At 38.4% G+C, this 243,793-nt stretch overlaps 3 protein-coding genes across 8 annotated transcripts; 1 reads left to right on the forward strand and 2 right to left on the reverse strand.

The window, feature by feature from the left end:
• Positions 1–115,366: 115,366 nt before the first annotated feature.
• EFR3A (EFR3 homolog A) lies at positions 115,367–197,688 on the forward strand. Of its 6 annotated transcripts, none has more exons than XM_068672671.1 (25): positions 115,367–115,512; positions 118,043–118,165; positions 120,913–120,962; positions 139,121–139,197; positions 140,892–141,019; positions 141,659–141,809; positions 150,470–150,591; positions 154,411–154,560; positions 161,293–161,430; positions 166,718–166,796; positions 167,709–167,844; positions 169,504–169,668; positions 170,951–171,065; positions 172,980–173,031; positions 175,905–176,077; positions 176,555–176,630; positions 179,612–179,773; positions 180,905–181,036; positions 181,553–181,620; positions 182,775–182,902; positions 188,520–188,608; positions 191,972–192,020; positions 193,159–193,262; positions 193,873–193,922; positions 194,702–197,688. In XM_068672671.1, exons 3-25 carry the CDS (start codon positions 120,953–120,955, stop codon positions 194,805–194,807), a joined length of 2,460 nt encoding a protein of 819 aa, XP_068528772.1. In that variant the 5' UTR covers positions 115,367–115,512; positions 118,043–118,165; positions 120,913–120,952; the 3' UTR covers positions 194,808–197,688. The 6 variants fall into 6 exon arrangements, with proteins under 6 accessions (XP_068528772.1, XP_068528771.1, XP_068528770.1 ...); XM_068672669.1 differs by lacking the exon at positions 118,043–118,165 and adding an exon at positions 126,077–126,166 and having other exon boundaries at positions 115,434–115,512; XM_068672670.1 differs by lacking the exon at positions 118,043–118,165 and having other exon boundaries at positions 115,430–115,512.
• Positions 197,689–200,687: 2,999 nt separating this feature from the next.
• On the reverse strand, positions 200,688–218,247 carry OC90 (otoconin 90). The gene is made up of 15 exons (XM_068672967.1): positions 218,205–218,247; positions 217,491–217,492; positions 214,091–214,160; positions 213,819–213,878; positions 213,392–213,566; positions 211,238–211,350; positions 209,837–209,965; positions 208,320–208,361; positions 207,711–207,767; positions 206,374–206,424; positions 203,808–203,957; positions 203,330–203,428; positions 202,465–202,639; positions 201,773–201,879; positions 200,688–201,324 (listed from the first exon to the last, which is right to left on the reverse strand). Exons 1-15 carry the CDS (start codon positions 218,245–218,247, stop codon positions 201,014–201,016), a joined length of 1,584 nt encoding a protein of 527 aa, XP_068529068.1. The 3' UTR covers positions 200,688–201,013.
• A 4,256-nt stretch (positions 218,248–222,503) lies between these two features.
• Positions 222,504–241,296, reverse strand: HHLA1 (HHLA1 neighbor of OC90). Its single transcript, XM_068672833.1, has 15 exons — positions 241,224–241,296; positions 239,123–239,231; positions 236,425–236,573; positions 235,873–235,956; positions 235,697–235,780; positions 234,373–234,456; positions 233,739–233,795; positions 233,544–233,630; positions 232,782–232,874; positions 231,754–231,951; positions 231,094–231,165; positions 230,751–230,822; positions 223,398–223,554; positions 222,981–223,063; positions 222,504–222,785 (listed from the first exon to the last, which is right to left on the reverse strand). The coding sequence occupies exons 1-15, from the start codon at positions 241,294–241,296 to the stop codon at positions 222,742–222,744; spliced, it is 1,446 nt and encodes a 481-aa protein (XP_068528934.1). The 3' UTR covers positions 222,504–222,741.
• Between the last annotated feature and the right edge of the window lie 2,497 nt (positions 241,297–243,793).

A 243,793-nucleotide genomic window follows, 5' to 3' on the forward strand; every position in this document is an offset into this window, starting at 1 on the left:
CTCTACTCCCCTCATGCGAAAGTTATAGTCCATGATGAGGTCTCCACACAGTTTCCTCTTCTCCAGGATGAACAGGCCAAGTGACCTCAGCTGCTTCTCATATGTCTTCCCCTCTAGACCATTTACCATCTTTGTTGCCCTCCTTTGGACACTCTCTATCAGCTTTATAACTTTCTTATACTGTGGCATCCCAAACCACACACAGTGCTCAAGGTGAGGCCACACCAGCACAGAGTAGAAAGGGACAGTCCATTCCCTTGACCAGCTAGCAATGCCATGCTTGATATACCCCAGGGTATGGTTGGCCCTTTTGGCTGCCAGGGCATGCTGCTGGCTCGTATTCAACTTGCTATCAACCAAAACCCACAGATCCCTTTCTGTGGGGCTGCTCTCCAGCATCTTGTACTCCAGTCTGTATGTATAAGCAGGGTTGCCCCTTCCCAGGTGCAGAATCTCACACTTGCTCTTGCTCAAATTCATATTGTTGGTAATTGCCCAGCTTTCTAATTTGTCTAGATCTCTCTGCAAGGCTTCTTCACCCTCAATGAAATCCACAGCTCCACCCAGTTTGGTATCATCCATGAAATTGCTCAAAAAGCTTTCAAGTCCTACATCCAAATGACATAAAAACATTGAAGAGGACTGGTCCCAAAACGGAGCCCTGGGGAACCCCACTAGTGTCAGGTCATCATTCTGATGTAACCCCATTTACAAGAACCCTTTGGTCCCAACCCATCAGCCAATTGTTCACCCATTTATGTTTTTGTTATTATGTTTTTATCTAACTGTATTCTGGTCATTTTGTCCAGAAGGATACTGTGGAAGACGGTATTAAAAGCTTTACTGAAATTCAGAAAGATTATATCAACTGGCTTTCTCTGGCCAACTAGATAGATTGGTGATCTTGTCGTAGAAGGAAATTAAGTTTGTTAGACATGATGTTCCCCTTGTGAACCTATGTTGGCTCTGACCAATGACTCCGTTGCCCTTTAGGTGTTTTTTCCCAGAATAATCTCCATGATTTTACCAGGCACTGAAGTGAGACTGACAGGTCTATAATTGCCAGGATCTTCATTCTTGCCCTTCTTGAGAATTGGGACCACATTTTCCAGCTTCCAGTCAACTGGGACCATTCCAGATTCCCAAGACTGTTGAAAAATACTTGAGAAAGATCCCATGATTACATCAGCCAGCTCTCTGAGTACTCTGGGATGAATCCCATCAGGCCCCATGCACTTGTATGCATCCAGGTGGAGCAGCAAATCCCAAACAAGTTCAGGGTTAACTGGGAGTTTATCATTCCTGCAGTCATGGTCCACATCCTTTTCTTTGTCTTGTTTTGCCTGAATTCCAGTAACATAACTTGAAGGTAAATTTGCCCTGAAACTCACTCTGTGGAAATCAGTGCAGTGAGAGGAATAAATTTGGTCTTCTGTCTGTTTTTCTCTATGTATATATTGCTCAATATTCAGATTTGGTATTAGCAATTACAATCCTATCTAGCTCAGGGGAATTTCAGCAGCTTCCAGTAAATATGAATGTGGTGCAATTACTGAACTAAAACAGTAAATTGAATATCATTTACAAGAGGAGGTTGCATGAGCAATCTCATCTATTGAAATGATATTAAGTAAAATTTTAAGTGATAATTTTATGACTTCACTTGCATACATTTCTGGAACATCTCTTTTAAGAATAAGATTTTTCATTGACTGGTAATAATTAAACAAGATTAAGCTTTTTTTACAAGTCATGTGTAATATAACTGAGAACCAAAGTTGTATTATTTTTTTTACTGGTAATAGAGAAATTTAAAACTCAGTAAGAATAAGCTATGGAAATTCTGGACATTTAATCTTCAGTTTTCTTCCTGTCTACAGTTTTTTTCGTATGTGACACATGCAGAATCACACACAGAATCACAAAGAATCACACAGAATAGTTTGGGTTGGAAAGAATCACACAGAATAGTTTGGGTTGGAAAAGACCTTAAAGATCATATAATTCCATCCCCTCCTGCCATAGACAGGGACATGTTCCACTAGATCAAGTTGCCCAAAGGCCCATCCAACCTGGCCTTGGAACATATCCATGCATGGGGCATCCATGTCTTTCCTGGGCAACCTGTGCCAGTGCCTTACCACCCTCTAAGTGAAGAACTTATTTCTAACATCTAATCTAATTCTACCATGTTTCATTTTAAAACCATTTCCCTTAGTCTTATCACTACACTCTTTGATGAGGAGTTCCTCTACAGCATTTCTGTAGGCCCCCTTTACGTACTGGAAGGCTCTAGGAGGTCTCCCTGGAGCCTGCTCTTTTCCATACTGAACAACCCTAACTCCCTCAGCCTGTCTTAATAGGATAAGACATCCACTTCTTTTCCTTAATCTAGACTTCCATAAACTAAAACTCTTACTGGTTTAATCAGAGGTATTTCAGCACATTTCTTAGAATCTCCTTGACTGGCATTTTCATCCCCAAGCCATGCAAAGTACAATAACTGAGCAATAAAAATAGTTCTTTTGAAAAAAAAAAAAAAAAAAAAAATACAGAAAAATCCTGTATGTGGTACAACTTACTTGAGTTCTGGACAGCTGCTCTGGGCAAATTTTACTTTTTCTGAACTTTCTTCTAGTCAGAGAAACTGTGTCTCTGAAATTCACCATTACTGTTGGCCTTTACCAACACAGCCGATTGCCAATATACTCTGGCTTCACTTTTTGGTTGAGGAGTAGGGGTGGACAGACATAAGTATATTTCTGTAGTCTAAAGATGAGAGTTGGATTTACATTAAATTCATTACCCTAAGTGAATGATGACTATGGTCTGAAATTTAGGGTTGTGGGTTTTGATCTCCAAGTAATTAGAATTGCTTCCTATTTAATGCTCCATGTGAGTCTATGTGAAGAAGCTAAAACTGGCTTGATTCTACCCTTGTGATGTATGTGAAACCCAAATGAGTTCATAATGGCTCCATTACAGAAGTGGTACCAAGGAAACTGTTCCAGCTGTTCCTCAAAGAGAAGAGCTACAGAACTGCTATCCCCTGGGGCATTCTCCAGCATAGTAGCCTCTATCAGACAGAAGTCTGGAGTGCCAAACAGGGAGGCTGCTCTGCCAGCAGTTTGTTTCCTTTTTACACATAACAAAACAAAGCACAGGTTAAAGAGGGGAAAAGTACAGGACTAATAGGAAGCTAAATGAGACATGACAGTTAAGGCATGCACTAGATGTGAATGCATGAAACTTATTCCCACTTGGCTCCCTTTAGAAATATTTTGTCTGAATTGTTTTAGAAACTCTGGTATTTCTGAGAGCTGTTTTTGCTGTTTTTTTGTTTTTGTTTTTTCCCCCGTAGGAACAGCTATAAAATGTAAACATTTTAAATAGGTAAACTTCCTTGTTTGTTATTTGCATTTTAAATGTGCATTGTCCTGTGACACCATTACCAAAAGTTTCTGTAAATATCTGAGATTTCATATGGCCCTAAGGAGGCTTAACTGAATAAACATAAGCATTTATATCATCTTCTATAAATGGGTAATTAGAAAATAGATGGTGAATGTTGGTCTCCAGGATTACTGCTATAGGTGTATCTTGTCTGGGGGACTTACTCAGATTTTTCCGCTGCAGTTTTGTCCATTACAAATGCCTTCTGCAACATTCAAGAGTGCTGGGGTTTGTAGGAGCCAAAGAGAAATGGATGAATGCTGCTGCCAGAAGATTTTTACCTTCTTTCCTCCCTTCAGATGGGAAACTTCTGTGACACTGAATCATTAAAATTGATTCTCCTGTTAACTACCATGTAGTTACACCAATGATCAGTTTACACCCAGTGTCCTAAACTATCTAAAAATTTATACAGGCTTCTTGGCCAAACAATAACTGAACACTTCTTTGAGGTTTAGTCCTACAATGCTATTTTGGTATAGAAATGGATAGCCGTGTCACATTTTCATCAAACCTCCTTTTTTTTTAAGCTTATCTTTGCAAAATTCTTGACATTTCATTTATTAATCTTTTCCTTAGGATCTGCTTTTGTTCCAGCTGCAAAGAAAGTCTGTTGTGATGAAAACCCTTGTAGGACCTGCTTATGTGAGAACTCCTTTCATTCTCATTTGATTGTTCAGAGAGCATCCTCAGACCTAGGAGAAAGAAGATATGAATTACACACATGTAGGCAAGGCGTCATCTTCTCCCTTGCCACAGACTTACATGCATCACCTGTGCCCAGGGATGGTAAATTCATTCTTCCAGTGTCTAAGAAAATAGCTGAAAGATCTAGATATTCAGCTGAGTTGCTAAGAAACATAAAGAATTTTAAAGTATGCAAGGTTACAAGGCTAATCTAAAGTTAGACTAATACTGTGTAGCATCTCCATGGCAACCAGGAGTGAACGGCATGTGAGGTGAAAGAAGAGGGGAAGACAGAATAATAATCAGCAATGAATAAACCTTGTCAGGACTTAGTGCGATTATGTTGTCAATGAGTTAAAGAATGCTGCTGCCCTGCTGGAGTTCAGCTATGCTTCTGGAGAAGAGATATTCTCTTTGCAGGTCCAGGAGAAATGACAGATGACATTTTAAGAGTAGAATATAATGGCAAGCTCCATGGCTGCTAACTACTGGAAGGGTTAGTGACACTTCATCTCTGCTCCTCCATCTTTGCTCTCTCCCCCTGCTCCCCATGGGGTCCCTTCCACAGGATGCCGTCCTTCCTGAAATAAGCCTGTGGGGCTGCCCATAGGCAGCAGCTCTTCAGGAACTGCTCCCACACGGCTCCGTCCCACGGGGTCCATCCCCCAGGAGCAAACTGCTCCAGCACGGGTCCCCCACAGGTGGACGGCAGCTCCCCCCAGACTCCCTGCTCCTGTCTGGGCTCCTCTCCACGGGCTGCAGCTCCGGCCCGGGGCCTGCTCCTGCGGGGGCTCTCCATGGGCCGCAGCCTCCTCCAGGCCACATCCACCTGCTCCACCGGGGGCTCCTCCACCCATGGGGGGGCTGCAGCATGGAGATCTGCTCCATGTGGGACCCATGGGCTGCAGGGGGACAGCCTGCTCCACCAGGGGCCTCTCCACAGGCCACAGGGGAACTGCTGGAGCACCTCCTGCCCTCCTGCTGCACTCACCTTCAGGGCTGGCAGGCTGAGTCTCACCCCTATTTCTCATCTGCTGCTGCGTTGCATTCTTTCCTTCTCTTAAATCTGCTCTGAGAGAGGCACAACCAGCGTTGCTCACTGGCTCGCTCTAGCTAGCAGCAGGTCCCTTTTGGAGCCAGCTGGATCTGTCTCTTATCTAATATGGGTGACCTTCTAATTTTCTCTGTCTTAAACCACGGAATGTTTACTCTTGTTTCATGGTTAAGTACCAATACAAAGTTGCTATCTGAGGTCCAGGTTGTCCTCTTATTGCTTCTCATACATCACAGGAGTTAGTCCTTCATGACAATCTACATGGAAATGTTTTCCATTCTTTCATTTCCTGCTTTACCAATAGTGGTTAATATGTGAAATCCTTTCTCTATATATTTTTCTGAGCACTATGAAGGGAAGTAAAAGAGGTATAGTATCAAAACCACCTGCTTTTAAATGAGTTAAATGAAGCCTATGAGAGTTATGGGTACCAAAAGCTGGCACTCTTAAACTTCTGAGGCACTGAGACTCTCTTGATTTGGTAGTGAAACATAGCAAGAGACCCTTTCTAAGTACTTGTTGCAAAGTAACATTAAGACATATCAGAAGTGAATTTATTCAGATTAAACATGGATGTTTCCATTGCAGGCATCAGGTACACCTGACCAAGTCACTTCAAAATCACATTCAAAGTCATTACAGTCTAGGATGGTTCTGTCAGATTAAAACAGTTACACACAGTTAGTAGGATAAATTACATCCCAGACTTCACCAACTGTTCTATCTCTTCCACCTAAATCTATAATGAAGGGATACCAAACAATCCCAGCACAGAGTTACAGTGTAGTTCTTCTCATTATACCCAAGAGAAAATTATTAAGATATCATTTTATTTAGAGATTGTAACTGGTCTATTCTTGAAAACAAATAGCTGTGAAACTCCAGATGAGGGTAACCTTAGATATTTTTGGCAACCTGGCACCTAAAGAGGTTATGTTTTTTCTGCCTTGCTTTCATGACATTAGAAGTTTAAGAGAAGTAAAAGGTGATCTGTTCATGTTACAATAAATTATTTGCCTAAGGTTATCCAGTAAGAGTGAAACAGATCAGAGATTTGAATTCAGTCTCTCAGAGCCTATGGATGTCCTACAACCACTCTGTCTTCTTCCCTAATGTGCTTTTCTCCTAGTTCAATGGAGTGATAGCAATATCACTTCTGTTCATTGGGAAAGCAGTGCTTTCTGACAGAACATTTCACTGGCTCCTACTGACCTTGAGCCTCATTAAGGAGGGAAAAAAAAAACAAATAGAAAAACAAACAGACAAACAAACAAACAAGCAAAACTTAATTGTGAAAATATTAAGCTTAACTCAAAGCTCACAAAAGTCAGTAAAAGTATTTCAATGAGTTTCAGTGAGCTATGGCTCAAGTCCATGATGTTCAAGCAATAAAACACTCTGACATTCACATTAGATAGTCAATGGTCTGTGATGCTACACGTGGAAGTTCTCTTAACACAGCAGAATTAATTTATTCCATGATGACAGTCAATATTTGTTATACCCAGAGAATCAAAGATGCATGTCTATTTAATGCTTCAGTCCTAAGTGCTTTCCTTGAAATGAATTATATTTTCTATATTATAATTTACATTTCCCTTACTTGCCATTTAACACATTTAATACACTATTAATTCTGACTAGTAGAAATGCTTAAGAAAAATATTACCAATGAACTCATTAATGAAAGTAAAAAGAATTCTTAAAAAGTTTGAATCAAATTATTCAAAAAGCTCTTATTATAATGTAATTAAGTAATTATGCTGTGTTAAGTAAATAACAACTGAGTTAGAAAAGTACCTAATTATGCTGTCTAATTATAAATTTAAATCCAGAGAAGTTATCACTCTAATATTTCTGTACAATCTCATTATTATTTCAATACTTGGGAAAAGAGAGAGAGGGAGAGAGAGAGAGAACTTGATTTGGAGTGAGGAAATAATTCATTGCATTCAGTGAGTTTTCAGGCACACTATTGCTACAGGTTGTGAGACAAAATCCTCTGGGACACATAGTACAGGCTAAAAATAGATGATTTATTACTCTTAAAAGAATCTGCTTAAAAAGTTGGTGGAAGAGCAGGAGTCTATTTTAAAAAAGTGTTTAGCTTTAAAGTATTTCTAGCCTGGAAGCTTCATTGCCTGAAAATCTCATATGTGATACACGGAGCTGTTTTATTAGGGAAAGAAACAACTTGCTATTTTAAGCCTGTGAAGATTGTTATCAAAATATTTCCAGCCCTTAATTGGCTCTCAGCATTTTAACATTGCAATGATTTTATATCTAAAAAGGAAAGCTGAATTTTTAAAGCTCAGTTCTGCTTTGAATACTTTAAAAAAAAAAAAAAAAAAAAGTAAATAAAAATATTTATTTCCTTTCAATATATTAATTTTCTCCAAAATAACCACAAACCATTATCAGGAGACATCATTCACCCTGTTTGGCAATGCACTCTTCACTTGCCTTTGCAATAGACTTCCAGATTAATTATCTTCCTATCACTCTGTTTCCAGTGCATTTTACTGAATCTGTGTTTAAAGGTTATTTTTCTACCTTGTTTTTAAAGATGTTCTTTCTTAATTTGGAAGCTGCTGCTGCCACAAGCCATTCTTTCACTCAGCCACATTCCCCAGGTTGGAAATTCATCCTGGCATCTGCTCCCTGAAACCTGAGCAGATGGAACAGTCCAGGAGGGAGTATTTGTGCCATCATAAGGTGTCTTTATCTTTTTGTGGTAAATGTTCTCCAACACTAAAATTCAACCCCAGATAGACTTGGCAGAAAACCTATAGGAGTTAAGGGTTTTATAAATATATACAATAAGATATATGTCTTGTGGGAAAAAATAAATTCATATTAGTTAAACTACACAGGAAAACTATTTTTTTACAACACATTTATGGCAGTATTGACTCATCTTCCTTTAACAATTTTGTAACCGTCCAGTTGATAACCTAAAGTCTGCTTCAGGTGGCCCTTAGAGAGCTCCTGAGTAGTAGAATCAATTTCCTGCACACATGATTTTTAGAAAAATTCAAGTAAAATAGGATGTGATCCTGTATATGTAAGAATATGAGGACATCTCAGTGCTAACATATCCAAGGACATAGTACACCTTATAAGGTGAAGAGAAGAGAAATTCATTATCTTATCTGCTTCTTTGCTATCTTTTGCAAAGCAAACTAGTCGCCCTGAAAACCAAACAAACAAAACCAACAGAGAAATGTGGATCTTCTCTACACCAGATACTTAAGTGGTGAATCATGTCTTCCATTTTCTAAGGCATGATATCTTCAGAAGGTCCCTTTGGGGTCAGGTAGCCCCATACCACTAAAAATACCACACTAAGCTCTGTGCTTTTTATTCTTGTTCAATAAATATCAAAGTGTGTTGCTTAAGAGCAAAAGCAAAAATCATTAGTCAGGGAAAGAAACCCAGATGCTGGCTGCTGAGAGGAGCAGAATAAGGGACATCAGTATTTCACAGAAGCAGTGCTAGAGAGATAGTAGCCTTAGCAATATATTTTTACCTCTCAGCTACCCCAGTTTCCTGTTTCTTTTGAATGGGTTGCAGTACTGGCATTCTTCTGGTGACCACTACAGAATACTGGGACTGAAAGGCTCAATGAGAGAGATCTGTGTAATTGAAGAGGACATTCCTACTTTAAAATCTCTTGAGAATATATTTCTTTTAACGGTTATTGGTCACACTGTGAAAACAGAAAAACAATATTCTTTTTACTTCTTGAATAACACAGCATAAGAAAATGTTAACCACCTTGTCTCCAATTAAACACAATACATCCTTACTTCACAACCAATCTACAGACTACAGCACTCAAATCAGGAATTAATTCCCTCCAGTATGTATTCCTAGTATTTCTTCACTTCTCAACATCTTTTCTTTATAGCTTTCTTTTATTTATTCCCTCCTCATTTCATATTGAAGTAAACATACATGCCAGTTTTTTAAAGACTAAATACCTTCTTGTCTTACTTGACTGGTGACTACTGCTTAAACCACAGTATCCTGTACAAGAGGAATTGGTGTTCTGATCCATATGTAAAACTCCCCTTTCCTAGAGAGGCCTAGATACCAGTGCAACACTTCAATAAGCATTTGTTAATAGTCTATTAGGACCCCTCATTCTCTTGTGCTTCTTGGCAATCTACGTTTTTTTACAAGTAATATAATTTAGCGTATTTTGATCAAGAAGAGTCCAATTACTGGGATTGTTTATATTATCATGTTTATATTATCAAAGAATTAAAAAATAACTCAGTTCATTATTTTATTAAACTAATTGTTTATTCAGTAGTGATGCAGACACTCTTCACATTCATAACTGACCAATTAAACCAGGATAGTTCAGAAAAATCATAAACATGTATGTGTAGACAAAGGAAGATAAAAATGTTTGGTGGAAGTACTGGGATTTCAGTCTGTCTAGCTGTCTGTATTTATCCAGGCTATAATATGTGCCATTTTTTATTCATCCTTATGAAAGAAAAGTGGCAGATTCAATAACAAAAAGTGTTCCTTTACACTGTCTGGATAATGATAAGACATTATTCTGTCCATTGGACTTCATTACTTTTAGTACTCTAAACCAAAGGAGGTTATTTTATAATTTTCTAAATGATACTTAAAACTTTTGCTTTAAAACTTCATCCACTGAAGAAACCATACTCTTACAAATCTCATCTAATAGGAGGATAAGTTTCTCACACCATCTTCCACTTATGCATCTACTTCTTCCACTTATGAATGTGTCTACTAGTTCAGTTTTACCTGGAAAAAACGAAAATAGATCTGCTCTGGCCATCCACCTAAAGAAGGATGAAAAGGTTCACATGGGATCAAGTGGAGAAAAACTTTTCAGTGATACAAAAAGCTTTGTGTTACCTTCATCAACTCTTAAATTCGTGCAAGATGAATTCCACCATAGCTGCCTCCATGCTTCTAGACCATTGTGGTACAACATGATATGGCTTTGCCTAAATTCCTAGCAGTGGTGACTTAAAACAAATCTTTTGACCTACTGGAATAGAATATGTGTACACTCAGTTAGTAAGTCACATGTCAGCTGATGAACAAGAACTTGAAAGGGTTATGAGGCATTGGAACAGGCTGCCCAGGGAGGTGGTGGAGTCACCATCCCTGGAAGTCTTCAAAAGACGTTTAGATGTAGAGCTTAGGGATATGGTTTAGTGGGGACTGTTAGTGTTAGGTTAGAGGTTGGACTCGATGATCTTGAGGTCTCTTCCAACCTAGAAATTCTGTGATTCTGTGTGATTTCCCGGAGCTCACATCATGGTCTGCAGGATCACAGTCAATTTCTTATGCCTTCCTGGGTTGGGAAGTCCCTGGTCAGAGAAAAATGAACTGAGAATAACTTTGTTTTGTTATTCTTTAGGCACAATAGAGTTGATAGTTATTGGGCAAAATCTCTATGTGGAAGCATTTGCACAAACAGAAGCATTTCTATTTATTCTTAAACTGTTAGTATGAATTGATTTCAGATGAAAATCCTATTCTTAAAACATATAAGACTTTGGTCCTCTCCTTCTGACCCACTAGTCATAAATAACATTTGTGAGATATCAGTGCTCTTTAGAGAAAAGCTTGAGGAGACAGTGAGTTTTTACCACTGCTAGTGCACTTGAAGACATAATAATAAAAAAAAAACTTTCTAAGTAACACTAGAATATACCTAATGTCTGTGAGCCTAACATCTATCTGCCTTGTAATATACCACACCTAGGCCTTACCTGAAAACTTTGTGGCTGCAAGACACATCCAGAAATCCTGAATGATTTTTTTGCCAGACCATTGTTCTAAAAACAAACAAACATACAAAAATCTCATTGTTTATTTACCTTAGTTATTTCTTTCAGTAGAAGTAAGGACTCCAATTAAATTTCTGAAAATGGATTAAAACATTTGGCCCAATAAGAGGAGAAGGATCAAATTCCCCTAATCATCCCACAGTTGAATAGGCTCTATACTGCTGATAATAATAGAAAACAAGCAGAGGTAACTGAGAAAAAAAAAAAAAAAAAAAGTAGACAAAAATGGATTTTTATAGTCATTCTCCCACCTGGTTTTTATGTAAGCAAGAATCCCATCTGTGTGAGGAGCAGCTGAATGATTCCCAGTAGACATAAGCATGGGCAGTCAGGTAACTCAATCTGTTTTGTGTTACAGATGGCTCCTGCAATTTTGATTAGTTGAAGTATCATATTGTCCCATGTCCCTGAGTCTCCTGGATCCCAAATTGATGTGTTTTTATTGTTATTATTATTTATTTTATTGTATTATTTAATAGACATTTTTCTCTCTGTTTAACCAGTAGAATAAGGTTTTACACCGGGAGGTCTGTGAAGTTGAATTAATTTGTGTCTGAAGAGAACTCTGAAGTGCTATGGGGAGAAGTACCTTCAAACTGCAAAGTATTTTTATTGTTACAGTCAAACTCTCAGTGGAGAAATATGAAAAGACTGTTAAGTGTGAACAAATCCGCAGTTTGTGAATGACACTGACATTTACTGACTGTGATGAACAAAAGCTGAGGTCTGCTTCCTCCACTCAGCCATGGAAACAGTCACTCAGCACTGACTGCAGCTTTCCTCCAAAAACAGGTGTGCTGCACCATTCTTAAAATTTGGGAAAGATAGTGACAGTTTGTTGCTTTGGTGCTGACAGCTTGCTGCCTTGGATTTCACAATGTAATGACATACTGTCAGATGATTAAGTGGGAATTCGTATTTTCTTCTCCTGTTCCATTTTGTACTCTGAATAAATGCAATGTCCCATTTTTTTCCCATTTCCCTGGGTCACTTCCTGCACAAGGCTTTAATCAAACTGCTGCAAGGTTTCACTGTAGTGGCCTTTGGTCCAGGTTTTTAGCACAAAGTCAGGTAGAGCAGTGCTCTAGTGCCCCGTGTCTGCTCCCAGAGCTAGGTCAGGATTTATGTTCAGGTAAGGTTTGGCCTTTCTTTGAAAAGAACAACAACAAAAACAGAAAATTCTGACAGAGAAAAATCCAATACAAATACAGGTCTGTTGTGAGCAAGACCCAAGATGCTAACACCTCACCTACAAACAGTGATGCCTTAGCCACTGGGGACATAGAAGGCTTTAGGATATTCCTCCCAGAATGCTTCTACTCATAATGAGATTGGAATTAAGTCTTCAGTGAAACTGAGATGCCTGATAATCCCTACACATGTATGAAATCAGTGAGCACTGGGGAAGCCTAGGAGTGCATGACCACATACAGGATTGTTCCAATTTGACCAGCAAGTGAGTGGTGAGAATGCAGGAAACCCTATGCTCACAGCCTTTTGTACACTCAAGGAAAAACTCACTTCTTTGCTAATCCCATTTGGCAGCGACGACTATAATAGCGCAGTCCCAAAAGCGTTGGGACAAGGGGATTGGAGAGGGGACAGCCCACAGCACTGCATATAAAATAAAAACAATATTATCCTCAGCTAGATTAAATTCCCTATGTATGGGTCTGCACTGAATCACTTTTAGGGTTATATGAATCAAAAACAAACCATAACATGAACTGTAAATACTTCCACCTTTACTCCCAGCACAGAGTACTCTGAGTTGCTCCCTTTATAGAAAACTATGTTGCTTTCCTTGCTAGAGGCCTGTCTATGGCTGGACATTTTCCTAAAATACAAAAGGGTGGCAAATGTAAGGTTAACGTTCACAGATTTGCAAGTGGGCTGGAAACTGACACTGAACTAATGACTCATTTTCTCTAGCTGTAGAACATAGACAGGAACAGCAGGTGTTTATTTTTTTTTTCCTCCTGCTGGTGTATCATTTAAGATGAAGTATATGTTGAAAGAATGAGAAAATAATGAAAAGATAAGTTCTTTGGATATGACACAGCTAACTTGTGATAAGATGAACAGCCATGGAAGCATCAAAACTTTCAGAGTAAACAAAGTTTACAGAGCATTTAAAAAGAGAGAAAGCTTTTCTTCCACACTTTTCATCTACAGTAAATATTCCCCCCTTCACCCGCCACCCTCCAGAAATGGTTTTGCTGTTCTGTTTACAAACAAGAAAGAACCACAGAAATCCTAGATGAGATAGAGGATAAAAGCAAAGCTCAAAAGATTAAGTGACTCATGCAAGATCACTCAGGAAATCTGGCGGAGATGTTGCAGGGTTCCCAAGTTCTGTATTGTTCACATCAGTGCAGAAGTGCTATACATCCAAGTAGGGAACAAAATGTTTAGGAAAAATAGTATTTTTTGTTGGAAAATTACCATTCGTTGTGTCTTTTCATAGGCTGCCCAGGGAGGTGGTGGAGTCACCATCCCTGGAAGTCTTCAAAAGACGTTTAGATGTAGAACTTAGCGATATGGTTTAGTGGGTACTGTTAGTGTTAGGTTAGAGGTTGGACTCGATGATCTTGAGGTCTCTTCCAACCTAGAGATTCTGTGATTCTGTGATTCTGTGAATACAAGAGTTTTGCTGAAATTTTGGTCAGAAGAGATACTTCAGATCCAAGATGGAAATTCTAGTCAAAACCAGTGAGGTTTAAACAGCAGATAGCCATTGTCCCAGTCTGACAGTGCCTTAACAGACAGGAAAATCAGATCCAGTTCCTAATTCAATTAATATTCCACCACTTATGAAGGATGAGACGGCTGTAAGAGGAAAGCATAAGACAGCCTGGAGGCTAAGATATTAAGTGTGAGTGCAGATAACCCAGATTTTCTTATCATCACGGTTTCTTGCACTCAGCCACTGGGTAAAGACTGTCCTCGAGGGCTCTCTCTGTTGGTTTCTGTAGCTGATCAGTTAGTTGGACTTTTTTAGGAGTTAGCTTTAATTTTGTTCTTTAAATGGAAAAAAAAAAAAAAAAAAAAGGAAAATTTTATCATCTTGAAATACCAACAGAATTTTTTTTATTTTTAACTTCAAAAAGTATTCCCTAGGCAAAGAAAGATGTATCCCCTATTTCTTCCCTACGTTTAGTATTAACAATATGCTTAGAATCATATACTAAAGACAATATAGTGGGCACAAAAAAATGTGCATGCTTTTACAAGTTCAGCCTATAGCATCCTGCATACAAGCCCTGTCAACACACACTAAAAATGTCTTTGCCTTGCACAGTTTGGGCATCCCATTTTGCAGGTGTGCCTGCAGCATACAACTCCTCAGCAAATAGTGACTGTGCATCTTCAGTGCTTCTGCAGAGAGCTCAGATGAGCCAAAAGCTTGGATAAAATTCTCTTCCTCTTAAATGTGTTTCCGGGTCATGGCAGTTTATACTGTTTCTAATCCCTAGAAGGCAATTTATTTTCCTATGTGGAAAAACTTCAGTGCTTAAATTGACAGATGTGTTGTTTGATGGTGTTGTAGTTGCTGTTACCTTTTGTTTATGAGCTGGGATGCCAAAGTTCCAGCCTTATTTCTCTCATGCATTTTCCACATCATTAATTGTTTAAATTTCCTGTGCTTGGACGGCTGTTATTTCTCATTATCAATTCCCTCCAATGTGGCTGTGTTAAAATGCAGAAACTGTTATACAATCAGAATAGGAAAAAGACCAGATGGCATCAATAACTGCTAATATACCCCCATGTTTATGCTACAGCATGTGTCTGATAGATGGGGTAAGTGCTAGCCACTGGTATGCTGTTTGTGCCATCGTTTGTTGAGTTTGTTTCTTAATTAACCATATGCTTCTGAGGAAACTTTGAAAGCATGAGAACATTTCACATGACCCCCCAAAATACATCTGAAATGTACCTAAGAAACTGAAAGATTTTAAAAACATAGACCCCTTTCGAGGAAATATGAGAGGAAATATGTCCCATAAAAAGAAACTGATATATACATATTTTTTTCTCATGAGTTTCTATTCCTGCTTCTTCCCCAACTACTTTCTAACCAAGAGCTATCAGCCCACCTATTTATTGGGATCTCAGTTACACAGTCTCTAAAGCTGTGGTTATGATATATATTTATTTATCCAAACATTAGAAGAATTATCAATATTTACAAAAAATAATTGGAGTCCCTTCCATTGTTCAAGCTCCTAAGACACCTAAGCTCTTAGACATTCATGAAAGCAATGCAGACTCACTGGCTTTCTGTGCAGCTAATGAAAAGAAGCTGTGGCATCCCTGAAATCTCAGATCTGTAGTAAATGGCTAAATATGCCATCTTAGTTATGCCTCTCCACCATTCATGCAGTCAGCTTCCATCTGGTGGGCTTGGGTAGCAGGTTTGCCCCATGGTCTTGCTGCTGGGTTGTCCTGAGCAAGCTGAGGATTAAATGTACCATGCTCTCAAACCAGAGAAGTGACGGTCATGGTAGAGAGATTATGTTTGTCATTCTCAGAGAGAAGAGACATCTTGTCACAGCAGAAGGGGAGATAATTTTATCCAGGTTCTAAAGATATTAATTTAATCCTAAAAAAAGGGGGGGTTCAGGTAGCCATGTTTTAATGGGGTTACTGGGGATTTGAAAGAATGTGTTAATTGCATTCTCTTCTGACTTTTAGGGCACGGTGCATATTTTCTGGTTTTCCAAAACTTCTCAAACTAAATTTGGTATCTGGCAATATAATTACTGACATCTGAGTAAGTTTCTTGTATTCTTAATACAGTTAACAGAAAAACAAATCCACAGTCAATGAAGTATAGGGTGAGTCATTTAACCAAATGTATGTATCTACTTTGGGATGACATGAATCACACCCTATGCTCCATTGATTATCTAGGAACCCAAGGATAACTTATAAAAATGCTGATGCCACCTTACATTGCCTCATATGGTAGCTTAATTAGTGTGCTTTGCCTCCCACCTTAGTTTCTTGACTTGTGCCAGAGAGATCGTATAATCAGTCACCCAGTTTGCAAGAGATAAAGATAATGAGTTCTTGTTTGCAGAGTGCTAAGGAAATATTAAACCCAACATGCTGTGTTTTACCGATATATCCTTTATCCATACTGATGAAGACATACTGTTTACATATAGGCAGCAAGAGAGCCATAAACTCTGATTATGCTAGCAGCAGCCCGTCAGGGTCTCTACATGGCTTTCAACGCTAGTTTTTTTGTTTTGTTTTTTTTTTTTTTTGAATAGGAATGTTAGGGCAGATATGTCAGAAAACTAGCCTAGAGTAAAGCAGAAGGTTAGCAGCTGAGCTGGGATAATGATTTTTTTCGTATAGTTCCTGTGGATTGCTAATTGGCAGCTATAATGTAACTCTGCCTTGAGCAACCTGCAATTCTCCCATTTTCTCCTGAGGGAATACAGATGATTTTTATGTCTCATTTTCTGTGTTAGCTACTGAATGTCTGAGTAAAGTCTTGGAATCTTTCAGGTTGAAAAGAGACAGATAAATATTATTAATTATTATTGCAAGTCAAGTAATTTGTTCCAAAAATTCTGCAGTGTTCATGTATATTATGAGTCAGGGTGTTTTATAACTCATCAGTCTTCAGCTGATGTTTTATGACTTTCCTATGTCATGAGGAAACAATTATTATGGATGTTAAAAGCATGGCTCAGTACAGAATTATTGATATCATCTAGATATTATACAAATATCTTAAAACAAATCTGGGCTATAGTATTTCATCAAGGCAACTGAGCATGATAAATCAGTGTCTGAACTGTATCAAGCTACCAAAATTGTTCACTTATTCTCCCTGACAAAATTTTCAACTGCAGACAAATTGCAATGTCCTTAAATGTGGGGTAAGATACTGTAGACATGAGATAATCCTTGAGGTGATAAGATCAAATGATAAAAATTTCATTATAACGATTTATATAAAAGATGACTAGATAGGATAATCATTTTAGGAGAGACACCATCCACATAGATTTAGTCTATTCAGTAACAGCCTGATTTGTCCTTCTTCTCCCCAAAGTAATCATGAAAATTACAGTCAGAAAGGCTAAATTGCACAACCACATGCAACTTATAAAACTGTCATGGAATAAAGAAAGGCAATCAGAATAAATAGTACAAACACATCGGGAGTTTAAAAAAAATGAGACAAAGGAAATGTAAGTCTGGTTTTCAACTGGAAAGAAGAAATAACAACAAATGAACAAGAAAGTTATATTATTAAATGCCTTTTTTTTCTTCTGTCTTCAAATACTAGTTAAGTGAAAATGGAGTATTATATCTATTCTTTTTTAAGGATGAGATAAGAGTTCAAGTTAGAATAAGAAAGAATAGGCTAAGGAATATTTCAGTAAATTATATGTATTCAAGACTGAAAACTCACATGAAGACCCTTAAGCTACTGAAGCTGTATTTGAACCACTAGTGTTTAACTTTGAAATCTTGTGGAGAAATGTAGTAGTCAGCAGAATGGAGAAGAGCAAATACAGTCAGTGTCTTGAAAAGGGAGAATGGAAGTCTGTACAAATGAAGGATATTAAAACAAGCTTTTTTTTTTTGAACCTTCAGAAGATAAGCTACTGCTACATAAGGTAACAAAAACAAGTAAGACTTGGCAAGAACTTCCCATCTCAGACTAATTTTATTTTCTTCTACAAGTTAATAGACCTCTCATGTAAATGAGACAGACCAGTTATGATAAAACTATGAGGAGTTTTTGTTACCTTCTTTCACAGTATTTTTGTAGGCAAATTTAAGGAATTTGGTCTAGCTGAAAAGATCAGGAAGTGGTTAGACAACATAAGCACATTCGGTAAGTGCTTATTGATGTTTCTTCAGCAAAGTCAGGGAGTGTTTCAGTGGGGTTTATATTAGTATAGTTGCAGGAAGACTCCCATTAATGATAGAATGGGAAAAAAAAATGCAGCACTAAGATCAGAGTTGGCCATGATTATTACAAAAGGATCATGTCTGGGTTATCATTTAGAAGGCCTGTAGCTATTATCTATTTGGAAGACAAAGATGGGATAGTTTCCCCACAGGGCACCTTGCATGATTGAGACTAACAAGACAAGCTTGAAATGACTGGAACTTTCATAATATGTTTCTAGCAATGGGAAATGAGTTCACAATAAAAAATGAGGAATTAATAGCAGTACTGCAGGAAAGGACATAGACATTATTATGGATGACTAGTCCAACACTGATTCCTGCTGCAAAAAGAACATTTCAGTTTGAAATGACAGTCCATGTGTAAGATATGTAAAATGTTGGTGATAATTATTCCACTGTAATTAGCATTAGGAAAGCCTGAGCTAGAATTCAGTGACTAGCTCTGGGCACTACATGTTACAAGAAATTTTGAAAAATTTGTGAGAACACAGGAGGGGAAAAAAAATGGGACAGCAAGAGAACATGGTAGCCATGGCCAGGGAAAGAAAGTCAGAAAGAAATGAGATTAGAGGAAAGTATGACAAAAGTCTTCAAATATGCAGAACTGCATTTCATGCTCACTGCAAAAAGAGCAAGAGGAAATCAGGAATAATTTGCAGCAAAGACTACTTCAGCTACAGAATGCCATGTATGAGGATGGTGACATTGATTGACAAGGTATGCAGCAGACTCTCATTCACTGGGTAGTTCTAAAAACAGATCAGACAAGGTCAGCATATCTGAACATGGAGACTGTCTAAACAATCACTTCAGGTCCCAGATGGTTAGAGTTCTGCTCCCCAAATATATTCTTGATGTTTTGTGTAGAGAAAGGAGGGAGGGGACAGGCTCTCTTCTTAAAGAGCTATAACTAGATCCAGTACAAATTATCTGACAGATGGAGATACAGAGGCTTTTCCTATAGCAGAGAGGACAAGAAAGTAGAGTGCAGTCTGTCTATAAGTTTTTGGGGATTTCTTTGAGCTGCCATGTTGAAAAGATCTACTAAGGAAATACTATAACGGGAATAAGGAGAATAAATTTGCTTATTCTGACATTTCTGTAAAAGCATGTTTACACAACCATTAATGGACATCTGACACCCAGTTCACAATAACTTCTTGTGCAACTTGGTGGTTTGTCAAGAGAATATATTTATCTTGTATTTAATCAAAGACCACTGGATAAGGTATATCCTGAGCTAATATCTCAGCAACAGGTTCCCTTCCAAGTACTCTACTCCTCTTCAGAGCCCATATCTGCCTTCTTGCATTTCTGGGGAAGTTACATGTATAGCAAGTGGCCACCTGTTAACAGCCTTCCCTGACCCACCCTTCTTTCAGGACACTTCACTGCCTTTAAGCCCAAACAAACACCAAACACAGCGATCCTTGAATTGCTGTCTTCCAGCCTCCAGAAACCAAGGATGTGGAAGTAGTTAATTATACATGGCATCTTGTTAGACTTGAATGGCATTGAGGAAAAGCAAGTGTGATTCAGCTAAGGGCTATTTGCATCTGTTAACAGTTATGAAAGTCCTGCTCGGACAGCACAGGAAGGAGAGTGTGAACGGATGTTTCCTTAGAAAAAAAGTGTGAGGCCCTTGAGGCAATTATTTGGCTACATGTTCATTAAGTGCAGTGCTGCCCAAAAGTTCTTTTGCTTTCAAGTCTCTGATCAGAAACAGGTCACTGTTCCTTCTCTGATAAAGGAATTTGTTAATTCTGTAAAATTTACAATGAGTTTAAATGGTGGTTTTGTTTGTTTGTTTGTTTTTTTGAGGGGTAGTTTCTTTTGTGGCACAATGCTTTACTTTGAATAAAGTAGATGTATGAGTACAAAACAATTGTCAACCTGGCTAGCCGACCAGGACAACAGAAGGGATCAAATACAATATTTCTTCTTCTCTTGCTCTTACAGAAGGATAATCCTAATGTTCCACTCATACTATCTTCTCCCTAAAATCATTAAGAATATCTATTCATACGTATTTCCTGGTAGACTGTATCTGAAGATTTAAATAAATTGCACTAAAACTCTTACATTGTGCTAAAAAAAAAAAAAAAAAAAAAAAAAAAAGGCAAACCCAGTCTGTTTTCCAGCATCATTTAAAACAGAATATATATTGAGAGCCCTTAAACTAAAAAAAAAATAAATAGATAAAATAATGTAGCCATCAAACAGACCTTCACACAAATTTGAAGAAGTAAAAAACAGACTGGATGAAGTAAAATCCTGTCACTTTCCTCAGCAGAGTATAAAAAAATAACACTACTGTGTTCATTGGCAGCAACTTGAGGAAGCTGGAGATATGTTTTGGAAGGACGTGTGAAAAGAGACAATCTAAAAGCCTGTAGAAGACAGGGTTTTTTAATAAAAAGAAGTATCAAAGTGCATTTCAACTCATATCTTCTAAAGTGAAATAATTTTGTGGCTCTCAAATAGCCCAAGAATTGACTGTCACTCTGACAGGTCTCAAATGGTCAGCTCGACAAATTCCTTCAAACCTATTTACTTACTGCATGTAGGTGGTATCAGATCCCCGTCAGATCCAGCTGCACATTTTATATGTATTTATTGCTTTTCTGCTGAAGACTAGTGCAGCAGCTATGTAATTTTATTTTTTATTCCAAGCTGAGGAATTCACAGCGCTTCACACTATAACTAATTAAGCTTCCCTTTTGCCTAAAGCAACTAATATAATTTAAATAGACTGGGCAAAAGATTTGCTTAAAGTTATGCAGTGGTTTTGTGACTTGAAAATACAACTTTCAGTGCCTGGGTAAGGTTTAATCACCAAGTGAGACCTTATTTCATGAACTCAGTGCTAAGACGGTTGGAGATCTCAGGCAGAAACTTTCTAACAGTCCTTTAATTAAGTTGAAAAGAATGATTGCCCTAATCAAGAGAGACTGTGGGTGTTTCTCCTAATACAATCAGCAGTAGCTGCCAAATCAGGATGCACTTTTCTTGAGCAGCATTTCCTGTTGCAGGCTGTTGTTATGTGAAGACATGAGGAGCATCCCTTCTCTGAGGAGTATCTCCAAGTTGCCTAATTACACATTCTGCAATACACAAACACAGTCTCCTTTGGAGGCTGGAGATGTACAAATGTAAAGTAAGCAAGTGTTCCTGCCTAAGCATACTTCTCAGGACTGAAACACCCCATGGGGAAATCATCAGACAAGTTTAACCTCTGGGTTAAATCCTGGCTTCAGTAAAATCAAGGACAGCAACCACACTATTGCCCATAGACTGTAAGCAGACAGGACATTTTCTATGGATTTCAGTAGGTTGTGATTAAAGTGAGAAAACAAGTCATATTCGGTAGATAACAAATACAAGTGCTGAATAGGAAGACAGCCTACCAGTGATAAACCAGTTGTTTTAGCATGCGGTAGCTGCATGCACTAACAGCTGCTGGGCGCAGCTGCCCAAAGCGTGCCCATGAAATCATACGGAAGGGACATGGCAGAAGTTAATGTGCTCCAAGTAAATGAAAGGGAGCTGCTGTCTGTGGAGAAGAATAATGTCTTTCGTTGACTTCAGTTGCCCACAGACAAAACAGCTGAATAGTTGTTGAAAGATGAAACCTTGAGAAAATGGTCTGCTCTCTTCATACATATCACATCTTTTCACACACACTGAAATATAACCAGACAGAGAACACAGCCCTTTTTCACACCTGTGCTTGTTATCCTGTCTTAAGCATTTTACCTTTTGCCTATTGTGTTTCCATAACATGGATAGGAACCTTTTATTTTATTTTATTTTATTTTATTTTATTTTATTTTATTTTATTTTATTTTATTTTATTTTATTTTATTTTATTTTATTTTATTTTATTTTATTTTATTTTTTATTTTCCGAGAAACATCTCTTATCACACTGATATGGTCTGAAGCCAGATTATGGGGACAAGTCCTCTTCACCAAACCTTGTCAGGGATAACTACAATCAGCTGGCAATAAACCGTGCCATAGTTAGATATTTCTTCTGCTCATCTCCAGTTACATGTCTCCCACTGCCAGCAAGTGACTGACTGAAGTTCACTTTCATCCGCTCCTGTGATGTGACAGAAGGCAGTGGGTATTGCTGTCTGCACTGGGTCAGCCATGAGCGATGTAAAGCTAATGTGAAAGAGCTGGGCACAGAGAGCATAGAGCACACAGAGCACTTACTATCTCACAGAAACTCATCAGACACCATTCATCCTGTCTAGGCTAACTGGAGAATACGTTAATGACCAGCCAGTAAGCAGCCAAACACACACAGGGAAAACTGCTGGGAAAAAAAAAAAATATATTGTTTCACTAAGGAAGCAGAATGCTTTGGCATTTTGCAGAGTTTGTACATCCAAACAAAACAATGCAATTCCTCCTGCTTTAACCTTGGGCAAGGAATAAGACAAGAAACTTATTTTTCTGCTAAACTTACCTCATCTGACTACCTAGTCATTCCTACCCACTCCTCTGTTTTTTCCACGTATGGAGAGAAAAGGTGGTTTTCTCCACCTTTCTGGAAACAAACTCATCAAAGACATTTTCTTCATCTGTCCACAGGATACTGAGTACTCTACAGCCTAGATTTTTTGAATACTAAGCACTAACTCAACACACATAATTAACTTTACTATTCTCATGAATTCTCAAATAAGTTGAAAAGTTACAGGTTTCTATTTTTTATGGGCTTTTTTTTTTTTTCTTTTTTTTTTCTTTTTTTTTTTTTTCACAGCCCAGAGCTGAAAAAATTATCACTCCTTGTGGAGGCTGGGAATTAGGGAAAGGCCAAGAGAGAAAGAGATGTGAGTTCCCTGAGTCAGCAGCACAGCTCAGACTTTGAATACACCCAATCAGCTTGTAAAGCTAAATATTGAAAGAAGTAGTTGTTAATTATATTCTCATAGTAAGTTTATTTGAGAAGGTAAGAATCTCTTTTTTGATATTCTAGAGGAATAAAGGCAGCTAAATTAACGTATTATTCATGTGCACTTCTCTTCTGATTTAATTGCTGCCCTCTTTACATGTCTTTTATATGCAGGAGGATCTAGTGACTATGAATAAATAATATGGTATTGGAAGAATGATTGCATGACTTCAGCTTCCACTTCCCTGAGCATGGAAAGAAGCTGCAGATTAAAGTTTATGGGCTGTTGTTGCTCCAGTTTATTCAGGACAACCCTTAATGACATTTCATCATGCACCAGTATCAAAAGCACAGAGAATTTAAGAAAGAAATTTGCTTCCAGATAAGAATTCACATGAAGTAGAGTGGCATTTCTGAGAGGAGCAAGTCAGTTCACATCCAATATCACCTTTCTTTGGTCTCAGGTGAAAGAGACACCCTGGTTTTGACAAGGACTATGCAGAAATTACATGCAAGTTACACATGAGGCACTTCAATGCGTCTCTTCATCTGTTCATTGCACCTGTTTGCACCAAGTTACATGGCCTGGCACTTCCTCTGAAGTTTGTCTGGCCTTCCTGTATACTGAATTCCCTGGTTAAATGGTAGTTTATCACATTAAAAAAAAATAATAAAAAATAATAATAAAAAAGTAGTTCTAGAAAGATATTACTGTTCAGAGGATGTCATTACAATATTGTCATTAAGAAAGTAGTGACCTTCCTAATTTATACTCAGAAGTGATGTTATAGCTGTTTTCTCTCCAATTAGATCCCAGCACGGGGGCTTGGTATGCTTTTAACTGCTACATTAGTATGTGTCAGCTTCAGACAGACATCTAAAATTATTAGCAGTGATTAATATAATTAATTATCTATTATTAGTTGTGCCCATATTTTGGTAGGACCCTTACGGAGAGTGAGATAATTAGACATATTAGCTGAAAGACATCTAGACAGATTATATCTAAAATGATTAGGAGGTAATAAGACACATTTCCTGCTTTCACAAATAGTTCTGTATGTGAGATTGTAGAAAAACAATGCAGTTTACAAGTAATAAATCAGGGCAATGTTAAAGTTGATGATAATTAAACTACAAATAGAACCTGGAAAAATGTTCTGGCAGAGTTTGTCATCACTGAGCAATACAGCTGTGAGGACTGACTATTCGCAAAGTCAGGGACAGTCTGATCAAAGGAAGAGGTGATACTTCGGTGGAGATGACACAATATTACACACGGATTCTTTCATTTCTTAAAATGGCTTTTTGTTTCAAAAGTGATTAAGCAACTTAAAGAGGCCAGCTAAACCCAAATAAAAATGATATTTTTATCTGTGATCACTGTCTTTTGGACACTAAAAAGAAAAACAAACAAACAAACAAACAAACAAAAAACGGTTTTGTTGCAATATAAAACACCTGTTAACTTCAAAACCAAATATTTCATTTTTTTTTCTTTTTCAATAAAAGGAAATCCATTTTTATCTAGTCTAAAATTACTTTTCTTCTTATTCTATGGGTGTTTTTTTGTGGTTGTTGTTGTTTTAATGTTCAGATGAACGGAAAAAAAATTGTTCTGCCTCAGGCATGACCCCAATAGGAATTTTTTACACTTTGACACAATGTGTTAGCTGCATTTTATATTCTGATAAGAAGCACTTCAGACAGAAAAATTTCTCCAGCTTATTACAAATTTCACCAGTCCCTGCTGTGCTGCTCTGAAAAGACACATTGAAACCTGTCTGTGAAAAAGAAGAGGCAAGATAAGAAGGAATTACTAGATAAACACAAGCAAGAGATGCACAAAGGTTATGTTGTCCTTATGAGCTACGTAATAATGGCAATGCACTTCCATTAGTAATTATATAATGACAGAATTGGGTCAAAACACACCATATTTTCATAGTCATATTCTTGCAATGAAGTGATGAAGATTTACCTGACCTAATGCTGACGCAGCTGACGTGTCCACATTATACAGTCCTATAGGGCAAGGCTCTGTCTCAGCCCTGAAACCTGTCTATGACATGACCACTGGCAGTTCCAGCACAGGTAGACGTGTGTTTGCATGTGTATAATACATTGTGGAATTAAGAGTGCTGCAGTATTGCACAAAGCAAGAACAATAGCGATTATCCTTTGGTAAGATACTAAGACAATAACATTTATTTCTTATAGACTGGAAAATTTGAAAAACTGGCCATTACCTGTAAAGGTGTAATATCTTTTCCTACAAAAGCTTTTTTTTTTTTTGCCAGGTCCAAGATGACAAATGTCCATCTTTATACACTTAAGGATACCATTAAAATCCCTTCTAAGGGTTATTGTGCTTACACACAGATGCACAAGAGCTCTGCAATATGTTTACACCTTGATTAAATATATGTAAGTATGTAGGTATTTGGGTATTTGCCACACATTTTAATAAGTTGTTGCCTGTCTTCACTTGTTACAGATTGGGGATTTTGCTGATTCTTCCCAAGCTCACATAATGGAACTGTTAACAACAGAACCGCAGTCAAAAAAAAAAAGGGGTTAGAAGAAAGCTGCAAAGTCATGTAAAAGGTTGTGGACTTTTTTTTTTTTTCCCCCAATACAGAACAGCTAAATATTTCAAACTTGTTAGTGCTGTCTTGGTAACAAGCAACGTCTATTGTTGCTATTTTGTATACAACTACTATCTAAACCTCTGCTGTGTTTTGCCACCACTGTATGCCACTGTTAAAGACAGAAGAGAAAGAAAGATTTTAATGAGGTTTATAAATTTCTGGTGGGGGTGGACCTTGCTATCACCAAGGTAAAAGCCACCTCTGCTCTTACCTTGGTGACAATATACCCAGGCTAATAATTCTGGCTTTTGATGGCTTACTGTGTGATAAGGATGGTACAGCATTGCACAACTGGGATCATCATTTAAAGTATGAGACAGGCAGCTGCTCATGTTAGACCAGGCTATTTGGGGTCAGAATATCCAGCACAATATCCTGTCTCCAGCCAGGACCAGCAAGAGGATACAAAGGAAGGAATATAAGATAAAGGTAGGCATGCAGTGATTCCTCTCCAGGGTGCTTTGCCAGGCTCCAAATCACTTATGACTCACAGATTTCTTGGAGAGTTGTCTTTGCTTTTAACAACCTCCAGTAGAGCTAGACTCCATCAACTTGTCTAGTCATTGCTAGCAAACTTTAAGTACCCACAGCATCCTGAGACAGGGAGTTCTGTAGCTGCATCACACAGCAATGAACCCATTTTCCTAGGGGCATCTCCCACCAAAGGGCTTGCTGTCACAGTGCAAGCAGTTCTTTTGCGCCCTTCCCTTCATTGCCAACTAGAAGCTCAGATACGCAGCAACTGTAGAGACAAGAAAACAAATTCTAGATGACTGATAACCTGTCTTTTGAAAACCAGAGTGCCCAGCATATTCTGTCTACTCACAATCCACATTCATCACCAGTTCACCCACACATCTCTGCTGGCTGTGGGACAAATGGCTTTTTGCTTCCCAAGGACAACAGACCTATTTCCTAAAGCAGGCTGCCAAAATCTGTCAGCTTATTTGTTCTTCTGCCAACCCTCATGACCAGTAGACTCCTTGCTCCACCAGAATGGAACTTCTCCATCTTTCCTGCACTCCCCCACTCCAGGCAGGAGCAGAGATGAAGGGTCAAGGCGCCAAGCAGCACTGGTTCAGCCAAAATTGGGACCACAATTACTTGCCAGTGGAACTGTTAACTGCTCCCAGCAGTGTCCTTATGCAGGTAACTACCTCTTTTGATGATGCTTGAAGTCAGGTCCATTTTTTTTCTTCTGGAACATTTATGACCTCCATCCAAGATGAAATCCAAGCAGAAAGTCTGGTTTAGAGATGTTTCCCTACCATTTCCTGCTTCTAAATTTGTAGTATAATAAATTTTTAATGACTTTTCCCCCCTTTGGTAAAAAGTAAACTGCAAACGTCATGTAAATGAAAAAACAATGTAGTGCTTAAAAATAATTACAACAGATGACTCATGGGTCTACAGTAGTTTTTGCATCAGCAAATAAAATTGGTCAGGATAAATGAAAAAAAAAAAGAAAAAAGTGTATTGAAGTTTAACTACCAAATGCATCTTCCACACAGTCATTATGGATCCTTTTTCAAATGAAGTCTTTTTCATCCTAGATCACCCAGCTATATTTTGCATTTGCAATTTTTTTTTAATTAAAGAAGTGAAAGAAGAAAAATGGAGTGAATGCTTAAAATGACACCTTTCCAGAACAAAAGGCTCTCCAAAATGCAAACAATTACAGAGGTCTTCTATACTATGCATTCACTCATACACAGGAAAAAACACAGTGAAGAAGGAAAGAATTGCTGTGCCAAGTGAAGAGTTTGCCACGTTTTATTTGTTTGTTGTTTCTCCCTCCAAGTCCTCTGCTAAAGCTCTTGGAATTCATCAGCATTTTAACTTAGGGACTCCTTTCCCCGTAGGATCACAAGCTCTGCCAGACTGGACCAAAATGGTCCATTAAACTGTTGCCGATGCTCTTCTGCAAACAGTGGCCAATACCAACTATTTGAGGGGAATATTGGTATGGGGGATGACCTAAATGTTGGCTAGCATTCTAGGGTATTAGGTAGTTTCTCTTTAAAGGATTTTTTCTCCTGATCTCTAATAGCTGGGAACTGGAAATAAATAATGATTCTTTCCCTTGAATCAGATATCTTTTCCTTCATAGTCTTTCCTGGATCTGTTTATTTTCTCACCTACATTTGTGTTTTCTAGAAGGGAAGGGAAGGGAAGGGAAGGGAAGGGAAGGGAAGGGAAGGGAAGGGAAGGGAAGGGAAGGGAAGGGAAGGGAAGGGAAGGGAAGGGAAGGGAAGGGAAGGGAAGGGAAGGGAAGGGAAGGGAAGGGAAGGGAAGGGAAGGGAAGGGAAGGGAAGGGAAGGGAAGGGAAGGGAAGGGAAGGGAAGGGAAGGGAAGGGAAGGGAAGGGAAGGGAAGGGAAGGGAAGGGAAGGGAAGGGAAGGGAAGGGAAGGGAAGGGAAGGGAAGGGAAGGGAAGGGAAGGGAAGGGAAGGGAAGGGAAGGGAAGGGAAGGGAAGGAGCGGCAGAGATGAAGTGCTATAGACTGACCAAAACCCCCATTCCCCGTTCCCCTGTGCCATTCAGGGGCACAAGATAGAAGAGTGTGGATGGGGGGAGAAGATTTTTTTGGTTTATTTCCTGTGTTTCTCACTTCTCTAGCCTGTTAGTAATAGGCAACAAATTTTACTATCTCCCTCCTCTGAGTCTGTTTTGCCCATAACAATAATTGTTGCACAATCTCCCCATCGTTATCACAACCCTTGAGCACTTTGCATCATAAAACCACCACAAGGGCTCACACTGTTGTTGCCATCACCCTCCTCCCAAATACAGCTCGATGCTTACAGCGGTCACCCAGCAACTTCCTAGACTGTAGTTCCTTTTTAACAAAGAGGACTCATGGCCACATTTCCACATATTTAACCACCAGGATATATCAAATGGATAGCAATACCGCCATGTCTCAATTGAAGCTGAGTCACTGTGGCCAGACCACAGGAGGTGGATTACATAGCTGAGTGGGTGTTAGGGTCATGTCCTGTTCCATGGACTATTCATGCACTTTGTGTTGGACAGCTGATGGCTGTCTCCCTGTCATCACTGCTCTACAACCTGCTAATTAAAGAATTTGCTTAGGAACTGAATCCCTCAGGGCTTCATGCTAGAAACTACCCAATAAAACCAGCCCAGCATTCAGAGAATGGCTTTTATTGGGAGTTCAGATTTCAATGAGTATCCAGTTCACTACTGTATTAAATGGAGCACACTGAATGCCATTCCTCTGTGTTTTCTCTGAGGTCAGGTATTCTTCTGTATCTTACTGGTTTGCCTTTTTCAGAGGTTTTTGTGTGGTATATAGGTAGGTTGATATGGGCATGGTGCTTTCCCACCAGTAGATAGCTCAAAAACACCATGCCACTCTTGCAGTCCCCCTCCTCAAAAAGACAGGAGGAGAAAATACGATTTAAAAAAATCATGGGGTCAGATAAGGGCAGGGAGATCACTCACCAGTTACTGTCACAGACAAAACAGACTCAGCATAGGATAATGTAATTTAATACCTATCGATAACAGACTAGATAGTGAGAATTAAGAGCAAATTAAAAATACCTTCCCCCCACTCACTCTCTTCCACCTCCTCCCCCCAAGTGGTATTGGGTAAAAGGGAATGGGAGCTGCGGTCAGTACCTGATCCTCCCACGGGATGCCATCCTTCCTCAGCTGAGCCTGCGGGGGCTGCCCACAGGCAGCAGCTCTTCAACAACTGCTCCCACACAGCTCTGTACCACGGGGTCCATCCATCCTCCAGAAGCAAACTGCTCCAGCACAGGTCCCCCACGGGTGGGCGGCAGCTCCCCCCAGACCCCCTGCTCCTGTGTGGGCTCCTCTCCACGGGCTGCAGCTCCAGCCCGGGGCCTGCTCCTGTGGGGGCTCTCCATGGGCCGCAGCCTCCTCCAGGCCACATCCACCTGCTCCACCGGGGGCTCCTCCACCCATGGGGGGGCTGCAGCGTGGAGATCTGCTCCATGTGGGACCCATGGGCTGCAGGGGGACAGCCTGCTCCACCAGGGGCCTCTCCACAGGCTGCAGGGGAACTGCTGCTGACTGCTTGGAGCACCTCCTGCCCTCCTGCTGCACTTACCTGGGGGCTGCAGGGCTGCTTCTCTCTAATTTTCCTCACTTCTCTCTCCCAGCTGCTGTTGTGCAATAGTTTTCCCCCTTTCTTAAATCTGATCTCACAACGCACAACCAATTTAACCCACTGTCTCGCTCTGGCCAGAAGTGGGTCCCTTTTGGAGCTGGCTGGAATTGGCCCTCTCTGACATGACATGGGGCAACTTCTGCTCACAGAGGCCACCCCTGCAGCCCACCTGCTACCAAAACCTTGGCATGTAAGCCCAGTACAATGGGGTTACCTAAAAGACTGCAGTAACAGTTATGGACACAGGAACCATGGAGGGCCTCTCTGCTTTTGACCTGCTACAGGCACTAGCTCTGTGCCTACAGGACTTGTCTTCACCCAACAGACATGCCAGTAAGGCTAGCCTAGGAATCTCTGCATCAGTTTACCACATATTATAAGTATATAATATGCATTGTTTTGCCTTCATTCTGCCTGTTATGATCCATCCTTCCCCGTCTCTATGATACCTTAATGCTCCTGTCCCAGTTATCAATGGGAACATCCTAGAGAGTACTCTAAGGATTTTTCCCCACTCCTGGCCTGTCTCTATTTGTGGGTAGAAAAGCCAGCTCTAAAAAAGGGAACTGTAAACATGTCATTGGCAAACCGCCTGTGCTCAGCACCTCTAGCACCTCTGAAGTTCCCAGATGTGACAGAAAAAATTAGGCCTGGAAGGTGGGAGGATGGAGCCAGACTCAGACTTGGGAGTTCAGCAGAACTTGCAGGGTCGAACTAGATGGGCCTCAGGAGATGAGGCTGGGAGATTTATAGTCGGACAATTGCTGGCTCTGGGCATCAGGCCAACCTCATTATCTTAGACACAGCCAAAGAAGATGAACTCACAGCATACAAACCTTGCACTGCAAACCACTTATACAGCTCTGCTGTGCTAATTATGTTAGCACTGATTCCTCTTTCCCTTCCAGCCTAAGCATTCCCTCCTTCAGACTCACCTGTCACTTGGAATTTGGACTCAAGCTCAACTCCCAGCACACACCATGCCATATAATGACCTGTTCTCTGTTAATAGCCACTGTGCTCACGTTAGCAAGGCAGGCATTTTGGTTTGGTAGTAGATGAAGTCATTCCTGTGTGCAATTTTTAAATATCTCTGGGAGGAAAGACAAGACGTTTTATCATCAGTGATTGAGGCCCATCTCTGAACTTTTTTGAGTCTCTATAAATACTTTCTCTCATAAATGGCTTGAAAAACAAGCCATCAGCTGAATAAATAAATCCAGATTGAGGGGTCTGCACCAGTTCAGCCTACTCCTGCTAACAATGCTCTGGATCAGCATATGGGAACAGACTCATAAAATGTCTCCTCTCTCAACAGCTGCCATCCTGGCTTAAAAGAAGATTTTTTCAACTGCCTGCTACATCCCTTTCTCCCTTCCCTGAATAGGCCTGTTCAACTTTCAAGTCAAAACATGACCAAAACAAGAAAATATTTTCTTTGCCTAGCCCATGACCTTGAGAAGTATGGTCCACATAGAAGACAAGCGCATGAACACACATCTTCAAGCACATAGATACATCTGTCTTTTCAGACAAAGACTCATAAGAAGCATGCATGTTAATTTTTTGACTGAACTGGGCTTAGTGCCATCAAGATTAATGCATAGATTAGGATTTGGAAATTGTCAATTTTTTATAATATTTTTATTTTAATTACTCACACGTGCATCTGAAATAGTCTTGTTTGTCAGAGCCTTAGAAGGCCATTATCATAGTGGTGGCTGTGCAAGATTAATGCAAAACTTTTCAGGGAAAACTAATTTTTAGATTTCTGTTTTCTTCAGGATCATGTTCCTTCTTAATCACATCACATTCCTATTTCTTAAGGTGCCCCTTTTCCAAACATTTTCTGGAACTCAGCTTCTGGCGTTTGTTTTGGATAGGATTATATTGCTTCAAATCTCAACAATGTGGAAAGTCCAGCAGCAATCTGTGCAGAGCTGCCATTGCTTAAAAGCAGTGCAGCATGTTCACTTCTGTAAAAGATAAATGCTTTTATCAAAAGATCAGGTCTAAGTTAGAGAATGGCAGCTGGTTTATAATAAAAGTGGAGTGCTCTCTCCATAAGTTAGAGCTCCAGACTGCCTGCTTATTCATTACTAATAAATGTTGTAACTGAAGATGATTTAAGGTAGTAATTACAACTTTCCTGTAATTCAGGATTTTTTTATGGTTTGAGGAGAGAAAATATTGGTCCATCAACATCCATAGAAAATCAAGGATTTCTGCCACCCTCCCAAGGATACACAAGCATCCATTCACAGTCCACAGTTAAGGTGTTCCAGTTTTGTTTTGTAATAAATACAGAAGAGATTAGTAGCCATTTTTATTTAAGACTGGAGCCATTAACTAAACAAGACTGAGGAGCATTGATCTGTGCTACTTAGCTAATCAATATTTATTTTGCATGCTTCTCTGGAAACTTGTGATCCTCCCAATTTCAGTTGCATTTTACCAATTAAAATAACAACTCTTAAGCTTGGATTTATTTTTACAAACAACCTGATCTGAGAAAAAAGATTTTACTGTCTGTTATAAAGGCCATAAAGGCACCATCTCAGTACAAGAGATCACATTGGCTTCTAATTACTATACGTCTTTTTGATGGCTCAGTAAAACAGCATATTTGCAATAGAAACCTTAAAGGAAAAGGAGGTGCAATTATATTACACATTATAGATAACACATTAATTTTAGAAACTAACAGCATATCCCTGCATATTTAGCAAAACCGTGAAATCTGTTGTCTTGGCAGAAGGGTGCAATGTTTTGTTGTGTTTCCACTAGAGACTGCCTGGAAGAAGTAGAGGAGACCTTCAAATAACTGGAAGGAACCAAAAGTTCACAGGCCTTAGAATTTATGGAGGACTTCAACTACACGATATCTGATGGAATGGCATCACAGCATGGCGTGAGCAGTCCAGGAGTTTTAATTGTGAGGCCATCTTTGATTATCTCGAAAAGTTCATGGTGATCAGGGGAGGTTCCTGAAGGCTGGAAGAAAGCAAATGTCACCCCTATCTTTAAAAAGGACAAGAATAGGGATCCAGTGAACTACAGGATGCTCAGCCTCACCTCAGTCCCTAGTAAGGGAATGAAGGAAATAATGTCAGATACTACTTCTAATCATAAGACAAGCTTATTTAGATTAGTCAACTTGAATATATGAAAAGGAAATAATGCTTGACCAACTGGTAAACTTTTTTGATGAGATGACTGGCTCAGTGGATGAGGGGAGAGCAGAGAATGTTGCCCATCAACTTAATAAGACTTTGACATTGTCTTTCATTACATCCTCACAGACAAAGTAATGCAGCACAGGCTAAATAATTGGACCATGAGGTAGGTTGAAAACTGGTTGACCTGCCCAAAGGGTTGTGATCAGTGACACAAAGTCCAGTGGATCCAAGTCAAGGATTGATGCTAAGGCCAATACTGCTAAACATCTTTATTAACCTCAATCACCTGGATGATAGAACAGAGTGTACAGCGAATCTGCAGGTGGCCCTAAACTGGGGGGAGTGGTGCATATGCCAAAGGGTTGTGCTGCCATCCAAAGGCACCTCAACAGGCTTAAGAAATTGGTGACAGGAAATTCATGAAATGTTGAACTTCTTGTTGAAAGAAGTTCAAATTCCTACATCTGAGGTGGAACAACCCCGGGCACCAGGATATGCTGAAGGACAACAAACTGGAAGGCAGCTCTGCAGAAAAGTACCTGCGAGTCCTGGTGGCCTCCAAGTTAAACACAAGTCAGCAGTGTGACCTTGCCACAAAGAAGGCTAATGGCATTCTTGGTGAAGCTACACCTGGAGCACCATGTCCAGTGCTAGCTATCCAGTACAAGAAGATAATGACTTCAATGAAAGGCCACTAAGATGAATGAGGGACTGGAACACCTTTCCTATGAAGAAAGGCTGAGAGTGTTGGGACTGTTCAGCTTACAGAAGAGGAGGCTCAGGTGTAAACTCATCAATATGTACACATGCCAGATAGGATTAATGAAGATAGGGTATCCAGACACTTCGCTGTAATGCCCACTGACAGGGGAAGAGACAATAGGAACAAACTGAACAATGGATGTTCCATCTTAACATCAGGAAACACTTACTGTGAGGGTTGCCAAACTGCAGCACTGGTTGCCAAGTGAGGTTGTAGAGTCTCACAATTTGTGAGTACTCAAAACCCAACTGAACATGCTCTCATGAAGGATCGTTTGCCACCTTGGCAATGATGCCAGACCAAGTGACCTAGTAGCAGGTTTCCTTCTCCAACACTCAAAAACTGTGAATGTTCAGTTCTGAGTCAGCAGCCGAAATTTGGTGTTGAGGATGATTCACAGTCACAATTCAGACTATTTGGAAGAAAGTAAAGATATTTTATTTTGATAAGGTTATTAGAGGTTTGGATTTAGCTGTCACAGAGATGCCCTAAAGCAGAGAACTTACCCCATATTTCCCATCTTCATGTCTCCCTTAAAAAATGGTTGTATTTTGGTATTTGGTCTGGATATCACTCTAGCATGCTGCACTGGTCCAACCACTCTGTTACTTTTGTTGTATCCCAGTGCCCAGATACCTGTATCTTATTCATGGTAGTTGCAAAGAAAGACCAGAAGTAAAAAATGTAATGAAAGGGTGGAAGAAGGTTGGGAGAGTGAGGAGGAGGATGCGAACCTTCCATCCTCACTGACATCAGAAGACTGCAGATGAAGCTGTTGAGCTCACAGTAATGCACTTGGACAAATCTTCCCAACAAGTAGGACACAAAGGTTTCTGTTATTTTTCAAAGATATCCTTGACTTGCAAGACTTTAAATTTTCCAGATTTCACAAAACTGATTAGTTCAAGTTCATGTTAGTAGATTATTTCTTTAACTGGCCATAGATGGTAATTAAATATGTTTTTTGTTGCTGTTGTTTGATATTTTGTTTTGTTTTGTTTTGTTTTGTTTTCCAAATGTAATTCTGAGACATTTTTCCTTTAAAGCTTATTCCACTACTAATATGAACTGAACAAGATGTTATCCCAACGTGTTTAAAAATAAAAAGTGAAGGTAAAAGGCGTCTTGTACATGGCCCTTGCAGGTAAAAGTAGACAGTTGTATAATATTGCAGTCATGTTACCCTTTAAAATTTTAATTTATTTCATTTATTTATTCATTTCAAATGCTCAGTAATATGAGTAGAAAGTTGATGTTGTAGCTAGTGTATACTTATCCTATGCTTTATATTTATCCTATGCTTTTAGTATATGCTCATAGTTAATGTTCATAAATGTTAATAATATTTATTATGTATGTATACATAATGTGATGTATGCTTATATCTGGCTTCAGATAAACTTTAAGAGAGATTAATAAATGCAGGTTTAGGAAAAAAATAAATAAATAAGACCAGTCTTTCTGAAAAAAAAATAGGAAGTGGTGTTTCAATTTATATCTCATTATTATTAAAAAAATCCATCCTCGTTTGAGTGGGAAGAAAATGATATTAAAATTTTATGACCTAACTCTCTAAAAAGAAATTAAATATTCTGTGTAATTTAACACTTCAAAGGCCTTTGCCTAATTATTTTATGCTTTTCAGGGGATAGAGAGCACACACCAACCCTGTGTCTCACCGTCCCTGTAAGTCTCACCATAAGCTAAATTTGAGTGATACTATTATAAAAACTATAGTTTACTTTCAGAAGAAGTGAAGGTAACTAGAATCATAGAAAAAGGAAACAAAAAATGAAGTAAAATGAGGCATCTATGGACTGAATATTGAGACACAGTCACTGTTCAGTTCCTTTTTTGCATATATACTTTTCAAAACCCAAAGGGATTCCCCAAATGCATGTTTACTCAATCTCTAATTTTACTAGCAATCTAGGATCATTTCTAATTAAGTTTAAAGAAAGCAGAAGGCCCATTCCACAGGATATTGAATAATTCTGACATTTATTTTTCATCTGAAGCACAACCCAAAGCTAACTGATTCATCCCCTGTTTTTTTTTTCTAAATCATATTTAGAATTAAAAAGCTCATAAATAAATAAATAAATAAATTTTAATGGCTTTGCTCCAGTCATTATTTCTTCCATTTTAATAAACTATATATGTATATATAGTTGAAATCAGTTATTTTTAGGTGAAAAAAAAATATTCTACTCTAAAAGCAACAGGGCAGAACATTCAAAGTTATGAAAATGCATTCACTTGGGATACATTGGAATAAACATGAATTTTCACCACAAAAAGAAAAAAAAAAAAAAAAAGTTCTTCAAAATACTTCACAAGGAGTCACTTTTTAATGGTAAATTGCTTCTGTTGATGATACCCAAACTGGATGAAACTCCTGCCTGCCTGTGATGAACTGTTTGCTCAGTTCTCTTATCTTCTTTATATTTGCAGTCCTCTTTGCAATATACTGCTTGTCAGAATGATTCAGTATTTGTCTCCTTGTCACCTCACACTTAAAAGCCCAGCATTAAAATCCCATGAAAACCCAAATGGTATTAATACCTTCCTTTTGTTGAGAATCCTAAAAGATAAAATAAGGAAAGAGGTAATTTACTCTGTCATCTTACTTCAAACTGGATTTAATTATATGTAATTATATATAAATTAAGAAATATTTGTAATGTATTTTTTCCCAAAAACATACAGTGACTTAGACTCCAGACAACCTGTTTTCTACTTTGTGCTTCACTTCTTGCACCGTTATAGAGTTTAAAATAGTATCTAATCTTGAATAGTGGAAATTTCCCTTGTTTGAAGCTTAAATCCAATAGGCCTTCAATTGGTCTCCGTTTGTCAGGAAGGAAGTTGTTGCCTAGTTTTCTTGGTGGCCTTTTCTACATCTGAAAATTTTCACAGCATCTCCAGTCAGTCTTCCTGATATTATTCATTCAGATGTTATTCATTCAGTCTTTCCTTGTACATGTAAGTCAGAGCATCTGGATGTCTGATCAACTTATCTGAGCTATCGTATTTCTGTCCACATTAGGCCACTTCTTTTGTGAGCTGAAAACTTGACCTTGAATTTCAGCATACGTGGCCCAGGTAAGTTACTCCAAGCATCTAACACATCAGCATTATATATATACATATATATGTATATGTATAAAACAGCATGACATTGTTGGATCATATTAAAAGCATCTAATTAATTTGTAGAGAAAAGCAAATCTTAGCATTTTCCCTGTCCCAAAAATTCTCCACACACCTCAGAAGTTTGTAAATTGCTCTGAGAAGTATGAGTGTTTTAAAATGTGAAGGGTACACATCACAAGACCTGATATGATGTAACATCTAAAATTGAATCTCTCTTTCTGTAGCATTCTCATTTATGTTCACCCATATGCATTTATATTTGCAAAATTTTCCACTTTAGAGAGAAAATATAATACATCAAAAACAGAACTGCACTAAAACCTTGTTTGAAATACCCCAAACTGCAAATAGATATTTAAACAAAGAGGCAAAGGAAGAATAAACAAGAAGTAGTTATACCAAACACTTTAATAAAGGATGGACTTGTACTTGTGTGGGGAAAACAAAACAAAACAAAACAAACAAACAAGCAAAAAACAACTGCAAGTTCCTTTAGGTTTCTGTTACAACCCTCATTCATTATCTAAAACATAGAACTGTTAAAATTTCAGAAGAATAAAGTTATTGCCATCTATTCAGATGGACATGTTTATAAAGATCTGAATGTTGAGGAATTTTTATTGTAGAGCAACTAATGATGACAGTGACGTTTTCTCCAAACTTCCTGAAATGATCACAGAGAAAATTATGAACAGAAGTGTTTCCAATATAGGAAAGTCTGGAATGCTGATAACACTGCAAGGTCTTCAAGCACATGGTGGGTACTGATTGCAGGGATGCTAATATTCCTTTGTTTCAGCTCCCAGGGTGAACCATCTTGGGGAGCACCATAGAATCTAGAATCTAGAATCCAGAATCTAGAATCTAGAATCTAGAATAGAGGTTTTGTTTTATATTTCCCATGTATACTGGGTCTGGCTGGGATGTTAACTTTCCCTGCAGCAGCCCATACAGTGCTGTGTTCTGCACTTGTAGCTAGAACAACAGTGGTATCACAACAGTGTTGTGTCTGCTGCTGAGCAGTGCTGGCACAGCATCAGGACTCTCTCTAACCCTCCTAGGTGGTGGGCAAAAAAGTGAGAAAAGAAACATCATCAGGGCAGCTGACCTAAACCAACCAAAGGGATATTCCATACTATATGATGTCACACTCAGCAATAAAAGGTGGAAACAAGAAGAAAAGAGGGGTGGGCTCTCGTTGTGAAAATGTCAGTCCTCCTCCTGAACACCAGCTACATGTCTTGAGGCCCTGCTTCAAGGACGTGGTAAAGCACCACTCAATTGTGGGAAGTAGAGAGTAATTTCTTTCCTCTGCACTTCCACGTAGCCTTTATTTGTTTTGTTTGTTTGTTTGTTTTTTTGTTTCACTTTCCCCCTCCCTTTTCCCCTTTCCCCCCTTTTTTCCTCCTTTAGTTAAATTATTTAGTTAATAATAATCTTTCCTTAATAATTATTTTTTTTTCCTTTAATTAAATTATCCTTATCTCAACCCATGAGTTGTTTTTTACTTTACTTCTTCCCCACCTCATCTAAGGAGGGGGAGTGAGAGAGTGGTTGTGGTGTTTAGCTGCCTAGCATGGTAAAACCACCACACCATGAAAATTATAAATGTATGTGAAAATAAATTATAATTTGTCTTCTGGGCAGTGACGGCCTGGAGCTCTGATGAGGTTAGTTCAGTCTCCTTTCTGGACTTGCCATCTACAATGGACATGAATCATAGAATGAATAGAGTAGAGTAGAGTAGAGTAGAGTAGAGTAGAGTAGAGTAGAGTAGAGTAGAGTAGAGTAGAGTAGAGTAGAGTAGAGTAGAGTAGAATAGAATAGAATAGAATAGAATAGAATAGAATAGAATAGAATAGAATAGAATAGAATAGAATAGAATAGAATAGAATAGAATAGAATAGAATAGAATAGAATAGAATAGAATAGAATGAACCATAGAATGGCTCAGAATGGAAGGGACCTTAAAGATCACCTAGTTCAAGTCCCCTGTCATGGACAGGGATGCCACCCACTAGATCAGATTGCACAGGGCCCCGTCCAACCTGGTCTTGAACACCTCCAGGAATGGGGCATCCACAACCTCTCTGGCAACCTGTTCCAGTGCCTCACCATCCTCTGAGGACACTGGAGATGTCCCACATGATCAGCTACTTTAAGGAGTTGTGATCAGAATCCAGTGATCAGCTAATTCTGCATATACCTTACTTCCAATGGAAATGCAAGTTGAGCTAACAGAAATAAAAATAATAACAATAATAAAAACCATGATTTCTTAGTTCAAGTAGGCATTTTATTAGACCAGATTTCACTTCCCACCTTCATCTGTCTTTTTGAAGCAAGCTGCTAACTCATGAAAGGCACGGGTTACAGGCACTGCATTCACCAACACTGAAACTCACTCAGCAGCAGCTGCCTTGTAAAACCCTGGCTGCAATATAAGCACTTATTAAATCTCTGCTGCTTTTGAGGTGGAAGCAGAGAATAAAAAATAAATTAAATCAAAACTTGGTAAGCTCACACACACACGCACATCTCCCCAGGATAAATGGTAAGTATTTTAGGGAGGCTTCTCCTTTGTTTTTCCTGAGGGCTGGCTAATTTGGCTGTGGTTTGATGTTATATGGTTCATTTCATCAGCACATAAATATAATTCAATAGAAAAGCACGGCTTCTACATGGGCAAGGTTGCCTGTCTCTCCTTGGGCAGGCATGGCCCTTGTCTCACCAGGGGACAACAGCACCATCTGCTCAGCACCGCCAGGTCTCTCCCTCACCACGGTCCATTACTCATTCATGCACAAACACAACATTAAGGTTGCCGAACCCTACGTGTAACTGGCTGGGAAAAAAACATAAGGGAGGCTGCCCCACGCATAAATCAATCCCCACCCTGCTGGCACACACGTTTTAATAGACTCTACTGCAGGGATCACCTCTCTCGGCAGGACCCCAGTCTTGTAGACAGAGCGCACTGCAGTGATTTGTGGTGTGCACTCAAGCAGCCTGTTGCCAGCATCCCCTACTTTGATGGAAGGCAGGATGGGGAGATGTGATTTCAGGCTTGTAGGCAGAGGAAGGATGGTGAGGAAGCTGTAAACTGACCCAGAGAATTGGATTTGACCTCTGTGTCTTTCAGTGGCATAGGAGGGCGTAAGTATTGACCTTAGACTATGCTCTGGGAGGTGGTGGATGATTTGCAGCTTGCCTGAAAACTAAGAGCTGCATTTTGTGTTCAGAGACAGAGGGACAAGCAAAGGCATAAGCTCTGAAAATCCAAGTATTAAGCATATCACTCTGGGTATCCCCAAATTAGCCCATGTTTATAATTCTCTGTGAATTATCACTGCCAGATAGAGAGAATTACATCTTAATATCTTAGAAAGGTTCAGGAAGACTAGGTCATTAATATTTGCGATGTGCTCATGTAATATAGCATAAGAGCTGCAGAAATATCCAAATAAAAACCTAAGGAGGGCAGGTTTTGACTGATATTCATTCCACAAGGCTGACACCAGACATTTAACAATATGACCAATGCAGAATATTAAAAACCTGCTAAGCAAATGAAAACTATTTAAGCTCCTACAGTCAAGCAGCCATAGTGGAACCTAGCGCAGACCAGACCAGCTTGACACAGATATATTGACAATGCTGAATTACATCAGTGACAGAATATAATCATCTTTTTCACGGTTGAAAGATGAGTTTTAAATTGGGGAAGAACTGTATATATGCAAAACTGATGACTACTAGGTCTGGCACCTCTGAAAGTACATTCCTAGGGACCCTGGGTTGTCTTGCAGGCAGAAGCTGCTGCTGGCAGTGTCGGTGCTTGTGTTTTTGCCGTGCAGTGGGATTAACAAAGTTTCAGAGCTGTAAGTAAGGAATTTCACCCAGTTCTTCAGCAGGACAAGGGAAACATGTTAACTCTCAAAGGTCTCTAGGTATTTGAAGACTGCAGGGTCCCTGATGTGCAGATGAGTATCTGTACCCCAGACATACTCAAAGGAGCAGCACAGGGCAGGGTGTGAGTGCATCACAGATCCTGAGCTCCCTACCCATCATCTACTGCTGACATTGCCATTCCTGTCAGCCTCCTTGTAGCTGCGTGGGGAGAACTGGCAAGAATGTCAGGTTTTCACAGCAGCTACAGGAATAACCTTTAGTTTTAGAAACACAATAACCTGGTGTGTCAGAAATGAGATTTTCTTTGGAATTTGCAGTTCACAGGAAATTCTGAATATTCGCATTCACTTCAGCCTAGATCAGACTGAAGTCATTTCTTAGGTTAAATTTCCTAAGAACCAAGAACACTTCTTGTCTAACGGTTCTACCAGACAGCTGCAGGGGGAAAAGATATATGTATATAAAGATCATTTTCTTCTTTTGCAGAAGCACAGCAGGGATTCCCAAAGAAATCACATCACTCATTCTGCTGCATGAAAAAGATCATTGTGAACATTGAAAACATCAGTGGAAGACAGAGAGCTGCACCAACTCTATCACCCTTAACCCTCCTGGAAGAATCAAGAAATCTGGGGGGCCAAGGGAGATGCAGGCACAGAGATTGTGCCTCACAGAGCCATAACACTGGAAGCAAGGGAGAGAGGAGCATACATATGCATCATCACTGGATAGAGACTTTGGGCAGTGAGACATATGGGAAGAAGCAAGGAAGAGGCAAGACAGAATGTGTTTGTCCTCCAGCCATTATAGGGGCACAAGTGTCAAATTGATTAAATGTAAAGTGTAATTGGCAACTTTAGTTTTCTCCTCCCTAAAGTCATGTCCATGAATGTCACGCAGGTGAACTAACAACTCACTTATCATTCCCACGGGCTGTGCAGACTGCTTTCAAAGGTGCCAACCATATTGGATGTTCTACTGTACAATGCCCTGGGTAGTAGCTGTCAGAGCTGCAAAATGAAGTAGAATTCATTAATTTCTCAGTTCTGCCTATGGCTGTTAATTTTCCTCCTTTAGAAAGCGAATGACTTGTTACTTTATCAAACTTTTATGGCTCCAGACCGCTGATATGTATATACAAAATACATCCAAGTGATGGACCAGATATCATGCACAGAGATACAAGTATAACCTACTAAACCAGTTGGAAATAAGTGCACTGAAAAATGGCATGCCTCAAATGTATGTTTATTAATTAATGTGAAATACGATTAACAGTTACATAGAATGTAGAATATTTTTTCTGGTTTGCTTCTTAATTAGTACAATAAAATGTTAAGTATGAAAGAAATTTTAGTTCCAGTCTCATTATACTGGAATTTTCCATTGCCATGTTGAACACTGAGAAAAAAAAAATAAAAAAAAAAAATGCTATGTTGTAATTCTGCAATGATCTACATCTTAAATAATTCAAAAGGGAAGTTCACTGCATGCCTGCAACAATGATTACATTGAGAGACAGTGACACTAGACTGCCCACTGATTTAAAAGAATATGCAGCCACCCTATTTATAACAGGGGACCTGAAAAAAAAAAAAAAAAAAAAAAAAGAAAAAGTGAAGAAGTGCAGAAAATTTGTAAGTCTTCCTCAAATATCATAAAAAATGCTGAGGTAATAGAGTGATAAATTACCAGAGCTGTAATTTCATCTCAGCTTTCTAATGATCTCATCGATCAATCAGACTTCATGGCTGTGATTTATGATATCATCTGATATTATCTGAACCCCCAATATCCAGCTATGGTTTTGTTATAAATCCCACATTATCCATGATCATTACGTTCTACACTTCCTTGCAATAGCACTCAGCAGCACTGACAGCACTGAGGGACTATCGGCTTTCCCATTAGCAATCCTGGTTTTCAAAGGATTACAGACCAGCTCGGAGAATGCGCTCTGAGTTTAGGTTCTCTGAAGGATCTCAGAAAGGGGAGGATGGGATTGTGATTAGACTGCTACCCTGGGGCTGGCCAGAGCTTGTGCAAATCCCTGTGGCACACGGGTTATACAAACCACCTTGCACAACATCTGGTACACCACAGAGCAGAGGGACCTGAACAGGCTTCAGACACTGGCAAGCAACATCCCCCCAGGGCTGAGTGAATAACCTAGCATGAGATATCCCTGGGTTATAATACCTGGGCAAAATATAGGTAATTATGAAACGCCTTGAAGCAACCATATCTACTGGAACAAGAGGGACAAGAGGGGTTTGATATAGCTTTTAATAGCTTTTATTTATATGAGGAAGAAGGCGGATGATCATACTATTTATTTCTTCTTCAGGAAAAAAAAAAAAAAAAAAAAAAAAGCTGATATTAGTCCTTTTGCAATAAGCTTTTGGACAATGCTCTCAGACACATGGTCTGATTTTTTGAGTGGTCCTTTGGGGACCCAGGAGTTGGATTTGATGATCCTTGTGGGTCCCTTCCAACTCAGGATATTCTTTGATTCTAAGTGAGTTAGTAAAATATTGTGTTAATCACAGTGTCACTGAGCCACTTGCTTGTATATCATCTCCATACTGAATTTGACAACAAGATGAAACAGAATTGGTTTAGGGTGTGTGTGGGGGGAATGGTTCTCCATACTTATGGGGTTTACCTATACCAGAACAAGGAGACGGACAGACCAGTACCAGAAGACTGGTCTGTGTACCCTCAGCAGCAGGGCACAGTCGCACAGCACTGCAGTGTGGCCTTGTTCATGGCAACGTCCAGCTCCACCAACAGTCCTGGACTACATGAAGTGATGAATCAGGTTCAGGCTCCATCAGGGACTGGTCAGGAACAGCGGGACAAACTGGAGAAAAACTCATTCATCCTTGTTCCCTTCTACCCCATGAATGCTACCAGTCTCACCTTCTTCCTCTTTAGCTCTTATTAACACTTAACAACTCAGCCTAGGAACATTTTCTCCTTCCCCTCCTGTCCCAGGGCATCTTCTCTTCTCCTTGGTCACAGAGCAGAACATCATTATGTGTAAGAACAAGTTAAGGTATGCTAGATAATTGATCCAATGTGCTAAATCCAGGAGACATTTACATAAGCTGCTCATGGATTTGAATGAGGCCCAGATGTACAAACAAGCAGGCTGAGATCATGGCACAGGCTGGATGAAAATGGCTGCTGTCATGCCTTCCCAAAGCAGGAGCTGAAAGCACAGGGCTTGCTCCTGCTTAGTACACTGATGTCTTCTGATAGTGCCTCTGTGCAACCACATCTCCATCTGAACTGTCTCCCTGCTTCAATAGGACAAGCTTTTTTTTTTTTTCCAAAGCATTATGATTAATTAAACTTGTCTAAGTTAGTTTAATTCCTCTTTAAGCTTTTCCTCTATTTTTAGAGCATATAATTCTGGAACTGTGACATTTTAAAGTTCAGTGACAGTTTTGGGATAGTCTGCTCTGAAACGTCAAGGTGAATTTTCAGTGAGCAATTCAATGTCATTTCAAAAATTTCTCACCAAGGTACTTAGAATCCCAACCAAAAATAAATTTGAAACTACCGACCTTTCTACAGCTGTGGAAAGATTAGCCTTTTCCACAGAATGGCCCAGATGCCAGCCTCTGTAGTGGGATCGATAAATACAGAGGAAAAATCATAGTGACCTTTTAATTGCTTTTTATAGAAAAAGATGTGAAGAATAGCCATGAGCAATGCATATACATATAATATATACTTACCCATAGATGCAACCATTACTTGCTTTTTAATCTACAGTGTTCATTTCATTAAACAGTAATCAGTTGCTATTAAAGAGAATTAATGACTGCTCATAAAAATCAACATCTTGTCCTGGTCTTTAAGTCATCATAAAAGTATCTACATCCACCTGGTGTAAGCAGACAGGGTGATGAGTGAGTTACCTGGTTGCCTTTACTGATCAGCTGGGGAATCCTTCCCAGAGAGGGAATAGTTTCCTTTCCTGAAGGCATCATTAGTTAAATTTGCAGACCTGTTCTATGTTTGAGGTCAGACTGGATGGATATATTGCTCCATTTCAGCCTAAAAATCAGTGTATTTTTTCAGTCTCTTCCACCACATAAATCTACTTTTGGTAGAGAAAAAAAAATAAATAACAAAAACACAACATTATGTACTCATTTGAATGTGTTATATCTAGTGGGAAAATGTGATAAGGTGGGAAGGAAAAAACAAAGTATGATTCTTAGTGTCTGTTGATATCACTGCTAATTAAAAGAAATATCATTAGTTTTTCTCTCCTGTAAGCTAGGTACATTTGATAATGGGAAGGAGGGGGGCGGAATAAAAACAAACACCTGTTTTCCATGAATCACACTTTAAGGCATGACTTTTCTTTACGAATATATTCACACATCCATTAATGAATCTGTATTGAATTCAGCAAGCTTTGGTGCAAACCCGAGAAAATTTCCCGTTGGCTTCCAGCATCCAGCACAAATTGCAGTCATTACTGGTTTGGAATTTGGAGCAACCAGCCCCAATAAAAGCATGCACAGTTAGTTGTAGGGACACATGAGATATTTCCCATTTCCATTCCCCACTGATGGAAGCAGAAAATGGTGGTGGTTATAAGCAGCCTGGTACTACCTCAAGGGAAGCAAAACGCTTCGGGGTGCATGCTGGGCAAGGTCAGTCTGGAAGGCATTTCTTTTCTATATATGACATTGCTTGCTGGTTCAGTACATTGCAGGTAGAGAAACCTACCTTTTGATATTTCTTATTACAGATTCTTCTGAAAATACTCATGATAAACAAGGGATGATGTTAGCAAGAAACAAGCTTTGGAACCTGATACAGGGCAGGAGTAATTTTCTGGACTTTATAAATTCCATTTTCTCCCTGACAAAGTCACTAGAAAGGAAAGCTTCTTAGTGATCTATACAATACATGAATAAACTGAAATGCATGTTTTACCAAAGAGACCCAGTAGCAATTCAGTGTTCAATTTAAGTGCCTTTAAGGACAAAAAGAGATGCTACGCTCTTTCCTGGACCTGCACGGTCACACCAACCAATGCAAATGCACCATGACAGCCAGACATCCTTAATCACCGTCACAAAAAGCTGTCATTGCCACACATTTATCCCCTGCTGACAAGACGACTCAGGTTACTGAATACATTCCATAGCCTGCTTCAGCAAGATAACAAAATGCCACCAGGAAGTTTAAGATGCACGGCCCCAATTATCCATCCACTGTCATGCACTGGATAATTGTTGCTCTTCTGAGACTTCGGGCTTGCTGGGGAGGGGCGATTGGACATCCAGACAGCTATCTTTTGGATCTGTGCTGAAACCCAGATTAACTGCTGTGCCACGGAAAAATATAAGTGAAGCATCCAGTGTGTCTCTTTAATTACTCAGAAATATAAATCAGAGAGTTTAAGCAGTCCTTTACTTAAATATTTGGCAATTACTTCCCATCCTATTAGATTATGTAACTGACTGGTAGGAAGCCAAACTGTAAAGATTATTGCAAGCCTGAAAGCATTCAGCTACACTCCTGACATATTTTTTTTTCAGTAGTGTAAGTGCTCATCAAAGCTGGGATAGCATGAAGGCATCCCCACAGACAGATATTTTGCACCCATTAGACAGTACATGAAGCAAAGATCCATGACTCCTTCTCTAGCAACAGAAGCAGCTAGAAAATTATTTCAGAAAGCTGCATTTTCTGATAGCAGCATTTTTTCCTTTTGGGATTCCTAGTGATACAAATCCGGAAGTTGTGTGTCAGTGTGGCTCACACGAGTGTAACCTAGGCTATACAATTAGGCCTAGGTGTATCTCACCTCAGTTTAGTCTTCTAGAAGTCAAGCAACCTTTCTGACTTCTGTGCTTAGGCTACACCTAGAAATGATGGAGAGGACCCTCTGGGGACAATTCATTCTTTCTGGTTAAGGATGGGTTATCCTGTATCTGCAGCTACCTCAGTGCACCTTGGAGCCACAACTGCAACTCCCTCCCAGCCACATCAGTAATTTACCCTTCTCTTCAAAGGAAGACATAAATAAGCTTTGTTTGCCTCTCTGAATATAAGTTTAGAAAAAAAAAATGTAATTTTTTATATAGTTGCAAGATTAATGGCTAGGAGGAATGGCCATGGTTGTTATGCAATTTATTTGAGAGCCTTAACTGACAGAGTTCTACAGGAATTGGGTATTTAAAGATGAGGATCCTGGTGAAACGTTAGAAACACCAAGATACTCTAGAGGGAACTTGGGACATCTGAATATGCAACAACACAGCTTTTGGCATCTTTCATGCCCAATTATGTGTAAAAATCTGCCTCAGAGTGAAATAAGAAAAAAAAAAAAAAAAAAAAGGCAAGTGGAGCTCAGTGATTGGGTACCTGTGAGTATACAGAGAACGGTTTGACCTACTTAGCTCCAGAGACTGACTGAAACATAGACAAATAAAATAAAAGAGAAACAATGGTTCTTGTGAGCGTAACTGAAATAGTAAGGTCTGTAGTTTAGTGGCATCTCTGAGTTGCCATGGTGATTCTTTGGGGACCACAATAGCTGTACATGTGGGTAAGGTTACAAATTTACTCCATACTTTTGGACTCTCGGATCTTTGCCCTACAACTACCTCCACTGAATTTAGGAATGCTCAGTTCATTGTGAAGCCATTAATTTGAATCTGCCCCTACTTCTGTTACTTTCTCATAGTATGTGAAAATACAGCCAAGCTCACCTCCAGGATGAAGGTTTTATGATTGATTACAGCCAACTGGTTATTTCATTGCCTTCTGAGTTGAACAAAATTTGCTCAAGTCATTTTCTGTCTGGATTTGAGGAGCAGAAAAATATTGGTTTGCTTTAAAAAAGAAAATGAAAAAAAGTCAGATGAACCTATAAACAACTTCAAGAAACACCTGACTTTTAAAGGTACAATTAAAATATCATATAAATACAGGATTACAAATTTAACTTGTGCATGTACTTGCTAAATTGGATGTCAGAGACCGTAAATGTCACTTGCATATTCATTTATCAGATCTGAATACTCCCATCTCATTGAACTCACAGCTGCATACCTTTGTCCTAATGTGCACGAGAAGCATTCCCAAAGCCACAGATAACTTAGCAAAGACAGAGAACCAAAGGCAAAGCAATGCAGCAGCTACACGTACTTCTGAGCACAAAAGGCTCCCTTTGTGTACATCTATTCCATTGTTTCTATTGTAATGGCACCCACAAGGCTGGTTATAGTCGACATAAAAAATTAATCCACCAAGATCCTATAACTATAGCATCAAACACACAACTCAAGGAGGGCTATTTCACTGAAAGATTTTTCCTGCTCATTTTTTGACAGCATCTTTATCACACATCCCTGTACAGCCCCCCAGTGGTTGACACCACATACCCCACCTAGCAGACATCAGAATGTCTTTGAGGAACATGCCAGCACACTATTCACATGGAGACCCAGAAGCATGCAATCACCTGAGTGGGGGAAGGTGACTCTACCATGGTCCTGGGGAACATGTCTCATTACAGTGGTAACAAAAATCATCGTAAGGAGAGGAACTACCTGACAATGGGTTGTTTTCTTTAATTCCCTCAATGATATTTGAAGACATGTGAGAAGGAAAAGAAAATCAGAGAGGTGATAACAGACACAGTTAAAAGAGGGATGACTACAGTAGAATCTAATAAAAAAATAGTACAAAAATAAAGAGCACTAAGAACTAGAAATACTTGGTTTAATATCCTGATCTACTTAGAATCATTTTAAGATGAGTTTCCTCAAAAGGTGGGCTAAATGTCACAACACAATATCAATACCTACTCTTTTGAAATGCCAAGTATCTATAAAGCAGCTCCTCAGACAGCATGGCTTCTTCCATCCATCTTCATACAGGTAACCTACTGCTCCTGAGTTTGTTTTATTCTTCATGGGGACATTACTATGCTGCCTTCATGGTGATCATGGTATGACAAATCACAAGTAAAACAGCATTCTAACAAATTATTTTGATTGAGAAGTTTTTAAGGGTCTCATGCTCATGATTCAGTACTTAACCACATCTTTGTCTTGGAATTCCACTTGGAATTGGAAACTGGCTATTGTAGCAGCCTTGAACCCAGGGTCTACCCTTAAATAAAGTGTGTGTTGTGCACACAAGGCACTGCAATGTGTTTTTTTTTCGCTGACTCTTTGCCAGCATTCTTCTTGTAGCAGAGCAAAGAGGACTATAGGAGACACTTCCACTCTGTGGTGTCTCACAGGAATGCCAGAAATATTTTTTCTTAATGAGATGCAGGTGCCAGTAATATGCAGAGCTCTGAAGGCACCTGCCTGTGAGAGAGCCAAGGGCTTTGTGCATTGGCTGTCAGACCTGAATGCACCAGCAATATCACAAAATGGGAAGCTTAATTCTTCTCCTGATGTGAATGCTATGGTATACTAGTACCTGTGACATCTGAGAACTGTTTGACATCTATTACAAGATTTTCCCTGACACTGAATTTTGCATCATATTATTTTTAATTCATGGAGATAAATTAATTTTCATAAATTTACAAGTTCAGCAAAGAATTAAACTTGGTGCTAAGAAAAGGAAGAACTTAACAGAGCTATTCATCACGTGATGCTGCCATACTGCATTTTCATGAAACAGAAACATAGAAAATTCAGGACATTAGTACACGTTATGTCAGTGTAGTCTGCTGTGGACTGACCCAGAGATCCTTATGGACATAGATCTGACTGTATGATCTCTTCATATAATTGATTTATTGGAATATCACAATTGTCTGTATCAGAAACTCCAATGGTAATGTATTTTTGAGCTTGTGTTTCAAGTACACTGGAGGAAATCCATTCTGGTTTATGACAGAAACATATGTGTGTAAGGTTTTTAAGAGGTGGGACATTCAAATTTAAGACACATATAATGCTTGGCAGCATCTAATGGTTCTTTGCTATTAATTTTCAGCCTCTTTCCTAAGTTGCCCAGCCCTGCCTAAGACCAGGCTCATCTCTGGCCAGAGCTGAACTAGCTTTAAATACATCCCTAAACTTCTCGGTCTGGATGTCAGCCAAGCTCAACTTATATAAGGAGAGAGATGCTACTGCTGTTGCACTCTGCTCTCTCTAGAAAGATGAGTCAGTGAGTCCTCTTGTTTGTGGTTCACTTGTATAAATTTTGTATAAAGGAAATTTTATCCTCATTACTTCTTCTGAAAAAGGACATCAAACTGACTTTTAATTTCTCTTAAACTGATTGACCATGACAGCTCACGCCCTAAATGAAAGTTGGGAGTACATACGACTTTCTCTGGCTTTAGGAATCCTGTTGCTTTTCCTGGAGCTCTAACCCAGTGAAGCAATCAAAGGAATATCTGTATTTGATTTAAGTTTTAGTCCAGGCCCACACATGGGCAAGAGGTTCCCACTGAGGTCAAAGCAAGTGTAACCAAAATGGGAGCTGAAACAAGGACAGTTTCCTGTGTGCTGAGTACCAAGGCCCTTGGCTTGGGAATCATCCATGTAGTGCCAAGTCACAAATGAATTTCTACAAATCTCACACATCACAGTGACCTTTTTCTCTGCAAGAACCCAGAGAGCTGAAGCTGAGTAATTCCCACATAGTAATCCTGTGGCTGCAAAGCATTGGTGAGCCATTACTGAGGTTATATGGCCACACACACAAACCAGTTTGTGTTGACTGGACATCAGTTCAACACTTCAGTAATTCCTCAAATCGCACATGGTTGTGATTTCCTTTGTGATTACAAAACAGAAAGGTCAAATTTACTCTCAGTGTAATCGTTGCAGTCAAGCACATTCACTCCAAGCATAGTTTAGGTCCTAACCATTTGTTCATAGTTCACCAAAAGACAACAATGATATTTGCATGTCCAATAATCAAAGAGCAGCCTAATCATGTATCACAGAATTTCTAGGTTGGAAGAGACCTCAAGATCATCGAGTCCAACCTCTGACCTAACACTAACAGTCCCCACTAAACCATATCCCTAAGCTCTACATCTAAACGTCTTTTGAAGACTTCCAGGGGTGGTGACTCCACCACCTCCCTGGGCAGCCCGTTCCAGTGCCTAACAACCCTTTCAGTAAAGAAATTCTTCCTAACATCTAACCTAAAACTCCCCTGGCGTAACTTTAGCCCATTCCCCCTCGTCCTGTCACCAGGCACATGGGAGAACAGGCCAACCCCCACCTCGCTACAGCCTCCTTTAATGTACTTATACAGAGCAATAAGGTCACCCCTGAGCCTCCTCTTCTCTAGGCTGAACAAGCCCAGCTCCTTCAGCCGCTCCTCGTAGGACTTGCTCTCCAGGCCCCTCACCAGCTTCGTCGCCCTTCTTTGGACCCGCTCAAGCACCTCGATGTCCTTCTTGTAGCGAGGGGCCCAAAACTGAACACAGTACTCGAGGTGCGGCCTCACCAGAGCCGAGTACAGGGGGACGATCACCTCCCTAGCCCTGCTGGTCACAGTGTTTCTGATACAAGCCAGGATGCCGTTGGCCTTCTTGGCCACCAGAGCACACTGCTGGCTCATATTCAGCCGACTGTCCACCATCACTCCCAGGTCCTTCTCTGCCTGGCAGCTCTCCAACCATTCCTCTCCCAGCCTGTAGTTCTGCTTGGGGTTATTGCGCCCCAGGTGCAGGACCCGGCACTTGGCCTTGTTGAACTTCATACAGTTGACCTCAGCCCATCGGTGCAGCCTATCCAGATCCTCCTGCAGAGCCTTCCTACCCTCGAGCAGATCGACACACGCACCTAGCTTGGTGTCATCTGCAAACTTACTGAGGGTGCACTCAATGCCATCATCCAGATCATTGATGAAGATGTTAAAGAGGACCGGCCCCAGCACCGAGCCCTGGGGGACGCCACTAGTGACTGGCCTCCAACTGGACTTGGCTCCATTTACCACAACTCTTTGGGCCCGGCTATCCAGCCAGTTTCTAACCCAACGAAGCGTGCGCCAGTCCAAGCCAAGAGCAGCCAGTTTCTTGAGGAGAATGCTGTGGGAGACGGTGTCAAAAGCCTTGCTGAAGTCAAGGTAGACCACATCCACAGCCTTTCCCTCATCCACCCAGCGCGTCACTTTGTCATAGAAGGAGATCAGGTTCGTCAAGCAGGACCTGCCTTCCATAAACCCATGTTGGCTGGGCCTGATCGCCTGCTTGCCCTTCAAGTGCCGCATGATGACTCCCAAGAGGATCTGCTCCATGAGCTTCCCTAGTACTGAGGTCAAACTGACCTGCCTGTAGTTCCCCGGGTCTGCCCTCCGGCCCTTCTTGTAGATGAGCGTCACATTTGCTAGTCGCCAGTCAGCTGGGACCTCCCCCGATAGCCAGGACTGCTGATAAATGATGGATAGGGGCTTGGCCAGCTCATCTGCCAGTTCTCTCAGTACCCTTGGGTGGATCCCATCCGGCCCCATCGATTTGTGGACATCCAAGTGCCGTAGCAGGTCACCAACCAGTTCTTCGTGGATGGTGAGGGCCACATCCTGCTCCCCGTCCCCTTCCACCAGTTCTGGGTACTGGATATCCAGAGAGCAACCGGTTTTGCCGCTAAAGACTGAGGCAAAGAAGGCATTAAGCACCTCCGCCTTTTCCTCATCTCTTGTAACTAAGTTTCCCCCTGCATCCAGTAAAGGATGGAGATTCTCCCTAGTCCTCCTTTTTGTGTTGATGTATTTATAAAAGAGTTTTTTGTTATCTTTAACAGCAGTAGCCAGATTGAGCTCCAGACGAGCTTTGGCCTTCCTAATCTTGTCCCTGCACAGCCTCGCTACATCCTTATAGTCCTCCTTAGTGGCCTGCCCAATTTTCCAAAGATTATAAACCCTCTTTTTTCTCCTAAGCTCAAGCCACAATTCTCTGTTGAGCCAGGCTGGTCTTCTTCCCCGCTGGCTCATCTTCGGGCGCATGGGTATAGACCGCTCCTGCGCCATTAGGATTTGCCTCTTAAAGAGCGCCCAGCCTTTCTGGACCCCTCTGCCCTTCAGAACCGCCTCCCATGGGACTCCACCAACTAGTGTCCTGAGCAGCCCAAAGTCAGCCCTCCGAAAGTCCAATACAGTGGTTTTACTGGTTCCCTTCCTGGCCCCGCCAAGAATAGTGAACTCCACCATTTCGTGGTCACTCTGCCCAAGACTGTTCCCGACAATCACATCCTCCACCAGTCCTTCTCTGTTTGTGAAGAGAAGGTCTAGCAGGGCACCACCCCTGGTAGGTTCACTAATCAGCTGCGTCAGGAAGCTATCTTCCACTTTCTCCAGAAACCTCCTAGACTGCTTCCTCTGGGCTGTGTTGTGCTTCCAGGATATGTAAGGGAAGTTGAAGTCCCCCACGAGTACAAGCGCTGACGATTTTGCAACTTCTGTCAGCTGCCTGTAGAACTCCTCATCCGTCTCCTCATCCTGGTTCGGCGATCTATAGCAGACCCCGACCAGGACACTAGCCTTGTTGTCCCTGCCGATCCTAACCCAAAGGGACTCGATCTTGTCATTCCTAGCCTCGAGTTCGACAACATCGAAAGACTCTCTAATATAGAGAGCCACACCGCCACCCCTTCTGTGCTGCCTGTCCCTTCTGAAGAGCCTATAGCCAGGCATCGCAGCACTCCAGTCATGAGACTGGTCCCACCACGTTTCTGTGATGGCAACCAAGTCGTAGCCTGCCCGCTGCACGATGGCTTCCAGCTCCTCCTGTTTGTTACCCATGCTGCGTGCATTGGTGTAGATGCACTTCAGCTGGGCCTTTACCTTATCCTCCGGCCTTGCCATTGCTCCCCCTGGCACAGCCCCAACAGTCCTTGCTTCAGCCCCATCCCCCTTCTCACCTAGTTTAAAGCCCTATCAATGAGCCCCGCCAGCTCCTGGCCCAGGATCCTTTTTCCCCTAAAGGATAGGGACCCGTCTACGGCCATCAGACCAGGTGCTGAGTAAACTGCCCCATGGTCGAAAAACCCAAGATTTCTGCGTAGGCACCAGCCCCGGAGCCACGTGTTTAACAGGTGGGCTTTCCTTGTCCTCTCCGTACCCCTCCCTGTCAACGTAGGGATGGACAAAAATACTACCTGCACTCCTGCTCCGTCCACTAACCGTCCCAGCCCCCTAAAGTCTCTTTTGATAGCCTTCAGGCTTCTGTCATCAATGTCATCACTACCTGCCTGGACTATCACAAGAGGATAATAGTCTGAGGGGCGTACCAGGTTGGGGAGCTTCCTGGCAACGTTCCTGACCCTGGCCCCAGGGAGGCAGCAGACTTCCCTACGGGTAGGGTCAGGCCGACAAATAGGGCCCTCTGTCCCCCTAAGGATAGAGTCTCCCACGACAATCACCCTTCTTTCTTTCTTGGTGGAGGCAGTCCTGTATGTTGATGCTCAGATCTCTGGCTGGAGTCTCTGGGCACTTCCTCAGTTTAAACATACACACCTGGAAGTACACAAAATGCTCATTCATATGGGACCTGTTTTGGGGCACTTCTCTAACCTAAGTGTAGAACCAGTTCTGTAGGATGGCCGGCAGTTCTCACAATTAATGGTGTATTTATGATGGAGTGAAAATGTCTCTCTATATCCTTTTCCCAAAGAGCTATTACAGCTCACAATCCAATAGGTAGCTAATGTCCTTGCAGAGAATATTGGTTTCTCTATTTTCAAGATATTTCTGTCTCTCTCTGCCTCATCCTCTCCTCTCTTTCTGAAGTTTTTTGCCTTCTTGTAGTAGAATCACGCAAAGATTCAATCAGCATTCAGCACAACTGAAAGCACAAAACCCAAAAATAATAAGCTAAAATGATAAGCCAAAATGAGAAAAAGTCCAGAAATGTACCCCATTGCCTACTCCTCGATCTGATATATTTAATATCACAGACATAATAAACATATCTTACCCTATACATTTATAAGAAGAAAAGCTGTGGATATCCTGGACAAAATGTCTCAGACAGAAGGAACATTATCTGCAGGAGGAAACTGGAACTGGCAACTCATGCCAGTTTAATGTACATATAAAATAAAACTAGTTATTCATTAATCTGTTATATTGCTCAGGCTGGAGTATATTTGCTTTGTGAATATCCCAAGCTTTTGTGTGCTTAATCTTGCCCCAGTGCTGGCTGTGTCTCTCTGAGTTTTCTCTTGGAGCATCTGTTAACTTTGGCTCATTTTTAGTTTTTCTTGGCTAAGTCAAGTCACCTACTGATTACAAGATTTCGGGCTGTAGTGAAAAGTGGACCTGAATGAATCACAGAACTGAAACTCCTCCATGAATCATAACGCTTTAAATCAGAGTGAGTCATGGCAGGATGGAAACAGCTGTACCAAGTACCACCAGTGTATTTCCCAAAAGAGCTCACAGGAAAAGCACGTCATCATGCTAGCACCCCCTCAGCCCAAGGCATGGGGCTGGAAGCCTGGGACAGCAGAGCTATGACTGGTCCTGCACAGGAGGGACAGTACCATGGCCTATTTCCATCTCTGACACTGGCAAACCTCTGGAAGATGTTATATGTGATATTTTGGGGATGCATCCCCTTGCAAAAATGTCTAAGCAGGAGTCCTGAGGGCTGCAATTTTCTGAGCCCAGTTTCAGCTCAATTTCTTGCAGCAACCCCAGCTCCTATTAATGTTTCTAGAATGCTGGACATCATTGCCTGACCTAGGCAAGAAGTGCCCTTTATACTAGATTCTTCCCTCTGGCAATTTTGGAGGGTTCGGGTGATAAAAAGTGGGCAGGAAGCTCTCTGATAAAGCCAGCTGGGGTAGATTATTCCTCCACCTCTCTCCCTCACCATAAAGGATTTATGAGGTCAAAGTGGTCACATACCACCCCTGCACTGATGCCGGCTCCACAGTTTCTTAAAGGGGCTTTGTAAGGCAGTCTCATCAGAAATACTATTATAATCCAATAATGATTTTCAGACATTATTTTACATTTCTCATCGCTGTAGGATGGGGCTGGAATAGCTAGAATGATATGACTGATGGACTTTCATTGTTCAACCTGGGTGGCCTAGGGACCACCTGTGTTGAGAGCTAACTCTATGGACACATCTTTTTTTTTGCCAAAGAAGAACCCACCCTGCCCTTCCAGGATTCAGGTCTGTGCTGGCTGTGTTTCCCCTGGATTGCTTAGACATTATGAGCAGCAGTACTTTCCATGCACATCTTGGAAGTGATTAACTGAGGACTTAAAGGAGCAGAAAATAGCTCACTACATGTGTCTGTTGCACATCGTGATAGATTCACAGCCTTATGGCAATGGACCAGTTGGAAGATGATCTATTCTCTGTTTGCAAGCTTGGTAACAATTAATTTTTTTAGTTAAGATTTCATTAGTGTTGTTATATCAATATATTTTATTCTGTTATGGGATTTGCTTTCATTCTACAGTATAACATCATCAAATTGCTTGGAGTTGTCTCTCTTTTTTTTTTTTTTTTTTTAGCCGAATAAGCCCATTGCCTGCATAACCATGCCAATCAAAAAGAACCAGCCTTTCCACAACGATGAGTTAACATTTCATACCTCTTCACAGCCACATCAAGAGAAATATTCAGAGAATGCCACATACCATACAGACTCTTGTTTTGTCCAGTCCCATACCCAGGTGTCCAGAACCACTAAAATTTCATGCCTGGGCTTTCCCACAAACCATTTATATGCTTCTTCTTTCAGCTTTCCTGGGCCTTTACCTCTTTCATGGTCAAACACAGCCTCCTTCAGGAAGATCTACTTTCTGAGTCGGCTTGAGATAGATCCACAATTAATTCCTTCCTGTTTCATCACTGCAGATCATCCTTGCGTCTTACTGGTTTCTGACAAGCATCTCTGTCATTCTTTACTAACCTCATTCCGGAATGTGATGCTATTGCTAAGAAACTTCTGCCTTGAGACTTTTAATAGCAACGTCTCTAAGCCACATTTTGCAGCTAATATCCATTTTACTTGTTGGCCTTTACATCCCCTCAGTGGCTAGATCCAAACCTTGTTTTAACCACATTACCAGCTGCTTTCTAACTCCCTGGTATTGATTCATATGTCAGTGGCAATCATGTTCCTTCGATTTCTGTAAGCAGCAAGCCTTAAAACAAATGACCAAAGGAAGCCAATGTTGTATTTTAGTATTGAGGATGGTTATAAATAGAAGTTCAAGAAGTTTTGCCGTTGCTTCCTCCCACTATTCCAAATCATTTTGCTTTCATTCAGATGCAGTTGCTTAAATCCTGTTTTGACCTCAAAATTATGGCTCTCTATTTTGTGTAAGAACAGTTGTTCTTGATTCTAGTTTTGTAAAGCACCAAGGCCATCAGTGCCCTAACTGTAGGATGAGGGCTGAATCAAGTTTGTCACCTCCAGCTGCATCCACAGGAAAATCATAGAAAAAATAGAAACAACCTGAAGAGAGTCATCTGATCCCCTGCCACGTACCTGGCAGTATCATAATGCTGACATCATTTGTGACAGATAGAAGAGCTTTCTTATCTTTTCCTAAAACTCTTTGGTGAGTTTAACAACAGTTGTTAACATTTCTCCTAAAGGCTAACCTAGCTAGCTGCTAAGGGTCAGACTGTGTCCTGGTCCATGGGAATGCTCAAACACTATGAACTCCTGGGCATAACTTCAGCTAATCCCAGTCACTGACTATGTATTTGTTTAGATGTAGACCATAAGATTATAGGTTTAGCTGAGGCTATCAAGGAGTGTCGCTACATATTTTACCAATGCGCACTATATTTAGATCAGTGAAACATTTTACAGCACTTGAGTTTAAAAATCCCTTTCTATAATCTGAAGGAGAAGAAAGAAGATAAAAGGTAAAACGTCTATCAAAGCATGGCTGAACTACAAGGTCAAAATTGCTTGCTATGTGACTTAAAAGACTAGCAACATACTCCAATGAAATCAATTTTCCAAGCCCACTCACTCTCCTCATCCTCTGCAAAACTTTGCAGCTTAGTTAAATTTAGCTGCAAGAAATTCTCTTGCAGGCTAGTCTTCATGATTATATGAAGTTGTTCTCTGATTAGAAGTGCAGAAAAAAAAATTAGGATGAGTATCACCAGAGTAAAAATGGAAATGCAAGTTAGATTGCAAAATGAGTCATGCCAGTATGTAAACTAAAAGCAACAAGAAACCCAGAATAGCTCTTTGTGAGAGAAAATACATAGTGGCTGAAATCTAACCATGAAACTATCAGAGTAAACTGCAGGAGATTTGACACACTTTGGATCACATTTATAATAGTTTTTGTAATCTTTAGAAACATTTTGGAAGCATTAAAACAAAATTTCCAGGTTTGATGCACAATTTTAACACTATCCAAAAATAGAAAATAACCAAATTAAACTTCTACTGCTTCCTTATAGCAAAGATGTTACAGATCAGACCACAGCCAATATTTCATTATGATTTAGCATATTTCCTCTTCAGATAAAAGCTACAATGTGAAATAATAACAGATGTGATTTTTACAGTGGTTAAAAACCCTTTAGCTATTCACCTTCATGGAGTGAGCTTCTTCACTGACTGCTTGACAGGTATGGGTAATTGATGTATCATTGAGGAAATTCCACGTGGGCAGACACCATATGCCATGAGACACACAAATTCCTACCCTTACTGCTTGGCTTATCTCTCCTGTCACGTTCAAAATTTTGGCCATCTCTGGTGCAAACTGCTGATCTTCAGAAAATTATATAACTTTCTATAAATTTAGCTTTTGCAACACATAAACAACAAGCATCCCAGCTAATGTATTGCTAATGCAATCCTACCATATGCTTGCTTTTAAAGGCAAGCTGTATAACCATAGATGCCTGTGTAACACCAAGTGCAGTATTCATGCTGCTTTGTGATGAAGTCTTTAATTCACATTTTGGGAAGGGTTCAGATTCGAGGTTACTAAAGAGTGCTCTTTTTGCCACTGCCCTTGATCATTCCTGATCCATTAAATCACAAAAGAAATGTAAATAAAGAAATAAAGAGCATAAATGCTAGGGGTCTGTGTTTCTAAGAAGAAAAAAAAAAGAAAGAAAAAAAAATGGGGAATTTTGTAAACTTTCCCACTAACCTGGCACTCTACAATCATTCCCCACCATTTAAGGTGAGACTTTTCCTATTCTAGTTGGAGACTCCTAGCTCAGCTTTGTGAAGGAGAGATTTTTTGTCAATCCATTTTCAAGGACCCACTTTCCACAGTATGGGATTGTGCTTTGTGTTTTGCTTTTCAGTCCAGTCCACAGTGTTACATTATCCCTAAGAAAGAATAACTTTCTTCTAACTGGCATATATGAGATCTTCAAGGAAACAAAACAAAGAAAAAAAAAATGACAAAGAAAAAACACAATCCAGCAGTGCAGTGGATTATCATCAAAATCAGTTCTGAGCTTTATCATTCTTATCAGAGATATATATATTTTTTAATTTATTTTTTATTTTCTCTCTGCAGGCTGGTACACATGAAAGATGAATCAATTCAATACAAACTCTACAGTGGAGAAGCCTTGTTTTTTAGCTCCAGTGCAGGCTTTTGTAGTTTTAAATGCACAAAACAAAATTCTGCTTGTATTCTGAGTGAGAAAAGTTACAAAAGAATAACTCAAATTCAAAACAGTCCCCCTGTGCCCTGAAATAATTCCCAAGTCTTTCTGCTCTGTTAATATGACTGAAGCAGCAGTATAACAGCAAGTCCCCATCCCCTAGCTGGCAACAGTGATGATCTGGGCCTGTCTCACCATCATTTTTGGTTTGGTCTCTATGACTTTGCTTGTAGGGGTAGAATACAAACCTTCAGAGCATCTACTAGTGAGTGCCTGAATGGGTCTAAAACTCTTCCAATAAAGCAAATTCATCTCTGAGCTGCAGTTAACAGAAGATCAGAAGATGCTGTTTTGGTAGCAATCACAAGATGGTGCCTCATATTTGTTATCTTGGTGCAGGATTAAGCCTTTGAAAAAACAGTGCATTGTGTGATGTGAATTATTTTCATGGAGCTTTGACAAGCAGTAAGAAAATTTTGTTCAGTACTTTCATGTGTGTTATGCCAGTTCCTGAGGTTTTCTGGGAGCTGGCGACAGGCATACTGGCCATAAGTTTGAAAAAAGCCTCACTCTGAAGTGCAAGTAATTAAAAGTAATACATGACCTGCTTGATGAATTTCCCTGCATCAGGAACCTGGTCCACAACATTTAGATACTTGGCACTTCTCATCAAAAAATCAAGGAAGTTGTAATCACAGAATCACAGAATTTCTAGGTTGGAAGAGACCTCAAGATCATCAAGTCCAACCTCTGACCTAACACTAACAGTCCCCACTAAACCATATCCCTAAGTTCTACATCTAAATGTCTTTTGAAGACTTCCAGGGATGGTGACTCCACCACCTCCCTGGGCAGCCCGTTCCAGTGCCTCACAACCCTTTCAGTAAAGAAATTCTTCCTAACATCTAACCTAAAACTCCCCTGGCGTAACTTTAGCCCATTCCCCCTCGTCCTGTCACCAGGCACATGGGAGAACAGGCCAACCCCCACCTCGCTACAGCCTCCTTTAATGTACTTATACAGAGCAATAAGGTCACCCCTGAGCCTCCTCTTCTCTAGGCTGAACAAGCCCAGCTCCTTCAGCCGCTCCTCATAGGACTTGTTCTCCAGGCCCCTCACCAGCTTCGTCGCCCTTCTTTGGACCCGCTCAAGCACCTCGATGTCCTTCTTGTAGCGAGGGGCCCAAAACTGAACACAGTACTCGAGGTGCGGCCTCACCAGAGCCGAGTACAGGGGGACGATCACCTCCCTAGCCCTGCTGGTCACGCTGTTTCTGATACAAGCCAGGATGCCGTTGGCCTTCTTGGCCACCTGAGCACACTGCTGGCTCATATTCAGCCGACTGTCCACCATCACTCCCAGGTCCTTCTCTGCCTGGCAGCTCTCCAACCATTCCTCTCCCAGCCTGTAGTTCTGCTTGGGGTTATTGCGCCCCAGGTGCAGGACCCGGCACTTGGCCTTGTTGAACTTCATACAGTTGACCTCAGCCCATCGGTGCAGCCTATTCAGATCCTCCTGCAGAGCCTTCCTACCCTCGAGCAGATCGACACACGCACCTAGCTTGGTGTCATCTGCAAACTTACTGAGGGTGCACTCAATGCCGTCATCCAGATCATTGATGAATATGTTAAAGAGGACCGGCCCCAGCACCAAGCCCTGGGGGACGCCACTAGTGACTGGCCTCCAACTGGACTTGGCTCCATTTACCACAACTCTTTGGGCCCGGCTATCCAGCCAGTTTCTAACCCAACGAAGCGTGCACCAGTCCAAGCCAAGAGCAGCCAGTTTCTTGAGGAGAATGCTGTGGGAGACGGTGTCAAAAGCCTTGCTGAAGTCAAGGTAGACCACATCCACAGCCTTTCCCTCATCCACCCAGCGCGTCACTTTGTCGTAGAAGGAGATCAGGTTCGTCAAGCAGGACCTGCCTTCCATAAACCCATGCTGGCTGGGCCTGATCGCCTGCTTGCCCTTCAAGTGCCGCATGATGACTCCCAAGAGGATCTGCTCCATGAGCTTCCCTGGTACTGAGGTCAAACTGACCGGCCTGTAGTTCCCCGGGTCTGCCCTCCGGCCCTTCTTGTAGATGGGCGTCACATTTGCTAGTCGCCAGTCAGCTGGGACCTCCCCCGATAGCCAGGACTGCTGATAAATGATTGATAGGGGCTTGGCCAGCTCCTCTGCCAGTTCTCTCAGTACCCTTGGGTGGATCCCATCCGGCCCCATCGATTTGTGGACATCCAAGTGCCGTAGCAGGTCACCAACCAGTTCTTCGTGGATGGTGAGGGCCACATCCTGCTCCCCGTCCCCTTCCACCAGTTCTGGGTACTGGGTATCCAGAGAGCAACCGGTTTTGCCGCTAAAGACTGAGGCAAAGAAGGCATTGAGCACCTCTGCCTTTTCCTCATCTCTTGTAACTAAGTTTCCCCCTGCATCCAGTAAAGGATGGAGATTCTCCCTAGTCCTCCTTTTTGTGTTGATGTATTTATAAAAACATTTTTTGTTATCTTTAACAGCAGTAGCCAGATTGAGCTCCAGATGAGCTTTGGCCTTCCTAATCTTGTCCCTGCACAGCCTCGCTACATCCTTATAGTCCTCCTTGGTGGCCTGCCCAATTTTCCAAAGATTATAAACCCTCTTTTTTCTCCTAAGCTCAAGCCACAATTCTCTGTTGAGCCAGGCTGGTCTTCTTCCCCGCTGGCTCATCTTTGGGCGCATGGGAATAGACCGCTCCTGCGCCATTAGGATTTGCCTCTTAAAGAGCGCCCAGCCTTTCTGGACCCCTCTGCCCTTCAGAACCGCCTCCCATGGGACTCCACCAACTAGTGTCCTGAGCAGCCCAAAGTCAGCCCTCCGAAAGTCCAATACAGTGGTTTTACTGGTTCCCTTCCTGGCCCCGCCAAGAATAGTGAACTCCACCATTTCGTGGTCACTCTGCCCAAGACTGTTCCCGACAATCACATCCTCCACCAGTCCTTCTCTGTTTGTGAAGAGAAGGTCTAGCAGGGCACCACCCCTGGTAGGTTCACTAATCAGCTGCGTCAGGAAGCTATCTTCCACGCTCTCCAGAAACCTCCTAGACTGCTTCCTCTGGGCTGTGTTGTGCTTCCAGGATATGTCAGGGAAGTTGAAGTCCCCCACGAGGACAAGTGCAGACGATTTTGCAGCTTCTGTCAGCTGCCTGTAGAACTCCTCATCCGTCTCCTCATCCTGGTTCGGCGGTCTATAGCAGACCCCGACCAGGACACTAGCCTTGTTGTCCCTGCCGATCCTAACCCAAAGGGACTCGATCTTGTCATTCCTAGCCTCGAGTTCTACAACATTGAAAGACTCTCTAATATAGAGAGCCACACCGCCACCCCTTCTGTGCTGCCTGTCCCTTCTGAAGAGCCTATAGCCAGGCATCGCAGCACTCCAGTCATGAGACTGGTCCCACCACGTTTCCGTGATGGCAACCAAGTCGTAGCCTGCCCGCTGCACGATGGCTTCCAGCTCCTCCTGTTTGTTACCCATGCTGCGTGCATTGGTGTAGATGCACTTCAGCTGGGCCTTTACCTTATCCTCCGGCCTTGCCATTGCTCCCCCTGGCACAGCCCCAACAGTCCTTGCTTCAGCCCCATCCCCCTTCTTACCTAGTTTAAAGCCCTATCAATGAGCCCCGCCAGCTCCTGGTAATAAACCTCAGTGACCTGAAGCCCCTTCTAAAAAGGAAGACATTCATTACTGTTCTCAGAAAAGTGGAAATTTTGTACACTTGAGCTTAATCCAATATCAATCAATTCAGTATCAGGCTGCTGTTTCATTTCTATAAGGAGATTATTAAGGACAAGATCATACCATATCCAGTCCTGATTTGCCATGAGAATGTTGTTTCAGACACTCCCCTCAATTATACTTCTTATTTAAAAATATCTCTCAACATGAATCCTAAAGTTTTCTGTTTCTAGTTTCAGGCCATTGCTTCTTGTCATGGCATCCTCTGAGAATTATCTTCTTTATATTTATTGTTACTCTGAAGTTATATATAAACCATGATCACATCCTTCCTGAATCTAGCCTCTAATAGACTATATAAATTCAGCTCCCTCCATGTCTCCACTTACACTTTTTTCTCTAATACTTATATCTTTCTTGTTGGCCTTTGTATTTCTTTATGTTCTCTATTACCTTCCTAAATGGTGCCATTCTTTTGCTAACAAAACCTGCTTTTACCAATGACAGAAGAAAATGAGCAAAGAAAAGGCTTTTTTTTTTTTAAGCTTCTACTTTTCCCTTTACAAAGTCAGAAAGATTAAAGGTAAAATTCATTTTCCACCTGTGCCTTTTCCTATCATTTGACCACCAGGAAAGATCACAAATTGCCCAAGAGTTACAGAGATTATAACAGTAGTTGCTGCCTATAGCAGGTGTTTCATAGTCATTAAGTTTTCCTTTCCAGAACATTTTTCCATGCACAATGGTATAAAATCTAGCAAGAATGAAAGCCAGAGTGGGAAAAACTGAATAGCCTCAGGACACACTTTTTCAGTGGATGGGAGATACGTCCAGTAAAGGTTGGTAGTAACCTCAAGTTGCTGCCATCAAAGATGAACATGTGTCTGTATATAAGAAGCAAAGTGTTCTCAGAAAATCTGCTCTTTCACATGTGAAAATGAGTAAATTTGTAGAATGAGCCGCAGGTGGAATAGTGTTTTTTATCACTTCCCACAGAAACTAGTTTAGTTCCTAATGACCAAGAGCTAAATTCAAAATGTTGTGTTTTTCTCTGTATTTTCATTTTTCTACTCAGAATGAGTATTCTGGGGTCTTTTCCACTTACGCTTTGTATTTCGATGTGAAGTTGTATTGTAATTGGTCTTGTGGTGTAACCCCAGTAGGCAGCAAAGCACCACTCAGCTTCTCATCAGCAGGCAGATGTTCAGCCATTTCCAGGAAAGCAGGGCTCCATCATGCATAACGGCTACTTGGGAAGGCAAACACTGTAACTCTGAATGTCCCCCTTTCTTCCTTCTTTCCCTCATATTTTATTGCTGATCACATCATCATAGAGTATGAAATATCCCTTGGGGTCGGCTGTCCTGGCTGTGTCCCTTCCCAGCTTCATGTATATCTCCATCGTACCACTGGCAGGGCAGTGTGAGAAGCAGAAAACAAAACAAAACAAAACAACTTGAGTCTGTGTAAGCACTGCTCAGCAATAGGTAAGAGATTGGTGTGTTATTGACACTGTTTGCATCACAAATCCAACACATAGCACCATATGAGCTGCTATGAAGAAAACAAACTCTATACAATCCCAATTTGGTCACTAGCTTTGCCAATATCTGTGTGTCCTGGTACAATTAAACCTCCTCATGAAAACACCTGTATTCATCATCTCTGTTCTGCCAAATAGCATTTATTCCTTGGCAATATATCAGAGGCACCTGGTTTCCATTACTTTTTTCTCTGCGCTCTAGATTACTACAGCAGGATACATATATATTTTTATATATTTTTCATGCATTGGAAATTCTGAAAAACCTGTTGAATTTTCTTGGTCCTGACAACCAGCTGATGAGATATCCCACTGTCTGCTTGGAACAGGAAAATGATATGTGTCTGGGATGTGTATTTGCTTGTTTGTTTTTATTTATTTACTTATTCTGTCATTGAGGGGGAGTATGTGGATTGGGAGCATGAGGAGAATCAGAAAGGATCAGACCATTTATTTTTCATTCTTGCATTTCTCTTAGCTTCTGATTTCTCAAATCCATAAGATTAAACCATTTTCTGAATCATGCTCATTCTAAGTTCAAAAAGAAAGAGAAAATCAGGACTGCAAAAAAACCTACATTTCTTCTTCCACATCCATAGTCATCTCTCCCCCCAAGCATTGACTGGGCTCCACAGTGTATAACAGCTGACAGTGTACTTTTATTTACTGTATTCTGCAGCAACTACCAATTCATCTGCAGAATTCACAAGTGGGAGACACATAATACTCATCACTTTGATATATAAACACTACCTAATTATGAGGTGAGTTGAAAATACATATTCCCTGACTAGGAAGCCTCCATAAAATACTGAAGTTGAGGAAGGACTTTCGGCTTTGAGAAAAATAACTTTGTTTTTTCTGTATTATGGAATTCTTTGCCCCATTTTCACAAGTATAAACGTCATATTACAGAATCCACACAATGCCTGTGTGATGTAGTAAAATACTATGGAAATGTGTTGCGGTGGGGATAGAAACGAGGTTAACATACCTAAAGTCAGATCATGGTTCAGAGCTGTCAAAAGTAGCCCTGGTGGCATCAAGATCTCCCCTGTGGCCACACAAAGCATCACCCATGGGGTGCCACAGGCAGCCTGTACCTGCCTATGGGCAGCATGACAGTCTGGTGCAGCACAACAGGTAACAAACCCACCCTAAGGCTGTGCACCTGCCCTTGCAGGGGCTGGTTTTCAGCCCATGTGCAGGGAGCAACAGGGTGCACACCCAGCTGCAGCACCTACACCTGCAACCCTCAGGCCTGTGTGCATGTGGGGGTGTTTGAGTTTGAGCTTTTTTGGATAACTAGGAGGTTTAGAAATTTACTTCTCTAAATATTTTGTGAGTGTCTAGTTCTGTGCTTTACCTGTTGCATTGCTCATATTGATCCTGAATGTATAGCTGGCTGATTGCCTTTTTATTATGCCATTGATATTTCTATAAGTAGCCTTAATCCCAATTTGAGTTAAACCACATGAGTTGAGCAGTTTTCCCCTGCAGCAGTCACTGTCATTCATTTTGCCTTTCCAGGAATAAATACTTGTTACGAAGTAAGCTAATAAAATAGTTTGGTCTTTAGTACAGTATGGTTTGTTGCAGTCAGATCTAGCATAAGGTAGAGGCAATTTTGTCTAAAAAGAAGAGAATTGAGGATCAGAGCTACTTTAATTGAGGGATAAGTAATATGCTAGAGACATGGGAGACCTGTACTCTTCTCAGTTTTCCTACTTATTTGCTCCAGCATCAAAAGCAGGAAAATTTGTTTCCCCAGACCTTTCTTCTCCCCCTGAATGCCTGAGCCTTTGTATTTAAATGCAATAAAGATGGGGCAATGCACTCTGCTCTGTGTTGTACAGCACCTAACTCAGTGAGGCCCCTGGTGGTTTTGAGGCTGTGTAGAGGAACTGAAACAAAATCATTAAAATTTTACCATTCTCCGGCTACAATATGGCTGCTGGCAATTCAGCAGTAAGCACAGCACTGTGACAGAGAGCACAGAGCACTTCTCTACATCTTTTCTCTCACTGGCTTTCTTAGATGCTCCCTAGCTAAGAATTTGCCTGTTTATGCGTATATATATTCTTAGAGTATACAAATCCTCTTTAATCTTGGCACTACTGTTGTCCTGGGGCTCTTGGTTGATAGGAAATGTTTCACTGAGTAACTCTTCCCAGAAGTAGAGTCACCAGACTTCCCAGAAGCATTTTTGTAGTTTTTGAGCAGGTTTGTTAAGCATTTCAAGGAAGGTGAGGGTAGAACAAAATAACCCGAACTGCATATGGTTTCAAGCTATGGCTGTGGGAAAGTAACAAGTTCACTTATTTTAATTTTGATCCCAGTTCTCACTGGAGGGTTTGTTTAGATTTTGCCGTTGATTGTCAAGAAGATACTGTAGAAACGAGAATTGCCTTTGTGGCCTCCAGAAAGTAAATGGCTTTGTGTTTTGTTCTGAGAAATGTTTTGGAGTGCATTTGGATTTGGACCAAATATCTTCACAGAGCAAGAACTGCCTTCTGCCAGGGAAGGCTGCAAACAAACACCATGGCTGAAATTCATCTGAGTGTGGAGAAAGCCAATCTCCGTGATTGCTTTTCTGAAACATTGTCTGCAATACAAAATAAAAATTGCACTCTTCTTTCTTAGTTCCTTCTGAATGCCTTTCTCAGTTCTTGAAAACACTAATTACAAGAACAGATGTAATTGTGTCTTTAAGTGCATTTCAGATCCTTACTGTTGACTTGTGACTTTAAGATGAAGAACATAAAGGCTGGAAGTCTTGGTACCACTGGTTAGAGCTATTTGTTTTGTTATCATTGGCCAATTCTAGCCCAGAGCTAAGAGTTCCTAAGTCTGAGAAGGCCCTTCTAGCTCTGCAGGTGCACAGAAGGCAGACATCCATATGTGCATACACAATGTAACCTTAATTCTCTGCACATGAAATATTTTCTATGGATCTGTAGAAAGCCCAGCATCAGACCTAATTGAAAAGAAACTACTGGAGATACAAATAACCTAGATGTTGTGAATTATCATAGTGAGAACTGTTGAGATGTCCATAAATCTACCTCAGTAGTCCTGCTAGCATGATTCCAAAATGGAGTGTGACTCTTGATGCTTACACAGCTATAGCTGCTATAAGCAGGACAATAGATGGGAATATGAACATATTCTACCCTTTCCTTACAGCTCAGGAAGCCATAGAGACTAAAATGTTGGATGATTAATCAGTGCTATGCATTGCACAAAGGTACAGGGTGGGAGGATGACCAATTCCACAGCCACTTGGCCTGGACTGGATGTGACTATGACACCAATTAGTTGATGGCCAGTGGGAGTCAGGGGATGTGAGGTACCGCAAGGTGATATAGCCGGTCTTTAAAGCATGCTGGTGGGCTCACAACATTTTACTTGAGGATGAGAAGTTTGGCAGCAGCTCACAGCAGCAGGCCTTAGCCACTGCCCTTCCTTGGCCAAAATTTTTGCATCCACTGTCTGTCACCCAACATCCCGAAGGTGGTGCGGTCCCTCCATGCTCAACTCCAAGGCCCCTGTATTTGTAGAGTACATTATCTAAGCTCCAACTGGGGAGATGGAGAGGGCAACTGGGCATTGGCATATCACTTGGAAAACACTGCAGGAACCATAACACAGCTTTTCCATGTAAGTGATGGAGACAGGGGTGCTGACCTGCAATGACAAGCCACTGACATCTGCATGAGACAGCGCGGTGACTTGCAAAGGAGTCTACAGCCAAGGAACCAAAGGTTTGTGGGTTGGCTTCCCTTCAGAAAGCTTCAAAGCACATGTGCAATGATGAGGTTGGGCACAAGCAAATAGCCTAAAACTAACTCACAGACATTTCTCTGAACTACTTATAACAGAGCTGACAGATTCAACACAAATCATTTCAACTAAGTGACCCACTTCTGCAGTGCCAAATGACTTGTAAAGACAGCTGTAACCCCTGTGCTTGTGAGCTGAGGCCTTTTCATGCAAAAAGCCCAGAACCTTCAGGCAGTGCAGTGCTCTATCAGCTTTTGGAGTAGAAGGTGACTTCTGTCATTGCCCAGGTATGAATGGACATGTAAACTGAGAACTTGCAAATATTAGTGAACTGTCACAACATTCATCTTTGGAACTGCTACTCCCATCTTCCAAAAGCCTAATTCAGATCTGGGTTTCAGTAGCCCTATGTCAATAGAAGTCCTGATTTACATCAATGTTCAAGACCTAAAAGTCCACATTTTACCATACATTCTATTGAGTGAGAAAATAAGCAGATTGGCACTTTTATTACTACATCCTCTGTGCCTTGATGAAAAAATACAACATAGTTGTCATTCATGAGATAGCATGATGGCAAAACACAGTGAAGTTTCTCCATGATCATTCTTACTGAAACAGAAAACAGGGATGGAAAGCAAAAACTTCAATTTTGCAGAATGCCATTTTCAGTTCACTCCAGAACATCATTACTACATAACAAATGTGAGCTGGCAAGCATCTGCTTCTTAGCAGAAAGTGAAGTATTTTGTTGGTGCTTGGGATAGTTTAATATCTGTGATAAATCATCTGTAGGAGGTAGGAAAGAAGGAAAAAATTGCCATAGAGCTCATGCTGAGAAGCGCGATTGGTTGAGCCTGCTTAGAATTCAAAGCAGAATTTCTGCATTCGCATTAGTGCCAGGAGCTTTGAGACATCACACCTCAGGAGCCAAATTTTATTCCACATAGAAATTTAGCCATCTAAAAAATAAACCCTTCCCTTCCCTTCCCTTCCCTTCCCTTCCCTTCCCTTCCCTTCCCTTCCCTTCCCTTCCCTTCCCTTCCCTTCCCTTCCCTTCCCTTCCCTTCCCTTCCCTTCCCTTCCCTTCCCTTCCCTTCCCTTCCCTTCCCTTCCCTTCCCTTCCCTTCCCTTCCCTTCCCTTCCCTTCCCTTCCCTTCCCTGCAAAATAAAACATCCTGCTAACGGAACCACATGAATACCTACAGAATGAAGAACATGGGTCAGCAGGAGGAAGAAACAGGGAGCTACATCAAAGCAAATGTAGCAACAAGTCCGAGAGTAGATTTTGACAGCCTGATCTGGAAAAAGGGAGCTTGTGCCAGCATAGGAGAGCTCAACTGCTTTGCCATATTCTTAGATTACATAATAACAGAGCATAAATAGACAGACAAGCAGAGGTAACCACAGATACAGAATAAATACAAGATCAATGATCCATTCCACACTTGAAAGATGTCATCCATATGACCTTGGCACGTTAAAAGCCAGTAACATCTATGCCTTATGCTGATCTGTAACAAAAATAACTGAAAATAACAGCTGAATCTGATCTGGGAATAATGTTGTCCCATTTTATATCTGAAAATGAGGCAAATCTCTAGGGGATCGCTTTCAGGGGATTAAAACCTACATTCCCCGGAGAAAGTGTGAGTAAACAATGAGGTGAATAGGTTGCTGTTGGGGCTTAGCTTACCATCATGATTAAACTGACTCCTTATCCAGTGATGCCTGCAGGATTCACGGAGGGAGAAGGAGAAAGCTCAGACAGCAGCTTTAACCAATAGGGTAATGTTCAGATGATTTTGTCACAGTAAAGGAAATCCTGGGGCCCTTCTGTGTCTGTGTGTGTGGGACTTGCTTTTTTGTTTGTTTGTTTTCTTTTTTCTTTTTTTAAACCCTGTAACAAATCAATGTAAAATGCATATACAATTTCTGGTAGCGAGGAATTAAGTTCTAGTCTGCATTTCACTGCATGTTTTTAATATATATATATTGTATTGTATACAAGCTTAAAATACTGAAGACAATTATGTTACTTGTCAGACTGACAGTGGGAACAAAAATCCAAATGTGCACAGTCCTAGAGAATTGTTAAAGTCAAGTTATAACCTAAATAAGAGGTTTGGTACCTAAGGGTAATGGTATAAGGGTAATAATGGTACCTAGGGGAGCATTTGGGACTGGAGTTTGCTGTTTTTAGCTAGTACCCAGACACCTGTCTCTCTGCAATCTCTTGAAATTTTCCCTTCTGTGTGGAAGAAAAGCCCTTTCAACAGAGAAAACATGCTAACAAGTCAGTCTGGAAAAGTCAATGATGTTGTTCTGTTCCTGTATGGTTAGTTTGCCATAAAAGCTAATGAGAGTGACCTGCTGGTGCATAAACTTTTGCTGCTGGCCAGAAGCCAGTCCAACCTTTTTCTCACAGTTTAAACTCTTGGGCATCAGGTTCTTCCACAGATTCTTCCTTTCTGACAAAAAGGATTCTCATTAAGGCAGGAAGAAAGCAAACGGGAATTTCCTTATTACCATAAAAATCCAGAAAAGCAGGTGTGTGGATTTTCCTTAGAGCTTTGGAGCTATTTTAGAGAAAATAAGAGCTTGCTAGTCTTCTTTCTCAGCAAGAACAGAAGGCTCAGATGGGTCCCAGGCCCCTGATTCCCGGTGCACTTTCAAAGGAACCAGGTAGAAAGTAAGACCGAGCTTACAAGAATGTCTGCTGACTTTTCACATTTTAAGATGCCAGGCAGTGGTGCAGCTTACTGCAGGCACACTCCATTTAGAAGGCTAGCTCCTTAGCTGGATTGCCCCTGTGAGAGTCCAAACTTTGCTTTGGATTTCTGTCAGGTGTGGTTTCCAGACTCCTTCTCCCTAGAATTGGGGAATGCCCATGCCCAGGTGCTGGCCAGGGGCTGCATGGCTTCTGTGGTGGCTCCAACAGCCCCATGGCAGGGCCCAGCTGAGCCCAGCACCAAGCTGGCGGCGCCTCAGGGAAAACAGATTTCTGAAAGGGCAGAGCGGGCACAGGCCGAGGAGGAGGCCCAGGGCGAGGGAGAAGCAGCAGAGGGCCCAGGCCCCAGGAGGAGGAGGGCAGGAGGGGCTCCAGGCCCACAGGCAGCAGGGATTCCCCGGCAGCCCTGCAGAGCCCCCGCTGGAGCAGATCTCCACCCTGCAGCCCGGGGAGGGCCCACGCCGCAGCAGGGGGACATTTCCTGAGGGAGCTGGGCGGCCTGGGGAAGGGAAGAGTTTAATTTTTCTTTCTGTTTCCTACTGTCCAAATCAATAATTATTTTTAAATTATAATTAGCAAGAAATTACTCTTCCTCAAACACAGTCTGTTTTGCCTGCAATGATAGGTGGGAAGTGATCTCCCTGTCATCATCTTGAACCTTGAGCTTTCTCTTCCTAGTTTCTTTCCTCAGCAAGTTGAGGAGGGGAGTAAGCAAGCAGCTGGGTAGGTGCTTGGCTGTTACCATGGCTAACACATCACAGCACTGTGGGATGCAAGGGAAGGGACAGACCTGCTCTGTCCTTACCTGTAGCTAGGACGTAGCCAGAACATTAATCTCATCTGAAAAGACCACGAACACAAGCTGGCTCCATGCTTCTAAAGTCCATCAGTAGAAGCGAGACAGTTCAAGCTGACTGTGGGAAATAATGAAAAGCCTTTTTAATAGCCACCTAAGGAAGGTTCCTGATGAAAATCCTTCATACAGATGTTCTTTCATCAGACCAGACTCCTCCAAAATATTCCCATGGCTAGCAGGTTTTTTCATTTTTTTATACCAGACTTTCATCCAGAATGCTGAAAAAGCAGTGACAGGAGTCTCATGGAGTTCCTCCTGCCCACAGCCTCCTGTGGGATTTCAGGAGCCTCCTGCTCCACATTTTCCAGGCCCAAGCTATCAGGTGCAGTAGTTACTGTGGCATGCTTTGGAAGTAAATTGGAAACTCTCTGAACAACAGAGTGCATGGAAGCATTGCCTGGTTAAAGCTATCAAAGAAGCTGATAAACTGTACTGGTGCCTTTGGAAATGACTCTACCAGTGCCTTTCAAACTTACGTCACATGTTTTATTAATAGATGTGCATCTTGAAAGCTTTTACTTCTCCTCAGTAGTTTCCTAATGTACTCTCCAGTGCATTTCCCCAAGTTATCAAAAGCATTTTGCCTTTTGGGCATCTTGGGCAGAAGAATATTCCATTAAGGGCTGGCAACTTGAAGCTCTCCCAGGATGGCATCGCTCTTGCCCACGCCTGGCATATTGCTTAGCAACGCCAATGAACATTTATTGCACATCCTGCTATTTATGTTTCATGCTTCACATGTTGACTTTCTCTCCTGCCTCCAAGTTCCTGTGATGGAACTGCTGTATGTTGGATGCCACAATAGTGAAGGACAAACACAAGCCCCCATTCTGTCCCTGAAAACTAAGTAAGCAGCTGACTTCACCTGCTGTAACAAGCCTGTCAGCTTTTGCTGCTTGTTGTTATGGAAAGTTGCAGCACCTGATTAATATCAAGTATACACTCATTGTTAAATTACAGCTATGTTCAGAGATGCAGGAATTACAATAGCTCTCCACCATTACAGCTGATAATGATTCACCTAGGGTTCTTTTTATCATGGTAATGCATAACATTTCATACAGATCCTGCCTTCAATGTCTTTACTGTCAGTACACCCCAAAAGATCTCCTTGCCCTTTGGTGTTCCTCTGTGTGACTGGTACAACTGTACCTCCACACTGCTGTTCCCCACATGTACTTCGGAGGAGCACAACTGACTGGGAAAGACTGGGCAGCAGGAGGCATATGTAGCTAAAGGTGACCAAGAACACCAACCCCACCCAGTAATTGCTGGCTACATTTTTTTTTCTTTTTTTCTTTTTTTTTTTTTTTCAATATTTTTGCTTTTTACACTTTTCTAACATCTAGTAAAGGGTGTACACAAATAGAAAGCCCAGACTGACATCACAATGTGCTATGCTATGGTGCAGCAGCTGGACTACACATAAAAGTAATAAGGTGTAGGATTTTCTGTCTGAGGGGCTTCACATTTTAAGTATGTGACTCTGTTTATAGCTGTTTAGAGTTCAGAAGAGAAATTTACCCACCTACCCCCAAATGAATGCTTCTTAGAGAGGAAGGAAAGAAGTTCTCTTTAACATCCAGCTGAATTTCTTCACAGTGAATTAAAATGTCTAGCAGAGAGCAAAAACTATACATATTGAATATAAATAAGACATGGAAACATAAGGGAAAATATCAATGATAATTCTCTGAAATGTTATGGGCTAGATTCACAGAGGTGTATGAAAACCTCTTTTTGCTCTCACTTCAGTTAGAATCTCTCAGATTTCACTTTGGGATTTGGGGTTTGACTTTAAAGAACTATTTCTGGAAGCAGCTGAGATATGTTCTGGGAACCAATCCCAGTAATTGAACGTGAAAAATAAACTATGACAATATACCTGATGCACTATTTCCATTTTCCTTATGCATTTGACTGGAAAGAAGATGAGAAAGAGAATCTATGAAATATTTTAGATTAATTTAAACTAGCAATCTGTAAAATAATAAATAAACAATATTGGAAACTGTTTCTTTAACATAAAGAATCAAATTCAACCTTGATGTAAGTAGAAATTATTTCTGTATGTTGTCAAATATTACATTTCTGGTGAAGAATACAATAGCTTTTGGGATACAGAATAAGAATATTTGAATAGAATAAGGATATTAAATACTGTTGGGAATACAGAAAAAAAATAATAAAATAATACAAATTACAGTATATAAAAATGGGTCAGTTACTGCCATTACAAGATAAATGAAAGCGTAAGAGTGACAAAAAAAAATCTATTATGAGATTCAGGAAGCTCAATTTATCACAGTGTTAAGTGCTGTGAGTTAAAGTATATGCATGCAAGGTTCAGGTTTTCTACAGAAATTGCAGTGAAGTTAGACATTTTGTCAATGTTTCTTTCTAAGTTTTCAATGCACATCTAAGTGAAATGGCTACATGACGCAGATAAATTTTTTAAGTTGTTTGGGTGTTATCTTGAAAGAATCGATGCAGATTTGAAAGTTAAAAATGGATCACTAGGAGAAAAATAAGTGCAAGGGAGAAATTGCCATGTGTATCTAACTGTACCTTACTAAATTCTATAAGCCATGAAGTAAGCCTCCTCAACAAAAATCTGAACAGTAACATCCTATTCAGGATGTGAAACAAATATGGAAAACAATGTGGACATATGTTCATATGTTTCTTTTTTTTTTTTTTTTTTTTTTTTCCTTCTTCTGCCAGTGTATGCAGGTAGGAATGAATGGACAGGAGAAGATGACCGTGTCCCAAATCCATTCAGCTGGGGGGAAAGTTGCAGCAGAGAGGTGAGGATTTTGATTGGGTCTACTTTGGAAACTAAAGCCTTTGCATTCAGTTGTACTTTGGTGGTGAAATACCAGTCCTGAAATCACAGTTGTCACTCCCACTGCATGGAGTAGCTCCAGGTGATCAAGGATACATTTCAGTCTTTCTTCTTTAACAGCAAAGACAAGCCCCACAGTAGACAGAGTTCATAAATACTAAATAGTGATCAAGAAGTAATAGCCAAACACCATCTGTGACCAGAAACAGTTCTCTGACATCAAGAATAACTGGTAAGAACAGGACAGAGAAAGGTGAAGTGGTATTACAAGAACCCAGAGGAAAATATCTTTCAAATCACTTTGATCCTAAATAACCTGAGCTTATATCTGCCTCAAGCACACATTTGTTAACATATTCCAAGTTGCTGGTGGGAGCTCAGCGTGCCTGGAAAGCTCCGTTGGTGCCATCACACCATCTTTCAGCATAGAAGATTTCCAAGGCCAAAGGCATCTGAAAACAGATAACCCATGGAGTTGAAATTTCAAATACAACTTGGGCTGCTGGAGACTACCACAGATGCCAAAGAAAAACATGTGTAAGTTTTCAGTAAATTTAGGGTATAAAGATTTTAAGTCAAATGGGAATCACTGGTACTCTGAAAGTATGGGTTAAAGTGGTGCGAACCTTCAGGAAACCTTGTATTCCTCCAGGTCTCCCAGAAAAATATTTTACAGAAGCTGATAAATACTTCTGCTGCAGAAATATTCTTTCCCTCAGAAGACTGCAGAAAGTGCAAATTGTTTTTAAGACAGACTCACCACCTCTTTTTTTTTTTTTCCGGTAGAATTCCAAATATCTGCTGACACCCTCAGGCAGAAAGGCAAATTTTCTTCTAGTTTAAAAAGAGCGTGCCTCCTTCTCTCTGTAAAAAAGAATCTCATCCAAAGTAACCTAGGAGGGGAGTTAGCTCACTTTACTCAACTCCTTTGCAAAAACACCCCTAAGTAGCTCTTCTGTGGTATCCACTGCTCAGGGCGGTGGCTGTGGGCCACAGCTCCTGCTCTTAGGAACTTAGGAGTGTTCCCTGTTGCCAGTGAAGCATTCAAAGTCAAACAGGATGGCAAGGATAATTATGTCCCTGCCGCGATGATTGATGTGAGCCATTCTACTAGACAGCAAGAACTTTCTTGAAGGAAAAGAACTGATGGTGACTATTGGAGGAGAAAACAGGACTGAAAGATTAGGTCCAAACTATAATTTGAGCCATCACTTTGCATTGGTCTGGAGAACCCTGCAGTGGTATAAAAATGAGTCTATTCTTCTCCAATCAATAGTCAAATAAAGGACCAGTGGGAAAAGAAATCATGGGAGCATTTTAAGGCCTTCAAGGAAGGTGCAACAGTGCAAAGAATTGCTTGATAACATCCAAGAAATAAATGAACTAAAAAACACTAGTGTATTTATCTGGTGGGCTCATTTGCACAGATAATTACTCTTTAAAACTTGTGATACTTTAGCTAATGTGTGTCTCCAACTCTTTTTAGTTCGAGAGGAAGGAAGGGGGGTGGAGAGGGGAAGAATCTAGCAAAGAAAGAGAAAAGAGAGTGAAGCTGAAAAGTCAAACCAGAAAAAAAAAAATGCAGGTTGAAAGGTTAATGGATGCAAATAGCTCAACTGGGGTGCTGCATACTAAAAACTTGCAATCATGCTGAAGAAGGGAATAATCAAGAAAGGACAAAAGATAAACATACTGGGACTTTGCAAAGGCACAATTAAACTCACTGATGTTTCCTTATGGGGATAAATCCAGTGTAAATATGGTCCAAATTTGGAAAATATGATTTGCCACCTCCTTCTTTTTTAGAAACAATGAAAACATTTCTGCTCTTCTCATTTTTGTATAAACAAATGTTTATACAAATATTGCCAGTTTCATACATCCAGTTTTAATCCAATAGCTTCCAAGTACTTCCAAAGCTAAATGTGAACACAACAACTGTTAAATTCTGTCAATTTACCCTTCCTAGCTAATGAAGTTTAGGGGTAAAAGGTATAAATGCAATGTTTGCAGACTGATTCATGAATGGACACTGGCAGTAGTGAGAGCCTATGAACAAACAGTACAAGTGGGCACAGAAGAAAAGAGCAAAAAATGTGTTGTATTTGAACAGTTTGGTTACCAGGTCTGTACACAACTGTGTTGTGTATTGCAGAGTGAGAACTGTGCAGCAGCAGAAGGACTGGATCTGTGCTAAGCATGCCAGCCAACTGTGTTGTACCTGAACGGAGGCGTCTGGCAGTGGCTCTGCATGACATACACAGGCTGTATTCTGTTTCCAAGTGAAGTTTCATTTGTTCTAAACTATGAAACCATAAACAGAATGCATTGATAGAAATGCGTAAGGGAAGTGTGGTCTTCTGCAATTTAACAGCACCAGTGGCACGTGTTCTGCACCACATGCGGGAGGAGAGGTCACAGCACTCTGAAGCTGAGCCTTCCACCTTCCCAGCTACTGGCTGAAATGCTTTGAACCCTTCCAACATGAGAAACTGCATATGTGCATCCCTTAGACGTTGCAGTATGAGATTCAAGGAACAGAAAACTAAATTTATGTGTTTAGTAATCATGCAAAAAGCTTTTAAGCATAGGTCAGGATAAGATAAACAACACACCTCCATCTTACTCCATTAAATGTGTATAATTTTCTCAGTGAAAGCCATATGGCATCCCAAAAATCTTTCTTTTTACTGCTTCTCTCATTCATTTTTTATTTTTTATTTTTACCTGTCTGGTCACTCCTTAGCTGTGGATTATGTTCTGTCATGGAAGAAGCAGCTTTTATCAGTTTTTATACTCATGAAAGCTTCTCAGGTGACTATTTGTAATTGAAAACATCTTGGACCCTGATAAAGTTACTGGGTCAAAAGAACATGAGATGGGATGTTTTGGTGAGAGACAAATGGAGACTTCCTCTAAACTGCTTCTAGACAAAGGCTTTCAGGTTTAGCATGTCTTAAAAAGTTGGGGTTTATCAGACCATGCACTGTGGTCCTGACATATTCAAGAAAATGAGACTTTGTTTTCCATTTCCATTGTTTTCTTTCTTAATGAAAGAGTTTCCAGGAATACCAGTCCCCTAAAAAATGCCACCTGGTAAAGTAGAAAAGAGTATTTAACCAAAACAGTTCACTGTAAAATTTCTTATTTCAGACAATAGCAAATCCCATAAAAAAGGGAAACAAACAAACAAACAAAAACCACAAAAGCATACAAACAAACAAACAAAAAACATATTCAGAGCTCAATACCAGTGTTTTTTTTCAGTCTACCATATAGTGGCATATGTTCAACACCCAAGTCTGACCTTTGATACTTACTTGTCTCAGCAAAAATCAGATTTCTGATACGTGTGGATAAAAAAAGGAAAAAAAAATCTTATTTCCCAGATTATTTTTTAATACTTAAAAAAAAATAAAAGGCAAAAAAGCAAAAGAGGTATCTAATGACTCTGCATGGGTTAAAAATACTGCCTGTAAAAGGAAAGTCAGAGATCAGCCCCAGAGGTTCACAGCATGCTTTATAGAGAGGGTTTTGCCCTAAGTTTGCCTCTCTAAAGGCAAAGAAAAACAAACTCCGGTATGAGGCTGGTACAGACCCATAAATGTGCTTCCAAAGCAAGGTGGTTAAGGTAAAATAATATTAGGATCATTCAAAAATGATTAGAGGTTGCCCTAGGGGAAATGAAGTACAAGGGCTGGACAAACCTTGATGGGCTGAGGGACCTTTACTCAATCCAAGAGTGACTATACAGTTTCCTTCTAATAAGCCATCAATTTATTCTGCTGAAATCATGTGGTTTCAAGGTCTGAAAGAGGCTATTAGTCTTTTTTCAGCAAACCCAGTAGTAAGTAAAAGCTAAACTCTGACTCAAAAACACCTGCCTGAACCAAAGTGCTACTCAATGCATTACATGAAGCACCTTTAAAGAATTTGCTCCTTCAAAGGGAGAGAAGATGGTAGCGTGACAGTCTGTGTAAGCAAGAAAAACAGCACTATGTGCAAAGTCTCCAAGAGTAAACAGCAAAACAAGCATTTAGGGGTTTATATTTTTCCTATATAACTCCCACACCAGTAAAACAACCCTGAAAATGAATCAGCAGTATTACCTCCCAGCATCAGCTAGCTGCTCCCTTAGGAAGGAATTCCTCGCAGGGGGGAGGGATTCTCCTTCTCCTGTATACTTAAATTCATCTTTTCCTTTTTTTTAAATACAGAACATCCTGCTCTCTGTTCTCACCAAGGGAAAAAAAAAAAAAAAGAAAAAAAAAAAAAAAAGAAAAAAAAAGTGAACAAAATAAAACAAAGAACCAATGAGGTCAGAATTTAGTGTTCTAATCATAAATGAGGGTAATAAGAGGCTATGAGGGAAGTCTCTTAAGTGCTAGACTATCGGTCCTATTGAACCTTTTTTTTTTTTTTTAGGTTCTGGTAAGGAAGTGTATTAGATGATTTACTCTTACTTTAGACACTGCATTCCCCTTAGCAGAACCTGATCTGTAGCTGTCTACAGCCTGCTTCTAACAGCACAGCCCCATGTCAAACCAGAGGGAAGAAGAGTTGAGTATACCCAATGACTCCGTTTGGCCTCAGCATTTTGAGATGGTTTATTTTGTTCAGAATGGCTTCCAGCAGCAGCTGCAGCTAATGCCAACACTGTACCGGGTCTGACTGAACTGGCAGGACATTGTCAGCTCCGGCTGCAGGGCTGGTGGCAGTAAGGTGGTGAATTGTATAAGTGGGAACTGCAAGTGGGGAGCTGGGCACTGCTGACAATGTGCTGTGGAACTGCCACTCTTTGTCCAAAGCTTGTGATATCTCTAGCAATGCCTTACATTTAAGGACTGCTGAAATTACATTTCTACTTTGCTACTCTGCTGATTTTTCTCACATCCTCCTTCCCTATAGCAAATCCCTGTTTATCCTCCTAATCTTCAAAGGTCTCCAGTTACTTCTGCCCTACCTGCCCTTCTTAAAAGTTAGCAACTAGGTTAGCTCCTTCCTTTGCTTTTTAGGTGCCAGTATTGTTAATTCCCCTTCCCTGACCCAAGTTCTTTTTGGCCACCTTTGTGTGAGATAAATACCATTTTAATTTAAGGCCATCACCATGCCTGCACCTCAAAGATCACTTTGGCTTAAAGCAGCAGCTTCCATGCGAAACCATCTGAACTGCTACTGCATTGGCATCAAACTGGTTGACTGGGAACCATAAGCACGGTCAATTTGTGTTAGCTTTGCACTGTTCTCATTACCGCTAATGCTCTTGTTTTCCACGAGTCCTTGCTTGTTCATTTCCTTCTCCTCTTATAACTTCTCCGAAAACTCAAGTTCTTGGAGCCCGGAGTTAAGAGTCCACTGTGCAGTGGGATGAGACCTGGCCAACACTCAGTCTGTCTGGCATACAAAGAAGGGAAGGGTACCTTATGTTTAGGGCTGCTAGTGAAAAAGTGTGAACTAAGCTCTGAAAAAAAGTTTTTAGCTGTCTACAGATGATAGGATGGTAGCCTTTATCCTACCAGTTTACACAGTCTTTTGAAGAGATGGATATTCTGACATTTTAGCCTGTTTGCAGCATAGACATGTAGAGGTGGTTGTTGTTGTTTGCTTCACAGCTTCATCTGCCTCAACCTCTGCCCTGTAGGGCTCACCTGAAAACACAAGGCAGCTTATTCAGCTTTCCGGTTTAAGAAACTCTTCTTTGAAGAGATGCAAAGAGGCTTTCAAAGCAGTTAAAGAAGCAATGTTAAGACACTTAATGTTAAGGCACCTTCCTTCTAAATTATCTCTGGGTTGCAGAAGGGCTAGAGTATTTGTACATGATTATGGTGTGCTGCATCTGCTGGGGAAACTGTAATTTTGTAGGTTCCTTGTGAACTGTACTTTCTGTACTTCAAAATATCAAAGACCTCATACTTGACTCTTAATGTTCTTTCAAACTCAACTTGCTATTTCTTAATCTTCTCCTTAGCTGCCACCCACCTCCCTGCCTGCTGTTGTCAAACCAGTCATTATTAACAGGGACAGAGGATGAGCAGAGCCTGCATTGGCACGGACTGAGTGATACCACTCCTGCGGCACTAACCATTTTGGTGCTGTGTTGCTCTCTGAGGCTGACAGGTAGGAGGAGCTCAGTGGATCAGCAACAACCCACTCCTGCAGCACTCACCCTTTTGTACCTGATCCACCTGGGCTGCAGACTTGCATGGACACAGCTGAAACCCTGCATGCCAGTATGAAGCAGGAGAATGCTTCTCATTTCTAACATCATCCAGAGTGACCAACCAAACTGCTCTGCACAGTCCTATCTACCAGGGCAGATGCCTGCTTGGGCAGTAGTCAGATGGGAAGGGAAGAAGCCCCGTTTCTGCCAGGCAATAAACCAGTGCAATGTAAAGACCTCACCAGCTCTGTACAACAGCTTGAACCTCTTGTACTCTGTTTTTTATTCCCTGCTTTTCTGTAGATTTCCAGTGCCATCTTTTCTGTACTTTCATTATCCATGCATACAGGAATAATTCTTTCTTCTTTCCTACCTTCCTTATGAAGATCATTCTGTTAAAGTCTAAGTTGTTCAGGTCTACAGTAGTGCAGCCATACAGATATTAAAAACCAGATAGACACAGACAAATCATATACATTAGGGTAAATGTGGATTTTACTTTGCCTTTCACTTGTCATTTATGCCATTGACTACAGGTGCATTAGAAAGTCTTGAAAAATCTCATTGGTCTCCACAGTACCAAATCTTGTTCCATTCTGACAAGTCATCTCAGAAGCTGAGGCAAAAGAAAGGAGGGTAAAAAGGAGCAGGGTGTCATTGGAGAAACATATTTAGGGAGACTTAAGAAGCAGAATAGTATCTATTCTTGCTAGAAAGGTCCACCTGTCCTGCCCAACACTAACAGCTAACCTATACATTATATGTGCCAGCCTCTCCCTCAGCAGCAGCCACCCAGGGTAGTTTTTCAGCCTGCAGAATAGGCACTAGGCTGCAATAGGTTTCCTACCTTTCTTTCCAATGCTAATGCTTTGAATATTTGTGCTCTTCTTCATGTAGATTTAATATCACTTATTGTAGTAATATTGCTACTAATGAAATAAAAAGCTGCATGACTCAGGCACCTCCTCTGCAAGGACCTTGAATAACTGGAAAAAGATGCAATTTATGTGCATGAAAGAGAAACAATTTTGCTTTCTAACAAAGGGTGAAAACTGCATCATCTTGTTCATGCAAGTAACTTGACTCATGAGAGCCATCTCGCTAATGTGAAGGGTACAGCTCATGCTAGTACATTTGTTCGTGTAGTACTTGCTCTGTTTCACACTGTTCGGGAGTTGTTACAGTATGCTTCTTCAAAACCACATTGTCAACTGCAGCTCCAGCACAGCTTTTAACTGACAAGTGACAACTCATAAGCTACCACTCACCAAATCCATAGGCAAGGGTGTGCTCTAACCCTCCACCCACCCACTCCCCACCTACCTTGTACTACAGAACTTTAGTTTTCAGTTCAATTTGCAGCAGTTGACATGGGACATTCAGCGACTGCTGCCAAGAAGCAACTGCCATGTAATCACTTCAGCATCTGCAGAATTGGTCCATTAGATGTTTAATTTATAAATGCTGTGTTGGACCAGATAGCCTTTAGTGAAGGGTGTCCACAACAGGATGACTGCAATGTGAAAACTGAAGAACATGTTGATTATTTTTTTTTCTCCGATGTATTTGAAAATACAATTCAGCATGTGCTAAATTAATGATCAGAGGCATGGATCAGATGGTTGGTACAGGAAAATGAATCCACGCGCCATGTGCCTGTTTCTGCTGTGATGTGTTGGTAATTAGTTTAAATATATCTGTTACATCTGTTGATTTTTGGTTCTGCTGTTGAGTTATAATCCAATCTGCAGCATTATTTAAGAAATAATTTAGCTCCATACTGCAGCAAAATTTATTATAATACTGTAAATAAAGCAAAATGAAGACTGTCTGAATCTCAGGGTTGTAACAATATGAATGGGGAAGGATAACTCATGTTAAATGCACACATGAAATATCATTTAAGCTGCCACGCTGCTGGGTTTCTTCATTATATCCGAAGCAACCTTTAAGATTATGCAACAGCTGTAAATATAGCACTGAAGTAATTCACGGTTATGAGAGGATTGACAGAAGCATTGTCTTTCTTAATTCTTCAGCTATCAGACTAAGGGAGGCTTTGTTGATCCAGCAGCAGCAGCCTTCTGCCCTCCGGTACGATTCCCACTTGTGCTGAGCACCCTGTAAAACTGAAGCATGAGCTGAAAAAAAAATGTGAATTTATCTCCTTGTACACTCTAAACAAAATTTGGTACTCTTTGTGACTCCTGATTGCTTTTTTGTTCATAAACACTGAGCTAAGCACTGTGTCGGAGCCTGGTTGCCCATAGAGACCTTAGGTCTGCACTGCTGTCCCTATCTAGGGCAATGCTCAAGCACCTGGCACTGTGTAATCACGCACAGGTGCTTCCCTAAGCCAGAAACCCCTAAATATGTCCATACCCAAGAGATCTTTACTTTTTTTTTTTTGGTCAGATCAGCTTGCAAATGTTCCCTTCCATTCTATTCTAGTAAAACTGTGTTTCCACAGTGCTAAAAAAAAAAATCACTGGTCTGGGCTAATTTCAGTCTGTTTTCAGTTAAATCCTCTAGGTCCTGCTACAGTATACGGCTTTCCACTCTCTTCCTCTGTGTGCCTCATATATTAGAACTACATTAAAAAACTATAGGTTTGGTTAAAAACAAACAAAACAAAACAACAACACACAAACAAACAAACAAAAAAGAAACACACCAAATAATAGTTCTGTGACCTGTCAGGGATTTGCAGACTGGGGTAAAAAGTGGCAGATTTTATGTTTAAGACTCTAATTTTGAGATCAATTGTCTAAGATGATTGCCTTCCCTTGCATGTCCTGCTGAAGGTAAGATCCTCGGGTTGCAAATACTGGGGCTCATCTGGAAGAAGTCAAAGAGGACACTGCCCTCCTTTGGGGACTGGCTGGCATCAGAATCCACTCTCCAGGTGTGTCTCAAATGGTCCGAACACTTTACCTTTTAACGGAAAATTACGCCTTTCTTTTTTTTTTTTTTTTGTCAGTCAAAATTTGTGGTGTATTTATGACAACAATCATTTAAATGGAAGGAAGCTGGAGCACAAGCTTAACACTTTAAATGGAGCTGGGCCAAAAATTACTTGTCTGCTACAGGATGTACTTTAAAAGTATATCAAAATCTGGCTGACCTTGGTAGTTCAGGATTTAATCTGCAAAATCAAAATGGGTTCAAACTGCTTCTCATTCCATGAACATTTTAGAAATTGAAAAACAGTATCAATTCATATCAGAATACAGCAAAGGTTTCTCCTAGGAATGAAAAAGTGGAGGAAGAGGAAAAACATACTCAGAGTACAGGGTAGTAGTCTGAATCAGATAAATTTAAGAGTAAGAGTAATCTTTAGGTTGTCATATCCCTGAGGACTGCTACAGAACTGGTCTCATATAACTGAGTGGAAAAACCATCTTTCTTGAAATAGATACAGTCTTAAAAAATGGTTGTTTTGAAAAATGCATTTTCTTGGAGGAGAAGGAATTGCAGCAGAAGTGAAGTTTCACCTTTAACCTTTGTAAATAGCTCTACTTTAAGTTCGGTAGATCTTACACACAAAAACAAAGCTGCAGTATGTGAGCACGGGTGATTTTTTTATTATTATTATTATTTCAACAACAATAAACTAGAGATTTCAGTAAGCATGCTCAGAAGCTTTACTTTTAAAATTATTGAAAATTTTATATGACTATTGTACTAGAGGGATTCATATTTCTATTAACATTTCAGGAGCCAAAAGTACTTATTTTCCCAATAGATATTTTATATTCTCCTCTTGGCTGGCTTAAATGAAATATTTTTCTTCAGTGTTTAAGAATGTAGATCAAGGGAAAAATTGTTCGTGTTGCTGTTTTTGTTTGTTTGTTTATTTTTTCTTGTGGACTAAAAAGAGCTTTTATTTGACTTATAAATTTAGGACAAAGCCAGGAAGTAATCCAACCTACTGCAGTCTCAGTTGCATACTATTTAGATTGTCACATTCACAGAAAAATAAATACTTTGGCAGCTGCATTTATCTTTCCTACAGCTCTGAATAATTTTAAAAGAATCTTCAGGATGCAGTTAAATTTTACAGATTTCAAATATCTTTCAAAATTTTAGGTTGTGAATATAGCTTATTTGATGAAGAGATGGATCGCCAAGTCATTAGACAGGGATGGGTTGAGAATACTTGACCCTTGGCAAAATTACCTTGTCACTTCTGCGTGTATCAAAGATGGATCTGACTGTGTTATGCTCTCCATTATGGCATCACTGCTTCCCGTTGCTTAATGAAAGCAGAAACAGTCTACCTAAAATATTCTCCTCTGTCAAAAGTTTTAATCTTGTTTCTATGCAAATAATGCGTGTGCACAGCCACTAGTGCTACTGCCATTAACTAGGGATAAACCTCGAGCTTTCAGCTCTGGAAGTATAAATCTGCACAATTGGAGCAAAAGCAGCAATTCTGTCACATGCAATTAAATAACAGGCTGCTATAGTCACTGTTACTAACCTCGGGAAGGGGGCAAATCTGCATGCATTAAACATTTTTTGTTATATTGAATATAGAGGTGCTAGAGACTGCATTTGATCAGTATAAAAGGATAAGAATCAAGTGTGGCATGAAGAGACGTTGCACATACCTTTGCTTACAAGCATGTCTGTCTCACTGTTGATTTCTTCAACTGTGCTACTGTCATTAACTACCATAGCTGTGTTATTCAAAATAAATAGACCAGAAATTGCAATTGCAAATGAAATAATTAAAGTCATTACTGTTTTGCTCAATGTTAAAAGGCTAATTGTTCTATGTGCACTTACTGAAAGCCTGTATCTTTTTATGTGAAGCAGTGAAAGCTTACTTAAGTGCTGCAAATGTGCCCCAGATGATCAAACTAGAGACCCTACATAGTGGAGAAAACAAAAAATAACATTTTTCTCTCAGGTCTCCAAATGATGAAATCTTGATTTCAGGGGACGTCTGTCTGGAAATGCCTGACAAATAACCCATCACATTGATATTCTGTCAGAGCATTCTGCTGCTGAAGATACAGGGGTAAAACAAATAAATCCCTTCACTAAGGAGCAAGCCAACATCAAGACTGTACCCTGTGTTTGCAAGGTCAGCTCCATGTTCTCTATAGACACATCTGTTTATAAGTGCTGTGTTCAAAAACAAAGCCCACTATTGATTCACATGTGCTAACAGCAGATACTATCACACCGAAACCAAAATAATAAATCACATGAAGCATCCTTCAAAGGGAGAGCTGCATTCTGCAGGGTTAACTCCAGAGAAGAGAAAAGCAGTACCAGCATGGAGGCAAACATTAAAACAGACACTGGAAAAGCTTTGAGGAACACTTGTGCTGTCAAAGGGGAAGAGTCCAGAAGTCATGGTGCTTTTTCCATCAGTCTTCCCTTTCCAAACAATCCCCATGTCTCTAGCTGTCATTCAGGTTTTAAGCACTCCATTATATTCTCCAGTGCCTGAACTGAAAGAATCCCTCATGCTAACTTTTAGGATCTTCTCTGCCCCTTTCAATTTATTTAAGTTCTGCCTGTGTTCTGGCAGAATTGAAGTGATGTGCTGCCCGAGCATGACTGGATCCCATATCATCTGCTTGATAACTATATCTTATCCATACAGGTGCATTACCTTCATGAACATACAGATTAAAACCTGTATGTAGATCTGTGTGTGGATCTTCACCTCAATCCTGGGACAGCCTGAATGATGTTCCCAAACTTGGAAGTGCCTTTCAAAGGGAAGAGGACACATCAACAGGGTTTATGGTCCTGCAATATCACAAGAAGGCAGATGATCTTTCTCCTAAGACACCAATAAGCAGGTTATGGGAATCAGCCTTACATCCTGAATTCTACAAAGCATGTTTTCAAATTAAGGAGAGATGAAATGCCTCTGGCAGAGAGCAGTAGTTTAAGATGCAGCTGCTAGGTTTGAAAGAGAAAAGGATCCTTTTCCTCTGTTGCTATTGATAAGGTTGAGCTGTTTCACTCTTTTATTTGAGAGGGAAAAAATATAATAAAAAAAATTTATAAAGCTGCTTTTGAAATGTTACCTCTGACTTGTAGTGGCACCCACTGGTGTTCAGGATTAGGCACAAACAGCCAACTGCAACACACTAATTGGGTAGGGCAAAACGGGTGACAAAATCAACCTGTTCTGTATGGCAGAACTCAGTGTACACCTTGCCAGTTTTGTTGTCTCATTAAATTAAAGTAAATTAAATCACCTCTGAGGTCTCGATGTTAGGAATGTGCACAACAGAGATTTGTCTATGCTTTAAATTCTGCATGAAGCATGGATAAGAGGAGTGTGCCTTTGCAGCGCAGTTTCATTGATGTGAGGGCTGGCATTCATGTCAGGTTTTCTTTAAGGATACTTGAATGACACTATTTTTAGATTTCACTGTGATCTTACTTCATCAGATATTGCATGCATAATGCATCATCGACAAGAAAAAATTTAATCATAGCATAAATCATCCAAAATATGCTACAAGAAATCAAAGTCCAAATTGCTTTGCTTGAGTAAATGGATTCTGCCTTTTAATTCCTAGATGCAGAGTCTCTATGGGGGATGCTCCCCAGATGTGCAGCTGATTGGGGAATGTGAGCTGCAGGGTCCCTCAGGTTCAGTCCCAACCAAGAAACACCATCACATTTCAAACTGAAAGCAACTTCTACCACTTTAGCTCTTGCTTATGAGAAATTTAGATGAGAATTTGGGTATCTTATATAAATAATTCAGATAAAGTACAGCGCCTGACTGATTGAAAAAAAAAAAAAAAAACACTTGCTGATCATTCACATATTCCAAACCAAAGAAGAAAAACTTGTAAAGCAATTTCTTTGCAGTCCCCCATGACCCAGCAAGTAAACCCTTCACAGGCACAGGAGGCTCAAATGCTTCCAGTTTCATTGCCAGCAGCAAAGAGTAATTACCTGGGTCTGTGTCCTTTTATTAAAGTGTTAAGGAAATAGAATTAAAATCAGACATGTTACTGAACAGCAGCGTGCCAAAAGGGAATTAACAGACCTGCTTTCTGGCTGGGAAGACTTTTTACGTGTTGCTGTTGTTGTTACGGATAATCCATTTAATCTATCTCTATAGCTTTGAAAATAGGTCAAATATGTTATTTGTGGAGAGATTTGGGGAGGGAGGGCATATTCCTTTCCCTGTAGCTTACACTGATGTGACAGCACCAGCCAGTGCAGCTAGACAAGGCTCAACTGTGCAAGCAGATGGCTGCTCCTTCTTTCCCCCTCTCTGGGCAGCAGAAGCAGGAGCAGCTCATGATGTGCTCTGTACAGGGACACCCCTGGGCATAAAAGAAAGCACCCAGGGGCTGGGGGAGCTCTTGCTGCTAAATAGCCATTCTAGGTTGGATGGGTGAGCCAGATCTAGACAGCGGGTGAGCCAGATCTAGAGAGCACGTCAGCAGCTGGACTTAACCATCTTAACATCAAATAAAGGTATCATTTCATCTGAGGGCTGTAACTAAGACAGCAGACATATTTTTTTCCTGACCTCAGTGACTCTTATTCACTTTTTTTTTTTTTTTTTTTTTTTTTTTTACAGGGAGAAGCTTCCTCCTTCACAATCTGCTCAGGCTGGAAGATCCTTTTGTGTTTCTCTGGTTCATGGAACCATTACATTTTATCTTCAAGTTATTTCTTTCCTTTACTAGGCTTTTTATTTCTTTTTCTCCTGGGTTATACATCTTTGTTTCCACAGTATATAATTGAGCAGTTGAATATTCATTGTTAGTCTCTAGAGTCATATAAAGATCTCCAGAGCATGACAAAAACCTCCTTGGGTGTGTTTTGGTTAGATTAGAGACAAAGAACTAAATGGTGCTGGGAGATGCAATACCTCCCATTAGTTTAAAAGGAATGGGAGAGGGAACATTTATCTTTCCATAGGGGAAAGGAAGAAAAGGCCTTAGGGGAGTGAGGGAAAAGAGGAAGGAAGAGGAAGGAAGTAGACAGGCAGCTAGTGAGAAGGGGAAAAGTGGGTTACTTCAGTGCAGACACTGTGATGCGAAATCCTTTCTGTCCTGACACCATGGTGTTGGCATTGCATTACTGCTTGGTGATGATGTCACAAGATGCAGATTTTCAGAGAAGCAGTGGTAGAGAATTCAAAGAATTAATTTCTTAGTCAGCCAAGCATACCTGCCAGGAGTACAACTCTCCCTGTGAGAAAAGGATAAAAAGAATAAATAAAATAAAAGCTTTGAATAATAATTTTACCTGTGGTAAAATTAATAGTGCTAGCAGTGCTTCAGCCAGCCCAGTTGTTAAAGTAGAGAAGATTACATGCGTCTGAGCAAAGTATCATCTATTTCCCTCATTAGAGGCATGATTTCATTCCTTGGGGATCCCAGTCCCACCAGGGCATGAACTTGAACCATGGGAAGGCTGCCTGTATCCTCCTACCATGCCTGCTTTGAGCCCTAGATCAGCAGGCTGATTTCCCCAGGCTCACTACAGAGGCAGCAGGGACAGTGGCAGTCCCAGAGGGCAGTTCAGAGCATCTGGAGGTCCTGTCCCCAGCACTGACTGCTTGATTCATCCTTGATCAGCTCCCCCATTGTAGTTTATTGACTGAATAAACAGACTAAGAAAATGTGCATTCACCAAAACCATGCATTTTTCCTTAATAAAGTGCATGATAGAGGGATTTAAACACTTTTGGATTTGTCAGGCAAACACTCTGGTTGATTGTAGTAAATACTTCTAATATTCTCATTTAGCAGGGCATCAGTTTGACCTTTTACACTTTTCACTACATGAAATACACCCTCATGACTGTGGTCATGACACTAGGCTAGATCTATGCCCAGGGATGCAATGATTATTTAAAGGCATTAAGAGGAGAGAAAGAAAGGCTCCAACCTTCCTAAGGTGGTGTAAGAGCATTTCCCGAGTGGGCTACAGCTGGACTTAAGTGCTGGGTAAAACTGAACACGACTGTCCTCTCCACTCTCTATTGCTATTGCTTACACCATGACATCTTTCTGCTCTCTTTGCCCAGACCCTTCCACTCTGCATAGAACAACTACGGCAGGATAATCCTGTCAAGGACCTGTGCAGCTAGATACTCTTTTACATATGCTACAGTTATGTTAAAATCATCAGAAGGGTTTGCAAACAGTTTTTTTACATTTGTGTACACAAAGTCCCATGGTGAACCTCGGCACTCACAAGTACAGATGTATAGAATTTACATACGGAGAGGCAATGGCAGGATGTATCCCCATGATCCTCCCCCTCTGTACATACCCAAAGTGATTTCCAGCACTTCAAAGCTGCCTGTAATGCTGTAAAAAGATAAAGCTCAGGACACATTGTCAGTAAAAAAAATAAATAAATAAAGTTGTGTCATAAAAGTCATATTAATTGCAAAGCAGTGCCTTATCGATGATGATCTGCTTGTATGACATTTCATTCATGGCCTTAGGGAGTTTTCAGAAACAATATATTTTAATGAGTCACTGTAATGACTTATAATCAAGTCAGAAAAAGATGTTTCCAGTAAAAGGCTGCATTGAATTTGGGAGCTCATATATGTTTCAGGAAATATCAAATATCTGTTGCTCATATAATGATTTTTCACAAACCTAGTATGAAACTTTTCCTTGGTAACTGCTGTGTTAATGGAAAATGTAAAGCCTTACTGTTGTTGTTATATTTTGAATGACAAAGAGAAATAATTTCCATTCATATTCTTTATCATGTATGTGTAGAATCTTTATTTCAAAATAAATAAAAATACAAGTTCTAAATGTCCAGATCAAGTCTCCTGAAAAGTGACAGTGCCCTCGGGGTAGGCCTGTTTGACTTAAGCACCATTTCTTCATTTTGTCATTGCTTATACTGGCTGGGCTCAATATGAAGCTCCTGACAGAATGAATGTTGAGAACTTAATGAGGTTAATATACATTGATTTTTTTGCAGTTATGTGATTTCTTCAAGGTGAGCATATGTATTGCTGAGCCTTCAAATGATTTTAAGGCAGGAAAAGATATGCAGAAGAGCAACACAATGGCAATCTTAAGAAGGACCGAGGAGGAAAAGTAAATGAAACGACATCACCACCCACCTTACTGTAAAATATCCCAATAATCATTTACAGAGACCAGGGGACATGTTCTTATGGCAGAGGCCTTCTCCAGGCTGAGGTAGGAGAGAGAGGTGGTTAGTAAGCAGGAAGAGGCTTTTCCAAAGCGAAATACAAATTAAAATAAATAAATAATAATAATAAAAAAATAATAAACAGTTTACATGTTCTGAAGCACCCGTCAAATATAACCACATCCCTCTGAATCCTCTGTAGGAACACTAATGGCACAAGCAAGCTTCTTAGCTTAGGGAAAGTTAAATGCATAAAATTACCCTATAATCCAGTATGACTACCCTGCCATTTGTTTGTTCATCCATCTGTAATTTTGCTGGCCAAAACTGAAGATGACCAGAGCTAGACATCTAACCAGTCTATAAGGAGAAAAAGCACAGAATTTTGTATCATGGATATTGTGTTTTTTTTTCTGTACAAAACCAGGTGTCACCATTTGATTAAATGAAAACAAATACTTAGAAGTTCTTTCTTTTTTTTCATTTTCATTATAAACATTTTGGGCAGATCAAATAAGACTTGACACACACATCACAGAAGGAAGCAAGGCAAGCACTGCAGTTATCTGTGTACAAAGTGGCTGAGGAGAGGAACAGCAGTCAGGATTCTTTCCTAACCTCTCAGGAAACCACTTTGCTCTCTCAAGCATTTACCAGTGTTTCCAAATTGACTTCAATGAATCTATTTTTATGAAAAACTAGAGCAGCTTGGTATCAGACTCTTGATTCCAAAATAATCCATGAGATGTAAGAAATGCAGCACTCGGAGCTGGTGGTTCAGAAGGTGGCACTGCAGTACCAATTCAGTTTTTCCCTGGAGTCCTAGGAGAAAGAGCAACCTCCAACACTGACAAGATTTAGAAATTTCCTGAACCATAAACCAGTGCGCCTCATGTCTGCTGTGAAGATTAGTGGGGTATGGAAAATGTCAGAAAAGAGATGGAAACTCAAGCTCCAGTGACTTCTTATCATTAAAAGCTATGCAATCACTGATATATTAATTAAGTGTCGAAGTGCAAGTCTCAACATCCTGGGTATATTCCAGTTTGGATGATTAAAATCTGCATAGCTAAAACCCCTCTCCTGCTTAAGAGAGCATCATTTATTAGCCATATTTTTCCTGGGCTACTTTGACACACTTGCTTTCCAGGTTCCTAGCACTGTTTGCATCAGTTTGTTTTGAATTTCTTGCCCCATGCATGTGTTAGCTTGAGTCTTTTTCCATGCTGAGTTAAATTTCATTATTTTCAGCTCAGATTTGAATGAGTTAGATTATGTTCATGCTGCTGAGCATTGCCAATCTTGTCAAACCATCTGTTTCAAAAATGAGAAAAGAAGTTGAATCCCTTAATGGGATGGAATAACTGTACTTTACTCCATGAGTTTTCTTTATGGGTTATGTTTTTTTGTTCACTTGTTGGTAGTTCTATCCTTTATGACCCAGCAATTTAAATACTATTATGGTCTGTGCCATTATGCCTCCCTGAAAGTTTCATTTTGCCTAAGACTGCTGACACTCTATACAATTCAATTTATTTTGCATTTCCAAGCACAATTGTCTTTACAGGTTTTCTAAAAACTCAAGCAGAAATGAAGAACAGCATGTTTTATGAGACAACAACTCGATGGCTCTTCTACAGATATTTAATGTCATTTAGATTTCTATCTTATCTCCTAAACCAATAAAGGAAAAATCATTTCAGTATTCCCCTTTAAAAATACCTGTGATTTTTTTTTTTTTTTTAAACTGAACATAACTCAGATTCTTTTGTGCATCCAATTGCTCCTGCCTTTGGTAAATTAAATCTGGGGGATATGTGAAGAGTCAGTGTGAGTGTGCTCATCCACCCCCATGGCAAACAAATGGAAAGCACACTGAAAGGGGCCCAACTGAAACACGAGGGGTAGAGGAGCCTGATTAAACTGTGGTTATGGGAGTAAGCAAGAACAGTTTCTCTGTGTGCATATTTGAGATTAAACTTGTTACACATTGGTTACACTCCATCTTCTGGCTGATCTCAGCAAACTGTCTTTAAAGGTGGGCATGTAGCTCTGCAACAGCTAGCCATGATCAGAAAAGTAAGGCAATGAGTGTGTGTAACACAAGAAAAAGCTATACTTTCTACTAATAGAGTCCCATGCATGCATGAGAGTGATTTTATTTGAAAAATTCATTTATGCATTACAACATTTTCTAGTGACTGATTTGTAGCAGGACCTGGTTTCTCCAAAGGATAATATTTTCCATACCTGAGGGGAACAAGACAGAGAGCTGAGCAGACAGAATCTGTCATGGCATGGTCCTTTGAGCAAAAGGGACACCAGGAAATTTTCAAATCCCACCCTCACCCCGCTCCTCCGCCCCCCCCCCTCCAAAAAAAAAAAAAAAAAAAACACCAAGTTTTACTCAGAGATTGAGGAACATTACAGCAGTAACACAGGAATCAAGTAGAGCTGAAAATTTCAAAAGTTGTGTGAAAAGCGAAGAGTTCGTCTAACAGCTGTTGACAGTGATTTTTCTATATCGAGCCCAGTTGCAGGCTGCTATTGTGAGGGATCATCATAGGTCTCAGAGTCCTCACATTCTGCTAACTAGGATTATTACAGAATCATAAAATCATAGAATGGCTTGGGTTGGAAGGGACCTTAAATCCCATCTGGTTCCAACCCCCTGCCATAGGCAGGGACACCTCCCACTAGATCAGGTTGCCCAAAGCCCCGTCCAACCTGGCCTTGAGCACCTCCAGTGTTGGGGCATCCACAGCTTCTCTGGGCAGCCTGGGACAGTGCCTCACCATCCTCTGAGTGAAGAATTTCCTCCTAACCTCTAATCTAAATCTCCCCTCTTTTAGTTTAAAGCCATTACACCTTTTCCTGTCATTATTTGACTAAGCAAAAAGCTGCTTTCCATCTTTTTTATAAGCTCCCTTGAAGTATGCATGCAATGAGATCCCCCCAGAGTCTTCTCTTCTTCAGGCTGAATAGCCCCAGCTTTCTCAGCCTTTCTCCAAAGGAGAGCTCCAGCCCTCTGATCTCTTTGTGGCCATCCTCTGGACCCTCTCTAACAGCCCCACATCCTTCTTGTGCTGGGTGCCCCAGACCTGGACACAGCACTCCAGGTGGGGCCCCACAAGGGCAGAACAGAGGGGGACAATCACCTCCCTCCCCTGCTGGCCACCTCTCTGGTGATGCAGCCCAGGATACAGTTGGCCTTCTGGGCTCTAAGTGTGCACTGCTGGCTATGTCAAGATTTTTGTCTTTGTTTCACCAGCTTTGTTGCTCTGCTCTTGACACGCTCTAGCACCTTGATGTCCTTCTTGTAGTGAGGGACCCAAACTGAATACAGTACTTGAGCTGCAGTCTCACCAGGCCCAAGTACAGAGAGACAATCACTTCCCTAGTCCTGCTGGCCACACTGTTCCTGATACAAGCCAGGATGCTGATTACCATCTTGGCCACCTAAGCACACTGCTGGCTTATATTCATCTATTGACCATGTGTCATGTCCAGCTATGGACCCCCAGGTCCTTTTCCACTGGAGAGCTTTACATCCTGTAGCATTGCATGAGGTTATTGTAGCCCAAGTGCAAGACCTGGCACTTAGCCTTGCTGAATCTCATGCAGTTGGTCTCAGTCCATAAATCCAGCCTATCCAGATCCCTCTGTAGAGCCTTCCTCCCTCTGAAAATGCTGTGGGAAACAGTGACAAAAGTCTAGGTAATAACATCCAAAGCCTTTCCCTCATCCACTAAGTGCATCACCTTGTCATACAAGATTGAGATAGTCAGCAGGCCCTGTCTTTCATGAATCCATGCTGACTTGACAGGCTACTAGAAGATGCTAAGCAGTTCTTGCTTCCATCCATTTGTCAAATAAAACAAAGATTATAGTTAGGGTTATAGACATGGGTGTATCTTAAAAAAGTGAAGCCAACTTACTGAAGTAAAAATAGCAAGCTCTTATGCTATCATCTTCCCTTGCAAATCATTGTTCTTGTATTTGCTTCAAAGGATAATGTGGAAAAAACAGAATCAAAAAATGATCATGTCTATTAGGAAGGATTAAGCTACTGCTTCAATTCAAGAAACAATTTTTCAGATCAGATTTTTAACAAAACACTCATTCTTCCTTCAGCTGATCCCATCTTTTAAGCTACGAAGTCTCTTTTTTTCATTGGAAAATTTCATGTTTCTGTGGGGGAATTTTGCTTGCATAAGGACTGTACATCTTCAAGTTACTTTTAATTTTTTATGTTGTCTTTATGATTAATTATTTATATTCACTTTTTAGAAACTTTCAAGTCAGAGATTACTAATTTAATGAATCTTTTCTTCTCTAGATCCTGTTGATAGTGTGTTGTTATGCAGCTCGATACATTGCTTAATGAAGCTACATTTTTTCATTCTAATTAGCTACCATATTTTTAGGAGCCTACAAAATAAAAATGATAAACTCATTTATTTTTCTTAGACAATGATCAAAAGTTCAGTATGTATATTCTAAACTGCTGTTTGCCTTTAAAGCATAAATCAGCTTGTGTCCTTTTTATTTTATTATCCGCACAATACTTTAATGTGATGGATAACACACAAATTACTTTGAATTTCTGCAGTGTCGTATGTTTTGGTAGTAGAATAAAATTCTGATTATTACATAAATTTCATGCTAACTGAAAGCATGCATTTACATCTTCCCCACGGCAGCCACTGTATTGAAAGAGAATGCTATCTTACTCTTTTTCCTAAATGGAAGTCACCACAGAACTCAGTACTCTCAAAAAACATTTGCTGATGGGAATTTCTCAGAAAAATAATGTTATTATGAGGAACTAGTCAGCCTTCAGATTGATTAGTTTAAACATCAGGTCCTCAAAGGTTCTGAATTCAAGTTTCTTTATGAAAGAAATCAATCATACATGAATCATTTTTCTGCTAAATCTGAAAATTTTGGATCATTTATAGATACTGCTTCATCACTGTTTTTTCTTTAAAAACTTTGTCCAAGTTGGCTAACAAATTTGAAAGTATGTTATTTATAATTGTAAGTGTCTGAATTGTCATCGTTCCACATTTTTTAACTGTTTAGCTAGCAATAGACTTTAAGGGCTCTCTAACAAAGTCTCCTATTTACTGATAGGAGTTCTAACTCCTTTAATGCCTGGTGAGGAAAAGAACAGCCCAAAACAAGGCTTGAGTTTTATACTGAAATAGTGAAACTTATGGCAAAATAAATAAAATAAGTTGCTGCACAGCCTATTAACAAATCATACAAAAATAAAGTGGCCTAATACTAAATTAATTTATCAGAATGACTTTATATTTTATTGGGATTAGTGGCAAGGTTGTTTTAGTAGTGGTTTGCTGCAGGGGTGGTCTCTGTGAGAAGAATCCAGAAACTGCCCCATGTTAGATAAGGGCCAGTTTCAGCCGGCTCCAAAGGGCTGCTGCTGTCCTTATCTCAACCCTTGAGACCTTTCCATCATATTTTCTCCCCCTTTCTCTTTGATGAGGAGGAGTGAGAGAGCAGTTGTGGTGGAGCTCAGCTGCCCAGCTGAGTGAAACCACCACAATTATGTAAGAAAATACCATTCCACATAAGGCTGCTACCCAGGGTACTTTTTGACGTTAGCAGATCAAATCTAAGAGATTCCTACCCCTGCTACATCTGTGTTCTTCTTAAAACACCTACATGTGGGTATTTGCCTTGAAGTGGGGGTCTGGTCCCTCAGTACAGGAACCTACTGAGTTGCCCAAGCCCAGGTTGATGTAAAATGGGCTGTTACACCTGGAGGACTGGCTGGAAAATCAGTGGTGTGATTGGGAAGAGGGAGGAGAGGAGCTCTGCACAGATCACCATGCAGAAAACAATCCCATCGAGAGGTGGTGCTGTACGTTCAGTTTAGACTGAAACTTTGTTTTATTTGATGCTCAGTGCTGGTTAGGAAAAGGGTGCGAAGCAAGTGCTATCCATGTACAACACAGTTGTTAGAATCAACACACTGAGTTCTTTATAAGAGCATTACAACACTTTGTGCCAAACTGATGCTCAAAATACTCTTTGGCAAAATTCATATCCACTCTATGGAGAGATTCGTGCAGTATAAAGTAGACATCAACTGACTTGTACATTATATCATTTGTGGTGAGATGACTGATCTCCTCTCCATGCAGTCTCCTTTATTACAAAATAACCCGGCTGCCCCTTCCTCCTCACCCATGGCCCTGCTCCAGCAGGGGCCCTGCCCCGGGCTGCAGCCCTTCAGGAACACCCTGCTCCCGCGGGGGCTCCCCACAGCCGCAGCTCCCTCAGGAAATGTCCCCCTGCTGCGGCGTGGGCCCTCCCCGGGCTGCAGGGTGGAGATCTGCTCCAGCGGGGGCTCTGCAGGGCTGCCGGGGAATCCCTGCTGCCTGTGGGCCTGGAGCCCCTCCTGCCCTCCTCCTCCTGGGGCCTGGGCCCTCTGCTGCTTCTCCCTCGCCCTGGGCCTCCTCCTCACCCTGTGCCCACTCTGCCCTTTCAGAAATCTGTTTTCCCTGAGGCGCCGCCAGCTTGGTGCTGGGCTCAGCTGGGCCCTGCCATGGGGCTGTTGGAGCCACCAGAGAGGCCCTGCAGCGCCCCACCAGCACCTGGGCATGGGCACATAGTGCAGTACTGTATGTACTTCTCCCACCTTCCCTGCACAAATGCAAATATGCTCTTAATTATTCAGGTTGTTCAACACTTAGGTCAAATCCTAGGAGTCTGAGAAACTTCAACTCCCATTGCTGCCCCTAGCGGGAGGCATTACTAAATATAGAACTTGCCAAGTGGAAACTAATGAACAAGATGGTTTCTTCACCCCCCTTCATCTTAATCAGATATTGAGAATCAAGATTGACTTCCCAACATGTATAAATTTAAACAGAAAAGACTGCAAATCATCTACAAAAAGAAGCTGACTTAACACGCCCTTGATTTAGTATCATATGAAATATTTTCAGATGAGATTAACCTCCTAAAGAACATGTGTGTAACATTTTTCTTCTGTGCCTACTTTAAGATTAGTGTCTACTTTGGACATTTATAAACGTGATTATGATTTCTTTGGTACACTATTTCAAAAAGTATTTTAATTGGTTTATGGAAGTATTCCATTAAAGGCAAAATGAAACAGAATGCATTGCAGTGTCTAATTTGTGCTATGAAATATGTTTTCTGTACCTTGTAATGTGCTTGCTTCACAATATGTGCTGTTTCTGGAAAAATTAGTTGTTTTGCTATATTAATTAATCCAGTTTGAGCTGCCACAATTAATATGCAAATTCTCCTAGGCATCAAGATAAATGCTCAGAACCAAGTTGTAAGAAGCAAAATTCCTTCATTTGCGTAGCAGGCTGACCTTGGCTGGCTGACAAACACACCCAGCCGCTCTCTCCCTCCCCTGTCCTGCTGAGGGGGCTGAATCCAGTCTGCAAAAGGAACACCACAATTCAGAAAAACAGAATGCAAACAAATGAAAGAGGGGTGGACCTCAAAGAACTAAAAAATTATGTAAAATATGAAACTATAAATAATTTAATGTAAAATTATGCTGTGGTGAAAAGCAGGCTGTGTACTAAGTTCTGTGATTATAGACAACTCATGGCAGTTTATTCATGTATTAAAGCTGACAAGCAGAATTTTAGAAATAGAATTTCACATAAGATAAGTCACTGACTGTCATGAATAAAAACTTGACATGAGACATAGGTGTAATCTTTACACTCAAACATCTGCAAGGAAAGAGGAAAATCTCATGTTTGTTATTGTTTAAATCTTACAATAGTTAAACTGCTCATGCTTTGGGAGAAGCAGGAAGAGAAGCAGGACAGATTAATAGGTTTTGAGTGCTTGGATTTGCTGATATGCCATAAGAGACCAGGTTAGTAGGTAGGAGGATATCCAGTTTTTATATCATCAGAAGACCTTGCTCCAGTAAAAGTGCTTTTCATCAGTGGAAGTGAGTGTACTTTATAGGGGATGTAATGTTTATTGACATCATTTCAAATATGGGGAATAGGAGAACAGAAGATGTAGTGTCTTGCCTCTAACAACATGGGGCAGTCATACTCTTGAGTCCCTGCTCATGAAGAATGCATTTATGGAAATAATAGTTTAGACAAGCTATATTTTTCTCATAAATTTCCTATAAACTGTTCTGATATGAACTTTGTTTTCTGCAGACACATTTATTAATCATAAAAATATTTTTGCACTCTGATTATGTATGGTGTGTTGTAAGGTAACATAGGAATTAGGCATCAGCGTCTCAGTATATCCCTAGAGTTTTTGAGCTATATTTATAACTGAATTACATTCTGAATTTTAGTAATGGCAAGGGATGTTTTGTATGAATTGAACCATATTGTTATTCTAGTGAGATGCTGTCACACTAAAGGAAAAGCAGAACTGAGTCAGCCCTACCAAAAGCAGAATCTATGTCAGGGAGAGGGATAATGTTGTTCCTTAATCATTTTTGAAACTTTAGTTTTCTTCCTTGTGGGCAAAACACAGGGGATTTCAGTCTGTGAAATGCAAATATTCAAACACCAGTGACTCCTTCCTACTTTTTGTCCCAGTTCTAAATGTGCCTTATAGCTTGCAGACATGGTCTCCTGTCCATCTCTTCTTGCACTTCTTTTACTCCCATCAGATGTGAGTCTCTAAATGGTGGAAGAAGTACTGTGGCCTTGCAGATGGCCTAGAGACTGAAGCTTGCTGATGGAGATAAAGAAAAGCTTTGGCAGAAACAGTGTAAGTGGGTGATAAAAGAGTAGTAATAATGTTCCTGTAACCCTTTATGTTCTTCTTACCCCAGCTCTGTCTTACTTGTGTCTGCTCCTGAGACAGAAGTTAGCAGAATATGGGGAACTTCTAGGTAAGGTGATGGAACAGGTCATCTTGAATGCAATCACGTAGCATATACATGACAAATGGGGGATCAGGCCCAGTCAGCATGAGTTCTTGAAAGCCAAGTCCTGCCTGACTAACCTCATCTCCTTTTATGACTGGGTGACCCACCTGGTGGATGAGGGAAAGGCACTTGATGTAGTCTACCTAGACTTTAGCAAGGCCTTTGACACAGTCCCCCATAGCATTCTCATGAAGAAACCGGCAGCCCATTGCTTGGACAGGTATACTGTCCAAGGTTACCTGTACAGTTACTTGGTTTTAACCCGGTAACCCAGAAGGTTTTAACCCGGTAACTGTACCGGGTTAAAAACTGGCTGGACGGTGAGGCCTAGAGAGTGGTGGTGAATGGAATGAAATCCAGCAGGCGACCAGTCACCAGTGGTGTTCCCCAGGAGTCAGTGTTGGGGCCCATCCTCTTTGATATCTTTATTGATGATTTGGTTGAGGGAATTGAGTGAACCCACATATCTTTATTGATGATTTGGTTGAGGGAATTGAGTGCACCCTCAGTAAGTTTGCAGATAATACTAAGTTGGGGGGAAGTATCAATCTTCTGGAGGGTAGAAGGGTCATGCAGAGGGACCTGGACAGGATGAGTCGATGGACAGAGGCCAATGGGATAAGGTTCAACATGGCTAAGTGCCGGGTCCTGCACTGTGGCCACAACAACTCCATGCAGCACTACAGGCTTGGGGCAGAGTATCTCGAAAGCTGTGCAGAGGAAAAGGATCTGGGGGGTACTGATTGATGCCTGCCTGAACATGAGCCAGCAGTGTGCCCAGGTGGCCAAGAAGGCCAAGGACATCCTGGCATGTATCAGGAATAGTGTAGCCAGCAGGACCAGGGAGGTGATTGTCCCCCTGTGCTCTGCTCTGGTGAGGCTGCACCTCGAGTACTGTGTTCAGCTTTGGGCCCCTCAGTACCAGAAGGACGTCAAGGCCCTGGAATGTGTCCAGAGAAGGGCTACAAAGCTGGTGAAAGGCCTGGAGCACAAGTCCTGTGAGGAGCAGCTGAGGGAACTGGGGTTGTTTAGTCTGGAGAACAGGAGGCTCAGGGCAGACCTTAGTGCTCCATACAGCTACCTGAAAGGCAGACATGGGGAGCTGGGGGTTGGCCTCTTCTCATAGGTAACCAGTGATGGGACTAGAGGGAGTGGCCTCAGGTTGCACCAGGGGAGGTTTAGGTTGGAAATGAGGAGACATTTCTTCTCAGAAAGAGCAGTCAGGCATTGGAACAGTTGCCCAGGGAGGTGCTGGAATCACTGTCCCTGGGGGCGTTCAAGGAAAGGTTGGACATGGTGCTTGGGGACATGGGTTAGTGGGTGACATTGGTGGTAGGGGGGTGGTTGGACCAGGTGGTCTTGCAGGTCTTTTCCAACCTTAATGATTCTATGAAAACTTAATGAAACATTGGTATGTGAGTTAGTCTCAGAAATGATGAATTGTGAACCACTCATCATTTGTATTCCAATGTCCTGTTCACTTCAGTAAATAATACCAATGGGTCTGTAGCTATGTATTTTATAAACATACAATTCTATGATGTAGTTACAGCATTTGTTACCACATCCTTCATTGTGCTGAAACAGCTTGTACTTCAATGGGACTTCATATGTTAGGGGAAAAGCTGTGCAATAGGTGGTCTTTCTGAGCTGTTCACTTTGAATTCAAAGTCACAATATAGCAGCCTCAGTGCTGTCAGTTCCTGGTCTCAGTTCTGTCCTTACCAGACTGATTGCACATAGGAAATCAACTATCACATCTAATAAACAGTTGACTGTTCAGATCAGATTTTCATTTCCTATGGCAGTCTCCCAGTTTGTTAGGTGTCCTGAGCAAGGCATGGGACAGCAATGTAAGCAGGTTAACTTTCCAGGTAGCTAGCCACCTCAGCCAGGGACATAGCTGGGAGGAGGAACACAGGCTGAGATGACTGAGAGAGCAGCACTGAGATGTCACAACTAGTCCTGAAGTTCTCCCCCAATTCTTACCTTGTCTCCTGGTTATTATTTTGTCCCTGCCATAGCTTCACCTAGCTACAATCCTTGTCTATTCTTTGTGGCTTACCTCTTGTGTGAACAATCTGAAGAAAGGTAAAGAAATAATGTAAAAAGCACTGAGTAGGATGTGTTTATTTACTGGTATCATGGTCATATATTCTCAGAATTAAAGAAAGCAAGTTTTTAAACTTTTCCGATCAGAAATGTTATCTGTAGAAGAGCATTTCAAATACATGAAGTGTTCTGAGCAAATATTCTTCAAACTCAAGTCAGACATGCAATCACATAAACCCATTCCTAATGAATGCTGTGAGAGAATAAAAGCAATCTTATATGAAGAAACCATGAAAACCAATCATTTCCACCTGCTTTGGAGAGCCATTTCGAAACTCCGTAACACAAGCCTGAGAGGCTGAAGATAAGCTACAGATGGAGTCCTTCAGTTGCTCAGCCTCCTTTGAGAAAATGACTGGTAAAATTAAGGATGAAGTTAAGATAATTGTCAATCAAACAACTGTTTCCTTCTCTCAGTTTTAACTTGCTTCAGATGCAGGTTATTGCCTCTCATTATTCTGACTTGTAAGCAAAGTTGGTTCATGTCACTACACAAGAGTTCCTGGAAAAAAAAAAAAAAAAAGAAAAAAGAAAAATGTTCCTTCATTTATTTTTATTCTTCCTTGTGCTTTAAGAAGTTTTGCACTATGCAAGGGAGAAATAAGATAATTAGTTGCAAGTGAAGTGGAAAGGTATAATTTTATGGACTACTTCTCTCTGGAATGGGACTGATGAGGCAGGCAGTAGCGTCTCTCTTGTCCTGGTACAGCACCATAGCTGTGAGGGAAGAGAGGATTATACAAACCCATTCCTCTAAAAAGGTCAAATGAGACAAAGTCTTTCCTTCAGGATGGTTTTGATTATGTGACAGCAATGCTTTCAACATACTCTTCGAAAGAGTGTATAAAGAATACAGGAAATACTGAAATATCTTCTGAACTAATAATAAGTGGATGCAACATGAAAGTTACTGAGTAATCACATCAGAAGTTTGAAATCAGTGACAAAAATCTGTCTAAAGGTAGTCAGAGTAGATGCAGGTCAAGGTAATCTTTTGTATTTTATGATGTACTGGAAAACATTTTACATAGCTTGCTTTTAATCTTGCAATTAAGTATTTTGTTTTAAATATAATAAAAATTTATTTCACACTGTTGCCTTTTACCTAACGATCAGGTACGCAAGTACCAGTTGTAAATTAAGGGTTGTAGAAGGCTGTAGAAGGATTACATCTGAGACCACAGCCTGCTGGTGTGGGATCTGAGCATGTTTAGACTTCCTGACAGACATCAGATCAGATATTTTTGAACACCATCCAAATTGAGTCCCTGAATTAGGAGATAATGGCATTGCCAGTGTAAATTATACCAAAGATGGCTTAAACTGTAAATGCTTTGATAAGTCTGGTTGTTATCCAGATGAACTATGAGGAGTGCTGACCAACCTGCTCGTGTAGAGGCTAAACCTTGACTGATTTATAAGCAACTCTATCTATAATTGGAAGACTTCTGAAGATGGTCATAAAACAACTGAAACAGATATGAATTATATCATGGTACAGTATTTTTTGTTCTACCCTTGAGTTTCTCTCCAATACACATCTTGATAGTTATGATTTGTTTTAAATGACTGATTTCTTCTTCTTCTTTTTCTTTCTTTTTTTTTTTTTTTATATACTTTAACCAATGAAAATTTTAGTATTAGCAAATTTCTCCTTTTACATTAGAATATAGATAAGATCTATTGAGCATAACGTGAAAGGCCAGATGGGTGCAAGACAGAACTTCTATTCTGCCAAGCCTTGTTCCTTGTGAAATCAGATTTTCTGTTTTGAAAAACCATCAGGAGACAGTGCTGTCAGCTGTGATTAATCGTATTAATGCAAAATATCATGGAATTATTTTCCAACAGCAGAGTGAATGTCATCACAGCTTCTGAGGAAGCTATATGATAAACAGAAAAGAGAAGGAGAGAGGAGAGGAGGTGAACCTGAAAGTTCTCTCTGCAGACAAGATTTGATTAATATTTATTTGTAAAAGAAAAATAAATAAGAAATCAGATGATCCCATTTTGATCTTATTATGGAAAATCACCAGGGAGTGACATGGCAAATATATTTGTATATTGATGCCACTGAAGCATTTTAAACAGGCCTTCCCATGATGCTATCAAAGATTTTAATAAGGTCCTGATGAAGAACCTTTAGCTCCCAGGTGACCTGCATTTTTCTACACAGACACTTTTGCCACATTGTATGTTTGCTATTAAAGTCCATTTTGTCTTGAAACCACATATTTTAATGACACATAAAAAAAGCATTGTGCACCTGTAGGATAAATACAGCACTCTGTAAAAGATTTCCCCATTAGGTATCATTTTGTCAGCCAATTCTATCCAATTACCTGAACAATAAAACCATTGTAGTGGGAGGAAATAGATGACTGCTATTAGAATAACCCAGTTATGCTTCCATAAATTAAATGTAAGAAAAGTACATGATATTGCAATAGTTACAACAGCATATACTGCTTCCAGGACTCCTCTGAGATAAAGGAATAGATTTTCACTTACTTGCTTCCTTACCTCTGAGGATTCAAAATATTACATATAAATTCTATATTTGCAATATAAATAAGTAAATAAATACATCTGCATTCCTCCTTGCACTGCAGAAATTTGTGAATGAAATCCTTGTTCTGCTGAAAGAAGATTTCAGGAGGATTGTGATTTTTTCTTATATCCAGTCTTATGCTATGGTAGCATCTCCAACTGTACAATATGAAGGATCACAAAGTTAAATGCAGTTATTGCTGCAAGAGTCAGGAACTAGATTTGAGGATCAGGCAGAGAAACTCTTTTCATCACTGACTGCTGTGAGAACAGAGTCACAGTATTATTTGAACTCAGCTTCTGCTAACTAGAATTTCTCATATTTATTTATTTATTTATTTATTTATTTTTGCCTTCTTCAATACCATGAAGATTTGGGTATAGAAGATTAAAAACACATGCAAAATCTCTTGCTTCAGAAATTCTGAAATGGAAACCATTATTTTTTTTCAAAATAAAGTATTTATTCCTCAGAAAAGTGTTGCCATTGCTGAAATGAAAGTAATTTCCTTCTGTAGGCTATTGCCAAAAAAAAAAAAAAAAAAAAAAAAAAAGGAAGCAAATCTGTCTAATCTGTCTTTCATGCTTTCTGTAGAAAGACAATCACAAGGCCAACAGAAAATAGAAGCAAATGGAATATATAAGCAATTTAGAGATGCTTGCTTAATCTCAGTAATTACCGATACAGAAAAGACAGCATTGGTTGAAGAAGGTTATAGATATTTTTGCATTTAAAACTGTAAAGACTTTTTTCAGATGTGCTAAACAGGTTACAAATGCTATATCTGTTCATCTGTCAAAATTGGACCAAGATAAAGGACAGAATATGGTCAAGCAACTGATATTTTCTACGCAGCAGTCATAGTGGATGAAAAACTCTGAGATACATTTTGCTCATTCACATATATGCAGTCTTGCTTACTGCAGTAAACTCCCAAAAGACAAGGTGATGTCAGAAATTGACCCTGTCAGTTATTTTCTGAATATTATTTCTTAAAGTGATTTTAAGTCAGTAATGTCAAAAAAGTGGCATTTTAGCACTGTGTTCTGTCACATTTTCTTTTACATTTCCTGTTTTTATTTTTTACTTTTTTTTTTGGTCAGATTGCATACTATTCTCATTCCTTCACTGTCTCTCTGGGCATCCAGATTAGTTTGGAGAAGTCAGAAGGATCTGAGATTCCACCAGCTCCCACTGAGCAGGGTCAAGGTTCAGGAGATTATGAACGATGCAGTAGGACAAGGGGCTTGGTTGCACAAGTCCTAGATCACTTTGGGCAAAAATAAGGAACTCCGGTGACTAAAGAAAAACGATATGAATGACAGATAGCATCAGGCTAGTGTACTAACAGCAGTCACCTAGCTTTGGAAGTGCTGGCCTTATTGGCTGCCACCTCTTTGATCAGTTTTGGCTGAAAGGAATTTTATGTCTTCAGTGTGACACCTCATGTGAATACTTCTCAATGAAGGACATATGGTTTGCAGAACTGGGTTGTATGCACACAGGACCAGCTGGCATACTTTAGAGCAAATCCAAAACTAGTTGATAATCACAGATGCGATGTGATTGTATGACCCCTTCCCAGGCTGCTGCCTCCAACACAAACTAGATAAAGCAAAATCTTTATCACAATTTTGTATTTGTGAACTTGACATAATGATTTAACTAAATGCATAAAAAAAAGGGGGGGGGGGGGAGGGAAGCACACAAAAAAGGGAAAGCACCAGGAAAGGGAAAAGGAAAGGGAAAGGCGAAAGGGAAAGGGGAAAGGGGAAAGGGGAAAGGGGAAAGGGAAAGGGAAAGGGAAAGGGAAAGGGAAAGGGAAAGGGAAAGGGAAAGGGAAAGGGAAAGGGAAAGGGAAAGGGAAAGGGAAAGGGAAAGGGAAAGGGAAAGGGAAAGGGAAAGGGAAAGGGAAAGGGAAAGGGAAAGGGAAAGGGAAAGGGAAAGGGAAAGGGAAAAGGAAAGGGAAAGGGAAAAAGAAAAAAAATAAGGATGCTGAAGTAGGAAAACTCTCTTTAGTGTATATTTGGTGATGGTGGCTGTTATTCAGCTTTTCAGCCGCAGGGCATAATTGAGCTTGGTGGCAGTGGCAATGCGTGTTGGAAATCACAAGAAGGAAGAAGGTAAGAAGGAAGCTGGTGGGATATGAATAAAGAAAAGGATAAGATTATGTGTGCACTGGGCTGGGACATCCTCTGTTTGTGAGGCAAGCAGATGAATTTGGGTGGACTTTTGATGAGGGATACTGGAAGATGTCAGAATGGCACTGGAGGACTCTGAGATACAGAAAGGCAGGAGTCTAGGTCTTCACTTTCTCTTCTCCTCTCCCTTGATCTCCTGTGCTTAGTCCCTCTCTTGCTCAGTTCCCATGGACTGTGGGATTCCCATGTCTTCCATAACAGACCCTACCTTTTCCTTAGGAACTACTTACATTTACTCACATTTCTTTTCAGTAAAGAAGCAACAACATCTACTCCTCTCCACACATGTTGCTGCAGAGGGAGTAAAAAAGAAAAAATAGACTTTAGTACTAGTAGACAGAAAGGGACTGGGAAACCACAGGAGATCTTGGGAGTGAGCAGACAGGTATTGGCAGCAAATGTTTCCAAATGAGAGCACTTCATACAGCAGTAGCAATGACTGTCTAGACAAATACTCTGAAAAGATTTCTACATCTCGAATTCCATATCCCAAACCCTTATAATTCCTCAGTTCAAATGAGATAGTGTCTTATCTACTCATCTGAAAAAGGCGCTACATAAAGCAAATTAACTTGTTACATTTTGTGAAGAACACAGACAAGTGTTCTTCAAGCACTATGACAGAAGTCCAAATGGAAATGATGTTTTAAAAGCAAAATCTAAGGAGTAATAAATGCTTCATTGGGACATACGTTGAACAGCGATGAGCAAACAAATTGAAGAATAGCTTGGTAAACAGTAGTTTTTATGTACCTAAAATGTGGCAGAAGTCCAAGTGGAAACAAGTGTGTGGTCAGGTACCTGTGACTCAAGACTCAGCACCTCAATCTGAGGGAGCAAAATAAGTAGGCTCACGCCACCTCCTGGCATTTCTTAAATAGAGATTGGTGACTTAATATTTCCAACATTATAAATTTGCAGAAAAATGGGTTTTCTTCCTCCGGTCATTACATAGTTGACATATATGTCTGGAAGAAATGGAAAAAAAAAAAGAAAAAAAAAAGCTGGGTCTATGTTGATATTTTCTAAATGGAATCTACTGATTTTTTTTTTTGTTGTTGTTGTGTTTTTTTTTTTTTTTCCATAGCATATTTCAAAATTGACCTAAAAATATAGGAAGGTTAAAATGATATAAATAATCTGAACAAAATTAATTGACTTAACTGAAGTCAGAAGTGCAGGAATACCTTTATTAAAAAGAAATAAAATTATTTGAGTTCATCCAAGTCATTTCTTAGATAGCTCTGTTCCCAGTATTTCCAGTTAACCAGTACTTTAAAAAGACCAGCTAACAACAGAGGGTTGATGGGATTCATGGGTCTTAAAGTCTATTCCTGACACAGGGGAGGAGGATGACCCTGGGCATTTCAGCCAAGCTCCCATCTCCTAATGTCCCCCTGTTTTTCACCATGCTGCCAACTCCTTCTCGCGGTCCCATTCTCCTCCTTGCATCCATTCTTTGGACTTTTATCCCAGTCCAGGTCTTGCCAAAGTAATGGTAAGACTATTCTTCAGCCGCCTGTCCCTGTCTTCCCATTTCTGAGTCTTGTGCTTCCCTGCATGCTTAGCCAGCTCTCGCAGGTCCTCCATTTTCTGATTTCTTGTTCTGTCTCTTTTTCATGAAAGCCATCAATTCCCTCCAGTCCTCTCATGACTATTATCCCTGCCTACACTAGTTCCCATTCCCTCCTCTTACTTTTATGAAAAATAGTATCTTTTTAAAAAATTATGTCCTTCAGTTCTTTGACCTCTTCTATCTTGTGTACTGGTTTCTTGCTTTTTTTTTTATTTTTTTTTATTTTATTTTTTTTAAACCTAAAAAACATTACGTGTTTTACCTTTGCAAAAACAGGCATAGATTAACAGTCATTCTTTTAAAATAATACTATTCCTTTAACGGTCTACCGGTCTACAAAAAACTGAGAAATGATTTGAGATAGTAAGGGATACATCTATTTAGTTTTGATTCTAAATCTTAAAATAGTTAACATTTTACTATCATTCTTGTATTTCCTATTACAAAGTGACAGCTCTTTATATTGTAATTTTATGACTATTTTCCCTAAACATACTCCTGCCTATCTTTTTTAAACTTGCTTGGAAGTACTTCTCACATCCTAGAACAGCATGCCAGCTGGCATTAAGTCAGCAGAACTCCATTCATCAAGCTGAGAATCTGATCCACTGTAATATGAAATTAAGTCTTTTATTATTATTTTTTTTTTTTATTTCTTTCTTTCTTTTCTTCCAACAAAGGCTCTCACCCAGAGGCCTTTTAGAAATTTATTTGGTTATTTCAGTGGATGTGACATGTGACAGGGAAATCTTTCTCTGAAAGGCATTAACAGGAAAAGTATAAATAAAATTGTTCTGTGATGGGTAGAACAAGTGAAACCTGATTTCCCACACTGCTATAGTCCCAGCTCCTCCCTTATTTTCACCATGACCCATACATCTCCTAACACTTTCAGTAGTTCCCACCACATTTGCTTGTGACCAGTTGAGAAGACATCAGGCTCAGCTCGAGCTGGCTTACACACAGAGCACATCTGACCAAGGTAGGCCAAGCAACACAAAAAACCACTCTCAGTGAGCTTACTAATTCATTTCACTTTTCTCTAACCATTTACAGATATTTATGAAACTTCCAGAATCATTTTTACTGTAAAACTTCTACTTGTGGCAATTACGGCTGAAGTTGGGCTGATCGTTCCCATGTTATTAGAGACTGACAGTGTGATTGTGTAAGCCTCAGAAACCAAAGAAAAAGAAACAAAAATAAATTGCATGGAACACAACATGCATTATTTGTTATCAGTACTTTAAATGAAATGGAATAAATGTTCTTTGCAGTGAGACTGGAGCACATTCATTCTTTTCTATAGGGTTTTAATCAATTCTCCAAAACCCAGTTGAGACTGGAAATGGAGAAGAATAATTAGGTTCTATTTTGGGATGTTATGGTAATGAAAAACCTTGACATTAGCCTCCTGTTACACAGCAGCGGGAAGAGAAGGCTTCAAGTGAAGATGTACAGAATATACCAAGGTACATCAGCTCTGAGGAATGGAACGGGAACTTGACTAATATTTAATGTCACTTGGAGTAAGAAGAACTGCAGTGTGATCAATTGGGAGTCATACATCTAGCTAGCTCTCTTACAGGTAACACTTCAGGAACTCAGGGTTTCACATCCAATATTTAATACATCTCATTGCCACCTACTCCATATTGGAAAAGGTTCTGTACTTCATTCTCCTTCTGCCCCCAGTCAGACAAGCAAATTAAACTTTTATAACTCAGACTTTCTTTAAATATGGTTTTATAAAACCATTTACTTTGTAGAAACGCTACCAATCCCAAAAATAAAATCTATCAAAATTGCTCCAATCTGTAAAAACATTATCAGTGCAAACACTACTAATGCCAAAAGCAAAGCATAAAAACTATGTAATGGTATAATTAGAATGTCTTTTTCTTTTTTTTTTTTTCTCCGTCTTGAGTAGTTCTTGTAAAGCATCTTTGCCTTAAGGACAATTAATGGCCTAAAAACAACCAAGCACCTATACATCGATTATATTATGGACTATTACTGGTCATCAACTACATATATATCATACAAGAACTTTTCTTACACACGAGTATTTTGTAGTATTAACATCTTTAATTCTTAGGTGAAATTTACTCTCCAACTACTTATAGCCATAGTTTGTAAAGTATTTGGGATTTTGGAGGCAATTTGAAGATTCTTGCTCCAAGACATCTGCAAGACACCAACTTTTCTGACAGCACTGCTCAGCACTTTCTGAGAATTTCTAAAAAAACATAATCATTCCAATCTATTTTTGCTGTCCCCCTGACAGCTGTCTTCCTAGTGAGCAGAGCTGTCACTGAGAACTCTCACTCAAGAAGAGACAGGAAAAAAATCTACCAGGAGCTACTGGATAGTTTGGGGGCTGAATTGGCACAAACTCTGCTCTGCTTTCAGGGCTGGTTAATGTCGTCGGTTTGCATCCACTTCGCCTCCTGCCAAAATGAACAATGACAAAGCAAATACCTTATCAAAGGCCCCAAGGATCCGATCTCTGCAATCTACTCTTGGTAGAAACATCTTCTATCATCAGCTGCATTTGGCTGCTCATAAAATATTGCAATTACCACCTGTTTATAGAATCAACAATATACATATGAGATTGGAAAAATACACTACAAAATAAACATTAAGAAAAATTTAACTGGCAACTGATGATAAAGATAAAATACATTCCAATGAGATGTCCATGAAAGGTTTTCTTTACTTTTGATTGAGCAAGCCATGCAGTCATTCCAATAAAAGTACTGTTTTGTTGTTGGTGGTGGTTGTTTTTTCCTCTTGGAAGATAAAAATTAATTGCTACAATAGATTTATACAATGTAGTGGTGAGCAGCTGCATATTATTCATCAATTTAGCCTTTGGTTTTGATGTGTACCATATACTTCCTTATCTGTTTTTCTCTATGTACATTAAAATTAGGGAAACTAAACATTTTAAATATAACTGTACCCTTATACAGGTAAAAAAGCAACATAATTTTCTGCCATTTCTACCTTATACTGCTCTTGGGATAAATTTGGTATTTTATACCTTTTTGTTTCCATTAAAAATCCTTGAAAACACTTCATATTCAGACTGTCTAATGCTTACTAATCATTCCTGTTACCCTTCTGAACCTCCACTGGCATTTTAAACTAAGGTAATTTTTGCTGCTTGCTCCAGACACTGAACCTTTCATTGTACTTTTATGTGAATTTGAAATCTAATGAGAAAACATGAAACTGCAATTACCAAATTACTAGCACAATTCACATTTTCTTATTACTGGTCATGGAACAGAACGTTGCTGTCTCACATTTTACAAACTTTGAGCGTTACAATTCTAAAAGTTGTACATATGTTATGAATATCACTTTAAAAAATAATAAAACTCAGGTTACCTGGGACACGAAGTTCTGGGCACGTACAGATCAATGTATGCAAGAACTTTAGCTTCAGAAGATTTATAAGATGTTCTCAGTAAACCTGGCCAGTGCACTTAGATGTGCACTTAGATGTGCACACTTAGTGCACATCTAAGATGAGTGGAAGTAAAATTGAACAGTTTGGCTATAAATTAGCAATACAGTAATTTAATATGCATTTAATTCAACTTCATAATATTTTTGGATAGTTTGATCATCACTCTAGATGTGGTAAAAGGAAAATGTCAGTCTTTTGCTGACAATGAATGAATGATAGAATGGCTTGGGTTGGAAGGGACCTTAAATTCACCTTGTTCCAATCCCCCTGCCATGGGCAGCGATGCCACCCACTAGATCAGGTTGCGCAGGACCTCATCCAACCTGGCCTTGAACACCTCCAGGGATGGGGCATCCACAGCTTTTCTGGGCAACCTATTCCCATCCCTCACCACCCTCTGAGTGAAGAATTTCCTCCTAACATCTAATCTAAATCTCCCCCTTTTTAGCTTAAAACTAAACTAACCTGATCATATCATTATCAGTAAAAAGTTGTGCTCCATTTTTTTTTTTATAAGCCCCCTCTAAGTATTAAAGGACTGTAATGAGGTCCCCCCAGAGCTTTCTCTTCAGAACCCCCAAGCCCTTCGCTGCATGGCTGCTCTCAGTGAGTTCTTCTCAGTCTTCTCAGTCTTCTTCTTCCCAGTCTGTACTTCTGTCTGGGATTGCCCCTACCCAGGTGCAGCACCTTGCACTTGGATTTTTTGAACCTTAGTAGGTGTATGTGGACCCACTTCTCAGGCTTGTCCAGGTCCCTGTGCATGGCATCCCTTCCTTCTGTTGTACCACTCAGTTTGGTGTCATCTGAGGGTGCAGTCGATCCTACTGTCTAGAAGGGTGTCTGGATGCTCTTCTAATGTCTTCACTGAAATTAAAAAAAAAAAAAAGTACTCTACAATTAAATTTTTTATCCATTACATAACACATAATGAAACTCACAGAGACCAGTACATAGATATTCACAGACTACAGCTGTTTGCTCTGTTTTGAAATTGAAATAGGAAAACAGTTGTTTTAAACAACAGCACTACAAGTAGGCTAAGGGCTTTATTGAACATTAGTTACTCCATGGTTTATACAGAAGTGTCATAAAACATATCATCTCTCTTCTAACAAACCACAATTCCAACATTGTATTTACTTTATGATTTCGGCTTTATATGTCTACTTGATATTCATAGATGTTCGTGATCCAATAAAGCTGGAAGAAAAACATTTTAAAAACCCTCAGAGAATAAAAGATATTCATCACAGACACGCGAGATGTAATGTCTGACAACTGGAACTGTCATTTTAGGTTGTTTTAATGCTTTTTAAAACAAAAGAAAAAGAGAGTAATCAGGACATGTCACTCACTGTGTTACATTTAAAATTGTGAGCGGTAGCTGAGTGAGCACCAGCTGATCTTGCTGTTTGTTGCATTCAGACAACTACTAAGGACTAGTAGCTGCACTATTTGTCAGCATCTTCCCGAAACCATATGGCATTAGATGTACATTGGTGCTTGCTCTCCCTTATGTGCAGCTAATAGAAAAATAAGGCAAAAATAGCTTGAATGAAGCACTTCAGTAAAGAGATCAGGCTGCCTGTAGCTGATTGTTGGAAGAACAATCTTTGAACTTGAAGGTGCATCCCATATGAGGAGTTCAAGCCATGATCATTCACTTATGTTTCTGGCAGATGAAAAATTTATAAGAATTTTCTTCTACACTTCAATATAGAAATCTATTGAAGGCAGACTCTTTTTCTTATTATGGTCATCATGTTCAGCCCTATAACTTCAAAACCATGAGCAACATTTCAGAAATCATATAAACAATTAAAAAGGACCCTTTTAACTCCATCACTTTGTCCCACATTACATTTTTTTTTTTCTTGACAATTTCCCTAAATTTACCTATTTTGGATACAGCTAAAAACCGTGAGGTATGGAGACATCTCACCTGCCATTTGGCATTTTAGTCATTATTTCCAATTAACATGTGTTACTGATCCTGATCCTGCTTGTATTATTGTTTGAAAAGAAGGAAAACGAATTCAAGCAGTGTAAAAAAAAAATACAAGTTTTTCTTCAGGATACGTAACATGAGCAGACCTGAAAAAAAATACATGAAATTCTGAAGCCAGTAATGTTATTTCAAGGAGAATGGATTAAGAGATTATGCTGCCTTGGATCTGCAGCAGTTTTACATAATTTCCATTTGGGCTATTTGTTATTCTGTGTCTGGATAAGTTTGAACACTGGTTTCAGCTGCACTGGGAAAGCACAGCTTGTTGGGCCCATCTCCCTCCTGTCTTCCAGCAGCAACTGGTAAGAGGCACGAACACTTAAACCACAAATAACAGCCAGGTCAAGGATCAGCTTTTCTGCCAACACCCCGTTGCAGAGTCTAACTTTGACCTCACTTATTCCCATCTGGGCATGCTACCGCCCTTCAGGACACCACATTTCCTCACGCAACCTCAAGGCTCAGACCCACCACCACGCCAAAAACAAGGTTTTAGCAGCAGCACTGCCAAAAAAACTCTCAGTCAGAGCCTCGCCCTCCAGGCTAGGGCTCATCCTGGCCCCAAAGTGGACAGGCAGGCCTTCTGAAGCCGCAAACCCCTTTGCCACTGTGAGAAACACTCTGTAGCCAATAAATTAGGCTCAGGTCAGTATCTCAGTGAAGTAGTAATTTATTCGCAATTGCAATGGCGGGCGCCCCACAAGCAGGAGAGAGCGCATCTACTAGTTCAAAACACAGTTTATATACTTTTTGATGACAGGACCCTCCCCTGTTTCCCCACTGAGTGGGTAATCCAGGTTCACAATCTATCTGATGCTTCACAAACAATGCATGGCCTTCAGTAGCTGGCCTGTCAAATTTCAATTTCCTTTTGCCATTTTTAGTGTTTGAAGTGGTAATGTTTCTTCACTTATCTGACTTAACACCGTGATTTTCACCTAATTGTCCTAAGGAGTCTGGTTGTCTGCATTTTACCAGGTCACCTGCTTAAGCTTTCTTATCACTGTAAGCATGTCTCAGTACCACATTCCTTCCTTCTAAACAACTTAACTCTGCAAAAACAACATTTCTATTCCTACACCACCATTGCCTCCTCCCCCTAAGATGGCCGCCACCGCCACCTCCCCCTAACATGGCCGCCACCGCCCCCTTCCCCCGAGGGGAGAGGCGCAGTCACGTGACACTGAGAGCAGGGAGGTGCCTGCAGGGAGTGGGCGGGGCCTCGTTGTGGGGTGGGGACAGGTGCCCCAGTAGCCCCGCCCCCTTTGCCTCCGGGCCGTGGCGAGCCTTTGCCGCAAAGGCTGCTGGGAGTTGTGGTCCCTGGCTGCCTCTCTGCCGAGGCTTTGCTCTCCTCAGACGGCTCCTGGGCGCCGGGCTGCTGAGCAGTCCCAGGGGAATTCCTTCCCCTGCCCCGATGCCTCCGTAGTTGCTCCCGTGAAAGGAGCGATGGGCGGGGAGAGGAGAGCAGGGCGGCCAGAAGGACTACATCTCCCGGCGTGCATCGCGCTCCGAGCAACTTAACGCGGGGGGGCTGGGGTGGGGGGGGCGAAAATGGCGGCGGCTAAAGTGAGGCGGAGAGGTGGCTGAGGTGAGTCGGGGCAGCTGCGGAGCGGCCGTTTACCCCGCTGCCACCGCCTGGGCCTGCGCTCCTCGTCCCTTCCCTCTCGCCGCGTCTGGGAGCGGGGAGGCAGTGGTCGGGGGGCTGAGGAGAGGCGGCGGGGAGCGGGTTTGGGGGGCTGTGAGGAGATCTGGGGGGCTCTGAGGGGCTGTGAGGGGACCTGGGGGGCTCTGAAGGGAGTTGGGGAGATCTGGGGAGCTCTGAGGGACTTGGGGGGCTGCCTGGAGGAGGACTGGGAGAGGAGATACCCCCTCAGCCTGTCCTCCTGTGAGCCCGTTGCTGTGCTGCTTGACCCTTCAGGAGGACCCCCAGCTCCAGGAGGCCTTCTGTGAGGCGATCATACGTTAAAAAACAAAAACAAACAAACAAAAAAACTTTCTGTCAGTAGTCTGGGATTTGCTCAAATATCCCTGTGTTATCAGTCTGCAAGCAGGGAAGGTGTGTGGGGGGTGTGGGTTTGAGTTTCTCCCACAGTGGTCTCCTTCAGTTGGCCCATAACACATCTCGCTGAGCGTTAATTAAAGCCGTGTAACTAACTGTGCAATACAACTACGCTGCCACAGCATTCTTAAAGAGCTTGATCTTCTACTCCAAAGCTGTTACATGCTTTGCTGCTGCTGTCAGGGCCTCTGTCATAGCAGTGCCTGGCAGATTATGGTCATTTTAATGGACAGTCATTACCGGATGGATTTGCCAGACTGCTGTACTTACCAGTAAGCGCGCCGCATGGAGCCATACTTAAGATAATTGAGGGGCAGGTTCCCAAATCCTGTTACTGAGAGCTAATTATATTACAACTTTTTTCTTTAAGCTTAATACGTGTAGGGAAGTATCCCATCGTACTTCGGGCTGAGATACTAGGAAGGCAGAAAAGCCTTGAGTGGATTATGAGATCTCTGTGCTTCGTTGGAGAATTAGTGGAAAAGCCTGCGGCTGAGAGCCGAGGCTATAATTTTTGTATCAAAATCAAGTTAGCTAGCCCATGTTATACCTTGTAAAGCTACAACAGATGTTTGCCCTGCAAATTGTGTAGGAAAGATAAGAGCAGAGTAACATTCAAGGCTTTGGCAAGGCATGGGCAATCTGCTTCCTGAAGTAATGTAATGTACTAAAAATCATTTAAAATGTTATCTTGAGTAACTTTAGTATTTAAGACATCTTGCCAAAAGACTCACGTATGGATGCTTTTAAAAATGTTGGTAAAATTTTCTTGGGCAGTTAGCAATTTGACTTAAAATCTTGACTGTAGTGCCTTGATGCTTGCAAATGCTTATGCACAGATTTTGTGCAAGCTTGTTAATAACACTTATAATATTTTTCTAAAAATTGTTAGAATGGAATTCATTTCCGATTCATGAAAAAAAAAAAAGAATTGGAATGTAGCTTGTAATTAATATTTAATTATAAGGTAACTGTTTTAAGTTGGGCATCATGTTATGAAAATGTTTGCAGTTAATGATGAACATTAACATCTCTGTTTCTGACCCAGGCTCATTTAGGAGAGAAGAACAAACAAATTTTGTATTAAATATAAGTGGAAGGAGACATTGCAATAGTAATCAGATTCATCAGTTGAACTTAAAGTATAATGAAAGGGAACTGCACTTGTAATTATGGAATCTAAATTGTAAAAAGTACAGGACAGAAACAGCTTTTGTTGGTATCAGAGACTTAATTGCACAGCCTAATTCTGTAATGAAATACTACTTGTAAAATTACTGTGATATTCTCAAACAACTTTGAAGATTTGGTTTTGATATGTAGAAGCAGATCATGTGCTTTTTAGTTGAAAAGGGGAAAAAGTGTTTATTTGATGGATTTTTAAGCCACCGCTGGTAACATACGTACCAAGGCATAGGAATGGTGCCTTTATCTTTATAAATGAAATGGATATTGGGTTAAACTAGCCTTTGAGAAAGGAGGGAGAGTATTACTCAGGAACACTTATTCAGTGTCTCTTGTCCTGAAACCATATACTCAGACTGAATTCTGTAAGGTGAGGCAGGACAAATATCCCTTTAGATATGCCTGTTCAGGTGGGTTCTGGTGGGTGAAATAACAGGGTTGCCGCTTTAACACAGCCAGGTTCATGTGTGACATTGCTTCTCTTCCTGAGAAAGCTAATTCAAAATCAAGTTAGGTACGTTCATCGAATTGAACTGGGCTATGTAATTTTATCTCAAATTGCGTTTTTGGGAGTTCTGGAAATTGTACTTGGAGCCTAACAGTCTACGTTTAAGAATGAGCATGTGACTTCTTAATGTTGCATCTCATTGGCCATTTGCCAATCCACAAAACTAAACTTTTTTTTTTTTTTAAACTAAACTTTTTTTTTTTTTAATCAATTTTTCAAATAGAAGACATGAGTGGGTGGGGAAACAAGTGATATAAAAATTTAATGGGCAGTGTGTTTTAAAATTTTCAGCTCATGCCTGCCCAGCCTGCATTGCCTGACTCTCAGAGATGCTTAAACTTGCATTCCCTTTGTCTTAATTTGCAGGAATGGATGGGTGCCCAGCTGACAATGTCATTTTGAATACTCAAAGTCAAGTTAATTATTTATAGTGTTACGTAACCAAGTTAGGTAATGGTGGACTTACCAGAAGAAAATACAGTACCCTAGGTATGCCAATTTCTGCTTCCTTCCCTGAAACTCAAGGATACGTTACATTTTTGGAAATACAGATCTGATTGTGTTGGATTCAGAAGATAACTTGGCTATTAATACTTTTTCTTCCCTCATCCAGCACTTGTGCGTATGAATTTAATTAAAAAAAAAGATGTTTATTAAATCAGATTTGGCACAGAACTTTTTTTTTTCTTCTTTCTTCTCCACTGGAATAGAGCCATATACTGTAAAATTACTGTTACAGTCTGTCACAGTGAAATATGATTCATGAGATTTTTCCATTTTAGATGTTTTATGGAGATTTTTTTTTCATAAGCCAAACAGGAAAAAAAGGTGACTGCTCTTTAGTTTTCATTTTAGTGCCATTTATGGAATCTTTGGATAGTAAGAAATAGCTTTGGCTGTTCTTTAATTTTGTATCTCAGGTTATTTAAAGTAACGATGATAAGTCAAAGGTAAGCACACAAGGGAGGAGATGATCAGGAACAATCAGTAGAACAAAGTGTTTTTTTTTTTTACTCCTGTGATAAAGCTGCTTAAGTCTACTAGAACAATGGATTTCCTTAACCTTGCCAAATTGTTCGTGACCTTTTTAAAACTGAACTGAAAGTGTTTGTTAAGAAAAATGACCCTTATGTGTCATACAAGTATTGATCTGTCTTTTAGTATACAGTGCACTTACATGTAAATACATTGTACTTAATTTGTAATTGTTTAGAATTACTACTATCCTTAGGAAAGCAAAATAACTTGTAGGCTTTGGCAGAAAATGAGATATGACTCCTAGTTACCTCTTTTGCAAATCCAGGAGTCGATTGCGTTGTGTATTGAATGGGTACGTAGCCTTAACTTGTCTCTGGTGGTCGGTAAAATATCACAGAATGATGTAGACACATTAAACACTGTTCCCTGTTTAGGAAAACTAAACTATGGCTGCCTTATTGTGGTTTGCTGTATCTTTTTAAAATTATAGTTGAGTTCTAGTTCAAAAAATTATGTGTTTTTTCTTTTTCCTCTCTTGATCTGTAAAATCTAATTCAGTGACAAAACAGCAAATCAAACTCACAGTGGGAAGCTTCTTATTTTAGTTTAGTTCTGTTCTACCATGTCTGTTAGAGGAGCTACTAGCATCAGTGGACTGAACTTTGCTCTACAACTAATCAGTCTGTGATTCAACACTTTGTTGAGAGGAAATTGTGGACTCTGTTCTGCATTTAAATATCACAGCACCTCCACATTGAATTCTTTGGCCCTGTTACACGTCATAAAGTGTTTAAAAAGCAGCGAACTATATAAAAACAGAACCAACAATTTTCTCTTTGAACAGCTGTCTGGAATGTTTAAGCAACTGTCTGGTAATTTCTACATTAACATCTTCTGAAGTTAGTTGACTGACTTAGCAGCAACAGTGGTATTGTACTAGCATAGTGTTTTGAGTTCCTGATTGCTAGTGACAGTCAGCAAAACGCTGAGTCTTTGTCACTTGACTCCCATGAACCTCTTATCAGGCTTTTTGCATTTTTATGTAGTTCTAATATCTCAGTAAATCTGTCTTCTGTAATCTCTCAGCTAAATTCTGTACTGCACTCTAATTCTGCTTTTCCAGGTTTCTGCTTAACATCACAATCCACATATTTCTGCTTATCAAATTATGCTGCTTCTCCCTCTGTCCTTGGAGAGGGGCGTACAGCTTGATACCAGGACAGGATATTTTAAATAAATTACTTTGAAGCACTGTTTTTAATCATGGTTGCTGTCAGCAAATTGGAACCTTTTATTGAAATAAGTACGCAATCAGAGTCAAATTTATTTTTAGTAACTATGAACATTGCTTTGGTGTATGATTATTTAAACATACTTGTGACCAAATAAAATGTTTGTTCCAACATTGTCACGTCAATAATAATCTTTGTTATATACACATATAAACAGATACTAGTTGTATTTTTTCCATGTAAATTCTTTTTTTTTGAAAGCAATAGCACAGTCTGTTTAACTGAGATTTTTTTTTTAATTTATAAAAAGGTATGTTTACAAGAAGGTGGTGGTTAATAAAACCAATTATGCTGGTTTAACATTTAAAAAAAAAAAGATAATTTGCATTTTAATAATAATTGCTTAAACATTATATTAGGGTATGTTTATCCCTAAAAAAGGTTGTTATAAATTTGTTAATTGCGTAAAAATATCAAAAATATACCAATATAACAAAAATATACCACATCAAAAATATACCAAGCAGCCTTTGTTTACAGTAGCTTGCTCTCTGGTCTAAGATCTATCTATTTCTTTTTAATACTGGAAGAAAAATGTACAAGAAAGTCCCACATGGATTTTTAGCATAGCTTTTCTTTGCTATGCTAACAGAAACCTTTCAGAGCTCTTTTAATGAGGTAGTGCTGTCATTTCCATTTGAAGTAGAAGTATCCTGTAAGGCTGTACACCATTCAGCACCATAAACAGTGACAGTGCGAAAGGTCATCCCAGTAAACACAAGGAAAATGTTTAATTGGGCATCAGAAGTAAGAACAGAATGACAGATTTCAATAACAGATTTCAAGAGCTGGAAAAAACTACATGTAGTCTGGTGAGATGAAATGGTATCTGGATTTCTGTGGTAACAGCCTCTGATGTTGGAGCTAAGGAATGTGACTTGCTCATTTTTGATAAGTTTCTACATATGTCTGGATGCAAATTGTCTAGAGATATTGTCTTGACTTACGTTTCTGTTTTCTTTATAGCTTATATTTTGTGAAATTGAAGACAGATTCCTGATTAACAATGCCTGCTAGTAAGTATTGTTGCCTTCAGTACCTTCAGATAATGTTTAAGGGGGGGCTAAAATTCTAACAGAATTAACAAGGGGGGAAGAGGGGTTGGAAACAAACAACAACTGCTGATCACTTGCAGTCATTTTAAAAATATTTAAGATCTTCATATTACCCAGCCTCAATCTTTGTAGATCTCAGTGTATTTTTTCTAAAGAAACCTCGTAGTTTCTGATTTTTTCTGTTCAGTTAGATGTGCACAGTTTAACATTGATGATTTTTATGATTTAAAGTATGTTCTGAAATATTTGTATTCAGAAAGATACTTCAATATAGTGATATCCATCTTTGGCAAATTGCAAGTATTGTTTATAGTAGGTAGAATTGCTGTTTAGTATATAAAGTGATGAGACAAAAATTTTAATGTTTCAACAAATCAAATGCAATTTTTGAAGCAGATGTATCTAAGAATCAAATTCTTATTTACTATGAAGAGTAGCAACTTTCACAAATCAAAAGAAATACCACTAATATTTTTTTTTCTAGCTTTTTCTATTGTATACTTAGAAAAATCCAGTGTGGTTTCTAGCAAAGTTACTAACATCAGTCTTTGGATAAAGCAAACTGCTTTATCATGAGAATAAAGAGTTCTTCAAAAAGTTACAGTACAGTGGTATTGAGTGCACTTATTTATAGGTTTGTAATGAGTTTCACAAGTGTTTAATTTCACTGGGAAACATTGGAGGATTTTATTTAGCTGATTTAAGATTTGTAATCTGTGACTACTGGATACTTAAATATCATACTATAATTGTTGTGTTACATGGTCACACCTCTATGAATGTCTAATCTGTAAGTATGGTCATATTTTGATATGTAGGACAGTTTGAGCCACTGTAATGTAAAATACTTTAATGTAAGTATTTAGGATTCTTTTAATTTTCTGGTAAAATAAATAAATAAATAAACTATTCCTCTACATAGACATGAGTTTATGTAAAAAATAGTGGTAAATATTCATGTATGCTTTATGTATGTATTCAGATTTGTAAGTGCTGGCATAAAGTGTTCAAAGTGTATTGTGGTCAAGCTTTTTCAATATCATGAACTGTTGCTGTGTTTCAATTTCAGTTTTTAGTACTAATAAGGCCTCTATCATGATAGTCATTTATGCTGGGAGCATTTTTTGTTTTTTAAGCAATTAGACTGGAAGAGTAAAATCTTTTTTTCTACACCAGGTATTTTTATGCTGAGGGTCATTTTTAACACTATTTAACCTAATGCATGTAGGTAACTACAGGGTCAGGTGGAACTTAATGAGATCAAAACAACTTTATCTGCAGTGAGGTGTTCAGAACTATCCCGCCATTTATTTATCTTCTGTGTGTATTAGACCACTTTTTGACTATATGAGCAAAGATAAGGTAGTAGTATGCATGTATATTGTAGACAGCCCTCAACTTCACCTTTCGGAATGTGGAAGGGAGGGTGCTGTCTACTGATTCAGGCTTCTTGATAGATTCCACAGGATTCTTTTCAGAGCGTATTGAGGAAACATTGGTTGGCGCTGTAGAGAGTTAACTTTGAAATCGTAAATGATTTGTTCTTGTAAACTGTAAACCTTCACTGTAAAGGTGGGATCTACCACTTGGACTTCCCTTGTCCCACACATCAACAGATTCATTGAGCATCTTTAAGAACAGAATGTGGAAAAGGCTCTGAAATATTTTCCAGAAATGTTTTCTGTTCTGCTAGAATAAGTTCTAATGGAAGTAAATAGTAGGATATTTTTACAAGGAAAGCTTGATGGAGTTCTCAGATCATCCTGACCTGTCTTCCAGTGTCATTCTACTTGCTTTCATGAGTCTATATTAGTTCCTTTTAGAAGTTCTAAACCTTTTTCAAGTATGTTATTGAGGGAATATCAGGGTGTGGAAGCGGTGGTTTAGAAAGTCAGGAAAAGCCAGGACAGTGGTGTTAGGGAAAAACTGCACAGAGAGACTTGGTCTTTTCAGAGACTTTCACTCTTCCTGGAGACATTTTAAAACTCAGCCTGAAGTTACTACAGTTATCACTTCCCTCAGTATTAACTGTCTAAAAAGTATGCATGAAGTCCCGGATAATCATAGGATAATCAGTCCTATTAATCCAGGATAATCAATTGCTAGCTGTTTGTTACATACTGGGGTAGTCATTTTTTTTAATTGATGTTGCTGTCGATCAATCGTACATAAGAATATGGAGTCATAGTGCTGCATTGAACCCTTAACAAAATAATGTTAAGGTTTTTGTCTCAATACAGTATTATTTTGCTCATAAAGACAAAATTTTCAACCTGTTCTTTTAATCTTAGATGTAAGAGTGCTTGGTTTGGGCTAGCCAAGGCATGGCCTTTGCATTGACATCTAGTTTGTAGAGCTATCGTGTAATGCTGTAATTGCTGCAGCAATCGTAGGGAGCTCGCCAAAGCAGTGCTTTTGTAAATACTTGTAAAAAATATTTTTTGTAGCAATAACAATTTTCAGTAATCTGTACAGATTATTTCATTTAACACGTTGCAGAACATGGGTGATTTCAGTGGTTTTGTTGGCTGCATTTGAGTTGAAATGACACAAATGCTGTTGTTAAGGAAAAAAGCGTAGATAAATCATTTACCAAAGCATTTAAGACTAGTTCTTCAGCATTAAGTTCCAGATGTTCACACTTACTGAGTTGCTTGAAGTACAGTTTTCTAGCTAATGATTTTTTGATACAGGTGATAATGTCTGCATAGTATAGGAAGGTATTTTACTTGTGATAGCTATATGCATGGATATCTCCTTTTTAGTCATCTTTTACATGACTTACTCTTAATTTCTTTAACATACTTAAATTATTAACAAAGCCTTCAAAATTAAGTATATAATATTACTTTGAACTGATCCTATCCGGTGATTAGCAGATCACTGTATGACTGCCTGCCTGCCTGACAAGCAAATTCAGAGAGTAAATAAAAGGATTTTGACAAATGTAATTTGCCGTTATTCTTTTATTGAACTAATAACTGCAAAAGTTAGTAATCCAAACATCCCCCCTACTCTTTGCCAGTTAGAAAGAGATCACTTTATCTAAGAGCTTCATGTTTCAGTTACGGGGAAATGCTTCCACAGTCTGGCCTGCTTCTGATGCAGTAAGTTTTGGTAACTTCACAGTGCTTCCCAAAGTATGCTGAGTGTCTTGATTCCTTCTCCTTAAACTATATAAAATTTTGTTTCCTCAACTGTAAAAGTACCCTGTGGCTTTTTGCCATTTTTTTGTGGAGAGATAGCTAGTCTGCAGCTGTGTTGTACTGGTAACATCTGTAGTCTGGGTGATACAAAAGTAGGTAAAAGATAGAACAGTTACACAGAGTGATTATCTTCCTTATTTCTTGGATGTTGCTGCTTTGAGATAAGTTACTTCATAATCTTTATTTAAAAAAAAATAAAATGTTTTTTTCTTTTTAAATAGGGCTTTTCTAAGCATAGGGAGGAAAACAGCATTTGAAATAGTAACTTGAAATACAAGTGAGTTCTTAACTCTTTTTAAGAGGCATGCAGTGTTTTCATTTTTAATTTCTTTCCTGGGCAACAACTTAGGGAAAATTTAGTTATTTATCTTTCAAAATTCTAGGTTTATTCTATAATAATAAGATAGTTAATAAAGGGAAGGTTTATTTCCCTATGAAGTACAGTTCTACAGTACCCCATGGTGGTTGGAGATGTATTCCTAATTCTGTCCCCATAAATACTTCATGGGCTAATGCATTCTGTTTTTTTTTTTGTTTGTTTGTTCATTTGTTTTTAGCAAAAATTATGTCACAGTTCTAATTAATATCTCTGTCCAATCCTTCCACCTAACATACTTTTTCTCATCTGGTATATGCTTCTCATATACCCTTGGCACATTAAAGCCCCAAATGGGACCTTCCACATAATGAAATGTTTTTCATAATTGCCTTAATTCGTTTTGTATGCAGTAGAAATCCTATTAGCTCTCTAACAGTATTGTTGACTACTTAGAATGGTGTTAAAATAAATACATTATAACACTATAAAATTTTGACTGTTATGAAAGAATTACATGGGGAATTATCTCACATCATCATCTGCTGCTTGATTCTAGCACCTGAGAGGAAGAAGCAGCTCTGTTATTGTCTGTCGCTGGAAGCTTTTTAAATCAAGTCCCTCTTTGAACTGCTTAATCAGACCAACACAAGAACTTGAAAAACAGATGCTAAGGGAAGGTCATCATTTGCGCTACCTTGGCAGTTTGCCATGTATTAGACAGAGGTCTGTAAGGGAAAATAGCTGTTTGTCAGGATGTCTGTGACTATTATAATACCGTGATCACAAAGTATATAATGGATTCTTTTCATAATAAACAATACTAGCCTCCAATATGTAAACATTTAGATACAGGTTTTCTTGATCTGGTTTTTAGCTGATCATATTTTCCACACTGAAAAGAAAAAGTAAGAATTCATCTTAATGCATCCTTTGATCATGATAAGAAAAAAAAATCCAGGAATTCATAGCTGAAAGAATTGTACTTTGTGGATCTATTTCACTCATGATAGCACAACCAACTTTGTGTCCTAGTGGAGTGGCTGCTTCCATACTTTTTAATGAATCTGCATGATTTCTTTAAGACTTCGTAATTTTTAAATAGATATTTAATTTGTTGCTTTCTGTTGGCTCTCAATTCCCTCCATGTAAGTATCATCCTAAGTCTGCTTGGGAAGGGGGAATTGCATGCTTCATAGAAAGTGAAAATCACTTCTACTAACACATCGCAAATAGTATCTAGTGATGTCATTCCTGCCTTCATCACCTTCCATTTATTTTGGATCACTCTTAAGTATGGCTGAATGCACAATTTTTCTAATACATAGGTTGTGAAAACTTGGAAAGTACGTTTCTTCAGCTGTTGTTAGTTTGGTGTGTCCAGTCTGGGCATATGATTATTGAGTTATGTGTAAGAGCTGAACTTAATACTGTCCACATCAAAGCCTAGATGTGCTTTTAAACTATATGTAGACACTTCACTGATTGTTAAAAGGTAGCTTAATATTTTTTCCCCAGGTTTTATTAAAACATTTTATCATTGTTATTTACAGAAATTACTTTGCAACTGGTTTTTCTATCAGTCGATTAACCTTCATGTGCAGCATTGTTTGCTATTGATTTCTCAATCATGGGACGAAAGGGTAAGAAGTCTGATGCTGTTTATGCATGCGAGTGCCCTGATTTCTTTTTATGCATGACAACAAAGAAAAATTGATTTGGGGAGGAGTTCAGTTTTGCAGTCTGTGATTAAATGCATGCATCTGTGGAAAGACAGGGTAAACTGTGCTTTTAAATTGTTTTGGCCATCTCTTTACATGGCATATAGACTGTCTTTCCTGTCACCATTATGTCAGAAGGATACCCAGTGGTTCTCAGAAAATCAGGTACTTAGTGAATTGCTGAAGATGGAAATTAACCCTGTATGTGAAACTTGGCTTTCAAGGAGTGCTATTTTTTTCCTAGAAAATGACATAATTCAAAATTAATTCTTACAGTAATTAGACAGAAAGGAGTAGAAAGCTTGGGTAAGTAGGTGAATGAGACTTTTCCTCATACAGTAAGTCATAGATATCAGCTGATTCCAGATTTTCCTGTTTTGAAGGTGCTTAGGTGAACAAAGTGCTGCTTGATTCCTTAGCTTTTGAGTTCATGTCTTTAAAGTATCTTAGGAAATCCTGTTTGTTTGTAGCTGATGTGCTCAAGGGAATGACCTGTGGCTCCTACTAGTATCCCAGATAACTCAGACAACACAAACTTTTTGGTACCCATGTAGAGGTCAGTATGTGATTTTCCAACGTAAGAAGTAATTTTTCACATTTCAAAAGTTAAAACAATTACAGAATTCTTGTCTTGCAGAAATATAGGTAAGAATCTTGAGACTAGCAACTTAAATTAAGAAACTACTTAAGTTTCCTACAAGTAAAATATAAAAAGCAAATTAGTTAAATCTACTGATAGATTTTTTTTATTGAACATGTGTTTAAATAAGTAAATGTACTTGTATAGATTAAATATTGCAGTAGTCTGACATGCATGCTCTTAATTCATAGGAAAAAAAGTTTCAGGATAATTGAATTGCCTAGTCTGATAATTTACATGTGCAAATAACTGCTCATGAAAAGAACGTTACTGAAGTGCAGCTATCTTAAGTTTAAGAACTTTGATTTCTTTAAAATATGGTATGCTTTTTCTATACTAGAAACATGGCAATAAAAATTAATCTTTCATAAAGATATGCAAAATCCCCAGCAGTTATGTGGCAAAAGATAAATATATGAGTTTAAAATAAACACATTTTTTAGTTCTTTTTAAATTCAGTGGCTTAAAAAATAACAGAACTGTAACAAAAGTAGAAAAAAAATGAAAAATAAGGAAAATCATGGCCTCTGAATGCAGTCAAATCTTCATTCTGTTTATCTGTTCAGTGCATTAATTTAAGTGTATGAGTTGTGAAAAATCTAATATTTTTTTCTCCATAGTTAGATTTAATTTCGTAGACTAGAGCAGTTCCATCCCCGTGTTTGCAGGGCAAGAGTTGCCAGCAGTGTTCTGCATATTCAGTATTAATAAAAACTTTGTGTGAATGGAAAAAGCAGATGTGTGTGTCTTGGCATGGGTCAGGTCTATTGCAGACCTTTTAATCTGTGTATCTTGTCCTAACTATAAAAAGAACAGACATTGCTTGCCCAAATAATATAAACAATTGAAGAGCTTTAGATTTAGACTGGAATTGACATTAGTTTATTGCCTTGGTTTTGTCTGGGATAGAGTTAATTTTCTTTGTAGGGGCTGGTATGTGCCATGTTATGCATGTACGAGAAAAATAACTGATAGCACACCGATGGTTCAGTTGTTGCAGAGCAGTGCTTGCACAGAGCCAAGGACTTCTCAGCTCCTTGTGCTGCCAGCAAGGTCCCTGGGGGTGCACCAGGAGCTGAAGGGAACACAGCCAGGACAGCTGGCCCAGACTGGCCGAAGGGATGTCCCATGCTGCATGGTGTTGTGCTGAACAATAAATGTGGGCTGGAGGCAGGGGCACTGCTCGGGGACGTGTCGGGGGGGATGAGCACTCTGCATCGCTTGCTCTGTGTGTGTATATGGAGAGATATATAAAATTCTCATTATTTTCCCTTCAATTCTCTCCCCATTGGTGTCTGAGTTTATATATAAATATTCTCATTATTATTTTCCCTTCAGTTCTCTCCTCCATCCCACAGGAGGAGGGGGAGGGAGTTAGCAAATGGCTGTATGGTGTTTAGCTGCCTGCTGGGTTAAACCACAACACCAAATTCAAAGAGCAAAAACCTAACTTATGTTCATATAGCTTAATTATTTGCAGAATGTGCTTGTTATATCAAGTCCAAGAGTAAAAGGGTGTTTTTTTTGTTTTGTTTGCTGAAAGTCTGGCTTTTACAGAAAACATCATACACCTCGAGGTGGTTAACAACATGCTCACATATATCTGCTTCTTTGTGTATGATTATAAAGCTGTCTGTCTTCCAGACTGAGCAGCTTGGTGGGAACAGAGTGGCAGCAGCAAAGGGAGGTAGCCTCTAGGTAATGAAGATGTACAGAAGAGCAATCAGTTGCGTATACATTCCTTGTACCCCATGGCTGATTAGAAATTACGGGAGGGGGAAAGTTGCTTTTTAATTAGCTGGGATACATGGTTCTCCACAGAGCCTTCAAGGTGCATATCCTACCACTAGGTTTACTGTTTTGGAGGGGAGAAAACCATTCAGAACCTAGTAGCAGCTACTTTTCAGTTATTCTGGGACATCTGAATTGGAGCTGGAGCACTTCTTTCGAACTAATGGGGAAAATTAATGGTTGCGAGGATATTTTATAATTCAGATTAAACTAGAAGGGTTATTTTAAATGCAGCTTCTGTCCTTTGTGTCTGTATTTAAAAGTGTTAATACTGAAATGCTGTTCCATGAACTTCTGTTTGCTAATTTTAGCACAAAGCTGGTCTTCTGTGAGGGCAGGATGAGCTGGAGTAAGGCTGTCTTCAGAGAAAAAAACATGTAAAATGATTACAGGCAGGACTGGAGACTTGTTCTTAATAATATATAAAGATTATTTTTTTAATTTCTAGCCCTAAATAATTTTAATGTTCTATGTGTACATCCACATGACCAAATGGGAATATCCCTTTTTGTCAATTCTTTTTGAGAAGAACAAATGTGTAGGGATGGACATGAGCAGGGTTCTTAATTGTAAACACATTGTATTCCTTAAACAGGAACAGAGATTTTATCACATTTTGGGCCCTATCTGTATTCAGCCATGTACAGTGGAAAAAAAATCTAATTTATGTAATGTGGTATTAAACTACTTGTATACAGAAAGTTTTGCTTTTAATTAGGAAATGATATTCAAATTTGTATATATGTTCTGAAGTCTACCACTGAGTATACTTAAATGAGGGTAAATAATTCTTGTTTGTAAAGCTGTCTGGCCATGTTTACATTGGTATTCAGAGTGTTTTAGTAGAAGGAAGGATGTGTAGATCAAAACACTCTTTCCTGTCTTGTATGTTATTAAGTGATTTACTCTGTATTTGTTAAAATCTAGTTTCCGCGGCTAAACCTACTCACTGCATAAGCTTTGAGACTTCTAAAAAGAGGCCTGCGAGCCTTTGCTTCTGTATCATCAGGATTCTTAAACATGATGCACATGTTTTTCACCCATGGAAGTCTTCTAATGCCTTTTTTTTATTATGCAGTTCAAGTGACAACGTGACGTGTACTCCCTGATCTACTTCAGCATGGTGCATTTGGACAATGTGTGCTGCAAGGCACTGCTGGGGAGGAGTGGAGAACTTAATCCTCCCAGCCTATGTGCTGCATTCATAGGGTAGCTGTGGTAAAGAAATGGCAATTCTCCTGAGAATCGTTTTGCCGAGCAGAAAGATGGTCCGAAGTGTAATACATGTATTTTGAGAATTTTTGGCTCTGCAGCTGTATTCCATCGTGGTTTAGATGAAGAAAACAAGTTTGAATTCATGTAGTTGTGTTGTTTTAAGGATTAAAAAAAAAAATGTAGCAGTAGTCACAAAACTTCTTCACATTTCTCTACGTTCAGATTTTCAGTGCATGACGCTTCAGGTGGTTATTGCCCAAAAGCCTTACGACCCTGGCCACTTGCTGACCAATTACTAGCTGGTTTAAAGTGAACTTGTCTTCTGTGGGGCAGAGGTGCTGGTCAAAGTTTCCAGATGTCATCCTTCAGGACCGTTCCGATAGGGTAAATAAGTAGTATTGACAAAACCACGCATGCCTTTGGCCTTCATGACCGTACACAAATTGGTAGCACTTGACACAGTTCCATCTGTTGCTTGGTGTAGGGAAGCTACAGCTCAAAACCAGAAGAGGCTACTGTGTAATACAGATTGTAGTTGACTAGCAAGGTACATCTATAAACATGCTGGCAACTTTCCCACACATCAGGAGCCGTTCCAGTTTCTTTCATGATTCTGCCCATGGATTCAAGGTATCTTGAATGGCAGAACTGTTCGTGGTGTTTGGGTGACCAGTTGTGGTGTAAGAGATGCCAAATGAGACTAATTGTGCCATTAATTGTACCATTACCACATTATTTTGGAAGCTTTTATCATTTATTATCGCTGCCAGGTGGATGGCTTTGCTGTAGCCCCTACACAGTTATCATACCATGTCATGGTGCTCTGCCCAGACATTCCTAGCTGGGCTTCTTCAGTCGCAGGATCTGCCGTGCATGAACCTATAGAGAGCTTGACTTCTGTCTACCATAACTTGAAAGATACCTAGACTCATGCTCTTGTACCAGCTTTCTTCTGATGCCTTCTTCCCTTCTGCTCACATAACACACACAAGTGTGAGGTACTCCAAAGGCAATGGATTAGTTTATGTGAGTATCTGTAGCAAAACAGGAGGGACCAGCAAGTGTTCAAACAGCAAAGTAATTTCACTCCTGGCAGGGGGTGAGGGCTGTGTCCAGGAACCTAGGAGGAAATACAAGGGGAAGGGAAGCATGAAAAATCTTGTTTAAAACTTGAAACTGGAACTGGGAGTGGGGAGAGTGACACAGAGGAAGTTCTGTCTGTCTGTCTTGTCTGGAGCTGGGACTGGGATGGAAAGGTATGAGCAGCTTGAGCATCTGGGAGGGACTCTGTACTCTGGGCTTAAGCAGCAGTCAGTGATCAAAGCTTGTTGAGGCATTTAGCCAAGTGCATAGATAAATATTTTTACCTGTAGTGCATTTGATCGTGGCTGACCAGAGGGATGATTAGAAGGTTCCAGAGGGAAGCAGGAGCCTTCTTGGAAAACTTTCGCACTGAGACACCTCAGCTGCTTTTTGCTAGAGGCTCTCAGCCACCTTGGAGAGAGGTCATATTGCTGCTTCTCCAGTTACCTTTCAGCCTTGTAACCAAGCTTGCCACCATGTCCTTCCTCTCCTTCAAGCACAACCAACGCCGTCTCCTGCAGAATGGTCTCCCAGGTTAGATGATGTTCCTTCCATAACTGCTGCAATTGTGGGAACAAGGTGATTCGAAAAGCAAGGTGATCAATAGCAGTGGGGCCAGCAGGACAAGGGGGGTGGTTGACCTCTTCTGCTCTGCTTTCGTGTGACCCCACCTGGAGCCCTGTGCTCAGCTCTGGGGCCCCCAGCACTGGAAGGACATGGACCAGAATGAGTGCAGAGGAGAGGCACAAGGCTGGTCAAGGAGCTGTTGCACCTCTCCTGGGAAGACAGGCTGAGGGAGCTGGGGTCGTTCAGCCTGGAGAAGGCTCTGGGGGGATCTTACAGCGGCCTGCCAGTACCTAAAGGGGGATACAGGAGAGTCGGGGAGGGACCATTTCCAGGGGTGTAGGGATAGGACAAGAGGGAGTGGCTTTAATCTAAAAGAGGGAAGATTTAGGTTAGGTAAAAGGAAGAAATTATTTACTCTGAGGGTGGTGAGGCCCTGGCACAGGCTGCCCAGAGAAGCTGTGGATGCCCCATCCCTGGAGGTGTTGAAGGCCAGGCTGGATGGGGCTTTGGGGAGGTGTCCCTGTCTGTGGCAGGGAGGGTTGGAACAGGGTGGGGTTAAAGGTCCCTTCTAACCCCAAACTGTGCTCTGGTTCTTTGATTGTCCAGAGGGAGTTATAATGCAGACAAGTACATGCAGGCGAATGGTTTGCCTACATCCCCACTTTATACTGATTTATGAAACACCTTACTATGAAATTGGTATCTGTTTATAAATAGGAGTATCGTGACCTTTTTTTTTCCTGCTTCGCTGAGTTTATCCCCCAGAACTCGTTTCCTGCCCACAAACTCCATACTGAAAGCAGGAATGAAAATCGTACTTGACCAAAATATTTTTACTGTGGACGTGTTCTCAGTGCCAGCTGTGATGGGGAAAGGTTAAGGAGATGTATACAGATGTGTATTTCCAGATGTGTTTTCTGGAGTGGGAGTGATAAAATTTCCTTTTTCAGTTGTTTTATTGATAAGAAGTAAACGACCTTGCTGTGGACAATAGAAATAGAAGTAACAGTAAGAACTAAGAAGCAAAATGCATTTTAAGTCAGAGAGGTTCTTTCACTGGGACCAGATTAATTTTAGACATTGTTAATAACGTTTTAAAAATAGACAGCTCTGGTAGTATCTCATAGTAAGAGAAGAAGAGGCGGTGTTGAAGAGAACAGAAATGAGCAAGTAAAACAAAGTTCCCATGTGAAAACAACAAAGGTGGGAGAAAGAAGAGACTGTATGGAAACACTGTAGGCAGCAGAACTTGTGAAAAAGCCTGTAACCAGAGAACTTGCTGTAATGGAAAACTTCTTTTTAATGGATTAGAAGTCTTTAAAACGCACCGTCCCAAAGATATCATCGTCCCAGGGGATTTGTTTTAATTGCTAATGGTTCAGAAAAGAAAGCTTCACTGAAGAAGCTTAGTGGTAAGCTTTATTTAACTAGATTTATTATTTATTTATTTTTGTATTTCTTGCTACTAGCTTGATGTGCATTGTCATTTCTTGTTTTCACAGAAAGCTGATGTTCCAGTTATTTTTGCATGCTTTTTACTGTAGTTTTCTGTATGTATTGCCATGTTGATTCTACTATAGAAGGACACATCTTGAACTCTTACTAAACCAGAATTAGCTTTACTGTAAAAATATATTCTAGGGAGAAAATTGTTTTGTTATGTTTTGGTTTCGTTTGCTTTTGAATTTCTTTTAAATTGACTGAGCACAGAAATATATTTATTTTTAAATGTACAATTGCCAAACCTAACTATTGGGTGGACTTTTCCTCATTTGCTGTCGAGTGAGATTTTGCTGTCATGGGTGTCAGAAGTGACGTCAAGAAGACTCTCGTGTTCTTGAGAAATTCGATCTGAGTGTTGGACATTTTCTTTGCAGCTTTTTAGTGGAGAGAGGCAAGAAATCGGCCATATAGCAGGCAAATGGTGCAAGAGTAAGAGGTGGAGAAAAGGAGAGGTTGATCTGGGGGATGGGACTTTGTCTGTCTACAGGATAAGTCCTTTCTTCTCCCTCAAAGTGCATCAGGGGGACGCTGCAGTGGCTGATTAGTGTGTCCTTATTGCATTTCTTCTTTTTATAGCAAGGTGAAGAATATTTTTAATTAACTTCCTTATATGGCCAGAATAATTTCGTTGTTCCAAAGTATTTGATCTGTTTTAATAGCAGATGGGGATTGTCCTTGAAAATAGTTTTAGCTCTGAATTAAATGCATTAACTGCATCAACAGTTCACTAGCCAGGTATAGTTAGTATAGAGGTCGGTATTATTTTGCACACTTTCCCCTATATTTGAAAAAAATTTGTTTGCGTATATTTACCATTTCAGGTAAGAGAAAACCAAAACAAAAGTTTATTATATAAAAGTAAAGCACTCAATTTTTATGTACTTGTATTTTAATATATTGAGCATCCGGATGTAATTTCAATACTGTTCAGTTTTTGTCTCGATGATAGCAAAATACACATTCATCTGTAGACACAGACTTTAATGTTAATGAGACTTTTTAAAAGAACAAGAGGTTTTGGAAAATCTCGAGAGATAATAAAAATCTGAATGACCATATCCAAGCTTGACACATAATAAAAATATTCATTAAGTGAACATGGGATATTTTTTCAGGTTGTTAATGTTCTACTGCTAGAAGAGCAGTATTAGTAAATGTTTGGAAGAAATTCTAGCATAAGATAAATAGTACAGTCCAATTCTTTTGTTTTGCTGGGTTTTGATAGAGGAAAATAATGTAGCTGTTCTAAACTTGATGGAGGAAATAGGTGCTTGATGTCAAAAGCCAGCTTCAGGTTTCTGGTTCTTTTGCACGAATAAGATACAGCAGTGAACATTTAGACAAGTGCTTTTGACATAAAACTTCTTTGTCATGTGCATTCATCTAGCTCACAGTGTAGGATTTCTTTAGTAAGCTGTGTGGTAGCAGTTGAGTGTTTTCTCTCAATTTACATGCAGTAGCTTATCACGTCTGGAATTGTAACAATTATTCTTTACTGGAAATTATTATTGGTGAACTTACAAAAAAGAGTACCTTAATTTTCAGGATGTTTAAAACACCTATATGAAAATCCTGGATTTGTATTGTCCAAGTGGATGTAAAGTAGGAAATAAAACAATGATATGATGAAAAGTTGTGGGAAGTTCAACTTCAGAATTGTTGAACTTAAAATGGAATTTCTCCCTGATGTATCATACTTTTTGTGAGTGTGAATGTTAAGGAGTGAAATTCTGTAACCCTTGCTTAAATTCATAGGTTTTATAAGAGATAATGTTAATTTCATTAACCTATATATATTTGAAGTCTTTTTTTTTTTTAATCTTAAACCCTTATGTTTAGAAAGCCTTTTTGGTTAGCAGTCTGTCTTAAATTTTTTTTTTTTTTCTGGCCATTATTCAACAAGACTGGTGAGCTTCTCACTGCTGAAGTAGTTATGTCTACAGTGATATGTGGCAACTGAAGGAACACAGGTTTTTCTGAAACTATACTGATACTTTTCCTGGTAGTCACAAAAGTAAAAAACTTGTGAGTTCCAGGGAAGTTTAATTGATGGACCTGACTCTTCAATTTCCTTCGGTGAGCTGTGAATCCCATGTTGACGATATGTATTTTCTTTTTCTTTTCTCGTGCCTGGCCTCGTTAACAGAATCTGATACTGAAGTTTTTCACGTGTTTGTTGGCTTTATGTAGATGTCACAGAGCTAATCAGATAAGCTTACAGTGTTGCAGAGCCCTCGCGGGAAGTAGCTGTCTCTGTGCTAGTGCGAGAGCACAAATTTCTGAAAAAGGACTGAGATCCCGGGGAGTGAAATCCTACCCAGGATGAGGCAGTATGTTCAAGTTCCAACTATTGAGCAAGAAAAAGCCTATGATTATAATTCCGCTTTTGAACCGAGACCGTGTATGTGTTTGGGTAGGTGAAAATACCATTTTCTGATTAAGTAGACTATTTATTTCTTCTTATTAATGTGTAGAATAGATGTGTGTAAAAAGAAATACACTTACAGCTGGTAAGTACGTACGGTCTTAACATGAAAATCAAGATTATGGGGATCTTTTAGTATTTTTAAATGTGGAAATCCCACTATTGCTGAAATAAAAATAAATATTGTTTAAGGCTTTTATGTTGACTAACTTACATCAGCATGAACTTCTCTGTAGAAGGATTTAACCTTCGTATTTCTTGTATAAAATGGCTTAACACTGAGAGATGGTTAAAATGCAAATTATCCCTGACATTGTAAGGAAATTGTCGTAGCAGTTTGGGTGAAAAAACGCTTAAACTGGAGCAGGTTCATTTTACGCTGTTTAGTGGCAAACCAACATTTATGTGTGAGGTGAATCTGTTTATTTGTATCAATTTTATTATGTTTAAACGTGCATCTAAGAAATAATCAATTTTCAGTGGCTTAGCTTCTCACTACCTTATAAAGCATTCATCTTTCCAGGTATATTTAGTGAAGTGTTTCAAGACTTATATTTAAAATCTTTTAGTTCAATCTATTGTTAACACTTTGTTATCCTGATTTTTTTTTTATGATTTTTATCCATAAGTTTTATTCCTTACATATTCCTACATATGTTTATATTAATCTTTCCTGATTATTATCAAAATGCTGAGCAATGATAAATAATTTTCCCACTAAACCTGTGTCATGACTGTTAATTGTTTTGGTTGCATTTTTTCTTCCGTTCTTTGGAGACCCTCTCTCTTAGTTTTTCTGACAGAGTTCTGTTTAAATTTCCTTACTTAAAATAATTTAAGGCTGAAAGCTTTGATAGATTAGCTCTAGCTTTCTGGTATCTGAATGTTTTGTTTAATCAAGAGAAATCTTATAATTCAATTCGTATTCATTTAGTTTTTTATTTTATTGATGGTAGAGTTATTTGAAATTTACTTCTTTTTCCCTGTAAATTGTACTGTAATTAAATACATGGCAATTTAAAGATACTATAGAAAATCCAGAATGGGGGGAAAGATAACTTTTTCAAATCTTACATAATAAACATGTTGTTTGGCCTTTTTATATCTCAAATTGACTCTGTGCCATAAATTTGAAGAGCAGTATTAGAACACCGCTGAGTTTCCATTAACTGAAACCATTTGGTTAGGCTGGAAGAATGAGCTGGTCCTCTGTTACCTGATATTTCACCCTTCTCTAATGAGTGACTGTATCCAGGTTTTATGTTCGATTTATGTAACTACCATGCTCTAAAATACCAGTTAAAGATTTGTATTGTAGTTCTTTGCAAGGATTTTCTTCTTTCTCTGGGAGAGAAACTAACTCTAAAATTGTGTTACGATATCATCTGTTCTTAGTATACTTCAGATAGCTGCAGAAAAATCCTGTTCTACACTTACTGTAAGAATTTGTTATTGTAACTTGTATTGTATAATACAAGTTGTATAAATTGTATACTAATCAAACACAGCATTTACCTGGGGCCGGTGTTAGTAGTCTGGGAGGCAGGAAGATACAAGGACAAAGAGTATTGAGACAGGTGCTGAGCTGCATATCTAATTCAAGAGACATCTAACAAAGTTAAGTCTTATTTTGATGATTTACTTGAGTTTCACAATAATAAGTCATATGCTAGGCGCTTAAGAGGTACTCCTATCTTACTGTGATTTCACTTGATTTTGAAATGTTACAAAACATTGCTGTCAATAGAAGAAATTCCTACAGCTGAATCAGATCTGTTTTAAGACGAGCAGGTTTTTAAACTATTTTGATTCAGTGATACCTACATTTTCTAATGACATTTGAAATAAGCTTTGATTTTATCTACTTAGTACCTACATCTTTTGTGTAAATGTATGGTATCATGTTGATTGGACCTCTGTGAGTAGATGTCAATAGAAATAGACATAGGAAGAACTTGATAGTTCTTGACAAAGTACTGTTTCACACAGAAATCCCCAATATTGTAGTTGTTTATTGCTTGAGTGTATTTTTGTTTTTGTAGTTCTGTTTTGAGGTCATAAATCTGTGTTCCTCTTACTGATGATATTCGACTCTCTAAGTCATGGATTGAGTTAAAAGACCACCAAAGAGAATTTAGTGTCAAGGTCTGCTTTCAGAATCATAGACCTACCTCTCATCAGTGTTTCTGATTAAATAAATTGTGAGTGAAGTTGTCAGAGTAGAATTCAGGTTTTTGTTGCAAAAAAATAGCATCAGAAGACAGATGGCACAGAGAAGCAAAGTCTACTCATGTGGAGTCTTGTAATAAAAGAGTACAGCAGCAGAAGTCTTAGTCTTGAACTTCCCAGATGTTCTGAAAAATATGATTCAAAACAACTATAGCTTCTTGGATATCTTAAGTAAAGAAATATCAAATCCTGGTATATTATATTATATACTTCTTAGCAGGCTGAAAAATTTTCAGATACATTGTAAACAACAGTTATCCCCAAGATAACCTGTATTCTTTTCTCTATTTTGAATTGGCTGTGACTAACCTTTGGAAAATGTACTATTTTTAGCAAAGTTTTACTATTTTTGCGTACATAAATGGATATCTTTCATTAGATATTTTTAAGATTGTTAGCTACTGTGAATGATGTAGGTATCATGTACTTATGATCATATACTTCCTTGTGCAGACTTGATATATTATTATACAGTATATTATTGGTATAGATTCAGCACAGTGGCTATTGTACATCAAAGCTGCTTTAATGTTGATCTGAGACATGACTAGTGAATTAGTCTGGTAATATTTCCACAGAAAAATTTAAAACTGGATTTGTCGAAACACATTCCTTGGGAACACACTGCACTGACATGTGCAAAGAATGGGATAGATATCTGGAAGCTTTTTTTCTTCATGCTGATTTTTTTTCCACTTTATGTGCTATTTTTAATACAAACTGGAATTATTCCAAAGATTTGGTAGTCCTGAATCCTAGAGGAAAAAAAAGAAAAAAAAATACTTCATACATTTCTGTCTTGCTAGAGTATCTTTTTAAAGTAATAGAATTACAAGTTACGTGTGTTGTTCTGACTATCATTGTATGTGTACAGTACAGAGTAAAAATGATGTCAGAAAAATACTTTTCTTCACTTCAAGTGACTTTTTTTCTGATGCCAAGTAAAATAGTGGGATAATGAAGTTGATTACTTGTTTTGTGTATTGTAGTTTACGGCACTTTATATGGTTGCCTGTAAAATGTGATTAAGATTTTATTTCTAAATTTTTAAGAGGACTAGACATAATGTGTTTTTAGTTAGGTTTTGAAATGATAATTTAGAATGAAGATAGATCAGCGAAGAAATAGTTGTAATTTTTGATCTTTCTGCACATATTTAAGTATGGCTTGATGACAGGTGCGTTTCTGATATCCAGCATGTGTGCATATTTTCTCATGTATTGCATTATGATAGCTTTACTTATTTGACTTCCCAGTCATTTTCAGTTACTGTTATTTTGTTTAAGTGCTGAACATAACAAACAGCTACATTCATTTTCTTTTTCCTTTTTTTTTTTCCTCCTTGCTTGTTGGCTACTCAGAATGAAATTATTGAAGTTCCTAAAACTTTGTTCTAAATTCTGTTGGATAAATCTCTCTGCAGGAGTGTGCTGTTGCTGTGCTGCTTTGCGACCTCGCTACAAGCGTCTGGTAGATAACATATTTCCTGAAGATCCAAAAGTGAGTGAGGACTTAAAATTTTAAAGGGATTGGTTATTGAAAATCTATTCAGAAGCTAATATTTTAGCATTTTGTTTTCTTATTTCACAGTACATTCTGTCTTAATACTTTGTATCCTTAACAGAGATTGGTAGAAGAATTTCACTGGAAGGGGCCTGGTGCAGATTGTCTTGTCCAAGTCCCTTCTCAAAGCAGGGCCATCACATGCCGAAAAAAAAAAATAAAAACAAATAAATAAGTTTTTTTTGAGTAAATAGAGGTTTAATTAGACATGGTATGCTGCAGCAGAGGTAGCACTTAACTTCATAATGATTTAGAAGTATGAACACCTCTTTTGCTGTGTTGACAGGTATGAACATTTCACTTGAACAATCTGGGAGCTATATTAAAGCCCAACTGTTATTCTCTGGAAACAGTTTCTGTGTTAACGTTAGTGTACAGTTACTTCATGTACAATTAACATTCTGTATATATCTATACATAATCATGTGATAGTCCAAAGTAATCACAAGCTTATGTTTATGCTGCTGTGTTTTTTTAAATGTTACCAGATTTTATTATCTTTTATAATTGTATATAGGTGAGCAGAGCAGTCAGCGTTCATATAAGGTTTGGTTTATAGAGTGTGTGGGCTTCAAAATTACTTTAATTTTTTTAGAATTTTAAAGAAATGTATTGATACTGAGTGTTAGTTACTGTGTTAGTATATGTTGTTGGCTGCAAATACAGTGATTTCCGTTTATACGGTACACTTGTTTTAATCGACTTGTTTGTGACACAGGTATAGAAACACCTCAGGTGACTACAGTTGTAGTTGTAGAGCTGTAATAGCAGTTGGTGGCTCTGCCTTAGTCTCTACCTGTGTTAATACTCATTGGCTCAGTGTAGGACACAAGACAGCCTTAGATGTTTCACTGAATCCTTGTCTAAAATATTAGAAGACTTGCTTGATAAAATGCATTAAGACTGACTGTCTTTAAAGCTTCAGTAGCTTGTTTGGAAAAGACAAACCTTTGGAAACTTACAGCAGGAAAAAAAAAAAAAAAAGGAAAAGAAGCCTTATTCTTCTTAGCTGACAGTTAAAGTTAGTACCTGTAGTACTAACTAACCATACCTAAGGATGCCTGTATCACAGTTCAGACTAAATGGGTATGTGTAACTAATTTGTTAATTACTGCCTGATCCTGTTCTAAAAATTAGCCTTCAGGTACTCTATGTGTCAGCCTTGTCCAAAATATGACACTGACAAAATGAACAAGATTATAGTTTAAATCTTTTGTGTAAACTGTCAACTTCTCAGAATTATCCATCAGATATATGATGACATTTGGGGGGTAATGGAAGAAGAAAAAGTGACGTTGTACCAGTGCGGAAAATGTGTTGCAGCACTGATAATGTAGGTCAGTAAATACCTGCTTTTGGAATACTTGTCTGTGTCCATGTCTATTTTTCTCCACCCCCCAAATGATGGGAGAAGTTACTTCATTTATTAAAAAAATATCTTGCCTAATTTTTTAAGTTGATGATTTTTGCAGCTTAGCTGTTGACAATTTTGTTTAAAAGTTACATATTTTGAGTAGTGTGTACAACTCAGATCTTTTGCTTTGAGTATCCAAAAGGCAAATACTTCAAAAACTTCATAATTTTTCTGGATTTTTATTTATTTATTTTTACTTCTGTATGTCTGCTCTTAGGATGGTCTTGTTAAAGCTGATATGGAGAAGCTGACTTTCTATGCGGTTTCTGCACCAGAAAAGCTGGATCGAATCGGTGCTTACCTGGCAGAGAGACTGAGCAGAGATGTTGTCCGGCATCGCTATGGGTAAGGAAATAAGTCACAGCATTAAAAATAGGTGCTAACATGTAGCTGCATTTAGGTCAGAGCAAACGCGAGTTTAGGAGGTAAGATACAGAGTCAAAAAAGGAAGATTTTAAAAAAAAACATGGAAATGGCATAGGAAACTATTGAGTGCAAGAACTGCAAAAGAAAGGCAATATTCATCATGAGCCATCTTTGGCATTCATGATGTTAAAAGCTATTTTTATAACTTCCATAGAATGGACAAAAGACCATTCACTAGGATACCTAGTTTGGCTTCTTCTTTTCTCATTCATTTAATTCTCTCACTGTGCAGGAGAATGGATAAGTTGATGGTTTTCCATACCGAGGTTTGAGTAGAGAAGTTGTAGACTAGAAAGCTAAGGTCTATAATTGAAAACAAAATGTGCTAGAATAGAAAATTAAACTACCTTTACTCGGTTAGCAAATATTATGATATTCTGTCTAAGAACGTTGTGTTTTTTTAAAAGAAGTCAGAAATACCATTTGCTTCCATCACTTCCATTTTTAGATCCTATGAAAGATGTGCCTTCACCCTTTCTTCTGTAACTTATTTTAGTGATAAAGACATAATAATAAACTTAGCACATATATTTGAGTCTCTCCACAATTAATTTTCAGGTATGTCTTAATTGCCATGGAGGCATTGGACCAACTTCTAATGGCTTGCCATTCTCAAAGCATAAAGCCGTTTGTGGAAAGCTTCCTTCATATGGTGGCCAAGCTTCTGGAATCAGGAGAACCAAAGTTGCAAGTTCTTGGAACTAATTCTGTGAGTAAACCCAGATTCTAATTGAAATAAAAATAAGTCTTTGCTTATTTGCTGAGGCAAAATAGTTGCATAATTCACAAAGTATCTCCCATTTAACATGAATTGAGAAGATTCTGTGAATGGAACGATATGCTGTCTGGGCCTGAACACAGAACATAGACCAGATGGAGACAGAAAAACATGTTCCCATTCAGTCTCTAAGACTCTTTTGATGCTTGGGCTCATCCTCTGTGGTAATAACTTTTCCTGAAAGAAATAGAAAAGCTGTTCTGTCAATTCATATTTTGAATCTTTTTAACAGACCTCCTGAAGCCATTGGTGTAGGAAAGGCAATGTTTTCTTGCTTTCAGCAACAACAGAAGTGGTGGGAGAAAGAGGAGATAACATCCTTCTCCATTGCACTGAACATTATGGAGAAAGACTCCTATTATCTGAAAAGTAAACAGGAGCCAAAAGCTTTCAGTATTCTTAACTGGCTATCTTACCTGTTCCAGGATCCATGTCCTGGCTTGAAAGGCAAAACTAAAAGTATTAAATGAAGATTTGGAGATCTGGTTTCCTGAATAAGAAGTGGTGGATGCAATTAATATTATAATTCTGTTATGCTTCCATTTTAACCATTGTATTTCCCAGACAGTACAGCATGGTTCTGCGAAATATCAGGATTGTGGTCTGTTTTCACCTGGAGTGATTATTTTTACAAGAGTAAAGAAGTAATTCGTGCATTTTACGTACATTGCCATTGTTAGCAGTGTGGGGGTTCTGCAGATTCTATAAAAATATCGGTCTTTCCTTTGGACATGGTTCCCGATTGGTGGAAGTAAAGTGGAGTTGTGGTTCTGAGAGAGAGTAAGATATACATGTATGTATTAGTGATACTGCTCTGGAGTAGAATTTCTTATAGTTGAATACAGGGGGTTCTTGCTGTGGTGGAGGGAAGGAGGGTCCCCTAACCGCAATCTTAACAGGGCAATTTTACTGATGGTAATCATATATACACACACATTATATTTTCGTTTATATACATGCATAATACATACATATATGTCCCTGGAGAGGGACTCTTTATCAGGGAGCCTAGCGATAGTGCAATGGCTTTCAACTAAGAGAGGTTAGATGCAGATTACATATTAGGAACAAATTCTTCATTGTGGGGGTGGTGAGGCAGTGGGGCAGGTTGCCCAGAGAAAATGTGGATGCCCCATGCCTGGAGGTGTTCAAGGATAGGCTTTGGCCAACCTGATCTAGGGGGAGATGTCCCTGCCCATGGCAGCGGTTTGGAATTTTTTTGGTTTGTTTGTAATAACAATACCTGGATGGGGGACCCCTTTGAGAAATAAGAAACAGGTACGAAACTTACTTTCTGGAGTGCATAAAGGAAAATGTATGTCACTTTTCAGTTGTTTGAAAACCTCAGTGGTAAGCAATTACTGAAAACCTCCACTTTAATATACAAGGCGCACATCTCTTCTAAAAGAATATCCTCTTGAACAGAGGTCACATTCTGGTCATCTGTTTGATATCCCTGTGTGTTCCTAATGAGGCTTTTTATGTGCAAAGTGGATCAGTGGAATTCCTAATCTGGAAAATAATTTCTGTTTTTCTGTTGTACTCAGTAACCAAAATAACAAGAAAAAAATCCTAAATAAGATATTAAATTATGTAAGAAGAAGAAGAGAGTGAATATGTGGCTTTTCAACAGTATTCCAGAGACTCCTTTTAACCTAATTACGCTTATTTCCCTAGGTGCCTTCTGTAGTCAAGAAAGAGAAAAGATAGTCTTCTTGTGTTAACTCTAGAGGAGTGAAATATATTGGCACTGACAGATTTTCTGTTACCGAGAAAACTGGCCTGCTATGTTCTTAAATAAATTTGATGTCAGACATGAAGAAAGTTTATCATCACATTTAGCCTCTTTTAGATTTTCCTGTAGTCCCTAAGAAGGAATAAAAAATAAGTACAGATGGCAAAGAGAAAGTGGATTATCTTTTCTATGCTTTAGTTACTCTAATGTATCACTGTGGAGAGGAAATGTATTGCCTGGAACAGCTACAAGTAAAATAAATTGTATACAAAGTAAATGTCTTTAAACTGCTGAAAAGTCAGGCAACCATTGGGAAAGTTCCCCTTTTTTGTTGTTTTATTAAGCTAAATTTCACACCGATACAAATTCATGGTCTCTTTTTGCTTTACAAGGGAAACGATGATAATTTCCATATCATTTTAAGTGTATCTTGATTATTTTCCATTCCAAAGCTGATTTTTAAAAGCATCACTGGCATGCAAAGGCAACTGTGTCTTTCAAGTAAAATTCAACTGCCTTAATTGACTTGCAGTTTATTCTCAGCCTCACAAGCAGATTTTACTTGAACTGTGAGAACTCTTGTGATGTTTCATTTGAAACCCTGACTTCTGAACCAAATTTGTGTACTGAATGATTCCTAGTAATTTAAAGTCTTGGAAGGACCTGAAAGGTGCTGCTGCCTTCAAGGTTCTTCCTTGGCTTGCAGCTCTCAGGTTCTTGGAGGCAGAACTTACTCTATTTGGCGCTCTGTAGCTTACAAAAGGAAAAAGAATAAAACCACAGAAGTTGCATTCAGCACTTTGGCTTCTGAAATTTTTTATTTTTTAAAGTTATTTTTACTTTTTAAAAACAAAGCTGAAGATTACTGTTCTGGAAAAAACAGCTGTTTCTGCTTTTCATTTGTGTACTTATGTGCATAATCTTCAGATTCTATAAAATTAATTCCTATGATTTTTTTATATGTTTATATTGCGTTGTAAATTACGTTAGTTTATTTCTTACAGCAGCAATGATTTTTGTATAATACAGTTGTAAATCTACTTATACAGGCAGATACTTGAGAACAGGTGAAATTCAATAGTGAATGTTTTGAACTCTATTTTTTTTCTTTGAAATCGACTGCATTTGAAATTGGCAATGTCTATAAAGTTCAGAATGTCTGTTTCTATCCTGGAAGATATTTTTATTAACCATGTGGTAAGATAGCATATGCTGGTGAGGAAACTGAAAAAAATGTGTAAAAAAAACAGCTGAGACTTTCTTGGCTTAAGTATTATAGAATCTGAAAGCTGAGTGCAGTAAGTCTATTACTTAGAAACGTATGGAAATACTAAATTTCTCTCTTTATCCACTTTACAGAATTTCAGTAACCAAATATCATGTCAAATGTCTGTACATCTGACGTACAAATAACAAAATGTATTGTTTAGATCTGTAGTAGCTATAGACCAGAGTTACACTGGGGTAGAATCAATTATGTTTGTTCATCCTATCAAGTAGCATACAGATCTAAAATTGTTGAATTTATGGTCAAGATTTTTGGGACAAGAGGGAGATTTTATTTTTTAATGTTTTAAATTGCCTGTCAATTTATTTAGAGAAGGCCCAGAAAATTTATTTAGTGATCAGATGGTCGAAAGTGATGGGGGTTGTAATTTAGTAAAATTTATCTTAAAATATGCTGAGGCAACTCAGTTGAATATAAACCATTTTTAAGCTAGTTCAGAATGCTGACTGGATGAATTCTTCTCTGCATTTTGATAGTAAAATGTATTTTTAATTAATCTGTAAAGTTGTGGGTATGTGTATAGAATCCATTATTATCACATTGTAAATTATTTACAAAAAATATTCAATTTAGGTCTTTCTTTAGTTGATAGGGTGGTTCGTTTTGGAAAGCAGATTTATTTTCAGCATGAGTGAAATGATCATACTATTAGTGACAGCGTTGTGCTTCCTGTGCAGGAGGAGCAGGTAACTGTTTGCCAGCTGTCATCTTGTTTGGTATTTAAAAGAAGACGAGCAGCATCCTTGGTGGAAAAGTGACCAGCCAGTGCCTTATAGAGCAATGAGATTTTTATTTTTGTTAGTTTTGGCTTATGATAACACTTGTTTTTGGCTGAACTGAAGTGCATGCTCACATAAATTTAATTCAAAATGTCAAGACTGTGAAATTACAGAATGTCAGAACTAATGTTTCCAGTAAAGTGCTGATTTGTTGGTCTTGTTTGTCTTTAGCATACTTATCTGGAAGTATGCATGGCACCTTATTTGTAGTACAAGATCCTTTCATTCCATGTATCCGTGTGGAATTATGTGCTAGTAGTGATGTAGAATACAATGAAGTATTTCATCTCTAGAATCCCTGATCTGTCTTCTTATACAGGAGTTAAAGGTACAGAGAGAGGCAATTACCCTACACGCCCTTTCTAATAGAATGGCTCAGATTGGAAGGGACCTTAAGGATCATCCAACTCCAACCCCTGCCCTGGGCAGGGACACCTCCCCCCAGACCAGGTTGCTCAAAACCCCATCTAGCCTGACCTTCAACACCTCCAGGGATGGGGCACCCACAGCTTCTCTGGGCAGCCTGTGCCAGTGCCTCATTACACTTACAGCAAAGAATTTCCTCCAAATGTCTAGTCTAAATCTATCCCCTTTTAGTTTAAGACCATTCCTCCTTGTCCTATCATTATCTACTTGAGTAAAGAGTCCTTCTCCATCTTTTTTATAAGACACCCTGAAGCTGCAGTGAGGTCACTCCAGAGCCTTCTCTTCTCCAGGCTGAACAGCCCCAGCTCTCTCCACCTGTCTTCACAGGAGAGGTGCTCCAGCCCCTAATCATCTTTGTAGCCCTCCTCTGGACACTCTAAGAGGTCCACAAACAGGATATCTTCCTATGTGATTGTTTCCTAATAATGAAATACAGTAATTTTTCTATAAAGGATGGTAATTACTGGCATTATCATCCCTTCTGGCAAAATGAAACATTAAAAAATTGCAAGCTATTAAAGACAGAATTGGAAAGCTCAAATATCAGAAAATACTGCTCAGAACCAGCCTACGCATTCTACAGATAGATGCTCTGAAGTAATGTAATTCAGAGTTAAATACAATGAATGCTGATAGTTCTTGAACTACTGCAAAGCTGACCTCCTTTGAAGAAATCCAGAGGGTATCAAAAGTTCTGTTCCTACTTCTAATTTTTCTGCCTATGAAGTATGGGCTACCTAAGAGTGATAAGACAGCATAATTATATAGAAGAAATCACGTCCTTAGGAATTCAATTTTAGAACTTGCATGATTTACTCAAAGGACTTGCACAATTTGCTTTTCCCTGGTAATAGGATCCCACTTTCTTGATGTAGTCCAGGACAAGCATCTTCTCAATAGCTAAAATGTTCCTGCTGTATTTAAGGGTAGATTTATAAGGATTTACACTGATTGAATTTTATTAGTTTCAAACTTAATGGAAATAAGATATTACCAATGTACCTTTTTATACCTTCTGTATTATACCAATGCCGAAGATGCTCCTAGTGGTAAAGCTTCCATAAATTATCAGTGTGTTACTGCAAGCATTTAGTATGACTGAATGACATGTTTACCTCTATAAAAACTTCTAAGTATATCCCCGGCAGTTGCTTGGAATTTCATAAGAGTTTTGCCCTTTTTAAAGTCAAACAGTTCCTATAATTGTGCTATGCTTGGAAATATCTTAGGAGTCAAACATTTTCTATTTAACAGTAACTTCTAAAGAACATCACTGCTAGGCAAGCAGAAAGTGTAGGCTAATGTGTGCTGTGTAAACTTTCCATTTCTGTTTCATGACAGTGCAACTCAGAACAGCCCTATGCCAGTTAGCTTTCCGGTGACCCAAATATTCAGTCACCCGAATGCTAGCCCTGGAACAGATTTCAGAAGTGCTTTATGTTCAGTGGGTAAAATTGTTACGATGTACAGGAGGGTATCAAAAATTCTTTGTCCTTTGTGGACGTTTTACTGTTAATTTCATTTTGAGGGGCATAATTTCTGCATAATCCCTGCTACAAAGCTATGTTCTGATGCAGGATTAATCTCCAAAGAGAGAGTTGGGGAAACTTTTGTGGCCTAAATTCTTCATTTATTCTGACAAAACAATTTCTTAATACAATAAATCTTTCCTCTAGCAAAAGTTATTAGAGTTATATTAAGTTTTCGTGTTGGAAGAGCCTGTCAATCAGATAAGTCGTCATGTATATTTAGATTGTTTCTGCTGATACCAAATTACAGATAAGTTAATATCCTCATGGCTGTTCCCATAGTGTCTTCTGTTCTTTAAACTTTTTGCTTCTGTTCATGTTTTTGTGGAAGATTGTTGTGTGAATCAGTTGTAGACTTGAATGTTTAAAAAATACTAAGGTCATATTACTCTTTGTTTTCCCCCTGAACTTTATGCTTTATTAAATTTTAAGGACTAATTACATTCTAGTTTAATAAATAAATAAATAGAAAGTCTACCTCTCTTTTGTAATTAACAATTTCGTGAAACAAGCCAGTGAGACACAAGATACTAAAGCATTTTTTAGAGTCCATTGGGAAGGAAGTGATTGCTTTTGTAACTGACCGTATTGAGAAAACAGCATGGTTGGTGTTCATTTTGCTCACAAACTGTGGCAGCAGAATATGAAGGACTATTACTTTTTTTTGCCTGTATGTCAGTTTCTTATCACGTGACTGTAAAAGATATTCTCTCCAGAAAGATGTATAAAATGAGCTAGTGTTATACAATTTTGCACCTTTCTAAGTAATGGCTGGGAATATAGTTCTAGAAACTGTAGAAATCTCAATTGCATTTGTAGCTTTCTGTGGGTGAACTGATAGCTTAGTTGCAAGGGATAAGTGCCCTAGTTAAAACAGAAAAAAAATATTACAGAGTAGAAAGTGTTTTTTTCAGGAATGCACAGATTTCTCTTTCAGCTTGAACACTTATCTCAGAACCTCCACAAATCAGCATACTGCAGATCATACTGAAGTGCTTTGGGTTTGTCTATATGTATGTGGGTAACGTGATGATAAAAACAGCTTCTGCATCTTGGTAAATATACAAGAAATGCCTCAGCTTGTGCTTAGCAATTGGTAAGAAGAATACGTTGCGGAGGGAAAAGTAGAGCAATCGTAGTGGGATGTTGCTCTGTTTCAAGGCAGAATCAGTGCTGTGTTAAACCTTTCCTGATGGCCTTTTCTTGCCCTTTTTTCTTCTCTGTGTGATCTGTTCTTACAGTGATAGAGAATCCACACTGTTTTTAGGCAATCTTCACTGTAGGCAGTAAAAAAAAATAAAAAACTAAAATCTTTCTAACTTAAGCAGCCTTTGCTGCAGTGTAATCCTACTATTGCTTTTCCTAGTAGCATTAAACAAATACAACTTTCTTTTATTTTTTCAGATACCTTCTGTACACTGTAGGACTAGTAATCTTTTGGGGAGTTCAAGGCTAGATAATGTATCTAAAGTTTTGTTCATCCCTAGGATGAAGGACAGTGTTGGTTAGTCAGTGTCTCCAGCTGTGATGCTTAACCTGGGTATGGTATCTAAAGATTAATAGTGCCAATTAGATGGCAAAATTTTCTTCATAGATCTCACAGATAGTACAAACTTACCACAATATATGTATTTATTTTTTTTTTTGTGCCAGTGTAGCAGCATTGACTTGCATTGAACCAGCATTGACTTGCATTGAACACGCAATTTGTTATAGACCTAAGCTTTTTTTCTGCATTCAGCTGTGTCTGGCTTGTATTTGTACAGCTGCCTTAAAACGGAATTTCGCATTTGTCATTCCTAAATTACTGCTTTAATTTTTTTTTCAGGTCCTTTTTCCAGTTTAGAGAGTTCCAGGCATAAAGTTTACTTCTAGCTGTGGTCAGCTTAAGTGTTCTTTGCAAATTTGCTAAGCCCACTCTATTATTTAAATTTCTAGTGAAACTCAGAAATTATTGTATTCCAGACAGGCCTCTTCAGAAGTTCACTCAGTACCTTATTGCAGTTTGATGATTTAAAAATGTTAGCACGTTTTTAAACCCTTTTGTATCTATCTTATGGGGAGTGTACTTCTGACAATGTTTTTCTAGCTTCTTTGAGATTTTTGTTGTGTTTTTTTTTGTTGTTTGTTTGCTTTTGTTTTTGTGTTTTTTTTTTTCGTCAGCAGCATCACTGAAGTTAAGATATGACAGGTGCTGCTTCATCTGGATTCACAAAATCTGTTTCCTTGTCAGAAGAATAAGTTGGGCTGGGTTGATGTGATTTGTTCTTGACAAATCCATGTTGATTGTTACTTATCCTTTTGTTACATTCTAGATGTTTTCAAATTGGAATTTTTATTTTTTTTGCAGTTTCTGTGAATGGAATTAAAGTTGACTGGTGACTTTTTTTTAAAAAAAGATAAAAAGATCTTTGTAAAGATAGACAGCAATTGACAGAAGTCTTTCAAGTTTATTTCCCTTGAATTTTAATAAGTTGGGATGTTGCTACTTAACTGGCCAGTGACAGTGTACCATTGGATTGCTTGGATTGCATGAATTAATGACATTTACTATTCAAGTGGTAGATGTTTCCATGTTGCATAAGGTGTTATTTGGTGCAATGGCATCATAATAATAATCGTAATAACCTAAAAGAAGTTCTAGTGGAAAGACTTTTAAAAGAAAACCCTCCAATTTGACTTTGTTTTCTCTGAGGCTAAACATTTAAATACTGTAAAATCTGGATTCTTTCTTAATACACTATTTTTTATTAGTCTTAGATGAAGCGTAATATTCATTATCCTCTTTTGGGAAATTGCTATTAAAAGCTTTTTTAACATATTTTGTTTTCCAGTTTGTCAAATTTGCCAACATTGAGGAAGACACACCTTCATATCACAGACGCTATGACTTCTTTGTGTCTCGATTCAGTGCCATGTGTCATTCATGTGACCACGATCCAGAAATACAAAAAGAGTAAGTGCCTTACTGTATGTATTGTAGAGAACTGGCTGACTACAGTCTGTAATACAGTTTCTTATTATGATATTTATTGGAATATTTCATTCCATCAGAAGAAAATGGAAGTGTAACTTTTTAAAGAGTATTGAATATTGCAAATCTTATGTACCTAGAACTTGTAGAATATTCAGGTGGAATTTTACCTGATTGATGCCTCTGGATTGCATGGATTCTCTCCAGAACGGCACTGCTTATTACTATAAATGTGTGCGAGTTGCATAACTCATTTGAGAAACTAATGGAGCTACTTATACAAATAGCAAAAGTATATTTTGAGTCTGTTATTTGAGAATTATTCATTAAAATTGAATTTTATTAGATGTCTGTAGTATAATGCTGCGTGAAACTGAAATGCCTTCATGAATTTGTATTACAAATTTTTACATTATTATGTAACACTACTTTTTTTTTTTTAACTTCAGCTCCACCTAGTGATGTGTTCTTTATAGGAATTGTCAGTCAGTATTTAACTCCTGAACATTTGAGAAAACCTTGTTTTTCAGACTATATGATTTGCATCTCTGCTGTACTCACTTTTTCTGATTCCGTACATTAAATTGTTCAGCCAGCTGTGAAAAATTCATACACTGAACACTTACTCAACCCATGTTAGGTTAGCTGCAATGCGTAAAGATCTTAGTTTACAGTTTCAAAAATCTACAAACTGTCTTTTCAAAAATAATATATTCAATATTATTAAGAATAAAGAAAATTAATGCACATTTCAGTTCTCCTTCAGTCTTCTGATTCATTCCTCTTTATTGTTCATAATTCGCTGCCATCATAGTTGTTGTCTTGTTGTTGTTTGCAGGGCTGTGATGTAAACATCTCTCTCTAAAAAGATCTGTCTCTAAAAATATAGACGCTTACAACAGATGCTTTTCACCCTGCCTCCCCTGTTTCCATTTAGAAATATTATTCCAGTGAATGATTTTACAGGTTGGCTGCACAAATTGTTCTGGGAATAACTGAAGGGATTGTGCTCAGAGACCAAAGGGAATGCAGACTTTCTGCTGGGGAGAGACCCTTTGTCGGGGAATGCAGTGACAGGACAAGGTGTAACAGTTTAAACCAAAACAAGGACAGGTTTAGATTAGATACAAGGAAGAAATTCTTCACTGTGAGGGTGGTGAGGCACTGGCATAGGCTGCCCAGAGAAGCTGTGGATGCCCCATACCTGGCAGTGTTCATGGCCAGGCTGGATGGGGCTTTGGGCAACCTGGTCTGGTGGGAGGTATCCCTGCCCATGGCAGAGGGTTGGAATTGGATGACCTCAGATGTCACTGGTGAAGCTGGTGTATCATACAACTACTTCATAACTTAAATTTCTTTCAGTGTATTCATTTATCGGAAGCCAATAGTGGCAAAACAGTATTTGTAGATGTTTTAAAGAGATTTTTGAGATTTTGCCTTTTAGGCTTAATGAAACTAAAACAGAAATGAAATACTAAACTCAGCATAAAGCATTCCATAATAGGTTATGATTTAAGTTCAGTTCAGGATTATTATTTATTTTTTTTTTAGAATTTCTTCCACTGTTGTTGCCCCTCACAAAAGATAAGTAATTATAATAATGAACTAGAACATGGAATGAATCAAGATAAGATATAACCCTCATTCATCTGCCGAGTATGATGAACCACTCCTAAAGGTACCTTAAAGTAACATACCTCAAAGGTATGATTATCATTGGAGAAGAGAACTGTGGTAATCTTCTGATTTGTAGATTGTCAGCCTGCGCTGTTGCTTGTGCTTCAGTCTGCAGTGTTGATGTACCCTTAGGGTGGAATTCAATCCTAGTGAAGTAAGACTGCACACAACCTTGATTTAAATGTAGTCTCTGCTTTAATACCTGTCTGAGCCTTATTAAGATGAAATAAATCTTTCCTCTGTGTGTCAAAATTTGGTGCTCTGCACCTTCTTTCAGTACCTCAAACCTCATTTTTCGACCACCTGCACAGGAGAAAACATGCAATTAGTGCTAATAACAATCCCAATACAGAAAACATGGCCTTTTTTTCCCCATGTGTGTCAGTGGGAGTTTTTACTCAGGTTAACTGAATGCGTAGTAATATAGCTTTCTCAAATCATTGTAGATAGTTTGAATGCATCTCTTCTGAGAAGATCTTTAAAACAATGACTCCCCTTTATGAAAACCAATCATTCTTGGAGTGGGCCTAGTAGATTTGCTGTAGGTACTGAGGTAATTCAACAAAACAAATGAGCTGTGATTCCAGATTACAATTATAGAAGCAGATATCAGAATAAGTCAGTGTAATTGATAGGGCCTAGGGTGTGTTTCAGCTCATCCTACCATGGACATCTGTAGCTGTTGTTCATCTGCACAGCTTGAGGTTCCACTGAATTTACTGACTTGAATGCGAGCTTGAACATCATCTAGACACGTAGTCAAATAATGTAGGTTTCTGAGTCTGAAACAGAATCTCACCTGGTAAGTGGCATTTCCCTTTCAGCAGGGGAGTCTGCTGAAAAGCCACAGTATCAGCAAAACTTGATTACCTAAAGAATTAATAATTAAAAAGGAACTAGATTCTGACAAAAGAAGAAAAAAGAAAAGTTGCTGCTTCTTAAATTCATATTGGAGTTATTTGTAGGTGACAGTAGTTGCCTGTGTAACATGTTTCAGTGATGGAATTTTGGAAGCTCTCTGTCTTAAATGTCAATCTTAGACTCTTAATATTGGAAACTTAATATTGAACACTGCACTATATTTGTACTGTAGGAAGAGCAAGTACTTTTCTAGTTGTTTCTGTATCCCCCTCCTTTCCTGATTTATATGTAAACCTATTAAAATTTTATTGAAAGGTCTAGAAGGTCTAGATTCCTGATATTGGATCCTATTTGAATGCACCTGAATTTGTTCAAATATAGATGAAAAAGAGAGGGATACAGTTTCAAGTATTTCTACATTTATAAAAGTCAGCTCTGAAGGTCATCTACTAAATGTTGCAATGTAGTGAGTTTGACTGAACAAAGGTGAATGATATGTTGTCCATAGTGAAATTAAGATTTCCATTTTGAGGGATTTATTTTCATAAAAATAATTTCAAATTTTAGCAAAGCTTTGCTGTGCTTATTTCACTTGATGTCTATGTCATCCTTTCTTCTACTTGTTATTAGGAAGTAAAATTCTATTCCTAACCTTTATAATAATGCCTAATGACTATTATCACTTCAGAAAATACTGTTTTACCATGCATTTCATTGTACACATTCTCCTTTTTGTTCAATGGAGTAATGAAAATAGCTAATAGCTAGACTAAGTCTTTCTTAGAAGTTGCAATAATTTTCTTTTGTTGTTGATCAGTCTCTGTTAATTTAGTTCAAACAGTTTTAGAATAAAAGTAATAGCTTCTTTGGTGTGTCAGGCTTAAGCTGACAGAATTATCTTTCGTATGTTTTCCTGTTGTTTATTTATTACTGTTCTTCTTCCACAAATATTTAAAGATCTGTGACTAATCCACAGTCTTCAGTTCACTTAACTTTAAGGACTTGATCACATGACTGTGGTACCTCTTGCATCAGCTGAGCTGTGCTAATTTCACATTTTTTTCAACACTGGTGTAGGTTGAAATTGCAACTGATGGGTAGTAAATTCCATAGAGTTGATGAGTTTTTACCCAGAAATTTCCAAATTATTGCTTTAGAGAACTTAATGGAATTATACATTACATAATTGCTACTGCCTTGCAGCCAGCCGTGCTGCAAGGTGATGTCCTTATTCCTATTTCATAACTTTTTTTCCTTCCTTAGGATCCGAATTGCTGGAATCAGGGGCATTCAGGGAGTAGTTCGAAAAACAGTTAATGATGAACTTCGAGCAACTATATGGGAACCTCAGCACATGGACAAGATAGTACCATCATTGCTGTTTAACATGCAGAAAATAGAAGATGTTGACAGGTATTTTTATTCATGGTCACTGGTGTGTTTATTGAGGAACGTTTTAGTTTTTATTTTACTAATCTTTTTTTTCTTATTAGAGGAAATCCCTACTGAAGTTTACTAGCCAACGTGTTCTTGAAACTGATAACACAGCTCTGCTTAACAGCTGTTAATGTTTTTTTTCTTAAAGTCTTTTCAACTGTCTGTATTTATAAGTTATATATATGTGTATATATAACTTATTATATAAGTATATATAACTGTATAACTTATTCTTGCTTCTCTCAGTATAAAACCATGCCAGAAATTGTATATCCATGTTCACTTTTTAAGAACTGTAAACTCTGTTTTTGTAATATGATGTGTAGATTAGTAAGCACAAGTTTGTAGGTAACTCAAATGATTTTTTCCAGTTATATGTATTAAAAATTGAGGGTTTAATTCCTGCTGAGTCATCAATAGCAACTGTCTTTTCTGTCTACAACAGTACTTAAGTTGAAGATTGAAAATTTCTTGATATGTAGGCACATATTTTCTGCTCTCAATAGCTCCTGGGCATATTTACCTGCCAGGTTTGCTTTCAGAAAAGACATCTGTAATAACTGATGTTAAGGATTATGTCAGTTTCCTTACCTTACATGGACAAAAATAAAGTGACATTTTCTATTGCATTTGTGCCTAAACACTATGTAGGTGTAATATATGGTTAATGATAGCACTGGGAATTTTCTACATATCAAAACTAACTTGAGCTGTGCAAAAAAGCTTAAATGTTTTTGTCATGTCCAACCCCCTACCTACTCCAAAACTTGCCAAGTAGGTTCAGCAGACTTCCTATAACAACATGCTTTTCATGCTTTCTTATGACACAGCTTCTGGAATCCGTCAGATTTTTCATTCCGCAGCTTTACTTTTCTTTTATTCCTGTGGCTCTTCTCTGAAGTAAACTTTCAAACTAAATAACTGAAATTGGTATTTGTCTGTCTGTGCATTCTGTAGCTATTTACTGCATATAACTTGGGGCCCACAAAGTACATGCATAAATACCACTTTGATTTTACATCTGAAGAGAGATCTGAATAAGAGCCAAAGGTTTCTGAACTCGCTCTTTGAATAAGTTTGCCTTTGCTTTCTCTTAGAAAGCTTCTAGATACCCTTTCCTTCATTACCCTTCACAGTGCCTCCAAGCATACTTTATAAACCTTTATGAAGTCAAATTAACTACTGATGGGAAAACTGACTCAAATGGGATTGGGATCAACCACTTACAGCAGATGAGTTTATATCTACTGCAGAACTCATTTTTGTCATTTGTTGAGCAATGCAGTGGTGGTGGTAGAAAAACAAATCTGTTAAAAAGCAACTGTTAAGTAAGTATCTGAACTGGCTTCTCAAAACTTTTCCTATAATGCACATTCAACAGAAGAAAAGACTAATGGTTTTCCAAGTGGCAAGTAGGGGCCTCATATAATGCACATATGACAGAAAAGCTGAAAACAATATTTATAAATTGTTGATCTGCTGGCCTTGAATGAAGTTAGAGAATTTCTCATTTTGTTTTATGTGACTTCATATTTGTGGAGCACAAACAGAGGCGTCTTGAAGAGTAGGAGTAAGAAGCATATTGTTCTAGCAGATGGAATCAAAGCATTATGTGAGAGAGCAGAAATTCTAGAAAATACCCCCTACTGAAGTTCATAGAAAATAACCATTTTTGGTTAAAGCTGAAGCACACACATTGAAACTTTACCTTAAATATCAGTGTAATTGTTACTTGTGGAACCTTCAGAGCTTAACTTAATATTCTGAGAATGTGTCAGATGAGATGCTTTTTTAGTTGAAGATTGAATATTTAAACACCATTTTTAAAAGGCAGTTGTATTTGTGGTTTATGTGTTTGCATGTCTGAATGCATATTCTAGTGAGGTGACTGTCAGACAAATTTGCTTTTGTAACATATTCTAAAAATCAGACTGCTTTTTTTCTTAGTTGCGCTTCACTCCCATCTTGTACTGCAAAAAAAATGTAATGCATATTGCAGTATAAACCTGAAAGACTCTTCTTCTGCTTTACAAGTTTTCTAGAAGATTCAGAACAGTCAATTACGTCCGTTTATACACGTTTCTAAAGTGTGGAAGGGATGGATGAAATGGAAAATTGAAAGGGTGTTTTCAGTTAGTTTGTAGCATATTCTTCACAATAACTACAAAGCTAAAAGTGTCAGCCTTATTTAAGGCATAAGGACACTTTAACACTTGATACAGACTTAAGGGTATATTAAGAGGATTTAAACATAATGTTCATATAAATTCTGGTTTAGAGGTAGATTAGAGTGTATTTTTTTCTCAGGGTAAGTGAAAAACAACTGTGAATCATAGTTGAACACTTCTGTAGCTATTCTGCTCAAGTTTTCCTTAATGTATCCCATCCCATCTCAGCCTATGCTGGTTTTGTGGTATTAAAGAACTCTCAGCTGTGAGCTGTTGAGTTGCTCAGATCCAGTTTTAGTCTGTGCTTAGATGTTTGCTGTAGAAACTTCTATACTCCAAAATGACCCTCCTTCCAGATCCTTGTTGCCACATTTTCTTAAAGAGATTACCCCCAAGAAAGTAAGTAGGACAGATGAAGGGAGTAGTCCTTACCCATTTCATTGCAAAACGCACCTCGTACTTTCTTTATTGAGGAAAAACTGCTTTTAATTGAAAAATTTTAAAGGGTCATTTTATAATCTTTGTCTTTCATTTGTTAATGACGGAATATTTATCAGTGAGAAGTACTGAGAGCTAGCTGCTGTTAAGACTCAAAATGAAAATGTGATCCCTACAATGGAAGATCATTTTGAGCTTCAAATGGTTAGAATGCGCAAATCTGAAGTCTGAGATTTTAGACCAGGAAGATTGGTTTGCAATTTTTTCCTCTAACCTTTCTGAGTAAGACTCCAAGCAGTGCTAAGAAGTCCCCTTCTGTGGAATTGCATATACAAACATGCAGAAAATAATTTATTTTTACTGCCTTTTAACTAGAAATCTTCCACGTTAGCTCTGTGTGTTCTGCAGTTTGCTGTCTTTTTTTTCCCCTCTCCTTTTTCATACTGCTGTGTTCTAGAGAATCTGTGTCAAAACAGCAGTGAGCATGACAGTTATCCCTGCACTCTCATTTGTATCTCCTCTGCTCTGAGGAGGATGCCCATATGTCTACACCAGAGTCTAGGCAGCACAGGGGAAAAAAAAAAAACAAAACAAAACAGGGAGATTGAGGGGCACAGCAGCTGGATAAAGCTGCCGTTTAAGTGGTGTTCATGGTGGATTATATCCAGATTTTCATGCTTTTTGCAATTCTCATCATTGTGCGTTTTTGAAAGCGTTTCTCATTACTTAACTAACAGGGTGCCTGGGGCTTTTCTTATTATTAAAATCTGAGGAGCTAGCAGTACTATTGTAACTTCTGAGAATCTGACCTTACTGAAGGCAACAGATGTTGTTTTTTGTTTTTTTTTATACTGCAACTTTTAGATTGCAGTAGTCTTGAAATACTAGGAGATCTTTTCCTTACAGGGGATCTTACAGCATACAGATGTTACATGCTAATTTGACTCACAGCATCTCAGTATTTAACTTTTTATAATGTTCTAATGCTGTGGTGATGCCAGAGTGAATATTGCATAAGCTGATGCTTAATGAATGTTCTTCTAAACATACTTAACGTGCAAGCTTGAGCTGCAGAACTAAATATGTTTACGACTTTAGTGTACTGATTTCTGCAGTCTTGAAAAAAATAATAGTAATCAAAAAAAACATTTCCTAGTGCATAAAAGCATAATTTTAATGTAGGTGAATGAATTCTCACTTAAGTTTCTAGTATGTATTTTGTGGGAAAAACAAAAAACAAACAAACAAACAAAAAAACCTTGTGCCCTTGCCAGCTGTAGGTACAGCAGTTCTCAGTAAGTTCTATTTCACCTTAAGGGGAACCATTTTCTTTCTTCCTATACCTCCTATTTATGAAATGCTCAATTTAAATGAAACATTGGCAGTAGCTTAATAGTATGATGTGTAAAGCACTTAAGTTCAGAAATATATTTCATTTGCCTTTAATTTTCTAAAATAACTTAGGTCTCTGTGTGCAGAGGAGGGCACTTGGGATAGGCAAAGGAAAAGAAACAATAGCCAAAAAATAATAAGCATCATTATAAAGGCTTGTATCAAAAATGAGAAGTGTCAAATGGAAACTTTCCTGGAAAAGCTCCATCATTCACTGCCTATAGTGCAGGTGCCAATTTTACATTTTGCAATGCAAGAACAGGCTGTTACCTTCAAAAGTCAGTTGTAGAATTTGGGCCTCGGCTGGTTTTAGTTTGTCCAAGACACAGCATGGCTACTCCGGTTTTGCTTCTTGTGTCTATATTCTCTAATTCAGTACTCCTACTCTCTTTGTACTGTGTTGATTTTAAATGGTTGACCTAATTCCCAGTCACCAAGAGAAGAGAAATAATTGCAAACGGCAGTGTTTGAACTTCAAGAAAGCTTGGTTATTGGTACTGCCAGTAGTACAAAACATTAAAACGTTGTTTTTTACTGCAGGATTTATGTTGTAAGTTAAAACTTACGTATGAAATCAAGTTGCTATTTGCTGATTTTAATTCTTTCATAATTTAAAAGAATTTCTATTTTGGATTAAGGCATTCATTGGGGGTATTTCAGTGCCTGAGGAAATAGTAGCTCTGGTAATAATAAATTCTCTTCACATCCATAGCTTTTTCTCTCTCTCCCATCATGTTATCATTTCTTACTGTTCTTTATTATCAGTAAATTTTCTATGAGTGAAATAACTGTGATATTAGCACCTTATAAAGGAAGATCACAAATTATTTCAGTCATTTAAAGGACAAATTTCCCTGCAAAACTTTGTGTAGATAACACCCTTCAAGCTGTATTTTTCTGATGCAGTGCTTGATGGCCTATTTTTGGCATTGCTGTTATTTATTTTCTGACTGAAAAAGTCAGTTGCTATATTTTTTACAATAATCCAGTAAGGGACGGGAGAATTCTCCTTCAGCAAGTTATAAACACATAATGGGGAAATTAACATCGGTATCTTTATCTTAATATTTCCAAATATAGAAATCTATATTTGATATACCAGTCTATGTTACTGGTAACACTCTATGTGATAAACATAATCTGCGTGATAAACATAGTCCAGTTGCCCAAAAGTATCATAAAGGTCAAGATTCAACTCGATAAAGCATTATGTTTAAGTAAGGTGAAACATTAGAGCTTTGTGTACTGATGCAGACTCTAAGAAATAGATCCTCTGCTTGCTTTTGAGTCCTTGTGGTGGGTTAGCCCAGGCTAAAGGCCAGACTCCTACCCAGCTGCTCTTTCACTCTCCCTCCTCAAAAGGACAGGGAGAGAGTAGGATGGAGAAGCCTTGGATTCGAGATAAACACAGGCAGGTAACTTAATTTACCAGTTACCGTTATGGGCAAAACAGACTTGATTTGGGGAAAAGTAATTTAATTTATTGCCAATTAAAAGTAGATTTGGCAAGTGAGGGATAAAACAAAAATAATAAAAAATAAATAATAATATATAAAGAACTTCTTGTTCACGGTCACTCCTGCACCCTCTCCCCCAGCTGGGACAGAACACGACTGTGCTCAGCCCCCCCAGCCCCTCTCGGCCACCCTTCCTCCTCACCCATGGCCCTGCTCTAGCGGGGGGCCCTGCCCTGGGCTACAGCCCTCCAGGAACACCCTGCTCCTGCGAGGGCTCCCCACGGCCACAGCTCCCTCAGGAAATGTCCCCCTGATGTGGCGTGGGCCCTCCCCGGGCTGCAGGGTGGAGATCTGCTCCAGCGGGGGCTCTGCAGGGCTGCCAGGGAATCCCTGCTGCCTGTGGGCCTGGAGCCCCTCCTGCCCTCCTCCTCCTGGGGCCTGGGCCCTCTGCTGCTTCTCCCTCGCCCTGGGCCTCCTCCTCGGCCTGTGCCCGCTCTGCCCTTTTGGAAATCTGTTTTCCCCGAGGTGTTGCCAGCTGGACTCAGCTGGGCCCTGCCATGGGGCCGTTGGAGCCACCACAGAGGCCCTGCAGCTGCAAGCCAGCACCTGGGCATGGGCACCCAGCACAGTCCTCTCCATGGTGATGTTAGTCACCTTCTAATTGATTGTCCCCTAATTTCTATATTATCTAGTTAGAGGTAACTGTGTGGGTGACAGTGCTCTAATTAGTTTGATCAGCTTTTTTTTTTTTTTTTTTTTTTTAAACTTGCAAGCCATCTGTTTCTGCAGAAGTATTAAGAGTTTTATTTAACACCCACCCACACAGTATGGATTCAGTAGTGGGCAGGTGAATGAGATCATTAGTCTGAACAAAATAAAATTCTGCACATCTCTTGTCATGGTCTTCGTTTCTCACTTAAAATGGGCAGTATTTAGTCAAAATACAATGAGTAAGTAGTCACATCAGTATTATTAGCCATTGTTTTTGCCAGTTACATATTTACTAATATAGTGCACAGTACTGGGTAAACATGAAGATCTATATGGTCCTGGTGTTAAATAATAAAATGTTTTAATCGGAGTTCTGTTTTTTAATGCATATTTGTTACGTATGCGTGTTGATTCTAGCCTGGATCAACAGTTTGACAGCGGACAACAGTGTTGCAGTGAATGTTGTAGAACCAAGACAATGTATGTTAAGGAAGATGAATATTAATCAGCAGTAACTTGAATGTTATTTTGTCTTATTTCAGCAGAACTGGCCTTCCATCCTCTCCTACAGGAGGAGAGAAAGAGGAAAATCCTGCTCTGCTGGCTGAAAACTGTTTCAGAGAACTGTTGGGAAGAGCCACCTATGGAATTATGAACAATGCTGTCAGACCAGTTTTTGCGTAAGTTGGAAATTCATGGAAGATCTTAAGAGACTTTCAGATTTCATCCTCTAATTATGTTATATTAGTTCCTTCCTTCTTTTCAACCTTTAGGATTCGGCTAAGTTTTTCATATTTCTTCAAAACTTTACCCCTTTTTTAAACTCATCACTTGTTGACTCTCTGTTAACTTGAAGATAGTAAGGGAGAAATGTGAGTCCCATTCTGCTGATTTCAGAAGTGTAGTATAATGATTGGGATGGGTTGTTGCCACAGCTAACATTTCTTTATAGTGAGAAACTGTTCCTAAGTATTGATGACTGTTGCAGTCAGTAAGAAAGAAACCAGGTTGCACAAAGGAGTATTGTGCTCAGATTAATAAAGTTAAGATTTCTACTTTCTTGCGTTTTTTTCCAAGACCTGTTTTGATATTCTGTGAAGTATGTTTTTAACATCTTAGTTACCAGAGAATGGCAGATGTGTACACAATATGCACATTATACACAAATGCACCTACAAATTTTTGCTGGTATGTCAAGTCCAGCATCTTTCTGTTTTGTTCTTTGCATTTTCCCAGTTGTAGCCTTTAAAAAAAGTGTGTTACAAAAAAAGGCTTCAAACATTAATGTAACTTAAACCTGCATCTTTCACCTCTGCTAATGTCTTCAAAGAAGACATCTCAGCAGAAATCTTTGCAGGAAGCTACAAGCACAGTGCTGCTACTTCCAGGACATGTCTTTTCCTGGTCATGAGGAGGGCTGCCTGGTCCTTCTTGTAGACCTTCAAAATACTCATCTGTTATGGGAATACCTGCTTTTAGATGGCGTAGTTCTTGCTACAGACTCTAAGGATGTGATTCATACACTGTAAGACTTTCAAGCTATTGAAAGCTATTTTCAAGTTACTACTATTAAGCCCAAACAGGAATGCAAACTGAATGTAGGGAAGCTCATTTACTAAATCAGGGCAGAAACCTTTTGTAACTACTTGTTATTCTCGCAAAAGTATTGAATGTGAAGAACCATGCTATTATCCTACTTCCATGTGCATCCATTATACCAGTCCAATAAGAGTTTAACTATTGCAAAGTTGAGTTTTATAAAGTTTCTGTGCTTTCTTGCACTTCAAAATTCACAGCACCTCCAGAATACCAGCCCAACAAAGTGAACTAAGGTACTAAGGTACTAAGCAGCCCGAATGGACTATTTGGAACTATATTGCAGCTGTTTTCTTACTGCTTGCACGTTCTTCTTAGGGATATATTCCATAACTTTATCAGGACATGCTGTCTTGGAAAGTCTTTGTCTTTTTTGGTTGCTATTTTTCTGGTCAATTTCAGGAAGAATAGCCAAATAAGTACATCTTTTTATAAGTAACTGCCGTAAAGTTTTAGTGTTTGTGAGGAACAAAAGATGTGAAAAATGAAGTTTCCAAGCTCTGCTTTTCCTGAACAAAACCCTAGTGCTCTATCTAATCAGCTTCACTTTGTGAGTGAGCAGAACTGTTAAAAAAGAAAATTTGATAGTCAGACCATTGCACTTTTATCTGATTTGAAAGAAATGGATTTAAATATATTTATATGTGATTAGAAAACGATTTCCTTTAGCAGTTTTCAACAATTGAAAAACTTCTTAAAAAGCGCTGGGAATAAAGATTAGGCCACTTATTATGTTGATAGCAATGAAGATGCAGGTTCAATTCCTCACCTGAAGGCTTGCTTCATGTAGCACTGGAATATTAGACACGTGTTTCTTCCATCATGAGGCTGAATACATTCCAAGATTGAAGGATTATAATGAGTAGAGTTGAAATCTGAAGTCTCGTGGTGTGGGTTTAGAATGACCTTTGTTCTCCTTGCCTTTGGCAGAAAATCTCTATGGTTATAAGTTTCTCTATGTTTATTATTTAAAAAACTTCAAAATATATTTTTTTTAATGAAATCTGAGAGGCCTATCTGGTAAACTGCTTCAAAACATTTGAAAGTTTTCTATTAATAAGATACGAAAAAATGTATTTTATGTCTACAGTCACGAGTTACAAGAAATTTAGCATGAATTTGCAATGGTGAATAGATGAGGCAGGTCCAGAGGGATACAGAAATCTACTAAGACAAACATCTTCCCAAGTATAACAAGTTACACCCTGCTCATTTCACTGTATTCTTGTGCCAAATCATCTGTGCAAGGGTTTTGAATGTTATCAAAAGGCTGCTCTTTCGTGCTTGTTCAGAAGACATGATGTATGACATTTCGTTACATATTTCTATACAAGCTTCAGTTCTGCTTTCTAATCAGCAGTATTGATTTATCATTTTTTAGTGTAAGGATTGCTTTCATTGGTGCCTGTTAATGTGAGTGAATTCAGGATCTGTTAGTGGTTCTCACTTCATAAAATAGTTATTTGCACCAGTGGTTCTGCTGTTGCTTTTCATTTGGGAAATCTAATAGTGCACATTTGCTATGTACATGAATCAGGTCTTAATGGAAGGCAGGTTTTGACATTTGTTAACCCACCATTAAAATGTTTTTCAAATGTTTTTCAAATGTTTTTCAGTTTTACTCAGATAATCTTTATTGAAAGAACTAAGATTGGGGAAAAAATAGGCAAGATGCGACTTGATTTTAACTAAACTAAACGTGTCATGCTGCAAATGTCATCTGTGGTCTTTTTCAAAACCATAAAACTACATTAAATACACTGCCTGCATTATGACAAATAAAACATATCACCTACATGAATCTAATAATCCTTTTCTTTGAAGGAAAATTCCAGTACAAAAAGTATGTTGTCCATTCAGCTATTACATAAAACATTATCTTAGGCTGTCTTCTTCCCCCTGCTGTCTTCCCATCAGTTCAGCTACCTGAAGCAGCTAATGTTTTGCCTTTCTGGAAGAAGAGAACTGTATGTCTTGTTTTGAGAGGGAAGATGCTTTTAAACGAACAAACAAAATCAACCTTGATTTAAGATGTAGTTGACCATAATCTGTTTGAATTGACCTTTGGGACAGATAAAGATGTGCTGCCAGGTGTAACAGAGAACACATATGAACCTAAAAGATCAAAGGATCAGTTCCAGTCAGAAAAAGATGTGCGGAATATGATGTTGTATTTGATAAGACAACAAGAAAATAGGTGAGCTAAAATATGCTGTCTCGTACAAGTAATGATGGACCCTACTTGAATGGTATCAGGGAGAAAAAAGACATGAATAAACATTGATCTGCAAAACCTTGAAGGTTAAAAAAAGGTAATTTTGTTTGTTTTTCTGATGCCAAGGTAGGATTAAATACACTTCTGTGTTTGGAATGTACACAGAAAAGGTAGCCATCCCCAACAAGCAGTCCAATTTAATAGTTAGAAATGCAAATACATTATTATCTTGTAAGGCCAGCTTGAAAATTACACCTTTAAAATTCTTGAAAATCTTACAGATAGGGATTTGTATTAGAGCTATATAATATGTCAAAAAGACAGTACATTTTCTGAGCTCTACAATGGACTGACAGATAATCCAGGACATGAGAGGGTGATTCTGCGGCTGCCGGTTTAATCAACCTTGAAGGAGACCTGTGTAGGCTGCTGGGTCACTAGGCTGGCAGCAGCTGCCCACTGAGTTAATTGAGACCTCCAGATTCTAAGTAGAGTAAGTTAAAGCATCCTGTCAACCCCTCTGCGTTCAGAGTGCTTACTTCTTTCACCTGTATGCTTTCAATTTTGTTATTCTGAAGCATCATTAGATACTTCTTATGGGCTTTGGGAAAGGTCAAACCAAAAGTGATTCAGTAGCTGATATACCTATTTAGAAACATTGCCTAAATTCAGTTTCTGTAAGAAAGTTTCTGTTGATGTTGTTTAACCTAAATCATCCCGATGAAAAAGTATCCCTAATTGCTTTTTCCAAATTTCTTTTTTTTTTTTTCCAAACTTAAATTCTTCAAATTTCATATTTAAATTCTTCCAAATTTAAAAAATGCACTTGCTTTTATCATGCTTTTCCGTATCTCCTTTTTGGAAAAGCTGACATGTGCCCTACTCATACCTTTCAGCACAATGCTTAAGCTGTATTTCCTGTCCTTGCTTGTAACTCTGACAAAGTTTTTAGTCAGTGTTTGCTTTCACATTTAAGGAAAAGCAGGAACATTTATTGTTCTGATTTTGTTTTGACATTTCTTGAAGGTAATGTTGTGACTGAAATGCTTTGGAATTACATGGAAATACACAGAGAATAATTTTTTTAATTTTTGGTTTCCAAATGTATTATTCATGAAACCTCTTTGAAAATGAGAATAGCTCTTAGGGTCTTTTCTGGATGTAACATTCATCTTTTTGTGACTCCTGATTGAAAATAAATTCTTTATCTTATTTGAACTATAAGTTTGTCAAGGTACAAACCACCTCTTAACCATCTTCTTCAATCTTTTCATATAAATGTGCATGTAATACCATGTCCATTTTTATGCATGCACTTTGAATGGAAATGGTATATTCTATATATCCTTGGTATGACTAAGATTCCTTACATTTCTGAAAGCAGAAGATCACATTTGGTTATGGGAGTTTGTGTTACAGCCAAACGTTTTGTTATTAAATACTAAACCTTGAAAACAAATTATTTTCTGAAATCCCAGTTTTCTCACTTAGTTAATAAGTCATTGTTTAGAACCTACATGTAAGGAAATAATCCCTCCGAGGTGAACTTTTAGTAAGCCGTAAGGGCAGACATTTATTATTGTACTGGGCTTATGTGGCAAGGTTTTGCTGGTTTGGGAGCTGAAGGGTGGGTATAACTGGAGGAGGCTGCGGCCCATGGAGAGCCCCCACAGGAGCAGGGGGTCTGCGGGGAGCTGCTGCCTGTGGGAAGCCCATGCAGGATCAGTTTCACAAGAACTGCATCACGTGGGAAGGGCCCCATGCTTGGATTGGAGCGAGGGCAGAAAGTGAGGATGAATCTGCATTTCCCTGTGCTACTTAAGCCTTAAGCAGAGGAGGTAGAAAAGGATGGAATGGGGAGGGTGAAGAGGAGGGAAAGGTGTTTTTAGTTCACTTTTAGTTTTCACTGCTCAAGTCTGTTATCAATAGGCTATAAATTACACTGGTCTCACTTATGCTGTTCCTGTTTTGCCTGTGAGGGTGAGCGATCTCCCTGTCATTATCTCAATTTATAAGCTTCATATTTTCTCCCTCCTGTCCTTTTGAGGAGAGGGAGTGAGAGAGTGGCATGGTGGTGCTTAGCTGCCCATCGGTGTTACACCACTAGAGTTATGCATGTGGAATGTCATTATTTCAAATCTTTTTTTTTTCCATAGGCATTTAGACCATCATAAGCTATGGGATCCCAACGAATTTGCTGTTTCCTGCTTCAAAATCATCATGTATTCTATACAGGTAGGGTTTTTTCGGGGTGTGCTTTCCTCACATACACATTTTGAGTACACGGCTTAAATGCTTATTTCACCACAGTAATGCTAGATAGTAGATTAAGTCAATGAATCCGGAAAATCCTTTTGCTTAATTCCTTAATCTTAAACTTTTCAAATAATAACTTCTGATTGCAAAGCATAACTAAGTTATCTGATTTATTTTCAATTAATGTATGCTTGCAAAAGAATAAATAAATTATGGAATGCTTAGTTGATGGTATTGTGGAGGTCCCTCAGCAAGCTCCTGAAGAAGGAGCAGGATAACCATACTGCTCTGGAATTGTGCTTAGTAAATAAATGTCTTAAGTTGGCCGTGTCTACATGCCAATACAGCTGTACTGTTCTTACAACCCAAGAAACACACTTCATATAGAGCTGTGCTGCACTGATATATTTTTTTATTTTTTATTTTTACCAGTGGACAACTACTGTTGTCTGTTGCAAAGCAATCAAAGCCTGACTCTTGGACTGTGTAAAGCACAGACACCCAAAAGATAAAGTCATGAAATTACAGCTTTGTAAAAGAAAGACAAGTTTACTCAGTGTTTGTATCAACAATGCATTCTGTAAGATAGCTAAGTCCTTGAACTGCATTTAGTTGAATTAAATAGTATGTCATACATCCCCTGTTCTTGCAGACACTTCTAGGTACCTGAATACCGTAAGCATTTATGTGTTGGGCTACGTGGATCTGTGTGGCATCATGGGTTATGGTAGTTTTGTTAGTCCTTATTTAATCTTGAATTGGAATTTAAACAAAGTTGTAAGAATGTTGTAGAATAGGAACATGGTGGTGACTGTAGCTGAATAGTGTATGAGTTTATTCTTTAATTAAGTCACAGATAAAGCTTTTTTCTCATTTTCTCTTCTTTAATAGGCACAGTATTCCCATCATGTAATACAAGAAATTCTCAGACACCTTGATGTTTGCAAAAGGGATTCACCACGAGTTCGTGCTGGCATTATTCAGGTTCTTTTGGAAGCAGTTGCAATAGCAGCTAAAGGATCAATAGGTAAGTCTTACTAAAATAATGGCATCAGCCAGAGGATAGATTTGAGGGATGGTGTTTGTTTCTGCTTTGTTTTCAGACTAATAAAAAGATGCATTTTGGAGAAGGCTTTGTGTATGTTAGTTTTTTCCTCTGTGTGCTGATAAAACTTGCTTGAAATCTTACTCCATTTATAATTAATTAAATGTTCTTGGTCGTTTGACTGCTAATGGATGTATAATCCTTTGCATAAAAAAAAAAAAGTAGATTTATTTTTACAGCCTTGAGAAAGACAGAAATTTCTTCTTGATAAGAAGTCGCAAAGTCTTGAGGGAACTGTGTGTGTCTACAAGAAGTCAAGACAACTGCTGCTTTGCGATACAGCTGATATAAGAGGACCAGTAACAAAGGCATTGAGAGTAGAATGATCTTGCAGAATTTTACCTTAGTAAATATGAAGCAGCTAAAATAAGGTGGATTACATAATTTAAGGTAGTATAGTTCCACAAAATTAGAGAATTTTTTCAGATCTGTACACACGTGTACTTCTCTGCTGTTGTTTTTCTCCAGTCTTAAGCTGAAACATTATTGCTTTAGTTCATTAACTTGTGTCTGAGGTAGACTCACAAGTACAAGACCCACTTAAACACAGAAATGAAACTTGTGAAGGCTTTTATCATATTATGAGAAGAGCTCGTTATTTGATCCAATAAATGGAACTGGAGTTTAATAACTGGAACTGGAGTTTAATAACTGAAATTCAGGGGCAAGCTCATACAGTTTAACCCATTACAGTTTAAGCCACATACCATTTCTATGTAGAATTTCTGGTGATTTGATTCCAACCAATAGTGAAATACCCACACAGCCACTTGCTCACATCCCTCTTCCACAGGACAGGGAGGAAATAACAGGAAGGTGAGAAGTCTCATAGATCAAGATAGCAACAGTTTATAAGTGAAGCAAAAACCGAATGCACAGGCAAAGCAAAGGAATTTATTCATTATTTCCCATCTGCGGGCAGATGTTTAGCAAGTCTCTGGAAGCAGGGCCTCAGCATGCATAACATAAGTTATGTGGGAAGACAGCTAGCATACCAGCAAATGTCACTCCCATTCCTTCTTCTCTCCTTGAGATTTTCTGGCTGAGCTCGAGATTGTATGGTGTGGAATACCCATACCAAAGGGGTAATTTTGGTCAGTTTGTGTTGGCTGTCTGGGTTGTATCTCCTCTCAGGTTTTTTTTTTGCATACCCACAGCCTACTCACTGTTGAGACAGAGTGGGAAAAAGAAAAAGCTTTGGTGCTGTGGAAGCACCATTGACCAGTAGCCAAAACACTGATGTGCTATCAACACTGTTTGAGTCAGAAATCCAACGCACGGCACCACATGGGCTGCTATGAAGAAAACTAACTCCATCCCAGCCGGACCCCATACAACTTGATAGTAATGGGTTGTGCACATGCACGTGATTGTGTTTCCTGATTCTGAAGTAACTTCTAAAATACCAGGATGTAGGCACACTTCAAAAGCTTATCTCTAGGCAGTATCCTTCAAACAGTGAATTTCGCTTGTTCTATGGTTAATCTTATTTCTCCTGAAAAAAAGACAAACTCAAAAGGCTAGTTTTCATTTTCTTAAGGCATCTTTCCCTTGATGAGTGCAATTGTGTGTTGTTTCCAGGTCCAGCAGTTCTGGAGGTTTTTAATACCTTACTGAAGCACTTGCGCATCAGTGTTGACTTTGAATTGGGCGATAGGCGCAGTTCAGCAGGAAGTGCCACTTTCAGCACAGCCTCCAAGGAGAGTGATGAGAGGATTGTCCAGAATGCTATTATTCAAACAATTGGTGAGTAATGAGGGTATCACAGGCTCACTTTTTAGGTTCTTCCTCCCACCCTTTTCTCAGCAAGGAGGTACTAAAACAGACCTTGAATTGGAAAGGAATAAAGGTGAGTGGTATCTCTGTATTTGCGTCTAAATCACAGGCTCACTTTACAGAATTGGCTTCTGAAAGACTGTTCTTACAGAGCAGGCAGCCAGGAAGCTCAAAGAAAATTAAAATGCTGGTGGAATTGCAGTAAATGCATTAGTTCCATTATTATGTATCCATTGAAATATATACATCATTCTGTACCTTCGGTACAGCTCTAATACTAGTCTGTTCATGAAAATAAGCTGGCAAGTTGTATGAAGTAATGCAGTTTTGGAGGTACTACTTGAAAGCTTGTAGAAACCAGTGTTAAAACACAGCAAGAGTGACATCCAGTGGCCAGTTGTGTTACCATGACTTAACTGTAGTACTTCTGTCATGGAATCATGGAATGCCTTAGGTTGGGGAGAAACCCTTTTATGCACAGCACTCAAAATGATAGCAAGTGTCTGTAAACGATTTCATAAAAATAGGCTCCCTCATTTTTTTCAGATTTTTCTCTGTTTAACGATATATATTGCAGTGAATTTATGATGTCTGTTTGCAGTGCCCTTTGCATTCTTCCTCCTTCTTTAAGTATCTTAAATTCTATTCCCTAGGCTGTATCTTTGCTCATTCCTTCTAGCTTTCTGGAGCAGTAGAAAATATGTAGTAGACTGTTTCTCACTATTACAATAAAATTCAAAGTTAGTTAAAATATATATTGTCTCTCCAATTCTATCACAGTTGCATTTACACTATCTCATAGTGATAATCTCAAAGTAAAAATAGTTATAAACCTCTGAGATCTGTTAGCAAACCCATGCTATTTAATGGTGTCATGAGAACAGACTAAAGTAGTAACACTGTGTTCCACAAGAAACACTTAAAATTCCTCACTAGTTACAGGTAAGGGTTGACAACTTCTCAATGATACATGTAAGAGGATGAGATTAGAAAATATTAAAATTCAAAGAAGAAACTGTCATGAAAAGACACTGTATGCCATTAAGTAGAAGCGAACATGTGAATATTCTGCCCTAAAACAAATCATAGTTTATTTTGAAAGATAGACCCAGATAGAATAAACTTCATATTCACCTATTTTGACTTTAAAAATTAATTCTTTGTATAAATAAGTTCTATCTTTCAAAGAGGCCCTGTATTTCTTTTTTTGGTCTGTGAATTCAGCCTTTTTTTTTTTTTTTTTTTTTTTTAGGATTTTTTGGAAGCAATCTCCCAGATTACCAGAGGTCAGAGATCATGATGTTCATTATGGGAAAAGTACCTGTTTTTGGGTCAACTTCACAGTCACTGGATACAAGTCACCTTGGGTTTGTATGAATTCCTATATTTTTGAATTTCTAATTAAAAACATAAATTTTAGAATGCTGAATAAGAAGTAGGGGGGGGAAAAAAAAAAGAAAAATGAAATGCAAATTCTCACTTATTGGGGGCTACATTAAATGCCACAGAGAAACAAAACAAGCATAGCATCATCAACATGAACTCAGTCTTCAGGCATATCACTAATAGAAAATACTTGATTGAAATGCAACTTATTTTGCACTAAAATATTTTTGCTCTCTATATCTTTACAAATATTGCTGAAATTACCTACTTAATGGCCTGTCAATTCCATAACTTCTTAAATGTGTATTTTCTGAATGAGGGAAATTGAACTCTGACTACATTTTTTCAAATAGCTGTGTAATTTACTCACAGGTTTTGCTTTCTTTTCATTCTGCATAAACTGATTTCACATTAAGAAATTGTAGAAATTACAGTGAATTTGTGTCATTTTAGATTTACCTTTTTATTAAGAAATAGGTTTATTACAAGAGTAGCTTTTTCCTATAATTAAATAGCTGCCATACTAAGAAATAATACTTTTTTTGTTTGTTTGCTTGTTTTTTTCTGTAGCTTTAATGTTAATGTTTAAAGCTACTTTTCCTTAATAGGAGGAAAGTAACTGAAAGGGTTACCTCTGTTGTGGCCAGGTATGCATGGATACTTTGTACCACATATCCTTTTCTAGCAGTCTGATATCCCTGCTAGCTTTAAGTCACTCTCATTCTTCTTGTTTCTTGCTAGTTTTTCATATACTTTAAAAATAAAAAAATAAAATACTGTGTCCCTGCAGTATGAGCAGTAGTGCTCCATAGAAGACAGAAATCTGGCTGTGCCAGGCACTTAACACGGAAGGCATTAGAAATACAGATTGATTTAGAATTTTGTACTTGGACTATCAGTTGCAGGGGGAGAGGAGCCCCCCTACAATTTTTCCTTGTTACTTTTTGTAAACACAGGACTGAGCAGTATGGTGTGTATATGTCATTCTGAAGAAAGGCTTTCTGACTGATGGTAGTCTTGCATTACTTACCTGGAAATTTGTTCTCTGCTACACAAAACATTTGACTAATACTGCAAGTGGGTATAGCCAGGGTTATAGCCAGTGGAAATGGAATTTTGTACTGTTACGCAGGAACCAACTTTTTACTGGTAGAGGCTTGCTCTTCTCTTACACTGTTTGGTGGACAAAGGGGTTTGCAGATTAAGAGTGTATCTTTTTTACTTTCTTGAAAGACTGCTTTTGAATAGAACACTTTATTCCAATTACACTTTTATTTTGTAAGATCTTGCAAGAGCAGCACAATGTGGCTGTAATACCGATAGTTATTTAACTTCTTTTAGTACCAACGTTGGAACACGAGAAGAGATTAAGAACTGGTTAACTGTTGTTTTGCGTGGCTTCCTGTGGTTTCTTTCATATTTTTGTCTTGCTGATTTTGCAGATTACTTTTTTTCAAACTCAAAGTTTTGGGAGAAAAAATGTTCTGGTTTCTTAATAGAACTCAATTACATTTTAAGTCTGAAAACGTTCTGAGCACTGATGCCTATGAAAATAAAGTCAAGCATGTACCAATTGAACGCTTTAGATACATGGAGATTTTAAAATGGAACATGAAGATTTGAGTCTGGTTCACATGTATCATTTACTATTGTTTCAGTCGTGTATGTGTGTTCATTATTTAAGGTATGCTGTAAGTGTCCCTTTCAAAAATGCTTAGGTACTGCACGGCATTTCGAGATATTTTCCTCTTACTTCTGGCCATCCTGCGTCCCATCCAAGACTACTGTATTCGCTTGTCAAAAACAAAGTGGCTTGAATGGTGTTATAGATGAGTAGAATAATATTTTGAAGCTATGCAAAGAATTGATTTTCAACTTTTTTTTTCCAATTGTAGGGATTTGGGAACTAGGAGGATTCAAATCATGTTATTGAGGTCTTTACTTATGGTAAGCCTTCTGTATTCAGTATAAGCATGCAGTGTTTTATTTTATGTGTGTATTTATACATATAAGTACAGTATTTCAAATTTGTATTATGAAATTTAACGTATGTTTGTATTAAATAGATCTGTAGTTCTACAGAGAAAAATTGTGACAGCGTTTTCCCAACATGGGTTAGAAGCAGATCAGGAAATATGCCTCCATCTCTTAGAGCGCTTTAGTGAGTATCAGTTACAATTAGATCTGCAGATCCAAAAGAATATCACGAAGTAGGTTGAGCTGACTTGTTCTGCTAGCAACATTAAAGTGAAATCACTTGTCTCTGGCATTAGAAAGGCTGTAATTAGTAAAATGACTAGCAGTTTTAAATTGTGGGAATGGATGCCTATCTTCAAGGCTTTAGAGCCTCAGGCACTATTGTTCTTTCCTTCCTAGTATTTCCCAAATTTCTCGTAAGCTACAATTAAATGTTTTATTACAATTACACTTTTCAAATGTAAACCTTCAAAGAGTATTTCTGAAAATTGCTGGTGTCATCTTTGAAGCATTTTATGAAGGACTAAAATAAAGAGAAACACCTTCTGGTTTAAAGAGACAATTTATCCGTAGTTCTAATGCAGGTTTTACACAGATATTATCAACGCAAGCGTGTACCTGGAAGGGTGGTCACTAGTTCTTCTTTCAGCATTAACAATGAACAATGTAGAGAGATGTTCTTATTTAATTCACATAGAATTTAGCAGTGCTTAACTCTGTCCATTGTGTTAGATAGCATTATCTTAGAGATTTAGGTCTGTCAACCTCTTTTTAAAGATTCCAATTAGAACTTAACTTGTCAGGAACTTCCTGAATGCTAGTTTTAACCCTAATACTGACACTTGTGGTCTTGGCAATAATGTTGATAGAAAAAATCTTTATTGCACTGGTTGCAGTAAATAAATAAAAATAAAATGACAGTAATATAAAAAAGTTGACGATAAAAGAAATTGTTTACGCAGCCTTTTTTTCCCTCATAATATAAATGCCACAATTCTCTTGGTTTATTCAGTAAAAACAAGGTATGTCCTGATAGTAAGATTCAGAAGTAAGTAGTATATGAAGCTCTTGCTTGTAGAATCCTGGCCTATTTTGTTACAGAAGCTGAAAACTGCTTAGTGACTGAGGTAGGGGAAATAGTATGAAGAACCGTTTCCTTACTAAAACTGTAGAATGCCTTCTGGGAAAATAAGCTTCTATCCCTGCATCGCCATGAAATTTGTGCATGGTGTTAAGCAAATCAGTTAAACAGTTCTTTGCAGGTCAGAATATGAAATCCTAGACTCTCTTGCAGAAGAGCTGAGCAATCACAGTTACAATTTAAAGACAGAAAACATATTAAAAAGGACCTCATAGGGTCATATTGCATGCTGTCTTCATTTAAGATAGAATCAGCTATGTCTAAACTGTTTCTGACAATATTTATCTAACCAGTCTAAAAATTCTATCCAATTCTATCCAAGAGCTGTTGTAATTGTTTGGGATGCCTGCAAGTAGGCTGTGGGGGATCCAAATTTTGCATATGGATGGATTTGAACGCTTTTGTTGATGAATTTTGTTTCATATCTTCTTGTAGCGTACAAAAGTAAAATCACATCACTGCACAAAGATCTGATAGTAGATGTTCTGATGAGTAATGAGTTACTCTGATATTGATAAATATTGTCAAAAAACAGTGGAAGGAATTTGTGTTCAAAGCAGTTTTTTATTTCAGTTTATAAGGTGTGGACTGCACACATCTTAAGCACCTAGAAGTTGCTGAATCCTGACTGTCCTGTGTGCTGAACTGAGCACTGTGCATCATCTGTTATGTACAAAAAAGTAATGCTTCATAACACGAGTTCGTCCAGCATACACACAGGCAGACACCTTAGTGTTGTATAGGCAATTGAAATCTGGCACTTCATATGAACTTTGATTTGCAGCATTACTGTTTGTAAAATTAATAATTTTCCATTTTAATAAAGATTGATCAGATTCCTTCCTGTGGCATTGATAATGCCCTCCTGCTCCTTTGCCAACCAATTTCCTACCTATTCAGTTACGCTGTAGGAATAGTGCTTGCACACATTTGCATGTAAAAGCGGTAATAGTATAGAATGTATGCAATGAAGATATAATTATGTAGTCTTAAACATATGATTGTTTTTATTATAATTAATTTTTGGATTTAACATCTACTTCAAGAGATAGAAACCATTTAAACATTTCTGACTGCTATAAATGTATAACTGATTAATATATAATTAGTTATATTAAAGTTAACTAACTCTTCATTATATATCTGCAAATCTTGTTTTAGAGAAAAAAATGAGGTAAGTCAGCATTAGCGTTAATTTAAAAAAAATACCACTGTAGCGGATTTACAAGAAAATGCTTTTTCCTTGGTTCCTTTTTTTTTTTTTTTTTTTTTTTTTCCAAAAAACTGGTAAGAACTGGTATCCATAAATGTTTAAAATATACGTATGGGGCTTATAGGGCTTGATTTCCCTCTCTCTCTCTCTCTCAGAAATTGTTACCTTCATTTTATGCCCTGCAAATCACTCTTGTTATTTCTTATAAATTTGATAAATAGTTACTTTATTTTTGCTTTTTAAGTGTTGACAGAGTAGGGATCCTAAGAAATACCACTAACACAGATGAGTGTGTTCATTTGAACCTGAGTATTAAAGTCCGTCCAAATCTGTAGTGAAGTTAGGAATTTTCAGAACTAATACAGTACTTCTGGTTGAATCCACTTCTCAGATGCCAGCCAAGGCCTGCTAAAATGTGAGTGACAGCTGCAAGTAATTTTCATACTGTAGTAATGACACATACTAATATTCAGCTTCAATTATGAACAGGTAACTTCAGGATACAAAGCAACGACGATAACTAATGCACTTCCTGCCCCATTTCTGGACCCATTGTTGTCTCCTTCACTCATGGAGGACTCTGAGCTAAGGCAGCTGGTCTTGGAAATACTGCATAATCTCATTGATCGGCATGACAACAGAGCAAAACTCAGAGGGATACGGTAATACTTCTTTGTTTGCCATGGTTCTACATTAATTGAAGTTCTACTTTAGTATCTGAATTATAAGTAATATTGATTTTTAAATATTTTTCCAAATATGAAATGTTAATGTACTGTTTTGATAAATGCACAATGCTCTGTATCGTTTATTAATGGAAAGAATTTTACAGGTAAACAATTCATGATACATTAAAAGACTGCTCCAGTATCTGAAAGTTTAATTGACTTTGTGACTGATTATCTGCTTTGTGGATAACAGACTATGGTACTTTATATACAGGAAAAAAAATATCTGTGGTTGTCATAATTATGTTTATGGTTCTGCCTCTTCAACTGAAATCTGAATATCATTGTTAAACATAAATATAATTAAAATGGAAATTGCTTCAAGATTTGTTTGAATAGTTCATTTATTTCATGTCCTCTTCCCCTTTCAACTTTTTTTTTCCTGAAACGGTATCTTGGTTTCCTTTGTAGAATAATACCAGATGTTTCTGATCTAAAGATAAAACGAGACAAAATTTCAAGGCAAGACGTCAGCTTCATGAAAAAGGTAATAGAACAAAGCTAACTGTTCCATCTAGAAAGAAGATGAAGTAACTGAACCACTATCTTTGCTTTTCTTCAACTTTTTTGCAGCAAGCTGAATATATCAGTATCAAGTGATTTTAATTCTAATTAGTTTCTTGAATGTTGAGGACTCGTAGGTACTTCAGAGATGGTTCCATGGAATAAAATTTTTATTTATGTCTTCCGTGGAAATCCTTGCATGTGTGAAATTAGAGAAGTGTATATCTAAACTATGGTTCTGAAAACCTTTCTCTATAGTTAGATCCCTGTGCTGCATTTCTTTTATCCTCAGTATGGTCTTTTCATACAGATTCAATTCTCAATTCCTTAGTTAAAACTCAACTAAAATAAAAACTCAATTAACAATAGTAGTTGCACTTATTTTCGTTGTATTTTCATGTTTAATTAAGAGTTCTTTAAAAGCCTTAGCAAAATGTCTTGTGTCTTCTTCAAAGTTAACATTACTTCGGACATAAAAATTGAACCTCCTTACAAGGTACTGTTTTTTTCAGGATATCGTTCCAATTGATTTCTGAATATGTTTGGTTCTAAAGAAAAACTGATTTTTTTTTAGATGATATTTATGTGGGTTAAAATTACTTCCTTATACTAATCACTTTACTTTCTACAATGTGTTTAGTTACTAATGTGCTCTGTTATTCCTGAATGTAGCTTATCTGTGCGGTTATATTTGTAAACAAAAAATACAGATTCCTGCAGTGAGTGGAAGCAGGCCTTAAAAATGTTTATCATTGTCACCTGCCTGAGATGATATTAGTTTCTCACAGCTGTCCTTTGCTGCATTCCTTTTGTTTTCTATTAGCTATGAAATAAAAGATGCATGTCTTCAAAGTATAGATGTGGAAGTATAGGGTCTTCAGTGTATAGACTCTGAAATAAGTAATTTTTTAACATTAAGTAAATCTTTGTTAAATATTCTAGTTAGAAAAATTGGAAGAATTGATATTTAATTTGTCCAGAGGCAAAGATACTATTTCTATATAACAGTATGCAAAATAGTTGTGCCGCTTTCAAGTAAGTTTGCAAGGTACGCATTCTTGCTAGGTTAGTACAGTTGTTATTCCTTGCAGTATATTTGTCCCTGTTCTGAGTAATGTTGGAATAAGACTAGTATAAAGAATACTCCAACATTGGCAATTAGTAGTAATGTGTCTTTTTGAAAAATGAATTACATTGGAATTCATCAATACAGTACCTTGGATTTACATCAATCAGTTTGGGTAAGCTGCATATACTGATTTTGCTAGCATACAAATTTTAATTGCCAAACTAAGTATTTGACAGTTAGTCAAGTTAGTTGACAGTTGACCATTAGTTAATGTTCTTATCTGAAAAAGAGGGCAGGAGAGGAAAATAGACTCTAATCAGGTTAAGAATAGATTATATGGTCTTCTAAAAGTGTTTTAACCCTGTGGAATTACATCACTTAATTATTTGTGATACTGTTTTAGGTGCGTATCATAAACCTGATTTTACATACCCGGTTTACATCTGTAGTCTATTCATACCAGATTATTTGTGTAATCAAAGGAGAAAGATGAGTCCATTGGACTCCAGAAGTCCATTGAGATCTGAATGACCATCTAGGCTCATTTGATATTTAGTGGGGATCCCACAGCAATTGTGTATCAAACTTAAGAATTTCAGTATCTAAATTCAGGTAGAATTAAACCAGACATAGGAAAAAAGCTCTTTTAATCTCAGTCTGCCTTCTCAAAGGAGACTCCTTCTGTCACTTAAAGATTCTAACAATAGCCATTGTCTTATTAGGGAAATGTCAAACCTCTGGCATTTTGTTATCTTTTAGAAATACTACATGGACTGCATTATACATTTATTTTCATATAACCATCTTTTTTTTTTTTTTGCTAATGAATGAATTATTTCATTACTTTTATTTTCCAAATATACTGTCCATTATAGATCTAACCTCTTAGCTGTCTTTATTTCACCATTTTGTGCTCTGGTAACAGCTCCATGTTTCCTTCCTTTGAGTAAAAAATTCAGTTGCCCTTCTCCTTCTGAAGCTGAATTATTACTTTCAGAGATAAAGCATCAGTCTTCAGATCTTGAAAATTATCTGTCACCTGAAATAGACCTGTATCCTCTACAGATTAAGAATGCTGGAATGATCTTAAGCAGTGTCTTGAATACAAAACCTGCTTCTTAACCTGCCTATCTCTATTTTCATTTATTTTAGTAGTTGAATTAATAGTTTTGTTACAAAACTTTGGTTAAGCACAATGCTAGGAGGAAATTAAAGTCACGTTTGTATTTGAGGGTCTTTGATTAGATAACTTATGTTCTTCATCAGAGTTCCATATGTGCAGTGGTAAGTGAGCCTTGTCCATCTTCTCAACCCCCCTTCTAGAAGAAATTTTTTTTAGTTTGCTATTCAAGAAGACCTGCTTAATGCACAAATTTGGTGTCTACACTAGAGAACATGCATAACCCTTGTAGCTCCTCAGTTACGTGAATATGCTTGAGGATGTTTCAAGATCTACTTTTTATTTTCTCTTTTTCATAAACAGGCTTTTTTCTTTTTTTTTTTTCTGAATATTTCAGTAAGAAATGAATGTCAGTGTCTGACACAGTGTGGTATTCATGTGCAGTTCTCTGCATTATCTTGCCCATCTGTGAACTTCTACAGAAAGTAGAACAGTACTGTGTTTTGAAATAAGCTGCTGTCTTTATAGTAAACTAGTGGTCTTAGTAGTTTTCATGTACTTGTTTGTCTGTGTGTGTTTTACCTATTTTTATTTTTTTTCTAATTCTGTATCCAAAGTGATCTGTCATCAGAGTGAATTTTAATAATTCCGTATCCAAAGTGATCTGTTATCTCCTTGGAGAAGGGAATTGCGCTGGATGACATTTAGATATAATTTCTAACCCAAATTCTTCTGAGATTTTAATATTTGTTTTCACTTTCTTTGTCTTTCATAGCATGGTCAGCAGTTGTACAGGCACATCTACTTAGGCTGTAAAGAAGAAGACAATGTCCAAAAGAACTTTGAGCTGCTGTATACATCTCTAGCTCTTACCACAATTGAACTGGCCAATGAAGAAGTGGTTATTGACCTCATTCGATTAGCTATTGCTCTGCAGGTATGAGTCTGAACTTGTGCTGGGTTCACTGACTAAATTTATGTATGTGAATAGTTCTGTTTGCATGTTGATACTCAGACTGGAAATCATATCACTCAGTCCTAATATGATCAATCCATTGAGCAAGTATACTTTATGCATAATGTTTATTAATGGTGAAGCTTCAGCTAATCAGTTTTGTTAAAAACTTCTACAGCATATTCTCTTCATCAAATTTAGCAGATGCAGAAATCTGCTGAAACATTCTTTCCAACCATTGTTATATTCATTAACAGATTTAGAAGCTGTTTTTATAACCTCGTATATGTTCTCACCTTGGAAGAAAGCTCTTGGTTAATTGACTGGAAACTTATGTCAAAGCAGGCTAGTTAATCTTACCTATACTAAAACTATATCAGTGTTGAGAGGCTTTACTCTTTAATATTTCTTTTATAGCATCAAACAGTATTTCATTCTTGCATCCAGTCTTCAGTGAAACTTTAAAAAAAAAAAAAAGCTATATCTATTTATCTAAAATCAAAGCATTGCAAAAAATATTGTGTGTGCCATGAAAATTTGATAAGATTGCATACTGTGTTCTCAGTTCATTCTCTGTCACTAGCCTTATTACCTAATGTGCACCTGCATTGTGAAACTTCTGAAATGCAGAGTGCATCCTTAGTTTTAAAATGTCACTGAACCTGATCCTCACTTGATGAAAATGATGATAGGAATTTGACTAGAGCAAAAATAATACCATCTGAAAAACTGCAGAAATGCTAATAAGCATTAAATAATTCCCTTTATGCTATTGTATCCATGACTCACAAGGATGATTTCTATTTTTAAGATACTGTTCCTAATTTTCCTGATCAGCAGGTAGTCCTTCTGGAAGTTGCACAGAGATACAAGTCATTATTATACTGTGTTCTTTCTGAGAAACAGAAGTTTGAGTTCAGTAGATTTATTTCTATTGATAGGGGTTAGATCCTGAAGGATTGAAGACTAGGATTGTGAGGTGAAAGGTATTAAATGCCAATTAATACCAGATAGTCATCATAAGTCAGCTAGTGTTATTAGTACTAATGACTTCTATGCTTTTGGGACAGCCTGTTAACTTTGGAGGATGTAACGCTGTCCTCTGTGTTTCAGGACATTGCCATCATCAATGAGGATAATCTACCAATGTTCAATCGTTGTGGTGTCATGGCATTGGTTGCAGCATATCTAAACTTTCTGAGTCAGATGATTGCAGTCCCTGCCTTCTGTCAGCATGTCAGCAAGGTAACGTGTAATTAAGTAATAAGTCATTTAGTGTAGTAAACATCCTATTAGGTAAGGAAGTATATTCTTTCAAGTAATTGCTTGTGTTCTTGATCTCTGGGTATTTATTCACCAACATTGTTCTTTGCCTTCTGTCATCTTACCATCTTCCATCTTACTTGCTGAATCTTAAACTTATGCAGAGAATTCTTCTGTCACCATATAGCATTTTTGTTTATGCTACCATATATGATGAGCTAAACTGCCATCTGGGGTAAGACTTTATAGCCTCACTGGCTTTGATAAAACAGTACTGATGTAAACAAGACCATGAGAAACAGATTTTTTGTCTAAAAGGGTGAGTGCCACAATACTTTCTCTGGTTAAGAGAAAATTCTAAAAACCTCAATTTTGATGAGGTAAATATTAGTGAAGGACTGATAATCTGCTACAGTAAACCTATTTAAGCAGCTTAGTCATTGGATATGTTAGGTGTGGAACTACTCTATTTATACTATTTGTCTTGGCTTTTTTCAGGTCATAGAAACTAGAAGTCTGGAAGCACCTTATTTTCTGCCAGAAACAATTTTTAAAGACAAATGCAAGTAAGTAGATATAGAATATAAATTAATGAACAGTAAACCACTTCTTATACTAGAAATTGCGTATCATTGAAATTTGTATGTGAAAATTATCGTGTTAAATAGTGTTCAGGATAAGCAGAAAAAAAAACAAACAATCATTAGAAGGCTATATGAAAAGAAGAATCTGATTTTTAGACTTCTTTTACTGTGGTCAGAGATAGTTACACCAAGCACCATATGATGCAGGTGTAAGTGTTAATGTAGCAAAATGAATTTCCACAGGATTGCAGAATGTGTGAGGTTGTAAGGGACCTTTGCAGGTCACCTGGTCCAAACCTTGTTCAAGCAGGGCCACCTATAGCAGACTGCCCAGGACTACACCTAGGTGGCTTTTGAGTATCTCCAAGGATGGAGACGATGCAACCTTTCTGGGCAGCCTCTATCAAGTCACATTCACAGTAAAGAAGGGTTCCCCTAGGTTCAGATAGAACCTTCCGTGTTTCAGTTTGTGCCCAGTGCCAGAATATGAGGCACCACTGAAAACAGCCTGATTCTCTGAGCTTTTCAGGTTCTCTCTTTCCCTTCAGGTGTTTATGTGTATTGATAAGATCCTCCCCTGCACCTTCTCTAGGCTGAAGAGTCCTAGCTGTCTCGGTCATTTCTCATAGGAGAGGTGCTCTAGTTCCTTAATAATCTTCTTTGGAGGCTCTCCAGTCCGTTTTGTACTTGGGAGCACAGCACTGGACACTCCAGCTGTGGCTTTACCTGTGCTGAATAGAGGGGAAGGATCCACCACCCTTAACCTGCTGTCAAAATCCCTCCTAATTCAGCACAAGATACCATTAGCTTTTTTTAGGGCAAGGGCACATTGCTGGCAAATGGCAAATACTATTATTCTGCAGTTCTGTCAGAGACCATATTCTCTCAAGATGTAGCACAGTACAGGAACTTGTTTCATGTAACCAAGAATTATTAAGGTAATTTAAAATATTGGAGAGAGATTCATTTCACACGTTACAGGGTCTATATTCATTTGTAAATAACTGAGCACATTTTATTTCTGTCAAACCATCATTGTTGACCCTTTTTGGTTGCTTGTAGACAATGGAAAAATATTTTACTTAATGAACAAATCTCTATTGGTAGATAATAACTTCAAATATATATTTTAACAGTCTTCCAATATCGTTAGAGAAGCATGAAAAAAATTTATTTTTCCTGACAAACAAGATTGCAGAATCATTAGGCGGCAGTGGATACAGTGTGGAAAGATTGTCAGTTCCTTATGTACCACAGGTAACAGGTAAGTGGTGATAAGTGGCAAAACAGCTAAGTTCTAGTTATTAGGAATGCTTTCTTAATGTGTTGTCTGTCAGCACATCAAATAAATGTAGTGTGACTGCTTGGCAACAAAACTTGATCATAGTATAATTTTGTTTTCCTGAGATTCTTTTTCTATCATGAGCTGCTCTGTTATTGCAAACGTATTTCAACTTTGTGTCCTTTTAAGATTTTTTATTTAAATTCAGGAGGTGAGGCACTAAGTTCTTGAGCCCACTTCAACTCTTAGAAGAAATTCGTTTTGCTTTCCAAATAATACCTATAATAATGCAGGTCATTATTTCTGTTTCTATATTAACTTGAGATAGGAGGTGAAGAAGGACTATAAAGTCAGCATACTTGATCCTTTTTATGCAGTCAGTGAATGGAACAGAACCTATCCTTTTGCCATCTGGCCTTCTGCTGACTTGAGATCTTGATCTTAGTCAAGTTCTAAATGAGCAGATGTTATTTTAACCAAGAATGTGATGATTGCCTCCATCGCTAACTTAGTGTCAAGTAACACAATAAAAAGTATGCCTGAGGAAGATTTGTGCTAGTTTGTGCTTCCTACCCAGAATGTGAGAATAATGCATAAGCAACTACGTAGTATTTGACATTCTTGCTTTTCTGCTTTTAATATTTTTTTCCAAAATTCTGTTGAGGAACATATGGAAAATTTGTTTGAAGAATTTGTTTTACTAACCACGTGTGTTTTGTGGCTGTGTTTAACTATAATGTGGCTATGGGCCATTCCAGTCTGAAGCATGGCTTTTTTGCAAAATACAAGTACCTAGCAAGAAAATGATTCCTATATTCTGTAGATTAAACATAGAAACATAGTACACATGGACAGTGAATGTAATCAGATCATGCTTGCAGAATGGTTCAGCTACATTCAAAGACAATGATGTTTGCTGAATCTTTTGGGATAGGTGGGGAGGGAATGAGAACAACTGATGTGGTTTTGCCCCAAGTATTAGCAAATAGACTAGCGATACATTCGGAGACACAGCTGAAATGTCTGTTTTCTCTCCTTGCTGGGTATCTTCTAAAAAAGGGAAAGGTTTGTACTTTTTTTTTTTTGAAAGTACAGGGGTACTGTTTAGATTATTTCTTCTGGCATCCAAAAAACAGTTAACATTGTATTTTAGTACTGGCAGAAGAGGTAGGTACCAAGTAATGAAATGTTGTGTTTTCAGATTTTTACTGTTTTTTTGAGTGAGTGAGAATGGAATGAGAAAGATAGCTTGGTTGGAAAATTATGTTGAAAGTTACGTCAAGCCTCTTCTAGAAAATAAGATGCATTTGTAGCTAATTGACCTTACTAGGATTTACTTGGATACTTTCTTAAAATACATTTCTACACAGGAATTAAGTATGTTCTGACATCAAGAAGGGTTAAGTGAGTTCAGGTGGAAAGTAATACCTGCTTAACTGCTGCTAGGGTGATGAGAAATGCTTGTATTTAATGATAAATGTTAGTGTGTGTGAATCAGATTTGTTTTGTTTCCTTGTTATAAAGTTCTGCAGAGAACTGTAACCAATACTGGTTTCATATCTGTTACTATACCTGATTAGAATCATTAAGCTTTGATCCTGTGGAATATTGCACTTCCGAGGTTTTCACTGAACTAAATCAAAGCCAAAGTGAATATTTTGGAATTCTGAAAATTTTCATTTTGTCTTAAATGAAATGTTTCATTTCTACCATTATACTATAAAGTTACAATACAGTGTTCGAAGTATGTCAATGATTTTAGTAAAAGATAAATCAATTTTGACATATTCCCATGAAAGTTACGGTTGAACTGAAAAAGCTTGTAAAAATGTTCATCTCAAATGTTTCTAGTATATTTAAATATTAACATTTAACAATGACATATAGAGAGAATCATCATCCTCTACCTGTTTGCCTGCTAATTTTTGGTGCTTCCTATCAGTTTGAAAGACACTTTTTTTTGTTCTTGTTCTCTTCTTTATTGGAGGGTGTGGAGAGGTGTTGCAGGGGTACAGTGGGAAAACTGGTATTTAAATGCGCACACATATATATATGTAAATGTTTTAATTTAGCTCTGTTTCCATTAGGTAAAAAAAAACATAAATGCAGACACAAGTCAAAAGGTAAAAATGAGTTGTAGGACATCCCGCTCTCCTGCTAGCTGTGGTGTGCTTGGATAGGATGTTCCCAGTCCAAAAAAAAAGTGCTTTTAGAAGGCTTTTAGACAAATAGGCCAGAAATTGTCTTGTACTTAGTGTGTCATTCTGCTTTTTTGTTTATCTCCTTCCTTATATGCCTGTAGCAGTGTTTGCAGCTGCAAGGTCTGCTTTTGTGCTTGTTCTCAATTTAGAACTCGAAATTATGGTAGCTTCCTATTTTCGTTCCCTAAAAGGTGGTAGGGCGGTAGGTGTCATTTTTTTGTGACGGTACTAATTACCTCTTTGAGTGAATTACAAGATCTTGCTTGAAAGTTGGAAGAAGCTGTCAACAGTTCACAGAATGAATGATTCATCTTACTCTAAGTCTGCGGTAAACTACAAAACTGAGAGTTTTATTAATGAAATATGAAGATGAGTAAATAACAGCACTCACCAGTTTTGCTTTCATTCAATTCTGTTTATTTCAACTTCTAATTCAATCCTTTAACTCAATTTAATTTCTATTTGAGCTATGTTAAGTTAAATAAGGATTTTACCACACATTTTCATGCTCTAATGTTCTCTTTAGCTTTTCCCAGTAGCACGGTGAATTCAGCATAGGGTAGATACTGTTTTGTAAACCAAGAATAAATTCTCTCTGTAGGTGCACAGTTTGTTTTTATTCCTTGCACACACCCATTGTTGCCAGTATTACTGTGGCAGAGTGCAAAATCGATTTTTTTTTTTCCTATCCCTGAGGAAAAGAAAGTTCCTAAAGAAGTAGTTCTGGGCATCTGCATAGATGCAGCTGGCAGCACAGTTCAGGATCTGGCACTAAGCTTGCAATGGCACACTATTCAAAACAAGAAATCACAAAGAGGAAATGTCTGGCTGCATAATATTGTATTATGAGGAAAGGTTTTTTTTTGTTTTTTATCTGCTACCATCCAAGTAATATTGATTGAACTACATAGGTTCTAGATTCTTTTTACTTAGGTTTAGCAATTGAATAGAAGTATATTCTAAGCGCTTATTGTGAATTGAATTGTGAAGATAAAGCACCTAGCATATTGATTTGAAAATCTCTATTTCACTTTAATAGTTACTTTGGTAAGTATATATGTTATATATATATATGTATATATATGTTGAACTTCTAGTCACTTGTGAAAGAGATGAAAAATACAGTAGACAAGGTTACTTTATTTCCTCTCAGCAAAAATGTTTGCTGCACTCTGCACTGTATATCTCCAGTCCTGCGCTCCAGGTAGTGTTTCCTCTATGCTGAGTTTAAGGAAGGTGTTTTGCGCAAGATGTGGAGGCACTGGTCTGATGTTAGAGACAATCAACATCACGTGTAGCTCAGAATCTTCAGGAGGTAACTTCTGTATCATAAAAAATGAGCAAGGAGAAAGGCCGGAGAGAAAGCAGTCAAGATGGTGAAGCAATTAGTAAATAGTGATATTTGGAAATTATCTAGGTTCATGGAGGAATAAACTTTGCTTCTGTTGAGTAATAACAAAATTAAGCCTGGAAATTTCAGCTCATATGCGTTTTTTCCAGAAATTTTGCTTTGGAGGACAAAAAATAACACAGCCCATAGGAAGAACACTTTCAGGGAGAGGGTTGGGGCTAGGGAGGTGGAATGGGACTCAACACTTGACTGGAAAGGCTATTTTCGTTCTTAGCACAGTGCTGTCATTTTAGAGAGCAGTCTGTGAAGAAATGGTGTGTCTTAATCAACTTGATGAAAAGGATGAGGGTCCCTTGACTCTGACTAGGGGTATTGGGGAGCTCCCCCACTGCCTTAGTGCCTCTGGGATCCTTCGTGTGTGTGGAAATAAGCTTTGTATCATATAACCTAACAGCATTGGAGATTGCACAATTTTTTACCCACACAATCCATTGTTATTAGAGAAGAATGGCACTTACTAGGCGAGAACAGTGAGACACCCATTATAAAAATGAGTTCTGTCCAAAATAGTCCCCAAAGTGTGCCTTGTGATGTTTCTGTGTCATTTATAGAGAGAGCAGCAAGATGGCAGCAAAGACGTACATTTGCCTGGTGTTTACCCTTGACTGGTTACGGTGCTCTCCTCTCTGCGTGTGTTGGGTTGTGTACCAGTGAGCCAGCAGGGATTAAAAATAAGTAAATCCTTCAAAATGCCACTTCAGATGCTCGGAGAACTTGGCAAAGATTGCTAAGCTTCAGGTGTTTTTCACTGCACTTGTTCTTCCACTGCCTCTTGATCTGAAAATGGCATTTCATTTATATGACTGTTCTGAAAGTTATTTCTTGATTTATAAAAGCCAAGTACATTCAGCTATGAATGAACTCTTTTTGTGATACTTGCACTGAAAAAGCCCTTTGCTAGAAGTGGTTTAAACAAAGAATGTGAAGGAACCAACATAAATTACCATACCACGGGGGAATTCTACTGCCCTTCTCCTTATTTTACCATCAAGTGCCTGTAGGTGCTTTTAACCCAATACAGTAGAAGTCTGTAATAGTAACGGCGACTTTCCAATGTCTTTATCTCAGCTAAAATCTAAAATGTGACATCAATTCATGGTTTTGTAAATGAGATGCATGAAAGTTAAGCTGTTCTTGTCTCCATTTGTTAGAGGTTCCTCGTGACGTGTCTTTAAATGTTTTTTGGTGTTTCTTATCTTATGTTCCTATATTAAATGTCAGAATGAGAAATGATTATTGGTGTTTTGCTTCAGGAATGCAATCACAGAAAGAAAACCCAACTAGTGATGGATCATTCATTCATAATCTGCTTCTGCATTAATAAAATTATGTTCCTTTTACTATCAGCATAGTTGGACTTATTCTGACAGCTTTTAGGGCAATTGGACTTGCTAACATTTGTAGAAAGTAGGAAGCTAAGATTTTTATTTTTTTTTTCACCAAGTAGATTTTAGACATGCTGAGTGCATTATTTGTAGCAACAAGAATAAGGAAGGGTTATAGTTCATTTCCATTCAGAAATCTTTATTTTCTCTTGTCAGTGAGTCATCTTCCAAGAAGCCCTTTTCTGTTTCAAAATACCTTCAAATTGAGACCTTAACATTTCAATTTCACAGCAAAGATTAAAAAATGTTTATGCTTTTGTAAATTACTCTGCAGCAGTTTATCATCACGTGCTATGCTACTTGTTCATTTGAATAAGATCTCACCTCATTTTTTTAAGTGGTCTTTCAAGGGAAAGTTAGAAGGTTTGGGGATGGGTGGGGGAAGGTACAGTAAAGAGGTTATTTTTCTTTCCTGTTTTAATTATTTAGTCGGAAAGTTAATGCATTATTATTCACAACAATCCAAGTGATAAAACAGGTGATCTAGGGTTAAATAGACATAGAAACAAAACTATCTGATGTGTAGAAATTCTTATAACAGCTGAAACAAGAATAATCGTAAAGTTAGTTATGTTGTTGCCTGTGTTGTGTTTTTTTCATAGATGAGGACAGACTATCCAGGAGAAAGAGCATTGTGGACACGGTTTCTATTCAGGTGGATATTCTACCTGGCAACAACACAGAGGACAAGGTATGAAAATCACAGGATATTTTAAGGCAGCACTTTCAGCATTGGTGTGGAGATAGGGGTGGGAGGAACAACCTTCAAATGAAGTTTCCCCCAAAATTCTAGTATTTAATCATTCTAGCAATGTTAAATGTTTTCTTGATGTGTTTTTTCTAATTCCCATACTTGCAGAAGTGTGTTGTCAAACACGCTGATACTGATCTTGCTGTATGAAAATGTGAATAACTTTTCCATTATAATTTTTACAAATAGTATTGCAGAGCATGGTGTGGCAATACATAAATATGCCGAACTACTAATATTTTATTAGTAAATACTCTAAGTAAAATATTTTCTTTGCATTTTGAGGTATTAAATAAAATTCCTGCATGTGTATCCCTACATCATGTGAAGCATACCTGAAGGTGGTCATCTTCAACATGGGGCTGACAGATTTAAGAATGTCGTTGAGACAGGCAGGTGAAGACTAGGCAGGCTATTTACAACACAGTGTTACAGAATCACACACACAATACTGTAAAGACACGGGAAGGAAAGGAGTGGAAACAAAAGGTTCATGTGTAGGGTACAAGAGCTGATGCTAATTACCTCTCATGAAAACTGTGTTATAATTAAAATCATCCCACATCTTTTGACACCTCATTTGAAGTGTTTCTTAAAATAAATTTCCATTTCTTTCCAGTGAATCTTTCTCAAAGCTCTGGTGATTTATTTGTTTGTTTATTTATGAACCAAATTTCTTCTTGCTACAAAGAAGATTTGCTGTTGTAATTGAGGTGTTTGTGTCTGCAGGTGAATCGCAATTCATCACAATTGTTAGCTTTCTGAAGAAAGTCTATATTCCTAATAAGGATGATGCTCCTTTAAATTTCATGTGTTATATATGACTGAAGAATTCTCTCTTGAATATGAAATTGAATGAGGGAAAATCTCATTTCAGATTTCAAGTGATTAAGTTATTTTAAACATTGATCTGTAGCCATTTATGGCTATAACTATAACTGCATATATAGCTGGATGCAGCAGTTTTAGATGAATTAAAATCTTTGCATTCTCAGTTGAATGCAGTACAGCGTCTTGGATGATGAATTACTGTTTGTATCTTCTAAAAACAAGAATTTTATTCATCAGAAAGACGTGAAATGGAAAATTCTTCCTTTAATCGCTTAACAGTGTCATTCCATTTTTTTTTTTTATCATGCTGAGGGGAAAATGGTATTTTCTGATTCGCTGATTACACCTTGATATCTAATTCAAAAGCATTTGCAAAACTTTCCTTCTGTAATGGTGCTCTGTGATTTTTTGCTAATTATTGTTCTATTATAGTGGCTATTTTGGGCCACTTACAACATAAGATGGCATGCTGTTTGTAGCTTAAGAGCAGGGAAAAAAGTCCATGAAACTGTTAAATCTGAGTCTCTTGCTGTGTAAATTAGTACCTATAATATCCATAACGTAACAACACACAATAAGGAGAGGATAAACTACCTTTGTTGTTGTTTGGTTGGTTGGTTGGTTAGTTAACCTTTAGTATTGATGATATAGAGTATTGTTTCTACACTGTCTGAGGACTGTGTGAAGACTGCTCATCCTTAAAATACTTACTTATTACCATGTACAACACAAACACAGTTGTCAGCACATTTGAAGTTTCTCATTGTGACATGGCTGTAAGTGAATCCCATTTATGAATGTTGGCTGTTCTATAGGTATTTTCTTTTATAAGTGGAAAGCATTTGTGAAAGCAGCTAGTCCTATAGCCAAAAATAATGCTAGTTGATATCAGAAAGTATTATGGCTGTTATAAGAAATCTAAAAGACTGCAATAAACAATATTTACCAAATATAAATCATATAAAAGGTGATTATTTCAAAACCTGAGTACTCTGTCTCTAGCACTATCAACGAATATTTGACTAAAAGGAGACTTTACTGTTTAATCTTTTTTGGTGTTTATTATTTTGTTGCTGTTTGTTATTTTTTGTAGCTTATTATTTCTTTGCTTTTTGTTTATTATTTTGCTGTTTATTTATGTATTCAAAAGTAGAGAATACAGTGCTAGTGCAGTAAAATTTGTTAGAAAAGTATCATTTACAGCTGCACTTCCTCAAATAATGCTTGATATAAAAGCAAAGCTACTATTTGTTAAGGCTTTTTCATTTACAGTAGATCAAGTCAGTGAATTAACAAACAGAATTCAAAGAGTCTTCTGAACCGGGTGATGCAACATCTTGATACCTTACAGATCATTCGTATTAAGTTAAATTAGAACATTATAAACAATTAAAGTTTATAAGGAAAAATAGTCATGCTGAATATTTACACATAGTTTTGAAGAGTTAAAAGTATGTAGGCTAAGCTGAGAAAATGTTATATTCAGCTGTACACCGTTCTCCTGTCACAGCATTCTTCCCTAACATTGTTGCAGTAGTTTCACTGTAAAAAAGGCTTCCTGATACAGAAACACTTTGTAAAGAAATCAAGCACAAAGATCCATGAGACGGAGCTCTGCAGAGAAATGTTCATGCATCTTTGGTAATTTTGCAGCCCAGAGCAATCCCTAATGAATTACATCTACAGAAGCAAATGGGTATTCATATTGGTAAATGAACAGATTTTCTCAGTGCATCAGACATAGTTTGTTATGAAGAGCCCTTTAGCTCCAGTGCTTACAACATAAATACTAAATTTCTTGGAGTCTGTACTGGTACAAAGTTAGTCTAATGCAATAAAAATTTTCTACTCTACCCTCAACCACCAACTCTTATTTTAGTTTCACATTGCTAATAGTTCAACTAGTCTCAGAAAGGACTTTTATTATTCTCAAAAGATGTCTAAGAATCAATACTGAGGGTTACAGTACAAGAAACATAAGTGTATTCCTGACACAAAGGAGAGAGCCACCAAAATTGAAGTTCTTTTCCAAAGTATTATTTGTCATAGAGCATCTTGACCAGAAATTTGGAAAGTTTTCCTTGATCTCACTTCGTTAAAAAAATTCCTCAATAAATAATCATGACTTTTAGGACAGAAACTTCAGCCTGAATGATTATTTTGATCTGTTGTTGGTATCTAGAAACAGGTTTGTAATAAATAAATAAACCAACTGGCTTTAAGTGAGGCTGGTAGTATCAGTTCTCAATATACAAAGATAGTTGCTTGCAAAGAACTGCCAGTCAATCCAATGGCTAAGAATTAACGGACTCTTTTCTATAGAAACTACTGATGAAACTATTAGAAACTTGTAAGGTAAAACATGCTTTGTAGCTATTTTGGCCTTCTGTTTTTTTTTTTTTTTTACATTCCACAGTTTTTTGAAGTTTGTGCCAGTGAGGTCTAAGATATTTTTGTATCTTTTGTCTTTAGGTTAATAATACTGAAGAAATCACCTTTGAAGCTTTGAAGAAAGCAATTGGTAAGATTTATTACAATTGTGTTTAACAGCATACTTCTAGATTACTGTGGAATTACTAGAGAGAACATGTTGCCAGAATAACATAATTAAAATACTATATTTGTTTCTCATCAGCTAGTAAACTGATTTAAAATTTCAACCATTTATTTCTAAATATCTGAAATGAGATTTTGATAATTTTTGTGAGTTCATTCTCTGAAGCTAATGTGACTGAATGAAACCATCTGGAAGTGCCTATCATCTATTAAATTTGCCCTTAACAGACCAAGTTATAAATAACGTGAGATTTTCAAATTCTGTTGAGTGATTATTTGTAAATGAACTTAAATATTTTTTTTTACTTATTAGGAACAGATTTTTAGGTCTTCAGTGCGTTCAGGAAACAGATTGTAAGACTTGAAAAACACTCAGTGTCTGAGTTAGTGTATTGTTACAATTGTATTCGGTGCGTTTAGAGGAAGATTCTTCTGAACAGGGATCCAGCTAGTAGAACTCTGAATTAAAGTTTCCTTATTTCATACTGCTATAAGTAATTACTAATTAATGTCCACCAAAATTCTGCCAAAAACAGGGATTGAACATGGACATTTTAAACAATAATTCAGTCTGACCATTTTCCAAAGCTAGTTGCTGAAGTACTGTAATTTGTTAGATGCCGGAAAGTTCCAACTGTTGTTCACTCAGCCTATGGAGGTGTAACTCACTTTTCCCAAATTCTGATTAAAAAATCATAATAATCCTGCCTTCGTGTCTGTGTGATGCTGGGAGGGAGGATACTCCCTTCTTTTGGAGCTGAACCTGAATGCAGTGAGTGAGAATTGCAGTCTGGAGCCCAGATGATGCAGCAGAAGTAGGGCTGACTGTCCTAGTGATTAAAGCACATAGTGAGAAAGGGGCAGAACTGGCATCCTGAAACCAGCTCTATGAAATTGTATCAGCATTTTGCTTTAGAAGCAGTGACAACTGACAGCTTGTTTGGGTATGGTTGCATCACTTCAAATACAGTGCTTGTTTGCTTCTGCAGTACACTTTGTTTTAAAAACACGATGTAAATGAAGACAAAACACTGAGATTTAAATCATGTGCACTCGATAGGCAAAATTACATTTACATTTTTTTCCTGTTTATTTTTTTTAAGATAACAATGGACTTGAAGAACAAGAAAAAGAAAAAAGGCGTCTTGTGATTGAAAAGTTCCAAAAAGCACCATTTGAAGAAATTGCAGCACAATGTGAAACCAAAGTGAGTTTCTGTAATATGTTACACTGTAGTGAAGATACCAGCATACGCATTTATAGAGACATGCTGCCTAAAGATGATTTATGATATTATATCGTTGCTACTGTTGTTGCTAAATAATAGCATTCATTTCTTTGTCTTCAGCTATTGTCTCCACAATAATAATTATCTATGTTGGGAAATTCCAGTTATTCCAGTTTAAAAGTACATTTTTTGTTGTTCCTACACCATTTGGAAAGGACTGGAAATCTTACACACTCTTCATCTCAATGTTATCCTTACTGTCTTTGAAACCTAGATTCACAGTCCACCCCTATTCCATCCCAGGATAAATGGAGCAGTATTTATGTCATTATATGTCTTGAATAATTAAATGTGTAACTATCTTCAACAACAAAATCTGCTATATAATTCCTTATATTCCAAGGCAGGCTCACTCAATTTCACATGCCTCTTCAGGGTTCAGAATTCTTGGAGCAGTGGGAAATTAAATCTAAATTGGAAATGCTGCCTAGATTTGCCATGTAGCAATGTGAAACAAACTGAGTATGGCCTGTCACATTCATTTTAGCTTTGTTGAAGATGCAGTAATTATTATTTTTTTTTCCTCCAGGCAAACTTGCTTCACGATAGACTTGCACAGATACTGGAACTCACCATTCGGTAAGACTATGCAAGAAGAATATTGTGAATGAAAAATGAGTTATAAAACTGTTGTGATTACGTTCCGGTGGTCATGTCACAGTGTTCTTAAACACACGTAATAGGCAGAAGATAATTGACTTATCTGAAAACAGTAGTCTTAAAGAGTCACTTTGACTTTCTTGTTGTTATTTTGAATCTTTTAGGTAGTGGAAATTATCCAGGAACCATGCAATAGCATAAATCCTACATCTATAAATGCCTCTTCAAAGTTTAATTGCTCACTTGAAATTTTTCAAGAGTTTATCAAAGAGAACATAACTGCCCCCTGACTGGCAATATGAAGAGCTTTTATGATGTTATATTACATTTTAACAAATTTGAAATATTTTTATACTTGTGTTCTTAGATTATTTTTATTTATCTCAGTGGTATTAAGGAATGTTGTTGTCTTCCCAGAGCTACATTTGTTTGAGAAAGTAATTAGAAATTGAACAACCAAAGTATTACATGACATTATTGTAGGGAGCTTGTGCACATCTTTGGTGCAGCCTAAATAATATTTGTAAGTAATAAAATGCAGTTTTCTAATTCTGTAACATCAATGATATGTTTAGTTAGAAAAGAGCACCATTAAAATTGAGGCATTATAATGTCGTTAGAATTTCAGGAACTGAATAAAATACTGAGGGGAAAAAAAAAAGATCATTTTTGTTTCTTAGATATTAGTGTATAAAGTTGTTAGGAAAAAAAAACAACTATCTGTATAATTATATATATTGATTGTTCTTCTCATGCAGTCCTCCACCTAGCCCCTCGGGAACCATGACCGTTACTGCTGGACATGCTCATTACCAATCTGTTCCAGTCTATGAGATGAAGTTTCCAGATCTTTGTGTGTATTAAGTGTCTTCTGAAGTCTGCTGGAAATTATTTAGAGTAGAGTACAATAGAAAGAGCAAGATGAGTTTTCAAATTTTATTGTTTTTCATTTAAGCTAAATTTAAAATAATGATGAATATGAGCCAAAACCAGATTACTTTAGCCAAAGTCTTGAATCTGTGCTGAGTTATTTTTTTCTGTCATATAATTTGTTAGGTTTTCATTTAACGTTTCTTCATTTTCATGTTTCAGTACATGTACAAGTCAGATATATAACATGTTTTGCCATGTATATGAATAGTTCAGTTATTCTAGGAATCTGTATTTCTGTAAATTCCTTTAATTTGTGTCAATGTAATTGAAGAACCTTATTTTCCTTTTTATTTTTTGTTTCCTCTCCTCCTCAGTCATATATCTAAATGCTTTTGGCTTGCTTCATCTTAATATATGTAACAGTGGAGCGCTGGACTAGCTCCCTTTTGTTCCTGCTGTTACAGTTAGTTAACTCGTTTATTTTGGAATATATGGAGAAAAGAAAAAACAACCTTACATGTGTTCAAGTACAGTAAATGAAAGAATGGACACTTGTTAAGTAGTTTTAATGCATAACATATTATGCTTTTTAGATATATATTCTAAACATGCTCCAGTATATGTCCCGTGTTTCTTGCTGAGAGCTACTGCTTTATGTAAGAGAGGAGAAATCTCCTCTTGAAACACTGAATTGTGCAATATTTTTCACGTCTTAAAGTGTATAGTTTACAGACTGTACTTTTGAAAATGCAGTAGTATTTTACTCTGTTTTAGTATAAATACGTGAGAAATATATTTAGTATAGCAAACAATAAACTGAGGGCATTTTAAATCATAAATACAGAAAGTACAATTATATTCTATGGGATGTTTCTTTGTCATTTATTACAGCTTTTTTAATGATATTTTAGAAATTGAAAGAAAAATGGATGAAACCGTTTAAAGACCAGGAATTTGTTACATGTGTTTTCAAGCAAAAGCATTTTTTTTAGAGATGTATCTGTTTGTCTGGTTTTGTTTCGTTTCTCAGATCTTTCTAGATATAAGGAAAATGTGCTGACTTTCATAGGTTTATGTATCTGAGCATACTATTCAAATGTAAATAAAACTGATACAGTAAATCAGTGAGCTTTTAATGATAATTGTCAAGGCTGTCTTTGACTCACTAAATTCTGCAGGTAAAAAGAAAATGCAGGAATAGTTGATGCTGTGAATCGCAAGCTGGAAGTCTCTTAGTCTATCTGAATCTGAAGCAACACAAACATGAACAAACAGTCTCAAATGTCAGACATTTGAAGTAGCCAGCATTTATATAAATGATGATCAGGCCACCAACTAAGTGATCTAACTTTACTTAGTCCTGCTTTGAGCCGGGGCTTGATTAGATGACCTTCAGAAGTCCCGATCTAAATTAATCTATGATTGCATAAGTCTACGAGCTGAATGGTTATTTTTTGTCAAGTAGGCCAGCTAATTTGCTGACTGTTTGGGGCATTTGAAACCTACTGTAAAACAGACATGTAAGTTTTTGAACTGTAGTACAGTACGCATTCCACTAGACTACTCTCAAATGTGACAACAGCGAAATTTCAGCTACTTAAACCTATGAGATAACATGCTGATACTTTCAGAAAGCATTCGCAAAACTCAAAAGGTAATTGAGACCTTCTTTTCAGTTTAACAGTGAAATCACAGCTGTTAGTGGATGACGAAACAGCCCCTTATCTACAGCATTCCGTTGTGATTTTTACTGCTGCAGCGTATCAGCCTGATCAGACCACAGTCTACACATAATTAGGACTCGTTGTCACTCTAGCTTTTAGTTTTCACTTTTTTTTTTTTTTACGGTAAAATGTAATAGTTTTTTGGCCTATATAAAGAGTGTAATTTTTTAAAGAGTAAATCTAACCTAGAGTTACAATGTAAAACACTTATCCACTCTGTCATTTTTAAGAATAACACTGTGCACTTTTGTACAAAAAACAGAGTCTAAAGAATCAGAAATAAAGAATGTACTTCTGTTTGCACTCTTGCAGTATGCAGACTGTGCTGTAAATACTGGATTGTTTCAGTGATTGAATTCTGTTGCATGAATGCTGCATGTGAAAATAACTGAATTCAGCATTTCATTTTCTGTTCTGTTTATGAAGTATCATTTATGCAAATCATAGGTTTCCATGTTTTCAATGTTCAATCTAGATTTGTTTGGGAAATGCAGGTGTTGTGCAGGTATTGTGCAGGGACTGAAGAGCTTGTAACACTCTGTGATCACATGATATTTAATTTCTTCCTTTCTGGGAATTCAGGGAGTCTGTAAGTTGATAACTGGTTCACTCTGGCCATTTTAGACAGCTGGAAGATGGGAGTCACTGTAAAATGTATTGTTTTGAAAGCTATTTTAATACGATGATGATGAATGAAACCAAATGAATTAAGAGTGCTGTTTTACAACGATGTTGCTTTGTTTCACTTACCTCTTTATGTTCTTGACACAAGTTGCAGAACTTAGAACCTCTTTTCTCTGAACCTCTACCGGCCCTGTATTATCTGCAACACATTGAGTAGTGTCACAGTGTTTATACATTGGTATCCAGTTCAAATGTATTACAGCTTTTGCCTTGAGTTCTTTCCCATGGTGTCATTTTGAAAAATTACGGCTTTTGGTAGTGGGTCACTTTTGAAGTAAATGAATTCCTTGTTAATTTCAAAAAATAGAAATAGGCTGTTGTCCAAAATCAGAGTAGGGCTAATATCTCTGTTGTTCTGATGGTCATATATTCTGTACTGTATGTAATGAACCAGTTCAATAAATGTAAGAACACACTGTGCAATCTATATTTAAGCAATAAAATAAACCAAAATTTAAAATAAATCTTCTTGAAGTTATCATCTGATTTTTAGTATTTTCAGTTAAAACTTAAATTTTGTTTTGCATTTAATCTAAACTTCATTTTACACACCTGTTTTTCTGCAAATGTAAACAGCATTTTACATCTACAGCATTGTTAAACTACTACTTATATTTACTTTTGAACTATTACTACTGCAAAAACCACCAAAATTTGAGAAAGCAATAATTCAAAAATCATTTCCCTATGACAAATAAGCTCCAAGAAAAGTCATGCTTTTTCAGGGCTGTCTCTCTGAGGTATCATGATGTCCATTTCAAGGAATGATGCAAGAGTTTTTGAAGATCTGTATTCTCCCCACAGGTACCATTTTACAAACCATGATGCCATCTAATAGGTTTGAGTTTCTGTTTGTTACCTTCTGTTTTTGTAGCCTTCTCTTACTTACAAGAAGAATTTACTTTCCTGTTGTTATTTTACTTTGAGGAAGTTGGGACCTTCTCTTGTTCATGTAAGATATATCTTAGATATAGACAGGATTATATATATTTTTTTTTAAAATTTGTTCCTCTGTTCTTCATTTTTGCAGTCATTAAAATTTGGAATATATTTATAAAATGTTAATAGGGTAGGCTTGTTCTTTCTGTTTGTCATTATGGCTTATTGTGGATCTCAGAACCTTCTATTAAGATGCATGGTCAAGTTTTTTTCTTGCTCAGGTCAGTCAGAGCAGGATTTTGATGCTTGATACCTCAAAAAAATCCAGGGAAAAAACATTAACTACACGTGGAAGGTTCTCAATTCTTTGGTGGTGGTGGTGGTGGTGTTTTTTTGTTTTTTTCTTTTTTGTTCATTTGTTTGTTTTTAAATCATATCTAAAGAGAAGATGTAGAGGTAAAGGCGAGATTCTGTAACTGTACCACATCAGACCAGTCAAGGGGAAAAAAGTCTCAGCCCCATTTAACACTCTGCAACTGTAACACAAAACCAAGACTTGTAATGGGCTACCTTCTGGGTTTTGGAGGAGTTCGTAATCTAAGCAAAAAGAGATTTTTGCCTTTGAATGAAAGACTTAACTCATTCGTTCTTCCTAATTTTAATAACATTGTGTTGGAGATGTCCAGTACACCTGAATAGTATTGTCTTTCAAATTTTCCAAAGATGTTTGAAAGTTTTCCTAAATTATTTCAAATTTTTCATAAAATCAATTTCCTAAGTCTTTGTTTCTGTAGCAGGTTACGGACAAAGACTATATGCTTAAAAATAAGTAAATTGGTATCTAATGAAGTAAATAATCTTTTTAAATGAGCACATAATAATTAGTTGTTTGCTTTGTGGATGCAATTTAGTTTTGGCCAAGTATGTCCCAAATCTTTTAAAACTGTAGTGTAAAGTTACAGTGAGAATGAGGGAAGAAAAAACCTATGATAGATTTCTCCCTCATTTTGTTCCGTTTATTTATTTTTATTTTTGGAGCTGATCTCTGAGAATGAATATAGCTAATCATAGCTAGACTTACTCTTTATCAACACAATTTTTATGGTAGCAATTATAGAACAATTTCAAAGTTATTTTTTCCTGAAATGAGATACTGGAAAAAAAACTCCCACAGCAGTTAATTACAACATCACCTAAATAACAGCATATTTATAATGTAATCTTTGTTACTTGATTGATTCAAATGATCCATCTCTATCTCTGAATTAAAAAAAATGACATATTTCAGTGAATAAATGCTTGTGTTGATTGTATAACCATGAATGTAATCCTAGTTTCTAATAATTAGCTGTAAGGGATTTTTTTTTTTTCTCTTAAGTGTGTATTTTAAATGCAGGCTTCAGAGCAGCAGCACTTTTTTCATCAATCAGAGAAATGAGACTGTGATTTTATAAAGTAGTGATGCACTTAATTCACTTGTTTAAAGGCCAATTTTTCCCGTTTCAGGTAATTAGCCATCTGACCTTTTAATTATCGTTTTTACTTCTAAATGCTCTGAAATACAAAAATAGTTCTCCATCAGTATGATAAAAGGCTGATAACTCAGAAGTTCCGATTCTGGATTGAGTAAATGTATCAGCTTGGTGCAAATTTCATCCTCAGCACTGCACAAAAATGGATGAGCACTGCTCTAATCCTTTCCAGTTTTTAATGCAGGAAAAATACTGAAATCACAACTAACCAGACGTTTGTAGTGTTGACTACTTGCTCAAGAGCATTCAGTTGCATTTTCACCTGTTATCATAGTGCTGACTTGCAAAAGGAGACCAAAATGATGTGGTCAATTAAGTACTTCATGGTAGGGAGGAACATGGACAGCATTTCTATCTCCAGCATTGGGTTACAGTCATTGATCTTTAATGAATACTTTTATTACAAAATTAGACTTCTTAAAGCAGGATTATAGACAAGAGCCTTAGACTTTTCAGAACAACTGAATCACCAGGCAGTTTGTAGGAACTGGTTTTGTTTGAAGAAATGTTAGCGGTCATCTTTTGTTCTGGGGGAAGGTTATAGAGGGAGGGAAATTAGGAAAGCTTTTAATGTTTATTAAAACATGAAGTTGCTTCCTGATTAGCTTTTTCATATTTCTTTTCAGTCAATAATAAAAGCCTACTTTAGTTAAGAGAATTGAAGTATGAAAATTGTTAGAAGCCTTCCTAGTTCCAAGGCAAAATGGGTCTCAATTTTGTATTAGGTATGACTAGCTTTTTTATTCTATTGTTGCTCTTTTTTTACTCTAGTTTTGCATTAGATGCTATACACTAGTGTTAGTTGTTCCCAGAAAGTAGAACCTTTAACATCCTGAAATCTCTCAAAACTGGAGATAACTGTGCTTGGTACCCAGAGCTGGGGCACAGAATATACCTTTTATTGCTGTGATCTAGCAGACCAGCAGAAACTCTGGGGTGAAAATTTCAGTTAGGGAAGAAGCAATACATTTTAATGTGATTACCTTAGATTCCTGCTTTGCTTGCTAAAGGAAGAATGCAAAAGGAGTTGGAGTAGTTGCAAATTGATTTAATTAAAAATTTGAAATATTTAGCCACCATCAGTAAGATCCAGTCTGAACCAACTACACAGTTAACAAAAATCAGAGCTTTGATCGGAAATCAAATAAAGTGATGCAGAATGCCATCAGTTATTTAAAGTAACAGCTGCTCTACATAGATGGACCATAGTGATGACTTCACTATGGAAAGGAGAATACATCTTAGCTTTAAAAACCTAGCCTATGATTATGCCATTAGCATGCTGGAAAATGTAAAACTGCGTGCAGAGTGATAAGAAAGAGTAAGGGCTGGCTGTGAAATTCCCTGTGCCATTTCTCAAGCAAGTGGCTGTGCTTGGTTATCTGCCTTCGTGTTGCCCAGTCCTGGGCTCTCCAAAAGGATGCCCCGTGTCTCTCTTTGCTCTCCTGAATGTGCTCCACAGGGGACCTTCCTCCTCACTGCTCTCCTCAGAGCTGGAAATCCCAGCACCCATTTCTGTGCCGATTGGAGGCCTTTCGTAAGGGCCACTTCGGCATGAGATTTTCTCCTCTTGGCACACTTGCCCTTGTGGAAACTTAAGGCTTTCATTGAAGAAGGCAGAAGCCATGCACTCGGCTGCCGTCTTGTCACAAGCACATAGGAGTTTCTCACACAGGCTCCAACCAATACCTGAAAGAGAAAATTCAAAATTAATATTTAAAAGCAGTTAAAATTAGTCAATGTGTCATTTGTCATAGGTAGATGAGCTTTGAAATAAAATTTTCAAATTCACTTTTAATCATCTAAATATGCCCAGCAGTGAGGTCGGAGCAGCTGAGGCTGTGACTGGCTTTTGCTGAATTTGTGAATGTAAAGACACCAACAGGTGTCCTTTGTCTTCAGTCAAAAAATACAAGTGCAATTCTCTCATCCTGACATGATCACATCTTGCACAGTGATGTAGTAGCCTTTACCTCAATACTTCAGCTTTGGAGTAAACATTGATGAAATGTTGTGAGCCATTTTATTCTGTCTTCCTACTCAGAGCTAGCACATCACAGGTATGGTGGTGCTCAGTCTGTAATACTTTGATACACTGTCATCAGAAAACAGCAAACATCCTCTAACCCAAACTTACATTTTGGCGTGTGATCAAAACATACAACTTCAGATCTTGAGGTTCTTTCTGCATGGCATCCAAGTTTCTTAACTTGTTCCATGCAACAGTAATGAGAGAAGCAGCACCTAAAATAAACAGTAGATGTAACTGGACAATATTTCATTTTCCTGCATCAATCACAGTGCATTCCTAATTACTTTATCTATTTATTTTCAATGACCATTAAAACTAAGAAATTACAGTTTCCATATCATGGAAAAAAAATTCCATGAAGAAGAAAATAATAACATCTGCACTTTACAACCACCTTCCTAATTCATTTGGTATAAAGTGCTTAAAGGTGTTGTGGTTTTGTTTGATAGTTTAATTTCAAGATTTAAAATAGAAATTGCAACTGTGTCCCAATGCTCCATTAGCATGGTCTTGAAGTGTTTAAATACTGTTGGCTGAATGAAAACTGCAAGATGACCAGAGCCTTCACTAGCCTTGATCTAGCCTACTTTATCACGTGTGGGTAGTTTTATTTGTGTGCAAGTTCAGGAAAATTTTGTGTGCTGTACACTATACTTAGACCCCATGTGGCTCCCAACTATTATGAATTTCACCTAAGGAGAAGGTTAATTTGTAAATTAACTGATGGCAAAAGGCACACTGATCTTCATTGGTCCATAACGCCCGAAGCTAACCGCAGGTTAGAGAAGAGCCCACACCTGTCCAGGGCATCAGTAGGATAACCTCTGCCTTCTTGTCCACAGTAGCAACCGTAAGACTCAAATTCCTCTGGGCACCGCTCAGTTAAACAGAACAGCATTTCTCCTAGCTGCGGCAGCTCCCTCTTCACTCTTCCATTTCCTCTGTCTTGCAGAAAGGTTAATCGTTCGCATACTGTCAAGCAAGAAGATGTTATTTCACATACCATGTTTTCAAAAGTTGGGGGCTCTCTTCTGATGATATAAGTATTTTGGGAACCATCAATTATTTTCATTTATTTTTATTTTTTAAGACAATGTAATATTATTTCAAAATCAGTGCTTCAATCCACGACCTATGCCTTTTATAATACCACTGAGCAAGTCAGCAAGAGAAATGGGGGGGAATATTTAATGGAAAGAGAGATTCCCTACACAGATATAAAATACCGGTCAAAATGGGTTGCAATGAGAGTAGTTTGCAACCCTTTGTAATCTTTTGTATTTAAATATTGCTTCCAGAATATTCAAGCCCAGCTGAGAGAAATAAGAATTCAGTAGCTTCTCTCTTAGCTAATTCAGAAAACAGAGTCCTAATGACTCTATATCACTCCGCAGTGATAGCTGGGCAGTGACTAAGTTGTGCTGAAAGAAACAACAAATTTTGTCCTAACCTTTCAAATTTTTATCTGAAATGTCATCCATGTAGCATTAAGAGTATATTCAAACAAAGATGTGCAACAATTCCTTCATGGTACATGTCCATATGCACATGTCTGACTGGTTTAGAATAACTATAATCTTTATGTGTAATACAATCCTACTTTTTAAAATAAAGGTACATTTTTCATTAGATGTAACTGAAAAAAAAATAATCTTAATTTACCTTTTCCTTCGGGTCCATTGGGTCCCCTGTCAGATGGTGCCAGGTCCAGAGCTACCCCAGTGGTAGCTGTGCCCTGGACACCTCTTGCAGGGCTTGTCTCTGGAGATTACACGTGCCCAGGTTAGACATATAAAGATTAGACTTGCAAATCTAGAATAAACTTCTACAAGTAATGTGACCAGAAGTGCATGTTCTAAGCCATAATCAATTAGTATTCTTCCAACATTTGCTTAATTAATAGACTGAAGACTATTGATGGTTAATAAAATTTTCCTGGTCACTGTTAGAGAGTGAACTGCCCCTTTCAGTGTTGAACACCCTGTGTCCTTCTTTCCCTGTTGAACACCCTGTATCCTTTGTAATCTAACCAGCTTTAGGGAGAAAATTATGAGTCGGTGAGAAATGCTGGTTCTTCGGGAAGCTCTGAACAGAACGGTGTAAATTATGTTAGTGCAGATGTAGTGCAGCCTGTACTTGCCTTTTCCTTTCATCCGTGTAGATGTGCCTGCAGGAATATTCTCAGTAGGGACAATTTTGACTTCCACCGAGTTAACATCTGCTGGGGAGGAGGCTGGGGAGGTGGTTCTCACTCCCACAGGGACTACAGCTTCTGAAAATCTGTCCTTTCCTGAATAAGCAGAAAGAGAAAAGCAGAAGCATGGAGCAATAAACACTCAGATTTCCATTTCAGATAGCAGGTCAGGGTAATATCCTGGGGCAAGTTTGCTGTGACCTGATGGTCATAGAGAAAAAAATAATCAAGATGAAGATTAGAAAAGCAAAGAGTATCCACACTGATCACTTCTTCACATGTCTTGCCTTTCAGAAAAAAAGTTGTGCTTGTTAAATATGACCAAGGTAACTGCTAGACTGGGCAGGAAGAGATTGGTTGGTTAAGAGATTGGTTACTTTTTAGTTAGTTAAGTTTGTTGTTGTTGTTGTTATTATTATTATTATTATTATATTTTATTATTATTATTATTTGTTCGTGGTTTTGTAAATTTTATATGTTGCATACTGTGGTAAAGAGCTATGCCAGTTATTAGGAAAAAAAAATGGGTTGCTGATTAGTCAGCCATACTGAGAGAAGAAGTGCAAGTGAGATAACATGAGATGCCATTTCTGAGTAAACAGCCTAAAAAAATATATAGTGTCAGTTCATACAAGGGTACCAAAACTAATAGCATTATTAGTGAAGGTAGAAAATGATTTGACCGATGCAGAGCTGGGCAAATGCAGGATTTACTGCTTTGTAACTGCAAGGAAATATTAAGGGGAAAATAATTTGAGGTTAAATAGCAGAATAATTTTAGGGAGGTTCTTTATCCTAGAAGTTACATTGGTCTTTATTTTTAGATTATTTTAAGCTGTAGCATTGACCAGGAATGTTTTGTTGAATTGGGGTGTTATTTATCTTTTTTTCTTCTTCTTTTTAAAATTTCACTATTAATATAAGCTAATTTGTAAATGAAAACTCTATTTTCAAATGGAAATCAACTTGTTTCATTTTTTTTCTAAATGTTAATACAAAGAACATGTTATTTCACATACAAAATAGTTCATTTTCAAAGTGACTATGTGTATAGTTTACACAATTTGAAAGCCCTTCCTTTTACGTACCCCAGCTTAACTAATTAATTGAATTCAACTCAAATTCATTAATTTTATCCCTCTGAAGTTCTGTTTTTAGTACACATTGAAAATTAACTGTCTGAGGATCAGAGAATGGAAAAAAGGGGGTGAAAATACCGCTAAGAACACAGGGAAGCCCATGAAAGGATGCAGGAAGGGATCAATAGCAACATGCTGGTCCTGATGGCTCAGCAAGGTGCTCATTTCGTGACGCTTTGTTTGACAGTGATGTATTAAAATGAAAGTGATTCCTGCTAAATGTAGATAATATAACCAGAATTTGAGATATTCTGCACTTTGCCAAGAACAGACATTACAGATAACCTTCTAGTAGCCATGCAGACCTCCAACACAAGACATGCATATTCAGATATGTTCAAGCTCAGTGATTCTGAGCAGCACCCAGTACAGCAATGCCATTTTTCTGGTCTAGGAAGGAGGACATGGGTGTTTTCCAGAGAGTGCAATCTGAGTCAAAAAGCATCTCCTTCTTTCCCACCATATTCAATGTCATTTGACATTTTCTGGTGTATTTACTTCTTTCTGAATGATCATTTCCACGTAAATGGGCCATTGAAAACCTCCAAGACATGGTTCTCCACTTTTAGCTGTAGCTAATGGCATGAGTGTGCTTATAGCAATAATAACTGTAAAAGGTGTAAAAGCTGTTAGACCTGGAAAGAGTTCCATGAAATTCTATGTATTAAAGGAGGAGGTAAAATCAAAATGAACCCTTCAGGCAGCAAATGCTATGAATGTAATTTAAAGGATCAACCATTGTATCAGAAAATATATTACATGAAGAGGTTTTGCAAGTACTTGCATGAGGAGTGCAAGCAAGTGGCTGGAGGCAATGAACAGCAAATACTTCTCAGTGTGATTTTACTGACTGTGTTTCTGCCACCTGACCCCAATCTAAATTTTCTTCTCCAGCAGCCCTGCCCTCACCATGTGTAATTTTGAACTGTGATGCTTCAGGTAAAGTATTGCTATGCCAGTCAAAGGAAAAGAACAGCTCAGAGTCGCTAACCTTTCAGCAAGGGGACAGGAGGAGCAGGAGCAGTACCTCTGGGGTTCTTTGTGATAACTAGACAAAAAGCAGAGGCATCGTGGTAGTGGGATGATACCTGCTGCATCTCTGCAGTGTGTTTCCTGAGTGATTTTTAGTGAGAATATTATATACTTTAACCAAATATCATTATTAACCTTTCTTTATAAAGAGGGTAACTAGGAGAAACAAAGTAGTTTGCTCAAGAATATTCAGGTCAGCAGAAGAACTAGAGATATTATCCAGAAATCCTGAGGTGCAGATTTTTGCCTATGACAACAATAAAGCCTAATAAACCAAAACCTGTTATCACCTGGAGGCAGGAGTGCCCAATTTATCAACAAAAGTATAAGCAGACTCTTACCTTCCACATTGAAAGTCCCCAGGACCATCTCCTTGGGCGCAAAAGAAACCACTGCTGAGGACAGAAAATGTAAACTCAGAGAAGTTGCCAGCACAGACTTATGAAAAATCAAGCTGATGAGAAGAGATTTTTCAGCAGAGAAGGAAAGACCCCCAGCATTTCATTTATGGAGATTTGCCTGGTCTTGTCTGCAGTGCATTGATCGTTACAGACAAAGTGATACTCATAAAATAAGCTCATTGTACCTTTGAATAATGTGCTTTCAAAGAAGCAACATAAATATGAATGAAGCAGAAAATTCCTTATTAAATCCATCTGACAGACTACACTGGAGAGAATTAAGTGTAAAATCCTATTGTTGTGCACAGAACAGATGCATGCTCCTTGTGAACACCTTGTGTTTGACTGCATTGTAAATCAAAAATGGATGGGCAGCTACAAACCCAAATCCTTCCTTAACCTCTGATTTATTTGTTTACCTCATATGCTGATTTTTATATACCAGCTTATTTTTGATAAGTTATAAACAGAGCTATCAGGTAATCAAAAAAAGAGAATTAGTCTCTGCATCTTTTTTGTGTGTGTGTTTTAGGGTGTTGTGATATAAGGAAGTAGGTCTTTGCCTTTGAATGCATTTCTGCAGAGTATTTAGCTTCGGCTTAATATGGTTCACACAGCAATGTTGAAGCTCCTATGGTTTAAAATGGGGGCACAAGTAGTTAAATGGAAATGGTTCTCCAAATATTTCCTTTGCAGTCTGACTAGATATGTTATCTGTGTTATAAGTTCAGCTTTCTAAAATTTCTATTACAGGCTTTTATCCCTGAGCAATATATCAAGCTTTATGATGAACTATGCCAGTTCAGAGAGCACGAGTAATTGGTTTGGGGGAAGATTGGTGCAGATGTGCAAATACTGCGCATAGCTACTGTTTCATTTTGTATGATTAAACTCTTTTTCAAGACAAGGAGTATGCAACTGGCTGTGGGTGCAGCGGCTGGCAGCCACGTAGCACAGCACAGCCAGGCAGCCTCCCTGCTGCAAGGTCTCTTCCCAGGGAATAAAGGTCTGTTCTGATGAAAGCAGGTTTTGCCACAGAGTTCTCAGTCTCAGACCTAGGTAAACTTCGTGTAAACACCAGTTAAGCATGTTGAGCACACAAACTGAAAAATTGCACCTTCTCATTCAGTCCTGAATTGGATCACCAAAACATTGTGTCTACTTTTATATCCGATCATCTAGAAGGGCTGTAAGAAAACAATCAGCCTGTTCTTCTGTTTTTTTCTTCCAGCTTTTGGAAGCTGAAAGCAGTGCTTCTTGCACTGTTAGTTGCAAACCTTCTTCTACGGATGCTGTTGCAGCCAGTGTTTTGTCAGTCCTGTGATGAGGGAGCTCTGCAAAAATAAAAGTATTCTTACTGCAAAGAGAATTGTGGCTTAGGATGCCTGTTAGACAGGAACTTGGTGTAACATGGTCAGAGTCAGCAGAATGAAACTTATTTCCAAATATTATTATGATTGTACTTTTCATAGGGCTATATTTATGATACAAATATAACAGGTATGAATCGAATTATTGTTAAAGTAACTATTAAAATACTTCCTTACTATCTATTGACTGCTGATAACAAATCCTACTCAAACAAGTACATTACAATTAGAAAAAGCCCTAAGTCTCTATCACAGTTTTAATCTAAACCAGAAAACCGATCAGCAGTGAGCATTCTTTACATTCTCATTTCAGCAAATGCTTAAATATGTGTCCTGTTGTGAAGATATGAGGATAAGAATTAAATATTTATACATGAAAAATGTTTTAATCCAGGCACTTGGCTAAGAATCTTACTGAAGCATGGCTTCCTAAATACTCGATTTATTTTTCTCAATGTATACATTCATCTTGATTTAATATACTCCAGTCATAGAGTTAAAGAGGTGGGGACGTACCCTCCATGTGAAGTGTTGTCAGCTCTCTCTTGCTAGTTGTTTCTGAAAAGGAGAAAGCTCTTAGAGACTAAAGTGTAAGAAAGGGCTTTGTCAACATTTTATCTCAATAGTACAACAAAACAGGAGTTCACCGGATTTATTCCTATTAAAGTAAAGGTTTAGGCAAATATATCCCTATCTCATTCAAATTTTCTCTGTAATAAAGAATCAATATTTTCCTGGAAGTTTTGCCTTTTTTTTTTTAACAAAGCCTGAGCTGGACAGAACAGACACAGAAAGATAATAATATGAGCAAACACTAAATAAAAATGTTTCATTCAAAGGATTTATTTTTTCCAGTAAGAATTAAAATCAGGAGCCTAAAATTAGCAGAGATATTCAGTGAAATAAGATGTCATCTGTCTTTATCAGCAAGAGTAGCATGATTTTCCTGTTAACACTTGACAATTTCTCTTTTATTTGTAACATGTTGGAGCTGCCATATTTTATATTAGAGTCATCTGATCCCAGTGAAAGATTACTGGCTTACACAAAGCAATTTTCTGGCATCAATACAAACTTTGCTGTGGCATTTTCTTCTCCCTTGACCTCTTTACTCAGGGATGCACACATGCAGAGCCATAAACATGTATAGCTGTCCTTAACATTGACAAATACAAACAAAGGGATGAGAAAAACTAGCAGAGCTTTTTCGTATCTGGCTCAGCTTGGGTGTCTGAAGGTCCTCCCCCCACCATGCTCTGGTTGCAATCCATATGAATTAAGTTTTTAATCCAGCTCTGTTCCCACAGGCCGGGTATTCAGTCTTACCAGGTTGTAATTTCAGCTACAGAGCACAGGTCAGTGTATGACAATGGAGATAAATATCCCCTTCACCTTTATAGGGGATTTTTCCTTCCATAACGGAAAACAAGTAACAGAGCAGACTGGGTCTATTATTTTTTTTTCCCTTCTAGTTACTTTTTGCATGCTTTAAGGGGAGATCTAGCTAGCAATACTGTCAGTTTCACATTCCTGCTGGTGACCTCAGCAGGTTGCTATAACCCTAAGTAGTACCCAATAGCCAGATTGGCAGGAGCCTCCTGAAAAAAAATAAAGAAATGCTCATGTCTAATTGGACTTTCCCTTTTGCGGTTGTGACCCTTGCCTCTTGTCCTGTCCATGTGCACCTCCAAAATGAGTTTATCTCCTTCACCTCTGCACACTTCCACTTGGTAGTGGAGAAGAGCAATAAGACCCCCCCTGAGCCTTCTCCTCTTCCATCAGATTCTCCAGCCCCCTTCTGGCTCTGTAACCTCTTCTGGCCTTGCTCCAGTATGGCAATTAGCCTTCTTTTTCTCTTCTTACATTAATTTGAGTATCAGTAAATGGAAAGGGCACATGAAATGGAGAACAGGACAGACCGCCAGATTTAGTGCAGGAAACCACCCAGCTACTGCTTCCTTTACCTTCGGTCAAACCCGATGCCAGCGGAGAAGCTGGCAGGAGGGAGCAGTCGGTCAGATCCTGATTGTTACCTGTAACCAGAGATGGACAGAGGGAGACATCCAGCCCATTCAAGGAAGAGTTAATATGGGTGTTCGCAAAACACTCAATGGCATCTTTGTCGCATGTGCAGAGGAACTGTTCACAGGGATCCCCAGTTTCTGGAAACAAAACAACAATCCAAACAAGGCGCTATTGAGATATCTTTTCCCTCCACCTGTTTTTCCTCCCTGTAAGGCTTGTGTCCATATTCATTAGCGCATACCTATTTATACTGTGATTCTTCACGTTAAACACGTTCACGTTTTGTAGTTTGGTTTTGAAACACAGCTCTGTGTAGCCTGCACGGCTGGCACAGAGCACTGGAGCAGCTCCTACTACAGAGCAGCAAGGAGCACAGAGCAGGGCTTTGCTGCATCTAATTTTTCCATGGAAAACTTAAGCCAGCTGATACTGAGTTTGACATTTCACAGACTTCATTAAAATAGTCTGCCTAACCCCAGGACTTCACAGTCCTCAGGCGAAGTCTTTCATATAAAATGTGTTTTGCTCCTTATAAAGGCTATGAAAGAGTTTCCTGAAAAATACTGTTTTCCTACTTCAAAGCCTTCTACCTTTCAGAGCTTCAGAAAACATTGATCTTTCAGAAGGTTCTCACATCTTTCACATTTTTGACAGGGACTATTCATTTAGTCACTTTCTTTTTTCTTCCTTTTTTTTTTTTTTTTTTTAGTTTGAACAAAATGTTTTCTGATTATTAAGCATAGAAAGAGCTAGAAGAAACACTACTGATGTTTAAATGTGCTTGGGTATTTATAGACTGGTTCAGAAAACAAAAATGGTTTTAATTTGGAACAAGAAGTGTAAATTGGATCAGATCATTATTTAAACAAGCTGTGAAGATCTTGGTTTTGTGATTCTGCTCTTTTTTGCTGGTAACCTCAAATCCTGTTCTAGAATATAGTCTTTCCTGAGTGCTAATACTAGGTGAAAAATTATATTAAAATGATTAGGGACACTCTACACTCACTGAGATTTTACTAGTAATGCATGGAGTAGCTCCTTTCACAACAGTGCGGTCTCTGCCCTTGCTGTTTATGCTGTTGTGCCTGAGGAGTGTATGTGACCCTGTGGACAAAACTTCAGAAGGAGCACTGCTTTTCAGGTCGTTCCTCAGTATCATCTCCATTCCCGATGTGTGGAGATATCTCAAGCAATGCTCCATGGTCCTGCAATGGAGCCTGGAAACCTCATTAGGAGGCTGCCTGTTAGAGGAGTCCTGATAAATCCCTGAGCAGAACACTTAATCCCTCAAGAATCCACAGAGATGTTTTCTGCTTAATTTATATGTGTTTTTTGGTAGATGGACCAGAGTGAGCTTCTCAGCCACAGCGCGACTCTAGTATCATGCTTTTGTGACAAGGTAACCTTACCACAGGTCAGGTTTTCAGTAGAGCAGCTGACATCTGTAGAAATTTTTGATGGGTCCCACGTGCACTCCATCTCCATTGCTTCCTCGTAGCATTTGCGGTGCTGGAAACAGCATCTTAAAGAGTGAAACAACACAAAGTGCAGACAATTTATTTTCCTTCCCATTCAAGGTCAGCCTCCAAGATCAGCAGTGGTCCCTAGGATAAAGAAAGGCTGAGTACTGCTTTTCCCCAAATCAGTCTGGTGGGATTACAAATACAAAACTCAGTGGTGGGAGCAGGTCTGCAGGCTGTGGGACACCATGCTTGCATTTTACTGCTACAGTACTTGAGGTCCCACAAAGACGCTAGAAGCAGTTTCAGTAACAAATCCAATGCCAATGCCCAAATATCTGCTGACAGCACGCTGCCAGACAGAGCCCCACAGCTTGGCTCTGGAGGTCCTGTCTCCAGCTCTGGCACAAAGCTTCTCACTGCGGATTTGGAGAATTACGCAGGACCCAGCATTCAGAGGTAAAGGTCTCTGCAGTGCCTTGTGAATCACTGTGTCTCATTGGGGCTATATAAATGGGTGGGGTGTTATCCTCTCTTTCTTGTTCTTTCTCCTCAATGCAACAATTAGAATTAAAATAAACGATTTAGCCATGAGAAGGGGCCTCAATGTGTTTCTTACAGCATAGTGAAGCAGCTTTCTCCTACCACTATACTACACAGGCAGCTAGAAACCTCACCTTGTCCTACACAACTACTGTCAGGCAAACCCCAAATACCTGCATGGCCACTTTAGCTGTGAGTAGCAATGAAAGTTCAAACAAAACAAGATCCTCACCAGTTCTCGTTTCACTTCTCAGAAATATAAGTAGTAACCACTTTTTGGGAGGGTGTCTTGAACCAAGAGACCATATCTGTGCCAGTGGCAAAAGAATCATCAGTTTACATTTGCTGCAAACTGCAGTGGGGTTGCCATGCAGCTAGGGAAAGCTCACTGAGGGACGGCTAACACCTCTGTGCTCTTTTTGTACTGGTGCTGCTCTGCATTGAAATAGAGCTGAGTGAAGCAAAAGCCCAGGTGCTCAGCTCTTCAGGTATCAATCCATTGAGTTGCCTCGAGCTCTCATTTCAGAATGTCATTGTGTTTGTTTTTTTTTTTTTTTTATTTTTTTCAATAGCAGGGTTAGATCTGCATTTTCCCAGCCATCCCATGCTGGAAAGTGGATGGACTAATTTCCATCTAGCTATAGGCAATAGCCATTGGTGTCTTCACTCAGGAAATTATTTTATTGCATTGCTGTAAATGCCTTTTTTTTTCTTTTTCTCTATTTAGACGTAGATGTATCTCAATTTTCTTTTAATTTATTTTCCTAACTCCTGCTGGTAAAAGTGTATAGCCATTTGATTTTCTTGGCTATTTTACCTGATGTTATGTTTTTTTTTCTCACTAGCCCAGCCAGGGTCTGGAGCAGTATATCTTCAAAGCACAAACTGGGGTTTGGATGGTTTTGTTACTAGTGCATGGTACCTGGAAGAGCTTTTGAGCTACATTGCTCTTCTCTGTGCCCAGATGCTTCAGTGTCTCATACCTTTGGCACAGACAATCAGGGCAAGGTTTACTTAACCTCTTATCTGCCACTTGAAGTCACACTTAGCTGTAACCTGGTTCTGTTGATGCTTTATATCCCCCAGATGCTAACATTTCCATTAAAGTCTACGTGTGCTTACACTGCTGATGTATTACCCTGCTCCCAATAACAGCACTTTGGTAAGGCTGTAAACCCACTGAGAAGCTCAGATTTACATAATCCCACTTGTCTTATTAACAGGCCCTCCGAGTTTTGGCACCACGGTGTGATTTCAGGGTGAGATTGAGTTCCCCAGCACAAAGAAACAAATGATCTTTTGTTCATAAAGATATGCTCAGAATTTAGAGACACGTGGGTAAGAGATACCAAGAAGTTGGGTTTGATCCTTACTTTATTACAGGAGTGGCCATTCTTCACCACCAGTTTAAGACAGCTGTGCCACCAGTGAAATTATATGCAGGTGTGGGAGGATGTTTTTATTTCTAGGAAGTGTGTCTCCACATTGAAGTGTGGTGAAACCCTTAAATCATATAGGCAGGTGTTATGCTTCAGGATATCTGACATGCATAAGACTTACTCATCAGCTTCATCCACGGGGAGCCCTTCCATCTCAAACCGGCAAGAGCAGCCGTAGTCTTCAAAGTCCCTGGGACAAAAGCCACTAACACACTTCATTTTGTTCACGAAGTTGAGCAGGGCAGGGAAGTTAGTGAAGATGGACTGTAGCCAGGTGAAGTGAGAACCCAGGCAGTCTGGAAAGAGAGCAGCCATAAATGCCTGATGCACAGAGGTGAGCCAGGCCTGGGACACACCTGGGTGGTGGGAGCATGAAGCAGAGCCTAAACAAGGCACTAAATGGGGGCATCAAACAGTGCTTGATATTCAGCAGTTTTCAGTATTATTACAGTCGGTGGAGAGATCTACAGCCTCAAAAATCCTCATCGCTTTTCAGTACATATAAAAATAAACTCCACCGTTGAAGTACAACTGGAACACATACTTACCAAAAAATAATGCAACGCTTTCCACATTTTGAAAGACTCCATTCAGTAATGTGGCATTGTCTAAATGAAAAAAAATACGTATATATTTTAAAAAAGTAGGTGACATGAATGGCCCCCAGAGCACCCCTGGCCTTGCTTCTGTTGTCAAAACACTTTGAGATAAGAGTTACTATCCATTTACTAACTGCATGCTTCCCTGCAATGTTCTGGGGCAAGAGTTATTCCCCACTGCAGTGCAATACTATAGAAAATAAAGCTTAAAACATTCTTACTCAAGATTCTTTCAGGTGTGTTAAGAAGCTCTGGCAGAAATATCGGTGGCTCCAATTCTTGGCCACCTACCTCGGCAAACAAATTTGAGAAGAAAAAAGATTTTAAAATTGAAAACATAATAACATACTTCATTATGACACATACACTGCATGCATTTTGAATATCTTCCTACACCAACAAGCTGATATAGAAAAACAATGAAACACTTTCTTGGCTCCATGTATACCCTGGGGAGTCCAGAAGCATACCTGTAAGTCACATTGGCTTCAACTTAAAAATCAGCCTCTGTTAAACTGTGGTGTGCTAAACCTCACATTCCCATGCTCTTCTGAACAATAACACCTGCTAGAAATTATTATTATAATTGTATAAAACTGCTTTAGTTGCCCAACTACTTGCATTGTTCCAGATGTTTCTACTTTGTAACCCTGTGCTCTTCAGCTGTTGGAAGTCAAGAGGTTTGCACAGACACCTCCACAGCTGTGTTTGCTGCATGCCTTTAGAAATCTTCCAGTAGAGATGGGAGCTGTGAGTCCAGAGCTTGAGTTCAGGGGAAGCACTCAAAGCCTGGGGGATGGAGCTTGGGTGGAATCAGTCCTGGGTTATGGAGAGAAGCAGCAGCTGATTTACCTTCTCTGTAGCATTAACTGCATCTCCCAGGCAATTATTCTATAGATGGCGAGACAGCTTTAGTATTAGACATATTAAGTGCTTCTCCACGTGATGTTTCACTTTGCTGTTTCACCAAGATGCATAAGGGTTTACTGTCTAGATACATCTCCAACTATTTCAAGCCTTTGCTCTTCATTTAGCTAACAGGTCAGGTCAACAATTTTTCCCACCAAGATGATGTTTGCTAAATGGTACAAACATAGAAAAGACAGACATTCTCATGTAAAAGTGGAAGCTTCTCAGACTGATTTTGTGGAGAACTTATTGCCTGCAGTTTCTTCATATTAAGTCAATATTTTTTGTTTGTTTGTTTGTTTGTTTTTCACATTTGAAGATGCCACAGTATATTTTCTGCAGTTTTTTTTTTTTTTTTTTTTTATATAATACCTTGAATTAGGATAAAATATAGTACTCTTTCTTGCCTGTCCCACATATTGTCCTTGTTCTTATTTTCTGTACACTTTTAGGAGAGAATGTGTTACTTTGAATTGATTTAAACTTAACGTTATTATTATATTATTATTATTATTATTAACAGATGAAAACTCGAGGGTATTTATTGGCTCAAGTATCTAAAGACTGAATTAAAAAAGAAAAAATGATTTTAAAATCATGGCATAGGTTATCTCTCAGAATAACTGGCATTAGTAACTCTGTCCATTTTTTCTGCGAAAAATTCTGCGAAAGAGCTGACAGTTACTTTGTTATTCTGTTGTATTTTCCTGCAATAAATATAGGTGTAAGAGAATGAAGAGGAAAATGAGTAATTTTTTTTTTTTTTTTTTTTTTTAGATAATCCTTGACTTGAAGTTTAGCAAAGGATTAAGATTTTTTATTTTTATTATTTTTTAAGACTATATAAATAGATCTTCTCAGGAATCTCAAGTTCACTGCAACTTGCGGAGTGATCAAGATGTCCCCAGACATTGTCAGTATACCTCCAGCACTACATTTGTCAAGTTTGGTGGCAGAATAGGAAGACGTTTTTCCTTTTATGTTATTGTTTTCCTGAAAGCCTTAGCCCCAATAAAAAGCTTTTAGATGAACAGCAAACAACCAGAAACATCCCTCATTGCAACAGGATGGAGAGGAAGAGACTGCTTTCCACAGACCAGAAAAAGCCTCTCGATAAAGGCTGGTATTACAGTACTGGAACAAGTCTATTGAATGCTTGACAGCCACAAGAAAATCAGACTCGAGCAAAATAATGATGTGCCTACCAAGAGAAACAGCATTTAGTGCTATAGATATGTGTACACATTAAGCCATGCTTGCTAAAGAAAAGCTGCCACTTATTTTGGGGTTTAAAACCTGTATTTCCTCTACATTCACAAACATCCTTGCCCAAAGCCATGGTCTGTCAAATGTATCTAGAGCCAGGTTTTGAAACACTGTCTATCTCCATAGCTCGAACTCATTGTTGATGTGTAGCCATTGATCATCTAGGCCTTTCAGCAAAGTTTTGGAAAGCATGAAAACTCCATAGACTTGAAAAGAGACAGTGAAGAGGATTAATAAAGGCACATTACAGAGCTGCTGGAAGATGTCATTCTTCCAGCATCCTCCATTTGCTTGGTAAACTTTTAGTTTTTCTAATCCTTTTGTTACTAAGAATGGTATTTCTGATTGTCAGTGAGTCAAGATCAATGAATCAATGTTTGCTAACAAGATTGTTTAATTTTGTTTAAATTTTTGGGTAGGGACAACGAGAAAATACCTTCTGCATTAATCATGCTCTTTTCTTCTTTTTCTATCATGTCTTTTGGGGCTCATGTTCCCACCTTGTTCCTTGTATAGTCAGTGAAAGATTGCAGTACAGAAATAAATCTTTTAAATCACAGAGCACCCTGGGGAGGTCAGCTTCTCTCACCTTTCTCTACAACCTGCTAAATGACTTGGCACATGTCCTGAAAAGACTTGTGTGATACATCAGCCCTTGGGCTTTCCAGTTGTATGCATTAGCCACAGAGTTTTGTTCATCATTCAAATGCATGTAAAAATAGATTCTGGACTGTGTCTGTGATGTTGATACTCTGACAATGCTTTTCAGAAGTGTTATACGAACAAAGCCCATAGAAAAATAAATAAATAAATAAATAAATATATCAGTGTGCCTCCAGTTATTCTTGCAGTCATGTCAAAATATATGTTAAAATGTCAAAATACAGGGCATGGATGCATTCATTATAATACTTGGGGAGCAGAAAGATTGTGCTAGGAAAAATAAGGGTGCAGCAAACCCAACCTATTTGATTTATTCAAGGTAAATCACATTAGCTCCTCACAAAGATACCAATTCATGCAAAGATATTTGTTTCAATCTCAACGTAGAGATTTGTAGAATGGATCCCACATAAGTATAAATCAAGAACCCTTTCCAAACCCACAAATGGTCTAGGGTAACAATTCAAAGCTTTGCGCTTAGACTGTGCTTAGCTGGATGAAACACATCTAACAACTGTGGCACAGTTTTTTGAGGCTTTGAGCAAAAATGTCTTTCAAACACTATGTCAGGAAAATTTCTGGGTGCCCAGATATTTCTGAGTGAAGTAGATATTCACTATAGACATGTATAGATATCTCCCTATCTTTGTAGTGGGAAAATGCCGAAACTGTTATTGATTTCTATTCATACAGTAGGAGTCTTAAGACTTGTTTTCAATAGCATAATTTCTCCATGCATTTTGTGTTAGAACAGTTTCTTTACTGTGTTGTAATGCATGTGACACCTTAGAAGAGAGGCAATGAGAGAAGGTGAGGTAGGTCATTGTGGAATTTCGTGTGTGCAAAGGTGCTGGGCTTTCTTTTCACTTCAGAAGTAACCCCACAGAACAACCAGAAATGGTGTTAGACCTTCTATGAACCCTTTTCTTCACCTGCACACTGCTAATTATAATGACATTCCCACACAAACGCAGGGATTGCAGAAATTTGAAATGTTTTCTCATTTCCATCCCTTTCACTGTATCACTTAGAAGCTCATTCACTTCATGACAGCAAAATCTGAAGAGTTATATAAAGAAAAATAAAATAAAATAAAATTAAAAAATCAAAGTAAATTTTCAAGGAGGAGCTTTAGCTGAGCATGAGTAATATTTCAGTACCCACTTAATTTTTATTTTTTTTAGTCTAAATGACTTAGATCATGACCAAATGCTAGCAGAAGGGAAGTTGCAATTTTTTGTTTAAATATTTTAACCCTACTAAATGTTTCTTGCTTTACAACAAGTTCTGAGAATAAATAAATAAATAAATAAATAAATAAATAAATGTACAGCTACTCAATAATTACACTTATTTCAGTGCATTTGAATGTTGAACAACAAGGTTTGAAGGGGTAGAAGGTGTGTTTCTAGAGTTCTATTTCTATGTGCACATTATTAAAACAGTATTTAGGAATAAATGCCAAGTAATCATAAAGAGTGAATGGTGACTTACCACTGTGCAACACCATTGACAAAGACACCAGAAGAATTGCAATCATTTTTGGTTTAATCCAAAGATAAGAAAAAATCACACAGAAGACCGATGTGCCTGGTGAGTTAAATAAAATATTAGGCAGAATGTTATTTTTTGAATCTGAGAGTAGGAAGACATTAAATTAGAAAATTATTCTTTTATAATCTGGACACATTTCTGCTTGATGCAATATGTTTTTTATCCTTATCATAGGAAGTGTACATATTGCAGCAAAGATTAGTCTTACATTTGCTCCACATTTTATCAACACTCTTTATAAACCTGAATAACAATATCTATTTGGGTATTGATATAAGTTAGTCATCAGGCTCCTCAAAAGTTCCATGGACAGAGCAAGTCCATAGAGCAAAAAAATGGTGTGCTTGAAGTATCCTTTGTTTTGCAAACAGTTTTCATACCTTGATCTAACAGAATGTTCAAACAGTTCTTATAAATGAACAAAAATTCTGGAATTGATTCTATTGAACCCAGTTAATTTGTACTCCTGCATATTAGTTTATTTCACGTCACGGAAATCACTCCCACTCTGTAGTCACACATTTGCTCTGATCTGTGTTGAGATTGATCGAATGCATCATATATTTTACTAATCACAAATTCTATATTGCTTGAAGATCTTCAAAATCTGGGTATGCTTGTCCTTTTAGAAATGTAAGTAAGGAATTCTTCTGAAGCCAAAAGCTTTGCACCAGTATTCATTAAATGACAGAAAATTGGTTTTGAGCTACACTTACAGTTCATCCCAAAATTAGAATAATTTTCTAAGTCAGGCATGGAGGTTTTTTATAACCAAATACATGAACAATTATTTATCAGTTTTCAAATATGTACCTACTGTTGATTTCTGGTTTGTCAAGTATAAAGTCAAATATTGCATTCATTTTTATTTAAAAATCTTGTAATATTTAATCAGGATATGAGGTTATAAATCTAAGAGCTCTAAATATTTATAGTTTTCTGTCTGAAATCTCTTACCTTCACTTCAGTCTTACTTGTACTCCAGAGTGCTGAATAACTTTTTTTTTTTTTTCTCTACATTTTCTTCTTAATTTCTGTATTATAGAGTACATCTAGAAAAGCTTACCTTGAGGGATATTATTCGAAAGCAGTTGGATGAAAGACAAATGGATTTCAGCAAAGTCAGTACTAAGTGATTTATACCCGCTTGGATATATACCTCACCCATGTGATCACTTCCTTTTTCAAACCCACTTCAACATTTATTAATTAATCCTTCCATGAAGTTCCTAAGAGTCATTATGCCCACAGAGTATTTTAGTAATATAGCTCCAGCCATGTAAAGGATCTATACTGAGAGGTCTTTTCTGCAGGTGCATTCACCGTATAGTAACTTGCCCTAATACTCTGTGGCTGTAATTAAATAACAATCATTCCACTGTTATTAATCACAAAATCTCTGGGGCATGTGAATGTGCCTTAGCAAGAGGTAGTGTTCAGTGGTGAAAGATGAGTGAAAATTTATACAGCTTTAAACACTGGCATTCCTCGAGGTTGAGAAATCTGCTCTTGTCTATCCACTGTGGCTCTGATCCAAAGCTGAGTGAAATCCAGGGGAAAGCTGAATCAATGAGCTTTGGCTCATTGGCTTTTCCTCCTCAGGAAGGTGTGCTTTCTGCCAGGGTCAGACACAGCTACCTTTCAAAAATACCTTAGCAAAGGTGTTTTTTGTTGTTGTTTTTTCCAGAGATGTGTTTTTGGTGAAAGCTACTTCATCTGTCCTGAACTTCAGCAGGTGGCTGAAGTTGAAGCTGATGAGAAAACTTAGGTCCCAGTGGACATGGATGGTTCTAGTTTGTCACTGCAGATATCCCATCACACACTCTCTGTGAGATGCACACCTTCAGTACTCACCCAAGGCCCTCCCCAAGGCTTGCTCAAAGCCCTTTCAGAGACGCAGTCTAGACAAAATTTTCCCAAAGTGCTGTAGCAGAAAGCAGTGTCAACAAGGTCTCCCAGAAATATCAATATCTCATCCTGATCCTCCCAAGACATAACTTGGACAAGAGGTCACATGGTCAGCAAATTAGGATGCCACAGCACTCTTAACTTCATTTAAGGCACTTTAGGCCAACTCTCCACTGAACTTTACCATAACGAAGAGAAAAGACTGACAAAAGAACTATAACAATATCTACATGAAGAAAAGGTTTGGCTCTTCCAAGATCCAGTGAACTACACTTGTCTGTATTGGTTCAGTACTGACATCTTGCCAGGAGAAGGACAAATATTTCTTGGTCCAGTCATACCAGCTCTGTGACCAGCTCTATCAAGGAACTTTAGACAAGAGGAAAATATGGCAGAGATTATACCAGAATGATATGAAAATAGATTTCCTACAACCTCCATGAGTTTTGATGTTTCCAGCTGGAGTCCTCAGCTACCTCAGGGGTTTCCTGTAGTGCATTTTTACTGTCTTGATGAAAAATTTCAACCTGACAAATCAGAGTGGGCTCAAGTGGGCATAATAGCAAATACAAGTCCTTTGAATTTCTGATGAATGGTGATGAATGCCATCATCTTTTATGAACTTCTGGCAAGGCATTGAGGCGTTGCAGGAATGAAAACCCTTGAATATGGAAACACGTTGTGTTTTTTTTTTTTTTTGTTGTTTTTGTTTTGTTTTAAACAGAGTCTTGTTTTTTATCCCTTTTCATATTTAGATATTTAGTAGTTTTTTTTTGTTCTTTCTTTTTTTTTTTTTCTTTTTTTTTTTCCCCCATTAATTTTCATTACTCTCTTGGGCAAGCCAAGCAGTGAGTCTTAAGCAACTGTGACAAGAAGTCTGTCACTCAGGACACGTGCCTTTAGATCTTTTCACAAGACACCTTTAACTACATGGCATTCACTAATTCTCTCCCCATGAACACATTCAGGCAGTAGTTCCTAACCCTTTCTAGGACCTTAAATTGGAGACAGATGTGACCTACATGCAATGCCAGACATGGCACTTGTACCACACAGAGGTTAGTTAGCACTCTGCCCTAGGACTCACATTATTCCTGCAGCAAAAATGCAGAAGCCAGTGATTTCTTACAAACACAAAAGCCTCCTGTAGCATGGAGACCGTTGCTACAACTCCAAAACATTAAAATAATAATAATTAAAAAAAAAAATCTTCTCAAAGGGAAGATTTTGACAAAAATATATTTCTTTCAATTATTGAAAACCAGTAAGTCAAACAAAATAATTCTTCCTCCCCCACCTTATGTTCATCCTTGCATGTCCTTCTTCCTCAATTCTCAGGAAACGTAATGATGATAATGACTGTAAGAAGCAATATAGATTTACTTTTTTATCACGTCTTCAGACTTTACAATGTTTTTGTGGGTTTGAAAAGCAGCTGTTGCACAAAGTTGTTGTCACCCAGCCCTTCACAACAGAATTGATCTTGCCTTGGGTGAGGAGAGGTGCTGTGGTGCAGCTTTGCAGTATCATGGCCATGTTTAACACTCCCTCCAATTTACACATCCACTATATCTTCATGCCTTTCTTTCACTGGCCTACATTGCAATATCAACTGCAATTGATGCTACTCCAGTCTGTCCTGCGCTTTGATACGAATGAAAGATTAATGCTTCCTTTGTGCCATTGGGCACAATAAACTAACCTTTTTTGGGGGAAAGAATTATCTTTCTCTGGGGTCAGCATTCCCTATGGTGCCACCTTTCTCTTTCACATTATGTTACTTTGAACACAAATTTCAGTGAAACATCAATGCATATCAGCTGTACTGCAAATATTCCTCTTTTGTTGGATGTTGTAATGACTTGATTATGTACTTTAGGCTGACTGAGGAATCATATTGCTGCAGTGAAGCAAAATACAGGACTGTGCCTTGTTTGACTATTCTTTTTTTTTTTTTTTTAATAATTGTATTTTAGTTTACCAGAGGTGCAATTAAGGAAGAAAAGTCATGATTCTTGCTGAGCTCACACAAATGTGTCACAGAGTGAGGGTACCAGAGGTGTGAACATTTCCTTGGTTGAGCTCTGCACGAGATGAGTTGCTGAAGTAGTGGGAGTATCTTGATTCAGAATCATGGACAGTCTGCATGGGTTTAGCCCCCAGGAAAAAATAAAAAATAAAAATGTTGTCTTTAATATTTCAGCTTGTTTTAAAATTATCTTATATTTGCTCATTTTGATTACTCTGTGTTAATTGTAAATTGTACTAGAGGAAACTAATTACATGCACTAACCAACCATATAAGAGTCCTTTATAAAATAAAATTTTAAAAAGCCTTCCAATGTTTTTATTGCAGTTACAACACTTGTATAAAATGCATCTGTTTTTACACATCATTTTTACATTGCTTCAAGGAAGACAGATTCCTAGGTTAACATCCAATTAATAACTTGTCTTGTTACAAATATTTGTAAATAACATATCACAATCTGATTTTTCTTACGCTGAGAAATGAAAGAGACTACTAAAACTGCCACCGATCATCTGAATTCCAGTGAAATTCTTCAGTGCTCTAAACTGATTTACAGATGTTTTTAAGGCATTTCTGTTTTAATGCTGGAAGAACAAAGGAAAATTGCAGTCAGAACAGGTTTTACAAGGAGAATAATAACACTATACATGGTTCAATAAATCTCTTTTTAATACCTTAAAAAATCTTCATCAGGAGAAATAGCTATCTGAAGAAAGTCAGCAAATACTCTGTTATATATTCTTAAGGTATGTAGAGGTTTAGATAGAAAACATACTTACTGTGGGAATAAGCAACTCTTTTGACTCGTTCACAGACATAACTTGCATTTTTCAAGAACCAGGAATAGTATTCAACACAGTACCTAAAGAAGTAAAGTTAGGAGAGTACTGTCCTGCTATCTGACATAAGCATAGCTGAATGCACGTCATGCTGCTAATATTGCACTTTGAACATAGTAACAGAGAGATTCTGACCTCACCTATGCCATTAGATACTTGGAAAAATTTGGCTGAGCAACATTAACCTAGTCTGACAATTGGAGGCCAGATCAGTGCCCTGGGGGCCCACATGGGACTCAGCCAGTAGCCACAGACTTAAAAGTAAGTACTGGCAACTGAAAATTGTCATTTTTTTGCAAAAGCACGAAGGATTATTTTAAGAAGACAGAAGCAAGTGAAACTGCTGTCAGATTTTACCTCATGGCTTCCTTTCTGAAATATTTTCTTCGACCAACACAGAGGCACAGCTGGAAAAACCTGCACAGCTCCATCACACAAGGATTGATCTTCTGCACTATGACTGTGACAGGAGGCGAAGTCACACGGGACTCTTTGAAGATCGCTTGTGGACACCCTAGGAAAAACACAACTGTGAAATAATTCATAAATTTATCCCATAAAACTTCCTACAATTACTTATCTGGGCTAAGGGACATATGCAGATTAAAGAGCTCACATAGGTATCTTAAAATCGAGTTGAGTGCGGCAGATAACTGAATAGAAAGCCACACAGTCTGGCAGTTGTTAGACTGATAGCACAGATGTTCTTTTCAATTTATTATTTATCATTTCTAGTTATTAAAGTCCATGTTGCTTTTATTTATCACAAATATAAGAAACAACTCTAAAGATGTAATTTATTTATTGTTACCTCTTTAGGTGGAGGTTCAGTTGCCATGGAAGCATCAGTTTTCCACAGCACAATGCAGTGAGATGGACAGCACCATATACTTATTATATTTGATATTTTCTATATGAATATGATACTTTAATGCAATACCCATTTCCATTGCCATACTGTTTAATACACACACCCTCTAAGTCTGAATCTTAGGCTAAATACAACGGCGATAATAAGCAGTCAGTCTCTCACTGTTCTTTTCATCTCCTTTTTAGCCTAATTAACAAAATAAACATGATTTATATGGAGGTTATGGCTTTCTTTCTGTCTATTTCTATATTTGTCTGCCATTTCCCCCTCTTGCTTCCAGTAACTTGAATCATCATCTAATTTCAGATAACTTTTTAGAGAAAATTAAAAATCCTCTGGATAAATAGTTTCCTACAGGTTTCTTGAAAACTACCAAGAAACTGGAGGAGAAAAGGTCAATTTTTGCCTGTATTGAATCATTTCTCTATTTTACTCTTGGTCAGCTGCCAGTTGGTTAATCTATGTTTGTTTTTGTTTGTTTGGTTTTCCTACAAGTGACCATGATTATATTAATTTAACTTAAGAAAAATGCAGGAAAATTGTGTAGTGAGGGATGGACTCCCTCTCCCCTCTCTGAAATCCACTAAAAGGAAAATATCTAGTTTATTCTGTTCATTGAATCTTCTGCAGTCAGCAGTGAGAGAGAAACATTTGTACACCAAACAGTTCACCCCACCAGAAAATGCACCTGTGCCAGGCTGCAGATAATGTAATATAACAGAATAGGTGATGGCAGGTTATAAGAATTGCTATGTGGTTTTTTTTCTTTCTTTTTTTCTTTTTTCCCCAATGTGAAATACAATCTCCTTTCAGCCTCCCTTTCAATTATATAAAAGAGAAAACAAAGCAAGGTGAAAATGAGGGAAACTTAGAAAGGGTAATGCAAAACTGAAGCTGCTTTCTTATATTTTTTTTCAGTGTTTTTCTTTACCATATTAAGAGAAAATATAACATTAGCTATAATCTTGTTTTCTTGAAGCCATACTCTGCCACACATCATCTTGAGTCTTTGCTGTTAGTTACATTAACTTAGTTAACAGTTGTGTTATGGTAGGTAAAAATCAAAGGGCTTTCAAGGAAAAATAAATGTGTCATTTAAACTGTGCTAAAAGGCTAGGAAGTGGCTGAAATGTGTGTGGAATCAACTCTCCTTTGTGAATTAAATATTGTCACTCTTGCAGAGGAGGTGCTGTGGGGAGGCACACTTGGGTCACTGTGGTGTGCAGATCGTGCTGCCCCCTGTGTGCAGCAAGCCTTCCAAAGGTGCTGACCCTGTGCCAGAGTTCCAAAAACCGAGGGACATCCCTGCAAACACCACTGGAACTGGAAGAAGATAACCAGGGACCATGACAGGAGAAGCCACATTTTGCATGACCTGGGTGTCCTTCTCCCTTCCACGCACTGGGGTGGAAGAGCCCAAATGTGGGGAGCAAAGGCAGCAGCTGTGGGATTGCTGGCTGGCTTTTCCATTTGTGAAACCAGCAGCAGGCTTTGGCCACATGCCTAGATAAACTGTCTTACCTGCAGAGCATAATCCCCTTAGACAGTGTAATTGCATTTCCAGGTTCACATGTCTCACATACTTTATAGCTTTGGGCCATCTTATGTTATGCGATAGGAGAGGTTACAGAGGTTAAATTTGGACTAATGAAGTTCTGTTGAAATAAGACTGAGTTGTCTAGTGCTGACAAGAAGTTTAATATAAAATGGCATCCGTGGGCAGAAGGAAAATAGAGGCACTGCCAAGCTGAAAGAGATTGCTACGAAACAATTTGTCTTCTGCCAGAGCTTGCCCGAGGTAGCAGAAATCATGGAGGAGTAATGGGCAGACCTTGCAGCTCTCACGCTCTTGGTCCCCTCTGAAAGAGGACCACTGGCTGTGTGTCACAGACAATGCGTTGTAATTAGTCAGTGACGGGCAAGAGGGAGCCCCATTTCCCTCAATCTCAGCAGTTTTGCATGATCGCTAGCACTTGCCACATCTTGACATGTCTTGATTTTTTCCACTTACTGGCAATTAAAAATGACCGATGTCTTGTTTTAACAAACAACCTTCATGTTAATAACTGAACATCAGAGCTTGCAGTGATGAGTTTTTCGCGTAAGTTATCCATTAAAAGGGATGTTAGAGTTGCTTGGAATAATTAAAACTTCCTAAAAGCCACCCTCCAATGAATCTCAACATCTCCACCAAGGTAGGTACCCACTATTCCATCAAACAGGTGTTACTGCTTTGCTCAAGCTGTGCATTTTGCCAGCAGAAATTCAGCTCTATCTAAATGTAAATTGAATGACTGCAATTTCAATGTGGACTCATTTATGTAGGGAAAAGAAGTCAAATAAAAAAGTTGAAAGTTAAACAAATTGCTCTGGTTTTCATTTCTAACAATAATTTCATTTTAAAATGATGTATTTACATAGTATTGCATTTAAAGTTGAAATTCTTTTTCAATTAATATTAGATTTAATTTTACGTGTATTGGATACTACACTTACATGACAGCATTGAAATCAATATTTTCAGTGCTTCATAGTCATTTTTTATCTCACTGTAATAAATTTCTACTTTTTTTTTTTTTAATTTCTACAAATTCAGATTGAAGCAAAAAGATTTATATGCAGGAATTTATTTTAAAAGTTTCCTTTCTAATATTTTTATTTTCTAAGATAATGGGTTAGTCAATACAGACAAGAGAGCACAAAAAACAGTTTCCTATGCAGAGCTTTGCTCTTGCCCTTTTGAAATTACTACACTACTGTTGCAGGTAGATAAGTGACCAGTTCTTGCTGCACTAAAGAGCCTTTTCCACTAGGAATCAAATATCACCTATCTTTGACACTGAGATTAAATTTTACCGTCAGTGAAAAGCAATACCGTGGTTACTGTGAATAATTCAGGCTTACAATATCCCTCTCTGCATGCTATAATACACACTCACATATTTTATCAGTTGGCATGCAATAAATAAACAAGTAAATAAATAGATCCACTTTTGTGATTTAAGAAATGGCTTCATGGAATAATGTCTTCATCTTCAGAGTACTGTGGCTGCTCTTCACTGCTGTGTGATCCCACTGTTTGATTTTATTTTAATTTTTTTTCTTCTCAAAATGCCATGATTTATATATGCAGCTATATAGCCTCTGCCATGGTTTCTGACAGACAGGAGTTTTGTGACTCTGCATTCACTGATTGCAACCTTTTCAAAAAGGTCTGGTTCCCAGTTTTAGGTTTTATAGGGTTTATAGTGTTGTCCACTAGACAGCACATTGCAGATTAACAAATCCTGGACAGCACACACCACAAATCCACTCACACACTCCAGCAATGTCCAGTTGGGTGGCCCTTATTTAATCCTCAAGTCAAACTCATCCAAAGGAACTAGGAAACACAGAGAACATTGTCATTGCTGTTTTCTGTGTGTGTGTGCAGAATTATGTCTTGGTGGACAAGAATTACCATAGCATATTCATCTGATCCCTATTAAGATAAGAAGACATAGTTCATCTTAAATTCTTCCCTTTACACCATCAAGAGTGTAAAGAAATCAAATTATATTCATGATATTATACTGGTTCATTTTCTTCATACAATGTATTTCATGGGGGTTAAGATGAGGATGCTTTAAACAAAAACTCTTTAAACAGAAGTGAAAAGAAAGAAATATCAATAATTAAAAAAAAATAAAAAGTTGAACGGACAACTAGCTCCTTAACAGAATGGTTTGAAAGGCCTCTTAACATCAAGAACTGTTTCTTGTCTCACCACCACCAAGTCCTCTCCTTAGAAATAAATCTCAGTAGACAGTGTTTTACTGAAGTTTTTCCAAGCCTCCCAGGCAACAGATTCCTCTCCATCCTCTTTGCCACTGCCTTTCTTGCAGGTCTTCCCCCACTGTGTTTGGTCATTTGATGCTGTTCTCAAAATCCTTTGTATTCATAATCATTATTTTTAATTAACTACAATAACATCAATAACATTATTTCCTCCAAGAATGGATGCCCCACTGAGTCCTACGCTCTCAAATGCTTTCTTTTCCTAATAGCATGATTGAAAAGAAAAAAAAAAAAAGAAAGAAAAAAAAAAAGAAAAAAAAAAGAAGAAAAAAAAAAGAAAGAAAAAGAAAAAAACAAACAAACCAACTTCTGCTAGTAAATTCAGCCAACCAAAACTATGAAAAACCTGATCAGAATCAGTAAAAGCTACAAAAATTAACAGCAGAGGATGCTATTCTTGGGTTGCTGCAACAGGCAATGACATCAAAACCAAGGTAAAAAGCAGACAACACCAAAGATATGTTACTTCTCTCCTATTATGTGATTATTCCCAGTAACAGCAAACTGAAGATCTACAACAGGACTTTTCTTGTCTGACACAATTATGCTTATCCCCTCACAATAATCCTTTGCAAACAAATAAAGGTGGGTTAGAATACAACAATGAGCAGACAGAAGTCAGTATTTAAAATACCATTACAAATTGTGAGATTAACAGACAATCCAATGAAAGTCTTTGGCTTTAAGCCTCAAAGCAATCCCAAACAAAGACCTGAGGGTTGCCTGCATGGAGCTGGAGAACCAGCTGCATCTCTGATGTTCTGGGTTGGTTCCAGTAGCACAGAAGGAGACCACAAGGCTGCAGAGTGTCCCTTCACCTGCTGCTGATGCTCAGTTTTTCACTTTGCCTGTTCTGTTTTGACAGGACAGCAGCAGCTTTCTTGGTCAGACTTATTAGGAATTCATATCAAAGACATACATTTTTGTTTAACAATATCAGACAGTGCAGCTTATTTTTCCATCATCCCCATCAAAATATCACAAGCCATATAATCAGCACTTCTTTTTTTTTTCCATCCTTGCCTACTGACCTTCTGAATTTGCTGGCCCTAATTTGCTCAGATCATTTTTTTTTTCTTCTTCTATTTCCTCTGTGTTCATACACACCATCTTAAAAGTATTATTTGATTGGCATTTTTGTCCTTTGGACAAATAGAAAATTCTTCTGTTTTTATCTATAATATCAAGACTAAATGATACTGAAGAGCCCCTGTAATTTAGTCTGATACATTACCATTGCACAGCCCAGCATCTATGCTTTTGGCATTAGACAGTCACTGCACAGAAACATGAGCAGGCAAGGAACAGATTTCCAAAATCCCCTCTGGCAGTCCTCACAACCAAGCAAGACTCGTGTTCCTGCTCATCCTCTCCCAGGAACAATCACATCTCTGGTAGCAACACAGTCAACTTCACCGTGGGGACCAAAGACAGCCTCTTCCCAGAGCATCCCATCTGTTTGTATCTCTATCACAGCTCGGAGCAGCCAAATAGGTGGATTTAGGGTGCAAGAGGCTGAGAATACAATCCTAATGCCAGAAAACCTTGGAAATGAGCCATATGTTTATTCTGGTAAAGTGGGGACCGTTTCTTCCCTTTCTAGTCTTCTTTTCAGCTGCAGACACTGATCCTGAATTATGTGCTACAAACTGACCTCAGTGGTAGCTACCAAGTTTCTCTAAAAAGATCACGTTAAACTGAATAGCAGATAATCACAATCCCAGTCTGGAATATAGGTATGAAGATTTTGTCTGGATCCAAGTGCAGGCAGTGTGGATTTTCCCTCCAAATACAGCAGCAATATGAAATCATAATAATGCTCAAGGGCTTTTCTATGCGAATACCAAAGCTGGACCGTGTACCCCAGCATATCCCTCAAATTTACTTTAATTCTATTAATTTACTTCCTAAACTCCATTAATTTAATTCCTTAATGCCATTAGCATTCTATGATTCTATGATTAATTAGCAGGTTAGCAGGGAGTGCAGTGCTTAATCAGGAGCTGAAATACACGCAACTTGTCAGGAGAATCCTGCCCTAAGGTGTTGGCATTAGTCCACTGGAAGAGTTATTATTTCTTCCCTGTGATAAGCCCATGAAAACCCAATTCAGAATTTATATTCTACCATTCTACCACTCCTGGTATTGCTGGAGTAAGCAGAAATTTTCTTCATGTCTGTGACTGCTGATTTTGACTTTGATTGGGATTTGCAGCCAAGATTTATTCCCATTGTACTTCTGAACTATGCTTCTACTTTGCAAATTTGGGAGTGAGCCTGGGCTCATTCACATACTCAGAATCCAAAGTTGGGGATGGATTCTCCCAGAATGCAGATTCCCTTTCTGGAATTGTATCAGGTCCACTTTTTCAAAACATGTAACGTCTTACTGAATACCTTCATAGAAATGTACTTTTATCGCCTACATGACTAGATGACACTTATAAGTATAGTGGCATATCATCATATATTTACTACACTGAGCTCCTAAATTCCAATTGTTTTGGAATTTAGGAAAAAGGAAAAGTTCTTCCGTAAAAGGAAGAACTGAGTTCTCCTGAAAATCTAACTGATAACTGTCCTTCTTTAGCCAAAGAGGAACTTTGCAGAATTAAAAATTTGAGGTAATTCTGAAGATTGCATGTGGAAGGGATTGACTTAATCATTTTATTTGTACCAACAGGAGGATTTAAAGCATGACAATTTCTTTTGGAATAAAGGAATTTTAAGATTTCCCAATAGCCAATCCATATTAAAATTGACATGTGGACTACACAATTTAAAAATAATATAATTTGTATTTTCAATGTAAGACCATGTATGATTCAGAAATATGGAAGCAATCCCTTTGATGTTTTGTGTGTTTTACACTCATAAAATATACTATATAATATACTATATAGTACATTAAACATACACATTGTTTCGGCATGTGAAAAAGTGTACATGGTTATACTTTCAAACAGGCTACTATTTTTGCTGTATGCTCAACTACTACTTACGGGTAATTGAGTGAAGTTTCACTGTCACACCAGGCCGGTAGGGTGGAGTAGACAGTACAGAGGAAAGCAAATCTGAAGGAGGAAGAAGAATATAAAATGCTGTGACATACTAACGAAAAAAAAAAAGGAGAAAAGGAAGCTTGATGAAGAGTAAAAAAAATACTGAAGTTGCAGACCACTAATACACACTTCTGTAGATGTTGATGCATAAATACATTCACACTCTCCTGTTTCTATACATATTATTATTATCATTATTATTATTTATTTATTTGTTTATTATTATTTTAATTTTCATGCATGTGCTGACCAACACACTGTTATTTTCCCAGATCAATCTCACCTGGCTCTGTTTGCATCAGTTTGCTGGCTTCTTGAGGAGGCATGGTCTGCATCCAATATGCATATATATCACCTGTGGGAACAGAAAGACACACCACATCATTCAGGAAATTTGTTATTTGTCAATTGAGAAGAATATCCTGCTATGTATGAGACTGCTCAACGGACAAGGGTCCTTACCCAATACTTGCAGTGGCTTATAAAAATGTCATGATGAAAAAGAAAGGTCAGAAGCTGTATTTATTAGAACTTGGAAAGTACACGGGCTAAAGAAAGAGGATTTAAAGAAAATATTTTTAGTAGAGACCTAGAGAATCAGCTCTATTTTATGGTTGGTTTTACTTTTGGTGTTCCCTACCCAACCCCTGCCCAGGTCTATTCAGTGGATTTGGAGCAAAATGTGAGCAAAGAATTGAGTGGCAGATCTGTCCATGAGAAGCAGGACCTGTGTTTTTCCCCAAACAGTAGGAACTACGTGATGGTCCCTCTATGCTATGTTTGCAACTCTACAGTAAAGAAATCTACTCACTAGTGACGAAGAGTGGGTCTCCCTGAAGGGCCTCCTAACATCCACTTCTGAAACATGGTTTGGGTTGGGCTTTTGGCTAAACTCCAGAGCTAATGGGGTAAAGTAGGTTTTGGTCCTCTGTACAGAGCTCACCAGGGCTGGTCTGAAAGGCTGATGATGGGGCCAAGATCTCCTCAGCAGCCGGAGGGGTTCCAACTGTGCCTCTTGGTCCTGAAGCATCCAAGTGCAGCGATGGAAACCCTGATCCCTTCGCACCAACTGTTTTTGGCCATGGTCGGGACCTCGTGGTGGGAATGTCCTCCCCTTTCAGGGCAAGAGGGGTGCTGGTAGCTGGAGAAGCAGGAGAGACAGAGGGAAGGCACCATAAAAGTGCCTTCTGGTGCTCCATGGCAGCAGAGAACATAACATGCTGGGGGAAAATAATACCTAAAATGCACCCAGAAAATCCCATCTTCTCCTCAAGTGCTTCCACTGGCAGCTGAGATTCAATTTTTCATTTCATTTTAAAAATTATGGTTTTTATTTTTTTATTTCCAGGAGAACATGAGGAGTAGCAATAAAGTTGGAACCTTTAACTGAGGACATAGAATTATAGAATGATTTGGATTGGAAGGGACCTTAAAAAATCATCTAATTCCCGCCTCACATTTCAATGTCCGAGTGTTCATAAACAAAAAAGAAAGTGTGGTGGTGTGGTGTTCCAGTGTTCCTTCAGAGTGTTTTTTTTTTTTTTTCCTTTCTTCACATAAATTATTTTTTATTTCCTAGGCTTTTTTACTGTAGAGGAAAAGATGAAAGCTCTTGTCTATGTGAAGGGAAGCAGGCAGGTACTGGAGCACAGATAGTGGAATTGGAGAACTGATTACATTTTTGTGGCAGGAATAACAACCAGTAACTCATAAGTGAGGGCCATATAAAATCAAAGATGTTATCAATTTAAAATCAAAATCATTTTTTTTTGTTTTGTTTTAATTTCAGTGATTTTAATTAAATAAAGTACATAAAAATGCCAATAAGAAGAAACAAAACAACAAAACTTTTTATTGGTTTAAAACAGACAGTTATTTTTTTCTTTACTTCTCTGTCTCCTAGAGAACTCCTAGATCACTAGTTGAGACATTAATAAAGGAGAATATAAAGGTCTGGCAATATTCACTCACTTTTAAATGTCCACTTGTGTTCTACTGATAGATCCATGGTTTTGTTTGAGTCTTCCTGTAATTTCATGAAGCTTGAAAACACTGAATCCAGATCTTTGAGGTAAGAGAAGATAATGTTAGTGCACTCAGCATTCATAGAATATCATACAATAAAAAGTAAATAAATCAGGTTCTGGTGCAAAAGGAACTGATGTATTTTTAAAATAAAGTCACTGGCAAAGTGTCTTTTCTTTCTTTCTTTATTTATTAATTATTTTAAATTTATTTTTAAACAGGTGAGAAGCTTCCTACAGCTTTCAGCACAGGTGAACTTGCCACTGATTTCCATGTCTTCCTGTTTTAATCCACTGTTAAAAATGAGAAATACTGGCAGCAATAAGAGGTCAGTATCTACAGTCAGCTCAACCTGGCAAAGAAGTTACAGGTGGAGAAGCCATGCAGCATGCTGTCTGAGTATATCTGACTCCTTTCCAAAGGATACTCACATAAATTCAGATTACTTGTGCTGAGAGCTAAGGGAGATAACCATTTAGTTCAAGAATATTACAGAGCCTTCCCATCCCAGTGCTGAATCTGATGAAAGTTCTGATCCCATGAGCTTTTGTTTACTCTTCCAGTAGAAGATGTCATATTCAATAATTTAAATGTTTGTAAATTTTACTTATTTTTACAAGATGAAAAAGGAGCATTCATTGCAAGTGCTACCTGGGCATTGTTTTCACTGTTGTTGCTGTTTCTTTTTATTCCCCAGGATGTACTTACCCAGGTCAGATGATGTGTTACTGGAAAATGTGTAATTAATAACAGGGGGCTTCTCCAATATTTCCCAAAAGTCAGACAGATTTCTCCCTGCAAATATAAATGATTAAAAATATGAAGACAGACTTGTTTCTAGTATAAGTCATCATTGAAAGCAAATAGGACAATATTTTGAACTAGAATGATTTTTTCATTTACCTGTTTGGCCTGTCATCACACAGATGTAGATACAATCTGAATCATTGCTCTGACGCACTAAAAGGCAAAAAAAATGTAAACCAGGTCATTGTTACCAGTTTTCATTATATGATATTATCTTAAACAGTGAAACACAAACCCAGAATGCTATGTGGCTACTACAATTAGTCAAATATTTTAATTCAGATTTGACTTTGACAAAATCTTAATCTTAATCCAGCACCAAATCCAAATGCTAACATTTCTAGGAGAAATGTTTCTCCTAGTATAAATTTTTAATTTAATTAAAATTCTTAATACAAGCATTTTTACAAGAAAAAAAAATCAAAAAATATAGCATGTAGGGTCATAATTTCCTAAAATATCAGTGTTCAATAATAATTCATCAAACTATCAAGTAAAACATATATGTTCATAGAAACATACATCTCTATACTACATATTTTAAATTTTATGTATATGTATAGATTGTTCCCCTAAGGAGACTTTGTTTTACAGCTGCAGTCATGCTTTAGAGCATAAATGCTGCCAAATAAGAGCAATAAACTTTTATATGCATTTCTATGCTTGTTTCCATGTCAGAACTAAATCACACAAATAAGACAATGACAAATGTTTAAGAGGAAATGCAAACCTGAGAGAATAGAAGTAGATTTGAAAATTTCGGTGAGATAACTGGTGGAGTTTCCAATTATATCAACAAGTAAAGCTGTAAAATCTAGACAACAAAATTCAGAAAATTTATAATTGAAAACATATTCAACTATCCACATTATCAGAAATCATTTTTATAAGTGATCATATTTGGATATGTGCTTGTACATGAAAATGATTGAAATATGTAAAAGTTCAGAACTTTTCTGCTGTATAGGAGTAGACTTAGGAAGCCATTGGATTACTCTGTGGAAATATGTGTCAAAGATTGTATGCAAAATAGCACCAATGTACGTAAATGAAAACTTAAATAGAATCTATCTGTTCAAGAGAGCTATTTAAAGTAACACTCTATTAAGGCTGCTTAAATATAGAAGAAGAGCCCAAGCCTGTAGGCTCTGTGGCAGTGATTGCCTATCTGCCACATGGGACCATGTGGGGACATGTGATTGTCCATCTACTCTGAAGTCTGCTTCAGAAAAACAGATACTGTTAGCTCAAAAAATGGTTAGTGATGGAGTTTTTATTTATTTATTTATTTATTTATTTATTTTTAAACTAACAGGTTCTAGCAGTAACAGGTCAACATTCTAATTTAGGGAGTGACAGACACTAGCTCTTGCAACCTGTGTTGGGCCCACAATTTCCACTGCCTGGGAGGGTGCTCTAACAATCATATTTTGGATTTGGGACAGGAAGATTTAAGTGTCTGCACCGTCTTCCAGTGCAGACTGGGTCATTATGCTACAAGGCTTGTGAGCTGTGTGTGCCCAGAAAAATAACCACAAAACTCACTGTTTCTCTGTTGAAGGGTCAATAGCATTTGACACTTAATTAAACAGCTCTATGCAGGCATTAATCCTTACTTTTCACTCCTGTTTGGCTTATTGAGGTTACTGGATTCTGTTGGTATAAAGAAACCCTTGTTTGTCTTCTGTGAGTCAACTCAGGAGAGCGAAAGTGGCCAAGATAATGTATTAAAAAATGCTAAGTTGTCTGTCCTGCACTGCTTTTTGTACTCAGAGAAGGAAAGCAAGGTCCTTCCACCAGGCAAGCCACACTGCTCACTTGACTGATGGCTCCATCGCAGAGTGGCCGGTTGGGTGCAACCACCTGAGATTTTCATCAAGTTTCCCCAGAGGTTCATAGCAACACTCATTATGAGTAATGGCTGCTGACTTCAGTATGGTGATGTTATTTGTACAAAAATAAAAAGCCTGCAGAGCTCAGGCTGCAGCCTTCAGCTCCTAAGGAAATAATTTACCTTAAGCACATTCAATTGCCAACCTCTTTTGTGTACCTACCTGCCAAGTCATTTGTCACATTGTTTAAACAGTAGCAGTAATGCATAGGAAACTTGCCAGGGTCAACATTTTTCAGGCTAGAAACTGTGGAGAGAGAAGGAGAAAATGGGTATCTTGATGCACGTGCCACGTGAGAGGAACCGCTCCTGTGCGGAGCAAAGCGCTGAGGCACTCACTGTTATAAACGGTGACTGACACTTTGTGGAAGGCAAACGAGCTGTAAGACGTGACACTCAGCAAAGAGAAGAGTTTTTTGGTACCTGCAGAAATACATGCCCATGCTATTAGCATTTGGAACAAATTATGCGAACAGAATGTTTCGGCTCTGCTCATTTGGTTTCTAAAAGACTCCTGAGGTGCTGATGCTCTACAGCTGCCTGAGACTCAATTCCTTTTCATTTCCACTGGGGGAAGGATCATTGGTATTACATTTTTTTTTTTTTTTTTTTAAGTCAGGCAGGCAAATCCGCACTGGGTTATACAGTGCTTTCAAAAGGCATCCCATAAGTAATTATGCTATGCCTATATATAAACACTCTAATTTCTAAATTCTTTTGGGGTAGACAGCTATCTGCATTATAAATATGCAAGTGTAGCTTGCTCTGAGAGTTAATTCTGGAGGCAGAGAGCATGAATTTATGACTTCCCCTGCTAACACCATCAGCCCTTTATCTCATTCACCGTGGGGCTGACTGCCTGCGTGACCTGCCCAGCCTCTGCAGCATTACCTCTGAGTGCCGTGCTCAGCATGCCGTTCACCAGCTCGGTCAGGTTAAGAGCAGCCAGATCCACAGACTTTGCAGGCAGCTCTGGAAAAGAAAGGGTCTCTGAGCAGCTGGAAATGGCTGCTAATCCCCTGATTGTGTACAGCAGAAAGCTTCCAGAACGGGAAAATGAAATAAGCGGTTTATGTATTGAGGCACACGGAAAGAAACTGTGGTTAGGAAAGGAATATTCCGGGAGTGCAGAGAGAAGTTGGGAAAATAACAAGATAGAGCAGGCAGTGCAATAGCAGGCCAAAATTCAGGCAGGGCTCTGTGTCCCCTGCTCCCTTGAGCATGCCCTGGAGCAGGCTGCCAGGAGCAGCACCCAGTCCTGGCGTTTTGGTGCCCCCTCGTGATGGCCAATGTGCATTTTCTTCTGAAATAAAATCGGGTCTTTCTGTGCAGATCACAAATGGAGGTAAAAGTACCTGGGAAATCCCCAGTGCAACATAGAACGGTGATGAAAACAGATTTTTTTTTTTTTTTTTTTTTTCCCAGCTACCTTGATGGCTACACCACTACCACAGATTAAACTGACTGCAGCTGAAACACACTTTTTATTTAAAAAGATATTTTCTTCCTGTTGATGTTGCTTGTCTGTTTTTCCCAAGCTGAACTTTCAAATATGATATTTTGCCTCCCTCCCATGAAGTCATATAAACGCAGAGTGCTGTGGTGCCTCTGTGTGTGCAAGGAGGTAGGTCTGTGTCTGCATGACAGAGAGAGAAAAAACAGAGCAGGATGGAAAAAGAAGCACAGAAAGCCAGGACGAGAAGAAAATCAAATTTGCGGAGAAATATGATTTTCTAATGACATCAGTATCGTTTTTAACCTGTTCCAAACTGAGTGTGTTAAGGCAAATGAGACTGGAGATGACAGCCCTGTCCTACAGACCATGGGAAGAAGAAAGAGACAACTCCACCTCACATTGCTGGAAGGACAGAGGTTAAAATGGATTAAGCAGGGATTTTCATAGTCCTGAGGAGCTTCCTGTGTTGGGGTTAGGAGCCCATGCAGTAGTGGTGGCTTTGTATTCACAGACTCCACAGGAGACAGGCCCACCTGCCAACACCTCCTCGCTTGGTACAATATCTCCCACCCCATTAACACCCACACACAGGCTCGAGGGGAATACTCAGGGGTTGCTTGTTACCTGCAGTAGCCAGCACCGCCGCTTGCTTCTCTCTCTTATGTTCTCTTCTTATGCATGAAGCTGTGAAGTGAAGAAAGAGACTTGAGGAACTGTTTTCCCCGTTGTGCTAGCAAGTGGCCCTTAGTTGAGCTCTCCATAAACATTATTTTGCTGCTGTTATTCATTATAACCCAGGCACCCATGGACATAAGCACTGCAAAGCAGGACACTGAATATGTGTAACAGCAGCTGATCAGTTGCCTAAGAATAAGGATGTCCCAAAAAATCTGTCAGGTGCCAGCTAAAGGAGGAGAACAGATTAAATATCAGAGCTTATCCCTTTAACTCAAAAATCAGAACAAAATACTGTTTTTGCAGTCTGAAACTGGACTTGCAAGCAATACATTGCAATGTACGTAATGAGGCTTAACCAAAAGGGGTCTACGTAGGCTGCGTGCATGTTTGTAATTCAGAGCAGGTGTTCAACTGAGGGCCACTCTAAAGAGACGTGATCTGGGAAACAGGCTGGGGTGGGGCTCAGGAGTTTGGACTCACTTCAATGACCAACAAAGAGATGATACAAAGCAGTGATTTAGCCATCGCAGGACAGGTTGAATAGCAGGACTTTTGTACTTAAGCTCCCTGTCCCACCACTGGAGATTTGAGAGCCCCCAAAGGGTAATCCAGAAGGCTCCTCAAATGAGCCAGCACTTGCTAACACTAAGCTCTCACATCTCTCTGAATCTTCAGTATCTCAGTCCATCCAAGATCACCAGAGAGAAGTCCTCTCCTGAAATCTGGTGCTGAGAGGGGCTCGCCTGGTGAAGCTGGTGATGCCCCTCTCTGCGTTATAGACTAATAACGCAGAGCTATAGACTAATAATGGGCAGAGCTGTCACCAGAGGGTAGGAGACTTGGGGTCAGTTTCCTCTTCAGCAAGAGTAAAGCTGGAGGACTGGAAACAGCAGAAGAAAGAGTTGTTGAGACTACATAATCTGGTCATTTTTACCCAAATTGGTGAAACTTGGATGCTTGTCCTAATTTTTTCGAAAATTCATGCCTTCTACAGGATGGAATCTCATGATACACTTCTTATCATTCTTTCTTTATGTATGAATGCATAAAAAAGAAAAACAACCTGTGGATAATCGATGTTACAAGGCCTGTAAATCACGCCTCCTGATAACCGTATGATCAGATGAGCCAAATTTATGAGACTTATGAGACAAATTTATTTAGACTGTCAACCTAGCTGGTAAGAAGTCTTCCAAGTCTTCTTTGTTTTTCTCTATAAAACCTTCTGATTCATGGCTCATAAGTCAAGAATAAACCTTTGCCATCATGTGCCTTGTCCTGCTGTATGGCACCAGTCCTGGAGCCCTAGCCCATCAGTCTTGCCTACGGAGGGAGAAAGAATACAGAACCAAGTCTGCTATGGATATGGGAATGGGGAAATACTTCAGGCTATGGGAACAACTGGAAAAGAGATATCTTGGTGATTCCCTGGGGAGCATCAAACCACATCCTTACCTGTGTTCCAAACCAGAAAGAGACACAGAAATCCCAGGCTCATCTTTGCTGGCACATGCCAACAGAACCACCGCATTATGAAGTCTGACTCCCAGTGGCTTTTGTTGCTCTAGGAGAAAGAAATGCTGTTTTGGTATTGGTAGTGTTTGTGGTGTTGTGCAGTTTTGTCTAGACCTTGTCCCAGAATGATGTGACCATCAGAGTAATATGGATGTAAAGAAAAGATTGGTGGCATAAATGGCAAAGAATCAGAAATCACACAATCAGTATTTTTTGTGTTTGTATAAGTATACAATCTCTTGCTCTGGGAGTACCAATGAACTGTCTCTTTACTGGAACTTGGTGAGGCTGTCTACAGAGTCTTCTTCTCTGGCAGGATGAACTGTACCTAAAGCACAATGACACACCAAGTGCCCACTTTTTTATTGCTGTTGAAATGAGATGACATTTATTTAGGTTCAATCAGTTATCAATCGAGCTCCTTTTCTGCAGAACTGTTGCTTTCCCAGGCATTCTTAATCTTGTATTTCTACAATTTATTATTCTCACCCAGCTGTGTCCTGTGCTACCTTAGAGATGGCTAGAAAAAAACAGAAGGAAGGTCCATTCTTTCCTCCATTTTTATTATTATTTAGAATATTGGAAAATACAAAATAAATAACTAGCTGTCAGAAAAATAGGGAGTGTATGAAAATTAAAAAAGAACAACAACAAAAAAAACACTTTTTTTTTTTTCAATTAATATATCAGCCATCTCCTCTCTTAGTAGCACACAGTGAACCATCGTCTTGAAGATAGCACTTCTTGATTAACAATCTATTGCCATCATGTTTAAAATCTTTCTCATATTTAATTCACTGGAGGATTAACACATTCTGAAAATAGTTTTGTACTTAGCAGTGGTAAAGAAACCCTGCCGGCTCTGGAGTTCGGGTGAGTTTGTGGAATGGAGAGCTGGGTGACCATGTCATGGGGAGGTTTGTCACTACACAGCTTTTGGAGCTGGAGGGCTATGGTGGCAGGTGCATGTAGTCAATAGAAGTGGCCTGAGAACTCTCGTCAAGAGGGTGCTGTTGGGCTGTGTGTTTGGCTGAGGCCAGCAGCAGTATGTTTTGCTGGATTTTTGTTTGTTTTTAAGAGAAATTCAAAAATTTTTATTCCTGTACTATGAGAAGTAACTGACACTTTAGCTCTGCGAGATCTCCTTTAGGATGAATCAAGCTTCACAAGGACAGTTCAGTGTTTATGGGCCATACACCTCCCCCTGAGCGTGCTCCTAATGACCCATTCCCTGCACACGGTGTATGACCAGGCTGCACTTCCCATGCTGGCTCTATGCATGATGGTCCAAGGGACACAAAACACAACCAACAGCAGTGCTTCCACTGCATTGCTCCTGCAACATAAGGCTAGCCTTGGCTAGAGGGTCTTTGTTGCTCAGACTGGGAGAAAAGCCCAAACTTCTGCCCTTCATGGGGATTTTGGCGGTGTGGCAAGAGAGAGACCCAAAGCTAGGAGGTGAGAAAAAAGGACTCCCTCTGCTCCACTTCATCTCCCCCTACAGTTACAAATCAATGCTTTCACCGAAGTGGGAAGACTTCATTTTCAGTACCTACTTTGAGGAGTGTGGGTTCTCCTGGGTCACCATGGAGCTAACCCCAAAGTCCTTGTTATTCGTAAGAGTATTTTGCAAATTGATGTGCAAGCGCAGATGTTTTCTACGAAGATTCACAAGTAAAAGGGATGATAGGCTGTAGATAACTTCATATCAAGGATTTGCCTTCATTACTAATTTATTTAAATTGTCCCAGAGCTGTTCATGCTGGTAGAACAGGGAAAACATCTGACAGAGGACTCAATGCAGCATGTGAGAGAGCAGGGCCTATATGAAGAACATGTTTCCAAGAGACTGGGCAGGGGCTATCAAACACATTGGAAGAGAGGGAAGAAAACAAGAAGCTGTAAAAAGAGAAACAAAATAGAGAATGAAGTACAAAGGTGTGCTTAGAAGTATCTCGTGGACACTGAGGGATATTTTCCTGCTCATCTGAATGTGCAGCTCACAGTTGTCCTCCTAGCTGAGCTGCTCCTCCAGGCTTACCATCACAGCCAAGCTTCTCCACATACAATGCTGCTTTGCAGCAGGAATTCAGAGCAAGTGTTAGTGTGGCCATTGTGCCCACACGTAGCTGAGATTACATTCTACAGGCTACGGACTCAATTAAGTAAAATGTTTGATGATTGGGACAAAATGCAAACATAACCTTGAAGGATGGATCATAAACCAAATCCTGTCTACTTCTAACATGAAAATATTAAACAATATTGCTATGGAATTAATGGAAATTTCTCCATTCATGTGAAGGCTTGTTTCAACTGGATGCCAGCTTTAATTTTCTGCCCATTACAAGCTTCTTAAAAAGAAATTGCAGAGAAACTTTAGTACTAAAAACAGTGTCTTGGAAAGACTGCCACTAGTGCTCAACAGTTAGCCAGTGGTTTAAATTTGAAGCATTAGGTTTTAGCTGCTTTCCAAGATCTTTTCCGAGCATTACCTCTCTGAACATTTGTGCTGTCCAATTAAATTTTAAAGCCATCTATGACAAATACTCCTAGAATTTCTACCTGAAACATCTTATCTCTCAACAGTGTGCATATTAGTAATATTAACTCTTATGATACACATCATGTTTGTGTTATTCTGGTTATCTGATTTCTAATTTTTAATCTACCAGGGACAAGTCTTTATTACTCTGTAACTGTATCTCTTTTGTTTGCCAACATAAGCGACACTACTGTGATGACTAAAATACATGTCCAGATTGCAAATATGAAACCCTCCCAATCACTCACAATCACTAAAAATTTCTATTGCAAAAGATAGCGAGATTTGCAGGTGTTAAAGGAACAGGGGCCACACAACCATGAGCAGACAGATAAATTCCATAAACTGACTTTCAGTTAATATTTTTGTTCCAAAAATGTATCTGATACAAGATGTAGATCAGGCCTTTAGGTACAAATTCCCTTTTGCCACTACTGGATACATTAATACAACTTTTGTGTTGGTTTTAAGCTGAACAATATTACTAAAATCCATTTTACTCAGAACTGTTGATCCTCCAGAGTTCCCTGACCTGCTGAACTGGGGGTTTAATCCAGTTCAGACTACCTTTATGCACTCATGAAGACCTCTTATTAAATGCCCCTGTGCTATTCTAGATTTTGGGATTAATTAACACGGTTATTAGCTATGCTTCATTGAAATCATTTTAATGCAGCAGGTAACCATGAAGTTTGAATTGTTTTCATTTATTTATTTTTTTTCCCCTGCATAAACAGCTGTCAAGTAATTTTTCCATATCTTCACTTTAAAAAGAGTGGGACAGAATTTAATAGACCAATAATAATAATAATAAAACTCCTCGAGTATTAATTTTCTTACCTTTGTTCAGTCTCACCATCTAAAGGTCACCTCTCATTTTAAACACACCATGATACACCCGGTCTAAAGAAATATTCCATGTTAATATGAAAATAAGCCTCTGTAACAATTACACACTTCATTAGATTGCTACAACTACTTTTTAAGTTAAGGTTTATTTGTACCAGAATTTAAGCAATCCTCTAATGAAATTACATTTTATTTTCTATATTCTCATTCAGCAATAATAGCACAGATATTGTACAATATGATTCCCTCTAAGTACATTTGAGATGACTGAGATCTGGAGTAATAAATATCAACTTACCCGACTTCTCTTGACAAAGATGATTATCTTCAAAGCCTATATAAGACTGGAGGCTATCACCAGGTCTTAATAACCATTTAGTGAAAGACTTTGAGTAGATAGGCTTGAGAATCTTGCTTTAAAATCCAGTGAAAATTGTCATCCTAATCCCAGAAATACTAACTAAAGGTAACACAATCGTAAGCAAACACAATACCCACTGGAATCCCTCATGGAATGACTCTGTGGCACACCAGGTTAGGACTAGAAGCTCCTTTTGGCAGTAATGACTTGAACTGCAAAGTAGAAAGGATTTTTTTTTTCCCCCCTTTTAAAGGGACAGCTCATTTTACTGCAATTAGGCCAATGACACCTTTACAGGGAGAGGTAGGCCAGATGAAACCCCTCTGATAAAGTTTTATCCATGCTTGGGATAGCAATTTAAACAAGGGGTGTTGTTGAGAGAATATGGAAGAAACTAGTGTGTGTCTTAACTGTAGAAAATCAAAAGGAACAAAATGACAGATTAAATCAGAAAATTGTCTGGCATTGTGTTGAAGTGGCGGGGAAGGAAGAGCAAGCTGGTCACAACAATGATGTAGAGCAATTTTGGTGGTGTTGAGTGATATTTAGCATAAGCCAAGAGATGATCGTCACTGGAAGCTGTGAGTAAAATTCTGCTTCCATTTGCTCCAATGGCAAGTGATCCCTCTGAAATCAGTGGATTTAAGCCCAGCTTGGTTAAAAGCAGATACTTTACCATAAGCCACTGCAACATGTGAGGAATGCTGTCATTCAAAACCTTATGATAATTAAAGGAAAGAGACGAAATTAAAAGGAATTTGCAACCAGTCAGTCAATGGACTAAAAGGTGCTTTAAGAACCAGTTTAAAACCTCAGCCGAGGAGTACTCTGACCCCTGCTAGAGGACAAAGAAGAC

The sequence above is a fragment of the Anas acuta genome, chromosome 2 (assembly GCF_963932015.1).
Source record: "Anas acuta chromosome 2, bAnaAcu1.1, whole genome shotgun sequence".
Classification (NCBI taxonomy): domain Eukaryota; kingdom Metazoa; phylum Chordata; class Aves; order Anseriformes; family Anatidae; genus Anas; species Anas acuta.

Bases quoted from the DNA above. Each gene is read 5' to 3' on its own strand.
- HHLA1 (XM_068672833.1), bottom strand. From the start codon at position 241,296: ATGGCCACACTAACACTTGCTCTGAATTCCTGCTGCAAAGCAGCATTG. The intron at 235,781-235,872 runs GTGAGTGCCTCA...CTCTCTCCACAG, and splicing joins GTCAGTCACCGTTTATAACA to TTTCTAGCCTGAAAAATGTT. The intron at 223,064-223,397 runs GTAAAATCTGAC...TTACTTCTTTAG, and splicing joins TTCAGAAAGGAAGCCATGAG to GTACTGTGTTGAATACTATT.
- EFR3A (XM_068672666.1), top strand. From the start codon at position 135,366: ATGAGGCAGTATGTTCAAGTTCCAACTATTGAGCAAGAAAAAGCCTAT. The intron at 173,032-175,904 runs GTAAGCCTTCTG...AATTATGAACAG, and splicing joins TATTGAGGTCTTTACTTATG to GTAACTTCAGGATACAAAGC. The intron at 176,078-176,554 runs GTAATACTTCTT...TTTCCTTTGTAG, and splicing joins GCAAAACTCAGAGGGATACG to AATAATACCAGATGTTTCTG.
- OC90 (XM_068672967.1), bottom strand. From the start codon at position 218,247: ATGATTGCAATTCTTCTGGTGTCTTTGTCAATGGTGTTGCACA. The intron at 211,351-213,391 runs GTAAGTCTTATG...TCACTCTTTAAG, and splicing joins CCCGTGGATGAAGCTGATGA to ATGCTGTTTCCAGCACCGCA. The intron at 201,325-201,772 runs GTAAGTTTGGGT...TTTCTCTTTCAG, and splicing joins TTTTGATCACACGCCAAAAT to GTATTGGTTGGAGCCTGTGT.